Below are 288358 nucleotides of genomic sequence, written 5' to 3' on the forward strand. Positions count from 1 at the left end.
TGAGCTTTCAGTAGGGCTTTGAAGAGAGGAAGTGTACTAGTTTGGCGGAGGTGAGGAGGGAGGGCATTCCAGGCCAGGGGTAGGACACGGGCCAGGGTCGACGGCGGGACAGGTGAGAACGAGGCACAGTGAGGAGGTGAGGAGCGGAGTGTGCGGACTGGGTTGTAGAAGGAGAGAAGGGAGGTGAGGTAGGAGGGGGCAAGGCGATGGAAAGCTTTGAAGCCAAGAGTGAGGAGTTTTTGCTTGATACGAAGGTTGTCAGGCAACCACGGGAGATTTTTGAGGAGGGGGGTGACATGCCCAGAGCGTTTCTGTAGAAAGATAATCCGGGCAGCAGAGTGAAGTATAGACTGAAGTGGGGATAGACAGGAGGTTAAGCGATCAGAAAGGAGGCTGATGCAGTAATCCAGTCGCGATAGGATGAGTGATTGTACTAACAAGGTAGCGATTTGGATGGAGAGGAAAGGGCGGATCTTGTATATCCTACTCATTTCTAAAATAGAATGAAAGACTTAATCTCATACATGCACTCTCTCTGCCCACCTTTCCCCTGCCTTCTCAGTGTTCTATTCCTAAGCAACGAAGAATCTTGTAGCAACCAGTTCCGCCTCTCTCATTTCAGTCCCTGAACACAAGGAACTCCAATTTCATCCCACACCCTCTTTTTAACAATTTCCATTTAGCCTGGCCTCTCATTGGCTGCTAATTACTTTCTTCATCATCATCAATGGTATTTATTGAGCGTTTTTGGTGTGCAGAGCACTGTACTAAACACTTGAGCAAGTGTAATACAAGAGATTTGGTACAAATGTTTGCTGCCCACAATGAGCTTACTTTCCCTGATTATGTCTCTCATCTCAACCCTGAATAGAATATGCAGAGTCAAGACCACTCCTCAATTTAATAATAATAACAGTTAATAATAATTTAATAATAATAATAATAAGCCCTAACTATATGCCACACACTGTACAAAGCACTGGGGTTAGATGCAAGATAATCATGTCAGACATATTCCCTGTTCCACATGAGGCTCGCAGTTAAGTAGAAGAGAGAACAGGTACTGAGTTCCTATTTTACCTATGAGAAAACTGAGGCACAGAGAAGTTAACTGACTTGCTCAAGGCCACATAGGAAAGTGCTGGATCTGGGATCAGAATCCAGATCCTCTGACTCCCAAACCTATGTTCTTTCCACTAGGCCACCTTGCTGCCCCATTTTCTGCCTTCATTAAAAATAGAAGAATTAGGCAATGCCCAGACTTTCTTGGATACGCTCCCACCTCCAAATCCAGATAGACCCAAATGTTTATAGTTTTTGAGCAGGTTTTTCCGAACGTTAGATTCATGCATTAATATGTATTTGTTAACTGTATTCTGAACCCTTCGTCCCTTCCCTCTGCTCGCCCCTGGAAAGTTCATCCCCAGAAGCTCTGGCTTAAAAGTTCCTGAACTATTTTCTCTAAGAGAGATTGGGAACTTGATCCTTAGTTTTCAAGGACAATCCTACCAATAGTGAGGTCCTTCCCACGCATGCCTAGGCTGAAAATACTCCAAAGCAGCATTAAATGGCACTTATCCTCTAAACTGGAAACTCTGTGGGGGCAGGGAGCATGTAAAGTACTCTCTCAATCGATTAGTACTATGATCTGCACACAATAAGTATTAAGTAAATGCCATTTGATTGATTGATCAGGACATGGGGCAATATCAACTCAACGACTGTCATAAACATGCAGAGTTTCCATTCTGAATATTTATTCTCTCATCACAAGGCTTAAACCATTACATCCCTTTCCATTTCCATTTTCTGAGTTTTCTATGAGCACCTGAATAAGTTCTTTGATATAAATCCAAAGCATTGGAGTATTTTACACTGTATCTTCTCATTTCTTTATCTCATATTCTCTGTAAATCAAATGACAAAGCCTCTCTTTATGGCCAATGAGCACCTTTGAAAATCATCCACTATCAGTCACAGTTAAAATTTTGATTTTCGAGTGGCACTCTTACTTACATATACCGTCCATATTTCCATCTGGGTATTTCACCTATGACCGAGTCAAAGGCTTTAAGAGGAGAATGACAAAATGTCAAAAGATGACTTCCGGTCCCATTTTCATCCAGGATTTTCATAGTTGGTGAAACAGAAGAGTTTCTCTTTAAGGCATTTGAAAGTTGGCCTTTCTTCAGGAGTAATATTCCAACACTTGCACATAAGTTCATAGATCATGGGTGGGCATTTTGGTGGGGACAGCATCCGAAACCCAGTTAGAACTTTTTGGTGGACTTCACTGTTGGACATTCCTAGAAAATAAGGAGGGAAGAGAAAAGATGAGAATCAAGATGGTTGGAGCTTTCCAGGAACCCAAGGGGAAAAGAGTAGTAGTAGGAGGACAAAACTTTAGGAAGGAAGAGTTTCACCTATTGGTATTTCTATCTGGAAATGGATTTGGAGAAACTGGTCAGTGTGATCTAACGAGCTGCACAAAGTGATATGGCCACAACCAGACTTCACCGATATGGGAGTAAAGGGGTCAAATGGTTTTCACAGCTAGGAACAATTAGAGTCTTTTTCACATATCTGTGCTTCACAGCCAAGAGGGCACTAGTGATGCTCCTCCGAGCAGCAGAGGTTGAATGCCTTTCTTGGGTCTCCTTCTTTGTTCTTTGGTGAAGCTCTCCTTGTAGTCAGGGAACTTGCCTACCACCTCTGTTATATTGTACTCTCCCTAGAGCTTAGTACAGTGCTCTGCACACAGCAAATAGAGAAGCAGCGTGGCTCACTGGAAAGAGCACGGGCTTTGGAGTCAGAGGTCATGGGTTCGAACCCCGGCTCTGCCATTTGCCAGCTGTGTGACTTTGGGCAAGTCACTTAACTTCTCGGTGCCTCAGTTCCCTCATCTGTAAAATGGGGATTAAGACCGTGAGCCCCACGTGGGACAACCTGATTCCCCTGTGTCTACCCCAGCGCTTAGAACAGTGCTCGGCACATAGTAAGCGCTTAACAAATACCAACATTATTAGTAGTAAATACAATTGATTGATTAATTAGTTGGATCTTCACTTACACCCATCAACACTGAATAATGAAGACTGAGATTTCCCATCTCTCATCACTGCAACTCCTTTCTGGCCCATTTCAAATGTGAGTTTGCAGGGATTTCCCTTTTGGGATTGAAGATGATGCTACAGATGGTGGGATTTTATCAAAGTGGGGGGGGAGTTGAAATGACTGATAATAATAATCATCATCTTCATCATCATCAACCCCAGTAAGCACTTAACAAATACTGTAGTGACACTGTAGTAATATTTCTATGGTATGGTATTTATAAAGTGCTTACTATGTACCCAGAACTTGGTAGATCCAAGTTAACCAGGAAAGATACAGTCCTTGATTTACATGAGGCCCACAATCTAGAGGAGAGGGAGAACACTATTGAATCTCCATTTTACAGAAGAGGAAACTGAGTCACAGATAATTGAAATGACTTTCCCAAGCTCACAGACTTTCCCAAGGTCACAGCAGGCAAATGGCAGAGCAGGGATTAGAATCCAGGTCCTCAGACACTCAGGTTCATGGCTTTTTCACCAGGACTGTTGCTTCAACAATCTCTTTCCAATTGTATATCCAGAGTGGTTTCTTGGGGAGGTATCTTTGCATTTTTTACATGCAGGGCCTGGCACTATTTTAGAATTTGTTGCTTAAAAATCACATTCTGCCAGACCATTTCCCTCTCAAAAAGTCACCACATTCCCCATTTGTTTATATGATTTACTCGGTATGTCTTTAAAGCGTTTCTCCCGACCCCATTGCTTACAGCCCTCCAGCCTCATTAAGCAAGTGTTTGGATATTTTGCCAACATCCATTACCCTTTCTATGATCCCATTTGGTGAAGCTGAGGTGTGACAGGCCTTGTTTTGATGCAGTTGGAATTCGCGGTCCAGAATCTCCTCATCTAAGATCCGTTCCTTGCTTATTTAAGTGAGGCTGAAGGAACTATTCGAGAAATCATACAGACACCAGTGACGGTTTCCAAGTCCCAGGCATGTTTGCAGAACTTCAGTTTGTTTGCAATGTTATCCCCGGCCCTTTTAGACCTTTTGTCATAATCCTTCAAATATCAGTATTTTTTCTTCTCAGTTTAGAACCCAGTCACCTTCATAAAAGTTAGGTGGCTTAACTACTGTCATGGATGCTAGGATTTTTCCAGAGACCCCAAACTGGCATACATAATAGTAAGGAGACCACAAATGTGTGAAATTCACATATGCCTCATAGTCTATGCCAAATATCCAAAGGAAATTTACAAATTAAGAACTTATTATTGTTCTCTTCTAGACATGTCTGTAGGCATTTACTCTCCCACAGTCAGGGACCCGCATTCCTGAACTAGCATTTTGGGGTTTTTAAATGGTATTTGTTAAGCACTTACTATGTGCCAGGCACTGTACTAAGGACTGGGGTAGATACAAGCTAATCAGGTTGGATACAGTCCATGTTCCACATGGGGCTCACAGTCTAAATCCCCATTTAAAAATGAGGTAACTGAGTCCCAGAAAAGTTAGGTGACTTGTCCAAAGTCACACAGCAGACCAGTGGTGAACCCGGATTAGAACCCAGGTCTTTAGAACTCCCAGAACTGTGCTCAACCCAGTAAGCCACACTGCTTCTCATAGAACTATGAAATCAAGGTAGGGGAGACACCTAGGGACAGAGGGAATGGCAAAATTAAGCCCTCCTCCCCCTTCCACCCCCACCCCACCTCCCACATAATCCAGGATCCTAACCTGGAGAACTCTGTTTAAAAGTGCATTACCTGGATATGGCATCTGTCCCCTGCTGAAAATCTCATGAAGAAGAATTCCAAAAGACCAGACGTCAGATTTAATTGAATAACGTCCATAGGCGATGGCTTCTGGTGCGGTCCATTTGTAGGGGATGTTTTGGGCGTAAGATAAGTAGATGTTGTCCTACAAAACCCAGAGGATGGGGATTAAAAGAATATACATGTGGAAGATCCTAGAATTAATTAAAAACTACACAGGACATTCCTGGTGTTGGACATTCCCAGGGTCTGTTCCAGCCTCTAGGGATTGACAAAGTGTGAGACACTCCACAAACCACAATATGGTCACTTTTGGCTTAATCATCGAAGAGAAGAGATGGGAGTCACCTGAAAATCACAGCTTTGCTCATGCAACAGAAACTGCCTCTCTGTTCAATGTGTTAAAAGACTCTAGACTAAGTTCATTATGGGCAGGGAACATGTTATCAACTCTGTTATACTGTACTTTCCCAAGTGCTTAGTATAGTGTCCTGCACACATTAAGCACTCAATAAATATGATTGTTTGAAGATGAAGCAGTGTGCCCTAGTGGATAGAAGATGGGACTGGGAGTCAGAAGAACCTGGGTTTTAATCCTGGCTCCACCACTTTGCTGTGTGACCTTGGGCTTCTCTGGGCCTCAGTTACTTACCTCATCTGGAAAAGACTGTGAGCCTCATATGGAAGAGGGACTGTGTTCAACTCAATTTGCTTGTATCCACCCTAGCGCTTAGTGCAGCATCTGGCACATAGTAAATGCTTAACAAATACCACAGTTATTTTTATTATTACTATTGTATGAGAGAGATGGATTTTTTACACACCTTGATCAGCCTGGCCAGTCCAAAATCACCCACTTTGCAGATGTTATTTTCTCCAACAAGGATGTTCCTGGCAGCCAGGTCCCGATGAATATAATTCTGCGATTCCAGATAGCTCATCCCCTCAGCCACCTGAGATGCTATGTCTACTAGTTCACACATTGGAACACTGGCTCCATCAGAGTCTACGAGAGAGGCGAACAGAAGCCCGTTCATTACTCCTGAGCTCAGCTGGGCAACTGAGCCAGGGAAAGGGAGATTAATGGTGACTATGCCATATGGGGGAAAAAAGAAGGAAAAAACCATATACTATTTAGTTCCTATATGCATTCCTAGCAGAAACGATTGATTGGTTGATTGAAGATGAAGCAGCCTGGCCTAGAGGATAGAGGACAGGCCTGAGAGTCAGAAGGTTGTGCGTTCTAATCCCAGCCCCACCACTTGTCTGCTGGGTGACCTCGGACAAGTCACTTCACTTCTCTGTGCCACAGTTACCACATATGTAAAATGGGGATTGAGACTGTGAGAAGCATGTGGGACAGGGACTGCGTCCAACCTGATTTGCTTGTATCCACTCCAGTGCTTAGTGCAGTGCCTGGCATACAGTAAATGCTGAGCAAATGCCACAGTCATTATTATTATTTTTATTTAAAATATCCCACCTCTGCCCCAGGTAGCCCTGAGCCTTCCCTATGCTCTGTGTAATTGGTCTGTCTGCAGCTTTTCACTTCCCCAGTTGTCTTGATGTCTCTAGCATCACGGTCCCAGTTCCCTTCTCCCTTTCCCTGCTGCTCTTCCACCCCTCATTCTTCTGCTCCCAGTTAATCATCGGTTGGGCATCGGCTCTGGGGTAGTGACCCAGAAAAGGACAGATCCTTTTTCATGTGAATGTAGTTGATAGTCATGGTCATCCTCTTGGATGGTATCCTTTGCTGCATTTATTTAAATGTCTATCTCCCTCACTAGATTGTAAGCTCCTTAAGGGGAGGGATCCTGTCTGCCAACTCATCGCTTGTACTATTCCAAGCTTAACAAATACCACAATTATTATTATTACTATCGTATGAAAGAGATGGATTTTTTTACACACCTTGATGAGCCTGGCCAGTCCAAAATCACCCACTTTGCGGATGTTATTTTCTCCATTACTAGTGCTTTGTAATCTAGTAAGAACTCAGTGGTATTCATTGTACTGATTGGTAAGTAGTCTCTTGTGAACTCAAACACACGCCAAATTCAACACCTAGATGTTTTTCTCCAGCTAGAAGTTATTTATTTAGCATAAACCTTCTGAAAGAGTTCATTTTTGCCAATAATTAACCCTGGGAAGGGAGCCACCCCATCTGTTGCTTCCCCTTGCTCTGTAATTTATTTTTTTAATTCCCTGCTAGTCTATAAGCTCCTTAAGCGTAGGGGTCATATCTACTAACTCTACTGTACTACACTCTCCCAAGTGCTTAATACAATGGCTTGCCCAGAGTAAGCACCCAGTAAATATGATTGACTGATTGATTAGCAGTTAGCACTAAGAATGAAACACAGTTCTTGGAATATTTTAAAGTGTGAGAATGTGTCTACCAACCATATTGTATTGTTCTTTCCCAAGGGCTTAGAGTTCAGTGCTTTGCACACAGTAAAGGACCAGTAAATACCACTGATTGCTTGATTGATAAGCTTCAGAAGTTCAAGAGATGGGTTTATACACTGTTGCTGCCCTAATCCTTCTGGAAATGTACTCCTTTTCCTCCTGCCACCACTCAGTTGGCTCCCATATTTTTACCAGTTTTCAACATTCCACTGGGTAAATTTTCTCATAGTGAATAGGCACAGTGTTAGGTTTGGAATAGAATGGGGGGGGTAGTGAAATATTACTATTAATATTAATAATATAATAATTAGGAGGAGGGAGGGGGTAATAGTGAGGGGAAAAATCCTGAACAGGAGTCATTACCTGGAGTAGGGAAAATCACAAAGAGGGATGGTTTCTCAGGGACCACCCAGCAGATACACTATGATGTTAAAGGAACTTAAGAGAAGAGAACCTAATGCACTTGTCTGCTGTGTGACTTTGGGCAAGTCCCTTAACTTCTCTGTGCCACAGTGACCTCATCTGTAAAATGGGGATTAAGACTGTGAGCCTCACGTGGGACGATCTGATTACCCTGTATCTACCCCACCACTTAGAACAGTGCTCAGCACATAGTAAGCGCTTAACAAATACCAACATCATTATTATTATTATTATTATTATTAATGGCAGAAGCACAGACCAGGGAATCAGGGGACCTGGGCTTTAATCCCAGCTCTGCTGCTTGCCTACTGTTTGAGCTTGAGCAAGTTACTTCACTTCTCTGTGCCTCAGATTCCTCATCTGTAAAATGAGTATTCAATATCTGTTTTCACCCAACTTAGACTGTGAGCCCCATGTGGGACTGGATGGAAAGAGCATGGGCTTGGGAGTCAGAGGACGTGGGTTCTGATCCCGACTCCACCACTTGTCCCTTGTGTCACTTGACTTCTCTGGGCCTCAGTTACCTCATCTGTAAAATGGGGATTAGAAGTGCGAGCCCCATGTGGGACAACCTGATTACCCTGTATCTACCCCAGCCCTTAGAAGAATGCTTGGCACATAGTAAGCTCTTAACAAATACCATAATTATTATTATAAGATCTGTTTTTACTGTATGTAACCCAGCTCTGAACACAGTGCTTGGTGCATAGTAAGCACTTAAATACCACAATTATACATAATAATGACTATGCATGGTTCATTCATTCAATCGTATTTATTGAGCACTTACTGTGTGCAGAGCATTGTACTCAGCACTTGGGGAAGTACAATACAGCAATAAAGAGAGACAATCCCTGCCTTCAATGAGCTCACAGTCTAGAATCACGGTTTGGACAGGCTTGCCCTAGGTGGTTTTTACATCTGTGGAAGACTCCCTCAACCCATCTCCTTGGCAATGCTTTATAACCAACATTTTCACCACAAATGGTGTAGCTCACGAGGAACGGAAGTGACTCACATCCTCCCCCAATTCCAGGCCTTACCACGAAGAAACTCAAGCAGATTCCCTTTGGGCATGAGTTCAGTGATAATGTAGACGGGATCCCCAGCTGATGAGATGGCGTACAGAGCAAGAATGTGCCTATGCCGCAACTCCTTCATCACCTGGATCTCAGAGTAGAACATATTCTGGTGCATCAAGTCAGCTTGAGGAAGGCACAGGGAGGAACAGAAAGCCAAAAGTAAAGCAATGGGTACTTCTACAGCCCCCAGGCCCCACTTTGAACATGCTTCACTCTCCCTAACAGCCACATAGTCTACAATGGACTAATGAGAAAGAAGAGGAGGCATCCTACTTGGCTGGGAGATAGACATGTCTAACCAGAAAATGCATAGAAGAGATTTAGTGAACCTAGATGGAGAAGAGTGAGATGAACAGATATTTTCCCTCTTTATTTGAAAATGAGTCAGATGGTCCAAACAATCAACCTGCCAAGTGCTCATTACAGCGCTCTGCACACAGTATGCACTCAATAAATATCACCAATTGGTTGAAAGTGCAAGTAGGATTTATGGGCTGTAAGCTGCAAGCTAAACTGTAAGATAGACTATAAACTCCTTATGGCCAGGGAACATGACTATCAAATCAGTTAGAGAAGCAGCGCGGTTCAGTGGAAAGAGCCTGCGCTTGGGAGTCAGAGGTCATGAGTTTAAATCCCGGCTCTGCCACTTGTCAGCTGTGTGACTGTGGGCAAGTTACTTAACTTCTCTGTGCCTCAGTTACCTCATCTGTAAAATGGGGATTAACTGTGAGCCTCACGTGGGACAACTTGATCACCCTGTATCTACCCCAGCGCTTAGAACAGTGCTCTGCACATAGTAAGCGCTTAACAAATACCAACATTATTATCATTATTATTATTATAATGTATTGTTTCAAATGCTTAGTAGATTGCTCTTCACCCAGTGATGCTCAGTAAATGTAACTGATTGATCTTGGATAAATCGGATCCAAAGCCAGCATAGGATAGTGACTGGGGTTCTCTAACTCCTTCGGAAACGGAATGAGTAAAAATGGATTTATATTGTGGGACGAGGGATTTTTAGATAAGGTTTAGGAAAGAACTTACTAAAAGACTAAAAGTGAGGGATATTGTAGTAGAATAAGTATTTTGAGGGATAATGCAGAGAAGCAGTGTGCCACAGTGGAAACAGCACAGGCCTGGGAGTCAGAAGGATCTGGGTTCTAGTCTCAGCTCGGCAACTTGCCTGCCGTGTAACCTTGAGCAAGTCACTTCACTTCTCTGTGCCTGTTTCTTCAATTGCAAATGGGGATTCAATACCTGTTCTCCCTCCTACTTAAACTGGGAACCCCATGTGGGACCTGATTATTCTAGTTTCTACCCCAGTGCTTAATGCAGTGTTTGTCACATAGTCAGCACTTAAAAAATACCACAATTACAATCATCATCATCATTATTATTACTGGGAGCCCCATGTGAGACTAGGACTATATCTGATTTGATTATGTTGCATTTACTCCAGGACTTCCCAGCCTTACCAGCACAGTTGGAATTCCAGGAGTAAACTCAAAATGATTTCCACCCTGCAGGAGAAGTTATTAAGCTAAGTGGGTGGTGGAAAAGAGAGTGTGGGAAGAGACCAAGTTAGAGAGATTCCTTGTCTAGAAATGATCACTACCCATCACATGAAATTTTCCAACCCAAAGAAAATGTGCTTACCTTTAGCAATCACTTTAATTGCGACTCTAACTTGCTTTTTCCAGTATCCTTCAAAGACTTCCCCAAAGTATCCAGAGCCAAGTTTCCTAGTGAGTGTAAATTCTTCTTTGGGCCTTTCCCAATCATCCCAGTGAGGAAGAGGCTTAGGCTCGTGCTAGATGAAAAATAGCCATGCAAATAATGATTAGAATAGATATTCATGGAGACATCATGGAGATAGATAAGGACAATTCCCCCTCCTGGAGTTTGAGTATATTGTTAATATTTTGAGAAGTTCCAGCAGGAGAGATCTGGTCTAGCAGATATCCACCAGACACTTACAAAATAGTAAGTCCCCTTGATCTAGAAACCCACTTTAGAAGTGCCTAATTAAGCAAAGATACCTTTGGTCATCCAGTGACCCTAATTCATTTAAAAAACTTTATTTTTAAGCAGTTGATTTAAACAACATATTCATGGGAGCCAACATGTGCATTCAAATGTACTGACTGATTTTTTTTCCAGTTTGGAAGATGTTCCACATAGACCATATTTCCTCCTAGCTAAATGTTCATCGTGAGAAGAAAATCATTCATAAAAAGTGTCGTTCAGCGCCACGACCCAGACGTGCTCATTGGAAAGATCTCTGATCCTGCCAGCTGAGTTCATTGAGCAACTTGCCTTCCACCATAAATGGTGAGGCAGGAGGCTGAGGAGGGAGTTGGACGAAGGTAGGTGGGGTAAAAAGGACCTCCTTTCCTTTCTTCAGGTTCCTTTCTTTAAATAGTTTGAAATCAAATTGTGTTCCATGAGAGAAAAAAGGGAAGTTGATGTGGGAAATGGTTTCCCCTCTCACTCTTCAGAAGCCTCCGTTTAACTTCAGAAATGTCCATCTTTCACTTTTGGGCATCGGATGTGATGGCTGAACATGTCTTCCTAAATGCTGTGTTGTCTCAGGTAATGCTTGTGAGCAAAACTTAATACAGTTTTTGGCTAAGATCCTTTTCCAACTTTTAGGAATCTTGAGGAGTCCTCACTGAATAACCAAGGCTACCTGGAATGTTTGGTTTGGAGTGCAGGCCTCATGAGTCACATGGAGGAAGTGGGAACACTGAGGGGTTAGTTCTGGCTGGGCCATTTTGTCTGGCAGAAATTTTCCACATCGCCCTAGTAAATGGCTGCCGTTGCCATTATTATTATTGCTCCCAGAAAAGGACTTCCTGTGCTAAATTTCAGGGGTGGTGGTTCAACAATCAGGGTTCCTTTTTTTAATCTCATTATCTACCAGTCTAGCTAATTACCAGTTTTGTTTGAATTATCGAGGCTGGTTTTGAACTCAACTGGTAGATAAGAGACTTATTTGGGTTTCCTCAGTAGACGATGCCAGGAGGCTGAAGTTCAAATTGTAGATAATTAGCCTGTAGCTCTCTTCCCACTCCAACCTACTGATATTTCTGGCTTTCTCAATTGAAGGGGAGCTCTCTAAATTCCAATCAGAGTGAAAAATAAAGGTCAAGATGCTCATAGTGTTTCTGCCCCAGCCTAACCAACACTTCCCCAGAGGATTATCACTTTCATGAATGTCTGAACTTTTCTCCTCACAGTCTTGAGTCCGAGAAACCAACTTGCACCAGATTCGTTTCAGTGGACACGGTTATTGAAAGTGGAATAATTCCATTAAGGGTGATCAGGTTTCCAGTCTTATGAAACGAAGAGAAAGTGCTTCAGGATCTGTGACTTTTCCTCAGTTTTCTAGATGCCTGGACACCCAGATTCAGACAAGGCAGACCAGTTCCATGGAATAAAAAGGGCTGATATTTTTTCAGCAAAGTCATACTCAAGAGTAGAAATCAACCCTATTTCTTCTCCCACTGCCACTCCAGCATTTCTGCATCACATGAGGACTTGGGTACTACACTTTGCCCTCTTATTACTCATCTATTAATTCCACTAATTCCCTTTGCCTGTAATTTATTTTAGCGTCTACCTTCCCTGGTAATTTGATAAGCTCCGTGCAGGCAGGAATCATGTCTACTAACTCTTTGGTAGTTTTAATTAATTAGTAGTTTAATTAAGTGATTAATACAGTACTCTGCAAAGAGTAAGCACTCAATAAATATGAATGATTGATTGATCGATTGATTAGGTCCATTTTACTTAACATAGGACACTTTCTCTAATCACATTAGATAAATCATGGTTTAGCTATAAAGGCTCTTTGTGGACTTTGATCACCTTAGACAAAAACAAATGAAGTTTTACTGTGGTGAAGCTGGTGAATATTTCAACCTGCCATAAAGATGGCAAATAGAATATCTAAATATTAAATCTAAAACATAAGAAAATTTCAATTTACCTTCCAGCAGGGATTGGTGAGTTTCAGGCCATGGGAAAGGTTCCTTGCTCTGTGATATTCAATCAGGCTATTGAGATCTGGAAAGGAGACTATGGCATTCATATGGAACTTTCCTTCTGCGCTCCGCCATATCTTGTAATGTCTCACAATCTGATCATCCCGAACTTTGAAATCAGGAGGGGAGGAGACAAGAAAGGAGGGACACAGGGAAGAGGGAGTCATTGATTAATGGAGATGGAATATTTACTGTTTTCAGAAACCGGTAACAGCATGGAAGTATGTAGTTAAACTATTGCTCACAACACTGATTAAGGATGCGTTTCTTGCATTTGCAGTTTGAGGGAAAGCTTCATCCTCTGAAAATGCAAATACAATGACTCTAAGAAAGTTACCACCTCTTGGGAAGATCTCAAGCCAGAGTCGTGGGGCTTGAGTTTTCCATCTGGCTCTGTCCCTAGTTCCCAGAGTAACAAGTCACCCGGCATCTCTGGGCCTCTATTTCCTTATAAATACAATGGAGGTCACGGCACCCGTTCCATGTTCATTTCATAGACACATTATGAAACTGAATGAGGCCACAGTTCTGAGTATCTCTTTTCAAGAGAAAAGCCTCAAAGAAAATTAAGGTTGTTTCTGACTCAATTGACTTTGGTAGATTGTGCATTCCGTGTGGGGTGAGAACTGTTTCTGATCTGATTAATAATGTTGGTATTTGTATTTGTTAAGCGCTTACTATGTGCCGAGCACTGTTCTAAGTGCTGGGGTAGACATAGGGGAATCAGGTTGTCCCACGTGGGGCTCACAGTCTTAATCCCCATTTTACAGATGAGGGAACTGAGGCGCAGAGAAGTGAAGTGACTTGCCCACAGTCACGCAGCCGACAAGTGGCAGATCTGGGATTCGAACTCATGAGCCCTGACTCCAAAGCCCGTGCTCTTTCCACTGAGCCACGCTGCTTCTCCAGGCACTGTAATAAGTGCTAGGTTAGATACAAGCAAATAGGGTTGGACACAGTCCCTATCCCACTTGGGGCTCACGGTCTTAATCCCCATTTTATGGATGAGGTGACTGAGGCACAGAAAAGTGAAGTGACTTGCCCAGGTGCATCTAACAGACAAGGGGTGGATACGAGATTAGAACCCAAGTCTTTCTGAATCCCAGGCCTGTGGTCTATCCAGTAGTACAGCTCTAAAAAAGTGTATAGGCCTCTACATGCACCTCTCATTGTCTAGGAAGTGAAAGAGACCAAGTCAGAGAGCACATGACCTTCCCGTCAACGTAATCTCCTTGTGGGCAAGGATCATCTCTATCAATACAATTTTATTGTGTTTGCCCAAGCTCTTAGTAGAGTGTTCTACACACATTTAGCACTCAGTAAATACCATTGATCGATTGATCTCCACAAGAATCAATGTGGCTTATTCATTCATTCAACCATATTTATTGAGCGCTTATTGTGACTTAGTGGATAGAGCACGGGCTTGGGCGTTGGAAGGACCTGGGTTCACCACGTGTCTGCTGTGTGACCTTGGGCAAGTCGCTTGACTTCTCTGGGCCTCAGTTATCTCATCTACTGAAAAACGGGGATTCAGAATATTAGCCCCATTAGGGACGAGGGCTATGTCTAACCTGATTAATTAGTATCTACCCCAGAGCTTAGAATGGTGCTTGGCACATGGTAAGTACTTAAAAAATACCGTTATTATTATTATTATGCTTTTTAGAGTGCATATTATGTCTGCCTTTGCCCAGGAAAAGTCTTCATACAGACTTGCAATTTGTAGGAGAAGCTGTAAAGTAGCTATTCTGTGCAGTTCTCAAGTGTAGCCAGCATGGGCGTTGGTGGGGGAGGAGGGCAAATGGGGAATATGAGAAGGGGCTACCAGGAACTCTGCTTCCAGAAAGAATGGAATCTATTCTTTAGAATTCCAAGAGCACTTTCTATTGGCCACAGGTTTTACAACCAGGCTGAACAGTCGCCTCTCCAATCAGTTCTCTGAGGAAAGTTGGTGCCGTCATCCAAGTTTTACAGGTAAAGTTGCTTCGGCAAAGAGGTGGCTAATTTGCATAAAGCCACGCAATGAATCAGAGACCAATCCCAGTTTGCATGGGAAATACATAGTCAACTCATTGTTGTTGAGGATTATCTAATGTGTGGCTTACCTACACCCAGATCTAACGTTGCTACATCTTACATTTCCTAACTTTTAGGGGAGAGAGGGGTATATGGGTCAAGGTATATGCGCTCAAAATCTTCCATTTCAGGGGTTGACTCCTGAATCTCACATGTCACAGTGGGCACTTAGAGCCTTTAGAATTTTTTTTTTCTGCTCATTTTTCTCTCGAGTTTTTACTGTACAAAACTATAGGATTTGTTGTGGATCTGTATCATCTTGAAGTGATGTAATAATAACAACTGTGGTCTTCATTAAGTGCTTACTGTGTGTTGGGGTAGATACAATATAAGCAGATCAGACACATCTGTAACATATAAGGATCACAATCTAAAGGAGAGGGAGAGTAGGTATTTTATCCCCATTTTTACAGATTAGGAAACTGAGGCACAAAGAAGTTGAGTGGCTTGCCCAAGGCCAAGCAAGCAAGTGATGGAATCTGTATTAGAACCCTATTCTCCTGACTTCCGGTCCCGTGTTCTATAAAAACGAGTACAGCGTTCTGTTCATAGTGGGCCTTCACTCTATTGACTGCTGGTGTATCCATACACAGTGGAACATCAGAAATGAAACGCACTGGAGCTCAGTTTGAATATTCTGACAAAATTCTTAGAAGAGAGCTTGTCAGAGACAGATCCTGGGTTCAGATAATTCTTTGCTAAGGCTCTCTGCCTTCGCTTGTGATAACTGGAAATTAAATTTAAAAACAATATTTAAAAATGCTTTTATCGGGTGCTCAGTTGTATTGTACCCTTCCTGGCACTTAGTGCGGTGATCGGCTCACAGTAAGTGCTCAGTAAAGACCACTGATTGACTGATTACTCACTCAGTGCTAAACTGGGTCAGATAGTGATAATCAGATGGAAAGCAAATCTGGGGATGAAGAGGATGGGCACAGAGGGTGAGTCTCAGATTAACCTCTTCCGACCCAAATTGGATCTTCTGAATCAATCCTCCTGCTCAGCTCTGAGGGGATGTGCACATTTTAGCTCCATTAATGAATTATGCTCCCAAAGAGCCCATGGGGGCATCACCCAGGGGCCTATGAAGGATTTAAGAGAATGCCTGAGTGGAGTTCCACACTCTCTCACTAGCATTTACTACAGGTGAAAGAACAGGTTTGGGGAGTTCAACTACTGCACCTCCTCAATGACCCCAATTCCTGGTGACAGCAAGCACACTCCCTGACAGACATGCAGGAATTGCAGACTCAGGTTTAGTCTCTGTCTGTCAGTTGGTCTCGAGACACTGGAAACACCCTCTGTTCAGGAGATAAAGCTGATCTATCATGGCGTTTCAAAGAGATGATCTGTGGAGATCTAGAGTAGAAGAGATCTGTGGAGAAGCAGCATGGCCTAGTGGAAAGAGAACAGGCCTGGGAGCCAGAGGACCTGGGTTCTAATCGTGGCTCTGCCACTTAATAATAATAATAATGTTGGTATTTGTTAAGTGCTTACTATGTGCAGAGCACTGTTCTAAGTGCTGGGGTAGATTCAGGGTAATCAGGTGTCCCACGTGAGGCTCACAGTTAATCCCCATTTTACAAATGAGGTACCTGAAGCACAGAGAAGTTAAGTGACTTGCCCACAGTCACACAGTTAAGTGGCAGAGGCGGGATTCGAATCCATCACCTCGGACTCCCAAACTCGTGCTCTTTCCACTGAGCCATGCTGCTTCTCACTTGTCTGTTGTGTGACCTTGGGCAAATCATTTAACTTCTCTGTGCCTCAGTTACCTCATCTGTAAAATGGGAATTAAAACTGTAAACCCTCCTGTAGTGCAAGGGATTGTGTCCAACCTGATTACCTTGTTTTAACCCCAGTGCTTAGTAAGTGCCTGTCATTCTAGACTGAAAGCCCGGTGTGGGCAGGGATTGTCTCTCTTCATTGCTGAATTGTACTTTCCAAGTTCCAAGGGCTTAGTTCAGTGCTCTGCACACAGTAAGTGCTCAGTAAATATGACAGAATGAATGGAGAGTATAAAATAAGAATGAACGGACGGACGGGACAGCCGGACAGTCCCGGCTAGACTACTGTGTCAGCCTTCTCTCTGACCTCCCTTCCTCCTCTCTCGCCCCGCTCCGGTCTATTCTTCACTCTGCTGCCCGGCTCATCTTCCTGCAGAAACGATCTGGGCATGTCACTCCCCTTTTTAAACAACTCCAGTGGTTGCCTATCGACCTCCGCTCCAAACAAAAACTCCTCACTCTAGGCTTCGAGGCTCTCCATCACCTTGCCCCTTCCTACCTCTCCTCCCTTCTCTTTTTCTACCGCCCACCCCGCATGCTCCGCTCCTCTGCCGCCCACCTCCTCGCCGTCCCTCGGTCTCGCCTATCCCGCCGTCGACCCCTGGGTCACGTCCTCCCGCGGTCCTGGAACGCCCTCCCTCCTCACCTCCGCCAAACTGATTCTCTTTCCCTCTTCAAAACCTTACTTAAAAATCACCTCCTCCAAGAGGCGTTCCCAGACTGAGCTCCTCTTCCCCCTCTACTCCCTCTGCCATCCCCCCTTTACCTCTCCGCAGCTAAAGCCTCATTTTCCCCTTTTCCCTCTGCTCCTCCACCTCTCCCTTCCCATCCCCACAGCACTGTACTCGTCCGCTCAACTGTATATATTTTCGTTACCCTATTTATTTTGTTAATGAATTGTACATCGTCTTGATTCTATTTAGTTGCCATTGTTTTTACGAGATGTTCTTCCCCTTGACGCTGTTTAGTGCCATTGTTCTTGTCTGTCCGTCTCCCCCGATTAGACTGTAAGCCCGTCAAACGGCAGGGACTGTCTCTATCTGTTGCCGACTTGTTCATCCCAAGCGCTTAGTACAGTGCTCTGCACATAGTAAGCGCTCAATAAATACTATTGAATGAATGAATGAAGATTTGGTTTAATAAATACCATTAAAAAGCCAGTCCATTCTCTCACATATCTCTGAAACTCTTAAAGGAATGGTCTGTTGTCTGCCTGTGAGCATGGACAAATCACTTAACTTCTCTGTCTCTGTTATCTCCTCTGTAAAATGGGGATTAAGATGGTAAGCCCTGTGTGGAACAGGAACTGTGTCCATCCTGATTATCTTCTATCTACCCCAGTGCTCAGTACAGTGCCTGGGACACAGCAAGTGCTTAACAAATACCATAAAGAAACGAACAAAAACCTCTCCAAGGAGTTTATGTTGCCCCTAACCTGAGCACTCTTACAAGACCTCTGATACACGCTCTGATATTTTCCTGATAAGAGTAAGAGTATTTTTCTGATAAGATCAGCCTTACTCAGATAGATTCATTTGTCTTTCCCAATCTGGGGCCTATGCTGAAGACACTGTACGAGTATTGTGATCATCTCAATACCTTAAGCCGTTTACATTGAAATCCATGTCACCAAGGAAAATGAGCCAACTTCCCTATTGATTTGTAAATCAATTCACAAAACTATACTGCAGAGGTAGAGTCTATTGATAATTTATAATCAATCAATGGCGTTTACTGAGCACTTACTGCAAGCAGAACACTGTGCTAAGTACTTTTAGTACCTTTTAAAAATTGGTGTACAGCTTGACTAGGAAAATTGATTCACTGTTACATTGATGGAAACAGGGCAAGGGGAAGTGAAATTTTACATTTATGTTAACCGGGGAGCATATCAGAACTGGATCCTGTATTTGAGTCAGATAGCTAACAGTGGAGAAATACAGAACTAGGGGGTTCAAGTCACTGTCTTTGTATTGTACTATGTCAAAGGAAAAAGGAGTGAATTTTACCTGATAGGACATAGTCAGCTCCTTTCTTCTCACTTGTTCTGACCAGAAAGGCCCCCGTTCTGTTCTCTTCAGAGAGGAGCCTGTGTAAAGCTTCTGTTCGTGATATCTGCCCAAAATACCATCTACGGGAATCAAGAAAAAGAAACACAGAATTGTAGTAATAGTAATAATAGTAGTATTTAAGTGCTGACTGGGTGCAAATCATTGCACTAAGTACCTGGGAAAATATGCAGGTAAGAATTAGACACAGCCCCTCAGGGTGACTCCCAATCTATAAATAAAAGAAAAAGCGGGAGGGGGGAGAGGGCTGGTGACAGACTCATAAGGAGAGAGAAAAAAAACCTTAGGACAAAATGAAGACATAAACAAAGCTTATTGGAAGGCTGTGGCAGCGACTTAGAGTCCCCGGTCTCAACCGCAGCCACAATGAGAGGTCCAGCAGTAGCCGCTACTGTTTTCCCGAGGTTCTGTGGAGTTGGCACCAGATGGTGGCTGTTTCTGTCTGGGGTGGTGGAAGGTGGATTGGAATGGAGACTCCTCGATGACACAGAGGAGAGCCAGGGCTGGGTTCCAGGGAAGTCACGCGGTGGTCTGTTAGGAAAGGATGGCAAGGACACTGAGAGTCACGATGCAGGGCAGGTACTTGGAGGAGTCATGTGGCCTTCTGGTTGGAATAGTCTGGTATGTGATCAGAGACCGTTTAAGTCCTATCGGCACCCAGTTGACCATCTATCTATCAATCAATTGTATTCATTTAGTGCTTATGGTTTACTGAGCATTGTACTAAGCACTTGAAAGAGTGTCAAGAGTAGGTAGACATGTTCTCTGCCGGCAACGACCTTATAATGGGGGGTGGATGCAGACATTAATATAAATAAATAACTTCGGATAAGTACCCAAGTGCTGTGGGGATGAAGGAGGGGTGAATAAAGTCTGCAAATTCAAGAACAACGATGATGCAGAAGGGAGTGGGAGAAAAGGAAATTTGGGTATGGTCAGAAAAGGCCTCTTGGAAGAGATGTGCCTTCAATAAGGCTTTGAAGGTGGAAAGAGTGATCATCTATAGGATATGAAGAGGGCGAGGTCAGTGGCTAGAGAGACGAGATCAAGGTACAGTGAGTAGGTTGGCATTAGAGAAGTGAAGTGTGCGGACTGGATCTTATTAGGAAATCAGGGAGGTGAGGTAGGAGGAGGCAAGGTGATTGAATGCTTTAAAGTCGTTGTTAAGGAATTTCTGTTTGATGCAGTGGTAGATGGGAAACCCGTGGAAGTAGCTTGGACTGAATGATTTTGTAGAAAAATGATCCAGGCAACGGAGTGAAGTATGGACTGAGTGGGGAGAGACAGGGAGGCAGGGAGATCAGCAAGAAAGCTGATGCAGTAATCAGGAGGGATCAGATAAGTGCTGATTATCATAACCATTATAGATAACCATTCTTTCTTCAGATAGTCAGGAGGTGACAGAAGCATACAGGAAAAATTTGATTATCCAACATAATTGGGATTGAGAATAGTCTAAGTAACCAGAGGGGAGTTTAGAACAAAACTGGACTTAATAATAGTAAATATAATGGTATTTCTTAAACACTCTGTGCCAAGCACTGTTCTAAGTCCTGGGGTAGATACAGAGTAATCAGGCTCACAGTCTTAATCTCCATTTTACAGATGAGGTAACTGAGGCATAGGGAAGTTACATGGCTTCCCCAAGGTCAAAAAGTAGATAAATGGTGGAGCTGGGATTAGAACCCACTTCCTCTGACTCCCAAGCCCGTGCTCTTTCCACTAAGCCATGTTGCTTCACTTGACTCTTCTATATAGGGCAATGCACAGTTTTTCTCCGTTCACCTGACATTTTTTAATTATTTCAGTAATAACAATCACTGTGCTATTTGTTCAGCCTTTACTATGTGCCAATCACTGAACTAAGTGAGGGGGTAGATTTTTGCAGAGGAGGGAACTGAGGCATAGAAAAGTTAGGTAACTTGCCCAAAGTCACATAGGGGACAAATGGTGGGCAGGATTAGAACACAGGTCCTCTGACTCCCAGGATCGTGCTCTTTCCACTAGGCTACACCATGTGCTTCTGAAAACCTGTTGTCTCAGATGATCAGCTTTCCACTGTTCTACCAGAGTTACAGGCTGACAGGACACCAGCACAGATCATGGTGGTCCAGGGGGCAGTAATATTGGAGACATCCACTATCCTGACACCTCTAAGATGCTGCTGGGAGCCTGCACAAGCTAAAAATGCACACTTTCTGGGATGGAGGAATGACGGTGGGGTGTTGAAGGGAGGAGAGATGAGGAAGTTGGAATCCAGTATTGTGTGGGATTTGTCCAAGCACTTTATAAAACATTAACACAGTGGGGTTCATGAGGGGCAAGTGTGGGGTAATCCTGTTCACTTCTAGATTTTAAGTTACTTTTATAAGAAGCATGAACTGCTCTGCCAAACTGCCTTGCTTCTGGGCCACCCTATAACCAGTCAGGCACCGGTCCTAGAGGTTGCAAGAGAAAAGAACAAAGGTAGAAGATCCAGGAGAAGAGGCCAAAGTTCAGCTGACATAACTGGCAGACTCTCCTTTCATCTAGCCTGAGCTGACAAGCTAAATGTATTAGTGAACCTGAAGAGAACCCAGAAGTCTGAATCACAGCCATGTTTCTCCTGGTTCACCTAATCCCTGATTCTCTTCCTGTTATTTCCTGGAAGAGGGAGTGAAATTGATTTATTTTTGACATTCAGCCACCTTCCCAAATTGATATTGGTAGACCTAACTTTCTCAGGAGAATGCAGGGCTGGAGATGTTGAGGGACTGCATGGGATCATTGAGAAATTGGAGGAGAAAATCCCCACCCTCCAACTGAATCTCATTGCCCAAGAATAAAGGCGCTTAAAGTCTAAATTGCATCATGGATATCACATCTTTTGTGTTTGTTGTTCGTTCTGTTCCACATGTAATTCTTTCGTTCATTTTGGAATTGCCTGGAGGATTAAATCGATTGCCTCATTTTAAACAGTTGAAACACTCTAGGCTTTAAAAAAGTATTTAGCAAGCACAAGATTTGCCCAAAATAAAAGGTAGTCTTATAACAATAACAAAAATAATATTTAGCATTTTTTACTCTTCTTTTGAATGGCCCCACACATTTCCTTGGAGCATTTGCCCCAACTGGTCTCAGGGCTCCAACAGAAGGTAAGCAAAAAGTCTATCTGCATGTTCCAGACTAAACCACAAAATTGTTTGCCAAGACATTAGTACTCACTTTTCAATTCAGTAGCCATATAATTCCTATGACTCTTCTATTAAATCTTTTTAGAGCCTAAAGTAATTTTCCCCAAACCAATATTAATCCCTAAAATCCAGAGAAAAGCCCTAAACTTGCCAGGATCTTAGAACACAAAATCTTGGAATCTGCTGATTTTCTCCAAGAATATTTCACGTCTTCCCTGATTTAATCTGAACTTAGATCGATTCTTAAAGCCTCCATTTCTGAAATGGAGGCAGAACCCTTTACATAGAACAGATTGGGAATGAGTAATCAAGTCATGGCTGAAAGTCTAGTCTAGACAAAACCCCCATTCTGCTAACCTACCACATATGAATGAGTTTCAAATTCCCACACTATGCAGGATTTTACTTACGGTTCGGTTTCCAACGTCTCTTGCTCAGCTAAATAATTGTAGGGTACGTAACCTTCCCCTTGGATCCTTCCAGATGTATCTATTTTCTTTGCCCGCCACCAGTCTTCCACCTTCTCAGTGACCTGGAAGAGGTCTCCAGCCTTAAAACTTAATTCGTCATCAGTCCGTGCCTCGAAGTCCCAGAGGCTGACATACAGGTGTTTGGTCCCCAAAGGGAAAGTGGTTCTTGAGACCATGTTGGTGGGTCAAGGAGGAGCTGATCTCTGAGAGGAGCAGTTTTTCAGCCTTTCTCCCAGGACTGTGTCACCCAGATTTCTTTGTTCATCTTGCCTCTTCTTCAGGCATTTTGGTCTCCTGTGCGGAGCCTTCTCTGTCAGGAAAGTGACCTTCGTCCCTTGACGCTGAGGGGCACTCCTGTTTGCGTGTCTAGTCCTGACAGATAGAACCAGAACTGCCTACTGTGTCCTTTTCCCTCCTGGTAGCTCCACTTCCTTATTGTCTGATGCAGGACTGCCCTATGGGCCACTCCCATGCAGATAACCAGAAAGTTGGAGTCACTATTGCAGAATCATTAAAATCCTCAGCTTCTAAAATGAGCACTTCAGTTTTGAGGAGTGACTAGGGTATGAAATAAATTCAGAATTCCTTTCCCTCTCCTGGACTACCCAATCCAACCCGGCCTCTCCTCTGCCCAACCCATACACACACAAGCAAACTCACAGACACGCAAGCTTGCGCCTTCAAGATTCACTGAAATCCAGTAGTCGGGAAGGGAGGGAAGAAGAGCAGAAGGGAAAGCTGAAGATGCTAAAAGAAGAGGCACACCAGTAAAATTTCAAGGGAAGAAAATGGGAGCAAAAAGAGAATAGAATGCTGAGTTTGTAATTTCAGATGTTAGGTAACTCAAGTTGAAGGACTACTTGGGTTACTGGTAAATCGGTGTCTGGGAAATTTGGAGTAGGAAACTCCAAGAGTCATCATTTTGCTGTGACTCATGATAACTCACCTTGCCAACTGCACACACAGAAAGAGCTTCGGAAAATATGTTTTGCACAATTTAGCCCCTTGATCAGCCAAGATACCTGCTCTCATGCATGTGTGCACGCGCACACACACATACACACACACAAACACACCCCGCCCCGGCTTGGGTGAATCACACAGGAGAGGCACTACTAAAGACTGACAGCTTGATAAACCCATCCTCTTTCCTTTGTGTTGCCGGTTCAGATGCTAGAGCCTTCTTTTCCATAAGCCAAATCACCAGGAACAGTTTACCCGTATCCATCTGTCTCAGGAACTTGCCATTTCTGCTTTTCTAAGCCAAATCTCTTCTCTTTCATCTCTCAGCACCTCTTCCTTTAGTGGCGGATACCGTGAGGCCTTTATAGGATTCACTGCACAAAACCCAGTTTTCTAAACCGGCTGTGCTCGTTCCTTGTCCCATGCGGGGTGCGGCAACTTACTCTTTAATACTTATATAGCATCTTCTGTTGGAAAAAGACTGTGATGTTTTTATTATTTACCTTCTGGCAAAAACCACAGGGGATGTCACCGTCCACATTATTTAGGTGAGGTACTACGAGGTTGACTTGCTCGAGTCAATGAAAGATCAAAGATTTGGACCCCAAGTTGAATGAATTATATTATAAAGGACATACACCGGTCACCTTAAAGAAAGGATGTCATTACTTCGATGTTCTCAGTTAGCGACATTGCTTCATGAAGAACGCTGTAGGTGTCGGGTAACTATTTTGCGAGTTTGGATCCTGCAAGTGTTTCGGGTTTTTCAGTTTGTCGGAAAGAGCCTTAGGAAACAGCCACTCATAGAATGCAAATGGTAGACACTCTGGACGTTCTGTCCCATTTCTGCCTTTTTTTAAAGGTAGTTATTAAGAGCTTTCTATGTACCAGACATTGTACTAAACACTCAAGTTAATCAGGTTGGATACAGTCCATGTCCCACTTGGGACTCACAGTCTTAATCCCCATTTTACAGAAGAGATAACTGAAGCACAGAGAAGTTAATGGACTCGCCCAAGGTCACACAGCAGACAAGTGGCAGAGCCAGAATTAGGACCCAGGTCCTCTGCTCCCAGGCCAGTGCTGTAGCCACTAGGCTACACTGCTTCTGCACATCCTTTAGGGATTTTCTCCCCTCTTCTCTCATTCCACAAATGCATGCTCTCACGACTCTGCTTACTGTTTTCCTTGACTGAGCAGGTGCCGAGGAGGTGTCAGTAGGGATGTGAAAATCCAAGGATTTAAATTGAGTAAGAGCAGTTGGGGATCAGATAGGCTGACTAATGCAGTTGGGACCATCCCAGTTCCATGACATTTGGATATTTTTCTAAAACCGTTCAAAATGTTCTACAAAAATCTGGGATTATCGTGGCTAAACCAGGATGGATGGTCAGGTTGGCTTAGAGGACTGATGGGAATGAAATGGAAGAGGCAACCGAGTCCAAGAGACTTGGCCAACAAGGGAACGAACTTTACCAGTGCCTGGGAAAGACGGGAAAGGAGTCATCAAGTTGGTTAGCCAGTCAGTCAATTGTATTTATTGATCACTTACTGTGTGCAGAGCGCTGTACTAAGTGCTTGGGAGAGTAAAATATAACAATATAACAACCACATTCCCTGCCCACAGTGATCTTACAGTCTAGAGGGCTTTCAGTCTACACTTTCCCAAAAGCAACAACGATAATTCCATCCCCTCAGTAGACAGGAGAGCTGAAAATAGAAATGTGAAAACGTTGGGGTTTTTAAACCTCTTTTTTTTCCCATTTTGGGGCTTTACCAAAGAGATCCACTGTGACAAATTGATCAGAGGAAATCCTAACACGGAAGAAGGTTGATGAGCCAGACTAGACCCAGGAAGTGCTGGGTGTACCCAATCCTCAGGGCCTAATTCTATGACTGTTGCAGAGTTGCCTCCCAGTATTTTGAGAGCCCTAAGAAAACTGAGGATTGGGCATTTCTGGAAAAAATGGGGTCCTTTCTGACCCACCTTGTCAAACCATGGCCCCCCTCTTCTAAAAGCAAGTCCCTGATCCTGATTAAGTCGTTAATTAGGCCACCCTATGTAATTATATTGGGTTTTTTTGTCATGGATTTATTTAGACTAACATGTTTATTATTTTTAAATCTTTTTTCCAATTTCATACCATAATCCAGCATACTAACTTTGCTCCTCTAAAGCCAACCTACTCACTAACTTCACTCTCATCTATCTCACCACTGACCACTTGTCCCCATCCTGCCTCTGACCTGAAACTCCCTCCCGCTTCATATACAAGAGACCATCACTCTGCCCACTTTCAGAGTTTTATTAAAATCACACCTCCTCAAGAGATCACCCCGACTAAGCCCGCATTTTTCCTATTCCCTCTCCCTTCTGAATAGCCCTCGAACTTGGATTTGTAGCCTTTATTCAACCCATCCCCAACTCCACAGCACATATGTACATATCTGTGATTGATTTAAATGACTGTCTCCCCCTCTAAATTGTAAGCTCCATATTATACTGTACTCTACTAAACACATAGTGCTCTGCACACAGTAAGCACTCAATAAATATGATTATCAATTTCTATGAGCTATATATGGTATTCATCAATTGGCTTTTTCTTTGCCTTCCCTCTTGGACTCTAAGTTTCTCAAATGGGAGACAGTTTCAAATACATCTTAATATTGCAGCTACTACTGCTAATAACAGCAATATTGCTAGTGATATTTGTTAGGTACTTACTATGTAAGGAAGATACTAAACTCTGTGGTAGATGCAAGATTAGTTTGAGTCAGTAAAATTTATATTTTTATGTTCTTACGTGTTCTTGCTCAACTCTTCTGCAACTGACCTATTGCCCACTCCCTTTCTCCATCCTGGAACTCCCTCCTCCATCAAATCTACCAGACCATTGCTCTCTACAACATCCCACTTCCTCCAGGAAGCATCCGCAACTCACAGCACTTAGTAACTACAACCACCCTTAGCTGTAATCTGATTATTTATTCACTTACTTACTCGATCATTCATCTTCACATGCCCTGGCTCCTACAGGCTGAATCTCCATTTTTTTTCCTCTTTCCAATCAACTTCCAATCAACAACTCTTTCAATCAACAACAGCTCTTTCCGATTTATTTCCTTCCAATAGAGAAGCAGCGTGGCTCTGTGGAAAGAGTCCAGGCTTGGGAGTCAGAGATCATGGGTTCAAATCTCAGCTCTGCCATTTGTCAGCTGTGTGACTGTAAGCAAGTCACTTAACTTCTCTGGGCCTCATCTGTAAAATGGGGATTAAGACTGTGAGCCTCATGTGGGACAACCTGATTGCCTTGTATCTACCCCAGCACTTAGAACAGTGCTCTGCACATAGTAAGCACTTAACAAATGCCAACATTATTATTTCCCAACCTTTGAATGTCTTTCTCCCCCACTGAATTGTTAACTCTGAAGGGCAAGATCCATACATTTGACTCCTACTGTACTCTCACCTGTAGTCTCCCAAGCACCTAGTGCAGTATTTTGCACACAGTAGGTGCTATTGTTGATGATGACCAAGACCATGATGATGAAGCAGTTTTAACCATTCAAGGTGACATCTTGGGCCATTGTTTTTATGATTCAAGTTCCATATTCATGGGGCTTTCATGTGTGGAGAATCCCGTGAATAGTACAATCAGTAACCATGAAGGTCACAGTAAATGCCTAGATAGACGTTGATTTGCCTGCAGCTCTGAATTTCTGGGAATAGATGAGTATTTGCTGAATTTAGTTTTGCAAAGGAGCTTGATCCCATTGAAAATTGGGGTAGTCTCCAGGAAAAAGCAAGAATTTACCTTTATAACATCTAGTGGTTTTGTTGTTGGAGCATTATCCCAAAAAGCAATCTCCATTAATGACAAGGTATATGTATGAATAAATAATATTATGAGGAAGATATTTTCCCTTTGTTCTTCTTATTCACAGAGGAAACAACTTGAGAAGCAGCATGGCCTAATGGATAGAACATGGGCCTGGGAGCCAAAGGACCTGAGTTCTAATCCCAGCTCCACCTCTTGTCTGCTCTGCAACCTTGGGCAAATCACTTAATTTTTCTGTGCCTTATTTGCCTCATCTGTATCCAACCTGATTGGGTTGTATCTACATGCTTAGTAGAATGTCTAGCACATGGTAAGTGCTTAATAAATACCATAAAAAGAGGATTCAACAAGAACAAATAAAGTTGAATTATAATAGGAGACAGTTCAGCTGGGCATAAGGAAGCACTAATTGACTTGATGACAATATTGTGGAACTTGCTTTTGAGGGAGGTTGTAGATTTCAAAAGAAACAGTTTTGATGCTAAAGCCATGTTGTCCCCACATCTAGAATAATTTGTAAATTCTCATTACCACTTCTTGGAAAGGTTATCCTGGGGCTTGGAAAGGAACAAAGAAGGGTAATCAAGTTGATCAGGAGGATGGAGAAATTTTCCTATGAAAATAGTCCAAAAGGACTCATTGGTCTAGGTAGTGAAGGGAGAAGGGACCTCATTACAGTTTACAAAATCTGGAAGAGCTGAGATAGGGGGGAAATGGAATTGCTGTTCATCAAATCCCAGAGCAAAAAGATAAGAGGTCACCCACTGCAGCTTGAGGGTGGTAGGTTCAAAACAAATGAAAGGAGACTTGCCCGGAAGCTGGTGATCATATGGAATTTGTAACCACAGGAAATTGTGCAGGCAGAAAGTATCAGGAGGTTCCAAATGGGCTTGGTTAAATACAGCGGTGATTAGGTTCATAATGTATTACCAGAGGGTTAAATTAGAGTTTTAAATGGGTCATCCCTTTAAGAGAGATAACCGTTTAAGAGAGCAACCATTACTCAATTCCTCCAAGTATCATATCTATTACCAGAGACAAACTAATGGATTCAGCAAATCACTGATCTCATCCAGTAAAGGCATTTCTTATGGTCTTATTATTTTCCCATTCCTGGAGATTGCTTTAAAAAGAACCATCACCAAACCAGGATTCTGTAGGTTGGGTCAGTTGAATGCATACAAATCAATGATACCATGGATTAGAAGGCCATCTCCCTCAAGGAAATTTTCATCCTTAGAAACTTTCTGTATGGTAATTCCATTTGTTAAGGAGGCACTAGAGGGCAGCCAAAGATTGAAAAGTAAGACTCCTTATTTCCTTTTGAAATCTGGTACCATGAAGCTAATGCCTCTTTATGGGTCTTTTTTGTAAACTTGTCACCTACACTGAAATCTGAATTCAGAGATGGGTTTCCCTGGGTGGGTTTAGATAAACAGACAGGGGTAGCCTGATCTACCTTCCCCAGATTTTTTTGGAGTTTCTGGAGATCGAGTCTGCCAATTTTAAGAATTCAAAGCCATCTCAATACCTCTTCCCAATGTGCCTTAGTCATCAACTACAATAAGCTTTTAATTTTCAAAGCACACTCTCGCCCATCCTGCTCCTTTCAAGAGACACCACAAACTTGGAAGAGATACTGGCCTTTAAACAACAAAGAAACTTTTATTGTCTCTGGAGAGTTCAGAAGAATACTATGAAAAACAATTCCATGTCAATTCTGCTTCTTCAGTATTCTTCTCCTGGAAAAGATGTACCAGCCAGAACTGTTACCCGTTTATCATCCTGCCCCTCACTAAGCATTATATTGGTCAGGGAGATGTTTTGTCGAACTGCAGTACACTAGAAGAGTTTCCACATCAGAAGAAAATATCACTGACTTTGGCTCCTACTGGCCGATACTGAGATAAAGAACTTACCCAAGAGGGTGGCTGATTTGGCCTTGGAAAAATGAACCTGTCCTCTCCACCCCCGGGGTGATTATTTAAGTTCAGCTCGAATCATATCATAGGATGGGATACAAATAATAAACTTATTCTTTCTTGTGCTCATGCCTTAATGTGTCATGGTAAAATCCAACCACAGTTAGGATTGCAACATCATTCTTGTGTGTTAAAATTCAAACAAATCATATGAAACCAATATTCAGTCAAACTTTCCTCACCTAAGAGTTGCAGAAGTGGGCTTGGGCCAGGACCTAGGACGGAGCACTGGGGCTATGAAGACACCATTAAGGGAGATTGGATTCCAAAAAGCAGATTTAACCACATCCACTGTAAATGGCAGCACATGTAGCTGCAGAAGGCCGATCATGTAAACACGGCAGAGACGAGCTTTACATGCACAGAATGTGAAATAAGACACCCTCAGTTTCACATAGGTCTTTTCAGACACAAGCTCAGTAGTGTCATCTTTGAATATGAGGCAGATTGATACTTCAAAATATTCAGAACAGGTGCTGCTGTAAGGAGAGGGACAGTAAGGTTCATCTATACCACCCCTAGGTCATCAGTCCTAAGCAAACTTCCATCACTAAAGGGACTTCAATTTAAAAAATGCTGCATATGCATGAAGCTTGGTATTCCTAACACATATCATTCAGAAGCCCTCAGAGTGAACAGAAGTGTTAAGTCAATTGGGGGACTATAGCAGAGCCATATGATTCACTGACACAAAATACAATCTTTTTTTGTCTTCACTGCAATCCAAAAGGACTATATGTAGCTTGTTACACCACTGTGAAAGAAATAAGCCTAAAGTCAATATTCACTGAAAATGGAATGAACTCTGGGCCCCAAGGGTAGCATCAGCAGTGTGAATAGCATATATTTAGCTTTAAACCCGATCGTCACACTTGAAACTCAGGAAGACTTGAAGCGACATAGCAGAATGCTATCTCTGGCTCAAACAAATTGATTTTCTCCAGAGCTGGCCATCTGCTAAAACACATGCTAAGGAAATGCTCACATTTGAGTCCCTGGGTTGCTTTTCTTCTTGAAACCCAAACAAATTCCTCTCCCTGACCCTGCTTTGGAAGGAGACTGAAAAGTGGATTTTTATCTGAGCATGGTTTAAGGGAGTAACTTCAGAGTCAGTTCCACACATTTGGGGGTCCCAAGTAAATCTGTTATACTCAGAGAGCTCTGGTTGCTTTATTGGGCTCAAACTGGAGCCTCATCTAATTTGGGGAGAGTATTGGCAAGGGGAGAGGGCTAAGGAGAGGAACTCCTTGCCAGTGCAATTGTTTGACTCACTAAACTCTCCTCTCCCCACCCTGTCAAACTGGCTCTGATGGAACAGTAATCTGGTTGTTTTCTGTTTGCAGTTGTTTACACTTCAGGAGGCTGCAACTTCATGTTAATTTTAACAGCCCAGTTGTTTTCTGCCCCTATACAACAAGGATCAGGTCATCTTCCCACCCACACACCAAGTCATCCCCTCATCCCCGCATGGGATGCAAACACTCCCCAACTTGGGGTGGAAACAGGCAGATCCATATCTAATTGACTTGTGGGAGGCTTCTACACCACGGCAGAAAGCCAAATGGCTTGGGGGTGCAAAGCCTGAAAGGGCAGTGATTCTTCCTTTCTGTATTGCTGGCCTTTATCGCTTACCAGTTTTTATGGGTGGAGTTTCAGCTTAGTCCTAGGATACCATGCTGTCAAAGCAAGCAGTGCAGAAACAATCGCTGGGAGGAGCTGAGAAACAGAGATATAAGGGACCTTGTGAGTTCAATATCTTTATTACTGACTAGGATGGAAGCAAGAATACTGTGTTCTTCACAGGAGAAAACAGTGCCAGGCACTCCAAACACTAATCACAAAACCACAAGAAGGAGCAACCTTTCCGTGTGTCCAGTGTGGACGGGACTTTGGATTCCAAATTGGCTTTTTCAGTCACACATTCAGAGGTGAACTTCAGTCAGTGGCGTCTTCTTTGAAAACAAAGGAGATATATTTTTGTGTGTGTGTGTGTGTGTGTTTCACATGTACCAGTCATGTTAACAGGACAGGGTTGTTACTTGGACGGTAGAGATACAATTCATAGAGCCCTTAACCCACTAGAAAAATGGTCCTATGAAACTGGATGCAATTCAAAAGGCATAAATCCAAGGCAGTAGCTATTGGGAATTAAAAACTAATAGACAAAGAGAAAGCTGGCCAGCCACAAGCACGGTAGAAAAAGTCTTAGGGGACTCATAGCCAACCACAAACTGAATTGATGTCGAATATGTAATGCCACTATTAAAAAAAGCCACCAGAATACTGCATCTTTCTGATGAGGTCTGCACTCTCAAGTTCTCATTGAAGTATTAGGTCTAGTTTTGGTCACCACCCTTTTACAAGGGAAAAGCAGCTGAAGTGGTTATAGAGAAGAACAACAAAAATGATTAAAGGGATTGAAAATAGCTGCAAGGAGGAAAGGTTAAAAAGAATTGAGTTGCTTTGCTTAAAGAAGACCGACAAGTATCTTAAAAGCCATCAAACATATGAAAGATCTTTATGAGGAAGATGCTGACCAATTCTTCCCTTGTCCACAGAGAGCCAAATAAGCAGTAGTGTGGAAGGAACTTGGGCCTGAGGGTCAGAGGAGCTAGGTTCTAATCCTGGCTCCTCCACTTACCGGCTGTGCGACTTTGGGCCGGTCACAACTTCCCTGTGCCTCAGTTTCTTCATTTGTAACATAAGGATTCGTTACCTGCTTTCCCTACTACTTAGACTGTGTGGGACAGGGACTGTTTCCAACTTGATGAACATCTATCTGTTCCTTACAACAATACCTGGCACATAGTAAGCACTTAACTACCTCAACGAAAGATGGAAAGAGTTCAGGTGGGAATGAAGAAGAATTTCTTGGCCATTGGGTTAACAAACCACTGGACTAGGCTAACCAGAAATTGAGGAGACTGCGTCTCTTGAGATCTTTAAAAGAAGAATAGATGTTCAGTCCAGGGTGCTTTAGTCATTCCTCTGCCTGGAGCTAAAGGAGTAGATTAGGTGAGGTTCCAAGGTAACTATTATTTTATGATCGCATGATCTTGACTATCTCTTTAACTTCAGGTGGGAAGTTAGACCTACTAACCACACTTGACCATTCCAAACCGTATGAGGAATTCCCTGTGACCTGATCTAAAGTTGAAGAGTTCTGGCAGTCAGAAAACGTTTGTTTCCATTACCTAAACCTCTCGTGGGAGATGGAGATCTGAGAGAGACTACCATCCTTGAGAAGCAGTGTGGCCTAATGGCGAGAGCGCAGGGCTAGGAGTCAGAGAACCTGGATTCTAATCCTGGCTCCACCACTTGCCTGCTGTGTGACCTTGGGCAAGTTACTTAACTTTTCTGGGCCTTAATTTTCTTATCTGTAAAATGAGAATTAAGTACCTGTTCTGCCTGATACGTAAGTGCTTAACAAATACTACAGTTATTATTAAAACTAATATTAATCACCTTCAAGTCACTTTTATTTGATTTTTACTGTAGTTACTGAGGCTGCTCACTTCACCAATCTATTCTCACTCTAATCCTGACTCCGCCGCTTGTCTGCAGTGTGACCTTGGGCAAGTCATTTAACTTCTCTGTGCTTCAGTTACCTCATCTGTAAAATAGGGATTAAGACTATGAGCCCCACGTGGGACAACCTGATTACCTTGCAACTACCCCAGTGCTTAGAATAGTGTTTGGCACATAGTAAGCACTTAATAAATACCACCATTATCCCAGTACTTAGAACAGTGCTTGACACATAGTGAGCGCTTAACAAATACTATCATTATTATTTCATGTTAGTACAGTCTGCCTACACACCCATATATACATACACACATATATAAATACACATTCACCCACCCACCCACATATATATACCTATATATGCATGTATAGATATATATTTATGTTTTGTATTTGAAGACGATTCTACTGTCAGTGAAGCTCACCTATAAGGGTTGCTAAAAAGGCCAGTGAGGGATCTACAGTTTCAGCCACAGTGTGCACATAAAAAGGCTGTTCCTTGCTGTGTTTTTATGCTGAATGTTTGCAGTGCCTGAAGAAGTTTTCTCTTTTGTCTCCTTGTCTCTCTTCCCTTTAGAAACTTTTGCTCAGGACAGCCACACCTTTGTTTCCTTCCCAGAAAGACTTCCGTGGCCTAGACTTTAGTGAACTCTACCCTGTTGTTTTCTGACTACTTCCACAATAGATCGAGATCAATCAATCAAGGGTATTTGTCGAGAGCTTACTGTGTGCAGAGCGCTGTACAAGAGCCCATTGTATTCTGCCCTGATCTTCCAAGTTCCCATTTCCTGACTTCTCACTTTTAGTCCCTGTGAACTTCATGAGCCTGATGCAGGTTCCAGCCCCCAAGTCTAACAGAGGTTACTGTTAAACACACAAACATAGCAGATCCAGAAACATCTCCCTTCAGCTCCCTAGTAATGGCAACTGATAATCGTAATAATAATTGTGGTATTGGTTAAGTGCTTACTATGTGCCAGACACTGTACTAAGCTCTGGGGTGATATACGCAAATTGGGTTGGACACAGTCCCTGTCCCACATGGAGTTCACAGTCTTAATCCCCATTTTACAGATGAGGGAACCGAGCCACAGAAAAGTTAAGTGACTTGTCCAAGGTCACACAACAGACAAAAGGCAGACGGGATTAGAACCCAGGTCCTTCTGACTAAGATAGACCCTGCCTAACCACTGATAACCCTTCTCCAGTCTGCCTGTAGCCTAACTCCCATATAACTGGTGAGATCTGAACCATTTTTCCTAGTTCTGAAGGCCACAATTAAAATTCCTGTTAATGCCCATGTGGATTATAACTGTGGCTTCCCCTATATTTAGCAGAGTTATTACTCTATCATAAAATGAGTTGATTAGTAAGAATGAATTTGACAACGTAATACTGACTCTTAACCTATCACGATTTCTTCGAGTTACCTGCAGATTGCTATTATTGATAGTAATAATAATGATAATAATAGTTAAGTCCTGCGGTAGAACCAATACAATCAGTCCTTGTCCCATAGCCTAAAGGTGAGGGAGAACGATATTTTAACCCATTTTAGAGATGAGGAAACAGAGACAAAGAGAAGTTAAGTGATTTGCACAAGGTCATGCATCAGGCAAGAGGCAGAGGCAGAATTAGAATGCAGGTCCTCGAGACTCCTATCCTGTGCTCTTTCAACGAGGCCACGCTGCTTTTTCAGACAGGAAAGGGAAGCTTTCAGGTTGATAACATTTTAAAATAAATATGGGCACTAGCTTCACTGAGCATTTTCCTTCCTTCAGGCATCATCCTCTAAGAGTTCTCAAAAACAAAGGCAGGAGAACATTGCTCAGAGGGGACCATCCAAATCATAGGGGAGGGGAAAAGATGACAGAGTTTACATTAGACAAGGGAAGATTCAGCCTCCCCTACCAACCCCATTCTTCATTCCCACAGTGGTTTTAACCCTTAGAACACAAATGACCACAAATAGCAACCTTATTTGATTCATTAAATAATTTACAGTTATTTTATTTTAAAAAATCTGCCCCATTCAGTAGCCAACATGCTTTGTTCTTCTGTAGACTTTCCTGGTAAATTTTAAATAGTTTCTCGCCTCTTCAGTGAAACTGTAGTGGTTTTTGACAAAATGAAAGTCCAAATGACATTCCTCCCACAGTGAAATAGCATGCTTCAAATGATAAAACCCTGACAATTGTGTATGACTGAACTTTAGTAGTTTCATCAGAAGTAAAAAATATCTCTCTAAATATCATAATAGGTGGGTACACAGGCAGATAGATCAATAGCCCGGTAGCTGGAAAAGCAACAGACCTATCTCACTGAGTAATTAAGCTGTTGAATCACCTCCACCTGAAATGGTGCAAAATAGTAGCAGTGAACCTTGGGGAGACAATCGTTTTTGGTAAATGGCAGAGCACAGACCACCCTGGCACGCAACAATCAAGAGCGGGGATGGCTCTTTCTGAGCAGAGGCTTCCAGAAACCTAAATGTCTGCACTAGAAGGTAGAAACGAAAACAGCACCAGGTGCTGCGAAAGAGCAAAGGCAAAGAATGACCCATGAGGCCCACAAATGCTGTACGCTATGCCTGACTCTGGTTATGCTTCCATCTTTTCAGTCACATCCATTCATATGAAGAAAGTTCACCATCTGTAGCGACATCTTTGAATATGAAGGCCAGGTATATCTACACATCTGAATTTTGGGGAATTGTTTGGACTCAGAAAAACAGCAAGTTAGCTACCTGGACATGCACATGAGTGAACTTCTTGCCACGATCTGCGGGTTCTCTTATATCTACAGCAGCTTAGATCTTTTCTATACAGTATTTACATGATGTAATCTCCTGGAAGCAACGTGCCCCAGGTGATCGGAAGCAAGACCTCTCTCCACAACAAATGGGAGGGGAGACCAGCTCTATCCTCTCTAAGAGCTCTCTGGGCATGGACCACAGAAGTCAGGTGTAACCCATGAGATTCCATCAAACCACAGGGATGGGTCAGACCACGAGAATGAGAACAGTCCAAGGCCCACTGTAATTCTGCTCCGGGAGTGAACTAAGGTCCTCTGCCTCACAGGAAGTCCGGGAATGGGACGAGCACCTCTCGTCATGTGAACGAGTGATACACTCGTCTGTAGATGGAGTTGAGCTTCTCTCTCAGGGTGAAGAAGGTGGGCCGTTCTTCGGCATTGGCCTTCCAGCACTCCAGCATGATGACGTAGACTTCGGGAGAGCAGGTGTTGGGGCGGGGTAGGCGGTAGCCCCTTGTTATCTGATGGATAGTCTCTTGGTTTGTCATCCCTGGAAGAGAAACTCCACTGAAGCAACGGCACCTCTCTCAATCAATCAATCAGTGGCATTTATTGAGTGCTTACTCTGCACAGAGCACTATATTAAATGATTGGGAGAGTACAATATAAGAGCATTAGAAATAATAATGATATTTGTTAAGCACTTACTATGTGCCTAGCACTAAATGCTGGGGTAGATACAGGGTAATCAGATTGCCCCACGTAGGGCTCACATTTTTTAATCCCCATTAAGCAGATGAGGTAACTGAGGCACAGAGAAATGAAGTGACTTGTCCAAGGTCACACAACAAAGTGGGGGAGCTGGTATTAGAACCCACGTCCTCTGACTCTCAAGTCTGGGCTCTTTCCACTTTCCTGCTTCTCTAGACATGTTCCCTGCCCACTGGATGAGGCAGCATGGCTAGGTGAGTCAGAAGACTTGGGTTCTAATTCTGGCTCTGCCATTGGTCTGTTTTGTGACCTTGGGAAGTCATTTAACTCCTCTGTGCCTCAGTTGCCTCCTCTGTAAAATGGGGAGCAAAGCTGTGAGCCGAGTGTGGCTTAGTGGAAAGTGCCTGGGCTTGGGAGTCAGAGGTCATGGGTTCTAATCCCAGCTCCACCACTTTTCTGCTGTGTGAACTTGGGCAAGTCACTTAACTTCTCTGTGCCTCAGTTACCTCAGGTGCAAAAATGGGTATTAAAAAAATGTGAGCCCAATGTGGGACAATCTGATTATCCTGTATCTACCCCAGTGCTTAGAACAGTGCTCTGCACATAGTAAGCGCTTAACAAATACTATAATAATTATTATTATTATTACATGAACATTTTTCAACCTGATTAGCTTGTATCTACCCCAGTGCTTAGAACGGTGCCTGACTCATAATAAGCGCTTAACAAATGCCATTAAAAAAAAAATCTTACAGTCTAGAGTTAAAATCCATCTCCTCCATTGAAATCGCAAGAAGTTCCTCAAATGGATTTCCCCCCCATCACGTTCTCTATAAAGTCACATTCCCCAGAATGAAGTGAAATTCCCCAAATAATGCCAAATCCCATTCTGGATGGTTCATTCAGAGGATTTGAACCCCATGCAGGAGCCTGTCTGCAGAGAGCAGAGCCCATGTCCATATAGACTTGGTGGTAATGAAAAGGGAATCCTTTTTTAATGGAAATATTTTCTCAGAGAGTTGGCTGGGTTTCTGAGGAGGGATGTAGATACTGGCCTATTTATTGCTTGGGAATGTGGCTGAGGGGCAATCCAAGCTCAAACCAGAAGCAAAAGCAAAATAAATTAAAATGACCAAAAGTTATAAAGTCAATCAATCAATGGTATTTATTGAGCACTTACTCTGTGCAGAGCACTGTCCTATGTCCTTGGGAGAGTACAAAGAATTAACAGAACATTCCTTGCCTATAACAAGTTTAGAGTCTAGACTCCAATTGCCCATCCAGCCAAAGCCTATACTCCTATTTCTTCAATCTTATTAATAATAATTATGGTATTTGTTAAGCGCTTACTATGTGCCAAGCACTGTTCTAAGCACTGGAGTTGATCCAAGGTAGTCAGGTGGTCCCACGTGGACCTCACAGTCTTAATCCCCATTTGACAGATGAGGTAACTGAGGCATAGAGAAGTGAAGTGACTTGCCCAAAGTCAGCTGACAAGTGGAGAAGCCGAGCCTAGAATCCATGACCTCTTACTCTCAAGCCCTTGCTCTTTCCACTAAGCCACGCTGTGCAGAGCACTGTACTAAGCACATGGGACTGTAGAATACAACAATAAACAGTGACATTCCGGGCTCACAACAAGCGTACAGCATAGAGGAGGGGAGGCAGACATCATCAACAGTGGTCAGCAGTGGTTTCCCAAACTGTTCGACACTGCCTGGAACTGGGACTGTTACTCCACTGAACTTAGTAGAAACTTTGGACCAAGGAAATTCAACCTAGAGAGTCACTTTGTTAGAGCTATCCAGCCCACAGACTTCTAGGAGTCTTCCAGATCTTCAGCCCCGGTGGAGCCAAGCTGTCAGGGAAACACAGGAGGAGCGAAAAGAAGTTGAGGGGCTTGGGGGGCAGGGGGAGATGGTAGGATATCTTACCTTCATATGGGCACTGCCCAAAAGTGAAAACTTCATAGAGGAGAATCCCAAAGGACCAGACATCTGATTTCTGGGAGTAAATCCGGTAGTTTGCTGCCTCGGGGGCTGTCCATTTCACTGGGATTTTGGTGCTGCTGCTTGTAGAGTAAATATCATCCTAAAGAACAACTGGAAAATGAGTCATCCTAGGGACAGGTCAATCCACGTGACCTCCCTTTCTCATCATCATCCCCATCCCATTACAGAAACCCTGCAGGAAGGTAGGAGGAATGAGACCTGGACAAATCAATTCTATTTATTGAGCACTTGCTGTGTAAAGAGGACTGTACTAAGAGCTTGGAAAGTACAATATAACAGAGGTGGCAGACACGTTCCCTGCCACAGTGACTTATAGTCTAAAGAGGGAGACAGACATGAAAATAAATTGTGGATATGTACCTGATTGCTGTGGCCCTGAGGGTGGGGAGAATATCAAGTTTTTAAAAGATACAGATCCAAGTGCAAAAGCAACACAGAAAGGAGAGGGAATAGGGAAATGAAGGCTTAGTCAGGAAAGGCCTCTTGAAGGTGTTGCAATTTCCTCTACATGGATTTTCCACTAAAACCTCTAGTTCAATATGTCCAAAATGTAACTCCTCATCTTCCCCCCCAAGCCCCTTACTTCAGCTAACTTTACCATCAGTTGACAATACCAGCATCCTCCCGGACTCTCCAATTTGCTATCTTAGCATTTACTCTTTGCTCCATCCCCTCTTTCAATTTCCACATTCGGGACGTTCAATTTCCACATTCAGGACATCACGAAATCCTAATGGTTCTTCCTCCACAACATTTCCAGGATCTGCCTTCTCCTCCTCATCTGTACAGTCACCACCCGGGTTTAGAAGTTTGTCACAGCTCAACTTGACTAATATACCAGCTTCCTCACTGGCCTCTCTGGCTCCAGCCTCTCTCCTCTCCAGGCCATATTTTACTCTCCTGCCCAGTTCATTTTTCTAAAACTTTATGCTGCATGCTTCTCCCCATTCCTCATTAACCGTCAATGGATATCCACTGCCCTCCGCATCGAGCAGCAACTATCCACTGATTTTAAGAAACCCAATCAGCTTCCTCCTCACTAATTATCAATCTTCTCCTCCTATTACATCCCAATTTATATGCATCATTCTTCTCAGGCTGACCTGCTCACTATGCCTCATTTCATCTCTCCCCACGCTGGCTCTTTACTCATACCCTTCCTCTTGCTTCAAACTCCATCTCCTCTTATATCCATGAGACCATAGCTCCCTGCCATCTTTAAAACTCTCCTGAAATCATTTCCAAGAGTCCGTCTCCTGGTATTATACCCAAAACTACCTACTCGGGACTTTGGTATCAATTATGCACTTCTGTACTAACAGCCACCTTTAACACTTTTCTACATAACCTATCACTTTAGCACTCACCTGTCAATCCACTTTCCTTCATCATCTTTTCTATAATTTATTTTAGTGTCCGTCTTCTCTGCTAGATTCAAGTTCCTCAAGGGCAGAAACTGTCTACTACCTCTATTGTTCTCTTTCGTGTACTGCACACGAAAGGAGCTCAGTAAATATGACTGATTGCTGAATGACCCTTGGTTGGTATTATCTATTGCTTAATAGTCTCCCAGACACTCTTCCCTCAGTCTGGATAATCGAGGGTTGACCGTGATTGCAAAAGATATCCGTGTCAAATGTTGCACTGCACTCTCCCATGCAGTTAGTACAGTGCTCTGCACAAACGCTCAATAAATACCATTGCTCGATTGATTGTTTTAAAATGATATCCCCAGGCTGACCTTGAGAAGCCTCGCCAGGCCGAAGTCTGCAATCTTGCAAGTAAGATCGTCTCCCACCAGGATGTTTCTGGCTGCCAGATCGCGGTGCACGATGTGTTTCTCCTCCAGGTACGTCATACCCTCCACCACTTGGCAGGCAATACTCATCAAGTGAATCAGACTCAGGGTTTTCCCTTCTGGACCTGTAAAGTTGAGGGGGAAGATAGAATGTCACTTCCCTGAAGTGCTTTAAAGGCCATCTGGGTTTGGGAAGTAGGGTTGACATGCCAGTCTCTGCCTAGCCTATGTGATACACTTACTGCGTGTGACTTTTCTTATTTTGGCAGGAAAAGCAGGCTACCATCAGGGGACTGGGGTGGGGGGATGAAGGTCGCCACTCTGGCCCGCACATGGAGAAGGTGTCACTATGCTACACTGTAGTGTTGCTTGGTTAAAATAGTATTTATTAAGGGCTTACTCTTGAATACTAATACCACCAATAATAATGGTATTGGTTAAGTGCTTTCTATGTACCAAAACACTATACTAAGCGCTGGGTACAATAACATAATCAAGTACCACATAGGGCTCACAGTCTAAGTAGTAGGGAGAACTGATATTGAATCTTCATTTTGCAGATGAGGGAACTGAGGCAGAGAGAAGTTAAGTGACTTGCCCAAGGTCACACAGCAGGAATGTGGCAGAGCTGGCATTAGAACCCAGGTCCTCTGACTCCCAGGCCCGTGCACTTTCCACTAGGCCATGCTGTTTCTGCTGTTTGCAAGGAACTGTACTAAGCACTGGGGAAGGATGTGTGAGTGAGAATTAGACAGGGTCCCTGGTCCTCAAGGGGCTTGGCTTAATTATTGGGTCACTTGGGGATGGGGAATGGCAGGATGGATGAGAGCCCGGCTGCTCTCCATGTAGCTGAAGTAACTCCCCCGGAAGCCTGAATGGAGCCAGCAACTCCGGTAGAAGGAAGCAACACCGAGGAAGTAGATGGTTCTACTCTCAGGCCAGAATGCCAATCTTGTGAGTCCATTATAATCACCCAAGCAGCTTTATTCTCCTCCCTGCTTCCAGAAGGGAACTTAGCTCACACCCCACTCTGAGCATCGATTATTTAAGAGGGTCCTCTGCTGTAAGTCTGGAGTGGACAGGGATTGCCTCTCTTTATCGCTGAATTGTATTTTCCAAGTGCTCATTACAGTGCTCTGCACAAAGTAAGTTCTCAATAAATACGATTGAATGAATGAACAGTGAGTGACAGCAAGATGGCAGGGCCTACTGCACACTGATTATCTTAACTAATTTACACCCAGAGCAGCAGGGATAATTAAAAGTTTGGAAAGCTCAATAAAATTGGGTTTGTCTGCCTCAGACAAGCTGGTGCCAAATTTGGCTTGTTTACTGAAGTAGCCTTGGTTCAGATAAGAATCTCTTGGCTTACTGGAGTTCAGATCGTTGTGGGCAGGAAACGGATCTACCAACTCTGTTGTGTTTTACACTCCCAAGCACTCAGTACAGTGCTCTGCACACGATAAGTGCTCAATAAATAACCCTGATTGAATGAATAGGTTTTCCACTGGGCAGACAAGAAAGCAAGATGTCTTTCTAAAATGCAATTAAGAAAGCCTTATTGTGCCATTTCCATGTAGACAGATTCCACCTAGAGACTTAGATTCTGTTAAGGGAGAGGAGTTCCATTAAGGATCACCCCAATCACTGGGAGTTTTCTCTAAGGGGAGAAGTGCTATAAACCGTGACGGGCAGCTCTCTGAATAATGAATCCTGCTTGAGTCTTAGGGTTAGGCAGCAGTGGGGAATCTCCCGTGGAGAAGCTGAATCAGGATGAGATTTCCTTCCTCAACTCCCAGAAGCCTGTTCTCCCAGCTTCGGGTGGCAGCAGAACTGATTCAGCAAGGTTAGGAAAAGAAGTTCATTGTTTCCAGGTCAAGACATTTCCCCGCTGAATGAGAATCTCTTTGTCCATCAGTCAAAGTCACTGACTGTATACAGAAAGTCGTGAAAACTCAGGAGCGTGGAGGAAGCAGAAAGAAAACAGCAATATTGTGCTTCTGTCTAAATGGACTCCAGTGACTCACAGGTACTAACTCCACGGTGGGCGGTGACAACTCTTTTTGAGCTGGATACCCAGCCTCACTCATCGTGGGCCTCTGACACCCGAGTTTCCGATCAGGGTTGAAGAAATCCAAAAGGTGACATACTGGCACTTTGAAGTCTGTCCCCTTCCTCTCCCCGAACACCCCCCCCCCAAATTTCTTTTTAGCCCTCCGCACTAAGAATAAAAAGTTGACCTCTCTACCTCCTCTACTCTAGAAGGTGACAAGGTCCCTAAGTTTTCAGATCTGCAACTTCTCTGCCAGCCGGCAGCGACACTGGAGCTGGCTTCGCAGAAAGTTTCTGGCCCCATGGTGGCAGCCCCAAAGCAATCCGACCGGCAGGGTGTTTCATGTGCCTAAGCATGCGGGATCTCAGTTTAGAATTGACCTAGCCTTGGGTGGAAAAGAGGACTGCTCAAATTCAGATCATATTTCACTTAAAATACGTAATTACTTGTGCAACAGGGAAGCATCATCATGGAGTTTAGTACTTGTTTCCTAATTAAGTCCCATCACGCCCCTGCCCAGTAAATATGTGTCATTATGGCCATTACGAAGGTGGGGAAACCGAGGCTGAGAGATTATTACTATGATTATTATTTAATATTCACTGAACTTTGATAGGGTCTTGAAAAGTGTTCAGGAAGGCATCTGCAATCCTCAGGTGGCCCCTATTCTCCATCCTCCAAGAGGTCTTCCCTCTGCTCCCCCTCCACCCTCTGCTCCTCCCCTTTCCCCTCCCCCCAGCACTGTGCTCTTTTGTATATATTATTTATTACCCTATTTATTTTGTTAATGAGGTGTACATCCCCTTGATTCTATTTATCGTGATAATGTTTTCTTGTTTTTGTTTTGTTCTGTTTTGCTCTGCCATCTCTCTCCCCCAAATGGACTGTGAGCCCATCATTGAGCAGGGATTTTCTCTGTCTGTTGCCTAATTGTACATTCCAAGTGCTTAGTTCAGTGCTGTGCACATAGTAAGCGCTTAATAAATACTATTGAATGAATGAATGAATGAATCTCCAAAGACCTCAACTTCAGGATTAGGAGGGGAAGGCCTTATGTCCTCCTCCCTGCTGGAATGGATGGTCTAGATTCTTTGCAGTCTTAGTCTGGGACAGATGCAGCTGCTTTTCTTGGCTTTGCTTTGGGCCCTACTCCAAAGATGGTGTCTTCTAAAGTGGTCATGAAAATAATCACTGCCCCACAGGCTCAGAAGCAATCAGCGTGGCCCCAGTGAAAAAAAAAAATCAGGCAATAGCACAGAACTGGGAGTCAGGAGACCTGGGTTTTAATCCTGGGTCTTCCAATCTCCAAGTGTGGGACCTTGGACAAGTCACTTGACTTCTCTGTGTCTCAATTTCCTCATCTGTAAAATGGGAATTCAATGCCTGTTCTCCCTCACCCTTAGACCTTGAGCCCCACATAGGACAAAGACTATGTCCAATATGTCCACCTCAGTGTTTACCACGATTCCTGGCACATAGAAAGTACTTCAACACACCCTACAGTTATTCTGTGCTGACTTTCTAGAACTCCTTTGTAAAGTTTTTCATGGGAATTTAGGTGGGTGGGTCCAGTGTGGGAGGGGGCTCTTTAAATCTGATGAAATCAGAACAAGAAGAGGTGAGGATGACTGGGATGGTGAGAGGAGGGCCCACTAGACTATTTTAGACTGTGAGCCTGGTTTTGGGTAGGGATTGTCTCTATTTTGCTGAATGGTACTTTCCAAACACTTAGTACAGTGCTCTGCACACAGTAACCACTCCTTAAATGCAGCTGAATGAATGAACAAGACAATGGCTGGAGGTGAAGAGAAGCAATGCAAATCTCTGGGCTTGGAGTTTATAAGGCCATATCTCAGGCTGACTACAATCTCCAGGGGCTGAGAGGTACTGACTGTTGAGGTAGTTCTGGAGGTTTCCTTTCCTCATGAGTTCTGTGACGATGTACACAGGCTCCCCGATGGAGCAGACTGCATGCAGCCTGATGAGCTTCTCGTGTTTCAGGCTCTTTAGGTTCTGAATCTCTTTGGTGAAGTCATCGAGCCTCATGTCCGCTGCGGGAGAGAGGATCAATCAGTCCATCAATCAGTGGTTATTTAATAAGCGTTTATGGTGCTCAGAGCCTTGGAAGATTACAGTACAATAGAGTTAGTTGACAGTTCCCTTCCATCAGGGAGCGTATAGTCTAGAGGATGTGCTTGTGAGAGACTCTCATGGGTCTCCTTGAAGGGAAGTTTCCTCTCATTATATGCCCTCTCGTGAGATGGAATCCAATTTTGCCTGGTTTGACATTCCACTTTGTAGTGTCTTTCTGTTGCAGATCTTATACTCAGAATCAGGAGCAGGAAATGGCTCCAGTCTCTCTCTACCCACGGAGCTGCAAATGTACTGTCTGCTGGTTTCCTTCTCTCTGTCACACCAGGGCAGCTCACCCGATGCGAACCTCGTGTGCTAAGGGATGGTGTTTTTTAGTTTCAGAGCAAGAGATTAAAATTCTGCCAGTGTTCTTCCTCTTCTTTCCCTGGTGTCAGCAGAGTATGAGAGTAACCTCTCATTTGTGAGTCTGCACAACTGTACTTTGAAAGCCAAATTGTTGCAGTCCCTTCCTTAAACACAGAGGGAGGTGCTTTCTAGTTTCGACAAAAATGAGTCTGAGGGTATTCAGTAAGGCATACGGATTGAGAGAGAATGGGTGAAGCAACAGAACCTCTCCATTTTTAGGAATATTGATTGAGTGAAGGATATCTCCAAGCTTATGGGGATAACTTTTGAGAGGCAGTTTAGCCTACTGGAAAGAGCATCAATCTGGGAGTCAGGAGCCCTGGGTTCTAGTCCCAACTCTTGGGTAAATCATTAACCTCTCTGGACCTCATGAACCTTCATCTATAAAATGAGAGTAAAGTATATTGTGAATCCCTTGACGTTTAGAACAGAGACTGTGTCACCTTGTAATTTTGCATCTGCCCAAGCACTTATCACAGAGCAAGTGCTTAATCAATGTCATTATCACATCACCATTATTATTGTTGTTGATGATGACTGTTCTGAACACTAAGTTCTAGGATCAAATCATCACATCATTGATTCCACAGGAGGAAGAGAGGAAACCTTGTAACTCTGAATTCAGGCTGTCTTTTGATTTTTATAAGAATGCAAGTGGACAAGTAGGTGACTTGGGCAACTTTAGAGAAGGTGAAATAGCAAACACCTTAGTGTGCCTGAATTACTTCCTCAACTAGGTTGAGACTTACGTGATGGGGGACAATTCCACATATATCAGACTTTTAAAATAGGGGGGTGAAAAGAGAAGCCACAGAGTCGGTCTGCTCTCTCTTCCTTCATTAGTCACAATTACCTTGCTTTATGATCTTGATGGCTACCGGCACCATGTTCAGCCACAGTCCTTCCCACACCTCTCCAAAATATCCTTCTCCAAGTTTTCTCCGGAGGGCAAACTCGGATCGAGGTCGTTCCCATTCATCCCGTTCGGGAGGCCTCTGCAGGGATAGAAATACAGAGGCGCAAAGAAAGAGATACCGCCCAAACCCAACCGGAAACATAGGCCAAGAGAAGGTGGATGAGGAAAGGGAAAGAACACAATTGTTTCTCATTAATTTTAGCTTGATCACTAAGGCACAGTAGCGTGTTCAGAGAGAAGCAATCTGAGGAAATTAATCAAACGATCCATCAGTGGTATTTGAGCACTTATATGTGCAGAACACCCTACTAAGTGCTTGGAAAAGTACATAATAGAGTACATTTTAGAAAAGTTGTGAGAAGCAGCATGGCCTAGTGGATAGAGCACGGTCCTGAGAGTCAGAAGGAACTAGGTTCTAATTCCGGCTCTGCCACATGTCTGCTTTGTGACTTCTCTGTGCCTTCATTACTTCATCTGTAAAATGGGGATTAAGAACTGTGAGCCCTGTGCTGGACAGGGACTGTGTCCAACCCGATTATCTTGTATCCACCTCAGTTCTTAGTATAGTGCCTGGCGCGTAGTATGCACTTAACAGATACCATAAAAACAAACAAATAAACAAACAAAACCCTACAATTTCCCAAGTTTCAAGCTTCCAGGAAAGGCTGCTGAACACACGTGGATTAGGAAAGAGAAGGAGCCAGAAGTTCCCAGAAGGAATGGGATGTTTGACCTTGGAGCAGAGGAAACTCCACTAGCAATAACTGTTTGGACTTCAAAGGCCCCCAGCTGATTCTAATCACTAAACCACCTCTCAAGAGCAAGTGAGCCATGCACTATGGAAATGCTTTGGCAGAAACCAAAGTAGCAAGTCTTTCTAACTTCAAGTGAGAGACAAGGACTAACTGCTTCAGGAGGGATTTTTTACACCAGGAACACTCAGCCTTTCTTCTGGTGGGGCCATTTCCTGTTCTCCAGGAAGACTGAAGAAGGAAAAGTGTCCAAATGATTTAAAAAATAATCAACTTCCAGTGGGCTGAAACAGGATTTACTGGAAAAAGGGAAAATAATGTTTCAGACTTTAAATAACACCTTCCAGTGGTGGCTCTCATGATGTTTTATGAACAGTAATTACTGCACATCACCTCTTTGGGAGGAAGATAGGTATTGTTATTCCTGCTTAACTGGTGTTGATATTCATCCATTTAATAATTCATCTGTCACCTAGCAGGTCAGGGGCAGATCTTGGGTTAGTAATAGCATTTCCTTCCTCTTTGCTCATCCTGTGCTCAAATGACAAGGCGAACTATATTATTCTTCTCATTGATCTTCCAGTTTCCTAGCCAAGAATATCTAGAAATGATTTTAACACTTGTGTAAACTCAATATCTGTCGGTAGATAATGCTGCTCATCCGAACGGAAGTAATAATGTGAAAACAATATCCCAGCGTTTCCTATCTCTAACACTGATGGAAAGGAATCCAGGCTCACGGGAGGGCAGGCAGACAGTACTGATGCTGGGACTGCCCGTAAAACACAAGTGTACAACTGGACTGAGATGGTCCAAATCATAGTGATAGAATGACATTCGGTGAATGTCACAGGAAAAATAAATCAATGACCCACTGAAAGTTCAGGTTCCTGATGTCCAATTCCTCCAAAAGAAGACAGTCTCTTTGCTAGACTGTGAGCCTGTTGTTGGGTAGGGATTGTCTCTGTAGTTCAATTGTACTTTCCAAGCGCTTAGTACAGTACTCTGAACACAGTAAGTGCTCAATAAATACGATTGAATGAATAAATGTATGAATGCTAAGGCAGGTATCTTGCAATATGTTAGCTCGTCTCAACTCCACTTCCAGAAACTCTCTCACTGCTTTGGAAGAGACTTGATGAAAGGCCCCAGGATGAAATAAGTTGGGCAGGGCCGCTGAGAAGCGTTGATCTCAGGAGTAAAGGAGGGACCTGCAGCCATTTCACCCGAGGAGTTAGTATCATCAACGTCATCATCATCAATGGTGTTTATTGAGTGCTTTCTGAATGCAGACCACTGAACTAACCGCTTGGGAGAGTATGGTATAACAGAGTTGGTAGACACCTTCTCTGCCCACAATGAACTTACACAGTCTAGAGAACTTACATTTGCCTTTGTATCAGACCTTAAGCCTACCCAGCTGCCCATGGCAAGGACCTGCAGTCCCCCTGCCATTGAAACTGCTGGAAATCTGGAAAGTTAATGGGGAGGAGAGTGCTTGGAGGAGGAATGCCGAAATACCGCTGGCAGCTGTAGCAGAGAAGGGAGGAGAAATGTATTGAGAGAAAAATTCACATCCTCCACACTCCTGACTGGGGAGGGGAGGGGCCAATTGGAGCTCCCAGCCATTCCTTTACTCCCCCTCAAAGTAAAATTAAAATACAAACAGGAGGTTCTGTTGGATGCAGAACAGAGATGTGTTTCAACTCAAACCAGAAAAGCATGCAAGTACCCTTTCAGACAAACAGATGCCTTAGTTGGAAAGGCAGCAGTGAGAAGCAGTACTGCCTAATGGATAGAGCACAGCTCTGGGAGTCAGAAGGACTTGGGTTTTAATCCAGGCTCTGCCCCGTGTCTGCTGTGTGACCTTGGACAAGTCATTTCACTTCCTCTGTGTCTCTGTTACCTTATCTGTAAAATGGGGATTAAGAATATGAGCCCCATGGGACCTGTACTATGTCCAACCTAATTAGCTTTTGTCTTCCCCAGAGCTTGGCCTATAGTTAGCACTTAAATACCATATTTTTTTTGATAAAAACCAACAAAAAAACCCATGGGCTAGTAATCAGAGGACCTGGGTTCTAAACCCAGGTCTGACACTTGTTTGCCATGTGACCTGAGGTGAGTCTTTTAACGTCTTTGTGCCTCAGTTTCCTTTCTGTAAAATACGGATTAAATGCCTGTTCTTCCACCTATTTAGACTATGAGCTGCATGTGGGACAGGGACTGTGTCCATTCTGATTAATCTGTATCTAGCACATAGTACATTATATGGCCCCTCATAAGAGTTTAGCAAATACCACATTTACTAGATGCCCCGATAGGACCGGAGAAGGGGGATGGAGCTCAGAGAAACTCACCTCTGGGATGCAGGGTTTAAGCAAGGGATTCTGAATGATTTTCCAATTTGCTTTGTAGAAGGCAAGCAGCTCCTCCAGGCTGGGAAAGACCTGCCCTTTCTGGATGTAGAGACCCCCATCAGGAGCCTTGGAGATGCGGTAGTGACAGACTTTGGCTTTGGTGCGGACTGTGAGGGCAGAGTGAGAAGGAGAATTACAACATGCAAAACAACTAGCGTGGCCTGACGGAAAGACTATAGGCCTGGGATTCAGAGGATCTGGGTTCTAATCTTTTCTCTCTGCCGACTGTCTGCTGTGTGACCTTGGGTAACTTCTGGGGGCCTCTGTTACCTCACTTGTAAAATGAGGATTAAGACTGTGAGCCCCATGTGGGATATGGACTGTCTCCAACTTGATTATCTCATATCTGGACTGTAAGCCCATTATGGGCAGGGAATGTGTCTGCTAATTCTGTTGTACTGTACTCTCCCTGCGAGACACACGACACATTAAGACACAAAGGAGGTTGCTGCCATGCTCTGCCTCTTCTCCTCGTCTATCATGAAGCTGCCTGGACAGTAGTCAATCAGTCAGTTGGTCAGTTAATCTTATTTATTGAACACTTACTGTGCGCAGAGCACTGTACTAAGCATTTTGCAGAGTACAATATTACAGACACATTTCCTGCCCACAACAAGCTTACAGTCTAGAGGGACAGTAGGATTGTGGCAGGGCCTAGGGAGGATGTGAGAAGGGGAAAGGAGAAGGGGTGGAGGGGAGAGGGAGTAAAAGAGATAAATGGGGGAAGGGAAAGTGGGGGTTACAAGTGTCACTTCCTGCCAACTTCTGCCCCCCCTGGCATTTCTGTCTTGACCAGAACCAGACAGCTTTGTTCAACTTGCCCAGCAGTACCATAACCAGAGCCAAGACTCTGGAGGTGGGGGGTGGCCAAGGCAGGGAGTCACTTGGGGTAGCAAACAATATCAGTGAGCAGTTGCCCAGCTAGGCTAAAACTAGACCATGAAAGGAGTTTGCAGGGAGCAGTAGCTCGACTGCACCCAAACCAATAATCCCTACTAGATCACGTGTGGAAGTCTCCAAGGTAGCCCGATGAGATGTTTCCGATCATGGCAGAAACTTCCAATCATTAGAGAGGAGTCAGTGGGAATGGTAACCATGGTGTGGCGATGGGCCAGTGTGGTCTAATGGATAGAGCAAGGGTCTGGGAGTCAGAAGGACGTAGATACTGATTCTTGCTCTGCCACTTGTCTGCTGTGTGACTTTGGGCAAATCGCTTAACTTCTCTGTGATGGGCGGGTCAGTTCTCCCGGGCACAACTAACTTCCCAGCATTTCCTGGGATTGGGCCAGGCAGAGGGCTCTGCACGTGGCCTGGCTTGTGTTACCTGACAACGAGTAGTCCCCTCTGCTGCTCTCGCTGGGCCGCACCAGGAAGGCGCCATGCTGATTGGAGGGAGAAAGCAGGAGCTGCTGGGCCTCACTGCGGCTGATCCCGCCGAAGAACCAGCTGAAAAAATGAGCACAGGGCTTAGGGGGTGGGGGTGGGGACAGGGAAGGGGAGGGAAAAGAATGGCAGAGGACATGGTATGGAGGGCGATGGCTGAGAGGTAGCTGCCTAATTCTGGTCAAAGAACCCCTAATGACTCCCGGGATTTCTGGGACACTGGATCAGCTTGCTAAGGAAGACACTAGATGGTGAGTACCTCAAAGGCAAGGATCATGCCTATCAACTCTACTGAATTACACTTATGCAGGCGCTTAGCTCTGCATACACTTACTGTTCTAATTCCATTGATTGACTGATTGACTGCACCATCCCCAGCTCTGGAAATCCTTCCTCAAGTAATAGGCAACCATCTCACCTGGACATTTTAGACTTTCACCTGCCTGAAGTCAGGAGCCATATCGGTTGATTTCTCGAGGCCCATCTAGGATCATGGAATTCTAGGATCATTCCTCAGAGACTCCCTCAGGATGACAGATTCTGGCAACTAGGACTGGATTCATATTGGTGCAGGGAGCAACTGCCCCAGATTCCACTTTCTTCTAGGGCTGGGAAAATTTTGGTGGGTCAGCGGGAGCCTCATCAGTCCAATTTGTACCTACCTGTGTGGCTGAGCCAAGAAGCCGGGAAGAGGGCGCTACAGCAAAAATCTCCTTCTCTCTAGTTGACACTTCAACCTTGAGGTTTCCCCATTCTGGCTCACCTCTGGGCCCCTGGCTCCCTTCAAGTGGCCTTATTGACAGGACCCACAAATCTGCAGCCTAGGTTGTCCTGGAGCCTTGAGGCCAGTGCCTGAACGCTTCTGATTGTGATGATGCTAACCCACAGGGGCACTGTGTCCTGTTGGGAATTGAGTTCCCATCAGCCCATGGGATGATTGGGCATGTGCAAGGTACGTCACAAGAGCAATATCTCCCCAGCTGGTGTGGGAGCCCCTTGACCCCCGGCCCCAAATCCCTGTAAGGGGTGGAACAACGGAAGGTTTCTGAGTCCAGGCCCACCAGAGCAGGTTTGGCACTGTACCACCCAAACTTTGCCCAAGCCAGGCTTTACAGGCCAAGATATTTTGCCTCCTCCTGAATTTTTGAAATAGGTCGATTGTTGCTAGACACTCTCAGATCAGGGCCAAGAGGTCTACATAAAATGTAACAAGTCTGCTACCTTTCTACTTAGTTTGGGAGTGAGTTTCTGACCCTGTTTTCTTGCACACAACAGTTAGTCCTTCCTTCCCACAACAGTACATCAGTTACAGTTACACAAGGTAATCACAGCCCCAATGGACAACAAAGACAATATCGATCAGTATTTCCTCTTGCTCCCACTCCAACCCTCCCCAGATTCACTTAGCCAATGCTCAGATGTTGCCTCACTCGAAGAAATATCAAGGATCAGAGTGCATCAAACTAGTAAGAGTGAGAGTCCCCCAGAGGAACAGTGACATTTTCATCCAACCTGAGACCTACGTATCCTGTTCTGGAGTCAGAACACCCCTCCAAATGGAAATTCCCTTATAGGCCTGTGCTGTCCTATACTTGGTGGAATCAAATGCTCAAACTTTGCCCATGTTAAGAAAAAGAACCTTGTTTAACCCGAGGAAGGGCAGATTTCAGACACTGACTGAAACGGGCAGAGGAAACCAGGACAGTATCTAAAGTGGTCTACATATGTTTCAGTCTCAGTAATGGTTCAAAATATTGGAAGTCCACCTGCCATTCCCCCTCCCATCCCTGACGTTTAATTACAGTATTGCCCTGTGATGGATAGGACAGAATCCAGTGTCCTTTGCAAAGCAGCATCCGAGTTGGGTCCCTATAGCTCCCCAGGCCAGGAACCAGACTCTCCTCACAGACTGGCTTTCCCAACCCCAACAGCTAATTATACCAGCTGCAGCTTGTTCCCAATTAGCTGCCGTCATTCTCTGAATGGAGTAAAGCAGACTACAGTTGGCCAGATTCCCAAGAATGTGGGAATGTGTGCACTTTTCTGTACGGAAGATGGAAACATACCTGGGCCCAAATGCTTGGATTGTGAATAGGCAAAGGTGTGTCAGATTTTGTCTACTCCCCTTGGCAATTACCCCAGACAACACTGATTCAGTTTCCTGTCAAAATCCCAGTATCCCTACTCTCTTCTGCTTCTGACTTCACTGTTTATCATGGATGCCAAGGAGGGCAACTTGTCACTGGGTGGATCATCAGACTGATCCCTTATTGCTTTGCTATGTTCTGGTTTGGAGGCAATCTCATCATCAAGAAACTGGTTTCGAGCATCCACAGACAGTGGAGCAGTTCCGGGGTTCTCTTTCCTGCCCTAGTACTATCACTCTCCTCAGATGGCCCTCGTTCCTCAGTGAGTTTCTCAGTGTCAATCCTGATCTCCAACACCTGGGAATCAGCCTTCTCCCTTGGAAAGGTGGGAAGAGGAGATGCAATTGATTATATCATACATTCATCTGCCCCACTGGCAGGCCTCCATGGCCAGCTAGTAGTACTACTATTAGCATTTTGGGGAAACCTACGAGGTGTGATGCAGTGATCTAAGCATTAGGAAGTACAAAACCAGGAAGTGACACGATAGCTGCCCACAAGGAGCAGCCTGACTGAGCGGAACGAGCATGGGCTTGGGGGGTCAGAGGACCTGGTTCTAATCCTGGCTCCACCACTTGTCAATTGTGTGACCTTGGACAAGTCACTTAATTTCTCTGTGCCTCACATACCTCACCTGTAAACTGGGGATCAAGTCTGTGAGGCCTCTGCAGGACATGGACTGTGTCGAACCCGATGAACTTGTGTCTACCCAAGCCCTTAGTACAGTGCCTGGAACATAGTAAGCCTTTTAATAAATACCATAAAAATACAAAATTAAAAATGGATCTTGCACTCTATCAGTCGATCTCACTTGGCTGGCATGACTGAATCCACACTGGGACACTAAGCACTTAGTACAGAGCTCTGCACACAGTAAGTATGCAATAAATACCATTGATTGATTTCAAATATGGGCCATTTAGCCTGCAAAGCAGTGTAGCCTAGGGAGTCAGAGGACTTGGGTTTGAATCCCAACTCCACCAATTGCCTGCTGTGTGACCCTGACCAAGTGACTTAACAACTTGGTGCCTCGGTTGCCAAATCTGTAAAAGAAGGATTGAATACTTGTTCTCCCTCCTACTTGGCCTAGGAGCCCCATGTGGAAAAGAGACTATGTCTTGCCTGATTAACTTATATCTATCCCAGTTGTTTAGAACAGTGCCTGACACACAGTAAGCACGTAAACACAATTTAAAAAAAGCCAGGATAGGCAGAGGACACACAGGTGCAAAAAGCCCAGGGATATGGCAGTGTTCCAGCACCAGTGCACTTGACGATTCCGTTCCAAGTCCACTGAAATCCCCTCGGCCCTGGCAAAGATGCCAGTTGATCGTGTGTGCCCTAGCCCTCCTCTTTGACCTAGGTTCCGGCAGTTACCCAGCCTCCTGCGTCGTGCCGCTGCTGCTGCGTCACATCCATGAGCCTGTGACGGAGAGAGAGGCTAATAACACTCTGTCTTTTCCCAGCCTTTCATCTGTGGATCTCAAAGAGCTCCACAAACATTCATTAATCTCCCAGCCCGGCAGCATTTCCGTTCTGCAGGTGAGGCAGACGAATCACCGAGTGGCGAGAGGATTGCGAGAGGATTTGCCCCGGGCCACTGGGTGTCAGAACTGGGATTAGGATGTGTTGCACTTGATAATACCTCCCAACCTTGTTTCATTCCTGGGCTCTGCCCTCTCCACCAGGCATATTTGGTGTGACATTCTCCAGGGATGGATACAGAGTCTGGAAAATCCACCCTAGATGTCTACTTTCAGAGGAAGTCAAATCCTGAGCCTGAGCTGGGATTGCCTCAGGGTCAATAGACCCATTCTCCAATCAGGGAACTGGAAAGAGCTGAGTTAGAGGGGAAACCAATTTAGGAAGGAAAGAGATTGGCTCTTTTCAAAGATCTGCCCTAGTGACATGCAAATTGTCTGAAAGGTCCAAAGGTAGCAAGATGCCTCAAAACCCCAAAATGCACAATTTTCCCCTTGATTACTGCATCGACCTCCTTGCTGAGCTCCCTGCCTCCTTTCTCTTCCCACTGCAGTCCAAACTTCACTCTGCTGCCCAGATTCTTTTACTAAAAAAAAAAGCTCAGTCCACATTTCCCCACTCATCAAGAACCTCCATTGGCGGTCACCCGCATCCACATCAACCTCCTTTAAAACACTCAATTATCTCACCCCTTCCTATCTTACCTGTGGGTTTCCTACTACAACCCAGAATGCTCACTTGAGCTCCTCTAAAGCCAAGCTACTAACTGTACCTTGATCTCGTCTATCTCACTGCCAAACCCTAGCCAAGGGACTGCTTCTGGCTTGGAACTCCCTCCCCCTTCGGATCGGACAAACCACCACTCTCCCTACCTTCAAAGCCTTATTAAAGTCACATCTCCTTTAAGAGGCCTTCTCCAACTATGCCCTCATTTCCTGTACTTGTATACACAACCGTAATGCATTTATATTAAAGTCTTTTTCCTTATACTGTATCCCGTAGGCTCCTTATAGACAGGGAATGTTACAGTGTATTCTCCCAAGTGCTTAGTACGTTACTCAGCACATAGTAAACACTCAATAAATACAATTGATTCAGTCCCTGAGCTCTTAGCTTTCCCTCTCCTCCCTACTCTAGGGATGGGATCCTGAGAACCAGAGTTCTGCCTCTCTCTCAGGCAAGGGGATTTCTGGATGTGAGCATGGCTCCTAGTTATGTCTGCATACTTGCTATTCAGTCATATTTATTGAACATTTACTGTGTGCAGAGCACTGTACTAAGCTTTTGGTAGAGTACAATACAACAATAAACAGATACATTCCCTCCTCACGGTGATATCGATTCCCCTTCTGGCTCGACTGCCTTTCCAGTGGGTCCTCGGAATTAGTTCTGGCCAGACCTGTTTGCCGACCAGCCTCTGACCCAGTTACTCTGCAGACAGGAGTCAGTGGGCAGCGTCGCTTTTCTGTAGCAGCCGATGGGTAACCCTCCAATATGAGGTCACACACATCGTCTCTCAGCCCAGAGCGAACCTGCAGTCACCAGGCGGAGGGGAAAGTAGTATCACGGAATCAAAGAAAACCACCTAACCCATTTGTATCTGACCAGCATTTCAGTCATCTTCAGGAAATGGGCCACATCTTAGGTCACAAAATTAGGCAGCGGGAAACAGTGGGACCTAGTGGAAAGAGCGTGGGACTGAAAGTCCTTTGGCCTGGGTTCTAATCCCGACTGTCATTCGCCTACTGTGTGACCTTTGTCAAGTCACTTAACTTGACTGTGCCTCAGTGTCTTCATCTGTAAAGTGGGATAAAATACCAATCTCTCCCCGTCTCAGATTGGGAGCCCCTGTGTGGGGCAGGGATGGTGTCCCATCATATTCTTGGCAGATAGTAAGCGTTTAATAAACTCCATCATTATTAAAACTCAAAAGGCATAATTGAACACCACTCACTGCAGAGAAGACATTATAGGCACTGAGGCTGGAAAATAAAGCCTGGTGATCTGACTGCCATCCGCTTTCCACCTGGAATCAGCTGGATACAGAACATCCCCCATGTGCAGCTGGTAAGAGCTTTGTGTCCTGGTTAGGTATACAGATTGTCTCTGATTTTTCAGGGTGAAACTGCCTTGGCCCCGAAGGGATAGAAAATGGTTGATTCTAAGGGTAAATACTACTCCTGCCCAAATTATGTCCCAGAACCCAGGTCTAGATCAGGCCTGAGAGAGCCTAATCCAGCCAGACAGCTCTCCGTTCCAGTAGAGTAGACACACCTTCCAATGCCGGAGAGCTAAGCCAAAGAGCACATCCTCCTAAAAAGACACTTCCTCTAGGAGGCCTTCCCTGATTAATCTCCATTTTCTTGGTCATGCCATCCCACCAGGTACAACAGAACACTTGTGTCCATCCAATACCTGTTACAGTGCTCTGCATACATGAAGTGTTCACGAAGTCTGTTGATAGTGATATTGTGCAAAGCCCTTCTATCAATCATGTTTATTGAGGCTTTACTGTGCGAAAAGCACTGTACTAAACTCACCACTCCTTCAGGTGGTCTTCCCTTAATAACCTCTCTCTTTCCCACCCTATTTCTCACACTCCCGCCACTTCAGCATTTCTACATCATCTGTGCATTTGTCTTCTTACCCATTAAGCACCTAGGTACTCACCTCAGCTCCCCAAGCCCCCTCTGCCACGGTAGTTTTATGCATATCGCTAAACTCTGATGTAATTTATTTTAGTGTCTAGTTCTCCCATTAGATTGAAGGTCCTTGAGGGCAGTGATTGTACCTGCTAACTCTACAGGACTCTTGCAAGGGCTTAGCACAGTGTTCTTGGTGATCAGTACCCTCTTGGCTAACTTCAGAGGAAGGGCACCCACCTTCATTCATTCACAGAGCTTGAAGCCTTTATGATTTTCACTAAAATTCCAAATAGGCTTTACTGGTGATTGCAATTATGGGGCTTACGATTTGGTCTTTGTTCTGGGGATTTTTTCATAGTGTTCAATTCAACTGCTCTTTGGAGAAGCTGAGCCAAATGTATTGTCACCAGCAAATTTAAAAAGTCTTTTGAAAAGGCCCTCCTCTTCCCTTTTTCTTCACTGCCTAGATGGTTCAGGCTCTGTGGGAGGCATTTTGACCAGGATGTTTTAATAGGAGCTTGCGTAAGATACTCTAATATGTCTAATATAGTGATGACCTAGGGAATGACTCATGGGATACTACACGATTACACTGGAAACATCCTAGAGGCATAAGACCAAGCATTCAGAACTCAGAGGTGATGGTGACTCATCATTGTTAGAAAAGAAAAGACTGAAAATGTGTGTGGCTTCCAAAAGGAAAAATCTGGGTGAAGCAGTGTTGTCTAGTGGAAAGAGTATGGGTCTGGAATTCAGAGAACCTGCGTTGTTCTAATTCTTGCTCTGCCATTTGTCTGCTATGTGATCTTGGACATGTCAATAAACTTCTCTGTGCCTCAGTTTCCTCATCTGTAAAATGGGAATTCTTATGTGTTCTCCCTTATACTTAGATGATGAGCTCCATGTGGGGCAGAGACTGTGGCCAACTTGATCATCTTGTATCAGCCCAGGCTTAGCACAGTGCTAGGCACAGAGAAAGCACTTAATAAATTTGATAAGTACTATTATTCTTGTTATTAAAAGATCCATAGCATATTGCTACAAACATCAGAAGGGACTAACTTCCCTTATCACAGCAGTGAGTATAGAAGGGGGTTAAACAGAAGTCTGAGAAAGGGGGCATGCCCTGGGGTTGGAGACCTACTATTTATTATTGTCTCAAACCCACCCTAATTTTCTCATCTCCAATTCTGGACCTTAAAACATTGCTGCAAAGCTCCTTGCCTCAGTTTTCCCATTTCTAAAAGGTTCATCAATTGATTTTGAGAGAATGTGTGTGTGCGTGTGTTTACTCAGCCCAGAAGCTAATTTTCTACGACTAGGTAACTTTAAAGAAATCACATTTTACAAGAAAAATAATTGGTTTAAGAAATTATTTCAACAACAGTGAGTGGGAAGTAGGAGCTACTTTGATGAGAGAAAAAGCAGCCAAGGACCTGAAATAATGTTGATGAGCAAAGTTAGTAATTCCTCTTGAGCAGTTAAGTGGGTGCTGAGTTCTCCCTGCCTGCCTGGAGCAAGAGCTGGTTTGCTTGAGAAGTGAGTGATTTTATCCATCTACACTGGGAGATCATGGTTCCATTATTTGGAAATTTGAGTCCATCCTCTAGCATTTACATGGATGGCTTCTTTTGAGCCTGATTGACTGGTATTCTTGAATTTGCCTCTCCCACTGTACCTGGATGAGAGCTTCTCTAGTGACAAGAACTTGGAGTGCAGAAAAGTCACCGATACAGTAGGAGATATCGAAAGAAGGAGATATGTCTCCTGCTCTGGTGATCTTGATGCAGGCCTCTAGGCACTAGGCTCTTCAGTAGTTTCGAGGAGGCAGCCTCAGCAACATAACCTGTGGTTCAGATTCTGGGACACTTTTGAAAGAAAGCTCTAAACCTCCACATTCATGGGAAACCTGGTAGATTTGACTGAATAAAATAAAAATCATTTTTCTCACAGACTATCGTGTAGATCGTAAGATCCTTGAGGGTAGGGATCAGGTCTAATGACTCTATTGGTCTTTTCTAAGCATTCGATTCAGTGTTCCATGCGCTTAGTACAGTGCTCTGCACAAAGTAAGCGCTCAATAAATAGTTTTGAATGAATGAATGCTCTGCCCACAGTAAGTGCTCAATAGATACAACTGATTGAGTATACCATTGATTTGTCTGAGTACCACCTAGATGTCTTTACTCTTAAATTAGTTAAAGTATAATCCTACTCAGTACAGTATCCCCAAGGACTTCAAATCTAGTATTTCTTTTTCCAAATCATTACACAAAATCTGATTACCTCTCTGGAAGATCATAGATGAAAGAGAAGAGCTATTTGATAACCTAGAAGATAATTCCTAATCCCTTCCTCCTCTATTATTACTAGAATCCAACCATTACTGTACCATGCAATAGAAAATAAAGTGTCTGCGGCTCAAGAGAACTCTGAGAGAAGTTTCTGCCCGTGAGAAGTTTCTTCCAACACCCTGAGCTCAACTTTCTGTTTCCTGGGACCCTACTTCATGAATGATCAGAGAGAAGCCACTTTACTGTAACTCCTGATTCATCTTGCTCAGCTTTGAGACTCACCAAGATCCCATCTCTTAGAAACAATGGAACCGGAACAGTGGGAGGTGAAATACTTACGGTTGGGTGGAGAAGGACTCATGAGTTGCCTTGGCTACATAATTAATGGGGACCAGTCCAGTGCTGGGCCTCCCTGAGAGTCTCCTGGCGAAGATATAGTCCCCCTCTTCCTTAATGGCAAAGAGCTTGTCTCCCCGATTCACACTCAGCTCATCCGCACACCTGGCCGTGAAGTCATATAGAGCTGTAAAGAGAACAGTGGACGAGGGGCTGCCAGGCTGGGAGGAGACAGGATCGGGGTCCGGATCGAGGTCCATCGTGACTGGATCAGGCCCCGGATACCTGGGAATACAGTCATCAGGGATTTCTGTAGGCCAAAGCTTATTCCAAAAGAAGGAGAGGAAGGTCAGCCTCTTTCTTAAGAAAGGCTCCATCTCTTCCGGAGAGCAGACAAGCGGCACGATGCTGTTGTCTCATAAGGATCCGCTGGACCAGAACCGGTAGCCAAGAGGGTTTCGGTCCGGTCGGCTGGCCCCGCCAGGTGGGGAACTCTCCTAGGTCATCTTCTCCGGGCTCCACAGTGCCGGGGAAGTGATCTCTCGCACACTGGGAACCGACTGTGTGTTTTCTTTACTTGGGACTTCCTACTGGGGAAAGTGAAACTGGAAAAGCTGGTGTGACCTGTTTGCCGTTCGACTTGAACTCCTTAGCTGAAACACGCACACACATCTGGCTCATCAACCACAGCTGGAGTTGGCTTAAATTCTTTGGGATAATTGCCCTCAAAGATGTGGGAGGAGGAGGAGGAGGACGAGAGATGGAGTGGGGTGGGGAAGAAGGACATACATTTACCAATAATAGGAAAATCAAAATTTAGCTTCCTGGAAATCACAGTGTTTACCCTAGAAAATTCCATTATTCAAATAGCTAATGGAGCTTAAACTAGAAAAATGGTCCTTAAAAATACCTCCAATTATTGCTCTTCTTGTTCTTGTTGAAGGAATCAACCTATTACCTTGTTATTTAAAATGGCTACTGAGTGATGTGTCTTTTCTCCCTTAGGGGTAGCAGGAATAGCTGCTGCTGCAGGCTCTGGGACCCTAGAGAAAGCCAGAGACACCATTAATTTGCAGAACTGATAGGGGTCTAACTGGAGAATAGGGATGTGCTGGATTACCTTGGGATGATTTTTACGGTGGCACAGTCCCCGCCTTCAAGGGGCTCCCACTCCATCAAATATAATAATAACAATTGTGGTGTTTGTCAAGTGCTTACTCTGTGCCCGGCACTGTACTAAGCACTGGGGTGGATACAAGCAAATCACGATGAATGCAGTTCCTGTTCCACGTGTGGCTCACGATCTTAATCCCCATTTTATAGATGAGGTCAGTGAGACGCAGAGAAGTAAAGTGACTTGTGCAAGGTAACACAGCAGACAAGTGGCAGAGCCGGGATTAGAATCCATGACCTTCTGACTCCCAGTCCCGTGCTTTTTATGACACCAAGCAGCATGAAAAGATGTAAAATACCAGAAATCCTTGGCCATCTGCTGCTTGGATTAGTGGATGAGGAATCAGGAACAGTTTCAGACTTTGAAATGACATCAGTGAAATTTTGTATGCATATATCCGTAATTTATTTACATTAATGTCTGTCTCCCTCTCTAGTCTGTAAGCTTGTAATGGGCAGGGACTGTGTCTATCAGTTCCATTATATTGTATTCTCCCAAGAGCTTAGTACTTCCATCAGTGGTTTTTACTGAGCGCCTCCCGCTCTACACACAGTAAGGGCTCAATAAATACCATTGACTGATCAACTGATTGATGGATTGTTTTTACAGCTGCTCTTCTACCTAGAATTTCCCCAGCTGGGAATGGGTGGCAGTTCTTGGGACCAAGAAAGTGTCTTAGAGTCACCATCTTCCCTGTCTTTCAAGCCCGACATCTTGGAAGTACCACTGACGCCTCCCTCTTTCTGTCCATTCACAGTCAATTTGTTGTGAAATCCTGTTTGTTCTCCCTCCAGAACCCACTTTTCCTCTACACCCAGATAATCACCATGCTAGCCCGGGCACATATGGACTACTCAGCCTCTTTGCTGACCTCCCTGCCTCCTTCCCTCCCCTCCGCTCCATACTTCACTCTGCTGCCAGATCATTTTTCCAAAGTATCATTCTGCACATGGCTCTCCAGCCCTCAAAACCTCCGATGGTTGCCCCTTCCTCTCCTCATCAAGCAGAAACTCCTGGTAATTGCTTTTAAGCCGTTCAATCACCTCTACCTCCCACTTTACTCATTCTCTTTTCCCTCTACACCCTTTTTATCAAGCTAACCTACACAATCTGCCTCATCCTCGCCTCCCCTGTCAATGACCTCTTGCTCAAGCCCTTCCCTGGCCTGGAACTCCTTCCTCTTTCATATCTGACAGACCACAGTTCTCCAGTCCATCTCCTCTAGGAGTGTTTCTCTCCACGACCCCAACTAGATTACAAACTTCTCTAAGGTAGGGATCTTGTCTTCTACATTTATCGTACCCTCCCAAGTGCTTATTCTGTCCCCAGTAGGCAATCAATCCAATTGATTGATAGATTGAGAGGGAACGTCTCCCTTTGTGCTAGAGCCCAACTAAGTCAATATGAACAAGCTCTTTCTGGCCTCTCCACCCTACCGTGACTCAGAGGAGGTGAAGTCTGGGGTCAGAGCAATGTCTTTGTCATTGGGGTTGGCTCCCCGGGTTTCCTCCTGCAGCATTGACTATCTTCCTCACCCTCCTTCTCCCCTCTTTCCTGAGCCCTTATACTAAGTAAGCATCCTCCACGGCTGCCCAGAAAGCAGCAGGAAGGTACTGGAAGGAAGTGTGTCATTTTTCCTTCTGGGTGTTTTCTCAGGCTCTCCGGATCCCATCTTTCTGTGGCTTCCTGGGGGCTAAAACCCCACTCACTCCCCCATTCCAAAGCTGGGGTCTCTCCGGGACCTCAGTAGGAAAGATGAACAAACAGGTAAAACAGGAGAGAAGGGGAGAAAGGAAACAATGGGTAGCAAGAGAAGCATCATGGCCTAGTGGGTCGAGCATGGACCTGGGAATCAGAAGGTCATGGTTTCTAATCCCGGCTCTGCTCTGTCTGCTGTGTGAACTTGGGTATGTCGCTTCACTTCTCTGTGCCTCACTTGCCTCATCTGTAAAATGGGGATTAAGAGCCCCATTCGGGACAGGGACTAGGTCCAACCCAATGTGCTTGTATTCCCTCCCCCAACCCCAGAGCTCAGTACAGTGCCTGGCACATAGAAAGCACTTATATACCACAATCATTATTACTGATATATACAGGAAGAAAAGGGAGACAACTATAGAATGATATGAAAAGCAAGACAAAAGAGGAAGGCAAAAACCTAATGGAGGAAAATAAATTGACAGGAAATCAATGGGGAGAACTGGTTCAAAAGTGAAAGGGAAGCATCAGGGAGACCAGAAGGCATGTGAAACAACAATCAAGAGGGATCAGAAAGATATATGAAAGATGGCTTAGAAGGTCAACAGAGAGTGAAAGAGAAGGCACCCTGGAGAAAGTGCAGGATAGGTGAAAGGCTGCATGGGTCACTGTGTGGCAGAATAGAGATGGGCCTAGAGAAGCGGCATGATCTAGTGGTTAGAGCGTGGGTCTGAAAGTCAGCAGGACCTGGATTCCAATCCCAGCTCTACTATGTGTCTGTTATGTGACTTTGGGCAAGTCACTTCATTTCTCTGTGCCTGTTTTCTCATCTGTAAAATGGAGATCCATTCATTCAATCATATTTATTGAGCACTTACTGTGTGCAAAGCACTGAACTATGTGCCTCCCGGAGTACAGTACAACAATAAACACATTCCCTGCCCACAATGAACTTACAGTCTAGAGGAGTTTACAGTCTGCGAGTCCCATGTGGGAAATGGACTGTGTCCAACCTGATTAGCTTTGATCTAACCCACTGCTTAGAACAGTGGCTGACACGTAGAAAGAGCTTAACGAATACCATGAAAATAATAGATAGATGAATGGATAGATGGAGAGAGAAGAATGGAAAGGTGAATGAATACACTATGGACTGGGAAGCAGCATGGCCTAAGTGGAAAGAGAACAGGCCCAGGAGTCAGCCCAGGATTTTAATCAGCTCTGCCACTTGCCTGTTGTGGGACCTTGGGCAAATCACTTATTTTCTCTGTGCTTATGTTTCCTCAAATGTAAAATAATGATAAATACCTGTTCTCCCCTCAACTTGGGCTGTGAGCCCTGTTTGAGACAAGGAGATATGTCCAACCTGATCGTCTCATACCTATCCCAGTGCTTGGTCTAGAGTTAGCCCTTTACAAACACTACAGCTATTATTATTGTGAATCTCAGTGGGAGAGGAGGTTAAAAAGTAAAAATCATAGTGTGAGAATTAATTTGAAACAAAAGGGCCCCCAAAGCAGAAGGAAACCAGGAAGGGCCATTATTCTAGATTGATTGGTGCTCCCTTTGGAGAGGTTCCAGGGTGTTCTAGGGTCTCGAATGTTGGAAAAGTCAGGAAGACACACCACGGTGTTCCGGTGTTCCTGCTCTTAGAACCTAGTGTCCCTCGAAACAATTGCATAACCAAATGAGAGTGTTTGGCATTGGCAACTGGGGAAAGGGAAGGAAAAGGGAGGGGATGGGCTTGGGGTACAAAAATGTTCCAGGCAGATAGCATTCCCCCATTCATCCAGTTTGGAAGTGACAACCATCTGGATCACAGTCACCTGAGCTCCCCTCCCGCAAAAGGGGTGTAGCACCCTCTTGTTAGTCAATGAGGGCAAACTCCTGGCAGGCTGGGTGCATGTCATTAAGGTAGAGCACGCGGAAGCGTGGGATTAGCTCATAAAAATGTGTGTTGCAATCTGTGTCTCTCTCAACATTCACATCTTAAGAAAGTGATAGAAAACGAGAGAATGCGAGAAGTCAAGGGGAAAGGAAGGGGTGGGGGGGGAGTATGGGGTGGAGGAGCAAGGAGGTGAGAAAGGAAGTCTTCTTGGGTCCTTTGTTTATACCTCTGCCTCGTTCAATTGATCTATTTTTTCTTATCCCACTGGTTTGAGAGATCTGATTTCCAACCCTTAAAGAAACTCTTCTCTAGACGAGAAAGGATCAAAAATGGCATTTCTCTTTCACCCTCCCTCTCTAATTGACACAGTGAGGTTTCATTCTTTCAGGTATTCCTCCTTGAAATCAGAATCCTTCAGACAAGGTGGGGCCTTCTGCTTGCAGTTTATTACTAGATGAATCTCTTGCAGACACATCACTTTACTTTTCTTTCTCCACTGGCTTTATTTCTTCTAGGATCATTTGGAAGGATATTTGAACAACAGTTATGTAATAAGTGGACTTCAAATAGCTTTTGCACAAGACTATTCACTTATTTTACTGGTTTACCGCCCTCGGGTTAGCAAGGAGAATACAATTAAAATAATGAAAATGAACAAAGTTTCTAAAATGATGGACTTCTGAACTTTTCCAATTAAAAGGTGCCTCTCTCCTCTTGAAAACCTAGACTTACTTTCTTCTAATAATTTCATAAAAAATCAGAAAACAAACTAGGCTTGAATATGGAGGAACTTCTGTATTACAAAATTCCTGTCAAATTGATGTTTTACACAGCTGCACAAATACACAGCCATCATTACTAACAGAATGAGGGCGAGGTCACTGTTGTAGATTAGTGTGATGATTTCTAAAAATGGCAGAAGTGAATTTTGAGCTCCTTGAGGACAAACAAAAGGCCAATCTCAAAGTACCTTTGGGTTTCTTAGGATCAAAACACTGATGTCTGGAAAACACCATCATTGGTAGGGATCTGGATATAAATCTTAATAAGGATGTGGTTGGATCACAGGTCAGGAAACAATAACCAAATTTTAAAACCATTAATTAGTTTTCAAAAAAAAGAAAAAACAAGGTAGGAGAACTGGTCAGAAAGCTTAGCTTACCTTTAAGCTGTCCCATGACAGATGGGTCCCCAGTGCTGGAACTTGGGAGGTGGAGAGGATTATCACCATTCTTTCACAGCAGAACTGCACGAGCTTTCTTTTCCATACTGGATTTCTTGGTTGGCTCTATAGGATTCACTTGACCATCTTGGATGAGTTCAAAGTACAAAGCATAGACTTAATAATACTTTCCTTGTTATTATCTGAACTCAATTCCCTGCTGGGGTCAAGGAGCTGCTGAGTCTGGGGAGTATAGGTCTTCAGACACTGCTGCAAAGGGAGGAATTTAGAGAGTCAGGGGTATACATATGGGGGAGGCAGTGGCTGAGTTGGATAACCTGATTGGTTGGTAGCTAAACACATCTGCCCCCACCAGTGCAATATTAAACTTTAGTTTCAGATTCCGAGACGATGGATGGAATTTCTGCATCCAAGGCAAATGAACTGTTGCTTTTTGTTTTTTTAAATCTTATGCAGAACACGTTCCGCCGTTAGAGAAGCTGAACTGGATTTCTGTACCAGGACAATTAAACATAACTGGGAACCAGCAGAAAAATCATTCGTTAGAAAGAACTTTAGTAGTTTGTTGGAGAGAGTCACACATGAACTCTAGCCATGATTTTAAACATTTTTATTTTCTTAGAAGAGTTCCTGTCAAAATTACTCATATGAGACTATTCTTTTGGTAGAAGCTACAGCTACTTCTTAGTGAAAACTGTTTCAAGGCTGTTTTAAAGAGCTACTTTGTTGCTAAAACAAAACTAATTTTCTAGCTACCAAGGGCTAGGGGTTTCTACTATAACAGAATTCAGATAATGGAAACAAAAATACCATGTAAAGAAAATGCATAGAAAGAAACATGAAACCAAACCAATTCAAGCAAACAAAATGAGAATTAAACATTCCCATGCATAATTTTAAAGGGACAGTAGAATGAAAATAATTTGGATGAAAAAATTTGGTCCATAATTGGTTTCAGAAATACACTTTCCACAGTGCATATTTTGGTCAGTCAACAGTTTTGAAAAGTCCCAAGAAGAACGATATCTCTATGAAAACATCTTCCATAACCATCGTATTGGAGGCCTCAGAGGAATTTTACAAAATTCTTCCACTTGGTGGACTAAAGGATCTTAAGCATAAACCTGTGTGAGACGAGGAGAAGAGATTTAGGAAACAATTGTAAGCTCCTTGAGGGCTTAATATTCTCCCAAGTGCTTGTACAGAACTCTGCACACAGTACGCAGCATAATAAATACAATCGAGTGATTGGCTAACAGGCAGGCAGACAGGACTTTTTTAAGCACATTGGCCTGGTTTCTTCAGCCAAACATCTCTGTCTTTTGCCCCTAGACCCAGGGAGAGGGGTTCCTGGTTCCGGGTCTCCCCGCCACTGTTGCCCCATGGCATTAGGAGAGACACTCCTAGCCTGTGGCAAAGCCTTGAGGAGGGGAGGGAAAGGGAGGCTCCCTGTGAGTGAAAAGGATCAATTTAATTCCCTTGCCCTGGCAGGGTGCTGAAAGCAATGTGAAAAAGGACAAAGGATGAGTTGTTGAGAGTTTACCATCCATGAAGTTTGGGGACGCGGGGCCCGAAGTGGAACAATCGTGTGCTTAGGGTACCAATTACAGAACAATGCAGGGGCGGAAAAGGGCTGGAAAACTGCTACATCAGCCCTGAAATCAGCCTCCACATTTGCTTTCCTTGTGGCATCAAAGACTCCTGCCAAGGAGCAGATGCAGATGAGAGGGCTGCCATGAGGTACAGCGGAGAGAGAAATATTAGCACCAGAAAAGTCTCTCCACACCATAAACCCTAGATTGTCATCTGCTCCACGGGTCCCTGCCAGGGGAAGCTGTGTATTCACCAAAACACTGAATCCAGCGTACAGTACTCTCTGAGCACCTAATTGATTTAACCCAGCCACTTGGGTCCTTGGCTGGCATACTATTATGTTTAATTATGTGACATTTGGTTCCAGGTTGGGAATGAATGCCGGGGCAGTAAATCATCTAACTACAAGCCTGGCTGGATAAACAAACCTGCCACCATAAACCCAGCCAGGGGAACATCTCAAGTGGCTGGAATTTTCCAGGCGAGAGGAGCGAGACAGGTTATATCTCTGTCACCTGTGGGAGGTCTCTGATACCCCTACCTTTGGGCAGTGAGATGCATTTCACCCACACATTTCTTAGCTGCTTAAGGGGAGTTCTGAGAAGACAGAGTGCAGCTTATGACCACCCCCTCCCCGCCCACCCCGCAAGTGAAGTTTGGGAGAAATGTCTTTGCCGGGGTGAGAGAAGAACAGGCACAGACAGGAGGCTGAAGAGAAGGCAGGATGGGAAAATCAGTGGGAGGGCAATAAAGGGAGAAATGTAGCGGGAAGACTGATGGGTAGGGCAGGAGGGGAGAGGGAGTCGAGTGTTGGAGCTTAAACGAGTGGTCATTCCAACCGTCAGAATAAGCCAGAAGTGGTCATGGGGATTAATTTTTTTCTCAATCCACTTCCTGAGGGCTAGTCCTGATCAGAAAACATCCCAAATAGCCCAGAATCCTCCTGCTGAAGGGGTGGTAGCAGTTTTAGGGGGAAAAGAGACTATCGGGCGGCGATCAAGCCAACGCCAGCCACATCTCTGCTCTCCTGACTGAGAGCGTGGTTGGAGGGATACTGCCTCTGAGAGGTCCTGGATCAGACCCCGCCGAAACTGAGCAGAGGCTCAGGGTCAGAGAGCCAGGCGGCTGTCTGAGGCCATGGACCGAGTCCCCAGGTGGAGCGGCGGACCCAGAGGCAAGGGGCCAGGGAGGCACTGAGCTGGGGCGGAGGAACTTATCCGGAAACCAGGGTGAATCGTTGAAGTGTCTCGACAACCCTGCGGAGGAAGAACAGATAGCAGGTAGTGAACTCTCACGGCAGCACACCAACGGCTCCCGGCCAGTGCTTCGTGGAAACGAGTCCTTTCCCTGCCTTTTCCCTTCCTCTTTCTGCTCCGGAAACAGCAGGTGAAACATTTTTAGAACTTGGTGAATGACAAAGGGCTACTGCGAACTTCTGGACCCAACCCTACCTATGCCAAGTAAAGGGGTAATCGCATAATTGTGCTACTATTTGGATTCATGGAGACAAAATAATTGGATACACGAAAGAATTCTCCATGGAAGTGAATGGCCAGCTGACTAGCTAGATGAAATTTTCCAGGTCCTTGGCACCGGTCCAGCTTGAGAACGATCCTCGCCTTTCGGCATCAATGTATTTATCGCTCCTTGGTCTGACACAACGCCACTGTGGAGAGCTGCAATCTGGAGCCCAGAAATAGGCCACCGCCACTTCTCAGGAGAGGGCTCCCAGGGTAGACTCTTCTTTTCCTGCTCCTCACTACAAATGTGAAAATCTTGAAGGTTTGGCAAGCGACTAACCTGGCCCAGACCTGGGAATCCAAGTACAAATGATCTCGTCCTAGCTCTGCCACCATCTCTGTGTGACCCTGGGCGACTCACTTAACCTGTCTGGGCTTTAGTTTCCCCACCTATAAAATGGGAGTAGTAATCCCTGCCCCTACCTATGCTCAGGATGCAGCCTGGTCTGTGAAGTTTTCTGAGTTTTTGGGAGACAGGGATTAGGGAAACACACAGAGGTATTATTTTTAAATTTGAGATAATGCCAGAACCTGCTTCAGACAGTAAACCAGGTATGCTGTTGCCTCAGGAGGCTGCATGGGCGGGAAGGGATGGCAACCATACAACCTCTCACAGAGATGGCCACGTCATTGCCTTTTTCTCAAAGATGGTTTAGGATGGAAAGTGGTGCATTTCGCAGGGCTATAAATCAGGGTTTTAGGGCTGAGCTGCCGAGGCCAATTCAGTCAGGGTAGGGCAAAGGGCCAACCGAGCTGTGCGGAGTGGGTGCAGGTTGGGGCAGGTGGGAAAGCAGCAGGGACAGAGGAACTCTCTTCCTCAAAAAGACTGTATGTGGTGTCCAAAGTGTTACATGATGGTGCATTTGAAACTTTGGAGGAGGCCATTTTGACCCCTTCTCAGTGCGGTCCAAATGTCTAAAGTCAGCCTAGGATAATGTTTTCCCCTGGAACCTCTCCAAGCAGAACACCAAATTTAACGACCATTAGAAGAGAGGATGGAAGGGCCTTACCATAAATTGCAGAGCAGAATTCCATACACTTTTATAGGTTAAATATAGAATTACTGGGTGTGGAGCTTTGGGGTTCAGCCCAAGAAGCAGAAGGCCAAGAGGAGGTCATATCCTTGGAGGTAGAGGCCTAGGCTGAATATTACTCCAGCCTCTGCAATACTATGATATAGTATGATCCAGAGACTCAAATCTACATTGATTATGAGCTTAGAGGACCAACTCTGTTTGAGAAGCTATAATTTTTAGATGAACAATGGAAAAGTTTGGGGGACTAGGTGACTGAAGAGGTTGCTGGGGGATCCTTTTTCAAGGATATTATGGGTGATGCCCACATGCAAGAGGGCCAGTTGCCCAAAGGCTCCTTTAAAGAAGCTCAGAGTCAAGGAAGAGACTATGGGAGCCTCCACCCAAGCATAAGAACTGGGCAAGTTACTGGGTTTGTAGTTGACAGGAGGAAGGGGACCCTGCATGGCGGCATGGTGAGAAAGGAAGCGGTCAAAAACCGACTGTCAGTCCACTGACTCTTTTACGATCTAGAAAATTAACCCATTTAGACTGCACTTTTCTTGGTCACATTACTGCATTTACATCTACATAAACAAAGTCAACCTTAACTTGGACCATCGAGAAAAGTCCATGGGTTTGGCTGGGTTGAGCCCCTGGCAATCAGCTTAGGCTAAATAACCCTCCTCCCAGCCACATCTCACCTGCTGCACTCAGAGCATGTAGAGTTGAACTCCCTGCAGGGATCCGGCTCGTGGCCAAACACACACTTTTTATTCCTCCCAAGGCTCCCTCCTCCCTGTGCCTTGTTCTTGCTTCCCCCACCTCTGACCTCCTTGCTCATATCCTACTTCCTGCCCGGAGCTCCCTCCTGCTTCAAATCCTCCAGACCACAGCTCTCCCCGTCTTCAAAGATCTCCCAAGATTCCACCTCCTGCAGGCCTCATTTTTCTCACGGCAGGTCATTTCTTCCCAACTGTCCTCTCAATACTTACACACTTATAGCCAGCTGAAGCACTTTTCCACATATGGTATTAAGTACTCCATTCTAACACTTATTTGAAGAATAGCATCCAATTTCTCCATTCTCTTTTTTCATATCTGTAAATTTTGTTAGGGCCTTTCTGTCCTGTTCAACTGTACACAGCTTGAAGGAAGACCACCGTATCTTTTGACCTCTACATACTTCTCCCAAGGACTCAGCTCCGTGCTCTGCACATACGTAGGAGCTCAGTAAATACCACTGATTGATTAATTGAAATGCCAGGTCACATTTGGTGCGACCAGTCTGCACTATAGTTGCGCTTGCCAGATCTACTCCAGGAAACAACGACTCACCCACTCTTCAATGCAAGAGGGACAGTCATCTCCTCCTCCACTTCTGACCTGTTCTCTTCCGCATCTTTGTTCATTGGTGGCTCCTTGATGCCACCGAAGATGGTCTTCTAATGCATTTACTGGGGGAGTGGGAGTAGAGCAATGCTCAGAAATCAATGTGCTATAGTCTGCCGACGTAACACTCATTACACATGAGGATTAGTGAAGAAATGGCGCGAGACTTCACAGGAACAGGCTAGGGAGAAAGCTTTTCATTAAGGAGAATATTTGATTAGAGACTTATGCAGATGTTGCCTCACAGAATGAAATTATTTGTTAGATCTGTAAAGACACTGATGCACCCCTCTAAAGTCCCATTAGGTGTGGAAGACATGTGGGAGGCAGTTGTTGGCCTCATGAAAGAGCACGAAGCTGGGTTCTAATCCTGGTTTCCGCCACGGGCCTGCTGAATGACCATGGATAGGTCAGCTTGAACTTTTTGCGTTTTCAGTTTCCTCAGCTGTAAATAGGTGATAAATACCTAGTTTCCTTTCCCTTTATGACTACCTGTAGGACAGGGATGGGTCCATTCTGCTTCTCTTTATATCTACCCTAGTGCAAGTGCAAGGCATATAATGAAATGCCTTATAAATATTGGAATTTTTCTTATCCAGACTGCCCATATCAGAGCACTATTGAAACAGTAAAGTGCTGGAAGCACCTGATTCTTGTTCTTGAATTATTTCCAAATGGATGTTTTTCTGGACAGAATGCCTGAGCTGGGGACTCCACAGTGGTGTGGGAGCTGGGCTGCCCCTCGCTGGCATATCCCTGCCCCAGCACCACTCTCTGCCCCAGTCGGTGGTGCAGGGCCTGAGCAGTAGGCGTGCCAGGACAGCCATCCACCAGCACTTCCCGTCGACCCTCGCAATGAGCAGGCATGTGTCCAGGGTGGAGAAGCCGGCCTGAGGTCCAGCTGCTCCCGCTCTTTCGGCTGTCAGGACCCGAGTTCTGGACAGACCAGACGCCCAAAGGGTTCCCCTCATTCTCACCGGGCTGCGGGGTGGATGAGATCCGCTCTCGCCGCCACCACCACCACCGTCACAGTTTTAAAGGCCTGGCCACCCCTACCCCACAATCCCAACAGCCTGATGCTTGATCTTGACTGAAAGTGCCTGATCTGAGTTACTTTTTACTCTAATCCCAACAGCCTGATGCTTGATCTTGACTGAAAGTGCCTGATCTGAGTTACTTTTTACTCTGATCCTTGGCTCCCACATGACGAAGTATCCGGACTAGGGGTCAAGGCCAAGATTCCATAATAACCTTGCTGGACCTTCAAGGGGGGTTTCTGAAGTTGTTTTGCCCTCTCCTTCCTCCCCAACCTCCAACGTGGATAAGCTTCAAGGGCCACCAGCAGAAGAGGAGCCAAGTCATGGGTAATGATTAGTGACCCTATCAGAGTGATGTCCTCTTCTCTCTTAACCAGTTTAAGACTGGTCCTGCCCCAAATTTCCAGCTACCCTCCGTCAGCCAGGGTCCTGGGTGGACGTCTGTAGTCCACCCAACCAAAATTGAACCTTGGTTTTAATGGAAATCTCAAACTGGCCTCTCAGGGTCCTTTAGACTAGGGAAATTGGTCAGATCCCTCAGGGATTGTGGGGAGGGTGTGGAAGATGAAACTGCTGGCCTAGCCCCACCCCTATGTCTGAGGCCTCAGACAATGCATCTCTCTTCTGTGCCTTAGCTTGGGGAGGGAAGAACACCCAGATGCCCACAGAGAGCTCATGTTACCTGCTTCTGGAGGGAGGAGATGGTCTTTTCTAGTTCAGCCACAAAGGACCAAGGATCTTCTCCTGCAGATGGGCTCTTGGCAGGTTTTCTTGTCACACTAGAAAGCAGACAGATGGAGTTCACAGCTGGAGTCTGATATTCTCCTGAGACCTGGTGGCCTACTGGAGCTTCTGGCCAGCCTGGGTTCACCTACCTGGAATTGTTCCATTTGTGATCGGAAGGGTTTTCTTCAGGGTAACTGAAGCTGGGAGATCTCTTACCGCGGAATTGTTGGGAGAGAGCGTTGAACTGACCTCGGGACCTACAATCTGTGGAGAGGCACAGAGTGGGTCATTTGTTTCTGGTTTGTTTTGCTCCCTTAAAGAGCTCACCTCTATGTTTGCTCCCACAATGGACACCAATTTAATCATCCAAATGAACCCAGACCAAACCACCCATCATTAATTCATAGATTATGGCATTTGTTAAGGTCTGTTCTAAGCTCTGGGGAAGGTACAAGTTAACTGAGTCAGACGCAATCCTGTCCTGCAGGGGATCAGGAGAGAGAAGAGGTAGCTCCATTTTACAGTTGAGGAAACTGAGGTGCAGAGAAGTTGAAACGACTAGACCAAGGTCACACAGAAAGCAATTGGCAGAACCAGGATTAGAACCAGGTCCTTCTGACTCCCAGATCTGTGCTTTCTCAATTAGGCCATGCTGCTTCTCATGGGGTCTAGAATGAGGTTTCACCCTCCCATGGCCTCTATGCCCCTGGATTAGAGCCCACCATTTTCGGGCCAGTGGGAGAGGAGGCTCCAGAGCATCTCATCCAGTTTCCTTGGCCAAGAAAGGTACCACAGAGGCCAACCCAAAGCCAAGCCAGCCTGATCCTCCCCAAAACTGGGCCATGAGGATTTTCCTGGGGAGGCCTGAAAACACAAAGAAATCGGCTAGGAGGCTTTCTGGGTGGAGGCCGACAACGATGGGGAAAGAAGATTCATAAGAGGGAGCCAAGGGATTTCCACCTCATGCATCTTTACATTTGCCCCTTGCTCACCACATTTTAGAATAGATCCTGGAGGCCATTTGCTCATTTCCTCCATTTTCTCACAATTAGCATTTACTGAGTGCTTACTTTCTGCAGAGCACCATACTATGCAATTTGGGAGATTACAATACAGTTGGCAGACATAATCCTGCCCTCAAAGAGCTTTACAGTTCTACCTTTCTGACTCAGTCAAATCTTACTTTTTGAGCCCGTTATTATATGCAGAGCACTGTATATCGTGGTACTGTGCAGTGCTTGGCCGAGAGTTATAATAGAACAATAAAAAATGTCTTTCCCTGTCCAGAGCATGGCTTACAGTCCAGAAGGGGAGACAGGCAGTTAATATATAGATATTGACTCCACTGCCGATTGCCTCTTCTTCGCACACAAAAAGTTTTCCTGGACCCAGCCTTTCTTTCAGTATAATAGAAGGTCATTTACCTGCCTTGCGCAGAACCAAAACTAATTCTGACAACTCAGAGTTTCGTAATCAATTGGACAGGCACCTGCCCCAATTCGGTTCGGTTGTCTAAAGCCAGTTGTACAACCTAAATCTTTTGGAGGAGTTGGGTTGTAGGTATTTAGATCACCTGGGGTTCTACTGCTTCCCTTTTCAGGGGGACTTGGGAATTCTCAGCTCTCCTGTGAGGTTGGGGCGGCCGGTGTGGGAAGGAAGACTCAGCTGGAGGTGTCGGAGAAGGAAAGCTGATTGGAAGACGGGGCTGTTTGACTTGTCGCTGTGAGGGACCGAGGGCTCTTCCATGCCCGAGGTGTTGTCCCCCTTTGTAACAGGAGAGGGAAGAAGACTGGAAAAAGGAAGTCAGGGGGTGCCCTTTTACCTTCACAGCAGTCTTGCCATAGTCCGGAGATCCAACAGGGGGGATTTCTCACAGCTGACCATAGTCCCTGGGGGTAGGAGGCCACCTGGAAACATCTCTCTGGAGCTGCTGGATGTGGTCGCTGTTGTCACAGATGATACGAGCCAGGGAGCGCTTGGCGGATCTGGGGTGAGCTGGGCTGGGGTGAAGACACCGGGGTTTTCGTACCAGAACCTGTAGAGAATCGCACAGTAAGAGGGCTTGGGGCCTCAGGGGTGTCTGGTGGAGGGAGATAGACAGCTAATGGCCCAGAGACTGCATACTTACTAAGGTAGAGACCCCAAATGGCTAATAATGTTTCCCCCACCAGAAGATCTTGGCTCCTTAGTCTTAATAGGGCATGGCACGGTTGGACAGGCCCATTAAAACATGAAGAAAATTCCTCTGGTCAAATCTGGGACAGAAACAGAGGACTTTATGTTCCTCGACACCCTCCTCGAACTCCATGCTTCATGCTGAAAGAAGATCAGGTAGAGCAGCCTAAAGATTTCCCAGTACTTCATCTAAACCGATTTGGCCCCAGTTGTTATCACTGGAAAAAATGCTGGCATCCGGCATGCTCCTGCCAATGACTCTAGTTGAGAACGCGTAGAGCTCAGATTGCCAGTAGTGACCTTTGCATAGCTCCTGATTCTCTCCTTCCCCCTCTTCCCCATTCATTTTCTTTCAATAACCCTCTGCTCCCAGGAATGCGTGTGGAATCAGAAGAGCCCCCTACCTAGTTCCTCTCTCTCTGCTGGGTGATGGGGGGGGTGATGGGGGGGGAGAGAGTGTGTGTGTGTGTGTGTGTGTGTGTGTACATGTATCTTGAGGAGAAGAAGTAGCTGAAAGTATATGCAGAGATTGCCATTCCTATTGTGTTCTCTTCCAAAGTGAGCATTTCCCCTTTATTCAGGGGAGTGAGGGGTAATTTAATCACTTACCCCTGGATACCCAGGCACAACCAGCTGGACATCTGTCCTGAGTCCTCTGCACTCAAACCCCAGCTGAGAAGGTAGGGAGTTGGGCGCAGCCCCCACTGTGATTACCTGTCACATCCCGGAGCCTCCTGAACTGGGTGGCTAGAAGGCACATCAGGGTGGGTCCGACGCGGGTGCCGGGTAACCAGGTCTCTCACCATCAGAGCTGGAAACAGGTCAATGTTCTTGGGGGTCCCATACAGGCTGCAGGGCCAAGGCAGGAATCAGCGTCACAGGGTACGGCAAAGGGGAAATAGGAGATGGGTTCACCCATTCCTTCCTCTTCTAAAAGCTGTGGGGATCCAGCTTCCCCTCTTTCCAAGGTTCCAGCCAATGCTAGAAGGTGGAGGTTGGTTGGGGGGTGGGGAGGTTCTACCTTCGACAAATGCACATGGGGGGATAATCTTCGAGGTCTTGAGAATCCCCGACCCCCTGTGGAAGAGACTGACCAAGGCTCACGACATTTCAGTGGCTCTGTCGCTGCAAGGAGTGATGGGCGGCGGAGCCAACACGGGCTCTGGTCCAGCCCAAAAGGCTGGTGGGACACCAGGGCTTGGATCAGGCTTTCCTTCCCACTCTATTACCTTCCCCCTCACCTGTCCCTTTGGGACCCTCTGGAGACTACAGAGGCCCGGCACAATGGCCAGACATAAACTTGCACTTGTGGAATAAAGTCCCAGCAGCCCCTGGGAACAACCCAAAGAAAGGCCAGAATGTCTTCCTCCCTCCCTCCCCTGGTTCCTGTGGGCCGAAGTGGGGTTCAGTCCTCGTGGGCTCTAACTTCTCTCTAGCTCCTTGGTCTTTCAGCTGCTGCCTCCACTCTCCTGCTCCCAGATCCCCCTCCCCCAGCACCAGCCAACGCCCCTGCCAACCACGGGGAGTCGCAGGTGGCCCGGGACGAGCATGGGCAGCGGGGCAGCCAGGATGGCTGAGTTGGGGGCTAGAAGAAGTGACCAGAGCAGGGCCACACTGACCCAACTACTGTGGGTTTGCCAGGTCCGACTAGGGCTGGGTTGGTGGGGAGGGAGGGGTGGGCAAACCAACCAGCCCTAGCCACCAAGAATGAGCTCTTGGGCAGGGTCATCCGATTGACTCCGGAGCTCAAACCCCCGGCGGCCCGGTTGGAGGAAGCCAGCCTACCTCCTGAGCTTCTCTCTTATCTCCAGGGTCCTGATCTCATTTCTGAGGTCCTCGAATTCCTGGGCGGAGGTCAGATTGCAGAAGACCCGGAAGTCATTGTAGGGTGGGATCCCGTGGTCCCGCCCCCTCTGGATGTTGATGGCCGCCAAGTCCAGAGACACCGAGTGGGCCATGGAGAAGAGTTTTTCCGTCAGCTCCATGTTCAGAAGTTCCGTGGGACCCTCATCTTGCCGGGGATCCCGAAAAGACCCCTCAAGAGGGGTCGATGCCGCCTTCCTGGGTGATGCGAAAGGGCGAGAAGAAAGCCTTGTGCAGGGGGACGTGGCCTTCCGGCGATGTGGCTGGAAGGGTCTCGTTCAGCCGATAGAGAAGGGGTTGATGAGCGTGTGCCCGAAGCGGAAGGCGGCGGTGGCGAAGGCGTTGAGGATACCGGCATCGGTGTTGGGGTCGTACCCTCTGTAGTCCCCCAGCATCCTCATCCCGGCCTCCCCCAGGACCTTGGGCAGCCAGTGCGCGTTAAGTGATGTGCTGCATCTGGGCCCCGACGATCTTGCGGGCCTCGTGGTAGAGCGTGTCCCCGTCCCAGTGCGGGTTCAAGGCCAGCAGCTCCTTGGCCATGCGGTTGTGCTCCCGAAACCAGAGCGTGTGCATGGCGGTGAGGCCCAGCTGCTCATTGGCCCGGTGGTCGCCGGCCAGGAAGCAGGGTACGGGGCTCTCGTTCTCGTCCCGCATGCACTCCGTGGGCGGGCCCGTGGCGAACGGCAGCAGGGGCTTCCCCGAGCCGGGCGTCACCGGCCCCTGCTTCAGCATCCCCCAGGGGCTGCCCAGGTCCCGCAGCTCCCGGGACTCCTGTTCCGTGCTCCCGTACACGTTGGAGGCGTCCACGTAAGAGGTCAGGTGGTTGATCTGCTCACGGGCGTAGACTGAGTTCATCAGGAGGGAGGTCATGCCGCTGCCGCAGACGGGGCTGGAGCGGACGAAGAACATGCAGCGCCCGTTCCGCACCCGGGGGTCGTTCTCGGGGATCATCACGGAGAAGCAGGGGAGTCGTTGCTGCAGGCCCGGCTTACAGGGGGCTCCGTCGGAGAAGCGGGACATGCTGATGGCCGCCACCGTCTGGTCCAGGTCGTGGTCCAGGAACTGGCCCCACTGCAGAGCATCGTGGGTGAACCGGCCGTCGGCCGTGACGGTCTCCGTGCCCATCATGGCGGTGGAGACGAACGACCGGCAGCGGCAGGGGCAGCTCGGCCCGAGCCCTCGGCCGCCGCGGAGAAGCCCCGGGGCAGGTTGAAGCCGTTTCTGGTAGGCGGGCTTCAGTGAGCCGCCGGAAGGCGGTCAGGGAGGCCTCCCCCACGTCGGGTGCCGCAGGTTGTTGCAGGAGCCGTCGTGCGTGCGGTAGCGCTTGGTGGAAGCAGATGTCGGAGCAGTTTTGGGGTGCGGCGATGGGCGGAGCAGCCGGACAGGTTGGCGATCATGTTCAGGGTAGTGAGGGGAGACCAGGTCGTGTAACGGTAAGCCTGCGAGGGAACCCCAAAATGACAACCCGGGAGAACGGGCAGGGCTTCGCACCGGGCACGGTCAGCGCTATCCGCAAAAACCGACAACACCCGGTGCCCTCTTGGGGTGCGCCGCGGGGCTGGGCTGGCCCCCAGATAAACGCAAGGAAAGGACGCTGGGGTCCATCCTCCGGGAACCGGGGCTGCCAGCCATCAAACCGACCCAGGACGTTCAAACAACCGGGACCCGAGAGCTGAAAAAGCAAAGCCAGGGTTGGCACGGGCCCCGGAAGAAAAATCAGTGAGAATTTCAGTATCGGCAACGGGTACATATAGGCGGTTCCTCGGGGTTCTTTAGCTGAAGGACACCGACGAAGGAGGAATCGTTCTTATTCTTCCCCTTCGACCGACCTCCCTCTCAGGGTGAAAAGGAAGAGAGAATTAAGAGCTGCAGAGAGGTGCAGTCCCCTTACTGAAATCTGTTTAAAATTGTTCCCTGGAGCTGTGTATGCAGATGCAACCCCATTGGGACAAGAGACCAGCGGATACCCTCCTTGGCCGCTTGATCCTTTACCGCGTTTTAGCGGCCGTCTTCCGTGCCAGACTGTAAATACCTTGAAGGTAGCTATCAGGTCTATCAATTCTATAGTTCCCCGATTGCTTAGTACAGAGCTCTGCACCATAGGTGCTCAATAAATCCTACTGATCGATTAATTACAGAAGTCTTGATCGGAATTATCCCTAGATGGTCAACTCCTTGTGTCTTCTTCTCTTGTACTCTCCCTTCTGGGTCACCTACGCACCTGGATCTGTGAACTTTGGACCTTCGCTATTCACTCCATCCTCAACTCCATCGCACATGGGTATTATCTTTAAGTTATACATTATATATCATTTATATTATTGTCTGTCTCTCTCTCTCTAGTCTATAAGCTCATAGAGGGCAGGGAAAGTGTTTGCCAACTCTGTTACACTTTAGAGAAGCAGCGTGGCTCAGTGGAAAGAGCACGGGCTGGGGAGTCAGAGATCATGGGTTCAAATCCCGGCTCCGCCGCTTGTCAGCTGTGGGACTTGGGGCGAGTCACTTAACTTCTCTGTGCCTCAGTTACCTCATCTGTAAAATGGGCATTAAGACTGTGAGCCCCACGTGGGACAAACTGATCACCTTGTATCCTCCCCAGCGCTTAGAACGGTGCACATATTACGCACTTAACAAATGCCATCATTATCATTATTACTCTCCCAAACACTTAGTACAGACTGTAAGCCGGTCATTGGGCATGGATTGTCTCTATCTGTTGCCGAATTGTACATTCCAAGTGCTTAGTACAGTGCTCTGCACATAGTAAGCGCTCAGTAAATACTATTGAATGAATACACGTTCAATAAATACCACTGATTGATACTGTCCCAAACATTTAAATCGCCTGCACCCAGTAAGTGCAAATAAGCACCATTGCTATTATTGCTTCTACTTGGTAGTACAGTATAAAATATTCATTCTTTCGATCGTATTTATTGAGCGCTTACTGTGTGCATAGCACCATACTAAGGCTTGGAAAATACAATTCGGCCACAGATAGAGACAATCTCTACCCAACAAGAAGGTAGTCATATCGACTCTGAAAGTCAAGATGTTCTAGGTGCCCCCGAGACCTAATTGTTTCCTTAGCAAGGTCAACAGAGGCTGTAATTTAAGGCCTAATTAGCCTGCCTCTTCCTTTAGGATGACAACTCTCCAAGCATACTCCAGATCAGGAAAAGCTCAAGAGCAGCTGGAGAGTACAGCCCTGTCCTCTTCTGGACGGTGGATGATGCTGCAATTAGATTATCCTGTGCACTTCGTGCGTCAGCAATAGGTTAGAATGAGCTGGCTAAACCCAGAGAGTGACTCGTTTACCAGGAGATTGACTGGTCTTCATGAACCGGGCATTACTATGGGCTGTTAATAGGAAATTGTGGTTTCTTCTGCTAAATTGGCATTTGCGGAGAGCGACACTCTCAGCTGCGCTGTTTGAAAGAGAAAGACCAGGATATATATATCATCTTACAGCTCAGGGCCGCCGAGCCCTGCCCAGTTTGAAATTCTCCCCAGCTCAGCTTCCCCTTAACTACCTGCCTTCAGTTTCACTCACCACTCCTGCTAAGCAAACTTGCACACCATGTCAATCATCCTTTTCCCAGCACTGAACCATAGCGCATCCTGTTCTCTCCACTGAAACATTCCTCTCCCTCATCTCCAACCAGACAGGTTTCTCTCATCCCTCCGAACTCCTCCGGGAAGTCTTCCAGAATTAACTCAAACTGACTCGGATGACTCCAACCCATCCAACTCCCCTGTACGTTTCTGTTACTTGTGTTTATATGCATCTTTTATAATCCACGGCAGGGATTGTGGCTATTAACTCTCTTGGATTTGCCCAAGTGCTCACTACAGTAGACAGCCAATAAATACTCTTGAATGATTTCTAAAAGTGTTTCCCAAGCTTTTTCTGTTTGGACAGACTGCCTCTTTAAGTCCTTCATGACTTAAAAAAAATATCCGTGGCATTTTTTCAGAGGGAATTCCTGTATGAGTGTTCTGAATCCTTGGCTAAGCTGGGGTGGAGAGGATTAGGCCAGGTTCTTCTAAAGAGCATGCCTAATTCTTACTTATGAATTCTTTCCCAGTGCTGGTAGTCCACCTCTAGACCGTAAGCTTTTTGTGGGCGGGGAATGTATCTATCAACTCTGTTGTACTGTACTCTCCCAAGGATGCATATTTGTATCCTTCTGTATTGGGGTTTTCCTGTCTTCCCCAATGGACTGTAAACTCCTTGTGGGCAGACACTGTCTTGCTTTTCATTTATATGCACTACCTTCCCCACCCGGCCACCCACCCCCCAGCCCCAATGCCATGATCTGCAACAGGTAGCTGGCTCCTCATGGTATGGAATGAGTGGCCGTGAACGGATGCCCAGTCTCTGCTACGTGCGGGTCTGTCCGATCTGGGACAGTCTCCGCCCTACCTGTGGCATTGATGTCCACAATCAACCCTTGCTGCACATGCTCCTGAATCAGTTGCAGGGTCCGCTCGAAGATCTCGCCTGCTCGGGCCGTCTCGATGGTGTAAGGATCCCGAGGGTAGCGGAAGAGCGCCAGTAAGTCGTTGGGAGTTTTGGGTCGCCTATAAATGCAAACAGATAAAAGTGTGGCTACCTACGCACCCGCTCTCAGTCAGGGTTGCAAGCAGATCGAGAGGGTTTCAGAGAGAGAAAAAAAGGGTGAATTTATGCTCACAATTCTCACTCCACAGAACTATCACCCCAGTGGGAATCCTCATGATGTCTATATTATATTAATATTTATTTATATGTTCTCTCTGACTTCTTATGCTCTTCCACTCAAGACATCTGCTATTCCTGACAGTCAACTCTCAGGATTCTCCATTTCCAACTAAAAGAAGTACACTACCCAAGAGCAATGACTTCAGAACACAAAGGGGAGGAGGGTCAGTCTCTCCATCCCTCCCTCTTGAGATGGTGAGCCCCACATGGGACAGAGGCTAGGTCTGATCTGGTTATCTAATAATAATAAAATGTGGTATTTCTTGAGGAGTTACATATAAAGGCCAGGTAATAGGCTTAAGCACTGGGATAAATACAATAAAATCAGATCAGTCATAGTTCCTGTTCCACTTGGGGCTTATAATCTAAGGGAGAGGGAGTACAGCTATTTAACTCCCATTTTACAGATTTACATTCCCATTTTACAGAACTCTAATTTTCTTAATAAAGAACTGGCTTCTTTGGCATATCTCCTTTCTCATCTCTTTAGGTGCGACCCCAGTTTGACGATTGGAGCTTTCTATTTTGGTGGACCCAAGATGGAAGTTCATAAAAGGGAAACCTGGGAGCACCCCTGATTGCTTGCAATCCCAACCAGACAGAGATCAGGAGAAGTAGCCAAACTTGGGTGAAACCATGAGAAATGGAGCAACCTAGCGATTGGCAAGTATGCAATTAGGCAAAACGACGACAATTTCTACACCTTGCAATGTGAGCAAGATTGTGAAAGTACCAATCAAGCTAAATACGGTCACTGGCCACGATTATGCTCTACACCTTCCCATCCATTTCCTATTGCCCAGTTAATGTGTGAAGCCTCTTCATTTCACCATAAGGAGCCTTCTTAAGACAACTGGGACACTGGAGTGCTTCGTTCCACCAGCTTCTCACTCTGTTTTTTTCCTTTCCCAGACCCCAGTTCCCTGAGTTGCCTTACTTGCTAAACAGCTCTGTCCGCGTGGAGTTGATTGCGTGGTCCACGCTGCTGATAGCTTCCTGGATTGATGTGGCTACAAAGGTGTCGCCGCTCCTGCCGATATCCGTGGCTTTCGGGGACCAAGTGCAAATGAATAAATGGAGTGCCTTTCCTTCCTCCCACTATGAACACACGTTGACTTTTCCCTCTGCCCCAGCATCTCCATTCTGCCACCTGAACCCCCAAATCCCCCCGAGCCCCATCCTGAAAGCCAGCAAGGAAGAAGCTGCAGCAGTTTTGCCCTTTCTCCCCATTTCATTGAGCGAAACTAGTCGATAAGACATCTACTGTACCGGTGATGGTCAGCCTCATGGCACTGGACGTGAAGCCAAAGGCATTCCTAGCGATACACTCGTATCGGCCCTGGTCAGCCACTCCCAGGTCACGCACCGTGAGGGTCCCGTCGCCACTGATGTGGAATTTGCCGCTCTCTGTGATTTGGATGCCCTCCTGTTACAAGAACGAGGTCATCGTTACATTGTTGCTATGCTCCGTGCTGAGCGCGTCTAGCCGAAGTCCAGCCGGCCACAGTCCTAGTTTGGACCAACCCTCCGAGACCCAGCAACGTGAAAGGAAAAGGGGATGGCCAGGGAAGAGGTTAGAAGGGAAAGAGGAATGAAACTTCAAGGTGCCTTAACGTTATAGAAGGACCATTCAAAATGGCTGTAAGAGTCCCCACCCCTATCCTTTCTGGTTTTCCCCCACATTCTCAGTCAAGTTCAGGCACCTTCGGGAACGAGCCTTTACCTCTGGTTAAGCAGAGGTTACAAGAACAAACATCTCCAAAGCCTGGAGTTGGTAACTTGGAATGAGAGGGCCCTGTGAAGGAACCAGCGAGCCACCAGGTGTCACCAAAAGATAGCGAGCGACACAGAGAACTGGGAAGAAAAAAAACTAGTCTTCAATGGCATTCCACTTCTCACCTGCTTCTGAAAATGCCCCTGCTGATTTATTTGGGTGCCTGGGCTGGTGACTATTTTCACCGTGGTTGTGGGCAGGGAATGTATCCGTTATATTGTACTCTCCCAAGTGCTTAGTACAGTGCTCTGCTCACGGTACTATTATTACGCCCAATAAACGCCATTAACTGACAGATATAGGCTATTGATACCCTCACCCTGAACCAAAAATCAGAACTGTCCGGGTCTGCTCACCCATTATAACCAAACCCCAGAAGCCTGACTGCGGCTAGTGGGATGGGAGAGGTGACTAGTATTTTAGGGTGGGTAGGGAGAGTTCAAAGGTCTTACTTTGGCCCAGGTGATAATGGGAGGGGGGTCCCCCTGGGCTGCACAAGGAATCTCTATATCCCGTCCGGTCTCAGCCACGGTATCCCGGGGAGTGTGGAGGAAGACAGGGATCACTGGATGAGGGAAGAAAAGGAGACAGATGCAGCAGCGATAGCTTCCTCCTTACTAAGTTATGGGAAAATAATAACAACAAAAACAATAATAGAAATGATAATTATAGAACAGGTGTTAAATCACCATTTTGCAGATGAGGGAACTGAGGCCCAAAGAAGGGAATGGACTTGCCCAAGGCCACACATTTGACAAGTAGGGAAGCTGGTACTAGAACCTTTTTTTAAAAAAAGGGTTAGAAAAAGCCTTTAGGAAAGGCTCCTTTTTCCTCTCATAATATTCAGAAAAGAGAGTTATTCTCCACATTTTACAGATGAAAAAATGAGGCTCAGAGAGGTTATGTGATTTGTCCACCATCAGCCATCTGCCTAGTGACAGAGCTAGGACTGGAAACCAGTTCCCCTTACTCTAAGCCCCACACTCTTTCCACTAGACCAAAAATAGAGAACATTAGCAGGAAGTCAGATTTGCAGCTGGTGAGGGCTTGAACAAAATTTGCTGTGAATAATCCAAGTGGGTAATCCATTCCCGGGCAATAACAAATGGATCATATTTTCACAGGTGGCTGGAAATTTAAGTTGCTGCTTTGCATGCCCTATGCCAGACAGAACAAGAGGAAATATGCTCCAGTTCTAGTGGGAGACATTGAAACAACTCAGGAAAAATAATTTGCCATTTCTCTATTCAAAACTGAGCTGTCATGACATTCAATGACATTTCCTAAAGAGTCACACATTCCAGCATGAAAGCTAACTTTTCATCACTACGTACCTCGTGGAGAGACTGTCAGCTGCACCAGGACACTCTTGCCTCCGATGGCGCTGATAGCGTGGCATTCATACTGGCCCTGATCGTGTAGAGCTACCCTCATCACCCTGAGGGCCCCCGTGGAGAGGATGGTGTGACGACGATCACCGGGCAAGGGACCTCCTGAACACCAACCGCAATATTGTTAGCTTAAGATCCATTTTTAGTTTCTAGAAACTCACAGCAAACCTTTAAAGATTTATACTTTCAAAGACTTCCCATTTCCCAAGAACTCACCACCTCCAGCTTTGCCCTTACCTTAAATTGAGGTTACAATTTAGGTTATTTATTCCAAATCCCCTCTGTTCAGTCACCCATACAACCTTGCAAATAAAACATGAGTGCTTACCAGCCCAGTGCCCTGATAGCACCCTGACCTCCCCACGAAGGAGGAAAAGTAAAATCACTCAGGCTTCTTCATCATCTGCCCAGTCCAAGTCGCATTTTACCATGATTGAGTGAAAAGAGGTTACTCGCAAGACTGCTTAAACCAATTCTTAGGCAAGCTAGCGATTTTTAAGTGCCCTTCCAATTAGTTTCCAAGGGGATTGTGAAATTCACCTATTGCATGGATCAGAAACTCAGGGTCTCAGTTTATCTCTTGGAAAATGGAAAACCTCCTCTCTTCCTCAATGGAATTTGGATTTTGTACAAAAAGTACTGACTCGGGTGGGAGATGATTCAGCCCAAATGGGAAAACGCTAAGATGTCATTCACTCATTCAATCATATCTGAGCGCTTACTGTGTGCAGAACACTGTGCTAAGCGCTTGGAAAGTACAATTCAGCAATAAAGAGAGAAAATCCCTGCCCACGGTGGGCTTACAAGGGAGGCAGACATCAAAACAAGTAAACAGGCATCAATAGCATTGATATAAAGAGAATTATAGATATATATACACACTTCAAAACAAGTAAACAAGCATGAATATAAATAGAATTATAGATATGTACATATATACACAAGTGTTGTGGGGTGGGGAGGGGGGATAGCACAAAGGGAGTGAGTCAGGGCAATGGGAGGGGGAGCAGTGGAAAAGGGGGCTTAGTCTGGGAAGGCCTCTTGGGGGAGGTGAGCCTTCAATAGGACTTTGAAGGGCTCCTGATCCAACAGTGAGCAACCCTGTCTGGACCTGATATGACAGTCCATCTTCCCCCACTAGTTTGTAAGACCCTTGAGAGCAATTATGTCTACTGCTAATGTACTCTTCCAAGCATTCAGTAGTGGACTCTGCAGAGTAGATGATCAATAATAATGATAATAATGGTGTTTGTTAAGTGCTTACTATGTGCCGTATTAAGTTCTGGAGTAGCACCAGTGCAACTGGATCAGACACAGCCCCTGACTCATAGACTAAGGGGGAAGGAGAACAGGTACTTAGTTCCCATTTTACAGATTAAGAAACTGAGGCACAGAGCAGTTAAGTGACTTGCCCAAGGTCACACAGCAGGCAAGTGGTAGGTTGATATTAGAATCCAAGTCTTCTGACTCCCAGGTCTTTGCTCTTTCTACTAGGCTACACTGCTTCTCAATAAATACTATTGATTGCTTGTTGAATTAAACTCGGTGACTCCCAAATAACTCGCTCTTCCTCCTCCTCTCCCTTTCCTTCTTCCCTCTGCCTAAAAGCTATTAGGAAAGCCAGGGGACAAGAACCCAAAGCAGCGTACCCTGGGGTGCAGTGGAGGAGAGGCTAGAGAGTTACTCAGATGCCAGTTTGCAGTTGTTTTCTTCTAGGTCCTGTTCCTTCAAGCTGGGGTAGGAGAGGTTAAGTCCCAAGACCCTGGCAACCCAGTGACTCAAAGTTATGTTCTGCCCTAGTTTTCTCAGGTCAGCAAGACATTCCTGGGCCCCTCCCACGGGCCCCTGACTTTTTCACTTAAAATACAATCAACCCTGAGGGAGTGGAGTTAGCGTAAGGGCTACTTAATCCAGATTCTCTGAACTAAAAGAGAAAACACGCTGGAGTGATTTGAGATAATCATTTGCAAGTGGCAGAAGGAGAATTTACTCCTGTTTTTTATTTTAAGTTAAAGGCTTCTGTTTGGCCTATAAAGTTTGAAATTGTTTTTCCCTTTCTTCCCTGTCCCTCCTCTTCTCCCTCACTCCTTCCTCTCTCCACATAATTGTCCATTTTGCTTCAGATTATCTCTCTGAATCGCTCATCCCTTAGAAGATCTTTTCTCCCAGGATACAGTAGTCTAGGTTAAGACCATCATCATTCAAGTTTTGGGGGAGAGCATTGTTCAAGCTTCACTTAGTGTACTGCTCCTGTTTGCATGTATCAGGTTCTAAACCGGAAATTTATTATGGGCAGGGAATGTATTCATTCATTCGTGTTTATTGAGCACTTATTGTGTGCAGAGCACTGTACTAAGTGCTTGGAGAGTACAATTTGGCAACAAATAGAGAAAATCCCTACCGAACAATGGGCTCACAATCGAGATCTGCTTATTCTGTTGTACTGTACTCTCCCAAGTGCTAAATTTAGTGCCCTGCACATAGTAGGCACTCAGTAAATTCAAATGATTGATTCTAAGGAAACTTTGCTAAATTCTCTCCTCAGCACGTGCATACACTTTGGTCAACACAGCTCTATCCTGGGCAGTCCCCCAGCCAGAAATGACACAAATCAATTAAAGAGAACGAATTCAAGTGACATGTGAAGCAATTAGAGAATTAGAGAAGCAGCGTGGCTCAGTGGAAAGAGCACGGGCTTTGGAGTCAGAGGGCATGGGTTCAAATCCCGGCTCGGCCATTTGTCAGCTGTGTGACTGTGGGCAAGTCACTTCACTTCTCGGTGCCTCAGTTACCTCATCTGTAAAATGGGGATGAAGACTGTGAGCCCCACGTGGGACAACCTGATTCCCCTGTGTCTACCCCAGCGCTTAGAACAGTGCTCGGCACATAGTAAGCGCTTAACAAATACCAACATATGTGGCTGCGCTAGTTCCATCGTGTAACCAGCTGAGGTATCTGTGGTCAATGAGCACACGGGTTATCCGATTACCTGCACGGGTCCAAGTAATCACAGGAGTTGGGTGGCCTTCAGCAGAGCACTGGAAATCAACACTTTGCCCCTCGGTCACTGTCTGATCCGTGGGAGTGACCACAAATTTAGGGGTATCTGCAGAAGGGGAGAGAGAGGGAGATTACGAGCGCCCCTGAGAGCTAGGGATTGTGTCCTATTCCCACCTGTGTATCCTATTCCCACCTGTGTATTCTTTCCCAGCACTTAGTACAGTGCTCTGCACACAGTAACTGGTTAAGAATCTTACTATTTCTAGAGTGGATAGAAGGGGACGGGGATGGGGGGAATGAGGAAGAGAGAAGAGGGACAGATAAAGAAAAAGATAAAGAAATTTTAAAAGTGAAATTCTCAGTAGGGACATCCTAACCTAATGGAGTAGAGCCAGGGATGGAGAAGAGATATAAGCATCAGATCTGATTTATTAAGCAGCGTCAGACTGGAGCTTTGCTAGGTAAGGAACTACTTGTTCAGAGAACACAAGTGGCTGCCTGCATCAAACATTTAGCACTCCCTCCCCGCAACCTCAACTCCAGAGCCAAACACACACAAAAACCAAACTCCAAGGAAAAAACAAGTGATTCAGTTTCTTGTAGGTCTTCTGCCTGAATTCCATTAGGTTTAGGGCCTGTGGGCCAGGGTCTATTTGCAACCTTGGTTGGCTGCCTTATATAGGGTGGCAATGGTGAGGATGCTACCAGCCATGTAGAGAGACAGGTCAGCCAGGAGGCCACGAGGATGGAGCCAAAGAACCGAACAGCGATGGCTAGGGCACTTGAGAAATTCAACCAGAACTGTTATTCCCAAGTGCAGAAAGACAAATCACAATTCTTGTCAGTTCACCAAATGCCTTCCTAAAATCCAGATAGACAAGAAATAATCCTGGTATAGTTGGAGCAGTTGGAAAGATCTTGGGAGGACATATTTTACTCCAGAATCATTAATGCAAAGAGTGAGGCAAGAAATCAGCTTATTTCAGTCTTTATACTGAACATCCCTTCCAACGAGAGTCTCAAAATTAAAAAACACAAAATTAATGCAAGTCCATTTTGGACAGAGCCCAGGAGCCATTTTAAGTGAAGAAAGGATCCAGGGCAGAGATGAGAACATTTTTCTACACCCACAGGAGAGCCTGGGTGATGGTAGCCTCTCCATACTTCTGCACTCAAGATCTGAACACGAACCCTCACAAGTGGCAGAAGGAGAATTTACTCCCGTTTTTTAATTTTATGTTAAAGCCTCACAGTCATCGCCATCTCTTGAGGGCACTTCCACTCCTTTTGCCTGACTTCCCCAGTTAATTGTTGGAGGATATAATAATAATAATTAGGGTATTTGTTAAGCTCTATGTGTCAAACACTGGGGTAGATACAAGGTAATCAGGTTGTCCCACATGGGGCTTACAGTTTTAATCCCCATTTTACAGGTGAGGTAACTGAGGCACAGAGAAGTTAAGTGACTTGCTCAAGAGCAGCCTTCTGTGAAGGGAGATGGGTGAGAAGTGAAAAGTCAGGCTTAGGGACTAAAGTTGCCTGAATCTTGTCTCGCTCATCTTGTGAATTTCGCCTCCCACTCTTATGGGACACCCCTCTGCCCCCCATACACATTCACACACCCTCCCTTCACTCCCACCTCACCGAGAGCCCTTCACCTTGCACAATGATATGTGCTGTAGCCTGAACGGAGCCTTCTGAATTGCTCGCGTTGCAATTGTATTGGCCCTGGTCGGAAAAATTCACATTCTGGATGTACAGCCCTCCAGAGCTGGTGATGGTGAAGCGGGAATCATCAGGGAGAGGGGACCCAGTGGCCACGGTCCAAACGATGCGAGGATGGGGGTGTCCGGATACCCCACATTCTAAGGTGACACTTTCCCCAACTAGCACTTCGGTGTTCTGAGGTTGGATGACAAAGCTGGGCTTTGCTGAAAGGAAGATAATTCAGAACTAGTTTGATTCCTCAACTTAATTAATAAGGACAGGTTAGTCACTAAAATTGCACAGAAGAGAATTCATAAACTGGTCCTCTCCCACAAAGGGTACTGCTCAACTTGCAATTTTCAAGTCAATTGGGAATTGGCTATCCAGTTTGTAGATTATACAGGAGTAAGCGATACTTATTCCTATTACTTATTACTTATTAATACTTATTGCTTACCCTCCTCTTTTTCACTGCCCAGATTTTGAGCATCTCATGAGAACTCACTGCAGACAGAGAATGTGTTTGTTACAATGTTGTGCTGTGCTCTCCTAAGGGCTTAGTACAGTGCTCGGCACACCATAATCGCTCAATAAATATGATTAACTGACAACTCCTGAGGGTGAACAAAAGAAATAGGAACAGAAACCTCAGCCCAGTGAACTTTGATCCTCATCATAAGTTCTGCCATGTGGTTTTGATTGGCTAGGAAGTCTGAAACTAAAGGATAAATAGGTTTTTGGATTATCTGCTTATTTTTAGTATCCACTCTCTCCTAACCTTTTCATTCTACCAATAATTTAGAATTGCCTAGACCCAGCAGGGCAATCTTTTTCCGATGCCAACAAGAAAAGAATTCCTGGTATTGCTTGATTTATGCAATTTCCTACCCCAGCTACATTTTACCCAACCTGACTGGTAAAGTTTTATTACCACTGAAATACTTTGAGAAATGAATTCTGATCTTATCCCGCTTTGCTATTTCTCCCTCTCTCCCTGACTTCTCACCCACCACCTGGGCACAAGCAGAAAGTGACCCCATAACCCCCACGTCCCTGACTCTCAATACTACCAGTTGACAGAGCAGAGCTTCGAAAGTGTCTAAGGCTCAATTACAGGGAGTGCCAAAGTAGCGGAGAACCACTTCTTGGGTCTTGACCTCTCCGGCAATATTCTTGGCCATACACTGATAGACGCCTTTATCTGACTCTTGAGTGTCTTGGATCATCAGGGTTCCATCCTGAAGCAGGTTGAGGCGGCTGTTGTCTTTCATGTCGATTTCATTGCTACAAGGAAGAGAGGCGGATGTAGTGGGACTTCTACTAAAATTTCCTACCGATCAGTGCCAGAAAGGAGTTGAAGAGTCTCCCCGCAAATTGCACTCACCTACCATCACCCTCTATCCCCTAATGTGATGGTTAATGAGAACCAAGAGGGTTTTTTTTGTTTAAAAGACACTTATCGCTTGTGACTCAGTTCAAAATTCACCTCCTCTAGGAAGCTTTCTTCGATTACCGCATTGATCCAAGCACTTATCCTAATCCACCTTGATTATTCTATCACCCTCCTGCTGACCTCCCTTCTTCTTCTCTCTCCCCACTCCAGTCCATACTTCACTCTGCTTCATGTATCATTTTTCTACAAAAACATTCGGTCCAGGTTTCCCCACTCCTCAAGAACCTCCAGTGGTTGCCCATCCATTTCCACAAACAGAAACTCCTTACCATCAGCTTTAAAGCACTGTCAGCTTGCCTCTTCCTACCTCACTTTGCTGATTTCTTATTACAACCCAGACTGCACACTTCACTCCTCTAATGCAAACCTACTCACTGTACTTTGATCTTATCTATCTCACTACCTATCGCTTGCCCACATCCTGCCTCTGACCTGGAATGCCTTCCCTCTTCATATCAGACAATTACACTCCCCACGTTCAAAACCTCAATGAAGACACATCTCCTCCAAGAGGTCTTCCCTGACTAAGCCTTCATATCCTCTTCTTCCACTCCCTTCTGCTTCGCCCCGATTTCCTCCCTGTATTCCCCCCTCCCTCAGCCCCACATATCCCAAATTTATTTATACTGTCTGTATCCCCCCTAGATTGTAAGCTGTGGACAGGGAATGTGCCTAGGAACTCTGTTATAATTTTACTCTCCCAAATACTTAGTACACTGCTCTGCACATAAGCGCTCTATAAATATAATTGATTTTTTGATTAGTTGACAAGCACCTTCCTATACCAACCAACCTGCTCAGAATTCCTCATATTGGCTTCTTAGACTTATGTCTATGATGTGAATACCTGTGTGATCCAGGGGTTTATCTAGACTTTGTATTTAGTTTTCTTGTTTTACTGAGTGGATAACAGACATCCTGAGGGAAGAGAGCCCATCTAACTAATCTCGGCCCCACAGTCTCCTCAGAGCCCGGTTCAGTGCATGATCACATAATGAGCTATATGCGTCTCCATTAAACTGTACCAGGTGGTCTTCCAGCATCTCAAATGATAACAATAATGATAATAATAATAATAGTACTTGTTAAGCGCTTACTATGTGGCAAGCACTGTTCTAAGTGCTGGGGTAGGTACAAGTTAATCAGGTTGGACACAGTCCCTGTTCCACATGAGGTTCACACTTTTATCCCCATTTTACAGATGAGGTAACTGAGGCACAGAGAAGTTAAGTGAGTCGCCCAAGGTCACACAGCAGACACGTGTGACACAGCTGGTATTCTCACACTGAACTTCATGGGGGCAGAGCTCACTCGGGCCCAACTCCAGAATCCGTGGATGGAGCCTTGGCACCTCTCTGGTGCAGGAATACACAGCTGCACCCCCACAAAGATTTTCCAGGGAATACTCCAAGTTCTGAGCTAAGTGCAACCCTCTGTCCACAGTGTTCCATCTCCTCCTCCCCGACCCCTGCTTCAGAGTTCTGACTAGTAGATAATGGATTTGATGACTGCGCCCAGAGGCAGTGAGAGACATTTTAGTTGGCCACAGGCCACCACCTCGCCCAGTGAGAAGGAAACAGAGCTGACCAACCCCTTCAAAGGGCCTAGTGACTTACAGGCCTTTTCTTATTCAGAACAGTTATTACGTCTAATCACATACACATACCCCAACTCCCTGAAACTCATGAGGAAAATTTATTGTTTTCTGAAACGATTTTCCAGAAGTGGTTCACGAGCCAATATGACTCCTGTTCCCCGCCTCGACTTGTGGGGACCTGTTTATAGCTAGTTACGGATCGCAGTAAAATGTTTGCAATAGAGACCCCGGAACAATCTTAATTAGGTTGTTAAATGGTGTGGTGGATGGAATAAATACAAAATGCATTTTCAACTTTAATTTGATCCTGAAAGAAGCTAGCTAATTACTGGAGCGGGCGAGGAGCCAAACGAGCTAACTGGAAGCAGAAAGCTCCCAGAGGGTGTGGGGAAGAGACTTACTTGTTGTGTAACCAGATTATTTCAGGCTTGGGGTTGCCCTCTGCCTTGCAGGTGAAGTAAACCGTGTTGCCCAAGGTGACGTCGACATTCTGGGGTTCGGATGTGATACGGGGCCTCTCTGGAAGAAGCAGACCACACACCCCAGCCCTCCTCCCATGTTAGAGAAGCTCTTCATTGAGCACTGCTAATTAGTGACTTCCATTTCTGGCCAAGTATTGACACATCCTGAAGAATGCCGTGACCTTCTGAACAACTAAGAAATCTTTGGTTCTCCTTCCAAGGCTTGAAAATCAACTATTACAACTTTTACTATCCAGAGAAAAATCTATCCTATATCAAAAGCTCTTCAGGAAAAGAAATTCATATTCTTCCCCCAACACCTCATATAAGTGCCTGCTTCCTTGTTCAATTATATTTAGTGAGCACTTATCGTGTGCAGAGCACTGTACTAAGCACTTGGGGCAGTACAATATAACAATAGTCACATTCCCAGCCCACACTGAGCTTGCTTTAGATCTAACCCAATTGCCTCCTCCTGCAGTTAAAGCCTCATGTTTCTTGTTTTCTTTTGCTCTGTCCTCCATGGAGGAAGACAGTTGATCGATGTTGAAGAGCAGCGTGGCCTAATGGAAAGAGTACAGGCCTGGGAGTCAGAGGACCTGGGTTCTAATGTCACTTGTCTGCTTGGGCAAGTCATTTAACTTCTCTGTGCCTCAGTTTCCTCATCTGAAAATGAGGAGAAAATACCTGTTGTTTTGGCCACTTAAACCTTGAGCTAGTAGAGTATCTACCCCAGCATTCTTTACAGTGCTTGGGATAAATTAAGTGCTTAACAAACACAATTAGCATCAATTAATAATAATAATAATAATTGTTGTACTTGTTAAACACTTACTATGTGTCAGGCACTGTATTAAGCACGGGGGTGGATACAAACAAATTGTGATGGACACAGTCCCTGACCCACATGGAGCTCACAGTCTTAATCCCCCTTTTACAGATGAGGCAACTAAGACACTGAGAAGTTAAGTGACTTGCCCAAGGTCACACATCAGCCAGGTGATGGAGATGGGATTAGAACCCAGGTCCTTCTGACTCCCAGACGAGTGCAGCCCCCTCTGCAGAAAAACCATCTGAAGGCTTGAAGGCAAAATCTAATTTTACTGGACGGAGGAAGGGAGGCTAATAAAGGGCAATAAAGTTTCTTCCACACAAACCAGACAGCCCTTTGCCTTCACTTCCTCAATGCACTTATTCCCCTGAGGGGGTTAGTTTGTCTTAGGAGGCTCCTTGCCTTCATACTCTGCTCTTACCCCAGCTGCTCCCCCAGTGTGTCTGGGAGAGTCTATCATCAGTTTGCTTGGAACATGGCCCCTCATTATTGAGTTGACAGATGCTCTCCCCGGCCCCTGCACTGGGCCTGTAAGATGCTGCCTGTGAGCATTAATCACCTGGGCTGACTTAGTCTTTCCCCATTACTGTCTTGATCTGGCTTGCCCTTGGCCGTGAACTCCAGACCACCTGGTGAGAATGAAGAACAACGAAGAACAAAAGCTAATCTCTCCCCTAGGAAGGAAGTGGAACGGGAGACCTGAAAAGGGTTGCTCCCATACAGTTGCAATTGTATGGAAACAGCTGTTGGGAGAAGCTCCAGGAGAAATCCCTAACATCCTTGGGATGGGAGCACTATAAGGTCATAACTAAAGGGTAATAATAATAATTATGGTATTTGTTAAGCGCTTACTATATGTTGAGCACTGTTCTAAGCACTGGGGTAGATACAGGGTAATCATATTGTCCCACGTGGGGCTCACATTTTTTAATCCCCATTTTTTTACAGATGAGGTAACTGAGGCACAGAGAAGTTAAGTGACTTGCCCAAGGTCACACAGTAGACAAGTGGCGGAGCCGGAATAAGAACCCATGACCTCTGACTCCCAAGCCTGTGCTCTTTCCACTAATGCTCTTTCCACTAAGCCACCACAGAACTTAATGCACATATCCTTTAATCATTCATTCAATTGTATTTATTGAGCGCTCAGTGTGTGCAGAGCACTGTACTAAGCACTTGGAAAGTACAATCCAGCAATAGAGAGAGACAATCCCTGCCCACCTTATACTCTGCTGCTTCCCCTATCTGTAATTTATTTTAATGCCTGTCTCCCCTTCAGGATTGTAAGCTTCTTGTGGGCAGGGATCTTGTCTACCAACTCTACTGTATTGTACTCTCCCGAGCTTTTAGAACAGTGTTCTGCATATAGTAAGTGTTCAATAAATACCACCGATTGATTTAGCCCTCACCCTGACATCTATTCCCTCTATACTGTAAGCTTATTGTGGGCAAGGAACGTGTCTACCAACCTGTCATACCGTACTCTCCCAAGCACTTAATGCATTGCTCTGAATACAGGAGCCATGCAATGAATCCTGTTGATCGGTCGATCTATCAGGATCGGCCTTCCCAAAAGGGTTCTCGGCCTTAGGATTCACAATCTACTCAACGTGACATTCTGCTGGGCATTAAACTACCAGGACAGATTCCCCATTTGAATGAGAGGTCTCCAGACTGTTCTGTAACCCTAGATGGGGGCCTCTTGTCCCTAAAAGCCTCGACTCTACAGTGTTGTTCTCTCCCAAACACTTAGTTCAGTGCTCAGCCCACAGTAATGGGTGTTATGGAACTGGGGAGGAGCTGCATTTCCATAATTGGGGAGCATCTAGGATCCTGGATACCCCCCCAAGACTCTGGCTCCATAGAGTAGATCACTGTCCTTGAAATTCCCTTCCGGTAAGCCATCAACCACTGCAAACTGCCCTGGTTGCTGAACCTGGGGCTGAACCCATTTCTTAAGGACCCACAAATAGCTCTCCAATTCTTCTTCTATCATCAGGATCCTCTCTACATAGTTCATTTTCTGGGCTTCAACAGTAGCTGACCCCATTTGAGTATCCAGGTGTGCAAGTCGTTACCCTGCCCAGACACAGCTTTTCTTCCTGTTTAGACAGCACTAAGATTGGTTAATCAGCTAGGCAGATACACAGCTACTCAGTTTGGTCATCCCTGAAAACATCTTGCACCTCAATTACACCAGCAAATCAGACAATAAGAGAGGCTAAAACTTCAGGCCTAGGCCATTTGACTTTACAGATTATTTTGTGGCAGATTGTTTGCCCTGTTTCCCCAGATGTGGCTTTTCTAGCCTGAAGTGCTCATCCCAATTTAAGAGCTCTGAGCAGTGGGACCCCTTGAAGAACTGAGATGCTCCTGGAGTACCTTGGAGACAATCAAAGTTATCTGCTCAATCTTGCCTTAGTACCACCTCAAGGAATCCATTTGAGAAGTCATTGTGGCTTAGAGCCAAAAAATACACAAAAGAGGCTGAACTCCTATCCTCAAAGTTCAGGTTTGATCCTCTTTCAGCTACTGGAGCCCCCAGAGTCTTAGTCAGAAGTGGGAGAATGGAAGTAATATAATCTAGACAAATAAATTGGTCTTATGCCACTCACCCCTCCAATATGAACATTTCTAAGAAGGCACCCTCACAGGCTGCTTACCACAGTTAAACTCCTGGGTCGTCACCGTGGTCAGGGACCTGCCTTGGAGACCCCGGGGATTCTCGCAAGTGGCCGCTGTCTGGGCATTGCCTTGATCAGCATACTTCTTCAACAGCTCCGCCAACCAAATCAGCTCACAGTCACAGACCAAAGCATTCGAATCCAGCCGTCTGCCCAGAGAAAAAGAAATGAGCAACATTGGTCTCCCAGACTCTCTCTTCTTTTTTTAATGGTATTTGTAAGTGCTGACCATGTGCCAGGCACTTTATTAAGCACTGGAATAGGTACAAGATAATCAGCGTTGGACACAGTCCATGTCCCCTATGGGGCACAGTGTTAATCTCCATTTTACAGATGAGGTACCTGAGGCACAGCAAAGTGAAGTGATTTGCCAAAGATAGCACAGCAGACAAGTGGCGGAGCTGGGATTAAAATCCAGGTCCTTCTGATTCCCAGGCCCATGCTCTATCTGTTAGGCCACAATGCTTAACCAACACAACCACACAGCAATCTGAGACAGACTCATTCACACATCTATGCAAACACACTCACACACCCCATTTTACCAAAATGGGACCAAAGAGAGAGATGAGCTGCTGAAAGCAGGCAAGAAAATTCCCTTTCAACCCTTATATTTGCTTCTCTCCACAGTGAAGTGTCTCACTTAGCTCTGACAAATTCATTCACTGAGTTTTCTGACAGGTTCACTTTTTTCTATCAAGCAAAAACAAATACATTCTCCATCTGGGCAGCGGTTAACTAGGTAAAACCTTCAGAGGGAGTGCAAGCTAGTCAACTGCACATCATCAGCCTTAAAGTACTGAATGAAAGCACAGGGACTAAGATGCAAAAGGTGACAGTCCCTGGGAGCTCAGTTTCACAGCTCAGAGCTCCTAGGGGTCTTCAAATAGAAACGGAAGAAACCAATTCAATACCCAGCAGGTAGACAAAGGGCAAAAACTGCACTACTTGTGCAGTTCCTTCCATAAGATACACGTGTGGCAATGAGTTGAGAATCCCAAATCTAGTCAGGTTTCTTGTTGTGAAGTTGATATAAAGGGCCCCGCCAGTCTAGATAAGGGCAGCCTGGAGCCAGGGGACTGGTGGGGGTTGGGAGCAGCATTTCCTGGTTCACCCTTTTCACCACTTAAGCAGGCTTAAATCTCAACAATCATCATGTTCTGAGTGACTCTAGATAGCCAGCATTAGGCTTTGACAACTTTGAGGTGATTCTACGATGCCCCCAAAGCAAAAGCTGAAACCAAGAAGTTTCCTCAGAATCTTCCCCCATTCCTTTCTGATCCCCGTGATTCTTTTCCAGACATTCACGTTGACTTACAGGCGCTTGAGGGATTCTAACTGGGAAAAGGTTCCTGGCTGAATTCTGGAAATTTTGTTGTTGTGCAGGAATCTGGAGGAAGACAGATCCAAGAAGAAAAACGTTTCAGTCCAGTGTTTTAAAACCTACTTTCTGAATGTAGCACTCAGGTGTTTCCATCCCCTGTACCTGAAGGCCAAGTAAGCAAGCTCTTAGTACAGTAACTGGCACATTAACAAATGCCACTATTATTATTAAGTGGGAAGCAGAGCTGACGGAACCTGAACGGAGAACTAAAACAACACTTGTAGGGTTACAGTAAACTTTTTCTAGCTAAATCATTATGCAGATGGTAAGGTTTAACATGTGCTGTTCAATGCTTAAAAACAATTCTTTCCTTTACAGTATTTAGATCTATGACCTTTGGGCATTTGGTATTCTCTGCCCTACCCTCAACCTCACAGCACTTACGTGCATAGTTATAAATTATATACTACATTTATAGTAACATCTGTCTCCCTCTCTAGACTGTAAGCTCATTGTGGGCAGGGAACATATCTACCCACTCTGTTATACTCTCCCAAGAGTTTAGTACAGTGCTGTGCACACAGAAAACAATACCATTGATTGGTTGGAGAGTTCATTGATGATTAACCCTCTGAAGGCAGGGAGAGAAGGGAGGGTTAATTTCTTTTCTTTTTATTATGTATGCTTCTGGGTTTGTTTTTTTGGTTTGTGTTTTTTAATTTGAGAGTTGTTTTCCCCTCCTGACATTTTCTTCTTTTTTTCATGTAAACCGCCCAAAAGTGACTAATGCTGATTTATTAGTTGTGCCTGAAATGACGGGTGGGCACAGCATCCCGGAAAAATCCACCAACTGTAGAAAATCCACAAGTGCCTGAGCCGAGAGCCCTGTTCTCCTCTCCCCTTCCACCACTCCCACCCCCAAACACCCCACCTCCTACTTACAATCTTTCCAGTTTGGGCAGGTCACTGAAGGTCTCTGTCTCCAGATTTTCCAGGTTGTTAAAGTGGAGATAACTGATTTAAAAAACACAAACACAATCAATGGCCTTAGAGAAATGGTTTTTGAATTTTGAACTTCATCAAAAGAGCAGAATATCTCCCAGCGAATGCCAGAGGTAAAGATTGATTTAGCCCCTCGGCTCCAGATTCCATTTACATCGACCTCTCTTGGGTTTTCCTGGGATTATTTCTTGAAACAAGAAGTCACACACCCAACATTCCTAAAAAAAAAAAAAGGAGGACTTTTCTCCTTGGGCTTGGTTTGCCATACTGTAGGTAAGGAAGGATTATATTCTTCATTCTTGATTCTGGTCATGTGGTGAGAACAGGAAGATTGTTGGCAATAAAGTACAGTGGTTTGGGGACAGCTTCACTTAATTGATTTTTTTGCTGGGGGTAAACATGATGATCTCTGAAATTTTTATGATTCTAAGTTTCCAAGAAACATGACTAAAAGGAGGAAAAAAATCTCCAAATGGAATTAATATTTGGGACAGAAATCATCCAAGAGTTTATCAATCTGAAATCAATTGCTAACTTCCGGTGATAATTGACTCCCATAGTCAAGCTCTCAAAGTGGGCCAATAAATGATATTTATTATTATATGTCAGAATTTTATTAAACGTTAATCAGGTTGGACACAGTTCGAGTCCCATGTGTTTTACAGTCTTAATCCCCATTTTACAGATGAGTTAACGAAGGAACAGAGAAGTTAAAAGAAGTTAAATTACTTGCCCAAGAGAAGCAGCATGGCATAGTGGTAAGAGCACAGGCTTGGGAGTCAGGAGATGGGTTCTAATCCCTGCTACACCATTTGTCTCCTATGTGACCTTGGGCAAGTCACTTCACTTCTCTGTGCCTCAGTTATTTCATCTGTAAAATGGGGATAAAGGCTAAGAGCCCCACATGGGACAACCTGATTACCTTGTATCTACCCCAGTGCCTAAACAGTGCTTGGCATGCAGTAAGCGCTTAACAAATACCATAATTATTATTATTATTATTCATTCATTCAATTGTATTTATTGAGCACTTAATGTGTGCAGAGCACTGTCCTAAGCACTTGGAATGTACAATTCGGCAACAGATAGACACAATCCCTGCCGAATAACGGGCTCATAGTCCAAAAATATTCTTAAAGATGCAAAGCAGAGAAGTGGGGTAGCTGGGATTAGAACCCAGGCCCTTCCAAAAGGAATCTGGTAAAGTAAAGCTCCTTGAGGGTAGGGTCCATGTCTCTTAACCTTCTTGAATGTGCCCAAGCAACTAGTAAAGTGTTCCATTCACCCAGGAGACATGCAATAAATATTGATGGAGAGCTCTAAATAATGTGTTGAATTCCAATAACAAGGGAATAAATGTGTCATCACCACACTTGGCTGTTGGTTTGGTAAATGGAAGATGGGAAAGAAATATTCACAAATCACTGTAAAATGAAAACACCATTCTGTTTCTCAATTTTCCATCTGGGGGTACTTCGGGACTTTAATAAGTTGGGGTGTTTTTGTCAATGCTTTGGATTAAAAAAAATCATATGGTGCTGTCCATCAATCAGATTTGAGTTTTGCTTGAAATCTTTGCCTCGTTGGGGAATTTGAACAAGGTCTATTGTCTTGGAATGAAGCCTCTGTCAAAGATCAAAAACAGATGTTCTCTGTCCTTCTCCACTCTGTCACTGTCTTGAATTTATTCACTTTAGGGGGTGATTACGGTCGGAAGAGGAATATTCTCCAACACATCCTTATGAGGCTCACATCATCTCTTCCCAATATGTCCAATAAAGCTTCACTATTGGAAAAGGCTCTAATGGTTTCTCCCTCATGCAGTTACTCTAGGTTGCCATTGACGAAATGTAAGAGTTTGGATTTCACTTTCAGGAATGGGGTTGGGAGCACAAAAATAATTGGATACGTTCTGCTTTGACCCTCACTCCGCAAAACTGGCTATGGGAGTGCTTGGAAAAGCAAGAGCCTTTGCTTCTGGAAATGTCAGTTCGAGAACGACTGCAGGGCCGTGCTCAGTCTTCCCTTCTAGACGGAATCGACCTAAAAATACTTTACTTCACTCATTGCTTCATAACTCCAAACCATACTTGATCACTGGTTTAGAGAAGATAAAAATGGATTCATTCATTTAATTCTGAAGCTATTTTGAGGTGAGATGAGTACACTGAAATATTCTAAAAAGCCAACAGACATTTAATTGGCTCCACCCAGAACAAGGTTTGAAAAATTTGGAATTAATCCAAGGAATTAATCCAATCTCAAAACAATTTCCAGACCACTGTTATTGACTAGGTGTTCTAGTCCCAGCTCTGCCACCTACCTTCTGTGTAACTCTGGGCAAGTCATTTAACTTCTTCATGCCTCACTTTCATCACCTGTAAAATATTCTTTTTTTTAGATTGTGAGCCCTTTGGGGGACAGGAACCTTGTCTGATCTGATGATCTTGTATCTGCCCCAGTATTCAGCACCATACTTGGCACATAACCAGCACTTAATAATGTTTTTATTATTATTATTATTGGTATTATAATAGAGTTTACCACTGCCATTTCTTTTCCACAACCACACTTCACCATGGCAACCCTACAAATCAGTTTTTCAATCACTCTGGCTTCTCCATACTTACAGCTGTTCCAGAGAATGAAGTCCTTTGAAGGCATGTGGCTCAATTGTATGAATTTCATTTTTGTAGAGGTAGCTAGAGAGTAAGAAAGAGGAAAGGAAAAGATAAATCCCCTAAAATTCTCAAAATGAGTCACCTATCCCCGGGGGAAAAAAATGATAGAAAAAAAAGAAAGAAAAAAATGGATGTGATATTTGATCATCATCAGGACTGAACGAAGGGTAAATTTCAGCCTTAAGAATTTTTTGACTTAGGAGAGAAAGGAGAAGCAGGTGGATTTCAGAAGACAACTCACAGGAATTTCAAACTCTCCAACTCGCCAAAGGATCGCCTTGCAATATGTTTGATCAAATTGTTGTTCAGCAATCTGTTCACAAGCCAAAAAACAAAACAGAACATGTTAGTGCCTTATTAACTTAATTTTGCAGTACTTTGGAGGAATTTGAGAGATGGGAATATAATTTAATTCAATTTATTTAAAAGTCACCTGGAGGTCAAATTCAGAAACTGAATTTCAATTTCCAATTCAATATGTGTTACGGTGACCTCAATTGGCAATGGGGCTAAAAATGAGAGGAGGTGGGATTGGTAAGAGTGACTTTCCTGATAATCTTGAGTCATGATCTCCTTTACACTGGCCAAGAGCTAAGCAGTTTTTAAAAAATGAAAAAAAAACCTACAAGGATCTTGTATGCTCTTAAAGGTTACTGGCTGGGGTCATGCAGGGGTCTGGATCCATATTCAACTAAAAACAAGGGGGATTGATAACTGGCATTCTTTGCTGCAAAACCAGTCAATTCTTCTTGACAGTGACAAGTTGGGTTAGTGAGAGGAAGATAAGACCAGATCCGCGGTATGACTGGATGTTACTTCCTTCAGCACTGAGCAGACTGTCATTCAGTCACAGCTGAAATCCAGGCCAACCTGAGCCTTTGAGTTTCTAAGCATCATGGAGGGAGGGGAAGGAACCCTTTGCCCCAGTTTTCTCTCTTTCCCTCTCAATCCTTCTCCTTCTCAAATGCTCACCAGCTCCCAGCCCTTTCCTCAGCCCACACAACTTTGGGAAGAAGGAGAGCTTCTCCCTCATTCCTTGTCAATTTACCATGCATTTCATGATAGAGGTGGCTTAAATCTGAATCCTAGGTGTCTCTGGATTTCCTCGCTGGGTGGCAGGAGGGATAGAGGGCTAGAAAAGTCGAAAATTCTGTCAGTGGAATCAGCAGGTGGAGATGAAGAGATTCAGAGATAACTCTGTTGAAGTTGGCCACCCTTACGGAGTCTCAGCTACACGGCCCAAAGACCAACGGCATGAAGTTAGTACTTGGTTTCAGGGGGGTCACCTGGAGATTATCAGGGTTCTTTCTAGCGGGAAATCCAATTGGGAAGAATACTGCTTCTTGTGGGAAACAGATGAGCAGCTAAACTTTCATAATAGATATTTACAAATAAATTAGTTCAACACGGAAAATTAGGCCCTCCTACTCCTTCCGTGAGAAGGCATTTTGAAATACAGAGTGGGCATGGAGTCCTTGCACTCGTTAAATCCTTTCTCTTCCCCCACCCCCCAGTTTCACACTCCCCACCCCTTTTAAATTGGAAAGGCTTCATCCGGCTGCCAAGTCCCAGAGTTACGGTCCAAGACCCTGAACTCACACTGGCCCTGACCATAACTGATCTGGAAAGGAGGGAACCCAACAAACAATTCATCACTAAGATCCCGTGGTTTCTAGGGAGGAGAGGCAGAGCATAGGTGAAAGAATTCCCCCCGCCCCAAACCCAACTCACACCTAAGTCCCATTCAATCATTCAATCGTGTTTATTATTTGCAAAGCACTGTACTAAGCTCTTGGGAGAGTACAATGCAACAGTCCCTGCCCATAACAAACTTATAGTCTAGAGGGGGAGACAGACATTAACACGCATACATAAATGAATGTTACAGATAGATACGTATGTGCCTTGGGGCTTGGAGAGAGGATGAAGGATGGATGAAGGATGAATGATGGAGAAGAGGAGAGGAGGGTTTAGGCAGGGAAGACTTCTTGGAGGAGATGTGCCTTCAATAAGGCTTTGAGGTGTGGGAGAGCACTTATCTGTCTGATGAGGAGGGAGAATGTCTCAGCCCAGAGGTAGGATGTGAGCAAGAGGTCAGCGGCGAGGTAGACGAGTTCAAGGCACAGTGAGAAGGTTAGCATTAGAAGAATGAAGTGTGCTGGCCGGGTTGTAGCAGGAGAGTAGCTAGATGAGGTAGGACGCGGCAAGGCGATTGAGTGGTTTAAAGCCAACGGTGAGGAGTCTTTGTTTGATGTGGAGGTGAACGGGCAACGATTAGAGTTTCTTGAGCAGTAGGGAAACACAGTCTGAATGTTTTTGAAGGAAAGTGATCTAGGCAGCAGAGGGGAGTATGGACTGGAATGAGGAGAGACAGGAGGGAGGGTGTTTAGCAAGGATTCTGATGCCAAAAGCAAGGCGGTACAGGAGAAGAGTCTGTACTAATGTGGTAGCAGTTTGGATGGAGAAGAAGGGGCAGATTTTAGCGAGTGGTGAGAGTAGAATTGACAGGATTGAATATGTGGGCGTTAATTGACACATTCCTCCCCACCCCACAATCCCAGTTCGGGTCACGGAGTTGCTCGGGGCTCCCCCGTGGCTTTTGAATCCACACTTCCAACAGCTCATGGGCACCACATGCCTTTCCCCGCACTTGATATTGGATTCTTATTTTTCCTCCTCCTCTCAGGCCTTCCCGATTAGAGCGCTTTTGGCAGGGACAGCCTACTGACATAATGTTTTCCTTCCGACCCTATGACTTCTTACCGAGAAATATGTAAGCCCCACCAAGAACCATGACATTTCTCATAGAACAGAGCAGAGTGTGGGACACAGCAGTGACAAACCCAGGGCCGAGGGGCTGCCTCCTCCTGGGACCTCAGCTTGTTTTCTTCTGGAAGTTCAGGCACGGATTGGCCACGGTTGGTTGCGAATGCAAACGGGATGAAATCACCAAGTTTAATTTTAGCAGCTGAGTAAATAGGTGACACAGCCTTGCTCTCTGTTTTGGGGAGAAAGTCAGGGAGCTCAAGGGTGGGTGAAATCTGCTGACACAGCTTGATTCCATATAATGCTTATTAGTGATTGACAGTGTCATCAATCAGATGGGTGGGGAGCCAAGAGCGTCTCCGTTGCCTATGAAGATGACCGAAAGACATATAGATGTTGTTTTTCTTTCTCAAAAACAAGGATGGTTCCTAGAACAATACTAGCCTAAACCTATAGATAACCCTCCTAGAATTCTAAAATACATGTTTTTTGGCAAAAAGTATAATCTCAAGGTGAATAGTCTATCTGCATTTGGAATTAGTTCAGATCATGGAAAGTGTGGGCTACCCATCAAAACTTGGGTTTGATCAACTTGGTTCTGCATGTTTCGATCAATCAATCACATTTAGTAAGCGCTTGCTGTGTCAGAGTCCTTTACTAAGGCTTCGAAAAAGAGCAAAAGAGTTGGTAGTAGTTGAGATCGCTACCCTCAAGGAGCTTAAAATCTAGGGAACGCATTAAGATCATTTAAAAATAGGTGAAAGAGAAAAGTGGATAGTTAGGTGAGTGTTTAGAGACTAGGGCGTGTACAAAAGTGCTGTAGGTGGTTGTGAGAATTTAAATGCATGACTGATGCGAAGCGCTGGGCTGGGAATAAAGGGACTACAACTAGGGAAAGTGAGAAATAAACTGGGGAAAGTCTTCTGGAGGAGAAGGAATTTCAGATAAGTTTTGAAAAAGGGGATAGCTGTGGTCTGGTACACACAAAAGGGGAAGGGCTTCCAGGTGGAAGGAAAGGAATGAGCAAGAAGTCACAGGTTGGAAAGATAAGAGGAAGGCATAATGTATAAGTTAGGCTGAGAGGAAATGAAGAGTGAAAGCTGGGGTCCAGTGGGAGAAGAAAGTGGATGAACGTAGGGGCTAGGAAGGAAAGAGCATTGATTAATAACCTTGGAGCCAATGGTCAGAAGTGTCTGCTTGATGTGGAGAAGAAAGGGAAACCACAGACGGTTTTTGAGGATGGGGGAAAAAACAACAGAATGGTGTTTTGGAAAAAGGTCTGGGCAGCAGTGTTTGATCTAGAGATAGGAGTGACTGGAGGCAGGGAATTCTGTGAGGAGGCTGATGTAAAGGAAAAGCCATGATATGACAATTGCCTGTACCAGCTTGAGAGCCATTTTGAAGGAATGAAAGAGGAAGATCTTAGAATGCTGTGGAGGAAAAAAATGACAAATTTAGTGTCAGACTGTATATGGGAGTTTAAAGAAAGGGTGGGTTCAGGGACAATGCCAAGGTTGCAGGCTTCAGAGACAGGAAAAGATCATAATCGTAATCATGGTATTTGATTAGCGCTTACTATGTGCTCAGCGCTGGGGTAGATACAAGGTTATCAAGTTGTCTCAAGTGGGGCTCAAACTTTTAATCCCCATTTCACAGATAAGGTAACTGAGGCACAAAGAAGTTAAGTGATTTTCCCAAAGTCACACAGCAGACAAGTGGCGGAGCCGGAATTAGAACCCACGACCTCTGACTCCCGAGCCCGTGCTCCTTCCACTAAGCCATGCTTGTGATGGGAAAGTTAGATGGAGCAGAGGATTTAGAAGGGAGGACAAGGAGTTCAGTTGTATATAAATTGTGCTTGAGGAGTTGGTGGGAAATTCATGTAGAGATGTCCTGGAGGCAAGAAGAAATGAGAGATTATATAAAGGAGGAGAGAGGTCTGAGCTGGCAAGGTAGATCGGGGAGTTGTCCAGAAGCACATGGAAGTTAAAGCCCTGGGAAGGGAGGCAGTCCCCAAGGGAGTGACCACACAGAGAGAAGAGAAGGAGACTTAGAATGGACCCTTTAGGGACACCTCCAGCTAAGGGATGTGAGGTGGAAGAATAGCCAGTGAAAGAGATTGAAAAGGGCTGGTCAGAAAGGTAAAAGGAGAACTGAGAGAGATCAATTAGTTCAGTGAACAGATGTTTGGACAATTTGCTTCTTGCTGTAGCTCTGCTGACAGAGAAAACAACTTCAAAGAAGGATTAAGTGATTGGTCCATAAAGCCTCAGAAGCAGGAGGAGCATTCAAGCCTCTTCCAAAGACTGAGTTTGACTCTTCTATCTGAGGGTCCTGAAGGAAGTAGCACCCACAAGGCAGGGAAAGGATCAACCTCCCTCCGCCTACTGCCGTACTCTCTGGGTGATACAGAAGTGAACCTACTTCAGGCAGAAAATCACGAAGTAATGCTCAGCTGCCTGTCTTGAGGTCTCCTTTGTTCCCTCAGTCGATCAATCGCATTTATTGAGCACTTACTGTACGCAGAGCACTGTACTCAACGCTTGGAAGAGTACCATAACAGAGCTGGTAGACACGTTTCCTGCCCAAAATGAGTTTACAGTCTCACACTGGGACTCTCGAAGCCACATTGGAAAGATGCTCCAGATCTACGGTAATCGTGGCCACCCTGAAATCAGAGTCATTGAAAATATGCCCGTGCCTGCCATTGGCCCCTAGACAAATCCCCAAAAGTACTAGGTGTTAAAAGGTGGGCTTCCAAGGCAGCCCTCAGCATTGAATTGTAAATTCCAAGCGCTTAGTACAGTCCTCTGCACATAGTAAGTGCTCAATAAATACTATTGCATGAATGACCTCCTTGCATTGAGAGAAAGGGGAAGACACATTCCCTCCCCTCCTCACACCCTTGTTTAAGAATCTCTTGAAGGACTTGAGACAGGCTACCTCAGAGAGATCCTGTGAGAGCTACACTCAGATTACTTGGCATTTCTACTCCAGATTTACATTTGCCAAACAGTTTAAATCCGGTTTTCCCTTCTCCCTCACAATGCTCCCGGTGTTGGGAAGGATTTCAAGGTGTCACCCCCGTTTTCCAAACAGGTAAACTGAGGCCAGGGGCAGGTTAATGAATTTCCTAGGGCAGGATGGCAGATCTGAGCTTAGATTTCCCAGAGCCCGGATCATTTAGCAGAGGCTCGGTTTATGACGGCCCCTCCCTTCCTGCCCCAGCTGCGGCGCAGATACGGAAACCGCTCGTTCTGCATATATTGCAGTCGGCAGCTCCAAGCAATCTGGCCGAAAAATGTGGGGGACTTAATCGGGGGAAATAAAGAGTGGGGATTTATGCTACTTCATAAGGAATCCAAAGAGAGGGGTCAGAGCATGACTCATGCTCTGGCCAGCAGAATGAGGACTATCCTCCAGCAGACTATCATCCTTTGGCCGGGAGCTCCGTTTTTGCTCTGAGGAAGGAGAGACAAAATCAAATGAGTGAAGCTTCTTGTTTCTGGTTCACTGAATTTCCAAAACGCTCTCAGGGAGGATGGAGAGAGGGTGGAGAGACTTTGGGAAGGAGGAGGGGTGCCTGACATTTCAAGAGAGAATCTGCCATATGAATGGCTCTTGACTGGATTGCAGTCACCTAGATCAGAGTACGGGTGATCCTTCCTTTTTCTTGAAACCCAAGGGACAGTTTGGTGGGTGGGGGGAAATGCAAGGAACAGAAGTAAGCAAGGGCAAACACCTGGCTGATCTCTACTGGAAAAAAATGTCAGCAGAGAGGGGGAGAGCTGGCAAGGATTTTGTTGTTCATATTGTTTGTAAGCACCCGACTTTGCCAGCTGCAGCCGTGACTTCCAACATTGCCTCTAAGAACAAACGCCGGCCCTCAAAGGCAGTGCTGGATTTGCAGGCTGCACTCAAGACTCTCTTTGCCAGCTTCCTGTTGCCAGATCCTGCTTCCCTTCACGCTCTCTCCATCCCCCAAGTCCCCCGAGTTCGGCTTTCTCCCCACCGGCCGACTCGAGGTCAACCCGCTGGAGATCCTGGGTCACCATTCAAGGATTACTGCTTCAGGTCCCGATGGTGTGGACAAAATCCCTAAAAGATAACAAAGAGAACCACATCTAAGCAGGATTTAAATCCGGCTCTCCAGGGAAGTTTTGGGCAGCTATTCTTTGTTTAAGATGGTCCCCTGCTCTGACATCTGCCGGGACCAAGTTCAGCCGGCTGGTTGAAGGTAGGCGAGGACGGGGCGGGCCAGCCTCAAGCCCAACTCATTTGGGCTCCCGCAAGGTCAGGATGCTGGGGTTTAACCTATGCTGAAGTATAACCATGGAGGTATGGATAGTTTCTTGGGTTGCTAGCAATTTTACTGAGTACCATCAGTCAATCAGCCATTCAGTCAATTGTATTTATTGAGTGCTTTCTGTGTGAGAGCTTATTTACACTGTTGGGCTGGGAAATGTCTTAAGGTCTTCCTAACATAGAAACTGAAGCTGGTAAGAGGCTAACAAACAGGCTGGCTCAGATCTCCTGCAGGGCGAGAACTCCAGCTACATTTAACTGGCCTCCTGCAAGTATGCAGTTCTGTTTTCTCCGACTCCTTTTGATTAAGTGTACTATTATCTAGTCTAGTTGGGTTTGCGCCAAGTGAGGTTTGGTGTGTTTTGGGAGCAGGGGTGTGTTCTGAGGTTACCGGAAATGATCTCCTTCCAGCAACAAGCCGTCAGCCTGTAGTGCATTAGAAATTTTCCTCCAGTCAGGCCTGGAACAATGTGTTCCGGATCTCCGTTTCCGGATCTCCGTTCCAAAGATTTTCCTATGTTCTCTCTTCCCCACCAACACTAGTTGAGTCACAAACAACATTGGCCCTTCCACATTCCCTAGTCAGCCAAAGCATTGTGAATGGCTTGTGTCATTTGAATTGTCAGCTCTTTAAGGTCAGGGACTGTGTCTCCTGCCCGACTGTACTTACAGGGGCATGTGTTGACAAAGGAGATATGATGTTGGTGAATGATAACGGTAAGAATAAATTAACAATACTATTTGTCAAGCATTTACTATATGCCAAGCACTGAGGTGGATACAAGACAATCAGGTCCCACATGGGGTTCACAGTCTAAGTAGGAGGAAACAGCTACTGAATCCCTGTTTTGCAGATGAAGGAGAAACAGAGAAACAGCATGGCTTTGTGGATACAGCAAATATCGCCAAGATCTGTCCTTTCCTCTCCACCCAAACAGCTACCTTACTGCTATGGGCTCTCGTTATATCCCGGCTAGACTACTGTGTCAGCCTTCTCTCTGATCTCCCTTCCTCCTCTCTCGCCCCGCTCCAGTCTATTCTTCACTCCACTGCCCGGCTCATCTTCCTGCAGAAACGATCTGGGCATGTCACTCCCCTTCTTAAACACCTCCAGTGGTTGCCTATCGACCTCCGCTCAAAACAAAAACTCCTCACTCTAGGCTTCGAGGCTCTCCATCACCTTGCCCCCTCCTAACTCTCCTCCCTTCTCTCTTTCTACCGCCCACCCCGCACGCTCCGCTCCTCCGCCGCCCACCTCCTCACCGCCCCTCGGTCTCGCCTATCCCGCCGTCGACCCCTGGACCACGTCCTCCCGCGGTCCTGGAATGCCCTCCCTCCTCACCTCCGACAATCTAATTCTCTTCCCCTCTTCAAATCCTTACTTAAAGCTCACCTCTTTCAAGAGGCCTTCCCAGACTGAGCTCCCCACTTTTTCCCTCTGCTCCCTCTACCCCCCCTTCACCTCTCCACAGCTAAATCCTCTTCTCCCCCCTTTCCCTCTCCTCCTCCCCCTCTCCCATCCCACCCCCTCAGCACTGTACTCGTCCGCTCGACTGTATGTATCTACATCACCCTATTTATTTTGTTTAATGAGATGTACATCACCCTGATTCTATTTATTTGCCATTGTTTTTATGAGATGTTCTTCCCCTTGACTCTATTTATTGCCATTGTTCTTGTCTGCCTGTCTCCCCCGATTAGACTGTAAGCCCGTCAAAGGGCAGGGACTGTCTCTTTCTGTTGCCGACTTGTACTTTCCAAGCACTTAGTACAGTGGTCTGCACATAGGAAGCACTCAATAAATACTATTGAATGAATACAGCATGGGTCTGGGAGGCAGAAGGAACTGTGACCTAAATCCAGCTCTGCCACGTCTCTGCTGTGTGACCTTGGGCAAGCCACTTAACTTCTCTGTTCCTCAGTTTGCTCATCTGCCAAATGGGGATTGAGACTGTGAGCCCCATGTGGGACATGGATTGGGTCCAACCTGACTAGCATGTATCGACCCCAGAGCTCAGTACAGTGCCTGGCAAATAGTAAGTGCTTAACAAATACCATTTTTTAAAAAGGAGGGAACTGAGGCACAGATAGGTTAAGTGATTTGAGCCAGCTCTCATGGCAGGTATGTGATGGAATTGTGATTAGAATCTAGATCCTCTGACTTAGAGGCCGAAGCAGTGTGGCTTGGCTTGGAAGTCAAAGGTCATGGATTCTAATCCCGGCTCCGTCGATTGTCAGCTGTGTGACTTTGGGCAAGTTACTTACCTTCTCTGGGCCTCAGTTACCTCATCTGTAAAATGGGGATTAAGACTGTGAGCCCCACGTGGGACAAACTGATTATCTTGTATCTACCCCAGTGCTTAGAACAGTGCTTGGCACATAGTAAGCACTTAACCAACTACCATCATTATTATTATTATTTTCCCATTAGGCCACATTGCTTCATAGGTGTCACACAGCAGTTTATGCTTTAACTGAAGTTGAAAAAGGAAGGAAATAGCAAAAGATGTGAGGCTGAAAGTCAGATTTACTTCAGGTAGAAGACAGGTAAGGATGTAAGGGGAAAGGCCAGGTGGAAGACCGAGAGCTAGACTTGCAAAATATTGATCACCAAAAGAAGAAAAGTTGCCCCGGGGGAAAGGAAATCAGAACCAACGGCAAGCTTTAGCTGAAACTGGTTGAGACCAGGAAATGGGGAGTAGGGGGGAACACTCGCACATCTGACCAAGGAATCATGGAACAGAACAGACGGAGAAGAGGACCGATAGCAGGAGACACTGGTAAGGACCTGAGTAAAGGTGTACTAAAGGGGTTAGATAGTAATGGTCGGTGTGACTCTTCCGTTGACACCGTCCCCGATTACCCATTGGTTGGGGAATGATGTGGAGCCCCTCCTTGATATGTTGTCAGTAAAGCTGCAATTGCTGCTTCCAAGCGCTGCAAACCTAGTGGTGTCTCCCACCCCTGCCACTGGAGAACAAGACCCCACCCCTTCTTGGCGTGCCTTTTCCGTATCAGTCCTCTAGAGCTAATAGCTCCGAGACTAACAGAATTCTCCCAGGAACTCCATAACTGATGGATTGATTGTCGTGGCTCAGCAGTGACAGGGAGAGCAGAGGAGAAGCTGGATTCCAGAACCTTTAGGTGGTGGGATGTCTGCCCGCCACCTAAAACTCAACATGGCCAAAACTGAGCTCCTCATCTTCCCTCCCGAGCCCTGTCCTCTTCCTGACTTCCCTATCACTGTGGATGGCACGACCATCCTTCCCATCCCTCAGGCCCGCAACTTCGGTGTCATCTTTGACTCGGCTCTCTCGTTCACCCCACACACCCGATCCGTCACCAAAACCTGCCGGTCTCACCTTTATAATATCGCCAAGATCCGCCCTTTCCTCTCCACCCAAATGGCTATTTTACTGTTACGGGCTCTCGTAACATCCCGGCTGGATTACTGTGTCAGCCTACTCTCTGATCTCCCTTCCTCCTCTCTCTCCCCGCTCCAGGCTATTCTTCACTCCACTGCCCAGCTCATCTTCCTGCAGAAACGCTCTGGGCATATCACTCCCCTTCTTAAAAACCTCCAGTATCAACCTCCACATGAAACAAAAACTTCTCACTCTAGGCTTCGAGGCTCTCCATCACCTTACCCCCTCCTACCTCTCCTCCCTTCTCTCTTTCTACTGCCCACCCCGCACGCTCCGCTCCTCCGCCGCCCACCTCCTCACCGTCGACCCCTGGGCCATGTCCTCCCGCGGTCCTGGAACGCCCTCCCTCCTCACCTCCACCAAACCAATTCTCTTCCCCTCTTCAAAACCCTACTTAAAGCTCACGTCCTGCAAGAGGCCTTCCCAGACTGAGCTCCCCTTTTCCCTCTGCTCCCTCTGCTCTTCCTCTACCCCCTCTTCACCTCTCCTCAGCTAAGCCCTCTCTTCCCCCCTTTCCCTCTGCTCCTCCCTCCTCCCTTCCCCTCCCCTCAGCACTGTACTCGTCCGCTCAACTGTATATATTTTCATTACCCTATTTATTTTTCTAATGAGATGTACATCACCTTGATTCTATTTATTTGCTATTGTTTTAATGAGATGTTCATCCCCTTGATTCTATTTATTGCTATTGTTTTTGTCTGTCCGTCTCCCCTGATTAGACTGTAAGCCCATCAGTGGGCAGGGACTGTCTCTATCTGTTACCGATTTGTACATTCCAAGGGCTTAGTACCGTGCTCTGCACTTAGTAAGCGCTCAGTAAATACTATTGAATGAATGAACCTTCCAAGAGGTTTAGTGACTCAGGGCATGTACTCCCGAGCAGCAGAGCCTGCCGGTTCCTTTTTTTTTTTTTAATGGTGCTCGTTAAGTGCTTCATATGTGCCAGGAACTGTACTAAACACTGGGGTAGGTACAAGATAATCGAGTTGGACACAGTCCATGTCCCACATGGGGCTAACAGTCTTACTCCCCCATATTACAGACCAGAGAAGTGAGGCACAGAGAAATGAAGCGACTTGTCCATGGCCCCAAGCAGACACGTGGGGCAGCCAGGATTAATAATAATAATTGTGGTATTTGTTAAATGCCTATGTGCCAGGCACTGTACTAAGCACTGGGGTGGACATAAGCTAGTAGGGTTGAACACAGTCCCTGTCCCACTTGGGGCTCACAGTCTCAATCCCCATTTTACAGATTCAGAAACTGAGGCACAGAGAAGTAAAGTGACTCGCCCAAGGTCACACAGCAGATAAGAGGCGGAACTGGGATTAGAACCCATGTCCTTCTGACTCCCAGGCCCGTGCTCTATCCGCTACGTTATGCCGCTACTCTGAGAAGTTCCCCAGTTCTGCCCCAAACCTAAAAGGGAAAAAGAAACTGAGAATGATCAATTCTTCCAAGTGAAACTTGGAAGGAGTCCAGTCTGCCTGCCAGAATAGCCATGTGGGACACTCAGGTCCCATTGCTTTTGAAGCTTTGCTGCTTATCAAAGCTGCAGTTTAGAAAGGAAAGAAAGCAAAGGCTGATTGCCAGGGGGAAATCTGAGCCATTCCAGAGATTGTTAGAAAGCTCCAGAGGGGAATCAGTGTATTGGCTTGCTGGGCTCTCTTTTCATGTCAGCCACACACACACACCCTCCTCCCTCCCTTCGCCCTGGCTCTTTGCTGCAGTTCACAGTACAGAGACTCTCTGGGGTGCTACGAATGTCAGCCTGGATATTCCGCAGACAGCCTGCTGGAGAGGAAAACGGAGAAGGGAAACGTCGTGATGGAACTTGTTGCCTCTTCTTGGCCAGATCTCGGAAAATCGAACAAGAGCACTGAAGTCGGAAGACACGCGGCTGGCAAAGCCACCCGCTAGCAATGGCCGCCGACCACTTGGGGGCCACCGGAATCCTTGCGGGAAAGAAAGAGGAGGTCTCTCCCAGATCAACCAATCCCGAGTCTCTCCAAGCCGGTTAGAGCACCGACCCCCCTGAGTCCTCATAAACATTCCGCTCTGCAGAACCACCGGGAAAATTTGTCCAATTTAATATGAGTTATAGCTTCCTACCTTAAAATTCCCCAGTCAATTCCAAAAGAGATAGGGCTTCTCTCTGTGCAACACAGTTTCTGCCCCCCGTTTGGGATTCTAATTGAGTTATAATTCACAGAAGGATTCATCCAAACTTTTAAAGTGTCTTTGCACTGACTGAAATCTTTAATTTAGTTAACACATTTGTGCCTCCTTGAGGACGTAGGCTGCGTCTTTAGCAAATACCACTGTAACAATCCTCGGTATTGGTGAGCATGAATATGGTGGCTGTTGAGTGATTATTACAAGTCTGGGGTAGGTACAAGTTAATCAGGTGGGGCACAGGCCCTGTCTCACATGGGCCTCGCGGTATAAGTAGGAGAGGGAACAGGTATTTAATTTCTGTTTCACAGTTGAAGGAAATCGAAGCACAGAGAAGCTAAGTGACTTGCCCAAGGTCACACAGCAAGCAATTGGCAGAGTCAAGATTAGAACTCAGGTCCTCTGCCACCCAGACCCATGCTCTCTCTAGTGGGCCATGCTAGATCTCTGCATTTTTAACTGACTGATTGGAGGTTTTCTTCAGCTGTTATTTGGACTCGCCAAAGATTTTGGATATACATGTCCACATATGTACATATCCAAGAATCACCAATGCAGTATGTATTTGTATGCACGTATGTGGGCTGGCATTCGTACACACAGTACGCCTATAGAATTAGATGTGCCACAGATTCAAAGAAGGCCCACTGCCAGTTTTCCCGTAGGCGTACGTCCAAAAAGCCCAATGAGGGCCCGACAATCTAACGATTCGCATGAAGATGGTTCCTCGTTGTGTTGACGTGCACGTACAGAAAACAAGGCCAAACAAACACATGACTTCAGGCCTCAGAAATGAATTACTGACTCAGTAAAGATCTGGCCCAGGTTTTCTGAAGTCCAGAGAGGTTGGGCGGGTGGCCCCAAATCGCACGGTAAACCAGGGTTGGAACTGGGAATGAGCCTCAGGCCTTGTGATTGCTTCCTGGACCACCTGGCTTAATCCACATAGCAGCACCTGCCTGTGCACTGCAAGGCCCACCCCAATCTGACCACAGATTCTTGGCCGGAGCTACTTTGGGGCAGCTGCAGGGGAAGAAAAGGGAGAGATAGGTAGAAAGAGAGAGGGGGCCCCTCAGGAGAAAGGGAGGGGGGACCTCTGGAGAAAGAGGGGCCTAAGGCTATGAATGTTTTTGTTGGCTCTCTGAAGAGTTGATGGAGTTGCTGGAATGTTTAAAATCCTTGAACTTGGTGGTCATATACGGTGGGTGGGTGGGTGGGTGTGTCTGTGATAAAGAGAGTGAGGGAGAGAGAGAGAGAAGGGGGGGACTTTGTCCATCCTCCTATTTTTAGCTTTGTTCTGAGTTCTCTGATATCCTAGCGCTCAGTTTTAATGGTCAGATAGAGCATAAGAGGCCAGGCAAATAGAAAACTAGCTTTTAGAGGTGAACTGCAGCAGTAGACAATTACCCACCTCCTGCTCTTTCAACTCTGTGAAATTTACTTAGCCTTTCAGAGGACATGGGCCAAACCCAGCTTCTCCCCAGCCTGTGTGCCGTAGCAAGTAGTCTTCTGTCCAGTATACCAGTCAAAGTGAGAGTCACCACATAGGGGGGCCTTTTCTTCTTTAAAACATGGCCTCGAAGGAGGCCCAGACACATCAGCCAATACCTACGTCTTGGTCTCCATGGACGCAGAATTAGGAAGACACTAGAGATGTCAACTCCCGAATGTCTGTTTACAGATGCCTGTATCCTGCCAGCTCCATTCTGCAGCACACTTTGGGAGGCAGAAGGAGGGAGTCAGGTTTAAGAGTAGCAGGTAGATAAGGGCTTCTAGAGCCTAATCGGGGTTACATTTGGTCCTCCCAAGGGCAGTTTGCTCCAGGAGGCAGCAGACTTCAATAGCATCTCTAAGTTCCCTATTGTTGATGAAAACCCTTGGGTGTGTGTGTAGAGATTGCTGGGTGTGAGCTGGTGTATAACAAGGAACAAGTCTCAAACACCATGAAAGAGTAGTAGGTGGAGGAGCCAGGCATGCAGTAATCAGGAGCAGGACACCCCCCGGACATGCGACTTCCAGAAGACACCAAAAGCCAGATTCATACCTCTGTGACAAAGGATTCTTGGTGAGACAATAGTACAGAATGGACTGTTAGTTGTGCACAAGCCCTTTCAACCTCTCACTACACACGTGAGACACACGTAAGTAGAGAAGAAGCATGGCATTGTGGATAGAGCACAGGCCTGGGAGTCAGAAGGTCATGGGTTCTAATTCCATCTCCACTACGTGTCTGCTGTGTGGCCCTGGGCAAATCACTTCACTTCTCTGAGCCTCAGTTACCTCACCTGTAAAATGGGGATTGAGACTGTGAGCCCCACATGGGACAGGGTTTGTGTCCTAACCGATCTGCTTGTATCCACCCCAGCGCTTAGTACAGTGCCTGGCACATAGTTAAGTGCTTCATAAATACCATTATTATTATTATTCTCACCTTTCACAGTATTCTCATAAACTGTGAAGAATGGAGATGCTGTATGTATTTGTTTATTAATTTGCACACATATGCTTTAAAAAGAAATTCTGTTTATCTATAATGGATTCATTCTCTCTAAGATCACCCAAACCACTAAGTGGATTTTTTTTCCTCTATAAGTTATTTGATTTTCAAGGAACTAGTTCCTTTTAGCGAGTAGTTGAAATGTTTTTCTTTCTCTTAAAAACAGGAAAGCTGTTTCTCTGCCAGAAATAAATGAACTTCAACCTTCAAGGTTGGTAGCTCATAATTAGACTGCCTGGTTATGTTCACGATGCCAGGTTCTAAACTTGGCACTGTATAAGCTATTTCTTTTTCAACTTGGTATGTGTCTCACAGCACACCAAGTCTCCAGGTTAATAAATAGGGTTGTATGAAGTCTCTCTCTACTCTTAATCTTTCCGCAACACCTGCATGCATGCACGCGCGCACACACTCTCTCTTTCCCTTCCCCCCCGCACACAAACCCACATATAGAGTCCTCAACAAAAACCCAGTAGGCAATGGGTAACATAGCATAAAGGACAGGGAAAGGGATAATTTATAGCCAGCGTGGCTCAGTGGAAAGAGCACGGGCTTTGGAGTCCGAGGTCATGGGTTCGAATCCTGCCTCTGCCACTTGTCAGCTGTGTGACTGTGGGCAAGTCACTTAACTTCTCTGTGCCTCAGTTACCTCATCTGTAAAATGGGGATTAAGACTGGGAGCCCCACGTGGGACAACCTGATTCCCCTGTGTCTACCCCAGCGCTTAGAACAGTGCTCTGCACATAGTAAGCGCTTAACAAATACCAACATTATTATTACACTGAAGTCAATATTTCTACAACACATCCCCAAGTCAAATTCTCCAGTATTAAATAGCAGAAACTAGGCATGCAAAGGATTTCCATTTTCTTTTGAAAAAGTAGTGAGAGTCTTCTGAAATTACGTCAGTTCTCACTTTGCGATTCATGGCCTTTGGGGCAAAGTTTGAATCCATTTTCTGAAGGAGAGCACAAGGACCTGCAACTTCAATCCATGAGAAAAATAGCTCCGTCCCTCCCACCGTCCTCCTTGCCATGTGAAAATGATCCTTTTTCTGTTCCCTGGTTCCAAAGCTATTGACTCTTCAGTTGATCTAACTGCCAATTCAAATTTGAAATCAAAAGCAAGAATAAGATCTTTCACTAGTCCTGTGTCAGGGGCTTGGCCTTCCTGGATGATGGCACCAAGCCATCATGGTCTAGTGGAAAGATCACGGGACTGTGACTCCGAGGACCTGGGTTCCAATCCCTGCTCCACCGCTTGCCTCCTGTGTGACCCTGGGTAAACCACTTAATTTCTCAGTGCCCCAGTTTCTTCATCGGTAAAATGGGGATTCAATATGTTTTCCTTCACATTTAAAATGTGAGCCCTGGTTGGAACAGGGACTGTGTTGGACCTGAATACCTCGTACTTAACCCTAGAGTGTAGTACAGTGTTTGGCACATAGTAAACGTTCAACGAATGCCACAGTTATTATTAGTGAGAGACCCAGCTCTATTCTGCAGCAACACCCTCATGATTAGATCAGGCAAGAGCATTTCCATCCCTCCCCTTCCTTCACCGTTCACAGAGTTGCAAGGTATATGAATACCTGCCACTTCCTTTGCTGTGAAAACTTCTTTATTTTGGGAGGCAGGTCCCTAGAGAGGTCGGCAAACTGTGCTTGCGTATACTCTAGACCTCTGCCTTTCTCTCGCTCACACTGTCCCCCCTTACACCAGAGAGACCTCGGCTCTTCCCACATTTAAAGTCCTCCTAAAACCCCATCTCCTCAAAAAAGCTTTCCCTAATTTCCCAGAGCCATGAGCCATTTTTTCCCTTCAGCCAACTCTTGCACTTTATGAGCTTATTTATATCCTCTTCAACACACTACCTCTCCTCTCTCTCCATACATATACATGGTGGGGCAGCGAGCGGGGGGAGAGAGAGAGAGGAGATATGTATATATATCCTATATTTAGACAATTCTAGTTCTAAATTGTTTTATTTCAGACTCCCCCATTATAATGTAAGTTCCTTGTGAGTACTGAATAAATCATTATTCTGGACTTACCAAGCATCTAGTACAGTGTACCACACCATGCAGAAACTCAATGAATGCTACTTCTTATATTGTACCACTTCTTCTAGAACAAAGAATGTTAAAAATAAATGTGGCCACCAGGTAATTACAAAAAAGGCACTCCAAAGTTATCTCAGTTACTCACTAATGCAAGAAATTTCTTTAACTTGTCTACGAGCAAAGGAAAGGCGAAAGAGATTTTGGAAATTAAATTTCAATAAAGCTTACTGCCATATCAAATTCTGTGGGTAATGCTCACACCTGAAGAATAAGGAACCCCAAATCAGCTTAAAGCACAAACAATAAGCTGTTTCCAATAACCAAAGAATTTTCAATTGCCTGACCTGAATCTTCACACCATAAGGTCCCCAGCAAATCAATCAAGCTTCAAACCATCAACGAGTATCCTGGTGCCACGGGACAAAAGTCGGGGAATTTGGAAAGTAATTGGAACCCAAACTTCTGTGGAGAACACATAGCTAAATTAAGGCAACTGTACAGCCAACCAAGACAGTTCAAATATGTCACACGGACAGAGAGAATTATTAAGACTCTAGACTTTAAGCTCATAGTGGACAGGGAATGTGTCTATGTTATGCTATACTCTCCCAAGTGTGTAGTACAGTGACCTGCACAGTGTATGTGCTCAGTGAATACGATTGATTGACTCCAGAGACATACATACTATTTTAACTGGAGAAGAACAATTTTAAATGAAAGCGCTAGCTCAAGCATAGTTTCCCATAAGAAATAATGTAAAAAGCTTCACTACATTCCCACAATCCAATAAAACTGATGAAAACAATAAATGAAAAATGGATAAAAACATAAAAAGGCACATGATCCAATAGCACTGTAGCCATGTACTCATAATAAAATCTTGTGAATTTGAATTTTTATGGGTACATATGTAAAAACTTAATTTTCCAAGTGTTGTCTTTCATATCGTATCCTTCCAAAGGGCACCCTGTGGTAATACACTAATAAGCTGCCAGAGCTATATAGATCCTCAAATGTCAAACAACATACTTCAAAGGTGGAGGAACTGAAAGGGAGATGTTTTTGGCCAGCATAAACTCTGCAGGTTTACACTGAAGTGCGAGCACACTAGAAGAAAAGCCAGGTTTCAAATTTGATAGGGAGTGAAAGACATTAAAAGAAGAGCTTTCTAACAGGGGTTCCCTCGAGATGAGGCAGGACCAGGAATCCATTCGGAATTTTTGGGCTCCATATCCTCACCCCACACCTCTAGTAGCACCTTTTTGGATGCCAAAGCACCCCAGCCCCCTTGAGTACTCACAGAGTGTTGAGGTTCCTCACTCTCCTGAAGGCCCCTGGTTGAAGTTCTTTGATGCGGTTGAAGCGCAAATCTCTGTCATGGAGAAAAATCAAAATTGATTCCATGACGCTAATGCACAATTAAAATTCCAATGCGCAGTGGTTTCACTTGAGCTGCAGTTTTGTAGAACTTGAACAGAAAATGCAGGAAATCCAGTGGCCAACTAGGGAACCAGCACTTGGAAACAATTTGTTTGTCCTCTAGACGGTAAGCTCATTAAAGGCAAGGAACGTGTCTGCTAATTCTGTTGTACTTCCAAAGCAGTTGGTACTCAGTGTTCTGTACATAGTAAGTGCTCAATAAATACCATTGATTGAGTGAAGTGCTCATTTCAAGTTACTTTTCCACTTTGTCTCCCCTGACACCACCTTCGCCTCATCTCACTCCACTGAGAGAAATGGCATTGCAACAGTTGAGCCATTTTTCAAGAAAGCAGTCGCACTGTCAGGCTGAAATGGTGGAGGGGATAAGGAGATCTCAAACCAACCTTTTGTTTAGTTGGCATCTGAGAGACAAAACGCGACCAAAGGACTTTCAAAATCTAGGGAGTCACTCCCCTGCAAGCTGCCACGCTGTCATGCACCTAGAAAATTCAAATATCTGTCAGCAACAAAATATCCAGACCTACTCAGTTCTCTCCCAGATAGAGATACCCTTCAAGACCTAGGGGTAACATGAATATCATTCTTTGACTTTTTTAATTTTTCAGCTGTTTAAAGTTTTTCAGTGAAGCCTATTCAAACATAAGCATTCTTATCCCAAAACAATGTCCAATGCCACTTCAACTGAATGCAAATACAAAAAATCAATCAAAGGTATTTATTGAGCACTTACTGTAATCACAGCACTGAGCACTTGAGAGAATACAACAGAGATGGTAGACACCTTCCCTGTCTACAGTAGCTTACAGTCTTAGAGGGAAAACAACCAGAAAACTTGTCCTGTGGTTGACTTTTCTTTCTTTTTAATGGTATTTGTAAAGTGTTTACTATGTGCCAAGCACTGTACTAAGTGCTGGGGTAGATACAAATTAATCAGGTTAGACACAGTCCCTGTCCCACATAGGGCTCAAGTCTTAATCCCCATTTTACAGATGAGGTAACTGAGGTCCAGAGAAGTTTAGCGATTTGCCCAAGGTCACACAGAAGAGTGGTGGAGCCGGATTTAGAAACTAGGTCCTTCTGAATCCCAAGTCCATGCACTATCCACTAGACTACACTGCTTCTCATCCTTCTCCAACCTAAACGATGTTAGGAAATCATGCAACATGGAATGGAAAGGAAACTGAGAAACCCACATGTGATATACAAACTGTAACACAAATTATTCGAATCCTGATGTTAGGTAGGTCAGGCATGGGTGTATATGAGTGGGTGAGGTCTGTAGAGGAATAATCATGCATAGTTGAGAAACGCTATCATTACCATCTGCAGGGGCAGCTGGTGGGGTATCGGAACTGTCATCAGAGCCGATTGAAGAAAATATACTCAGTGAGGGGTGATTATGGCCCATAGACTAGTTCAGGAAGAGTCGTTCAGAGACCAGTTCAGATAATTGAGCTTCAAATAACACAATGTCACACAGTCAAATTAAAGCCTAATCCATCCTATTGGATAGGACAAAGAAACAGAGTTCCAGCTTCATTTCCAATTCTCCTTTCCATCTACCCCTTGCCCTCCGGAAAAAAAGGCAGGGATCAGCATAGCCTATTGGTTAGAGCACGGGCCTGGGCGTCAGAAGGTCATGGATTCTAATTCCACCTCCTCCACTTGTCTGCTGTGTGACCTTGGCCCAGTCACTTCGCTTCTCTTTGCCTCAGTTATCTCATCTGCAAAATGGGGATTGAGACTGTGAGCCCACGTGGGACAGTGCCCAGCACATAGTAAATGCTCAACAAATATCACAATTATTATTATTAATAATGAAAAGCAACAATTAGAAACCAAGTGTCTCAAAAAACAAAGACAGAAACTTCCTTTTGTCCACGTCCTAAGAGCGTGGTTGTGAACAAGATACATGATTAGACAAACACAATTCAAGCAGTTCTCGGATTGTCCTCAGAGAGGGTCATTTGATAACTCTCCAAATCTTCTAGCCAATTAAACTCTGTAATGTGCTATCTGCTGACTGCTGATCTTAAATCATGTTCGAGGGCTCAGCGGGCTCTGAAAAGATTTTATAGATGTGAAAGGCTGAACGTTCTGTCATTTTCCATAATTAAAAAAAAAATTTGTAAAGAAATGTGTGCCAATGGTGATTGGAAGGGGGAGAAGGCCGGGCCAGCCAGATGTTAGCAGCTGCACAGCTTACGGATTTAGCCACGTTGCTATTGGTGGTTTCGATGTACCATCAGCAAATTTGGCTGATGATTTCCTTGAAGCTTATCAGATTTGAGTCTAAGAAAGAATCTCGTTAACTTGCCCTTAATTATTCACATCCTTTTTTCACCCTTTCTATGCCCCATTTTCTGAATTGTTCATTCCAAATGCGTCTCAGAGTTGTCATTTAATCAATCACATTCATTTAGTGATCACTGTGTGCTAAGCTCTTGGGACAGTGCAATATAACAGAGTGGGTGGACACGCTCCCTGCCCACAACAAGCTTAAAGTCTAGAGGGGGAGACAGGCATTTATATCGATACATTACGGATATGGATGTGTCGTGGGGCTAAGGGAGGGGTGAATAAAGAGAGCAAATACCAGTGTGACCCAGAAGGGAACGGGAGAAGAGGAAATGAAGGTTTAGTAGGGGTAGGTCTCTTGGAGGAGGTTTTGAAGGCGGGGAGATGGTTGTCTCCTGGATATGAAGAGGAAGGGCATTCCAGGTCAGAAGCAGGAAGAGAACAAGAGGTCAGCGGTGAGATAGATGAGATTGAGGTTGAAGCACCTCCGGGGTGAGAAGCATGTGGACTAATGGATAGAGCACAGGCCTCAGAGTCAGAAGGACCTGGGTTCTAATTCGGGCTCCACTAGTTGTCTGCTCTGTGACCCCGGACAAGTCACTTAACTTCCCTGGGCCTCAGTTTTCTCATCTGTAAAATTAAGACTGATTAAGGATTAAGACTGTGAGCCCCACGTGGGACATGAACTGGGTCCAACCTGATCAGCTTGGCTCTAACAGTGGTCCACATATAGTAAAAGTTTAACAAATATCACCAATATTATTATTGTTTACCCCAGGGCTTAGTATAGTGCTTGGCACATAGTAACTGCATAAATACCATACCTTGGAAAGGTGGTGAAACCAAGAGGGAAAATAGGAAACCTCATCAGGCACTGCGAGTAGCAAAATCACCACTCAGCAAAGGACCATCTATCTATAAATGCACAAAGTGGAAGGGATTATTTGTCATTCATTGGTCTTCTCAGGCACATCTCCTCACACATACCCAGGAACGGTTGTCAAAGTGGCTTAGTGAATAGAGCACAGGCCTGGGAGTCAGAAGGACCTGGGTTCTAATTCTGGCTCTGCCACACGCCTACTATGTGACCTTGGGCAAGTCACTTAACTGCTCTGGGCCTCGGTTTCCTCATCTGAAAATAGGGATTAAGACCGAGAGCCCCATGTGGGACAGGGACGGTATCCGAGCTGATTAACTTGTTTCCACCCCAGGGCTTAGAACAGTGCTTAACACACAGGAAGCACTTAAGCACCATTATCATTATTATCTCTGAACTAAATCTAAAATTAGAGCTTGGCACATCAGTGTCACACCAGTGCGGTATGACACGAATCCCAGAGTGGGATGGGTCTTGTCTTCAGCACTACACTACTCTGGAAGACCCTTGGGTTGGGGTTCCTCGTGGAAAGAAGGGCTACTTGGAGCCAGAGAGGTGGACCACCATGGGGAAAATACAGCATCTGGTATACCGACCTCCTCACTTATCTCCCCATCTCCAGTCTAAACTTCACTCTGCTGCTTGGATCATTTTTTTAAACAATGTCACTCCGCGTAGGTCACCCACCTCCACAAAAACCTTCGAAAATTGCCAAGTCCTCTCGACATCAAGTAAAAACTCCTAACCATTGGCTTCAAGGCACTCGATCAGCTCTCACTCTAGCCTCGCTCCTCTCCCGATATACTCCAGCTTGCCAACCTCATTCCTCTCAAGTTAACCTACTCAAAGTATCTCATTCTCAACTCACCTTTCTCTGGCCCCTTGTCCGTACTCCCTCCCTCTTCAAATCCAACAGGCTACAGTTCTCCTCATTTTCAAAAGTCTTCTGAAATGTGCAAGACAATCCTTCCCGATCATGGAATTGACATTCTAATGGGAGCAAGTCATGCTACCAATAATAATAATAATGTTGGTATTTGTTAAGTGCTTACTACGTGCAGAGCACTGTTCTAAGCGCTGGGATAGATACGGGGTAATCAGGTTGTTCCACGTGAGGCTCACAGTTAATCCCCATTTGATAGATGAGGGAACTGAGGCACAGAGAAGTTAAGTGACTTGCCCACAGACACACAGCTGCCAAGTGGCAGAGCCGGGATTCGAATCCATGACCTCTGACTCCCAAGCCCGGGCTCTTTCCACTAAGCCACGCTGCTTCTCTAATCATTGGGATAGTTCAACAGAAGCCCAAGAAAGCTTCCCTGACCACAGGATGCTTCCACCCTAACAGGGAAGACAGAGTTCAAACTCCAGTCCAAATATCCAGATCATCAACTGATTGTTAGCCACTCTGGGCTTCACATAAAGGTACAGCGCCAAAGGCTTGCAGCTTTCACTGTCGCATTGCATATAAACAATCCTAGCTCAGAGTCGAATAATAAATTACTCAACATTCAACATGAAATCATTTGAGAAGCCCAAAATATCCACTGGGCTTTTAATATAAATAAGTCTCTTTGCATGAACAAAAATGACCAATTGATTACCGTCCTCCGAGGTGCTCTAATTTGAAATTAAGAATAGACAGGGCCAAGTTTTCAGACAGGAAGGTCAATTTATAAGTGGCTTGGGAGGGGAATTAGACTTGCGCCTGTGGATAAATGATTCAATTTCCTTGTTTCTCTAATTCCAAGAACTGACCATGAGGAAAGGTTAAAGGAAAAATGTGTATCGGTGAATCACAGAGCTGGGAAGAGTCCCTAAAGGTCGTCTAGACCGGTCCCTAGTTTTTAAGCTGCTGAACATCCCGGCCATCCAGGAGTCTTTCTTAAAGTGTCACCGAGGGTGGAAGTGGGACTGTAAAAAATCCTTGCAGGTCAACCCACTCGGGGCAAGCTGTTGTCCCTGGACAGCAGCGGGGCTGAGGTGGGAGAGGAAGGGGGAGAAAGCAGGGTGGAGGAGGGAGCCTTTTCCTGTGTTCAAACATTCTGCTAGGCAAGAAATTATTCCAAAACCGAGGCAAAGTCTCTCACTGCATTTGAGTCTGGAAGAAAAGAGTCTGGGGGACTTGATGCCAACTGAAGGGCATTCTGAAGCATGTTCAAATCCAGGGTGGTGAGGTAAAGGCTCAGGAATTTTCCCCTCCGGAATTCCTGGCCTGTGGAAGCCCCAGTCTTTAGACACCAAAGAAAGGTGGATAGAAGTTTCTATGAACCTTCATGTCCCTTTAACCATCAGCTCTGGTTGGAAAACAGAATGTCGAAGGTTTAAATTCCCAAATTAAGGGACCTCTCAAAATGCCCTTTAAGCAATGATCCAGAGCAATTGGACCTTACGGAAATTTTTATGAAGCGCATTGTACAATGAAAGTTCACTGTAGGTCATCTCTGAGGGATAAATATTCCAACAGTGCATTTTAATACCCGTCTCCCTTGATAGTCTGTAAGCTTAGTGAGGGCAGGACTTGTGTGGACTTACTCTGCACAAGGAAACCACTGATTAACCTATTTTCCATCGCTTTTCCACATACCTTTCAAGCTGTTTTGTCTTGGTGTCACCGGCAAATCAATGCCTACTCTCTATCAAGGCCCATTCTTCGGATAGGGCCTCTGTATAGATTAAAGGACACAGTGGGACAGAGAAACAGGCAATACTTGGATTTTGCAGAGTCCATTATCCAGTTCGTGCTTATTTAGATCGTGTATTACCCAAGCAGTTCGTTCCTCCTCTGGCTATCGGCCGTGGACCATCTGACCATGGGGAATTGAAAGGAGACAAATCTCATATCCATCCACATCACTGATCAGCAGCAGCTCTGGCAAATGGTTGGGCTAGGGTGGGGAGGGGAGGTTGAGGCTATACACTAAATTCAATATCAATAAAAATGAAGAATTTTTGATTCTACTCGATTTGATTCTCAATTTTCTATGATTTTTCCTACCCTCCCATCCACCACCCCATTTTGAAGGATAAGCAAAAATTTCACCTTCTTTTGCTGATTAGAATTTAGACACTTCAGTGTCTGATGTAACGGTCAACTCTTGGAAACAATTCTTTATAGGCAGAGAGTTCAGTGTAACAAAAAGGTTCTAAAATTTACATGAAAAGGCAGGATGTGGAGGGGAGGAAAGATATAAATGTATATTCAGAGGCTGTTTTGAATGGTTGCTGCTAGAGTCTTTTTTTCTATAACCTTTGGCTAATTCTATGGTGAATGATGTTCATTCCATTGTTAAAGGTTATTTGACCATGTTAAAAACCTGCCCGATAAGAACAAATGAATTTACCTCCTTCCTCCAAGCTGGGTAAATCTCCAAACCTCTAAAGAATCAGACTTAATACACACAAACTTTTCAAACAACTCTTAAATGCTTTTAGTGTTTGTTAATGGATGTCATGTGGCAAAATGAATGGGCTGGCAGGTTAGGAGACCTTTGCAACATTTTAAATATACGTTTCCCAGCTGTTTCCCAGTACAGACTGATGAGGGCTGAAAAAATACATCACTCCCAAGGGCAACTCATGATCCCATCTGGATAACCGTATTTTAACTAAATGAACAGCAGCCAAAATGCATTCTTGATTAGGTATTGTGCATTTTTAAGCTTTCCTTATCTATATATATTCTGATTCCCACTACAGTTTGGGGTTTTTTTTTTCCCCAGAAACACAATGGACATACTTCACCACGAAGACACAAATATTTTGTTTCTAAACATTGCTTAGAAAAAACTTCTCCTTGGATCAACATATCTTTGAGCCACATCTTCCAAGCAGCATTACATTAGTCACCTTAGTGGTACGTCAGACCATGTCAGGTGTTACTTTTTTTTTTTTTACATTATTCGTTATGCATTTATTATGTGTCAAACACTGTTCTAAGTGCTGGTATAGATAAAGTGAATTAGGTTGGACATAGTCCTTGTCCCACACGGGGCTGACAGTTTAAGGGGAAGCAGCATGGCTTAGTGGAAAAAGCACGGGCTTGGGAGTCAGAGGTCGTGGTTCTAATCCCGCCTCCGCCACTTGTCAGCTGTGTGACCTTGGGCAAGTCACTTGAGTTCTCTGTGCCTCAGTTACCTCATCTGTAAAATGGGGATTAAGACTGTGAGCCCCATGTGGGACAACCTAATGACCCTGTATCTACCCCAGCGCTTAGAACAGTGTTTGGCACATAGTAAGCGCTTAATAAATACCATCATCATCATTATTCTTATTTAAGTAGGTGGGAAAACAGGAGAACTGAGGTACAGGGAAGTTAAGTAACTTGCCCAAGGTCACACAGCATGCATTTGGCGAAGTCAGGATTAGAACCCAGGTCCTCTGACTCCCAGGCCTGTGCTCTTTTCACTAGACCATACTGCTTGGCCTAAGATTACTAAGGAAACCACCGTGGGGCTTGTTTTGCTTAAGGGAAATTTAAGGATAATATTCTTGAGGATGATCTACTGACTTGTCAGTTACTTTAGGCAACTGTTGGATTGCTTTAAAGAAAAGCATCATAATAATGTTGGTATTTGTTAAGCGCTTACTATATGCAGAGCACTGTTCTAAGCGCTGGGGTAGTTACATGGTAATCAGGTTGTCCCACGTGAGGCTCACAGTCTTAATCCCCATTTCACAGATGAGGTAACTGAGGCACAGAGAAGTTGAGTGACTTGCCCACAGTCACACAGCTGATGAGTGGCAGAGCCAGGATTTGAACCCATGACCTCCGACTCCCAACCCGGGCTCTTTCCACTGAGCCACGCTGCTTCTCATCATCTTCTGTTCAAGTGTGCTATGTCCTTGAAGGGCTCTAGATTTGTAAGCTCCCCCTCTAGATCGTAAGCTCACAGTGGGCAGGGAACGTGCCCACCAACCCCGTTGTATTGTACTCTCCCTACCTCTTAGTACAGTGCTCTGCCCACTATTCAAAGCTTAATTCAATAAATACCATTGATTCATAGTTTGGGTTTTCCATTCTGGTTCTATCAACTGTCCTCCCCTCCCACGAGAAGTCAACTGGGATACAGGATTGAAGCCAGGTCTCACTAGAGTGGTTCTCAGAAAAATTAAAGGTTCAAACGCATATGGAATTCTGAAAGACAACACCTCTTCCCCCATAAGTCACCCATTCATTTGATCTACTTGGAGCAGGTAGAGTTTCTGAAATCCATTTTCCTGTAGAAAATGAGTCCTTCCTGACTCTGCATCGTTTAGATAAGTTTCACATTAGCAACCATTTCAGTGATACTGGGGATTGAACTGTGGAGTCAGATATCATTATTCCAGACTCTGAATTTGCACCAGAAACCCCACTATCAATGTGTTTGAAGATTTTTCTATCCTATATCATCCCCACATTTGGCACCTCAACTTCAGCATACCCCTGGGAGAGAAGACATCTCCTCAGGACAATTACCAGAGGTCAAGTAGGTGATTACGTGTAAGACGGTCTATGGACGGCTTTCCTGAGCCAATCAGAAAGCAGCCTAAGAACATAATACCTTCTCTTTCAGCCAAATTCATTGCTTTTTTATTTTACTGTACCGAAATAAACTAGTAACAAATCCTGCAGTCATAAGCTGGCTAGGGAGACATTATCAGTCACAGCCACGGTGAAGTGTTTTCAAGCTATTCCATGAAGCTGTTCCATGCTATTGCCTCCTTTCCCATTAGCACAGGGATTTGAGAAATTGACCCCCTAGCTCTGTGAGCCCTGCTTCAAACCCAGGTGGCTACCATATGTTCTGTTCTGTACTGAGCCAGTTTCATGTCAGACTGCCCTAAAAGAATGAGGTCTCCAGAAAACAGGAGTTATTTATCACATTGCTAGAATGCTGATTTTTGAATGCAAATGTGAATCATGTCACAGAGTATTTCGGGAAACTTCACACCAATTTATTTGGAATGACAAGTGCACTTAAAAGTTGAGATATTGTGTTGGTGACTTTTCACCATTCCCTTTTGTTTGAATGTGGAATTATGTCTGCACTCATTTCACCACAGAGATTCAGGTGTAACCTTCCTGATTTAGAGAAGCCTGGTTAAGGAAGAAATGAGAAGAGATGAAGAGTTTCAGAAGGCAGGATTTGGATAATGCTCTTCAGAATTGGGACTATATATTACATGATTCTAGTTTAGGATGTTTGCTCGTTCGGTAAATCTCATGTTTATAGTTGGGCATGCCTGCGGTCTCGAAACACAACAGAGTCAAATGATCTAGGGTGCACAAGTCTTCCTTGCAACAGCAAATGGCTCCTTCAGTTACTTGGGTGATAACTATCCTAACCACCCCACAATCTCTAAGAGCAATTCAACCACACAAACATAGACAGCAATGGAAACTGACTCAGAGGAGGAGACTAGAGAGAGAGCAAGTGTGCCTGGCTACACATAGCCTCCTGTCCTAAGAGCAAGCCCCTTTGTTTCCCTTCATAATAATCAGATTCTCCAAATAGGACAGATATGATGAGGATTCACTTGAATGTTCTCATGGCTGTAAGGCCTAAAAAATGGAGGGGTAAGACATCAGAGAAAGGGGAAAGGGGTCTCGGATTCCAAGATCTGGAGCCTTTTGCGGCCCCTGGTAGCTCTCCCTCCACATCCCCGACCATTAAAACTCTGGATGGCCCTATTCAAAATACTTAGGATTCATACTAAATGGTATGATTACATACGCCTTGAATTACATTTGTCCTAAAGTAAATCTTACATTCTCTGGACCTTCAATAACTTTTTTGTTACTTGCACGAATCCTGCCAAATATGACGGTTCTTCCCTTAAAGATACTGGGTGTGCCATGTATCTGCATGAAAATGGAGAGGGCGGTGTCACCACAAGGATCACTAGATCTCAAAAAAACTGCCTGGGTTTCCCTGCAGTGTCATTCCCTGGAGTTTGTTCAGTAACTTTCTGCTTTTCATTTCTTGTCCCTTATCAGAAACGCTTAGCTAGTCCCAGCACATTCTACTCTGGCCTCTTCTGCCTAGGCCCTTCTTCCGTGATTTATTGAACTGGGGAAATTAGAAAAAAAAAATCCATTTTAGAAGGGAAAAACTGAAGGAATAAAGGAAGCAAGAGTTAGGTTGTCTCAAGGCTAGATTCTTCCATTTTCAGGAGGGAGGGGAACTCAGCAAGGAGGATGAACCAGCAACAACAGAAAGACATTTCACCCATCAAAGTGAGTTGAAGGAGCTTGGCTTCTTGGGTGCCCAGCATGCCTAGCTTTAATTCTGTTCTACTGCACCCTTCCCCCCCCCCCCCCACTCTATTTAACACTTGGTTCACCAACCATGCAATGGTTAAGTCCCTTCAGCACTTGGGTCTTCTAACTTCCTTCCCTTTACTCCCCCGACACTGGTAACCCCCTCATCAGTGGCCGTGGAATCAGCCCCCCACCCACCCCCTACAAAAAGCTTTTAGCTTTGATCATGACCTCCCAAAGCATTTCAGTGTTTTCATAAAGTGCACAACTTGTACACTGACCTCTCTGTCCTCTCTATTCCTCATCACCCCCACTGCAAAGTCTGAGTAAGGAAGAGAACAGTGTGAGAGGGCATGGACTCACAGTACGTTTGTCGGAAGAGGGATCTCAGGAACGCTTTCCAGCATCAGATGCATGCACCGCACTGTCGTACGGAAGCACAGGCAGCGGCTCGGACAGGACCAGGTGAGGGCAGGTAACAGAAGAACAAAGAAACCTCGCAGGGCTCTCCATTTTGCCAGCATAATGGTTGCTGGAATAAACTTTCTTTGAATCTGAACGGCAGGCAGCTGACAAAAGGTTCCCAGCCTTCAGCTGCAGGAGGAGGGGACTCATCAACATATGGTTCCAATTAAATTAAAGCAGTTTGACAGTGTACCCTCCCCCCCAACCTCCTGCCTTCCCACTCTACATCATTTTCGATTAAACCATCCCCCTCACCCCCAACACCACAGTTCATGCATGATCACCACTTAATATTTTCTTATTCCTGACTTGGCTCACAACTGACATCTTAAATTAACTCTACTTTTTCACCTTCTATGGAGATTTCTACTTCAACAGAATTGGCAGTGTGTGTGTGGTGTGTGTATGTGTGTGAGGAGAGGGGGTAAAGTTGCCCCTCAGCAAACTGTGAGGCTGCAATGGGGGTTGGGGACTGATAAGAATGACTTATGAAGACATTTAGAGGCATAACTAACTAGAGGGGGAGACTGCTGGGCTTCCTGACTAGAAGGAGACAGTAATCATTACCACATAAAAACATAAATTACTTTCAAGGCCCTGTGAAAGATTCCACGCTAACCTATGCTTTTTTTGCAGTAGCCATGTAAGAAGAACTCATTAAACCTAAGAGAGACACAGAAAAAGACATAGAGACTGACAGAGCAAGGGTTAGGTGTGTGTTTATGAGGGGGGAGAAATAGAGATAGCCAAGAGAGGCAGAGATGCAGAGAGAGTTGGAAACAAAAGGCAAAGAGAAGAAATACAGATAGAAGAGGATGGAGACAGAGATGGGATCCTGACAGTAAAGAGAACACATGATCTGCCTTCGTTATCTAACTTCCTGACAGTGAAACCCTATACGTGATGGCAGAGCAACCCCGTCCGTCTATTTAATGTTGTATTGTACTCTCCCGAGTGCTTAGTACAGTGTTCTACATACAGTAAGTGCTCAATAAATATGATTGACTGACCGACTTTAACAACACTGGCTTAATTTAGGCTTAACTCTTTGGCTATTTGGAACCGAATCAGCCTCGTGCAACATCGATTAACGTAGGAAAAGCTGGCAAAGAGGGGATTAAATGTTTCCAAAAGTGTAAAAATTCATTTTAATACCTAATGGCTTCGGCAACTTTCCACTTAAGGGTTCCCTAAGTACCTTCTGCAGAGCAGTGGTACTAACTTCACTATTTTCCTCTTGTGATTCCATTTCAATGCCACCTATGCATCCGATTTAATTAAGATTTTTCAAAATAAAAATCTTAAGCCAAACTAGAGCAGAAAGGTCCATTTTGTTACACAGTGCAACTCTGCAGAAACACATTTCTTTATTGCCTCATTAAGTGTTGTTTCAAGAACTGATTTTTTGATGGCATGCTAAGGGTATTTCCCACCGAGGAGGGATGGAATCTCCTGTCAGAAATGATGGACAAGCCTCTGTCCAGTCACGAGGACTTTGGGACAAAAGCCCGGTACAGTGAAGTTCATTATAGTACTTATGGTTTAGGAAATTTTACTCGCACTGTCATCTCTGCCAGACATCAAACAATGGTATTTAATGAGTGCTTACTGGGTGCCAACACTGTATATACAGAATAATAGAGTCGGTAGACACGATCCCTGCTCTCAAGGAGCTTATAATAGTGAGGAAGATAGATACTAAAATAAATTACAGATAAGGATGGAGTGGAGTATAAAGATATACATGCACATGTTGTTAGGGTGGGGTGAATAACAAAATATTTAGAAGTCATAGCCCCAAGTCCCAGCTCAGGGTCGCAACTGGAGAGCTTCCAGTACTCTACCAGTCTCAACTAGAGGAGGGAGAGCCTGCCAGACGCATACCCATTCCATTCCCAGCTTGGGCAGTGACTAGCGAGTGGAAGGCAATCTGCTACAAGTCAAAACTCACCTGTGCTGGGCAGCGGCGGCATGGGAGAGATTCAAGGCCGGAGACTCAAGTTTACCGCGCAGAACGAGGCAATGGTAAACCACTTACATATTTTTACCCAGAAAACTCTGTGGATATACTACCAGAACTATGGCAAAAGGAGGTGGGCGTTCTGGAAGAGATGGGACCGTGGGTCGGAGACGACTCGACAGCATAAGACAATAGTCCCAAGGGCACAGACAATACAGAAGAGAGGAAGAGTAGGGTGGGAAAATGAAAAGTTAGTTAAGGAAGGTTTCTTGAAGATATGATTTTAGTAGAGTTTTAAAGATGGGGAGAGCGGTGATCTGTGGGATATGAAAACTCAAAGAGTCGTCCATCTACATCCACATCAACCAGAAATTCCTTACCATTAGCTTTAAGGCACTCAACCAACTTTCTTCCTCCTATCTAAGCTTGCTGATCTACTTCTACAACCCAACCTGCACACTCCTCTCCTCTAAACACCCACATACTCTCTGAACTTCAATCTCACCTATCCCACCACTAACCCCTCGCCCACGTTCTCCCTCAGGCCTGGAACTCCCTCCCACTTCATATCGGACAGTTCACCAAGCTCCCCACCTTCAAACCCTCCTAAAGTCACATCTCCTCCAAGAGGCCTTTATATCTCCTGCCTTCTCTGCATCAACTGTGCACTGGGCTGCGTATTCCTTAAGCACTTCTACTCAACCTAAGGCCACAGTACTTAGGTAAATATTTTTATACTCTATTTTCCTTATCTATAGTCTATTTTTAGATCTGTCTTACCCTGTAGAATGGAAGCTCCTTCTGGGCAGTGATCATGTCTACCAACTCATGTCTAAAACTCTAGCACAGTGTTTTGCACACAAGCGTTCAGTAAGTGCTACCGATCGACTGATGGAGGGGGACGGGAGTGCCAGACCAGAGGGAGGATATTCAATAGTATTTACTGAGCGCTTTCTATGTGCAGAGCACTGTACTAAGTGCTTGGAATGTACAATTCGGCAACAGATAGAGACAATCCCTACTCATTGACGGGCTTACAGTCTAATCGGGGCTCGATGAGCAAGGGATCAGCCACGAGAAAGAAGAGATTCAGATCATAATCATGGTACTTGTTAAGCACTTAGGATGTTCCAAGCACCGTTCTAAGTGCTGGGGTAGATATAAGGTAATCAGGTAGGACACAGTCCCTGTCCCGCATGGGACTGACACTCTTAATCCCCACTTTATAGATGAGGTGATTGAGAAACAGAGAAGTTGAGTGACTTGCCCAAGGTCACACAGCAGACATGTGGCTGAGCCAGGATTAGAAACCTAGTCCTTCTGACTCCCAGGCCCATGCTCTATCCACTAAGCCACGCTGCTTCTCAGTACAATAAGATACAATAAGTAGGTTGGTATTAGAGGAGCAAAGTGTGCGGGCCAGGATGTAGTGGAAAAGGAGTGAGATTACGTAGGAGGGGGAGAGCTGAGTGAGTTCCTTAAAGCCAAAGGATATGGAAGTCATGTTCTTGCTGGGGCAGGAAGTGCTTCAAACGAGAAGGCAGGCAAGAGTGTAGCACATTGAAAAGTGCACGCAATAATTTTATAACACAAAACATTCCAAGGAGGAAGGCCAACACAACACATGCTTATGTTACAGAACACTTTGAATGACAAAGGTTATTTACAAATGAGCCCAATGGGAGGTCAGCAGTCAAATAAAGCAGAAAGAACTCTGGAAATTTGAATTATATTAAAGAGGGAGGTCAGATGGCTAATCCCCCCTAAAATTCTTCTCCCTCCCAAATCTAACACTTCTGAAACATAAAATAAAAATTAGTGGAATTTTTCAGACACGTTTCCTACTAATTGACACCAGTCCCGGGCCAAGAACTTAGACCTATAGGTGCGAGGCCTGGGTTAAATCAGGAGGTGAGGCAGTGGGACTTTTTCAATAAAAGTAGAGAAACCCAGACCCACCGTCTCTGGATCGTTTTTCACAAGTTGGCTCTCTAACGTCCCTCAGCTCATAGTCGCAGGCTGAAGCGCGGTGAGATTGGGGGAAAGCGGGTAGTCAAAAAGGATCTCTGTACCCATAGGAGGATTGTACGTGAGAAACGGCCCAACTGCGACCAGCAAGTCAGGTGATGCTCTTCTTCACTTTCAGTTTATCATTCACTCTTTCCCCTAGGCGGGCGCAGACCGCAACGTGTCCGACCCCAGCCCTTTTTGGAGATTAGGGCCCTCGCCCACAGGGAGCCACGGAGGAGTGAGGCACACTAGCCTTATTCCCCAGTCCCTGCCTCAGCCATCTCTTGGCCATCGTCGCCACCACCCAACTCTGCTGTCCGCCACTGGCCCCTCACCACTTCCCCTGCCCTGCTCACTGTCAGGCTTTTTAAACCAGAGCTCCTTGGCCATTTTGTATTTTTCCATCTGTGACTCTTCAGTTCATGAGGCTTGACCACTCCCCTCACTAGACTTTTCCTTTCACTAGGGAGACGATCATCACTAGGGTTGGAGTGTATTGCACCTGGGCTGCCCCCTGAATGGGAGATAATCAGTAGTCTTTCCGGGTTGAGAAAACGTAGCATATCTGCGCCTTCGCTTCTGCTACCCAACAATTTAAGTAGCTAAGTGACAGCTATTGCCTGATTTTCTAGGGAACCTTTCTGCCCAGAGAATGGCTGTTTGGTTTCTGGCGGATACCTGGGTCACCGAGTGGAAATGAGCGATTTGGTTGGGGTCTAGAAGGGTCGAGACGAACACTGAAACGAAAGCGTCGTTTTCCATCCGACGGAATTTTGAAAAACATTTTTGAACTGCACCACGTCTACAGTGACATCTAGTGGACAACATCCTTGTCATTCCATACCTGGTTAGAAGTTTAAAGTCATTTTGCTTTTGCTTTTTTTTGGTCGAAGGTGATTAACTGCAGAACTGACTACGCAGATTGGGACGCCTCACTGTTCCCCACAGCTGGTTAGTGGACTGGTCATTAAAGAATATTGTTAAACTTGAATTACCGCAACCCAGCCCACACGGTTTGTTCCTTTTAACGTCAACCTGTTCGGTTTACTTCCATCTTGGCTATGGACTCCTTGCTCATGTCCCCCCTCTGGCCTGGAACTCCCTGCCCCTACATATCCAAGGAACTCCCATTCTCACCTTTAAAGTCTTCCTAAAAACCGCATCTCCTCCAAGTGCCCTCCTCGCCTACTCCATCCTTCCCCCTGTTCCCCCCGATATTGCCGATGCACTCGAAGTTGCGCCTTTTAAGAACTTACTTGATATTCCCCCTTCCCTCAGCCCCACAGTACTTGAGCATAAAATGTGTAATTTATTTTAATGTCCGCCTCCCTCTCTAGACTATAAACTCCTTGTGGGCAGGGAATGCGTGTACCAACTCTGTTGTACACTCCCAAGCAGTCAGTACAGTGCTCTACACACAGTAAGTGCTCAAATACCATTGAGATGTTACTTCAGATTGTAACGGGATACCTTTTGCGTCATAAGAGCCCTATTAAATAACACCTAAGAGGCAATCTATCAATTGTTCTACACTGTGAGCCCGTTGTTGGGTAGGGATTGTCTCTGTTGCCAAACTGTATTTTCCAAGTGCTTAGTACAGTGCTCCACACACAGTAAGCGCTCCATAAATACGATCGAACGAATGAATTGTATTTGAGTACTGTGTTCAGAGCACTGTACTAAGGAGAGTACATATAATGTAGCAGAGTGGGTAAAAGTGTTCCTCGCCCACAATCAATGGTATTTATTGAGCACTTGCGTGCAAAGCACTGTACTAAGCTCTTAGGAAAGTACACTATAACAGAGTTGGCAGATGCGATACCCACAGAGAGTTTAAAGTCAATGGGGATTAGCTTAGGGGCATTCCTCACATTGAAAATTAGGTGATTTCACCACCTAAGCTTGCATTTTGTACATATCATCTTAATTAATCCTACTTGGTTCAACATTACATACTTTCATTCATTCAACTGTATTTATTGAGCACTTACTAGAAGCAGAGCACTATACTAAGCACTTGGGAGAGTACAGTATAATAAAGAGACACATTCTCTGTGTTGTTACCAGGTATATGTTTTCCCTCTCGTTTCCATTACACAATCCAGCGGTTTACAGTCCAATGGAAATTTACCTTCTAGGGCAGTTGAGGCACAATGCATATACAGCACATATTATTTGCCTGCTTGTCTCCCCTTTCAGACTATAAGCACCTTGAGAAGTAGCTTGGAACAGTGGATAAGAGCACGGGCCTGGGCATCGGAAGGACCAGGGTTTATTACCGCTAAACGGTATCATGGGACACCGCCTGGTTTACCACCAATCCTTAATTATGAGGAGCAGTAGGGCAATCAATCAATTGTACTTACTGAGCAGAACATTGTATTACGAGCTTGGGAGAGAACAACATAACAGAGTTGGTAGACACGGTCCCTGCCCACAGTGAGCTTACTGTCCAGAGGGGCATACAGACATTAATATAAATACGTTATGGATATGCACGTAAGTGCCGTGGGGCTGAGGGAGGGGTGAATAAAGGGAGCAAATCCAAGTAAAGGTGATGCAGAAGGAAGTGGGAAAAGAGAAAATGAGGACTTACTTGGGGAAGGCCTCTTGGAGATGTGCTTTTAATAACATTTTGAAGGTGGGGAGAGTGATCATCTGTTGGATATGAAGAGGGAGGGCGTTCCAGGCCAGAGGCGGGACGTGGGCGAGAGGTCGGCAGTGGCATAGCTGAGCTTGAGGTACAGTGAGTAGATTGACATTAGATGAGTGAAGTGGACAGGTTGGGTTGAAGAAGGAAACCAGGGCGTTAAGGTAGGAGGGAGCAAGGAGATTGAGCGCTTTAAAGCCGACGGGAAGAAATTTCTGTTTGATGCAGGTGTGGACGGGCAAGCACTGGAGGTTCTTAAGGAGGGCAGGAACACGGACTGTATGGCTTTGTCGAAAAATGTTCTGGGCATCAAAGTGAAGTATGGATTGGAGGTGGGAGAGAGAGGAGGCAGGAAAGTCAAGGAGGAAGTCGATGCAGCGATCAACGTAGGACAGGATAAGAGTTTGGGTTCACGTGACAGCAGTTTGGATGGAGTGGAAAGGGGGATAGGGAGAAAGTGGATAATTGAAGCCCACGGATAATCCAAACCTTGATTTTAATCCAAAATTTCAGTGTTCGCTCTGTTACCAAAGTAGGAAAGGTGATTTGTGTCATCTCCCTTCCATCGCTCTTTGATGACAGATGTTAGCACGCCTTAACATGGCTAAAAAGGGGTATCAAGGACAGAGGATGAAAATGAGAGTAGAACTCACAAACTGGATAAGCAACACTTCAGATCTGACTCTAAAGGACTAATATAAACAATCCCAAAAGACAATTTCCTGCCCCTTTTTTGATATCCCCTCATCCCTAGTTATACTGCTCAGCGTAAAAATTATTCAATTTCCCACTTGCAGTACTTATGTAATAGCTATTTCAACACTACTATTGGAAGACCAATGCAAATTAAGAAATGTAACCTTTAGAATATATTTTAAAATAAAAAATCAAAATTACTCAGACATGTAAACTATGTTTATTGAAATAACTAACTTGTTATCCATCTTTGATCAATTCAATAAACAAATATCTTTAAACAGTTCAATCCAAAGCAACTATACCCTTCTTTTAAATTATCTATAGAAAACAACAGTGAAAGAAAAATATGTGTTAAAAAAACATAAGCATTCATTTTTTAAAAACACTAAAGTCTACAAAGAACATTAAGCAGAAGACGGGACAAGCAAATGCAAATTTTGGCAACTAGTAGTTCGGGTTAAATTCATTCTGCAGTAGATTTATTTCCAAATGAACACATTTGTTTTCCATTTCTACAAATGTTAATAAATAAGATTGAAAGTTCTCTTTTAGGGAAAGAAAATTCGAGACCCTAACTGCACCTTCAATCTATTCTATAAAATGACTGATCACTAAGTACTTTATAGGCATGTGTTTCATATATGCGATTTTATTTTCCATCAAGACTAAGACCTGTGTATTTTGCATTTAACAGCTAAATCATCAATATCAAATCTCACAGTTTGACCAGTTAAAAAAATAAGCTTGGATATATTGATAGGGATTCTTAATATGTACACCCACATCATCAGCAGCATCATTTGATATTGCCAAAAAAAAATAAATCTTTAATATATGGAGGCCCTGATCACAAAATAAAATTAGCTTTTATTTCTTCATGAGCTAGAAAAATAAGAGACACTACACCATAGCTATTCAATGGATTTGCTGGTGCCACTTTAAAAGGACAGTAGTAAAATGACAACAACTGAAGAGTCTCCCTTAGGAAGTGGGTTTTTTCCTCATTTTTCATCTGTTGTTTCTACAACAAAGTATGTTTCAGAAATTTTAGTTTCAAATAATCTCTCACCTTCATAACTGGAAAATCGTTTTCCCCACCTCATTTCCGTATCTGGAAAAAAAGCATGCTCGTTCAGTTTTCCAGACACCCCGGATCTGTGAGCACTATTCGGAAAAACTTGGAAGTTACATGCAAACTAAGGACACGAACTAAGAACGATGCATTGAAAATACGAATTTCAACCCTTAGCTGTGTTGCTCCTAGCTTGAATCAGTTGGCAATTCCCAATGCAAATACAGCATTTCTGATTTCACCTTAAATGCATAACAGTTTACTCCTACTGTACCAGCAAATATCCCTTCAAAAGTCAGCACAGGTAAAGAGCAAAACCAACCCCACCCTTTGACAGCTGGGCCTTCCCCAGCACATTGCTTACTTTTGCTACGAATGCAGTAGGTGAAGAGAGACCTCAGATCAACTCTAGGGTACATTACCAATACAGAGCACACTGTCCATTAGCGAAATGAATGACGGATGACACTGGATCTCAATAAAGAGAAACCCAAAATTGCTGACCCGATGTTGCACTAAAATTGGCAGAGTTAACATTAAAGCAAGACTGTTTAAACTGAGGAACAGCAGAGATTCAAATCAATGATTTCTCCTTGGACAGTCTGTCTTGCCAATTTAGGGAGAGGAAAATAATAATCGTGGTACTTATTAAGCACATACTATGTGTCAAGCATTGTACTGAACACTGGGGTAGGTAGAAGATGATCAGGTTTGACACTGTCCCTGTTCCACCTAGGGCTCGGAAGAGTGGCTTCAAATGGTTAGAATGGATATTACCGAGTTGCTCTGCAGCACCGTTTGAACTTCCTGAAACGGGTTAACCTTTAGATGAAATACGCATTTTAAAGTGGCACAAAAAAAACTCAATGTTAAACATTAACCACTTATTTCCTCTTACTCCTATTATTTCTCAAATGTTTCTGTAAATTACGGTGAAGCTCCTGTCAATTAAACCGTACATTTAGATAACAGAAAGAAAAGCTTTCCCTCCTTTAAAACAAACTGATTAAGGTACACTGGAGAAAACGCTTTCCGTAATAGACACACCTGGGTACTGACCGATATAGGGTACAGATTAAAATTAATCTTCCCTCAAATGAAAATTATACAGTTACAAAGGGGACAAAGATGTCATAGTGAGTTAAAAACAGTTCAACTTCTCTTGTTTTTTCTTATGGTATTTGCCAAGTTCTTATGTGCCAGGCACTGTACTAATCGCTGGGGTGGGTTGCAAGATAATCGGGCTGGACACAGTCCCTGTCCCACAGAGGGCTCACAGTCTTAATCCCCATTTTACAGACGAGGTAACTGAGGCACAGAGAAGCTTGGCTTGCCCAAAGGCACAAGGCAGGCAAGTGACGGAGCCAGGACTGAAACCCAGATCCTCTGGTGCACTTTTCACTAAGTCACGCTGCTTCTATTTGACTACATTTCCTGGAATCTCATCGCTTTAAATACAACTAAACGGAGGCCGACCCAGCTAGATTTCCCATCTAAGTTTACTGCGCTTTGATGCATGGAAGTGTGAGCTAACCACACCAGACTCCTCACCACATGCACCTTGCCCCTTCCCCTCAACCATCTACCCTGATCCATCCACTCTGCCTTGCTTTTGGTTGATCTCTCATGAATTTCCAGATCAAGTCCAAGGAGACTCTCAGGGGCATTCTTAGGTAACGATGAAATTCTGAAAACTGGCTTTACTGAGTTCTACCGAGTATCGAGCCAACCTGTGTCAGGTTAGATGTAAACGCACTATTAAACCGACACACACGTCTCACAATGGTAAGGACAATTGTCATTATTCTCATTCTCATATTCGGTGGTCAAGAAGTTAGTTAAAAACACGAATATCAACTGGCTGAGTGGAAAAATGGCTTACAGAAGACAGGATGCCGATACAATTGTGCTTAACACTACGGACTTGGATCGTTAAAGAGCCAAACTATTTTCCTGTAGTTTTGAAAAGAAAAAGTTTGTAAAAGTTTTCAAATACAGTATACAGTGCAAAGGAATTGCTAAGCTAAAATCTTTACTACATTTACTGATGTGCAGTCTGTGCACCCATGAATATGAGCTCAAAAAAAACTCACATTTCAAACGGCTTGCTTTTAACAGTTTTCGCAAACTCCAGATCAGCAAAGTTGATTTGTTACTATATACACATTTAAATTTTAACTTACAGACTTCAGATTTACACATGTGAAGTTTTGCACAGCCTATGTTCTTACTATCCTGTCAAAAACTACAGTCACATAATTTCGTAACGTAGACTAGTCAGAACACAAAAGTAAACAATGTCAGAAAAGCAGGCTGCAATATATTCAATATAGGACCTGTAGACTACACGAAAACAGTAACATATAAGTAACCGCTTAGAAGCAGGAATAAAAAAAGAACCCAAAGAACACTGTACTACAGAAGAGTGTAAGTGCTTATGCACAGGGAAATTTTTCTTTACACTCCCCCTCTATATTTATACACTAAAACTTCACTATTTCACAGTCCTATATCACATTTGCAATTTTACTACCTTTTTTTGAATTCACACAGCACAACTAGACTACGTGAAAATACAAAGCACATGGATAGTTCAGTTTTAATCATACTGTATTAAGGGAAAATGATAATCGAAATATTTTGAAGACTCTTAAAAATCTAGCAGTGTGATAAAAAAGGTAAATATGAAAAACAGATAAGCACCTTGATAGAATTATAAAAAAAGACTCGAACAGAGCCAATGGGAAAATGTTCAACTCTGTTTTCTATAATGCAAATGTAACAGATGCCTCAAATATAGTTTTGATCACATCTCTTCAAGATGTTCATGACCGCTACAATATGATATATAATAATGATATATCTGTCTACATTTGAAGACAGATATATCACTCAATGAGCCTGTGACATGATAGCCCAAATTACAGGCATTTTTCTAGGGTTGAAATCTGAAAATTAGGTATTTCAACATTAGATCGAAAGGCTCAAGGGTACACCTCGGGACCAAGTTTTCTTACGTCAATTTGAATAGGGTGATTGGGCCCAGAGTATCAAACACACCACTTCTTCAGCAACTCAAACTTCGATTAGTGAGGAAAAATGATTTAGCAGTCACCAGTAAGCAAATAGGAAAAAAATTCTGGAAATTTGAAGTCAGTCAACCACTATAATTAAACTGGATGTGTTCGACTTCAATTGGGATTTCTAAAAGAGCTCTCGGAGCCTGGCTCGGAACTCAAAGGTCCACGAGAACTCTGGGCCTGATTTTGTAAAACAGTTTTAGGATTCAGATTTATGTACATCTTTTCTAATATTTACTTTTTAAAAGTAGTAAAATACACATAAACCCTTTGGAGCAAGTCAAGGAGATGGTCTCGGGTAATTAGGCTAAATGTTATAATTTTTAAGCTACTTCCTGGACAAGCAGGGAAAACCATTTTCTTCTGGTCCCCGCCAATTTATATAAGGAAATATTTACCCTCCTTGGGCACTCTTCCCTCTTTGAAATATCAAAGCATTACTGTTACAATCTTCTCTTTAATATATTGAGAAAAAATATGACAGTTTACATTTCAAGACTAGCTAAATCCATCTGACATTAACAAACTTTTGCAGATGTCTTTTTCTAACCAAAATGGAATCCTGTTCCTCCTGAATTACAAAGAGGATTTATTCATCAACCGCCTACATCCTTAGCTACAGAAAAGTTTCAAATGGGGGCAAAACCAATCTGTAGCATTAGTGTCAGTTTTCTAAATTCTTCATTTTCCACCCACTCTGAGAAACTGACTAATTATAGTTGTTCAGAAATGTTTGTTTCTTCTAATTCAAGCCAACGTAATACCTCTGTCTGCATCCCAACCTATTCAGTTTGGCTGAAATCCTAGCTCACACTTAAAGAATATGCTGCTTTCATTCTATCATTTCTTCCTCTTTGCTTGACTCTTCACACCATGTTTTCAGAACTTCTAAGTTGCACACCATGCTCGGGGGGGCCGGGGGCAGGAGGAATCTACATTACACCTTCACACTGCTCTGGACTAAATAGAAATTCCGCTGAATGGTTTGACACCTTTAAGATTAATTTACCTAAGCAATATACCAGTTTCCCATCTCCATACACTTTACACCTGGCAACTTACATCAGAGTTCTTTAATCATCAGGTAAATACAAACAAAACTTTATTTCCATTCATTAAGGTAAAGTTTGCAGTTAGCACTTATGAGATAGATACTATTTTTCTTCAGCATTAAGAACTGGGCATTTTTAGAGTACTCTTTCCAAATCGGTGATTTTATATCACCTGCTTTCATTCAGATATCAGTGTAAACACTATTCATGGGAGAGTTGGACACGGTGAATGGAAAAGGGCCATCTTCGGGGGTCTGCTTAGGAACACTTTAAAATTGCAGTTTTGTTAAAGCACAGCTGAAAAATACATAACTTCTCCAGACTGACTTTGTTTTGGAAAATTAAATTGTCGTTTCCAGGTAATCTCACATTTTACCAGCTGACTTTCTACGTAAATCCTGCTGAAAGACAAAAAATACAGCAGACAGTCAAGCAGGAGAAGAAAAGAAAAAACAACACAACAAGAAAAACTATGATGTTCGCGAAATACAGCAGTCACATTCTTCAGACAGCCAGCCTACTGCCAGGTGTTGTAACGTTAACAGGCAAGCAAGTGGTATACATCTGTCAAGCCCTAACAACTATTCTTTTTCTCCTCATTTACCCCTTACTATATAAATAGGAGACTTATTTTTCTCTGTAATAAAGCAGATAATATTTCAGAGGGTCAGGCAAGGGTAGACTCAAGACCTTCTCTCTTAGAAAGTTTACAGGTGGATCTGGCTTCAGTTCAGGAATACTCCTCTCTTCCTCTTCCCGCCTCTCCTCTTCGATATCCTCGCAGTTGTTGTTATCATCGGATGGGTTGGAAATATGGCTGGCAAAGACCTCTTTGTCCAAGAAGACGATGGTCTCCATGCGACGGCGGCGGACCCGTCTTCGTTTAAATCTAGGAGGGTTCTTCAGCCCGTTGCCGCTTCTGCTCATTGCTTCCTGATGGATGATCTTTTTTATCGTGCCTCGGATTGCAATGCGAGCTAAGTCTTGGAGGCTGCGAACGGCTAAAGGGGCTAGGAACGAGAAGAAATGATTTCATCAAATATTCAAATTCAATTCCCGAGTGGTTCCCAAGTGAAAGATCCAGCAGCATATCCTCGGGGAAAAAGCGTGGGCCTGGGAGTCAGAGGACATGGGTTCGAATCCCAGCTCTGCCACATGTCTGCTGTGTGAACTTGGGCAAGTTACTTGTCCGTGCCTCAGTTACCTCATGCGAAAAATAGGGATCAAGACTGAGAGCTCCATGTGGGACAGGGACTCTGTTCAACCTATATCTACTGCAGCGTTTAGAACTGTACTTGGCAAGCGCTTAACAGATGCCACAATTAGTATTTTATTTTATTCAGACTTGTAAATTAATTCTAAATTCAATGACCTAGTTACAAAAATCACTCCTGAATATGAGCATTTCACCAAACCTAAAAAAAACCCCAATTTTTATTTAACCATATAGTATCATTTATCCTTCATATGGTATTTTTTTTAAATAATAGGCTCGTGAGGGTTGTGCAAGCCAATATTTTCATTATTTTGCAGAGAGCCATAGAGAGGTATATGTGACAACAGGTTAAGTGATAAATCAACAATGGAAATGAATAAAGAACTAATTTGGCCTCCTCGACTCCTCTAATGAGTTGACAAATTACCTTTCAGGAGTCTTTGAAGGAGTGCCAAGCAGAATCAACAAAATGTGTAAACCTACACTGCTGAACAATTTTCTTATGAGAGTGTGGCCTTTTACTACTTCTGTCTTCAAAGAAAAAATACCTTCCAGCTCTAAGCTCCAGGACTGTGTGTGCCAGAACGTTCCTGCAGCTTTAGGCTACTACATATGTACTTTCTTTTTTCTGGTATTTGTTGAGCACTTACTACGCTCCAGGCACTGTACTAAGCACTAGGGTACATACAAGCTAATCAGTTTGGACTCAGTCCCGGTCCCACTTGGGGCTCACAGCATTTTATACATGAAGAAACTGAGGCACAGAGAAGTTAAGTGACCTGCCCAAGATCACCCAGCAGACAAGGTGGGGGAGCCAGATAGAACCCAGGTCCTTCTGACTCCCAGGCCCGTCTTCTATCTACCCATGCTGCTTCTCCTCGGCACTTCTATAAAAATGTTTATTTAACTGTATATCCGATTACTGATTTTGATTACTCTGTGAATACTTTCATGTCTGTCTTCTCTTATAAAGGGAGAAAACATGGCCTAGTGGAAAGAGCATGGGTTTCCGTCGAAGGACCTGGACTCTAATCCTAGCTCTGCCACCTGCCTGCTGGCCTGCTGTGCAAGTCACTCAGCTTCTTCATGACTCAGTTTCCTCATCTGTAAAATGAGGATTCAATACCTCTTCTCTTTCCCCCTGAGACGGAGCGCACCGTGTGGGATAGGGATTGGGACTGACCTGATTATCCTGTATTTACATCAGTGCTTAGCGCGTAGTAAGTGCTTAACAAATACCACAATTATTATTATTATTATTATTGTTATATTAGAGTGAGAGCTCCTTGTGGACAGGGAATATACCACTTTATGGACTTGTACTCCTTAAGTACTAGAGAAACAGCGTGGCTCAGTGGAAAGAGCCCGGGCTTGGGTGTCAGAAGTCATGGGTTTGAATCCCAGTTCTGCCACTTGTCAGCTGTGTGACTGTGGGCAAGTCACTTCACTTCTCTGGGCCTCAGCTCCCTCATCTGCAAAATGGGGATGAAGACTGTGAGTCCCCCGTGGGACAACCTGATTACCCTGTATCTCCCCCAGGACTTAGAACAGTGCTTTGCACATAGTAAGCGCTTAACAAATAACAACATTATTATTAGTAGTAGTACAGTACACTGCACCCCGGGGGTGCTCAATAAATGCTACCTCCACTAGACCCCTTTGGCATTCACATTTTTTAGGATAATATACTGGGAAGCCCAAGGATATGTGTGATCCAACATAATCCTGCTTCAAGGTCCACAGCTGCATTCTTTTGCCCCTGAAGTAGGGAGTGACAAACCCACAGTTGAAAAAATACACAAATAAAACTACAAAGGTCATCGGGCAGTGTGAATGCTGACTCTGGGAGGACTGTATTCTATTTTTAACTTCAGTTCTTTATTCTTCTTGGCTAGGGGGTGTGGGGATTGTTTGGTTTAAGTTGCTACTACATAAAAAGGGAAAGGATTGCTCAGAATTTTAAAAGCCATCTTCAAACAACCGGAATGCACATTAAGCACTACCGAAATAATAATGTTACTTGTTAAGCGCTCACTACGTGTAAAGCACTGAGAGTGACACAATATAAGCAGATCGGACAGTCCCCGTCCCTCCTGGGGCTCGCAGTCTATGGGAGAAGGCGAACCTTGTTTCATCTCCATTTTATAGAGGTAACTGAAGCCCAGAGAAGTTAAGTAACTTCCCCGGGGTCACCCAGGAGGCAAGTGGCAGAGCCGGGATTAGAACCCAGGTCCTCTGACTTTCAGACCTGTACTCTATCTACTACGAGGCAGCACTGCTTCTCAGATGAGCTACGTCTCTGGGGGAGGTGTGACGATGAGACTGGACCGAGAGGTGGGGTCGGGAAGTCTAGCATTTGACTACATCGGAGAGTTCCCATTCTTTCCCTCTAGAAATGAAACGGCTGAGCATAGCTCTAATCTGCCGAATGCCTATCTACAACGGGCCTTCCCAGGGGACCAATCTACAGTTCTTCATCGTGGCTCAATGGAAAGAGCCCGGGCTTGGGAGTCAGAGGTCATGGATTCGAATCCCGGCTCTGCCACTTGTCAGTTGTGTGACTGTGGGCAAGTCACTTCACTTCGCTGGCCCTCAGTTACCTCATCTGTAAAATGGGGATTAACTGCGAGCCTCACGTGGGACAATCTGATGACCCTGTATCTACCCCAGCGCTTAGAACAGTGCTCTGCATATAGTAAGCGCTTAACAAATACCAACATTATTATTATCACTTGCTGTGGGCATGGGCATTTAACTCCTTATTATCCCGCTGCTGCAGCAAGCCACTGCTTCAGCTCTTTGGCGGCGGTCCCACTCCCATCGGCTCTGCCCGGGAAGATATGTGGTACCCAAATGCCCCCCCGATCCCAGTCCTGGCAGCCCTTGGGTGGCCGCTGCCGCTCAACTCGCCATTCCGGTTGCCGCGGCTCTTTGCTTCATGGGACTTGGCCACCCTCGGATCGGACTATTAAACAGCTGTTTGCATAAGAAAAATGTGGGGTGGCAAAGTGTTCTCTGTCAGATACACTCATCTATATGAAAGCATCAGATGTGGGTTTTTTCCTCCACCTTGCAACATAAAATGATCACAAAATTAAAGCAAATATATACTTACGCAGCTGAACTAGCCTTGACTTTCCCGAATCTGAATGATTGGGCTGGATGAGAGGGGCAAAAGAAACGGCCAGAATTTTTTTTGTTTCCCAGGCTGAAGGTCCAATGCGGGTTATCTTGGTCAACTGTTCCAAAATTAAGATGAAAATTTTGAAAAGATCACATGAACAACACAGTCTCTACAAGTCCTAAAGGATGAAAAACTTATCATTTGACTTAAGACAATAATGAACTAACTGAAAATTTATATGAATTAGAGGACACCAAAGTGTTTATTTCTAAAAACTATTTATTAAGACCTTCTCTCAAGATCCCAGGGTTGTTAATACTAATAGGAAGTAACTATTTTTTCACTTCCAAGTGTTTTCGGACCAAACGGGTCACTCCTAATTTTGATCACCAGGACTTACGAGCCACTCTGAGCTAATAAATTCTAAGTTTGCAAATCCATTCAAGTAACATAACTCTCAGATGGTGAAAGACTTTTCCTCTTTAATGCCCAGGCTTTCAATTTCATTGCTTTGACTAACTTTCCTGGCTGTAGAAGCAAGATTAGGATTATTTGATCGTTTAGGGTACAGCAAATGAATGGGTTGGTTAGATGAAAGCATAAGATTGAGTCATTTTTGTGTTTTTCTCAGAGTTCGTCACTACCACTGTGCATGGATCTACAGTGTAGTACACTGCTTAGACCGATTTAAATATACGATATGCAGTCTAAACCACAGTGTTTTCACTGCCTTTTCGGAATAAGCTAAGTATTTACTACCTTTAAATTCCACTTTTATTACTGAAGTTGATTAAGTCGTCTTTTCTTAGACAATGTTTCCAAAGGTTAGATTTTCCCTGGATAATACAACTTAACCCCCCTACTTCATATTACTTTGGAGATTTCATATTCTTTGGAGACTCGCTTTTCATTCAGAAATCAAGAATCAATTAGTTTCATTTCTTCTAAAACCCTTTTGGGAAAACATGCAGATAACACAAAACCAAATGACTCCTTACTTCAATGTCCATATTCTTTTTCCACATGCTGGAAAACATTAATTTTTTCCACTTTCTTAGTGACCAGCTTGTTTCCTGCAAGAACAACTCAATTTTTCTATAGCAAAAGAACATTTCCTGTTTCAGGTCCATGTTCCAAATTAAAAAAAAAAAAACAAAAACAGATACCGAAAACTCTGTCTCCCCCAAATTAGGAAAGCAGTAAAGAACTTGGGAATTGTCACAGGACAAGATAAGCCCCGAAATGAACTAACCTTTTCTTCTAGAGGCATAACAAGAATTCCCCCAACTTTAAGCAAACTCTTCATGTAGTCTTCATGCTCCTTTTGGACTCCAGCACCACAATATACACGATCATACTGAGTACAGTCTGGAGAGATCTCCAAGCAATTGCCAGTAACGAATGAGGGCTCACAGAATTCAAACCTGAGAATAAAGAATATTTCCCAGAATATAGCTTACATTAAAACAAGTTTAAACAATACTAAATCTATTTTGATATAAGCTCAAGTGTGTTCATCTTATCTGTAAAGTCAAAACTTGATAAAATTACAGGACAGCCCAGATAGTCCTGATCGTACCGTAATCCAGATGGCAACTTCAATAAGAGATCATGTAGCTATTTTACACCAATATTAAGAGATGTCAAAGTGAAGAGAAGATGCTCACTCCAATATTAACTTAGCATGAAGGCATCGACTCCACAATAAAGCATATATTTAGAAGTCTAATGAGTAATCCACGGTACATCAGAAGTATCGATAAGCAAATTCAAAACAAACTTCAAATAGATCTGAAGTTTTCTCTATTTCTCCAATCTTATTTTGAACACAACTGCTTTTTTTTTTTTTTTTTAAGTGGGTCGGGAAGAGAATACCTTTGATCCTAAAAAAGCAGGAAAGTAGAATCTTAGGGATGGCTTTGTCACCCAGAAAGGACTGTCTGAATTGCATTCTCCAAGAAACAACAGCAAAGACTTTGGAATAGGAAGTACAAATTTGTACCCAGCAACATATTCTCTTTAATGTACTACCCTCGGGGAATATCAGTGCTGCACTAAACTGTCTGGGAATGCAAGCAGCTCGAGGCCCGAATCACTAGAGAATAGTGGATATTGAACATTAATCATGTAACCCTCTGGCTAACCCCACCCGTTTCACAATGGAGAATATTCTCAGCTCAGGACTGATTCTGCAGTTGTGTGCAATGAGATCAATGAAGCAACTCCTCCCTTATGGCAATCAGTTCATTAAATTCCAAATAATTGACTTGAACCCCGTGAATGCTCTTTACTCTTACTTGTCAAAGCTGTCACTTGTTCTGATGAAAAAGTCCAGTTTCTGCTTTGCATACTCTATGACATCTGAATGAAGCTCCACCCCATGGTTTACACCAAAAGGCCCTAAAAGAAATTTTTTTTTTTTAAAAAAAAGATACAAGTTCTTACTTTCTTTATAACTGTACTATCTTCTTAGGTCATTTTAATTTTAAAACATTTCAGTCATTACCAGACATATGAATATAGCACTGTCGTGCTACAGCATGTAGTAATCAGTCGATTGTATTTATTGAGCTGGTCATCCACGATGTTGTTCAGACTGTGGCTCTAAATTCTTCAAACTCAGAGAGGAGTGTGCTTGCTCAGCTCAGCAAATCAGTCACATGATTTACTCCACTGTATTAATAATAATAATAATTGCAGTATTTGTTAAGCACTTACTATGTGCCAGGCACAGTACTAATTGCTAGGGTGGATACAAGCAAATCGGGTTGGACACAGTCCCTGTCCCAGGTGGGGCTCACTGTCTCAATCCCCATTTTACAGATGGGGTAACTGAGGTACAGAAGTGATGCCACTTGCCCAAGGACATACAACAGACACGTGTGGATCCAGGATTAGAACCTAAGACCTTCTGACTCCCACACCCATGCTCTATCCACTACTCTAGGCTGCTTCTTTCCCATTACTCACCTAACCCCTGACCTTTCGACAGGTGTGGGTATTTCCCCTCTAGATTGTAAACTCTTTGTGGGCAGGGAATGTGTCTACCAATGGGACTAATATACTGTACTCTCCCAAGAGCTTAGCACAGTGTCCTGCACACAGTAAGTGCTCACTAGATGTGACTTATTGACTCTGCCGTTGTCGCAATCCTGAACCTTGAGTCACTCAAAAGAAAACGTCCAGTTTCTGCAGTAGTTTGCTTGCATGTGTGTTTGAGGTGTACAGAACCAAGTGAACTTCTAAAATACCAAGCACCCTGAATTCCAGTTTAAACAATTCACATATTTGCATTCACTAGGATCATGTGCTCAGTGAGTTTTGTAATATTCTCATGACCTCAGGAGAGATCAGCAGATTGCTACATCTGCTTTATATTCAATCATTTAGACACGGGGAAAACCTTGCCCTAGTGACTCTTCCCGTCATTTTTAACACTTTACCAATTGGTTTTACGAGCCAATAATTCGGAGATGCTGGAAAACGAGGAGTACTGAATTTTGACAACAAATATATGTGACTATAACTGCAAAATGGAAGGGATTCAACCTCAGGACATTTGCTTCAGGCTAAGAAATAAAAACCCATGCTAATAAGTGATGGTAAAAAATCCTTTATCCATTCAAAATTCAAGAAAAGCGTTCTACAGATACTGAAGGCTCCAACTAACAAATCAAATATATTTATTGAGCTCTTACTGAGCACAGAACACTATACTAAGTGCTTGAGAGAGTAAAATATAACTAAAACAGAACTGGCAGATGCGTTCCTGCCCACAAAGAGGATACAGTCTAGAGGGGGAGATGGAATTTAGTATAAATAAATTATGGAAATGTGCATCCGTATTGTAGGGCTGAGGGAGACCTGAATAAAGGATACAGACCTAAATGCGAGGGTAATGCAGAAGGGAGTGGGAGAAGAGGAAATGAAGGTTTAGGCAGGGAAGACCTCTTGGAGATGTGCTTTTCATAAGGCTTTGAAGGTGGGGAGAATGATCGTATGTCGGATGCTTCTGAAGAGGGAGGGAACATCGGGCCAGAGGCTCGATGTGGATGGGAGGTCAGTGGTGAGATGGACGAGCCTGAGCTACAGTGAGTAGACTGGCATTATAGGGGAGTGCAGGCTGGATGGTAGTAAGAAATCAGAGAGGAGGCAAGGTGACTGAGTGCTTTGCAGCCAATGGTAAGGAATTTCTGCTTGCAGGTGGATGGGCAACGACTGGACATTCTTGCGGAGTGGGGAAACGTGAACTGAATGGTTTTGTAGAAAACTGACCTGGGGAACGGAGCGAAGTACGGACTGAAGGGGGAAGAGTCTGGAGTCAGGGAGGTCAGCAATTAAATACTGAGGCTTTTATAATTCCTAAACCTTTAGAAGTTATTTCAAACTGCTGTCACCAAATAGAGAGCACACTCTTCCTCTAAGCATTACTCCACTGCTCAATTGAGAATACTGGGTGAGAATCATCACTGGTCTGACCCAGTCATGACCTTGTTTATGTGCTTATGTTCCTCTTTGTAGGTTCCACTGATGAGATTAGAACAAAACCTTTGGTGTTTAGAGGAGCCACCGTTTAATATGAATAATGAGTACACTTTCTTGATATTAGCCCAAAACTAGAAGAAGAATTTACTCACACTTACAGAGTTAAAGTTTTTTTGAACTATTATACCCTTTAAGGGTCTAAAGCTGTATATAATCTTTGGTACTCCAGAGTGCCGGATGAAAAGCCGATTTGATACACAGGTGTTAAAGGGCTTAACATAGTTACTCGTATGGCAAGCAGTTAAATGATTTGTTTTACAAAGTATCCTTTCCCAATCATTTTCTGTGCAAAACACTGTATACAGATTGTATAGAACTCCCTTTTACCGCTTGAACGAATAAAATAAGCACGACCACTAAAATTACTTCAATTTTAAAAAAGCACGTATAGAAAGGTGTGCTATCATGGCTTAATAGGGCAATACCTCCGAGGATCTGAAATTCTTTCCAGACCATAATCCCCAGTCTCTACTCAGGGAGACGCAAATGCAAGGGTGAGTGATTTGACCCGAGTGGATGGAACAAATTCATTAAGCCAGCCAAGTCAGAAATAACCTTCTACCCCAGTGATGCAAACTACTGGAAGCAGAACCACGAGTGCGGATTTCTGACACAAAGGCTCCTGGACAAAGTATGGCTACAGCCTTCAGTGATAACTCCACTGCACTGACAGCATTCTCTTACAAAAAAAAAACACAAAAAAAATGACTACTTTCTCAACGAAGAATGCAGAGAGAGTATTTACCTAAAATAAGTCCAACCATAGAACTGAGGTAACCAGTGCCACTGCCCAGGTTCAGAAACGATAGTCCGGGTTGTAGATCTAAGGCTTCCATCACTTCTGAGTAAATGCACGGTGCAGAAAGGTGAATATTACCATGCTTCCAAGCGAGGTCTTTGTAGGCGTTATCTTTGAACTCTTCAAGATAGTAGTCTGCCCGATCGATAGCTCGGAACGCCTGTTCTACCAGCTCTGTCCGGATGTACTGAGCTTCTTTCAAGTTATCGATCAGTTCATCATTGTCTTCCCCGGCACTCACGGCACCTCCCATCTTTCAATGATAATGCTGAGCAATATCTACAGTTTCAAGTGGAGGAAAAGGAATACAGGCAAAGGTCAGAAGACGTTCAATAACACCGGCCACTCCGAACACGAGCATACTCACTGTCAAGGGGGCAGATTAAAGGCCTATCAAACCTTGGAACAGAAACTGTTTAGCAAGAGATTGCTAAAATGGCAAGATTGGCCAAACACTGAAAGACATCTCTGCAGATGATTGGACAACTGGACTGGGAGGATTTCTCACCTTCTGAAAACTGCAGAGTGGAATCCTATTAGGATTAATATCTGCCAGTCCAAAACTTCCCACTCGGGAATAGATTCCGCAAAACTGCTTCGAATAGAAGAGCGTACAAAACAACTTAAACCCCCATCACAGTGTGAAACGTGAAAAACACTGAGGAAAAAATGTGTTGTCCCTCCAGCTTACTAAAAGGCATAAAGAGGCTCTCAAATTCCTTCCATCTACCAATGGGAATTCAGCTGAGACCAACCTTTAGCGCAATATATTCCCAACACTTCTCCGTAATTTATCCATCTCACCAGGACCCTTCTAAAATATTCCTGAAAATAAGTTAGCTTTAGAAAGTTTGTTCACACTATGGAGGCTTTTCAAAACAAAAACTCTCCCAACAGCACTACTCTCTACAAAAGACCCTACCACGTGATTCGTAATATCAACAGAGTATGAGAGAGTAACAAAACCACGCTTATAATTTTAGTTTATACAAATCTCAGCTTGAAAAATGTACTTGTTACTGAAGTTTTTTTCTGTATTTTTGTACTTCCTCCATCTCCAAAAGTACAAAAGTAAAACAGAAAGAGACTTACAGTGGAAAAAAAAAAAAAAAGAAAAAGCTAGCAGTTTAAAGCGATTTCCGTTCCTGTAAATAATGAGGTGGCCACAATTTAACTATTTCGCAACTTCTGTAGAAACACTTCAATTAAAATGATTGAAGTGACGTCTTGATAAGCACAAATTACCTTGGGCCATTTAGAGTAAACTTCAATCAATTTCCATCTAATTCACAATTGAGGCTCTTTAAATTATCCATGTTTCGAAAACCAGCCTCGAAAGGCTGGAACAATTTTCAAAAACCCTCACTACATTTTCCTTTTTCAAAATATTTCCTTTCCTCCATTAGATCAAGACAACTGCCTCCTACCCTATTACTCTACCCTGAAATGTGTAAAATGGAAATGTAGACGGTGTTTGAACTTTAAGCTTTATTTTCCTTCCAAGGGCTTATCAATTGTTTGGGGAAGCAGTGTGGTCTAGTGGATAAAGCAGAGTCCTGGGAGCCAGAGGCCCTGGGTTCTAATCCCAGCTCTGCCACTTGCCTGCTCTGCGACCTTGGGCCAGTCACTTGACTTCTCTGTGCCTCAGTTTCCTCAACTTTAATTGGAGATTCAAGACTTCTTTCCCCTCCTGACTGTGAGCACCACACTGGACAGGGACCGTGTCCCACCTGATTGACCCATATCTACCCCACCGTTTAGAAAAGTGCTTGACATATAATAAGCGCTTAACAAAGGTCATTAAAAAAACTCTCTTGCATTTTGCCCCCCCAAAGCAGTTTCTTGTTGAACCTTCAGCAATTTATTTTGGTGTTTTGATCAGAGAAGAACTACAGATCAGGGCTTCCAAGATCAGAAGTAATCTTCATCTGAGCAAAATACCACAATGAAAGTCAATTTGAGCAGGGCCTGAGAGAGATTAAGTCACAATGAGATCATCTATCTTGTCCAGGACTCAACAAATGATGGTGTTGTTCAAACAAAATTACCACTGTCATATGAGCTCTGCCTTAGTCTTCCTTATCTGTTTCACATGGTCTTCATTACTTCAATCCCCCTGGAGGTGTCAATCCGGATTTTTTTTTTCCCTACTCATCACAGACAGGGCATTTTTCAAATCCCACCTTGGTCTCATCTCCTCCTCCTCACTCCTCCCTACGCATATTTGATGCACTTCTTGCCTATACTTAGCCACAGCTCGAGAGACTGGCTCCTTCTCACACTGGTAAGATTCATTCCACGGAGCATTTTCTGCTGAGTTTTACCCGATGCTTAATGATTCCAAAATCACCAAGGACTATATCGGAAAGTGAGAAGCAGCAGGGCTGAACTGGAAATCACACAAGACACGATCAAGAGACATGGGTTCTAATTCCAACTCTGCTATTTGCCTTCTCTGTAACCTTGGGCAAATCATTCAACTTTCTTGTTTTTCAGTTTCCCCATCTGAAAATGGGGATTAAATATCTGTTCTCCCTCTTGCTTAGACTGTGATCCCCATGTACGACACGGACTGACTGATCTGATATCTATGTCAGTGCTTTGCACATGGTAAGAACTTAAAAATCATTATTGTCATTATTACTACTGTTGTTAATTTCTCATCAAAAGACCCCTTCCAATCCCAATTCAAATCCAAAACCTGCTTTTTGTAGTCATAATTACTCAGGACGATCGGAAAGTTTTACTTCCCAAAACTGGAGATTAAAGTTTTCCAAAACTATATTATCCTCATGTCAACCTTCACCAAGCCCCTCGGAAAGGAATGAAACACTGAAAGATTCGGTGCCATTTAATATTACGACTTGCTAAATCTCTAGAGGATTATTGCAATATAGCTTAGCATGCCATACATATCTTCACTTAGGGCTCACCTCCCTAACCTCTCTACATGATTAAAGCCAAAGACATTAAATAATTTTACTGTGATCTTCGGCCGCTTCCTATTCATTCTTCCGTACTCAACCGGTAAGATACTTCGGGAAAAGAAGGGGAGAAAACAAGAGGCAGAGAACAAAATACCGTAGTCACCACTACTGGCTCTGTTTGAGGTTTATTTCTGAGATCATTCCAACTTGGGAGAGTACAAACTCCAAATAGTATATTCATCCCCTGTTCATAAAGACTACAAAACACCTGAGGCGTTAACACCAATTAGTCATTACATTTTTCCCTCCCGAAAGTGTTCAGATTTTATCTTTAGATATCACTGTACTCAATAAATATCATGGATTGATCGATAGAGGGAGGTGGGTGTCTTCACCCCAATTATCGGTAGCCCAGGTGATTTTTCAGAGCTCTACAATCACTTAAAATGACAGGACTAGCCACTTTAAATAATACTACTGAACAGAGGTCTTTTAGTCCTGAAAAGAAGACACTGAAGAGAAATGCACCATCTTTGTTATTTAAAACACATTCAAAGAAGAGTACTTTGCCTTCCCCTTAGGATTAAATCTACCGCAAACGTTTTCAATCTGATCGGGAGGCATTTTAGGGATAGGAGAAGTAAAGATGTGAATGTGGGAAAGGGGGTGTGATAAAGCAATGTCAGAAATTACTTCTGCAGGCACCGTGTGCCCCTTTCAGACATAGAATAAACAGCATTCCACTTTTTGAAACGTCTCATTGTAGTTAAGAAGGCCCCGATGGAATATCTGTCATTTTTCACACCATCCACCAAACCCAAGTCCTAAACTGCCGGGACCGAAAGAGTCGCATTGCATGTTTTTTCCGAGAGCTGCCCTGGTTGAAGGGGACTTGTAATTTCGGACAACACTCCTGCGGAAACTCCGCTTGTGTCCACTGGCCACCACCCCATTCTAGATTGCTACCTCTTCCTAGACGGCTTTGTGGAGCCAGCAATCGAAAGGTAAATAGCTCACGCATCAACCGATGATGCATTTGGGGATTTCACCGAACGAAAGAGTGCGGGCAAAGAGATGCTACCAGCAATAAGCGTAGCTTCTTAAAACGAATAGATTACAAGCTCTTGAAAACAGGAACACGGAGCGGGGGTGTAAGGCCCTTCTCAGGAAAACTATACTACACTCACTTCTCGACTTAGCTACAACCGGGCGGCCAACTTGGCAATCGGGACATGGGACTAGAGGGCAGAGGGTGATCTTGGGTTGAAACCAGGTGGGCAGAGATCAGGCTACCCCAAGCCAAGCCGCAGGCAACGCGGTGCAGATCAAGTAACGGCCCACGGGGCTGGGGAACTGAGTTGCACCGGACAGGTGTGCTGGAGGAACACGAGCATCCGGCGTGACGTAAAGAAGGGATGAGCTTGCACAGGAGCACGGCCTGAAGCCACGTCGGGGGAAAATACACTAGCACGGCTCGCCCCGAGTATCCCAAGGATACGCAAAGGCCACCTCGCACGCAGCACCTTCGTGGAGGTCTGACAATGTGCAGTACAACAAGAAGACCGTGAGCCCGTCAAAGGGCAGGGACCGTCTCTATCTGTTGCCGACTTGTTCACTCCAAGCGCTTAGTACAGTGCTCTGCACATAGTAAGCGCTCAATAAATACTATTGAATGAAAGTAACTTCATAAAGGGAAACGCTACGAGAATGGCACTAAGGCAACCTCAAGGGACCACCGTTTTTGGGCTACTTAAAGTCAGAGAAAAGCTCCGATGGAAAGAGCAGGAGGCGGGAGGCGGGGGACCGGGGTTCTAACCCCAGGTCCACCAGGTGCCTGCTCCGTAAACTTGACTTCCCTGTTTCCTCAGTTTCCCCATCCATAAAATGGGGATTACATACCTGTTCTCCCTCCCCCTTAGGCTGCGAGGCCCCGGGGACAGGGACTGGGTCTGACCTGACTGTTCTGGATCCACCCCAGAGTATAGTACAGCGTGGCGTAGCGGACAGAGCACGGGCCTGAAAGTCACCAGGTCACGGATCCTAATCCCGGCTCCGGCACTCGCTACGTGACCGTGGGCGAGTCACTTCACTTCTCTGGGCCTCGGTTACCACGTCTGCAAAATGGGGATCGAGACTGTGAGCCCTAAGTGGGTCAGAGACCGCGTCCACCCGAATTTGTCTGTATCCACCCCAGGGCTTAGTACAGTGCCTGGCACACAGTAAGCGCTTAACAAATGCCATAATTACCCAGCGCTTAGAACAGTGCGTGACACACAGTGAGCGCTTAACAGACACCATAATTACCCAGAACTTAGAACAGTGCCTGGCACATAGTGAGCGCTTACCAAATACCATAATTACCCAGCACTTAGAACAGTGCCCAGCACAGAGTAAGCGCTTAACAAATACCATAATTACCCAGCGCTTAGACCAGTGCCTGGCCCACAGGAAGTGCGTAACAAATACCATAATTATGCAGAGCCTAGAAGAGTTCTTGGCACATAGTAAGCTTTAAACAAATACCCTAATTGTCCAGCACTTAGAACAGTCCTTGGCACCTAGAAAATACCATAATTACCCAGCGCTTAGAACAGTGTCAGACACACAGTAAGCGCTTGACAACTATCATAATTACCCAGCGCTTAAAACAGTGCCAGGCACAGAGTAAGTGCTAGACGAATACCATGACTGCATAGCGCTTAGGACAGTGTCAGGCACACAGTAAGCGCTTGACAACTACCATAATTACCCAGCGCTTAGAACAGCGCCAGGCACACAGTAAGCGCTGAAGAAATACCATAATTACTATCGCTTAGAACGGTGCCAGGCACACAATAAGCGCTTGACGAATACCATAACTGCACAGCGCTTAGGACAGTGCCAGGCGCAGAGTAAGCGCTTGACAACTGCCATAATTACCCAGCGCTTAGAACAGCACCAGGCACGGAGTAAGCGCTTGACAAATACCATAAGTGCACAGCGCTTAGGACAGTGCCAGGCACAGAGTAAGCGCTTGACGAATACCGTGACTGCCCGGCGCTTAGGACAGTGTCAGGAACACGGTAAGCGCTTGATAACTGCCATAATTACCCAGCGCTTAGGACAGAGCCAGGCACAGAGTAAGCGTTTGACGAATACCATGATTGCACAGCGCTTAGGACAGGGCCAGGCACAGAGTAAGCGTTTGACGAATACCATGATTGCACAGCGCTTAGGACAGGGCCAGGCACAGAGTAAGCGTTTGACCGATACCATAAGTGCACAGCGCTTAGGACAGCGCCAGGCACAGAGTAAGTGTTTGACGAATACCATGATTGCCCGGTGCTTAGGACAGCGTCAGGAACACAGTAAGCGCTTGACAACTGCCATAATTACCCAGCGCTTAGGACAGAGCCAGGCACAGAGTAAGCGCTTGATGAATACCATGATTGCACAGCGCTTAGGACAGCGCCAGGCACAGAGAAAGCGCTTGACGAATACCATAAGTGCACAGCGTTTAGGACAGTGCCAGGCACAGAGTAAGCGCTTGACGAATACCATGATTGCACAGCGCTCAGGACAGCGCCAGGCACAGAGTAAGTGCTTGACGAATACCGTGACTGCACAGCGCTTAGAACAGCGCCAGGCATAGAGTAAGCGCTTGATGCATACCATAAGCGCACAGCGCTTAGGACAGCACCAGGCACAGAGTAAGCGCTTGACGAATACCGTGATTGCCCGGCGCTTAGGACAGTGTCAAGAATACGGTAAGCGCTTGACAACTGCCATAATTACCCAGCGCTTAGGACAGCGCCAGGCACAGAGTAAGCGCTTGACGAATACCATGATTGCACAGCGCTTAGGACAGCGCCAGGCACAGAGTAAGCGCTTGACGAATACCATGATTGCACAGCGCTCAGGACAGCGCCAGGCACAGAGTAAGCGCTTGACGAATACCATAAGTGCACAGCGCTCAGGACAGTGCCAGGCACAGAGTAAGCACTTGACGAATACCATGAGTGCACAGCGCTTAGGACAGTGCCAGGCACAGAGTAAGCGCTTGACGAATACCATGATTGCACAGCGCTTAGGACAGCGCCAGGCACAGAGTAAGCGCTTGATGAATACCATAAGTGCACAGCGCTCAGGGCAGTGCCAGGCACAGAGTAAGCGCTTGACGAATGCCATAACTGCACAGCGCTCAGGACAGTGCCAGGCACAGAGTAAGCGCTTGATAACTGCCATAATTACCCAGCGCTTAGAACAGCATCAGGCACAGGGTAAGTGCTTGACCAATACCATAATTGCACAGCGCTTGGGACAGCGCCAGGCACACAAGAAGCGCTTGACAAACACCATAATTACGCAGCGCTTAGCGCAGCGCCGGGCACAGAGGAAGCGCTTGATCGATACCATAGTTACCCAGCGCTTAGCGCAGCGCGGAGTAAGCGCTTGATCGATACCGTAATTACCGAGCGCTTAGCGCAGCAGGGAGTAAGCGCTTGATCAATACCGTAATTACCCAGCGCTTAGCGCAGCGCGGAGTAAGCGCTTGACCGATACCGTAATTACCAGGGCTTAGCGCAGCGCGGGCACAGGGTAAGCGCTTGATCGATACCGTAATTACCAGCGCTTAGCGCAGCACGGGCACAGGGTAAGCGCTTGATCGATACCGTAATTACCCAGCGCTTAGCGCAGCTGGAGTTAGCGTTTGACAAATACCGTAATTACCAGCGCTTAGCGCAGCACGGGCACAGGGTAAGCGCTTGATCAATACCGTAATTACCCAGCGCTTAGCGCAGCTGGAGTAAGCGCTTGACAAATACCGTAATTACCGGCGCTGAGAGCAGCGCCGGGCACAAGGGAAAGCGCTTGACAAACACCATAATTACGCAGCGCTTAGCGCAGCGCGGGCACAGAGTAAACGCTTGATCGATACCGTGATTACCCAGCGCTTAGCGCAGCTTGGAGTAAGCGCTTGATCAATACCGTAATTACCAGCGCTTAGAGCAGCGCGGGACAGGGTAAGCGCTTGATCAAAACCGTAATTACCCAGCGCTTAGCGCTGCGCGGAGTATGCGCTTGACCAATACCGTAATTACCGGCGCTTAGCGCAGCGCCGGGCACAGAGGAAGCGCTTGACAAACACCATAATTACGCAGCGCTTAGCGCAGCACCGGGGACAGAGGCAGCGCTTGACCAATACCGTAATTACCCAGAGCTTAGCGCAGCACGGGCACAGAGGAAGCGCTTGACCAATACCGTAATTACCCAGCGCCCAGGACGGCGCCCGGCAGCGAGTAAAGGGCTTGGCGATTACCGTAATTACCAGCGCCGGGCACCGAGCAAGGGCTTGACGAGTATCACAATTCCGCCGCCATCAGAACAGCGTTTGGCACAGAGTGGGCGCTTAGGAAATCCCGTTATGGGCCTTGGGCCGCTGGAGGAGCTTAAGGGGGCGGAGGGCTGGCAAATGGGGGGGAGGGGCGGACGAGTTGTATGGGGCCTCAGTTTCCCCCCCCTTCTGCCCCCCCCACCGGGTCCGGCTCTACCTCCGGGGCGGGAGGTCCGTGCCGGGCGGCGGTGACGGTGTCGGTGTCCTGCGGGTGGTCGGGGCTCGGCGGGGCCCTGCGCGGCCAGTCCTTCCCGCCGCCGCCCCCCGCCCGGCCCCTCAACCGCCGCTCCCGCCCCCGCCCCGCCCGCCCTCAGCGCGCATGCGCCGCACCGACGGGGCCCCCTCCCACCGCCCAGCGAAGAAGGGAAGGCGCGCGCATGCGGAGTAGGGGGATGCACGAAGGGGGAGACAGCGCCGCGCTCTCCCGCGGCGGGAGGCGGAGGAACAGCCGGAGCCGTTACCGGAGCACGCTACTCCTCCCCCCGCCCTTAAAGGGACAGATCCCCCCCCCTTCCTTAAAGGAGCAGCCTTCCTCCTCCCAAAGAAGCAGATTTTGCCCCCTTCCTTAAAGGAGCAGACCCCCCCCCCCTTAAAGGGGCAGATCCCCCCCTTAAAAAAGATTTCCCCCCTCCCTTCCTTAAAGGAGCAGCCTTCCCCCTCCCAAAGGAGCAGATTTTGCCCCCTTCCTTAAAGGAGCAGACCCCCCCTCCTTAAAGGAGCAGATTCCCCCCCCCAAACGAGCAGACTCCCCCCCTTCTTAAAGGAGCAGATTTCCCCCCCTTAAAGGAGCAGATTCCCCCCTCCCTTCTTAAAGGAGCAGATTCCCCCCTTAAAGGAGCAGATTTTCCCCCTTCCTTAAAGGAGCAGATCCCCCCTTAAAAAAAGATTTCCCCCTCTTCCTTAAAGGAGCAGACCCCCCCCAGGAGCAGATTCCCTTCCCTTCCTTAAAGGAGCAGACCCCCCCCCAAAGGATCAGATTTCCCCCCCCTTCCTTAAAGGAGCAGACTCCCCCCCTTAAAGGAGCAGATTTCCCCCCCCCCAGTAGACTCCCCCCTTCTTAAAGCAGACCCCCCCTTAAAAAAAGATTTCCCCCCCTTCCTTAAAGGAGCAGATTCCCTTCCCTTCCTTAAAGGAGCAGACCCCCCCCTAAAGGAGCAGATTTCCCCCCCTCTTCCTAAAAGGAGCAGATTCCCCCCCCCTTCCTTAAAGGAGCAGACTCCCCCTCTTCTTAAAGGGGCAGATTTTCCCCCCCTTCCTTAAAGGGGAGGCAGTCGGCGGACAAGTATTCTCAGATGACAAGCCTGCAGCCAGCCCGCCGGCGCCCTCACCTTTTTGTCTTTCCGTTTAATTCTTTCCCATAATACTAATAATGAAATAATAGTAATAATGACGGCATTCGTGCGTTCAGTCATTCAGCCGTACTTCTTGAGCGCTTACAGTGTGCAGAGCGCTGTTAGTAGTGGTGGCCTTTCTTAATCCCTTACTATGTGCCAAGCACTGTTCAAAGCGCTGGGGGTGGGGGGGTGCAAGGGGATGAGGTTGTCCCACGTGGGGCTCACCGTCTTCACCCCCATTTTCCAGAGGAGGTCACTGAGGCCCAGAGAAGTGAAGTGACTCGCCCACAGTCACACAGCTGGCAAGTGGCGGAGCCGGGATTCGAACCCAGGACCTCGGACTCCCGAGCCCGGGCTCTTTTCCCCTGAGCCACCCTGTTCATTCCTTCAGCCGTATTTCTTGAGCGCTTCCTGTGGGCAGAGCGCTGTTCGAAGCGCTTGGAAGTGATGCATTCGTTCATTCGTATTTAGAGAAGCAGCGTGGCTCAGGGGAAAGAGCCCGGGCTTGGGAGTCAGAGGTCATGAGTTCAAATCCCGGCTCTGCCACTTGCCAGCGGTGTGACTGTGGGCAAGTCACTTCTCTGTGCCTCAGTGACCTCATCTGTAAAATGGGGATGAAGACTGTGAGCCCTACCTGGGACAGGATCCGTGTCCAACCCGCTTTGCTTTTATCTACCCCAGTGCTTAGTGCAGTGTCTGGCACACAATAAGAGCTTAACAAATACCACAATTATTATTATTATTATTAACATTATAGGGGTTTGGTTCTTTCCAGCAGGGCGTAGTGGATAGAGCACAGGCCTGGGAATCAGAAGGTCTTGGGTTCTAATTCAGCCCCATCACGCGTCAGTTGTGTCACTTCTCTGTCATGGGTTCGAATCCCACCTCTGCCACTTGTCAGCTGTGTGACTGTGGGCAAGTCACTTAACTTCTCTGGGCCTCAGTTCCCTTATCTGTAAAATGGGGATTAAGACTGTGAGCCTCACGTGGGACAACCTGATTTACCCTGGATCTCCCCCAGCGCTTAGAACAGTGCTCTGCACAGAGTAAGCGCTTAACAAATACCGACATTATTATTATTCTCTGTGCCTCAGTCACCTCATCTGTAAACTGGGGATGGAGACTGGGAGCCCCAGCTGGGACGGGGACCGTGTTCAACCCAGTTTGCTAATCTTCACCCCAGCACTTAGTACAGCGCCTGGCACGGAGGAAGAGCTTAACGGATACCGCAAGTATTCTTACTATTATTATTTGGTTTCTCCTCCCCTCATGCATGCGGTCACTTTGAATGTAAAACCTGGTACCTGAGGGATGGTTATTCTCTGTGCGGGGTGGGGAGGTGGTGAAGCGCAGTAACACTACGGCCTCTCTCTCTCTCTCTCTCTCTCTCTCTCTCTCTCCTGTCGACTTGGCAACACTTTGGTTCAAAGACGGCTGCCTTGATGGCCAAGAAGGATGCCCAGAAATAGCTGAGAATCTAAAAGAAAAACCCAGCAGTATTTCTCAAGCACTACCCAGCAGTGATTGGATCACCTCTCCCTGCACGGAGACCAGGGAAGAACAGTCAGGAGCTAGTAAGCGCTCAATAAATACTATCGAATGAACGAATCGATAAAACCACAATCAACACCTTATCGATAATAATTATGATATAATAACATTGCCTGTTGCCATTATGTGCCAAGCACAGAGGTTTGCTCAAGATAATAAGAAGCAGCGTGGCTCAGTGGAAAGAGCCAGGGCTTGGGAGTCAGAGATCATGGGTTCGAATCCCGGCTCTGCCACTTGTCAGGTGTGGGACTGTGGGCAAGTCTGTAAAATGGGGATTAACTGCGAACCTCACGTGGGACAACCCGATTACCCTGTATCTACCCCAGCGCTTAGAACAGTGCTCTGCACGTAGTAAGCGCTTAACCAATACCAACATTGTTATTATTATAATAACATACGACACCGGCCTTGTCCCAAATGGGGCCCCTAGTCTAAAGAGGAGGAAGAACAGGAATTGAATCCTCACTCTGCCACTTGTCTGCCGTGTGACCTTGGGTAAATCATTTAGCTTCTCTGTGCCTCAGTTATCTCGTCGGTAAAATGGGGGTGAAGACTGTGACCGACCCTATTATCTTATATCCACCCCAGCGTTTGGCACAGAGTAAGTGCCTAATAAATACCACAATCATCGTTGTTATCATTAGATCAGACTGTAAGCCCGTGATTAGACTGTAAGCCCGTCAAAGGGCAGGGACTGTCTCTATCTGTTACCGATTTGTCCATTCCAAGCGCTTAGTACAGTGCTCTGCACGTAGTAAGCGCTCAATAAATACTATTGAATGAATCATCAATATCATTATTACTATTTTACAGATGAAGAAACTAAGGAACAGAGTAGTTAAGTGGCTTGCCCAAGGTTGATTGGCTGATTGATTACGTGCCCGGGACTGTTGTGATGGAAAAGTTAATGGAGAGGAGGATTTGGGAGGGGAATGAAGTTTTGACATAGTTTTGAGTTTTAGGTATCGATGAGATAGACACGTAAAGATGTCATGGAGACGGGGGGAAATATGAAATTGCCGAGGACACGGAGGCCACACGGTCCAAGAGTGGCAAAAGCAGACATCTTATCCCAGTTTTACCGATACAGACAATGAGGCCCAGAGAAGTTGTGACTCACTGAAGGTTACCCAGCAGACCATTAGCTGAGCAGAGATCAGAATCGCAATCTCCCAGCTCCCCATTCCCATACTCTTTATAGGGCACGACCCCTCCGGTTTGCAAATATTGAAAAAGTTTTTTCAAAGGATACTCTTGAACTGTTATTCTCCAGAGCAAGAGAAGTCTTAAGAGGGAATGCTCACTTAAGAGAGTGCTCACTTGGGCATAGGAAAGAGTTTTTGAAACATCAGAATGACAAAACACTTGATTGGGCTCTTGAGACAAATGGTGGAGACTCTTTTTTAGAATCTTAGCAAATAAAATAGAAAGCCATCCTTTAATAGTAGTAATACTAGTGTCCTCTTCCTAACTTTTCCATCACAGTGGATGACACAACCATCCTGCCCATCTCACAAGCCCGCAAACTTGGTGTCATCCTTGACTCCGCTCTCTCATTCACCCCACACATCCAATCCGTCACCAAAGCCTAACCGTGTCACCTTCACGACATCGCCAAAATCCGCCCTTTCCTCTCCATCCAAAACGCTACCACCTTATCACTCATCCTATCCCGACTGGATGACTGCATCAGCCTCCTTTCTGATCTCCCAACCTCCTTTCTCTCCCCACTTCACTCCATACTTCACGCTGCTTTCTGGATTATCCTTCTACAGAAACTTTCTGGGCGTGTCACCCCCCTTCTCAAAAATCTCCAGTGGTTGCCTATAAAACCTTCATATCAAACCAAAACTCTTCATTATTGGCTTCAGAGCTCTCCATCACCTTGCCCCTTCTTACCTCACCTCCCTTCTCTCCTTCTACATCCAAGACTGCATCCTCTGGTGCTCATCTTCTCACTGCGCTTCGTTCTCGCCAGTCCTACCGTCGACCCCTGACCCACATCCTACCTCTGGCCCGGAATGCCCTCCCTCCTCACATCCTCCTAACAATCATCACACTTCCCCCCTTCAAAGCCCTACTGAAGGCTCATCTCTCCCAGAAGGCCTTCCCAGACTAAGCTCCCCCTTTCCTCAAACTCCCCTCCCCACCGAGTCGCCTCGACTCGTTCCCTTTGCTCTACCCACCCCTCCCCGCCCCACGGCACTTGTGTATATACGTACACATCTATAATTGTTGCCGAACTGTACATTTTGATCGCTTAGTACAGTGCTCTGCACATAGTAAGTGCTCAATAAATACTTTTGAATGAATGAATTCTATTTATTTAGATCAATGCCCATTTACTTGTTTTGATGTCTTTCTCCTCCCTTCTAGACTGTAAGCCCAGTGTGGGTGGGGATTTTCCCTTTTTTATTGCTGAATTCTACTTTCCAACTACTTAGCACAGTGGCCTGCACACAGTAAACATTCAATAAATGCAATTCAATGAATGACTGAATGAATGAAGAAGAAGAAGAATGGCATTTGTTAAGCACTTACTATTGTACCGGACACTAAACTAAGCACCGGGGTGGATACAAGCAAATCAGGAGCTCACAGTCTCTATCCCCATTTTACAGATGAGGTAACTGAGGCATAGAGGAAGGGAAATGACTTGCCCAAGCTCACACAGCAGACGAGTGGTGGAGCCAGATTAGAACCCAGGACTTTCTGACTCCCAGGCCTGTGCTCTATCTACTACGCCATGCTGCTTTTAATAGCAGTAGTAGTCGTAAGAGGAGGGATAGGAAGAGCGTTTACTGAGCGCCCATTTGGTGTGGTGCTCTCTACTAGGGAACTTGGAAAATGCAGAATGCAGCCTCTCTGTCTGTCCCGGATGCTTTAGGTCATTCCTCTGTTCAGAGGCAGGGGTCTGATCCCCATCACCCCTCGAAGTCCATTCCAGTTACAACTCGAGGCCTAGAGGCTCTTAACTCTTCTTTAGAAACTTCCCTCCACTTCTCTGAGGCCAGTGCACTGATTTCCGTTTGCAAATACGGAACTGGGAGTTAATAATAGTGTTGGTATTTTTGTTAAGCTCTTACTAGGTGCCGAGCACTGTTCTAAGCGCTGGGGTAGATACAGGGTAATCAGGTTGTCCCCATTTTACAGATGAGGTAACTGAGGCACAGAGAAGTGAAGTGACTTGTCCACAGTCACACAACTGACAAGTGGCAGAGCCGGGATTCCAACTCATGACCTCTGACTCCCAAGCCCGTGCTCTTTCCACTGAGCCACGCTGCTTCTCTAATAATGTTGGTGTTCGTTAAGCGATTACTATGTGCCGAACACCATTCTAAGCGCTGGGGGAGATACAGGGTCATCACGCTGTCCCACGTGGGGCTCACAGTCTTCATCCCCATTGTTACAGATGAGGGAACTGAGGCACAGAGAAGTGAAGTGACTTGCCCAAGGTGACACAGCCGACAAGCGGCGGAGCCGGAATTAGAACCCATGACCTCTGACTCCTAAGCCCGGGCTCTTTCCATTGAGCCACGCAGCTCCCTTTGTAAAAATTTTAACCTGGACATTTGATCAGACCAGTTTATTTTGTGATAGGTTACTCACCTCTTTGGGATATCAGCATGATATTAATACTTTTAGCAGGAGAGTATACTTCAACGCAACTTTTGGCAAATATTCAGTATCTCCTTCAATTGGCCGTAAAGTAGCGTTTGACCTTCCCATTGGCAAACTGTATATCCTGGTATTAAATTAATGGAGCTGGAAGGAAAGAGAGTCGGAAGAAACAGCGAGAAGCCAAAACATAGCAAAAAGGCACTGAGATGTGGAAAGTCATCTCTCCGGTTCAGATGAACAGATTTAGAAGTTCTTTTCCTCTGCTCTCTTTTATTTACCCTCTTCCTCCCTCCTGCCTCATTCTCCTCCTACACGGACATTTCATATTTCACCCGGTTCTCTCTGCCTAGGAAAACTTTCTGTCCTGCCTTCTAGCTGAGCATTATTCAATTAATCAGTGGTATTTATTGAGTGCTACTGTGTTCAGGGTACTGTACGAAGCACTTGGAAGAGTACACTGCAGCTGAGTTAGAGGCCACCTCCTGAAAGACTCGGTCTCGACCTCTCACTCTTTTAAGCTATGTTTATCCAATGAGAAAAATCGAAAGTGAAACTGGAAACAACCCGCTATGAAAATTAACCAGAAAGTCTGTAGGTAGAATGTGCATCATGATGCCTTCTGAGATCAAAAGGCAGGAACCGGGTCATGATCGTGTTTCATATAGTACCTTAAATATTGTAAGTGCCCTATAGAATATACCCAGCAACTGTTTGGGAATTCTTTATGGAATATTTCACATCTTATGTGTAAATGAATTGAAAGGCCAACGTGGGGAAAAAAAGAGCACGTGGAACAATGTGAAATGTTTTGCAAAACCTAAGAGGCTGAAAAAAATATTTGATATTTAAAGTTCCATAGATTCCGGCCACGATATCCACCCCCTTACTCCTCCAGCCGGGTCATTCCTCCGCTGGCCCCCTACTGCCTTGGTGTCCCCCACCCCCACCCCCCGTGGACTCCTTGGGTGGTTAATTAGCTCTTTGAAGCTTTGGAAGAGGCGAAGTGGTGCTATGTGGGTTTTAGATATAAAATCAATAAATGTTAAAGCAGCAGCTACTGAACTGCAATTGAGAACGAAACAGCAGTTATTGAGAAAGTAATATTACAGTCTTATTTTAAGAAAAGGGAATAAACTTGTGTGCCAAAGGGAAAGTTCATTACTAGGACACCCGAACTGCTGATGTGAAAACCGTACTTTCAAAAACGAGCCACCGGTGGGGCGGTTTGTGAAATCCTGAGGGACTTTTCCCTTCTAGATCTCAAAGTCAGAGAGTGCTCCTAAATTGTCCTCCGGTATTGCACGATGTGTCCGCAGTTATATTTTAAAGAAAATAACTGTTAGGGGATGGGGTCATTATTTAGTTTCTGTGTTTAAATTCCTGTCTGTTCTATCAACTACAACAGAAAGTACTTATTGTGAAATAGAAAGTTTCTTTTTGTTTACTAACAGTTGCTCTCAAGTATAATTTAACGCCATTCTGTTTCCAGTTGGAAATGCTAAACGTAATGTTTTATCTCAATGCTATGAAGTATTTTTTTGTTGCTGTTAAGGAGTGCTGGATAAATGTTTGTTTGGAACAAAATGAGGGGCTGGTTATCCTTCGCACAGGTTTGTCATTATTGAACTTTCTCCCCAGCTTAGTAAACGCATCTTTTCCTGAGCTACAAAAGCGCATTACAGGACAGCAGAATAAATCTTCGTATAGAACAAAATGAGGGACTGAAGCAGCATGGCTTAGTGGAGAGAGCACGAGCTTGGGAGTTGGAGGTCCTGTGTTCTAATCCCGCCTCCACCACTGGTCAGCTGTGTGACTTTGGGCAAGTCACTTAACTTCTCTGTGCCTCAGTTACCTCATCTGTAAAATGAGGATTAAGGCTGGGAGCCCCATGAGGGACGATCTGAGAACCTTCTATCTATCCCTTATATCTATCAGAGAAGCAGTGTGGCTCAGTGGAAAGAGCATGGGCTTAGGAGTCAGAGGTCATGGGTTCTAATCGCGGCTCCGCCGCTTGTCAGCTGTGTGACTTTGGGCAAGTCACTTAACTTCTCTGTGCCTCAGTTACCTCATCTGGAAAATGGGGATTAAGACTGTGAGCCCCACGTGGGACCTGATGACCCTGTATCTACCCCAGCGCTTAGAACAGTGCTCAGCACACAGTAAGCGCTTCACAAATACTGATATTATTATTATTATTATCTGCTTGGCACATAGTAAGCACTTAAAAAATACCATCATCATCCTTATTATTATTATTATTATTGTACAAGATCTCTTTCCCCAGCTCAGGGAATGCACCTTGTCCACAATATCTATTTATTTATTTACTTTTTCGGAGAAAAGACAAGACCCTTTCTGGACTAGGCATGAAGGAAAACCACCACACTCTTATAACTAGGGGATCAAGGTGGGTCTAGAATCCTTAGCTAAAGGCAAATAGACTCAATTAGTTACTCCTCTTGATATTACACTTGAAAACTTCACAGATCAAATAGATATGAGTGTGTGCAAGTGTGATTGAAAAGAGCAGTTCATGCCTGAAAGTTCTTTCTCCATAAGGCTCAAATAAGCACTCAAATAACAGGCATTCCGGGTGATCGGCCCTGAAACCTTTGAGTCGGGAAGATGAAATGTTAGCTGTGAGATAGAAAAGCAGCTTAGCCTAGTGGCTAAGTCACAGGTCAGAAGGACCTGAGTTCTAATTTCAGCTCCAGCACTTGTCTGCTGTGTGATTTTGTGCAAGTCACTTCTCTGTGCCTCAGTTACCTCATCTGTAAAATGGGGATTAAGACTGTGGGCCCCATGTGGGAGATGGATTGTGTCCAACCTGATTAGCTTCTATCTACCACAGCACTTAGTACGCTGCCTGGTACAAAGTAAGTGTTTAACAAATAACATAAAACAGGGCACTAAGTGCAGTTGTTGACCTCAGGCCCTGTTAACTGTACTCCAACTCCTCCAGTGCCCTCCCAGGTTTCCTATTCCAAATGAGATCTAATCATCCATTGCAAGCAACCTTGGATCTATTTCCCCCTTCAGGAAAGCAGAGGGCATTCATCCTATCCAACTCCTTCCCCCTTCAATCAATCGATAAATTTCATGTATACTTCATATCCCCCAGGGTTTGTCTACCGAATGCATCGCACCCGGTAATCACTCAATAAATACAATTTATTGATTGATTGAGACAACTATTCTCATCTTCAAAGCCCTATAAAGTCACATCTCCTCCAGATGTGACTAATCTTACATCTCCCAATGCTATTATTATCCTCCCCACTGAATCACCAGAGCATTTGGGTCCTCACTCCCCTAAGCATTTAAGTGCTCACTTCCACGAACACCCCACCCAGCACTTGGGCAAGTCACTTAACTTCTCTGTGCCTCAGTTCCCTCATCTGTAAAATGGGGATTAAGACTGGGAGCCCCACGTGGGACAACCTGATTCCCCTGTGTCTACCCCAGCGCTTAGAACAGTGCTCGGCACATAGTAAGCCCTTAACAAATACCAACATTATTATTATTATTATCACTTAGGTTCGTAACTTTATTTTCCGTTACTTCCCCTGACTCGAATTTATCTTCACAGCTGTTTGCTAGTTTGGCTAGTTTGAATGCTGGCTAGTTTGCATGCTCACTGGGGTCAGGGATTTTGTCTTCCAACTCTACTCTATGGTACTCAACCAAATGCTTAGAGCAGTGCTCTTCCCAAGTGTCAGAACTCAATAAACATATTTGGCCAACTGAGTGGGTCTGCTGTCCTTGGATAAGTGATAGCACATAGAAGCTGAGATGACAGCAAGAGGAATGGGTGCAAATTGAAGGGATTAGTTAGTCAGTCAGTCAATTGTATTTATTGAACGCTTTCTCTGTGCTGAGCATTGTACTAAGCACTTTGAAAGTACAATGTAACAATAAAGAGACACATTCAAAGCTTTGGAAGACTGGCAGCCCCTATTAATTCTGGGAATTACTCAACTAGGAGGGTCAAGCACTCAGATGTGTTCTAGAATCTCTGAGGAATCCACCTGGACCCCTGGGCATCATTTGAGAAGAGCCTTGATATAGGGGGGCCACTGAGAGTCCTCATAGTTACCAACAGCGAGAAGCCCACGCTGCTATATGCGTTGCCGCTTAATGCGTTGACGTCGTATGCAACGGTTTGCCAAAGTCCGTCTGAGTCTGCGCCTGAACCTACAGCATTACTCTGGGACAGGGGTTCTGAACTCCTTTCTCGTTCCAGAGCCTTTGTGCTCCCCTCCCAGGCCTTCACAAACACGGATGCCCCTTCCGAGCCATGGGACTCAGCAGTGGAAGCTGAAACGGAGGGACGTCGGGTGCTGAAAATAAAAACACAGGCCACTGAGACGACTGGTGCTATATCTGTACTGGAGAGAGGACAGACCTGCTGAAAGCTGGACAAACGGCCACCCTAGCCAGAAATGATCTGAGACGGTACCAGACAACCAACCGTACTGTATCCTCTCAAGCAAGCAAGGGAGCAATCAATCAGTGACATTTATTGAGAGCTTACTGTGTCCGGAGCACTGATTTGGGAGAGTACAGTACAGCAGAATTAGTACACAGGATTTCTGCCCATAGGACCTTCCAGTTTAGAGAGAGAGACAGATATTAATGTAAATTACTGTGCTCGGCACTAAGCACTCAATGAATATCAGTGAATGATGGACTGACTGACTACCCCAGCCTCACCTGTGAGGAATCAGGCCTTCAGAGGGCCAGGGTTCCTTCACCTCCCTGAACCAAATTCCATTTCGGCTCCTGGGCCCAGAGGGGACAGAGAGAAGATTTGTATCTTGATGTATGTTACTTGTAATTGCCCTATAATTTATATTTATTGCTGCCTCCCATTAATAGATGGGAGAGTTGATCGTTTCGAGGCACCCTATCTAATTACAATAAGACCGATAACTTTTCCTCGTCTAGTTATCCGATTTTATCATTGTTATTTTTGGCAAGACTCGCTCTACGTCCGTGATCAATTCCATAAACCCAGTAGAAAATACAATTTTAAAATCTCTTTGGACCCTAGGACGTTTAAATGGGCTCATGATTCTTAGTATATGTATTACAGGTCTATGAAGAGGTTAACCCCTCACAAAGCTACAATTTTACCTTTTGTTTCAATTATGTGAGGCTTGAAAAATAGTTCTTCAAGTCAACCTAAAAGGCTATGAATTTTTTAAAAACTGATCAGTTTCAGAGATAAATTTTCCCCCTCTTACCATTCATTCTCCCAAAGTGAATTTTAAATGTAATTAAAACATGGTTCATTCCCTTCTCCCTCCTGGATTGGACTCCCTGCCTTCCTGCTTCTCCGAACCACATTCTTCCTAGTCTTGTAAAACCTCCGAAAACTCATATATGCCACGTTTAACTATCCTTACTACTAATGTTTATTAAGAACTCATTATGTGCAAAGAGATGTACAGAGCACCAGGGAAAGGAACAAAGATAATAATTCAGAAAGCGTCGGTGGCTCCCAGAGGGATCGCAGTTTAAAAGGTGGGGAATAAAAGGATAAATACAACATCTGCTGTTACGACTACTAATATTACCATTATTACTGCTGCTGCTGCTATTATTACTACTATTATTACTGCTAATAATAACTGCAGTGTTTGTTAAAGCACTCTGTTAAGCACTGGGTCCATATGAATAGAGTCCGTTCACACACAGAGCCTGTCCCACTTGGAATTCACAGCGCGTGAGTGAAATCCAGGAAAAACAATAAATTGACGATAAAAACAAAAGCTGTAGGACAGTCCTGCTGAAAGGAACCATTTTCGGCAGTCATCTCTAAATGACAGCCTTCCCAACCCTCTGGCTTTTTTTGGAGGGATTCTGCATGCCTCACTCCTGTAGAATGAAGGTTTATCCAAGCAGCAGTGGTGGGCAGATAAAGGAGATTCCTTCCCCCTCCCAGCCTCTAGGACTCCCCTTCATCCTGGTTATTTGCCTTCCTAATGAGATGATACATCATCTGAAGGTCAGAACTCTGTGTTTTTATTCTTCTGTAAATTTACTAGGAACCAAGTATGCGGCATTTAGCAATTAACCAAGGCCTGCATAGAGTCAGTTTAACCGTTTCCAAGGAACCAGACCCCACACTTCCAATATCAACCGATCGATACTATTTACTGAGCACTTGTATTGGGTAGAACACTATACTGAGCAGTTGGAAGAGTACAATAGAGTTAGCAGACCCAATTCCTGCCCTCAAGGAGCCAGAAATCTAGTGCTGGAGACAGAAATGAAAATAGATTACAGGTAGGGGAAGCAATCATCTATAAAACCGGGTACATAAATGCTGTGGGGCTGGGGAGACTGAATAGCTAAGAGGTTAGGGCAAAGACTCAAATATTAGGTGCTATGGTAAGTGGGGGAGTCTTATTCATTATTATTAATTATTATTATAATTGATTATTATTAAGGAGGCGGTATTCCCTCCTCAAAGTGCCCCCTCTCTCATTCGCATGCATCTCTTGGGCCCGTCCCCACCCCCTCTCCCCCACTCACTCAGCTATGTACAGGTTTGGGTTGGCCTTCTGGTTACCAGGAGGGAAAGCCAGATACAAAATACGTTCATCACCGATAGAATTTTGCCTAAGGCCAGTCCAAAAGAACTATGCCTTTTCAGGTTGAGTTTTGCACAGTGCACAACATAGTCACAGTGCTTCTGGACAAGTGGAAGAAAAGCATCGTGACCAAGCGAACACGATATTAGCAGCACGGCAGATAAAGAAGTGTCGGGAGCAACACCAAGGCTTCCATACTATAGAAACTACTATATGTATAAACTGTTTATATTTATAAACCTTTGGACCATGAGCCCCATATGGGACAGGAACTGTGTCCAACCCGATCAGCTTGTATCTACTGTAATATATAAACTACTATACTATTTAAACTACTATATTAAACTATGTATTATACAATTCTATACTACATAAACTACTATATACTATATAAACTATTATATAAACTATATTTATAAAGTATTTAGACCTTGAGCCCCATGTGGGGCAGGAACTGTGTCCAATCTGATCAGCTTGTATCTACCCCGGCGCTTAGGACTGAATTACTGCATCAGCCTCCTCTCTGATCTCCCATCCTCCTGTCTCTCCCCGCTCCAGTCTCTACTTCATTCCACTTCCCGGATATTCTTTCTACAGAAACGCTCTGGGCATGTCACTCCCTTCCTTAAAACCCGCCAGGGGTTGCCAATCAACCTTCGCATGAAACAAAAACTTCTCCCTCTTGGCTTCAAAACTCTCCATCACCTTGCCCCCTCCTTCCTCACCTCCCTTCTCTCCTTCTACAGCCCACCCCGAGCACTCCGTTCCTCTGTTGCTAACCTCCTCACGGTGCCTCGTTCTCACCTATCCCACCATCGATCACTGGTCTACGTCCTGCTACTAACCTGGAGTGCCCTCCCTCCTCACATCTGCCAAATTAACTCTCTTCCCCTCTTCAAAGCCCTACTGAGAGTTCATCTCCTCCAGGAGGCCTTCCCAGACTGAGCCCCCCTTTCCTTCCTCCCCTCCACCCCTCCCCATTCCCCCTACTCCCTCCCTCTACTTTACCCCCTTGCCCTCCCCACAGTACTTGTGTATATTTGTATATATTATTTATTACTCTATTTTATTAAGGATGTGCCTATATCTATGATTCTATTTATCTTGATGGTACTGACGCCTGACTACTTGTTTTGTTGTCTATCTCCCCCTTTTAGACTGTGAGTCCGTTGTTGAGCAGAGATTGTCTCTATCTGTTGCCGAATTGTCCATTCCAAGCTCTGCACATAGTAAGCGCTCAATAAATACAATTCAATGAATGAACGAACTGTTCTGGACATGTAGTAAGCGCTTACGGATGTAGTAAATACAAAAATTAACAAATAAATTAATTTGACACCATCAGTGGAATTTGGCCTTGATGAGGACTGAGTAAATTAGGCAGTAGAGAAAGCTATCAAGATTAATCAATAGGTAATATTTACCTACCATTTACTTTGTAGCACTTTACCAAGGGCTTGGGAGAGTGCAACGGAGTTAAAAGACTTGATTCATGCTCTCAAGGAACTCATGAACCAGGAAAAGGAACAAACATTAAATTACTGGTAGGGGAAGCAACTGCGAATAAATACAGAAGTACATAAGAAGCAACAGGGCTTAGTGGAAAGACCACGGGTCTGGGAATCGGAGGACCTTGGTTCTAATGCCGGCCCTGCCCTCTGTCAGCTATGTGACCTTGGACAAGTCAATTAATTTTTTGCACATAGCAAGCGCTTAGCAAATGCCATTACTGTTATTATTATTCTCTGTGTCTCAGTTACCTCATCTGTAAAATGGGATTAAAGTTGTGAGCCCCCTGCCGGACGTGGACGGTGTCCAACCTGATTATCTTGTATCTACTCCAGTGCTTCCTTCAGTGTCTGGCAATCAATCAATCGCATTTATTCAGAGCACTGTACTAAGTGCTTGGGAGAGTACACCATAACAGAGTTGGTAGACGCATGTTCATCATGCTCACAATGGGTTTACTGTCTAGGGGGAGCATATACCTAGTAAGTGCTTAATAAATAGCATTAAAAAAGTACTTCTGGGGTGGGGTTAGTACCTAATTGCTGAGAGGGCACGGCTTAGGTAATGTCAGTAGGGCAAGATTCTAATGTATTTTCATAGTGGTGTGGCCAGTCGAATCAAAATTGAAGGGGTCCTGTCCTACCCCCTCCCCTTAGCCTTTTTTTTAAATGGTATTAGTTAAGTGTTTACCATGTGCTAGGAGCTGCACTAAGAGCTGGGGTAGATACAAGCTAATCAGGTTGGACACAGTCCATGTCCCACTTGGAAGTCACATTGTTAATCCCCATTTTACAGAGGAAACTGAGGCTCAGAGCAGACAGAGGCAGAACTAGGATTAGAACCCAGGCCCTTCTGACTCCCAGGCCCGTGTTCTATCTGCCTGGCCAGTCTGCTTCTTTAGAATGAATGACAAGGAGCAGTTCTGGGCGTTTGGCCCTGGCTTTTTTAGTGTGAACTAGGAAAGGACTTCTGTAATTATTTCAAAATTCAATCAGAATGGTCAGTGAGAGGGTTTATAGTGGGTCTCAGGCCAGGCTTAAGTGGTCCCGCAAGAGATGCCAGGACACTGAATCCCTGCATCTCTCCCAGGCCCCTCTGAACTGTTAGTCAATCAATTAACCAGTGGTATCGATCTAAAGATTTTGAGAAGTAGCAAGGCATAATAATGTTGGTATTTGTTTAGTGTTTACTATGGGCCGAGCACTGTTCTAAGCGCCGGGGTAGATACAGAGTAATCACGTTGTCCCACGTGAGGCTCACAGTCTTAATCCCCATTTTACTGACGAGGGAACTGATGCACAGAGAAGTTATGTGACTTGTCCACAGTCACACAGCTGACAAGTGGCAGAGACGGGATGGTCTAGTGGATAGAGCACAGGCCTGGGAGTCAGAAAGCCCTGGGTTCTAATCCTGTCCCTGTCACCTATCTGCTGAGTGTGCTTGGGAAAGTCACCTAACTTCTCAGTTCCCTCATCTGTAAAACAGAGATTAAGCCTGCAAGTCCCATGTGAGGCATGGGTTGCGTCCAACCTGATTATATTGTAGCTACTCCAGTGCTTAGTACGGTGCCTGGCACATAGTAAGCGCTTAACAGATATCACAGAAAAGTGCTTACTTTGTACAGAGCACGGTACTGAGTGCTTGGGACTGTCCCTCTGAAAATCTGGGCCTGGGTGGAGAGGAGAGAGGTGTCAAAACTCTGACTTCCAGGATCAAACGCTGGATTCCCAGGTGTGGCGTTGGTCCCTCTAAACTGTAATGAAGCCAGGTCGTGCAAAGTAAGATAAATTTCTAATAGTAAGATAAATTTCTAATAGTTTCTGTAGAGGGTAAATTGAAATAGTTTTGTCACCTTTTAATAATTATTAAGGTATTCGTTAAGTGTTCAGCGTTCTAATCCCAGCTCAGCCGCTTGCCAGCTGTGTGACTTTGGGCAAGTCACTTTACTTCTCTGTGCCTCAGTTATACCCCCAGTGCTTAGAACAGTGCTTTGCACATAGTAAGTGCTCAACAAATACCAACATTATTATTATTATTATTATGTACCAACCACTGGGATAGATATCATGTAAACATATTAGGCACAGTCCCTGTCCCAAATGGGACTCCCTCTCTAAGGGGGATTGATAACAGGTATTGTACCAAACAGGAAACTGAGGTATAGACAAGTTAAGGGGCTGCCCAAGGGCACACAAAAAGCTAATGGAGAAGCCAGGATTAGAAACCTAGGTCTTCTGACTCCCACTCCCATATCTTTACACTAGGCCACACTGCTTCATATCATTCGTGACTTGGAGGTTCCAGGGCTCTGCTCACCGTGTCCTGGGTTCAACCCAGGAAGTCCCAGCACAGGTTAAACTAGGGACTCGGGAACTCTGGACTTTTAAGACAACATTGCCATTAGGTCAAAAAACGATCTCTAATTGCTGGTCAATAAAATACAAAGTAGAAATGAAGGGTTGGGGAAGGAACTGGGAAATTCTAACCAGAAATCTGCTTTCTTAACCCTTTATAGGCAGGTAGATCGTGGCTCGGTCTAGCATTCTTAATAAATGCTCAAAAGGCTTGGAATTCTGGCACTCCCTGGGTCTGTACGGTAACCATTACACCTGGTTCTCCCAAAACATGTGGGCTGTGTCCTGATCAGATTTTGTACTGTAGTTACTCCATCCCCTCCACACTGCATACACACGTCTGAGGATTTGTGTCACGCCAAACCCAAACAGGGAGCAGAGTTGGAAAACCACCATCTACTTCCTCAATTTACGATCTAGCCCCAAAGTGAATTTAAATCGTGTCTTTATTGCAAAACCGAGGGTACCGTCTTTGCAGATTTTGCCAAATACTTCGTTTTGCCGGTGTCATTCAGGTTCTTTGCAAATCTGCCTTTTTTCTGTCTCTAAATTATCACAGCTAAAAGTGTGACTGAATTCAATAAAAGGTTCCACTGAAGCCCAGGCTGGTGGTTTGGAGTAGAGGTAGTTTAGTATGCCGAACCAGAATATTTACTGTGAATGAGGTTTACCACAAGATGTCACCATCAGTTCAGGCATAAGTATTTTTGGTATGTGTGAGGTTGAGAGAACACGCCACACAACAACTACAAATATAAGCGAAATAATCATTTCTTCTAGAGATTAGAATGAGGCAAATACACATTTTCTTTTAGAGAATAGAATTAACCTCATTACTTTTTCTGACGCGTCAAGCAGCTCTGTCAACCTTGCCATGCGTGGGTATGTGAGAGCTCCTAACTGATAAAAATAGGAAAGTGTCACAGAAAAATAACTTCGTGAGGTCCAACAATTTTTTAATCAACCCCCAGGAACATCCTGTTATAAATGAGAGGATTTAAAAAGTGACAGTATTGGACTAACTTTTTCGTGGCTTGTAGAGAAGCTATTTAGCAGCTGAACGTTTTGTCATTTACTCAGTTTGGGTTAGGGCATAAAGTCGATAATAAAAATGGTCAGTTCAGCCTGAGCCTAGTATTCTGTCTCTCACCAGGGCGACTAAGGATGCTTGCGATATAAGTAGAATAGCTCTTGATTTTTTGGGGGAAGTGAAACATAAAAGCATGCTGGAATGATGTAAGCACAATTTTATCCCTTTACTGGAGTTCCCCATGACATCTTCAAATTCGGCAAAAAGAATAACAGTAATAGTACGCATAGCGTCTATCAATTGCTTGGTGACTGTAGTTTAATCCTTTATTCTGGATTCCATTTTAATTTTCAGTTTTGAATGTTGAGGTATTCTGGCTCAGTGAATTGAGACGGAGTGGTGGAGGCGAGGGTAGAAGCTGGGGGGAAGATGCCATTGGTAATCAGGGCAGTGATACAGGTTGTTTTTTTTTTTTAAAAAAAGAAAACAACAATGACTGCTCTCAGTGGGTGCCATGGAGATTTTTGATGGATATTGTTCAGCTACACCCTGGACAGAACTGGCGGGCAGAGACCAGCTACATTCCTCTCACTTGAGCTGGGAAATGAGCATTTCTGTAGGCAAATCGTAAGCACGGCGATTTCCCCTCGACATTTAGACTGCATGGTAGGAGAAAAAGACTAGTTTCGAAAGCGGGGCCCATGCTACAGGAGGCTGGATCTATTGTGAGAATCCAAAAGCCTTTTTGGCATTATTTAAAACTCAGCCTGCTACATGAATTACATTTTTCACTTAAATTTTAATTACTTTTTCTTTTGGAGTTTTGTTCAGGGACATCAGCCGCTCTTCATTAACGGTCTTTTAGGAGGTTCCGACGGTAATGAAGCAACCGCCGTTCAGCCTAGTACCCTGGTGAGCAGTTTGTATCGGAGGACTAATTCTATTAACGCTTATCATTGTCAGGTTTTGACTTGGAATTAAAAGGTAGGTTGGGAAGGGGAGAAGGTACTTGCCATCCACGGTGTAGCGTCTGACTTTTCTATAGGCAGAGACAGCTTGGATGTCATTCAAGCTGATAGTATCAGAATCTGGTCACTTCTTTGACAACAAGATTCCCCAGTATTTTCTTTAAGGGAAGCTGTTTGCTCATCCAGGTGATAATAAACACAAATAACTACCTGTCTTCAGGCTCAATCAAACCCGCATCTGATTGGATTAACTAACAGTGTGGACTAGTGGTTAGAGAATGGGGCTGGAAGTCAGGGGAATTGGGTTCTTTCCTGCCTCCACCAAGTGATTGCTGTGCAACCTTGGGAAAGTTAATCAGTGGTATTTATTGAGTGCTTACGATGTTCACAGAACTCTACTAAGCCCTTGGCTGAGTACAATACAACAGAGTTGGCAGGCATAGTCTCTACCCATAATGAATTTACAGTCTAGAGGCTGAGGGGAATCCCTTAACTACTCTGTGCCTCAACTTTTCTCATCTGTAAAATGGGAATTCAATACCTATTTTTTCCCCCCGCCTCAGACCGTGAGCTCCGTGTGGCACAGAGACTGGGTCTGACCTGATTATCTTGTATCCACCCCAGTGCTTAGCACAGTGCTCGACACATTGCAAACAATAAAGATTGCAATTATTAATATCTCAGATTTCTTTCAGCAACATAATAAGAGATTAATAAATATCCCAGATATTATAGATTCTGTAAATCTAGAGACATCAAGACACAAACCCAACAAAAGTGATGGAGAGGAAGGAGGTTGGACCTGTGCTATAGAGCTGAGGAAAGAGTAGGACAAATGAACCAATTCCAGGGGCTGTGCTCAGGGCTCTAAAACCGTGGTAGGAAAGCTGGTTGATTTTAGCAAAGAGGGTTCAAAGTTGCCTTAGCTTCGAGCCCTTCTGTGAGAGTGCCCTGCAGGTTGAAAAACCGACGTACCCTCACTTCCAGATTATAGCTACAGTAAGGCAGTGGGACCTCTGTGTAAACTTGATGTGTGTGGAGAACATGTCTACTGACTCTGATATATAGTACTCTTCCAAGAGCTAAGTAGAGTGCTCTGCACATAGTAAGCACTCAGGAAATACCATTAATTGATTGTGACCTCAGAATCCTTTATTCTTCTCTGAATTCTCAGAATTCTTTTTTCTTCCTTTGTCAGTCAAATGTATTTATTGAGCGCTTACTTACAGTCTAGACGGAAAGACAGACATTAATCTTTTCACTCTCTCTTCTGGAAACAGTACACCCTTCAGGCTATTGCCATGAAATACAGTTTCAGGCCATACCCCCCCACGCCCCTTTGCAGATCGTGAGGCCGTTGGAACGTCACCTTTGTGTACTGGATTTGTAGTTAGGCCTTGTAATTGAATATAATTTATCGAACGCCTACCATGTACAGAGCACTAAGTTCAGGAGAAGCAGTATGTCTTAATGGAGGAGACCTGGGTTCCAATCTCAACTCTACCACTTGCCTGCTGGGTGACCTTGAGTAAGTCACTGAGTCTCTCTGTGACTCAGTTTTCTCCTATGTAAAATGGGGATTAAATCCATCCTGATCCATCCTGATTACCTTGTATCTATGCTGGCCCATGGTCAGCACTGAACAAATATTACTATCATCATCATCATCATCATCTTCAGCATCTGCTTACTCAGGGACTGAATTATAGAGAGACTGGGTTTTCTGAATTCTGCCTCTTGCCGGTAGAGCTTACAAGAGATACCGAGAGAAAATCCTTACAGGGTAACAGATCCACAGAGGCCAAGTTAAGTCAATCAAAGTTACCACACAGTTAAAGAGACATTAAAGGCCAGGAATCTGGAAGCTGGGATAAGAGACCCACACTTCTGGGTTCTGTTCAGCAAGAAAATGGAGTGAAGAAGCCACTGGCTAAGAATATTTATCACTGACTCTGGGGATGAGGTCATCCGCTTCATGACGAGAGTCGTTCTTGCGTTCATAGTTGCAGCTTTGGAAAGGTTATAGAAATGTCCTACCTCCCCCACAGCCCCCCGCGGTGCTGAACCTTTCTCATAAAAGCAGTTGCTCAGTTCCCATCTGTCACCCCCTTTACTCTCTCCTTAACAGATGAATATATTAACACATCGCATATCCAACCAAAACAAAAATTACTGCTGCCCACATGGTGGAAGTCTGAGACAGACAATGAGGACACAGTCCTTTCTATGTAGAACATTTTCCAACAGCTGTATGTGAATGTACAATCTTTGTTAATGCAATCTGCCTTCCCCTACTCTGGAAATAAAAGCGGAGTCAATAATTATCTCCAGATCAAGTAGAACATAAACACTTTCTCTTTGTGACTGTTTTGCAAGCTGCACTTTCACTACAAATTATTCATCGAGTGCAAACCGGAGCTTTTTCAGAGTGGCTTCTCTCTGGGAATATCTCAAGGGACCCAAGCAGGTTGAGAAAGAAATGGAGGGAGGATGGGGGCCGTGGGGGCTTTGTTCTGCCCCTTTGGGCTTTGCTTGGGCAACTCTAGGCCACTGGCATGGGGAAAACCCATCCTCCCCGTAACACTTAGGTCTCAAAGCGAGGGGCTGCATCTTCTGTCAAGTGGCAAAATTCTATTCAGTGAAAGTCACTTCCTGTCCCCCCATCTCTCTCAGGGTAGCACACAACCAGCAGGTATGTTGGTGTCGACCCAACTCACCCAGCATTGGGTCCCTTTGAGGTGTTGGGAAGATCTGAATTTTTCAAAGCTGGCTGTCTCCTGCCCCCAAATGAGGTCTACACTGGGTAACTGGAGATGCAAATTCTCTATTGGCATATGCCAATTGATATTTGCATGAAAATTAGGCCCATTTGTTCACGGGCTCTCTAATTTGCATGTGCAAATGATGTTTTACATGTGCAAATGGGTGTGACCAATGATTTTTATGGGCTCAACTCCTCCGTCTGCAGCAGCCCAGGGAGTTGGGGCCTCTTATGGAGGGTGCGTGGCTCTTAAGGCGACAAAGTTTCTCTTAGCTATTGTGACAATTTCATCGGGGAGAGCTGTGACAAAATTAAAGATATAGAAAACACTTTTGACAGTGTGTGAAAGAAACAGCCAGAAGTGCATCTAATTCAGTGAAAATTGCTCCCTACTATGAGAGACTGAGTAAATGTTGACAAGCCGCACATACCACTGGCAGAAGGATTGGGGGAGGGAAGGGAAGTTTTGCTGTCTCGAACCATTTGCGTTTATCCACCCCTCCCCACCAACCCATTTAATATGTGAACGTTTACAGATGCACTTTGGAGTTCGGAATATTTAGTTCGTCTTTCCTGTCACAGAGCTCGAGTCAGAAAGACGTGCATCAGGCTGCTATGAGGTCTTTCCCTAAGAATGTTTGAGGATCTATTAGAGCACTCCTAAGCACACCTATAAACTTCCAGTATACCCTCTTAAACCAATTCCAATTCCCTTGCCTGTGATAATACCAGACAGTTCTGAGTAGATAACATCACACAGTGATGACTCCCAAAGCTACAATTTAACACAAATCTAGCCATTCTATTATACAACAGACTCAATTCGTTAAGAGAAGACAAGCTAGGACGCCTATTAACTCTATCGCCATAATCAGATACTGGTAAAATAAGCCACTTGGCAGTGTGGAGTCTCTAGAACAATTATACTTCCATCTAAAAACAGCCAATTTACAGGACCCATTACATCCTCAATTTTTTTACGGGCAAATCATATGCAAGCGAAGCATCGAAATGAGAAACCAAAGTATTCATATTCTCGTATGTGTCTAAAAGCATAGGTACAATTTTAGTTAAGGGTCTTCAGGTTTGTGAGGTAAAACGAGCTCCGTCGTCTCGAATTTTCCCTTTCAAAAACCAGCATCTTTCTTGCAGCATCAAGCGCTCTGGACCTAACACATCCCTGGAGATTGAGCGGGCAGGCCTAGAGGAGCAGAGCAGCTTGGGAAACCAACTTCCTTGCTTACTAGGATTTCCCGGAAGACTTGACCTAGAGCAGATAATTGGTCTCATTCCTTGCCACGCTTTGCTAATGGGGACTTTAGCTGGTGTACTATAGCCCCATACCAGTTCACAGCTCTGTCCTTTAAGAAGAACGGCACATCAGTAACTAGAAACAGAATCAGGATTTCCCCAGAACTGAATGTGTCCACTTCCAGTCCTTCCCAGCACTCTGCCCACTCCCTCTCTCCGTAGCACTGCTGGTGCCATTTTTAAGAAGGACAAGTGGGGAGGCCAAGAATGGAGGAGGAGAGGGGAGAGGGAAAATATCGTTGAGGTTCCACTAGATTTCAAACTCTTTGAGGGCAAGGATCATGTCTATCAAATCTATTATACTGTAGGAGCCACAGAAGGGCTGTCTAACTGGGGCCTGATGGTCATGGGGTTTTGCTGATTGTCCTGGTACTCCTACCATGGGTATTGGGCACTGAACGATTGACTAGTTTGGCCTTTGATAAAGAGACCCTGGGATTAGGGCAGTATTAGGAAAGACTTGAGAAAGGAAAGCCCAAGGGGGTCCAAGAAAATTGTTTTCAAACCGGCTGTTCTCCAGGCATGGGAATGAACCACACTAATACATGGAAGAAAGTGCACGTAAGAAAGACAGGAAGGGCAAATAGATGCCAAGTTGGCTAGAATGGTACAGAGTCTTGAAGGGTAAACAGAAAGCTACAGAAAGTGAATAGCAGACCAGATCGATACAGGCATCTAAAGAAACTGTTCAATTGTAAAGAAACAAGATTAGCAAAGCTGGGAAGGAGTTCCAGCTAGCCTGAGACAGAAAAGATAACACAACAATTCCTCAATTACATTAGGCAAAAGAGGGTGACCTACGAAAACGAAAAAGGTTGACCTCCTGGTAGATGCGAATGGAATGTTCATGACAGATACTACGATAAGGTAGAGGCTTTCAACATGTTTCATTTCTTTCTTTACAAAAAAAATCAAATAAGAACAGTTAACCAAGACAACCACTTATGTTGGAAGGTTGGAGACTAACTTGAACAGGAGAAGAGTTTGCTTTTGTAAAAAATGTGTCTGTATTTAAATGAGGAAGGTTGATATCCTAGTCAGCCTAGTGGCAACTCTATCAGGCTACCAGGAAGGAGATGCTGTGAATAATAAAGAAAATGTGCATTAAGTACTGGATCTTGGTGACAGCAAAGACTTGATAGCACAGAAGTGGGTGAAAGGAGGGACACAGAGGTACTGGCAATTGGAATTTTGTCTGTGCAACAGGAAAGAAGAATTTTGCAGGTAGGCCCAACTCCTAATAACCGTGGTGTTTGTTAAGCACTGACTATAGGCCAAGCACTGTACTAAGCACTGAAGTAGATACAAGACAATCAGGTTGGACATAGTCTGAGGCTCCCAGAACTTTTTCTGGACTTGTAGCTGTTTTCTAGAGCGCTCAAGGGACAAGTGGAGGGCAAATAATGTAGAGCTATTTCATAGTCTTTTGGAGAACTCATCTAGGACAAGAAAAATTCCGATGCTTCACAGGATAAATATTATACCAACTTTAAAAAAAGAAAAGCAAATCTGGAAATTAGAGACCAGGCAGCTTAATTAATTAGTATGGCATCCCAAAAACCAGATTTCAGCCACCTAGATGAGGAAAAAGGGACTGGGAAGTAACTAACATATTGTGGGAAGAACAAAATTATTCTAGACCAGGGGCAAGTGACTGGTGTTGAATATGAGGGTGAAGCATTGGATGCGTTTCATCTAGGCTTCAGTAAGCTTTTGGATTCTTCAGCCAAGTAGGAAACTCTAAAACTCAACCATACTGTTAGGAGGATGCAGAGCTGTCTCAAGAGTGTCTCAACACACTGACAGGATAGCCATCAGTGGCTTAGTCAAATTTGGAGACTGATCAAGTCACATCTCAACCAACATGGCATAGTGAGCTGGTTCTATTCAATATTAAGAAGCAAACAGAAGTAATCTCATCAAATTTGCAGGGTATCTTGAAAAGGGTGGGGTTGCTCACCCTGTGGAGATCAGAAATAAAATACAGTAAAAATAAAATCAAAGCAAAATAAAACCCAAAACAGCATTGCCTAGTAGAAAGAGTATGGGCTTAGGAGTCAGAGGATCTGGGTTCTAATCCCAGCCCAGTGACTTATCTGCTCTGTGACTTTGGGCAACTCACTTAAGTTTTCTTGTGCCTCAGTTTCCTCATCTGTAAAATGGAGATTAAGACTGTCAGTCCTATGCAGGACAGGGATTGGGTCTAATCTGATTAGTTTGTAACCACTCCAGTATTTAGTATAGTGCCTGGCACATAATAAGCACTTAACAAATTCCATTAAAAACAAAATGACAGAGCTGCTTTGATACACTGGAGGAATGAAGCCACCAAAACAGCATGAATTTCAAAACAGAAAAATTTCCCTTAGCCATCCATAATGAATAATGCCAATATAAAATGGAAGAAGTCTGGTGAGACACAAGAGCAGTTGAGATGGATCAAAGGTCATAGCTGCCTGGGATCTCTTAGTAGTAGTCCAACATACAAGTGATGGGAAAAAAAAAATATTTGGCATTGGGGTGGCACTTTTTAGAGTACCGAGTCCGGTTTAGGTTGACGCATTTTACAAATTATGTGGGGAGACTGGGGAGGGTCCAGAGAACAACAGTGAAAGAGATAATGAAGGTGGGAAAGAAGTCCCAGGAGGAAAGGTTAAAGGAATTGCCATCGTTAAGCCTGGAGAAAAGAAGACCAGGAGGTGACTGAACAACTGTCTCCAAGTCTATGAAGAGTTTTCACAAGGCAGATGCCTACTGGTTGCTCTGCGTGTCCACAGAGGATTGGATAAAAGAAATAGTATTAAATAAAAGTAAAGGAGAGTACAGTTGGACATAAGAAAGTATTTCTTGAGTGCCAGGGTTATGAAACATTGGATTAGGCTACCAAATTAGTTTATGGAATCTTCATCCTTGGAGATTCCTGTTAAGAAGAGACTAGACAACCATATGTCCTAAAAATGCACCTGCCTGGAGCCAGGGAGCTGGACTAGATAATCTTTGGCAGTCCATTCAAGCTTTATAGTTCAATGGTAAAGTTGCCACTGAGAGACTGGGGTGGGGCTGCAGGGTGATTGTTTAGACATTGATACAGAAATCACCCAGCGTGTTTAGAATGACCAAAAGCCCTTGGAGCAGACTTGTATAGGGACACACATTTAAAGGTGGCTCAGTTTCGTCAGATTCCCCGAACAGATCTGAAGCAGCTAATGAGTATCTTTAGGATTTGTTTAAAGTGCCTAGTTTGACAATAATGAAGGACAGTTAATACGGTTTAGTAGCATTGGCAAGAACTATAATATTGATGCTTTGCTCATTTCTAATTTCGGCCCATAACGGCTGTTAGGATATCTGGTAAAACTTTGCTTTGGAAAGCAAATCAAGATGACGATTTATAACTTGCCTAAGACATAATAGACAACACTCTGCCTCACGGACATGGTACAGAGTCGGGTAGGAGGGGGAGGTGATCAGAAGATCTCAGGGTAAGGAGCTGAGGGGTGGAAGCCTCAGCCAAGTCCTCGAGGAAGGAAACAGAGGTAGTTGGAGGTCATCTGTAGACTGTAAGCCCGTCAATGGGCAGAGACTGTCTCTATCTGTTGCCGATTTGTACATTTCAAGTGCTTAGTACAGTGTTCTGCACATAGTAAGCGCTCAATAAATACTATTGGATGGATGGATGAGTCCCGCCTTACATGAACATACTCAAAAATACCATCACACACAAACACATGAACAGACATTCACACAATATTTCCAAAAATTTTCAGAGACACAGAAACTCTCCCCCCCCCCCCCCACACACTCTGGGGATGACCCAGAGACGGTCCTATGGATCAACTGAAACTGAGTCAGGCAGGTCCCCTGCTCACAGATCTGTACTCTCTCAAGCGTACAGTAAATGTTCAATAAATACCATTGACGTATTGAGTGGTTGGAAACTGAAGACCAGAATGACGGGTGTCGCAGCAAGATTGCAAGCAAGAGTTTGTAAATATTGATTGTGAATTGTTTTATGGCTGTCTCCCTCCTTTAGAATGTAAGCAGCTTGAGGGTAGGGGATGTTTCATTTGCTTGCTTTGAGCTTCCCAAGCATTTTGTTCAGTACATTGCATCCCGTGGTTTCTCAGTAAATATTACTACCACTACTCTGACAATGACGACGACGATAACGATGCCAGTGACTAGTATTCGTACTACTACTAGAATGCACATCTTGGCTTTATCCAGCTGGTTGACACTACTCCACGTCTTCAGAAGCCCCATGCAATGGGTACAGTAGGCGACTCTGCATTTATCTGTATGTGAGAAGCAGCGTGGCTTTGAGGAAAGACGCCGGGCTTGGGAGTCAGAGGTCGTGGGCTCCAATCCCGGCTCCACCACTCGTCAGCTGTGTGACTTTGGGCAAGTCACTGCGCTTCTCTGTACCTCAGTTACCTCATCTGGAAAATGGGGATGAAGATTGTGAGCCCCACATGGGATAACCTGATGACCTGATATCTACCCCAGCACTTAGAAAAGTGCTTGGCTGATAATAAACACTTGACAGATGCCGTCTTTATTATTATTATGCGTGGGGGGGCGGAGAGAGGAGTGTATAGATTGTGAGGGTAGAAGAGTGAGAATTTATTATTATTAAATGCCGTCGAGCCGTTTCCGATTCATAGAGACTCTATGGATATACTTTCTCCAGAACATCCTGTCCTCTACCATAATCCGCAACCTCTCTAACGGTTCTTCCCTTATGGTTGTTACGGTCTCTAGCGATCTAGCTGCCGGTGCCTCTGCCACCTTTTCCCTGGACTTTTCCTAGCATTAGTGTCTTCTCCACAGAATTAGTCCTCCTGATTATGTGTCCAAAATATGCTAACCTAAGTCGAGTCAATTGGCCTTCCAAAGACCACTCAGAGAGTGAGAATAGGATGGTAAACAAAAGTGAAAATGGAATAATGGTGAGAGCAAGAAGGAATGGGAGAACGGCAGTTTCTGATGTTGTGTGTGTCTGTGTGTGTGGGGAGGGGTAGATATGTGTGTTTGTTTATGATTGTAGATGACTATAAACGATAAGATGACCAGAGGCCCTCTGGACCTTTTGCTCTCCCTGTCCTCCAAGGGAGGTGGTGTTGCTGACGAAGAGGGAGCCTCCCTTGCCTGATTCAGCCAGCAGATGGCTCATCTACTCCTCCCGAAAGGGATGCAGCAGGAATTAATAGGAAAAGGAAGGGGACCCTTGGAAAGTTACCAGGGCCAGAAGAGGGCACAATGTAACACTTCCTGGAGTTCCTATCTTCCCTACAGAGTGGAACCCCCATTAACCCAAGGGCTCTCACGTATGGAATGTGGAGTCAAGCCTACCAGGAGGTGGGGGAAGGGGAGCTATCCTTTATGTGAATAAATGTCAGGTTAACATAAAGCTAACCTGGCATTCTCGAAGCAAAAAAGCTTCTAATCTGAAGATTCTGGACGAATGACATAAGGATATTGTTTACCCACTGTTGAACTGTAAATGAAGAGCTGCATGTGTACATGCTCATGTGTACAGTAAGCCCTTATCAAATACCGCAATTATTAGGATTATGGTGAAGGGAATAGCTCCTGGTTTTTCTCAGCTGGTTTTAGTCAGGGAATGTGTCTACCGACTCTGTAATATTGTTCTCTCCCAATGCTTAGTCCAGTATTTGCATACGATAAGAATTCAATTAATACCATTGATTAATTGATCGCCAGTCATCCTCAATCATCCGTGGCCTATAGAGCAGAAGGCCTTCACCCCTTATGAGACTGTCAGGGTATTCTCTCTAGTGGAGTCTCCTGACTTCTCCCCTGTGGACTCTCTCTGGCCTTGAATCCATTCCCCCTTTATATCCGACAATTACTCTCCCCACCTTCCAAACCTCCCAAAGGCCTTCCCTGACAAAGCCCTCCTTTCCTCTTCTCCCACTCCCTTTTGCATCGCCTTGACTTGCTCCCTTTATTCATCCCCCCTACCAGCCCCACAGAACTCATGTACATATCTGTAATTTTATCTGTTTATACTAATGTCTGTCTCACCCTCTAGACTGTAAGTTCACTGTGAGCAGGGAATGGGTCTGTTATATTCTTATGTTGAACTCTCCCAAGAGGTTAGTACAGTGCTCTGCACAGAGTAAGCGCTCAGTAAATATGATGAACTGACTGACCCCACCCGAGATTGCATCCACAGCCACTGGTAGATCCAGGGACCGGACCACCGATCTCTCCCTTCCCTCCTTCTCTCACACACGATCGCACTGAGTGGCTCTGAATAGCCATAAGGCCCACAAGAGGTCCAGTCCAGGCTGAGGCTTTCTCCACTTGGAACCTTTCCTGACCCATCCTCTCTCAGTCAGAGAGCACACAAGCTTCCTCGCGTAGCTTCTGAGCTACCGGCAGAAGGGGGTTGGATGGAGGCTGGCAGACAGGCTGTTTCCTGTATGTCTGACAGTTGCTGCTGTCTCCTGTGATGGCTCTAGGTAATGCTCCGGTCTGTGCTGTCATTCTCAGTGGCTGGAAGGCTTGGGGTCCACATTCCAGTCTTCTTATCAACCCCGGGCCTTTCACTTTTAAATACATCTGACATCTCCAGAGCATATCGCCTCTGAGAGGAGGAGTGAGGGGGTGATGGGCAAGGGGGCAAGCAAACCCTCAGCCCAGAGACAGACCTAGGCGCCTAATTCCAAGAACACCAAGTCCGACAAGGCTGGATCAAGGCTGCCAGAGTCCCCGGGCAATAACCAAAGCTAAGGAGTGAGATCTGAGGTAAACCAGGAGGTTAATAATTCCACAAAGAACAAGGCTCGAATGGTGCGTGACAGTCCCGCTGTCCTTTCCTGAAAGATTTGCTGTCTTTGAGGCTGGGCTAAGCTACCGCCAGCTGCAGCTAATCCCACACAATGAACAGAGTTTAATGTAACCCTGGTGGAGAAAATGTCAGACGGATGACCGATGGAGACGGGGGCCGGGTGGAATGGATAGAGCTTTACCTTCCACTCATGGTGAGGGGGCTCATAAATGGTCCCCTGTCACCCATTTTTTCAATGTGCAGTGTGGTGTGAGTTTTTCCAGGTGGGAAAAGAGGAGGAGGAGGGACTGTATTCTAAGCCCCTTTTAGCACCCATTACTGTAAATCTCATTATTCTCCACGTTCCATTGTATTATTTAGTCATTACTCAGCAATTGACTGCAAAGGGCGTTAGAAATTATGCTGAGACCTTTACTAGCATTTAAAGAATGTATCTTTCCCCTGTCTACGAATTTTCTTATAATAATAATGATATTTATTAAATGCTTACTAAGTGCCAAGCACCTAAAAGATAATCAGATTGGACCCATTCCCTGTCCCTCATGAGATTTACAGGCTAAGGATGAGGGTGGCGGGGGCTGAGAATAGGTATTTAATCCCCATTCTACAACTAAGGAAACTAGGGCACAGAACAGCAAAGTGACTTGGCCAAGGTTACACAGCAGGTAAGTGGCAGATCTGGAATTAGAAACCAGGTCCCCTGACTTCCAGTCCTGTGCTCTTTCCAATAGACCGTACTGCTTCCCTTTCCTTAATTGCAAAGGGTTCTTGTTGTCACTATGTCACACTTGTACACCTCCCCGCTGGATGTCCCAGGACTTTGGCCTCTGGACAAGAAGGAGGAGACCTGTTGAGTGGATTTAGAGCCCCAAATTGGAAACGGCAACAGTTCACCCACAAAAACCGACACAAACACACACTTATATACATGCGTGTGCACACACACACACCCAGGCACGCGCACAACGACTGCCCGCAATCCGATCAACAGCAATAACCCCCAGCAGTAAGTGTCTCCGCTTTTCCCCGGTCATTTGTAGGGATTTGCCTTTCGGTAGCAACTCCGAGAATACGGTTCAACTGTTCTCTGAGTATTCACTGGGTCAACGTGAGAGGTTTTTATTCTGAGGGTGGTGCTTCAAACTCGCTGCCATAAGACAAGCTGAGGTAAGGCAGTGTTTCTCAAACTTTTTCGAACTGTACTCTAAGAGCCCTACATCTCCTCCTTAGAAAAACAAAACAAAACAAAGAGGTCAGCTGCCTGTCACCCTCTCGGAAACTCAGTCGACGTTAAAGGCTGGAGGAGAATGAGAGGGAAGGCCCAGAAGGCGGAGGAGGCCAGCTCAGTCCCTTAATACAGTTTACACTTTGATGCTGCCAGCCAGAAAAGAGTTCAAAGCTCTGCATCTCCAGTCTCTATGACCCTCTTGGAACTCTCCCACCATCCCCTGGGAGTTCTGACCCCCTGAATGAGAAACCAAGATGAAGAGTAACAGTCTATTGTGCCCCGTGGAACCTTTTGAAGCAGTTCCTGGTGAATGCGATATGTCTTTCAACTGGGCTCAGTCTACCTTATTTTATGGGGAACGTTACGGGGGAATTCTGCCGACCCGAGGTAAGTTGTTTCCTTTAAGCGTCAATACTGACCTAAACAGTGATCTTGTGACCTCCCCAGCTTCCCCAGTGCCTGGGTGGGCAGGTGGGGTTTGGCTGCTTCTCTCTGCTTTGCTCTCAGTATGGCTCTTTCTAGGGCAAGTCCACCATATCAAACATGCATTTATTATGCAGTGTCAGCATGAATGCACGTGCAGTGAAGCTTTCAACATTCCCCTTAATGAGATGCATTTTCAAATGTCTTTGTCCCTTTCAACCTCCAAGCCCCTTTTTTTTATTAGTGAGTTGTTTGTGTGGTTAGAAACAGACAATTAGAAAGAGGATGGCATGAAATGCTTTTCCCCCTTCACGTATTGAGCTGGATATTTTTCAGAATTACTAGTTAAGAAACCGTTCAAGTTTCCTCACGGAAGAATCGCTATTTTATGTACTGTTGGAAAAGAGCTCTGATACAAGAATTGGCCATGATTGTCTAGGCAGGATGAAGTCCCTTTGTAGTTGAATTCTGGGTGTCAAATACCTGGTGAAGACTGTTTTCTGTAATGGAAGAAAAATAAGCCCTGTGGGCCGTGATCTGTGGCAGGAAAACATATGTGTTGCTCTTGGAATGCCAATGGGGAATGCTTCAAAATCGAGTCTGTTCAATAGTATTTGAGGGCTCTTTTCATATAAAGAAAAATAAATTCACGTTATCGTTCAAATTATTTTAAAAAGTTTCTTATCATCAATCATCACTATCTTCAAGATCTATTCATTGAGTGAGGACAGGGCAATGTGCTGGTTGTTAGATTAGCATAAGAATGGCAAGGTCTCTCTGATCAATGGCCTTTTTACTCTTAGTCCAAAGGAAATCTCAGAGCACAGTCGGGCTCCCTCCTGAAATAGTAGAGCATACATTTTTCAATGGCCAGATATTTTGGAGGGGGCTGGAGTTCTAGACACCGGTCTCAATCTGTTTGGCTTTTTGTTTTTAAGTCAATCTGCAGCAGCATTTGGGAAATAGCAGCGCTGGCAAAAATGTCTTCAAATCAACCAGCCGCAGAAATCTTATTCGATCTGCAAAATTAGATTTTTTTCCCCACCTCCCCCATTTACCAATGTCACCTCCTTCTCTTTCTAACACTTGCACTTCTGTTACTATTCCCAGCTCATATGTCTAAGAGCCAGAAACATCTGACTGCAGCAAATGCCCTCAGGGTCCCTCTCCCCTCCAAACACAGAAACCCATAAGGACTTAATACAGAGGTGAGAGAAAGTAGAAGCAGAGTATATTAAAGTTGGGACCCCTGACTGATTTCGTTTAAGCTCTGGGCATGTGAATGCATGCTTATTTTCGTAACTGGTTTAAACTAGGCAAATATCAACAGTGAATAGGACCTCCTTGCAGAGGTGCCAGAAATCCAGGGTGTATTGCTCCCAAATATTTGTCTTTAGGTTGTTGTTTCCCCAAAGAGGACTTGAAGATAGGATGGGGGAGGGTGGGCAGTGGTTGCCCCCTGCAGATTTGGTCTTCAGTGGCCTCACTGGGATTTCAATGAGAAGGAGCAGAGAGCTTTTGAAATAACATTTTTTTTTATCCCATCAATTCCATCCAGTCAGTTGTCATCATTGAATTTCTACAAGCTTCTAGCAGGCCACAGTAACAGCCAGGGTGCTCTGCTAATCCGTCCCCTGTACCAGCAGACAGCACAATCCCGATCCAGTCCCTCAGATGCAGCGTGGCTTAGTGGAAAGAGCATAATAATGTTGGTATTTGTTAAGCGCTTACTACGTGCAGAGCACTGTTCTAAGCGCTGGGGTAGACACAAGGGAATCGGGTTGTCCCACGTGGGGCTCACAGTCTTCATCCCCATTTTACAGATGAGGTAACTGAGGCAGAGAGAAGTTAAGTGACTTGCCCAGAGTCACACAACTGACAAGTGGCAGAGCTGGGATTCGAACCTATGACCTCTGACTCCAAAGCCCATGCTCTTTCCACTGAGCCAAGAGCATGGGCTTGGGATTCAGAGGATGTGGGTACTAAATCCCTATTCTGCCACTTGCCTGCTGTGTGATCTTGCGCAAGGCACTTTATTTCTCTGCGTCTCAGTTACCTCATCTATAAAAAGGGGATTAAGACCCCGAGTCCCACGGGAGACAACCTCATTACCTTGTATCTAGCCCAGCACTTCGAACAGTGCTTGGCATACAGTAAGTGCTCAACAAATACCATAATCATTATTATAATCAATGAGTAATTTACATAAATAATTTAAAGATATGTACATAAGTGCTTTGGGGCAAATATCAAATGTCCAAAAGTCACAGATCCAAGTGCACAGATGATGCACAAGGGACCCTCAGATGGGTTAAAGTGGATGTCGACATTGCTCGAGGTGTCCCCGACTATACAGCTTCATCGCTCTGAGAAGAACGTCTACATCGAGGCTCAACCAATCTCTTATCCATCTCAACACGTCTCTGCTAGGCCCTTTATGATCCCAACCAATGCTCACTGACTTGTAGCCCAGGACTGGAAGAGACTTTGCTGGATCATTCAGTCCAGCTCCAGACTCCCAGGTATGGTACAGTCTGCTCCTGCCTGGACTGCAATAATAATAATAATGATCAGAATAATAGTATTTCTTAAGCACTTACTAAAGTATTGTTCTAAACACTGGAGTAGATAATAATAATAATGATGATGCTATCTGTTAAGCACTTACTATGTGCCAAGCACTGTTCTAAGCACTAAGATAGATACAAGATAATCAGGTTGTCCCACATGGGGCTCACAGGCTTCACCCCCATTTTACAGATGAGGTAACTGAGGCAGAGAGAAGTTAAGTGACTTGCCCAGAGTCACACAACTGACAAGTGGCGGAGCCGGTTTTAGAACCCATGACTCTGACTCCCAAACCCATGCTCTTTCCATTAAGCCACGCTGCTTCTGATTAGGTTGCGCACAGTCCCTGCACAGTCTCAATCCCCATTTTACAAATGAGGGAACTGAGGCCCAGAGGAGTAAAGTGAGTTGCCCACGGTCACACAGCAGACAAGTGGCACTCTTTGTGGGTGGGGAATGTATTGGGTGGGGAATGTATCTGTTACATTATTTCATACTCTCCCAAGGGCTTAATAGAGTGCTCTGCACACAGTGAGTGCTCAATAAATACGATTGGCTGACTGACCACTGTGAGGGGGCAAGGGACAGGAGACAGAGGATGGAGAAGGAAAGGCTAGCAGTCTGAGGGAAGCTGAAAAAGGAATGCGTGAAGCAGTTTGAAGAGAAAGGAATAGGGAAGACACAGAGGAAGTTGCATAGGGTCAAAAGACCTAGAAGCTGCCGGACGAAGCTTGTCCTGGACACACAGATATGTGGCTAGGTCTAACAGAACATAAATCACCCCAAGCAGCAAATTCTATCATATTTTTCAAATCCTCCATGAGAGCAAGGCACAGTTCCCTCAGAAACTTTCACTGACAGGAAGTTCTTCTACATAATATACCCTAAATCCTTCCTGCTGAAGGTTTGTTCTATTTCATTTTGTTCCATTCTCACTGAAAATGGAGCGTTATTTAGTCCCCATTTTCTGGTTTCTCTCATAGGCTCCAAGACCTCTGTTCATTCATTTATTCAATCATATTTATTGAGCGCTGTGTGCAGAGCACTCTACTAAGGGCTCAGAGAGTACAGTACAGAGAGACAACATCCACCCTCACCAGGCTTACAGTCTAGAAGAGGGGAGACAGACATCAAAACAAGTAAACAGGCAACAATATAAATAGAATTATAAATATATACTCATCAATACAAGTAAACAGGCATCAGTATGAAGAGAATTAGAGATATGTACATATATGCATAAGTGCTGTGGGGCAGAGGACTGGAGTAGAGAAAAGGGAGCAAGTTGAGGCGATGAGGGGAGCTGAGGAAAAGGGGGGCTTAGTCTGGGAAGACCTCTTGGAAGAGATGAGCCTTCAGCAGGGCCTTGAAAGGGAGAAGAGTGATTGTTTGGTGGATTTTAGCGGGGAGGGCGTTCCAAGCCAGAAGCAGGACATGGGCCAGGGGTCAACGGCGGTACAGGCAAGAACGAGGCACAGTGAGAAGGTTAGCACCAGAGGACGCAGACTGGGATGTAGAAGGAGAGAAGGGAGGTGAGGTAAGAAGGGGCAAAGTGATGGAGACCTTTGAAGCCAATAAATGAAGAGTTTTTGTTTGATACGGAGGTTAACAGACCACCACTGGAGATTTTTGAGGAGGGAGGCGACATGCCCAGAACGTTTCTGTAGAAAGATGATCCGGGCAGCACAGTGAAGTATTGAATGAAGTGGGGAGAGATAGGAGGTTGGGAGGTCAGAAAGGAGGCTGATGCAGTCATCCAGTCGGGATAGGATGAGTGATTCTACTAAGATGGCAGCGGTTTGGATGGAGAGGAAAGGGCCGATCTTGGTGATGTTGTGAAGGTGAGACCGGCAGGTTTTGGGGACGGATTGGATATGTGGGGTGAGTGAGAGAGCGGAGTCAAGGATGAGATCAAGGTTGCGGACTTGTGAGACAGAAAGAATATGTCGTCCACAGTGACGGGAAAGTCAGGGAGAGGACAGGGTTTGGGAGGGAAGATAAGGAGCTCTGTCTTGGACATGTTGAGTTTTAGGTGGCAGGAGGACATCCAAGTAGAGATGTCTTGAAGACAGGAGGAGATGCGAGTCTGGAGGGAGGGAGAGAACAGGGGAGGAGATAGAGATTTGGGTGTCATCTGCAGAGAGATGATAGTTGAAGCCGTGGGAGCGAATGAGTTCACCGAGGGAGGGAGTGTAGATGGAGAATAGAAGGGGACCAAGAACTGACCCTTGAGGGATCTCCACAGTTAGGGGATGGGAGAAGGAGAAGGACCCACAAAGGAGACTGAGAATGAATGGCTAGAGAGATAAGGAGAATCAGGAGAGAGTGGAGTCAGTGAAGCGAAGATTGGATAACATGTTGATGGGAAAGGGACGGTCCACAGTGTCAAAGGCAGCTGAGAGGTCGAGGAAGATTAGGATGGAGTAGGAGCCGTTGGATATGGCGAGAAGGAGGTCATTGGTGACCTTTGAGAGGGTGGTTTCAGTGGAGTGGAGGAGGCAGAAGCCAGATCGAAGGAGGTCCAGGAGAGACTTGGAGGAGAGTAATTTGAGGCAGCGAGTGTAGACGACTCGCTCCAGCAGCTTGCCTTTTGTTAGTCTTTTGTTAAAATTGTAAATTTTCCAGCCCTGCGATCCTTTGGGGAAAGAGATGCAGGGGTTTCAGTTGGAGAGAGGGTATAAAGGTGAGTCAATAAAAGTTTGGGGCTCTTTAGCTTTTTCCACTCATCCTCAATCAGAATTCCAGAGAAGAAGATTCCTGTTCACATCTCCCCACTCCTCAAGAACCTCCAATGGCCCCCCATTCACCTCCACATCAAACAGAAACTTAACATCAGCTTTAAAGCAGTCAAGCAGCTCTCCCCATCCTACTTCACCTCACTAATCTACTACAGCCCACCCACTTACTCTGCTCCTGCGGCACCAGCTTCCTTACTGTGAGCCGATCTCCTCTATCTTGGCATCGATCCCTTTGCGACGTCCTGCTCCTGGCCTGGAACTCCCTCCCACTCCATAAAGGCCAGACCACCATTCTCTCCACCTTCAAACACAATTAAGGTCATGTGTTCTCCATGATGCCTTCCCTGATTAAGCCCTCCTTTCCTCAGCTTGCTCTCGCTTCGTGCACTTGGTTCTGCGACTTTGGGACATTTGATATTTGCCCCAACCCCACAGCACTTATATACATATCTTTAAATAAATTTCTTCCTCCACCTCCAGACTGCAAGCTCATTCTGGGCAGGGAACGTATCTGCTAATTCTGTTGTGTTGTAGTCTCCCAAGTGGTTAGAACAGTGCTCTGCACACACTAAGTGCTCAATAAGTACCACTAATTGATAGATTGAAGAAGCCAGGAGGGGTTCCTGCTGCCCCAGAGAAATGATTTAGCGAACCAGGGTGCCCACCTGCAAGAGTAAGGGCTAAGTTTTTCTGACTTTAGCAGATTTGAAATTGGACTTTGGAGTCTGTGCTTGAGGTCTTTGGAGGACAGGAAGGCTAGCATTAGTCTAATAGAAAAAATTACCTAACACATTCTGAGGCAAACTGGGAATGATAGGAGAGAGTAAGATGAGAGAGGGTCATGTTTTAGGAGTGAAAAGCAAAGGAAAAATCAGCTGCTTCTCCCAAACATCAAAGTAGGTCCTGCTAGTGTTGATCATAGGCACCGATGCTCTAGACTCGGAACAGCTCTTCAAAGGTGTGTTTGCTTCTCAGCAAAAGATCTTTATTGCGGCTAAAGAAAAAAAACAAGGTGGTAAGCATCAGGGATGTTAATGTTACCTTTAAAAAAGACCATGGGGACTAAAATCACAAACAGAACTGGGCTTTTATTAGGAAATAACCCTGCAAATACATCATGAAGTCCTGTCTGCTTAATACATTTCCTGAGGAAAGAGGATCACAGTATTAATTTTCACAGAATAACAGGTAGCCTGCCATAACTTTCAATGTGACTGTTTATTATTTAAATATTAACAGTATTCCTTCACATAAACAATTACTCAGTCATCACATAACCGACACACAAACATGACAAAATAAATATACAACCAGAGCACAGTTCATCTGACTTAAATATTAAATAAATAATAAATACAGAATTCTCATTTACTGTTGTCAGTGCCTGAAACAATATGAACAAAAAGGGAAAGGAAAACTAAAAAAAGTCTCTCTCTCTCCCTCCCCCCCACCCCCTCAAAAAAACAAACAAAAAATTATCAAAACTCCTCAGGTACAAAATATCTTTAAAAAAATCCCCATCGTTAAAAGAATAAATAACAAAATATATAAAAAATAACTTGGTTTCATCAAAATTACAAGTAGGAGTCATATCTAGATTTCTTTTTTTTTTTTGTGAACTTTCGTGGTCAAAAGGTTTTCTTTTTGCTTTGTTTCCATTTATTCCCTATTCATGGTACCCTTGTGTGGTGTCCAGTTTAAAACAAGTATAAAATTAATAAATAAAAAGGTGAAATAAATAGCAACGGTAAACATAAGGGGTTGTGAATATAAATTACATACATCTTGCCAAAATTAAATAATTTACAGGATAATTAAACTAACTACTTTTTTTTCTTCCAGGAAGTGCAATTTCTCTACTTTTAAATACTAACTCTGAATTGCAGTCACAATCAATTTGGACTCTATTTACAGGGTAAAAAGGTTGTGTTTTTAACACACTGAATTAAAATGCTTTCTTTTTTCTTTTTTGCACTTTGAATGGGTTCTGAAAGAGGTGAAGTCTTAATGATGCCATACTCTGAAATGAATTATTCAAGTCTCATCTCTCCCCCGTCCACCGCCATCACTACCAGTGGCGCGATGGCGATAATCCTGGACAATTCCGGTCTCATCTCCTGCTTTTGCTGGTAACTGCGGTTGGTAGACTCCACTTGAAAGGCGGGGCACGGGCCTCGCCAAGTTGGACTGGGGTACTCTAGGGCTCTACGTTGTTCCCTACCCGGAGGGTCTGAGCAGATGGACATTGGTTTCTTACAATAGAGGTAAGGCTTGTGAAAATAGAATTGATCATGTAAGCCTTCGGGTTCTGTAGCGTGGTGAGCTCTGGACCAGTATCCATTGGATTTTTTTTTTACAGACTCAAAGTTCCACAACTCCTGCCATCCATCCACACTTCCAGGGACAGGGTTATACTACATATAGTATACATATACATAGTATAGTGTGTGTGTATACACATGTATATGTATATACATATACACACACATATACACATATATAATGGAACTAGAGATGAATGCATTAGGGGCATTTTTGTGGGGTTTTAATTCTTTAAGTGCACAGCGGGCTATTAGACACTCAGTAGTCAACAAAAACGATTCTTTGGAAAATCCACACCCAAACCTTTCTCTCTGGAACGGTGCTTTGTTCAGTCCTGATAATCTTGCTTAAAATAATCAAAACGAAGGAGGAAACTCCCCCAAACCCCTGTACACAAACTGTTACCAATAGACCCAGGTCCACCAGAGTTCTCTGTTGGACTTCATGCCTTCGTTGATTTGGTTGTACCTTTAACTGTGTTTTAAATGTTTCTCTGGCACAGAAACTCGATTTTCCCACCAGCGTTATGCCCCATGGAAGTACTAATGGCTGTGATAACTGAAAAGAATCAGAACTCTCAGGAAGTAGACTCCCAAAGAGCATAGACACCAGACCCTGACACATTTAGGGTTCTGTATGAAATATCTGGGATCGGTCTATTCATAATAGCTATTCTCATATTTAAGACAGACAAAGGAATACTGTAGTTGCAAACTCCAATAGCTTCCCTGAGAACCTTTTTCCTTTGAGCTTTCCACTGGAGAGTCAGAACTGCTCTTCAGATTTCATTCAGAAAATAAAAATAAACTACTTCTTAATACTTAAAAGTTCCCCACCCAGTGACTATCTGAACACCTTAGGGTGAGAGACCTAGTATATAGGTTCAGATTTAAAGGTAGCCTGCAGCCCCAGCTTCTTGCTTACAGTAATCCACAGCAGACCATGTGTGAGTAGGTGATCTGGATAGACAGTCAGAGACAACGTGAGTCTGTCAGCCATATCCTTTAGGAAGGTTCAACCCTGTTCTTCTAGGCCTCCATCCCTTTGAGGAACCTGGCCACATTCCCTTGTCTCCTTCGCCCTTCCCTTACCAAGGTGCCTCCTCTCATTTCCTCCCTACCAGGCCCTGAAAACCTGGCCACCGCAAGGATCCTCAACTTCTACAGCCACCCTTGATTGCTAGCTAACGGTGGCTAACGTGACACCGTGAACGAGAAACCACCGTCACCACCACCACCACCATTTGCAAGAAGATCAAGGTAGGTGAACGCTAAAATTGAGTGTGATTCAGTTCCGCTTCTTGTAAATGGCCTCTCGGTTACAATTTGGTCCTTTTTCATTCATTAAACAAGTTGGGCAACTTGTCCCCCTGAATACTCGGAGTGAAGGTTTCCATCTTCTAACAGTTTGTAAAATTTTGCTTTGTATCTAGTCTTCCTGCCGCACTAAACCTGGATTCCCTTGACAGCTTGCTTGATACTCTCCAGCAGGTCTTTGTTCTCAGGATTCTGGTAGCACTCCTGGTTGGTGTACATGTCAGTAAGGGTATTAACGTAAGCGTCGAAATTCTGTTCGCTGATTGGCTCCTGAGCCCAAGACAAAAGAAAACCACAGTTATTAGGAGGTTTTTGTTGGGTTTTTTTTTCATCTCCACAATACCCTAGAACGCAGTGGCGTTTTGAATACTATTTAAATACAGATGAATAGAATAAGAATGATGGAAGGGAAATCAAAGACTCAATCACACAGAATGTGTTGGAAGCAAACGGGATCTGGCTAAAGACAATACCCTGTTCTCTCTTTTGCCCACCTCCATGGATCTGAGACAATAATAATTAATTTCCTGGAAATGAAGAGAAGGAAGTTAACAGCCTCTTCAGTTTACCTATTCTAATGCCGCCTTTTCATTTTGTTGAAACACTATGGCAACATGCTCGCGGCTGTTGGGCTTGTTAAATTAAGCAAAGTACACTCTATTTATAAAGATGGCTATTCTTTGGCTGCAACCTTTTTAGGATTGAATTGTCACTCCCTGCACTATATTACTACGTTTAGATCTTCCTGATGTTGAAATCTGAATCCCTCCTGATCGTTACTTGGCTTGTCTCAGCCTAAAAGGCATCGTGTGCCCTTGACCAAGTTGTGTTTTTCAGATTTCAACCACTTGCTATATTGAGAGACAACCCTGACTACCAAGGAAAATATCAGCAAAGATGACAGAAGACGGAAGAGACGCTCCGGAGAAACATGGGTTGACACGAAGGAAAAATATGAGTCTCAGGAGGAGACACGGCAGTCAGTGACTACTTTTACTGTGTTTAAATTATATGGAAAACACTTTGTGAAGATTGTTTGCATCTATCATGAAACCTCTCCATGATTCTGTTGCATCTCCTACCATATGTGGAAGGCGAATATTGGCAAGACTTTGGATTAACGCCTGGCTCAAACCCGAGAGTTCCAAGAACAGGGCTTCATTCTGCTCCTCTATGATTTTGTTTTCTTCTTCAATGTTCTTCAGATTTTTTTCCATGGTGGATATCTGGATCAGCAAGAGAGAAAAGGGAAAGATTCATCTCCCCGTTTCATTCATTTTCTCGGCACTTTCTAAAATGTCTCTCAAAAGTTCGCCTTCACAGTCATCCATACCCATTAATCCTGTCCCGTTAGAGTTCATATCCCTGAATCTCTTACAGGGGTGATAAAGCTCCCTGTAAGCCTTAGGAGAAGGTAGAAAGAAATCTTAATCAAATTTCTATCGGACCAAGCCTTATGCAACCTGAGCACCTAGGAAGCCACAAGGGTAAGTAGAGATGAAAAGAAGGAATGACAGCACTTGGAACCTAACTAGTGCTGGGAAAGAGAGTTACTTATTTTCGAACTTTCCAGATATAGCATTTTTTAGTAGATATAGCTACTCTGTCTATATCCACCCTCCCTAGGAATCCACCCCCCACCCCCAAATCTGGCAGAGCACTTGTTCTCCCCATCTTCAAAGCACTTGCAAAATCACAGCTTCTCCAAGAAACTCTCCCTGATTAATCTTCCATCTCCTCACCCTTTTCCACCCCACTACTGCCATTTCAGGGTTTCCACGTCGCCTGAGCATATGGCTACTCGCTCATCACCCCCTGAGCCTATAGCATTTATGTATATATCTTTATATTCTATTGTTTCCCCTATCTGTAAGTTATCTTAGTGTCTATCTACCCTGCTACACTGTAAGCTTCTTGAGGGGCAGGAATCATCTCTGTTAACGTTACTGTGCTCTCTAAACATTTAGTACAGTGCTCTGAACAGAGTAAGTGCTCAGTAGATGCCACTGATTAATGGACTGATTTCCAATCAAACATTTTTGGTTCAGGGTTCTGGAGGAGTTAAAATAAAGTTTGGGAGCTGGAATTCCAACAGAATATTATCTACCCTCCACTCATCCAGCTACTGGGCTTGAGGATTAGAAAATGGCAGTTTACCTTTAGAAAAGGAGTTAAGGTTAATCATGAGAATTATAGATTGGGCCAGCCTCATGTTAGTCATGGAAAACTAAATCATTAAGGACAGAGCAATCTACCACTATGATGGGTATAATATGATAGGGGAAAGCCCAGAAGAACATGGATAAGGAAGTCTTTAACTTGTTATTCTTCTTTGAAAGAATAATGGAAATAGGTGAAGAAATACTGGTGGTATAATTTATTTAGATGGTCAAAAAACTTTGGATAAAAGGCCTTTCAAAAATCTATTAATAAAAATTGGTCACCACAGGGTAAGAGGTAGAGAGCCTGTCTTGAATTAGAAATAAACTAGGAGATAAGCATCAAAATAAATGGCCAATCTCTGGGATGAAAAGAAGTTAATGACGGTGCTCCTAGAATGAGGATTGCCTTCTGAAATTGTTCAATATGACATGGAGGATGAGATGAATAGGGAGGTGGCAAAAGGTGCTGATTATATGTTCTTATTAAAGTTTGAGTCAGAGAAGATCACATGGGTCTCTGCAGGAATTTAAGTGAGGCACAGATAAGCTGCAAATTCCCACCAAATGTTCTCTCTTTTAGTTGTATTATTTCCAGTAAGTTGGTGGGAAATCTGCCCAATAAGAGAGAACGATCATCTCAAGTCTTCATCGTGAAGTTCATTAGTTTACATTCTCTGAGAAAATAGTATGTGCATTACATTTTTAATGTCCAACCCTAAGTAGTAAAATACTGAAAGTACATAGAAGAATATGTGCTGCTTGGTAATGTGCTGTTGTACAATGGTCTTGCAAACCAGTTCGAAAGTCTTTTCGCCAGCACGCCAGAGCGGTATTGAGCCCTTCCACTTTGACGAAGTCATGTCTTTCCCGTCTAGTCACAACTGTGGGTCCCTACCATTCCTATTTCACTAAGTTTAGAGAACAAAGACATTTGCTCAAAACAAGCACACCCTTTTCCCCCAGAAACAGTTTAATAAAAACCTGAGGCAAGGGCTAGACAGTCAAGATCAAGTTTATTATATTCCGTTCAGCTCATTTCTCATTTTCTATTAGCTAACTCTAATTTATGTGACTGTATTACAGGGTGCCTCAACTTGTGAAGAGGGTTGTGCACCCAGTAACGTACACAAGCCAGCTTCACACATCCACATATTCTGTACTTAATACCTGAAAACCTTATACAACTTTTGATCACTTTCCATGGGACTAAATGATTCAGGCCTATCCAACACCTGTGTGCGTGTGCACGCATGTGCACAAATATATTACATACACAGATAAATACATCCGTATCTGTATAGGATAGAATTGATGTTAATAATATTTGTTAAGTGCTTACTAGGTGCAAAGCACTCTACTAAGCACTGAGGTACATACAAGATAATCATATAGAACACAGTTCCTAGCCTACATGAGGATTACAATTTAAGAGAGGAGGGACAAACAGGTATTTTAACCCCATTTTATAGTTGCGAATACTGAGGTGTAGAGAAATTAAGCGACCTGTCCAAGGTCACACGGTAGGAAAGTAGCCGAGCCAGGACTATAACTCAGGTCTCCTGACTTCCAGTCCTCTGTGCTTTCCAGTCTGTGAGTGCATCTTTCTACAAACATACTAAAAGTTCACTTTGTAAAGGGATAGTTGGAGGATACCCAGTTTGGGATTTGAGTGAAGAGTCATGTCTGTGCTTGGACTCAGAGAGTTAGACAGATTGACAGGGAGATTCAGAAAGCCTTGGTGCTGTTTTCAGGGAACTCAGCAAATCTGGGTTCCTTCTAGTCACACCGAGAAATAGGCAGTGGCTGCCAGACCACCTGAGGCTTGAGAGACTTGAGTTTGTCTGGCTCTAACTGCTGGCTGAGGACGACAGAACATGTGATCATGAGGCCTGGACTGAGCCTTGTCCCCTAGCACTTTTCCCAATCACAATGTGCAGGGGTCTGACTGCTCTGTCTCTTGACTCTATATTCGGTTTTTAGGAGGATTCACAGAGCTGTGTTTTCCATTGCAGTCCTGAGGATTTTGGGGAGCTCCTCTGAACCAAGTCTTCTTGGCTCACCCGGAGCTGTGATCAATCAGAAAGTATAGCTGCAGCTCTACGGAGCCCAAGGTGGAAGGGGCAAGCTCTGTTTGGCTCAGGCTTTCAGTTGTTCATCTCTAGCTTCGGGGTCTAAAGTGAGGTTGGGCAGTTTCACAGGTCTGGGGCCTGATCTTTTCTTGTTAGGAATTTCTTTTCCCCCCACTGACTGTGGCTTTCCAAAGCCACAAACTCAGACTCAGTTTTGGAGGATGAAGCAGTGTGGCTTAGTGGAAAGAGCATGGGCTTGGGAGTCAGAGGTAGTGAGTTCTAATCCCACCTCCACCACTTGTCAGCTGTGTGACTTTGGGCAAGTCACTTCGCTTCTCTGTGCCTCAGTTACCTCATTTGTAAAATGGGGATTAAGACTGTGAGCCCCACGTGGGACAACCTGATTACCTTGTGTCTACCCCAGCGCTTCGTACAATGCTTGGCACATAGTAAGTGCTTAACAGATACCATCATTATTATTATAATTATTAGAACAAGGGCAATGCCAAGTAGCAAAATCCTACCTGGGACTGCAGCTTCACCATGGCAGCCTCCATCTCAGAGTTGGACTCATTCAGCTCACTAATCTCCTTATTTAGCTGTTTAATCTCTTCATCATTCTCCAGCACTGCAAGAGAGAAAAACCACAAGCCGTTGGCTTCTTGCTTGGATCCCGAGAAGAGGAAACAGCCCTGGCAAACCCAAAATTGTTTGGCATTCATGGAAGTTAACTTAGAGACTGTTGGACCGGGCTTGACTTCAAATGCATTTTAAACTGGATCATTAAAGCTTCTGAACTTTGATCCATTCATGTCTAACACTATGACCAAAACAGTGGGATACATTCAGCAGGAATACATGGAAAATCCTATTTTGGAAACCATGACCTACTTTAAATTGCTGCTAAACGGATTCCATTCTATATCTTTGTCAGAGGAGAGCAACCAGAGGAACATATAGAAGCAGAGGTTTTACGTAGGGCCAATTTTTGTGTGGACAATTCACAGTCCCAGAAAGTTTAGGTATTCTTGAAAAAACAGTTTCACACAGGCAAATTTTGGTTATGCAGTTTACTTATCCTTAATGATGAATGTATTGCATAATGGAACCTCACCTCCTTGCAAAATCAGATCAGGCAGCTGGATTTAAGAGCTCAAAGATTTTCATCATTAATTCCCTACACAAAAATCGGAGGCCTTGCAGAGGTTCAGGTGAAATCCTTATGAAACTGTGGCTTATCTGGCTATAATTGCATAAGATCAAGCCATCGCTTCCACCAGTGCTCTGAATTTAAGCGGACGTTCCACCTCCTCCCTAGTCAGCTAACACCCCGAAAGAGATTTTGAGCCTAAAACAATCTGCTTTTACTTATTAAATACCACCAAATTTTCCCCTAGCTATGACACTCCTCTGATGATACCAATTTCTTCCTTCAATGCTGTAAGACTGACAGGTAATGAAACAATTCAATCTTGTAAGGTCTGCAAAATAAATAGTTCAAGCTCATGTCTTTACCATCACTGGTCTTGAATTTAGTGCTGAGAATTTCATCCCCTGAGAGTTTTCCCTTCTTTCCAGCAAAAGTTGCTCTTGGACAGCCAGATAAACTGAAAATAAACAAAAAAAAGCCCCTTTTTACTATGTTTTTGAGCAATCTGGGTCTCAGTTATTACTTAGTTTCACAACTCAAATAAGACTGCATGGTCATTTGGCTGAGTTTGGCATGGGTGAGCAGAGGTCTAGGACTCAGGGCTAGGTTCTTGGTGAGTTACTTCTCTTTCAGAACTAAACCCAGGAGAACAATTCCTTGGGAGAGATGGGAAGCCCTTTTAAACTGACTGAAGCCAAAATGCAAGGAATGAAGTGAGAAAGGGCTGTTTGGCACAGCGCTAAGTAGAGAAAGCTGGTTCTTTGGGCAGACTTTCAACAGGCAACTAATAGTGGGCATGAGGGCAATCCTAGCAGTGTGACTGGACCCCCTAAAACAGAGGAGGTATGGAAGAAGGAGTGGAGGTAGAAACGGAGGGAGGATAGAAGGAAAATTAAGCATTTAATAGAGTGCTTTGCTCAATAAATATGATGGAATGAAAGAGCAAAGGGGGTGAGGAGAGAGGGAGAAAAGGGAGGGAGTTGGAGAGAGAAGGAGGAGGGGGAAAGGAAAAGGGGAGCAAGAGGAAAAAAGGAAAGAAGGAGGGAAAGGGAGGCAGGGGTTACAGTCTTGAAATTTTTATGCCCTATATCCTGTCCATGCTCCTGGAGATGAGTCACTTGTGGGTAGGTCTGACCTCTAAGGCTCACAACTGAGCTGTATTAGAGTAGGTGTTAGAGAAGAACCAAATAACTCTACTAAAAGCCTAAAACAGATCTTTGGACAATGAGTAATGATTAGCAAATAATGTTGATAAAGAACAGTTTTGTTTATTGATTTTACGGTTATTATGGTATTTGTTAATCACTTACTATATGCCAGGCACTTTACTAAGCACTAGGGTGGAAAAAGGTGATCAGTTTAGACACAGTTCATGTCCCCACCCCACCCTCTGCTCCTCCCCCTCCCCCCTTCCTCTCCCCTCAGCACTGTGCTCATTTGTATATATTATTTATTACCCTATTTATTTTGTTAATGAGGTGTACATCCCCTTGATTCTATTTATAGTGATAATGTTGTCTTGCTTTTGTTTTGTTCTGTTTTGCTCTGCTGTCTGTCTCCCCCAATTAGGCCGTGAGCCCGTCACTGGGCAGGAATTGTCTCTATCTGTTGCCAAATTGTACATTCCAAGCGCTTAGTACAGTGCTGTGCATATAGTAAGCTCTCAACAAATAGTATAGAATGAATGAATGTCCCACTTGGGGCTCACAGTCTTTATCCCCATTTTACAGATGAGGTAACTGGGGCAGAGAAAAGTGAAATTTGTCAAAAGTCTCACAGCAGACAAGCAGCGGAGCCAGGATTAGAACCCAGGTACTTCTGACTCCCAGACCCACGCTTTATCCACTAGGCTATACTGCTCCTCAAGTCCATATAAAAGACAGGGATGGAAGCCGTCACTGCTGGTTGTTTCATAGGATTAGAGAAATTATCAGTGACATAGTCCATACCCTCCTACAAAATATTACCAATGTATTACTTTGTTAGTCAAGGGATTTAATATTTCAAACACTGGAATCAAATTTGCATTTCATTTAAATAAAATCCATGAGGAGAACCCAAATATATTCTTCTGAAGTAACATAAATTGGTCTATATTCCTGGGTTTCAATCTTTTAGAAATAAAGAAAATTAACTAGCAAAGGGGGAAGAAAAAGAACTCAGAGAGTGAATCCTCCCTCCCTGCAATAAATGTCAGCACTTGAAATAATTACTTTAAGTACATAAGAATGCATAAGAAAATATAAGAATCTGAGCAGGTATTGTGCTTTACTTAATGGCTATTATAATTCCAGTCTCATTTTCAACTCAGTGAAAGGAGGATTGGAGCTAGTATTTTTTGTTGCAATTCAGAGGTCATTTTGAGGAGATAAAGCAGCAGATCATCACTACATCTTTCCTGGGTGGTGGGGGGCAACTGATTGGCCCAGGATTCTGCACAATGGACATCTGATGCCCAGGTATGCTAGGATCCTGCTCACCTCCTGGACACTTGCCATCAGCCTTGCTGGACACTGAACACTTCCCTGAGGCCATCCAGTCTGGAGGTTGGATGGAGGAATTAAGAAAAACTCTGAAACAGTATCTGTCAATATGGGCAAAGTTGCGGCATGCGGATTGTGGGGTGGATTGAAGGCATGATTATTAGTGCACTCTCCTCTAGAGCAGAGTAACAGCTGAATAATCCAAGGACCTCCAAAGTTCGGTTGGCACTGGGCATCAGGTTTACCTTTCATGGAATTGTGGCCAAGATGAAAATCTCTCAAGGAAAATTCATATTAGAATAATATCACTTAGTATAGGTAAGATAAACAAGTAAACTGAGAGCTATCTAGGTATAAATGTCATCCTGCTTTTCCAAAGGACCTGATTCGTAAGCACCAAATTACTTCAGAATGCAAAGTCATGCAATGCATATTCAGTATTTTATACAGCACAGTAGGTTCCTTCTAAAGACTTAAAAATCTTTGACTGTACTAACTCACTAGGTTTATGGTTAATGGTCATTTTACCGGTGAATAAATAGAGGAAAAGAAAGGTTGCCCAGAAAGGCAAGTGACATCTCCAAAACTAAACCAGGTCCCTTTATTGCACAAGCCACAGAACCACACATTTTGCAAAAGAACCAGAGACAGTTACTGTAATGATGGAGAAAAATGTTACAGAGAATTCACTGGGCATTGCAATGTTACAAGGTAAAAATAACCTTAGAGAATCCCTTCTCTGGAATATACATCTCAGGAGCCAAAGCATTAGATATTCTCTCTACTGGAGAATCCAAGGATGTGAGCCTTCATTCTAAAGAGTAATGGATGAAGACAGGCTTTCTGATGCAGGTATCTTTTGGAGGAAGTAGCTCTGGCATCCTTCAAGTTATAAAATCTTCTTTGCCAAATAACTAACTGATCTCTATCTCCTGTCCTTACAACAAAATTGCTGTTCCCTTGTACTTGAGGAGGTTCTGAGCTCAAAGAAGAGTCTAAATAGTGAGAGGTTGTCTTGCCTAGCAACTGCTCAAGAGAGTGACCTATAAACTGTTTCTAAGCTTATGACTTTCTCCTGTTGAAAACCAAACTTTTCACAAGAATAGGAAAATCCAGTAAAGGGCCAAATTTCTCATTACTGATGATTTATCCCAGTGAACGTGATGTTTGGTGAAAATGATCAAACTCCTGTCCAATACCAATCAGACTTTTCAATGATTTCCTCCAGGTCAATTCTGAATATTGGCATTAGAAGAGTTATCATTTGTGCAGCACAGTAGCTCTCTTCCACTGAGAAGCTGTTGATCATGTCTGCAGAGAGGACGAAAGGAGTTGAGAGCCCAAATGAGTAGTTTTTGTTTTTTTCTAACTAGGTCTTGGGTGGTGTGAATCGGTAGTGACCCACCTCTAGGGCTGCATAGTTCACAAAAGATGATGACTCTCTGCCCTTGCCACTGGATGACTTGTTTTCCCCACTTCTATCCTTTTCCCTGACGGTGCCCTGTCCGTTAGATGGCGAACAAAAACCAGGATGGCGGTGTGTTGTACGCATTAGATGGTTAGAGGAGACAGGATGATGGTGGTTCTCATGTTTACCTTCTGTGGGTGAGGAAGCTTCCATTGGCGTGACCTGAGCCATCGCAACCTGGGGTTGGGCAGGTGGGCCCCTCATTCTTCAGAGACTTCCAGGAAAATGACGAGCCGTTGAGTGACCCTTCTTTCTGCCTACGGGCTGCCAGAGGGCACCCTGAAGCACTGCGGTGGGAGGCATACTTGCCACTGATATGCCCAAGCCCAACACAGCCAGGAACTGGACACCTAGGCAAAAAAAACGGTTATAAAATATTAGAGGAAAAAAAATGGGGGGAGGGTGGGAGATTAAAATGGTCATTTAGGTTGTTTAGATCTAAAAATAATAACCCGGAAACCGTCCCTGGCAACGAAGAGAGTGATGGGTCAACATGAAGAGTTACAGGGGTTCAGCTCACAGAAGGAGTCCAAGTTCATTCAGGCCACTCAGCTGATTGGTCCCTTGTCTGGACGGGTGTTGGGAAAGGGCTCTTCCCTTGGGAGTGAAATGACCCCAGTTGGAGAATTAATTCAATCTCTTTGCCCTGCTGTTTCATCCAGAGCTTGGGGGATTCACGGGAACTAGAAAACTGCCAAATAAAAGTCTGCATGAAGCCTGGATGACTGAGGGTGAACTTCTCCTTCACCCCACCCTCAATCCAGCCTTCTCTCTTACTCCCCTATCTCATTCATTTGGTCACCCTTATGCTACCGTATTTCCAGGTGTTCAGAAAATGCCAAGAAAATTTGGAGAGCTAGCCGGGATCTTCACGGGGGAGCCGGCTGGTCCTCTCTCCCCATCCTCGATGTCAGTCACTTGCCAAGTCTTGTCCTTGCCAAGGAGGCATCCAACATCTTCTCTAGGGCTGAGAGATGTACCCAGCTCTATCCCCTTGATGCGGTAACTGGCCTAAGAGTTGTTTCCTCGATTCTGCTGCAGCTTCTCAAGAAGGATGCCCCCATTCACAAAGCCCACCAGACACATTGGATCAGCAGTTCAGACACAAGGGGTTAGATGTTTTTGCCATCTCCAGCCTAGTATGGTCAGTTTCTGGCCAGTTGCAGCCCTGCGGATTCCCACAGTGCTAGCAGTTTGATGCGGGAGCGTTTCCAAACCCCGAAACCAGGAGTGCCATCTCTGGTGTCTGATAGTACCAGGTGAAGTAGGTTCAAGAGAGGAATGGGGAAATAAGTGAGCACCATGTGCCCCATGGGTTGTGTTCCATAAGAAATACAGTGGCTGAGAAGGTTGAATGGTAGAGCCTCAAGCAGCGCAGAGGGGAGATATGAGCAGATGGCAGCTACTTTTGACCCAGAGCCTCGATTTTCCACAGCTAGGAAACCATTATGCCAGGATGTCAAGCCCGGTTCAGCAAAAGTAGAGATCTCAGGATGAAACTCCTCCTTTTAGAGACTAGGATCAAGACAGTAAGTGCTCAATAAATTCCACTGATTGATTGACTGAAAATTAAAAGTGGAACTCAAATTGATGCTAAAACTCTTGGTTCCATTCAAGAACTAAATCATCTTGAAAAAATGCAAAACAATCAAATGGATTTAAGAGACTATTTTCATCATCATGATGACCACATTCTAAGGCTATTACACTGTGTTTTTCTTGGGTTTGGACTATTTTTAGAGAAACAGCAAAATATTGATTTAAAAAACAGTCCATTTGGGATAACATTATAAGGTTGTTTTTCGAAATACTCGTTATGTGCCTCACCAATAGTCCTTGTCTTCAACAGAAGCAATAAGGAGTTCTTTGAACTAACACCACAACTAACCAGAAATTATCATCTGCGGTCAATGTTTCCATTTAAAACAGACAACAACGTGGGCAGAATGCGCAAAGCCAGTGAAACCTACAAAGTGACACAAACGGACCTCCGAAGCTCTACTGCACGACTCAAAATAAGCAAATCCCGGGACGAAAATCATCTGAAATGCACATATTTGATGGGAAGGAGGAGCAAGAGGCAGCACTCCTCAGAGATGAGCAGCAATCAGCAGTGAATTCAGGATGAGTTCTAATATTGGTTGTATCCCTGTAGAGGATAGTGTAGATTACTGGAAAGAGACTGGACTTGGGAATCAGGAGACCTGGATTCTAGTTCCTATATTCTAAGCCCTGCTCTGCCACAACCTTGCCGTAAGAACTTGGACCTTAGTTTCTTCATCTGTAAAATGAACCCAAGGATACTTGCTTCTTTCTCCCTCCTAGGGATATTGTGAGGATAAAATAGAGTAATTGATGTGAAAGCGCTTTGAAAAAAATGATAAAAAAGCTGCTCTAAAATCCAAGGGGTCATTAATTGAACTCTCTCTGTCTCAGAGGAAAAAAAAATGATGACCATTACACTTGATCCACTTAATAGATCTATTGGCTACTGTAAAATAATTGGCAAGTAAGAGTGCTTCGGAAATTCTTAAACTATTCCAGAAGGCATTCATGAACAAGGAGATGAGAAGGAGGAGAAGGAATAAGAAAAGAAAAAGGAAGTGAATAAAAAGCATAAGCTAGCTGAGCAAACGAGAAGCACGTTGTTATTCTGAGTGATAAAAACATATCATCAGGGTATCTCTTCAGATCAATGTGTGACCACGTCTAGAGTTCCTGGTTATAATTCATTCATCTGATGCAGGACCCATGATCTTCACTGCATTGATGAAGATGAGTCAAGGATAGTGCTATTTTAGGCATGCTAGGGGAAAAGGATTTTTATCGAGAACCTAGGATAGACATTTGTTTTTACTAAAATATATTTTGCAGACAATGCTTTCAAAAATAAAGTGTAGTCTAGCAGAAAATGCAAGGGACTGGGAATCAGAGGTCACACTTGCCTGCTCTGTGATATTGGTCAAGTCCCTGAACTTCTCTGTGTCTCAGTTTCCTTGCCTGTAAAATGGGGAGTCAATATCTATTCTCCCTCCCCCTCAGACTGTGACTCCCATGTTGGACAGGGACTGTGTCCAACCTGATTATCTTGAATCTACCCCAGGACTAAACACTGTGCTTGGCACATAGTAAGTACTTTGCAAAGGAAAAGAAGAATTCCACTCTCACTGGTTTTCATTTATGGAGCCCAGCTCACTTTTTCCACTCCTTTCAACAAATCTCCAAATTGTCCCTCTCTTTTGGCTTTCCCACCATTGACCTGCTGCTCCTGCCTACTTACCTGATATGTCCTCCCTCCTCAGCTTTGCCAAACTATGAGGCCTTGTGGCCTTCAATAAATCAATGAATCTTATTTATTGCTTAGTACTTAGTATTATTTTTATAATTGCCACTGGGCCAGTGTTTTTTATTCTTACGACATTATATCATATGTCATAATCACGATAAACACTGGCCCCCAGGGACTATTATTATTATTTTAATAATTACAAAATGATACCATATATTATACAGTTATGATAATTTTATTATATAATAATTATTATATTATATATAATAATCATAATAATGAACACTGGCCCACTGGGGATTTTCTCATATCCTGGGAGACTAGTCTAGCCTGGCTACTCATTTCCATCCAGTTCTTGCTCCTAGCTCCTGATGGTCAGATGGTTCTGACAGTGGGGCCAGGCTTAGAGTGGAAACTATCAGCGTGTTATCAGATAACGCGTCTACACTTCTACATGTTACGAAATGCCAGTGTCCCTAGGGCCGGGATTGGCCACGTTAGCGATCCAACACAATTTTCTCCAACCTTTAATGGAAGACCAAGGTTTTCTAGGAAATGGATTTGCTTTTAGAGATCCCTTGGGTGGTGACTTATAACACCTCTCAGCGTTCCAGTGGAGGCTCATTCATTCTCACTTTGCAAATCTGCAAAGTCAGTCATTCTCACCTGAAGTCCTGGCAGTCACTGACTGCAGGGAGACTGCGTTCACCGTGCCTCTCTCCCTGCCAGGGTCGGTCTGACCTAACCTGAAGAAGCGAATGCATAAATGGGCCCAGAACATGGTTCTCAATTTCGGACTCAAGTTGAGAAAATGCCCTCTTGTTGCCTAGAATGACAACAGAATGTGACTGACTTGTCGCATTTCAGAGCCCAGGCCTGGGAGTCACCACCTGTCTGCTGTGTGATCTTGGGCAAGTCACTTAACTTCTCTGGGCCTCATTTACCTCATCTGTAAAATGGGGATTAAGAGTGTAAGTCCCATGTGGGACAAGGACTGTGTCCCACTGATTAACCTATATCTTTCTCAGCACTTAGAACAGTGCTTGGTACATAGTAAGTGTTTAACAAGTGCCATTATTATTATTATCACTATTAATAATAAAAATAATAAAGGGTCATGGATGAATAAAATGAAATAGCAAAATTAATGAACAGAGCACTCTGGGTGATGCAGTTTCAGAAATGCTTTTACTCATTTGCTTGCCAAACTCTGTGATTTTTCCCTCTATCATAAAGAAGAATTACTAAAATTTAACTGAAACTGCATTTACAATTAGTTTTTCCAATGTTTATTACACTCTTTTCCCTGAAGACCAGAATATCAGAATCTTTAGAGCTATCAGGTAAATAGTTCAATTAAAACATACACACCACATTCTTCTGAGTCCATTAAGCCTTTATGGTTCATTATGTAAATCTATATTTACATACTGCAGTGATCTATAGTTGGGAGCTCCTGATATTAGTGTAGGTTATGCAGCACGTACATCATCATGAGACAGTAATGTTGTGTGCACGCGACAATTTGTCAAACACAACAACACAGCTATCGAAACAACAGCCATCTTAATAGGAGAGAGGATGACATTTTTCTAAAGGCCAGAGAGTGCCTCTAGTTTGAAGAACTGAGTTCCGGGTGCGTCACCGGCAGAGGGGAGAAAGGACTAGTGTCGGGATAACGGCTGCCAGTTGTCACTTAACGTGGCTTGGCAGAAACTGGCAATTGCTGGAACAGCTTAGGAATTGTGGGAGAAAGGATTTTTCCGTTCAGCTACTGCCTGGGCCAACATTCAAATTTAATAATTAATAATAATTGAGGCATTTGTTAAGCACTTAGTATGGGCCAAGTGGTGGGGTAGATTAAAGATAATCAGATTGGACACAATCCCTGTCCCACATGGGCCCAGAACCTAGTCCTCACTGTAACCCGAAAGCCTTTCTGATTCTCTTACTAATCAAGCTACAGTGACCCTGGACTGAGGTAAAGCTGAGTGACCTCTAAACCCAGATATTTTGGGGGAGGGCGGAGGGTTCTTATTTTCTTCCGCTGATGATCCTAAGGCCCCAAGTGGATTTTTAAAACTGTAATGCGAGCAATAATAATAATGGTGATGATGAGCCTCAGCTTATGACCTTGTAAACGAAGTTTCTGCAGATTTTTATAGCCAGTTATAGGCTTGTGGAAGAAAGGATTTATACTGAAGTGCTGACGCATCTTACTCTAATAGCAGTGTGGACAAGTGACACTATAAAAAGGAAACGGTTTCCCCTTTATCCCTTCATCCCAAATCACTAGCTAATGGCATGCTAACTAAATTCAGTCATTCTAGAAAACCTGGTGTATCTATTAAAGTTTCTGCTGTGCTTTGCATTTGTTTAAAGATGCTAGTCAATTATAAATACAGTTAAAAGTTTATGGCTCTGGGGAGGAGGCCCTATAAAATGGAGGTATTAAATGGGAGTGCCATTCCCGATCCTTGCCATGAAAGTCATTAGGAACTCCATCCATCCCTAGAAAACGTCCACAGAATTGTTCCGGGAAGTCACCATCTCCTCTTCGCCACAGAAATCTTATTTTTCTAAAAGCAAAGTTGACAGCAGAGCGGGGCTGGGCACCCATTTTTCCAAGTTAATTTGAAAAATGCTGATCTTGATTTTAATCATCTGCAAATGCAGCACAATTCACTTATAATATCCCTGCCAGCAGGATCCTAGCTAAATTCATAACAGCATTGCTTTTATATGATCACAAGCAAATTACTGAAACCTCAGGAGGAAAAAAAAGACCCAGAAAAACCCCCTGGCATTTACTATGTAGCCTTTATGATACAACCGTTACATATTTTACACTGTTAATTTAACTTTCATTACTGTTTTATTGTAAAAAAATAAACTAGAGCCTTATTGTGCAAAACAGCTGGCTTGGACTGCTTTTCTCCTCCCCCCATTTTTTTTTTTTTGAAGCATTAGTAATGGCTGATCAATTAAGCCTCTGTCCTTTTGTGGTTTCCTTTTATGCCCAGGCGAAACGGAAGGTTGAGGTGATCTGTTCAGTCACAGCTGTAGTAAATTACTTGAAGGATGAGCAACAAAACAACAGGGACTAAATTGCTTTCTCCTCAGTGGCAGTGTGCAAAACTCGGACCTGTTCCAAGTAGTTCTTCATACCCAGATGGAGTAACGGAATTACCGTTAAGCTGCTTTAATACAGACCTGCTGGGACCTGCACTGGAGCATACCTTGTTACAGAAGACAAAATACAGAGTTTCCAAGGACCTGGGTGACCTGGCAGCAGTGGGATCTTTTTTTTCTCTCTAATCGCAAATTTGCCACCATCCTGTCCAAGTGGACAACAACCTGAGTCCATTTCTCCACTGAGACCTGACACCTCAGCTCCAAGCAGAGCTTTGTCTCTTCCCCAGGGACTTCTCTGGGAATGTACTTATTCGCCCTGTTTTAAACTCATCTCTGGACCAATTCAATCTGTGTGTGATTTACTTTTCTGCCTTATGACTGTCATATGTCTCATTTTCTGTAAGCCCCCTGCAATTTTCTTATCGGTCAATCATTGGTATTTACTTGGCACTTACTCTGTGTAGAGCACTGTACCTAGCACTTGGGAGAGTACAATAGAGTTGGGTGGAGAGGGACTCTCCGGTTAGGCCTGGTCTACAGCGCGTGGTCCCCTCTCAGGGTCTCACCTGGAGAGTTTCCAGTATTCTACCAGTCCCGACTACAGGAGGGAGAGTGAAGCAGAGGTATATCCACTCCATTCTTAGCTTGGGCAGTGGCTAGCGAGTGGAAGACAATCTGCTACAAGACAAAACTCACCTGTGTCAGGCAGCAGCGGCACGGGAGAGAGTCGAGGGCAACTACTCAAGTTTACCGCGCAGAAGGAGGCAGTGGTAAACCACTTCCGTATTTTTACCAAGAAAACTCTACGGATACACTGCTGGAACGTTTGCAGATGGATTTGGGGTACCCTGGGGGAGATGTGTCCATAACGTCGCTATGGGTCGGACACGACGGCATAAGACAACAACGATAGTGTATGGTGGATTCAAATTCACCCTTGTCTCATGGGTTGCATCACTACTTTCAGACAAACTCACTGTTTCCTTTTTGGGTAAGTCAAAGCATGAAAAGAAGGCAGATGTGAGACTGATGATAGCCAACTATTCAGCCCAAATTGAGAAACCTGATAGATGAGCAGCCCCCTTTCCTCATAATTTCAATCATTGTGCTGCTACTGAGCATTGAAAAGACATCAAAAATAACTCTTTTTTCCTTCTAGAAACTTAGAACAGTTGAAGCAAAAACATGTTCCATCTCTGCCTCTGCTCTATTCATCATTCCAAAGATTAATTTCACTCCAACTTGAGAGTAAAAAAGACTCAGGGTAGATGGCTCAAGGCTGATCATCCATCCAAGGGCCAGACATTTCAAAGCTAACCTTCTTCCCTGCCTGAGTCATTTCCACTGTCCCAATTTTGAGGACAAGTTATTTTTGAGTCAGCCTTTTTAACGCTCACACTGCCCCCTGCAAATACTGCAAATGAACTGGCCTGCTTATTGCTCTTGGGGTATGAGGAGGGCATTCTCTCACACAACACAAGTATGGATTTTGAGATACATTCACTTGTGGAGGAGAGAAGTCCGGTTTAAATGCCAGATGGAAAATCTCTCTCTTCCTGTTCCTCTCGTCACTATGGTTTACATGGGGCACCACATCTCCACTCCCAGGATGATCGGGTCCAAATTTTCCCTGAGGATGTGGTTCTATAGATTCCAAATTTTCAAGCATCTCTGCCAAGCAAGCAGCAACGGCATACTTATTGCACATGAAACTTACTTGGCTATTCTTAAATGGCAAAGCCTGGAGACTACCGCCTCAAACGTAACATGTCCAAAATAAAACTTCTCATCTTCCCACCCAAACCCTGTCCTCCCCATGATTTTGTTATCACTGAAGAGAGCACCTTCATCCTCCCTGTCTCACAAGCCTGTTACTTTGGCATTATCCTCCACTCATCTCCTTCAACCCACACATTCAATCTGTCACAAAATCCTGTCGGTTCTGCATTCACGACATATCTAGACGCTGCCCTTTCCTCCAAACTGCTACCATGATGATCCAAGCATTCCTCATTTTCTGCCTTGACCACTGCATCGGCCTCTTCGCTCTGGGCTGCCTCTCTCCTCTCCAGTCCAAACTTGCTCGGATCTCATCTGTCTCACCGCCAACTCTTTCCCCATATCCTCCCTCTGGCCTGGAACTCCCTCATCCTTCATATACGATAGTCCTCCACGCTTCCCATCTTCAAAACCCTCTCAAAATCACATGTCCTCCAAGAGGCTTTCCCAGACTAAACCCTTTATTTCTCCTATCCGACCTCTGTGTCAACTATGCATTTGGCTGTGTACCGTTTAAAGCACTGATATTCATCCCAGCTCCACTGTGATTATGTCAATATTCTGATTTTTTGCTATTTCCCATATCCTTAATCTATTTTAATGTCTGTTTCGCCCTGAAGAATATAAGCTCCTTGTGAGCAGGGATTGCAATTACCAACTCTGTTGAACTGCACTTTCCCAAGCACTTAGGACGGTGCTGTGCACACAGTAACTGTTTATCAAACACCATTGATTGATTGATTATAGACTCTGCTCTCTGTCCATTCCTAGAAGTCCTCTGAAATATATAGGCAGAACGGGAAGGTATATTTCTTGGAAGAACCACCTCTCCAGGTGGAGAGCACCAGCCTAGAGCTCAGCAGAATTAATACTTGGTTTCAGCTTCATCCTTTCTGGAGACCCAAATGGCTCAAGACCGAATCCCAACCTTTGAATGTTCTTATGAGGCTTGAGGTCCCTCACTTCAGAGGCAAGATAATGAATGTCAGGGCCCAAGTCTGAATTCTTGGACAGGGTTTAAGAAACTACATAAATAGTACATAATAAGAATAATAATAATTGTTAAGCGTTTACTATGTGCCAGGCATTGTACTAAGTGCTGCGGTGAGTATAAGCAAATTGGGTTGGACACAGTCCTGTCCCACTTGGAGCTCACTGTCTCAATCCCCATTTTACAGAAGAAGTAACTGAGGCCCAGCGAAGCGAAGTGACTTTCCCAAGGTCACACAGCAGACAAGTGACAGAGCAGGGATTAGAACCCATGACCTTCTGACTACCAGGCCCGTACTCTACTCACTCCGCCATGTGGTTTCTCTACATGTCTCTACAATTACGTGACTTACTTCATCAGTTCTGGGTCCTCTTTGTCATCTTTTGTGGGAGTTATCTTGATTCCGCTTTTCTTGGCACGTGGGCAGCCTGACAAACTATGTTGAAAAAGAGGAAAAAAAAATGCCAGTCTTATTTCCAGAATTACAGACAGCTTCTATATGCATCTGGCTCATGCCATCTTTCCCTTGAGCTTTGCATCATGTTTGATCTTATTTGGAGACTTCTCATCTTGAGAAGTGAAAAAGCATATTTTGGGGTGAGGGGAGAGTAGAGAGATGGATTGTAATTAATGGTGCCTAGATAAGAAGATGTCTGTAAAAGAACTGCAGTGTTTAATGGAATTGTTGAAAAAGAGATGCTTAGATCTTCTCTATTAATGTTCTAAAGTGATAATAGAAGTCACAAATAGGCAGCATTATTACCAAGGATATTGCATCAACTAAAATCTGACCCTTTGTCTTTTTATTCTGTTGAAAAGAGCTCCTAATCAGATGCTGAAAACATCAAAAAAAAGGCAGATTAAAGAGATGAAAATGGGCTTCGGTTGTCAGAAACATTAATGTTTTATTCAGAACTTCGTAACTTTGCCCATTAGATGAGAAAAAACAATCCCACAAGCTACAGACCAAAGTGTTTCCATGAAGACCTCACCTTCTATGCGATGCATAATTTCCTGTTATGTGACCAGAGCCATCACATCCAGGGGTCGGGCACCTGAGGAAGAATGGCAAATTGGCATTATAAAGATTTTCAATGGTGGTCAGAATTTTTTAATTGAAAAGAACAAATCTGACCTAATAATACTACTAATAATGGTACTTGTTAGGCACTTACTGTGTGCCAAGTACTGATCTAAGAGCTGGAGTAGATACAAGTTAATCAGGTTAGGTACAGTCCCTGTCCCCCTTGGGGCTCACAGTCTTAATCTTCATTTTACAGATGAGGTAACTGAGGAACTGAGAAGTTGACTTGCCCAAGGTCACACAGCAGACATAGAGAAGCAGTGTGGATAAGTGGAAAGAGCACAGGCTTGGGAGTCAGAGGACGAGGGTTCTAATCCCGGCTGCTGCCATTTGTCTTCTGTGTGACCTTGGACAAACCATTTCACTTCTCTGTGCCTCAGTTACCTCATCTGTAAAATAGGGATTGAGACTGTGAGCCCCACATGGGACAACCTGATTACCTTATATCTATCCCAGCAGTTAGAGATGGGATTAGAACCCAGGTCCTTCTGACTCCCAGGCCCATGTTGTCTGTATCCACTAAACCATGCTGCTGCTCTGGGATCATGGCCAGCCAACAGAAGGTGGGATTATAACCTATTAGGCACATTTAAAATGGATCCCATTCAACTTCCCACTAGAGATTGGAATTGGGCTGGTGGTTTTTCCATAACGAGCAGACACGCATCCCTATGAAGGGCCTGTTGTATCAAATCTTCAGTTACACATGAAGCTGAGGAAGTGTGAAAGAGGAAACCTGGCAGTGATACACCTCTTGGGCCTTCATACTGAAGGTCACTGAATTATCTTGTAGATTCCAGTAATTCTTTCAGCACGATGGAATTTCGCTGCGACTACCATTGCTGTGTCGGTTTGACTGTAAACTAGTTGGGGGCAAGGATCACGCCTACTAGCTCTATTGCACTCCACTGTACTCTCCCACGCTCTGCACATAGTAAGTGCTCAATAAATATCATTCATTCAGTGATCGAAAGACATCAAGGCAAGGGATACCCTGATCATATGCTCCTAACCGAAATAATAATGATAGCAATTGTTGAGTGCCAAGTACTGAACTTAGTGCTTGGGTAGATACAATATCATACTCCTGTTGTTTTCCCATCCTCAAAGGGAGGTGGTAGAGTTCTCTGGATAGATTTAATTTAGTCTTATTTCTCCAGTCTATCTACCACACACGGATCTCAAGTTCATTGTGCCATTGTGGGAGGAAAATGTTAGATCCTAGAGGGCCAGAGGCCATGTCTTTTACTTCCACTGTATGCTTCCAAGCATCTCAAACAGTGCTCTGCAGATTGCAGGTGCTCGGTAAATATAAATGAATGAATGAACGAGTCCTCAAAGCACCACTAAATGATAAACGTTTATCCGGCTTGACTTTTTTTAGAATGAACTTAATCTTATAGGTAGATTTAATTTGATTACCTGGTAGGCAAGTCCTTTTTATCTGAAGTATCAGTGCCTCCCTCTCCCAGTGATCTCAAAGAGGATCTCATCCGTTATTTCATTTATGCTATATTATTCCTTAGAAACAATGTGGTAACAGAAAGGGCACAGGACTGAAAGCCAGGAGAGTCGGATGCTTCACTTGCCTGCCTTGGGCAAGTCACTTAACTGCTCTGTGCCTCATTGACGTGAAAAATGGAGATTAAATATTATTCTCCCATCCTGTGGACCTAATTTGGGTCTGGGACTGCATCCTATGTGATTTTACTGGGTTTGGCACAGTCTGGGCACAGAGTAAGCACTCAACAATTACCACAGTTATTATTATTGTCCCTAAACTAAGTTGGGAACAGGTTACTATTACTACCATAATTAGGAGGGGAAGGCACAGAGGCTTAGTTCACACAGTCGGTTATGGGTAGGACAGGGGATACTTTGCTTCTGGATTCATGGCGTTTGTTTCCTCAGATGCATTCAATTGATAGCTGCACAGGGTCTGGAGGAGTCTGGGCCTGTCCGAACTGTGTCTCATCAAGCTATATTTTCACAGTCTCCCTCCGTTCTTTGCATCTGTACGTGCAGTTACCTATTCCAGGTGTGAGAGTGGATGAGTGAATAGGAAAGCTATGCTCTATCCAGGGTTTATTAGCCTGAGCACATGACAACAGAAGTAAACATTGTACCCATTAAAAAAAAATTGGGCCCAGGAAAAACACATCTTTTTATGCCCTATGGAAATGAATTTCTGTTGTCAAATACAAATTGATGGATGTGGCTGTGGTGGACTTGTTTCTCTAAATTTTCAATAAACACATTAGAAAATGAGTATCCAAATAACAGTTGTGTGTACGTGTGCTCTTTGGGCTGAATGCATAATGGACATAAACACTGTCACACCCCTTCCAATTGCATTTTATGCTTGCACCTGCTACTGTGCCATACACCTGTGGCTTATTTGCAACGCTTGCTCGTCATCGGGAAGAAGAGGAAATCCCATGTTGAAAGCAAAACTTGAACCTCTGAATGCAAGCTTGGCAAGCAGATTCCTGTTTTCATCAAGTGCACTAGATCCTCTTAGGGCTTTTGAGCACATACAGCCCCAGAACTGGAGAGAGGACTCAGTTCAGGTCACCCTCCGACCCGCACCCCACCATATCACCACCAGTATGTTTAATCCACGGGTTATAGTGCACCTGCAGTTACTTATGCCCTCAGTTAGCAAACTGAACTCTGCCGTTTCCAGGTGCTTCCAAATACGTGTCATTAATTGCAGGTGCAATTAATCATCCATTCCAAAATCTAATTGCATAAACGGATGCCCTGAGGATACTAGGTTTTTCAAAGAGAGTGCAGTGAAGAGGCAGCCTCTCTGCCACGCTACGTACATGAAAATCCATTGCCCATGTGCATGAATGTGGCTGAGTTTGAAGCCACTTAAACCTTGTCAGTCTGGAGTCCCGAGCCCAAACTCCAGTCTTTTAATGTTGGAGTTAATTTAATCTCAGCAAAAGGAAGATTCCTACTTCTGAAGAGGAAAAAGAGACTTAAAAGACTTCTTGGACATCACATAATCCACAAGGAATCACAGTTTGATAAGCTATGAGTGAATGATTCTGAAGTATGCGGATTAAAGTCCTTTCAGAGCTGATTCTTCCTTGTGATTCAGCCTCCAAAATAGTAATAAGCATTTCAATTTTCATAGCTACATGGAACAGGAAACTCAAACTTTCTAAGACTTTAACCTGTGCTCTTGGGTTTTGATATGGTGGTCCTTTTAATATGAAAATGGAACAAGAAGCAGCTTAACCTAGTAGATTGAGCACAGGCCCGGGAGTCAAAAAGACTTGGGTCCTAATCCCAGCTCGGCCACTTGTCTGTTGTATGACCCTGGGCGAGACCCTTAATTTCTCTGTGCTTATATTACTACATCTCTAAAATGGGGATTTACGACTGTCAGCCCCATGGGGGAAAAGGAATGCGTCCGACCTGATTATATCTACCCCAGTGCTTAGTACGATGCCTGGCACATAGTAAGTGCTTAACAAATACCATAAAAAGAGGACCAGATAGAATACACAAATCTCATGAAAAGACATCATTTTCTCAATCTCAAATCAAAAGCTTTTTGGACTGTAAAGGGCCTGGAGAGACTATCCAGCCCATCTGATGTTGGTAGAAAAGTGAAGTGGCTTTTAGGCCACAGTTCTCTCAACACTTTCCCTCCCAACCATGTCCTCATCTATAATGTGGGGAGTCAGAATGATTCTCCCCTCCCTGAAGATCTTTCATTGTTTTCAGGAGGACCAGGAACATTTCCCTCCCTGAGAATGAGAGAGGAAAATCTAAGGCAAAAAATAACTGGGAGGACTTTGCGGGAGTTGTGGAGATAATGCATTAAATGGCTGGCTGATCTCCCTCTGCTTGCCCTGCTCCATTTGGTCTATTGCATTAAGAAGTACTGGGATACACAAACTTTACATTTTGGTTGTTGGAGACTATAAAAATTGGGTGAGAGAGAGACAACTTTCTACAGTATGTAACACTGGACCATTCTCTTGCTCCTGAATTGGAGCAAGTGGTCCTGGGTGAAAGATGTTTATGGAGTTTTAAAAATAAAATATTAACCCCAACCCAGAAAACTATAGATGCAGGAACAATAGTTGGTCTGTGTGGACAGCTGTTTTTTTGTTGTTAATTCTTTTTTGGCAAAGCAACAAAGCATTAGTCTTTCGTATTTACTAGTGTGGATAGAACATCACCCAAACATATTTTCATTTCAGTGAAGACCTAGTGTCTGTGGCCATAGAAAATCCCCCTAACATCCTTCTAAAAATAAACTTTTTTTTCCCACAGTTTCAAAATATTCAAAACCATATTTCACTATTTTCCCTCATTATAAAAATTGGATTTTTTTTCTTCTGATCATCAAGTCTGTGTTCAGTTAAGTGGGTGAAGTGAAAGGGGTGGATGGGGTAGAGAGAGCTTGATGGAGGCACGGTGGGGGGGAGGAGGGAGACAGAGAGAGAGAAAGAGAGAGAGAGAGAGAGAGCCAGTGGTGGGAAGTTTTAGCCTCCGGCAAGTGTTTATGGTTGAGTTATTAACCCCTGAAAATAGAATTTATAATGAAAATGCTGATGAAGCCTTATCTATGGTGGCACAAAGGGTTCACTATAATGTTGGTAATACCATTAAATGACATTTTCTTCTTTAACATGTTGAATATAAATGAAAACCAGAAGGACACTTGCTGCATGAAGAAATAAGTAGGCCTAAGGCCTTATTTGCTCCCAGCCTCCTTCCTGTCTTTCCCCGGCCAGGATGTCAACACATCTCATGGCATTCATCATCGGACGACAGCCAGTCGGATTGGGGAGCAGCAATTTCCAGGAAATTCTCATTTACAGAGGCTCCGTTCAGAACCTCCTTGTTGAGTCACGGGGAGGAGAGTCAGTGTTAAGAGCTTTTTACATCGAAATGATGCAAACAGGGTATAAGGAGGCCATTTAGAGCTATGAAAGATCTTTTTAACATTAACTGGGAGGCACATCTGTTTCTCTCCACTTGTACACTCTGGCTTTTACATTCATACTTCTCTCAGATGAAGGGGTGTTGCCATAGCTGTCAGTGCCTAAATGGATTTTCTTTCTCCTCTGCTAGAATAATTCACCTCATATCTCACTTTCCTCAGGACAAGACCACAGTCCTCTCCTGAGCAAAAATCCAGTCAGCTTGAACCGCTCATCCAGTTACCTTTCTGGAGGAGTCAGAAGTGTGAGATGAGAAACTTGCAAAGTGGTTTAGCTAGGGGTAAAAGGGCTTTCGATTAAAAGGAGAGTTTTTCCAATCATCTGCTTCACGAGCGGGGATCTCTATGAGGTCTTGGGGAGGCAACATGGCCTGGTGGAAAGAGCTTGAGACTGAGTATGAGGAGACTGAGAGGGTAATCCCAGCTCTGCCATTTGTCTGCTGGGTGATCTTGGGCAAGGCCTCTGTGGAATTTGATTTTCTAATGAGAATAAGATACCTGCTCTTCTCCTCTCCTAGACCGTGAGCCACAGGTGGGACAGAGACTATATCTGATCAGGTTAGCTTGTATCTTCTGTCTGCATTTAGCACAATGCTTGACACTTAATAAAAGCCTGAGAAATTCCATTCAGAAATACCATAACTAGCTCTCTGAAGGACGGGCAGGTGCTTTTCAGTGTCCGTTTGCTCTCCCCAAGGGCATTTCATAGGGCTGGGGTAATTTAAGATATTGACCGATTTTTTTTAAATGACAATTTTTTAATGGTATTTGTTAACCTTTACTACGTGCCAGGCACTGTACTAAGTTCTGGGGTACATATGAGCTAATCAGGTTGGATTATGGTCCCATAGGGGCTCACAGTCTTAATCACCATTTTACAGATGAGGTAACTGAGGCACAGAGAAGTCAAGTGCCTTGCCCAAGGTCACACTGCAGACACGTGGCAGAGCCAGGATTAGAACCCAGGTCCTCGGACTCTCAGACCCATGTTCTTTCCACTAGGCCACACTTACCTCTTTTCTTCTAAAATAAGATTTGTGGTCTAGTTGGTCTAGTTTTCTATTTTAAGCCAAAGGCATCATTAGTCACCCACATTTACCTGCTTTGAAAGGAATGAAAATATCCTAAGCAATAAAAGCCATTTTACTTTCCATCTTCTCCCACATTGTTACACAGCAAGTGATCCACCGAGTGGAATGTACCCGGATGGCGGCCATAGAGATGAACTGTGAAATAGCTGCTGCTATTAAGTAGTGGAATGGCAGACTGAATCATTTCTGCGAAATAACTCTCTGTGAAATAACCCATGCTATGGGCTTAATGGAGCTGATTTCTTTTCCCTTCTATCTCTCTAGAGAAGGGTGTTCAAGTGTTTTGACCTCACCCACTACAGAAGAGGGGAAGACATATCCTCAGCTCACGATGGGCAAGTTGAGTGGTGGCTATTACTAATAAATTCCAAAAGAAATGGATTCGGTCATCTGTTTTAACTCAGTAGAACTTTCTTAAGTCTCATTGCTATGATTTGATAGCAATCCTTATTGCCCAAAAGAGGAAATCATTAATGAAGTCTGACTGGTTTCAAAGTTGGAAGGTCCCTACGCTATAATCAAGTCTCCAGTCACAGCACTAGCCAATATAAGATGATGAAAATAATGTAATTTTGAAGAGTGCAATAACAATTCTGAGAGTCTAATGAACTCACCTAAATATACACTGGGCACCTGGTGAACCTCTGGGTATGCTTTGACTAGTTTGCTTAGCTATATTTGAACAGGTGAACATGTGCTGCCCACGCATATGCCATATGTTAAAAGAACTCTGTTAGGAAATGGGGAAGGGGAGGGAAGAGCAGGAAAGGAAGGCATAACCTGTACAGAAAAGATGAGGGTTCGGGAGCGTGAAAAACCAGCGCTTCTCTGGAATTGGAAATTTTGCTTTCATTTAGAAGAGGCTCAGGGCAGTGTAAGGAAAATGGAAAAGAGTAAAGCTTTTTTCTTTCTTGTCATAGGCTTTCAATTCAAATTTAGCAAAAGCTGAAAAATTGCTGTCCACCAACCAGTTCTGATAAATAGTAGGAATGCTTTTCCTAAATTTCAAGTGTCAGCAATGAGCAAGAAAGCAGAATGCAGAGGCTGTCCTGTCCACGGGTTTAAAAAAATCAAAATGTCCCTTTTATGCATTTTGATTCAAGGAGAAGTTCTCTGGAGAGTTGGGGTCAGCAGGGTCCATAGGGCCCAGATAAGAACCAACACTCATGGATTGGAACTCTCCTCAACTGGAGCTGGTCTTCCCAGGTGAGGATGGCATATCTCTGCTTCAATCTCCTCTTTGAGTCAAATCCCCCTTTGAATGAAATAAGATCTCTTAGTTCTTGTGCATTAGGTTTGCAGATTTTTTTGTCTCATATTGGGGTTCCGATGCCAGTAAGAGGAGTCTTTCACTGGCAGCTTTTTTCCAATCAGTCCACCTCCCGGACTAATTAGGGACATGTCATGGATGTCAGCAGCTCAGAGACAGGAGGGAACAGAAAAAGAAGCACCACCAAAACCAGCAAAAATCTGCCCCTTTGGTAAAATCCAAAACCTTCTCCAGCTCAGCCACTTCTTTTCAGCTGACAATTTCTCAAAACAGAAGGTTTTCGCCAGGTGCCCCACCATGGATAGAGCAGGCCAATGTGACGTTTAGTTTAGAGTCTGCAGGCCAAAGGGGCAGATTTTGATTGATCCAACCAGGGAGGAAAGAGGAAAAGCAAAGGTGCAACACAGGAAAAGGGAGATTCAAGTTGAGCGCAAACATACTTGAGGTCAGCAGAGTGTGCAGCCATGAGGTTTCTGAGGCTCTTGTCAGCAAGAGGACAACCAGAAAGGCTGAAAGAGAAGAGATGGAATATCTGGGTAAGCAAAAAAAAGGGGGGATGGGGGAGGGAAGGGAGAGGGAGGGAAAAGAGGCACCAAACCATCCACGTGGAAAAACAGGCTTAGGGTCAGAACCTGAAATAACAAGGCCACAAACCTGCGATGGGAGGCATAGTTTCCAGTGATGTGTCCGCTGCCATCACAGCCAGGGGTCGGACAGCTGCGCAAAGGAAACATAAAGGGTCAAGACCAGTGAGAAATGGACATTACCCCCAGGCTCCTCTGTGGGTGCGATGCAGAAAAATCCCATTGAATCAGTGAACAGCAAGTTTAGGATCCTCAGAGCAGGCCACCCATCTGAAGCCACATTTCGGAGGCCACTTCCTTGGGGCGTTGTATTTATTTTGCACTCGTTTAGTCTCCTGTTCTCTTGCAACTTCTAAAAGGCCATTACTTTATTTACTTGAAGAAGTATCATGCCCCCATGTGGAATTAGCATAGGAAGCTTGCAGAGAGCAACAAGGCAGTGGATTTGGCGTCCATGAATGAGGTTGGTTGAGTGCTTTTGAGTTTGTGTGCAGGCAGGTGGAATGAGAAACAGTTTCTTCCTGTACCACCTATAGGCTAAGCACTGCTCCTTTTCTTGGTCCAGCAAGAACAAAAGCTGACCTACAATGGACCTGATCCTTCATGGACAAGTTGGAAAAGAATGAGAAAGGAAAGCAATTGGAGAGATGGTTATTAAAAGCACATCTCCTCCAAGAGGCCTTCCCTAAGCCTTCATTTCTTCTTGCTTACTCCATTTAACATCACCCTTCCACTGGGATTCACACCCTTTATTCCCCCAACTCTTGGCCTATAGCACTTATTCAAATATCCTTAATTTATTTATATTAATGTCTGTCTCCCCCTGTAGACTGTAAGCTCCTTATGTGTCTTCCAGCTCTGTTATATTGTACTCTTCCAAGAGTTCTCTGCATACGGTAAGTGCTCAATAAATATGATTAATTGATTGGTGGGTGGCACTTTGTTGCTGGATACTGTTGAGAAACAGGACGGTCTAGCGTAGAGAACAGGACTAAAATCAGGAGACTCAGCTTCACCACTTGCCTACTGAGTGTACCATGGGCAAGTCATTTAATTTTTCTGAGTTAATTTCCTCACCTGTAAATGGAACACTGTTCCCCATTTTACCTCTACCTTAGAATTGGAAACTCTTTTGGGACAGGGACTATATCAGATCTGATCATAGCATATCTACCTAGTGCTTACCACAGAGCTTGGCATGTAGGAAGCACTTAACAAATATCACAAAATCAGATCCTAACTCTGGTCCCCCTACTGAAAGCCACATCCTGGAATTTAAGTTTCAAACCCAGCCCTTGTGCCCCAGGCTGGTACACTCCTATGTCTCCTATGACATGGAGGTTAAATTCTTGAAGAACTCGGCATTAAGGAAAACTTGTGTTATAGAATGTCCTTGTCCAATGCCCCAGAATGTGCACCATCTTAATGACATCACATATTCTATCAAGACACGTGTGTTGCTGGAAGAATGTTCCCTAGTTGGCCAACAGCATTCTATCTAAAAACCATAGTGAAAATACAAGTAATGGAAGAACTGACTGTACTCGTTCAACCCTGAGTGAAGGAAAAAATGCATCATTTTTTCTCTTCCAGTTGGTTCACTCAGGGGGCTCAAGGCACCCAATCCCCTCAGGAGTCAGTCTACAAAGCAAAACTTTCTATGTATTCTGGTTCTTAAAAAAAATGTAATCCACCTTTCCCTTCTCCTGGAATCCTGATTTATCCTGGGCCCAAACTGCTGCTCTGCGCTCTGGACCTTGAAAAGTAACATGGCTTAATGGAAAGAACAAGGGCCTGGAAATCAGAAGGTGTGGGTTCTGATCCTGACTTCACCAACTTCCTGCTGTGTGACCTTGGACAAGTCACTTAAGTGTTTTGTGCTTCAGATTCTGGGACAAGTCATTTAACTTATCTGTGCCTCACTTACCTCGAATGTAAAATTGGGATTAAATACCTGTTCTCCATTTTACTTACTCAGACTGTGAGCCCCAAGTGGGACAGGGATCTCTGTCCATCCTGATTACCTTTTATCTACTCCAGCACTTAGAACCGTGCCTGACACAAAGTGCTTAACAAGTATGATTTTTTTAAATCTGCAGTGGCGGGTCTGCAATGGTTCAAATGAGTTCTCCGACCTTGTTCTAGAAACCACACAGTCTTACTTGTATTACTTACTCGTATTGAGAAATCCCATTCCATTCCTTTTCTTCATGGTATTTGCTAAGATCTCACTATGTGTCAAGCACTGTTCTAAATACTGGGGGAGATACAAGTTAATCAAGCCAGATACAGTCCCTGTCCCACATGGGACTCACAGTCTAAGTAGGAAGGAGAACAGGTACTGAATTCCCATTTTGCAGCTGAGAAAACTTAGGCACAGAGTTAAGTGACTGGCCCAACATCACACAGTAGACAAATGGTGGAGCCGGAATTTGAACGCAAGTCCTCTGACTCCCAGGACTGAGTTTTATCCACTAGGCCATGCCGCACCCTAAAATAGGTCCGGCATTTAGATAGAAAAAGCACCAGCTCTCTAGTTTTCTCTCCCTAGCTGCTCGACCAAGAAATACTAGAAATTATGACCTCTAATTATGTCAATGGTAAAGATATTTTCCTCTACCACAGCAAAGGCTTCTGGAATAATATGAACAGAATAAGTAAGGAAAGTAGTTTCAGAAGGGATTCTTGGAGGGTGGTACTTTGGCTTTGGAAATTGTCAGAGTGCCAGATCTCTCACTCCGTATCAGGGGTTGAATACTATCATCGCAGGCAGGAGCAAAACCACATCTTTGGTTCTCTTGTAATGATGGGATTTTTGTTTCCCAAGCTTGAGTAATTTCTTCCTTTGGCACCCATCAGCGAGGGTAGGGGACTTACGTCAGTAGCTCCTTCTTGATATCCTTTGAGAGAAACTTTAGTTTGAAGTTGGTTAAGGTAACTTCTCCCGGATACTTCCGCTCTTCAAAGTTCTCCTCTGAAGCTTCCTGGTCGTCTGCTTCAGAGGAAGCAAAAGAATGTGCTGCTGGCTCTGACTGAAAAAAAAAATAGCAGGGAGAGTTTTACTGAAACAGCTGGGGTCTGACACTGCCACCTGTCCAGGGTCCAGCTCTGGAAGCAGAAACCCTAAATAAGCCAAAAATTCAGATCCACGGAAATGGTTTAGACTGATCAGGGCAGACTTTCTGGTGGATTTCAATTTCTTTAATGGATAGAGGTAGTGAGGAATTAGATAAAAACAAGAGGGCATATTTTCAAGATCAAAAAAAGTATCTGACCTGAGAACCTGTTTCCTCACCCCACTTTGGACCTTGATGTTTATTAGATGCTCTCTGGACAAATAATGTTCTCCTTCTCCTGCTATCCCTGGGGTTGGCACTCCCAACCTCCCCTGCCAAAATCTTTCAAAACCCAGCTTGCCTCACCTTCCAAGTTTTCCTAAAACCCGCCTCCTCCAGTAAGCCTTTTCTGATTAATTCCCATCCCCTTCAGTTCTAACGAACAGCCACCTTTAACAATACAAATTTATTCTTACCCATCCTGAGCCTGTGTATGTATACGTTTTCAATTGTACTTTCACGTATTTATTCAGACTGCGAAATGGGGGAACCTTTTTAGACCTGTCTCTTCCATTAGAGTGTAAACTCCATGTGGGCAGGGAATATGTCTTCTGTGCATCAACTGGGCCTCATAAAATAGCACTGCTACGTCTATTACTGGAATTTTGAGAAATACCCAGTGGTAAGGTAATTACTTTTAAGAAGAGATTTTCTCTTCCCATCAAGACTCCTATTCCTGGACAAAGACCCTCACTGCCCTGCAACAGAAACAGAAAATCTGTCCCTTTTGGTCAGCAGTGGGATGCTCTGGATCTTTTGATATTGTTATCAGAGGTCCATCTGTGTCTCACGGGGCCTTCCAAGCATGTAGATGAATTTTCTGGATTGGACTGGGAGTTCTCCTTTATTGTCTTCCTTATTGTTATTAGCAGCCTGATCGGAAGATATGCAGTCTATAGAGGTGGAGGGTTGGATTGTGGCAGCCTCTGTCAATCAAAAGCTCTGAGGATCCCCTCAACTTGGGTCACCGCCCGGTAAATTGGGAATATGACACCCACCCCCCACCCACCTGATATTTTAAAGAGCAAAAAGTGTTTGCAAATCACATGGTCAGAAGATGATGTGCCAGTTACCAAAGCATGATTATTAGTGTTTCAAAAGCTCTTGATATTTTTCACACTATTGTCTGCCTTCTGGCCACACTTAGAAAATGTTCCACCTTGGAGGCGGGTCAATTAGAGTCAATCACAACCTGACTCACCTCACTTGGCATTAAAGGAGAGGGAAATCTAATCTTTCTGTGTTAGGTGGAGATTTTCCTGAAAAGCACAGACTGAAATGAGGAAGCTTGCAGTTAGGAATCTGCATGGCTTAGTGGAGAAAGCATGGGTTTGGGAATCAGAGGTCATGGGTTCTAAACCCGGCTCTGCCACTTCTCAGCTGGGTGACTTTGGGCAAGTCATTTAACTTCTCTGGACCTCAGTTACCTCATCTGGAAAGTGGGGATTAAGACTGTGAGCCCCACGTGGGACAACCTGATTACCTCGTATCTACCCCACCGCTTAGAACAGTGCTTGGCACATAGTAAGCACTTAGCAAATAACATCATTATTATTATTTCAAGGATGGCTCCTTCTATCTGCAAGTAGGTGGAAGGATTGGAAAGAAAACTGGCCAGATAAATTCTAGAAAAGGATTCCACTGACTTTCCCCTACTGTTGTTATTGCACTCACATTAAGAGAGTTCTCACTTGTTCTCTTTCAATATTTGTCTGAATACTTCTGAAAAGGAAGAGGTAAAAACAGCTTTCTAACTATTTTTGCATTTGAATAGTATCACTACTGACTTCATTTCCTGTATTATCTTCTGTATGACTGAGACTGTAAAACAGTTCTGCAGACTGGTAAATTTCTTGTACTTTGCAAGTCAGGGTTAGAGCCATGAAGCCAGAGCAAACCTGGAGTGTAGCCAAAGGTAGCACAGATTGCTGGCCACAAATTATTACAGCCTAATCCAATCTTTTCTTTCTTAAGATCCAGCCTTGGTGTATCTTTTACTGTTATTTCTGCCATAATTTTAGTAGCTGTGCTTTGAAGATCCCAAGGCTGTGAGGAAAACTGCACTATAGTAAGCATAGGCCCAATGGGAATCAATGGGTTAGAAAAGATACTTGGAAGATCATGCCATGGAAGTCATTTTGGGAATCAAATTCCTGAATTATTGTTATGATCACCACAGCTGAATGTATTACACCCTCTTTCTCTTACCTTTATTTTACTATATTAAGTGCTGTAAAGTTAAGTAGCACAAAGAAACGTAAATATGATGGAGTAGGGGAAGGCTGAGGTAGAAACTGGGAAGGCACCATTAACATCATATGCATGCTCACTACCCATTTCTTCCTACACTGAACCTACCTTTGCCAATTTGTGGATCATTTTATATCCAGAACAGACTTGTGATGTAGAAAGAACATCCCCTAAAACTTTCCACTATGTTTTCATCTAAATTGGACAATGACTACATATGCTACAGCAAAAGTTAATAAACTGGAAATTAGCCATCGAAACAAAGGAAGATTATCCTAACTTTTCTGACCAGGGACCACAATGTGATTGAGTCCATGCTCAGTAGAGATGTTCCATAGAGTTAGAATTACTTATGGAGCAAAGTCAAAGCCTGGGGCCCCTTTATGAAGGGGAACCTTAGAGACTACCCAGAGACCAACGGGCCATAACCTAAATCCAGGCTGGATGTTCACCCTGTTTTTATTATTATCAAGTGCCGTCAAGTCGTTTCTGATTCATAGCGACTCTATGGATCTATTTTCTCCAGAACGTCCTGTCTTCTGCCATAATCCGTAATCTTTCTAATGATTCTTCCTTTATCATTATTATGGTCTCTATCCACCTAGCTACCGCTCAGCCTCTTCTACATTTTTCCCTGGACTTTTCCTAGCATTAGTGTCTTCTGCTGGTAATTAATCTTCCTGATTATGTGTCCAAAATGTTATAATCTAAGTGGAGTCATCTGGCCTTCCCAAGGCCACTTTGGCTTAATTTGCTCCAAAATCCATTTGTTTGCTTTTCGGACAGTCTACGGTATTCACAGAGGCTTTCTCCAGCACTGCATTTCAAAAGAACAGATGCTCTTTCTATCCTGTTTCTTCACCGTCCAGCTTTCGGATCCATACATTGTCACTGGAAACACCACAGAACTGACAATTTGTATTGTTGTGGCAATCGTTACCTCAGTACATTTCATGACTTTTTCCAGGCTCTTCATAGCAAGCCTGAGAGAGACATATTTTCTGGCACTGAAACAGACCTCAAATCTTCCCAGAGCATCCTGGGAAATATATCTACCTGCCAACATTCTTTTCAGAAAGTCAGAAAAAACCAAATCTGAATCTGAGCAATATCAGATTCTTTGATCTCTTGGGAAGGCAGAAACAATTTCTATCTCAGCTCCTCCTTCCCCATCCCCAGGTTCCAGTGAAACATGACTTTCGCCAGACATCTCACAGCTACCCACCTCTTCTGGCTCCTCCTCTCGCTGACGGTTTGGTTTGGTATAGTCAATAGGGCCGTCCCATTCATCCTGACGTGAGGTCTGGCTGGACTGCGGTGAGGTCATGGTGCTGCTAGTGGCACTGGTGCTGTTTTGGCGTTGGGACACATCGGGGGACTTTACACTGGGACTGCTGCTGCAGCTGCTGCTGCTGGGAAAGGTATTTTCCCGTTTGCGGTGCTTGTTCATGCTCAAGTCCAGAGTCCCATTCTCATCCACCTCAATGTCCATGGACTAAAATTTCAGAGATGAAATGTTTCATTAGCATTCCACTCCATTTCCCAAAGGGGTCTTGCAAGGAATACGTAAGAAGCTACCTAATGTAGATGAAGCCACCACAGAATAGTGTCCTCTGGGGACAAGCGCCGTTGACAATATCACCAAAGATCTAAAGATGGAGAAACTTTCTAGAGTCATGGGTGGACTTCTGAGCACTCCAATTAGAATGTTCAACTGCACCAAATGCATCATTTTCAGTCAGGTGCTGTATCCCATGGAGGGCTGGTTTGCATGGGCCCAGCCTAGCCAAACAGCTTCCAAAAGACAATGGAAGTCGACAGAGAATAAATCCTCATAATGGGAAAATCTTTAGTGAAATACATTGTTAAGGATGACCCTCTCCGTGAAGGATGAAAAGCTCACTTTGGGGACCCGAACCAAGTCATTCAGCACACTTTGGTGGTCATTTAGTAAATGACCCTTTAGTGACACCAAATGGCACATTTCTAGGCCCAGTTATCACAACCGTCTCCTATCCCATGAATACAAAACCTGGGTTACAGTTTTCCACGGACGGTATTGGAAACCTGAGGCTTCTCTGTGCTGGAAGTCAATTTCTAGAATTCGTCGGCGTCGACAGGTATGTCCGGTCATATCTTCTTGGACAACCTGAGCTAAGAATGGCAGTTCATTCCATTGTCTAGATACAAGCAACTCTTAAGTAGCCATAGAGGCCACAGGGTAGAAGGATCACTCAGTCAAATGACATCTGCAGATAATGCAAAAGTTTCATTTTACTCTGTTCTCTAACCCTATGCAGAGCTGCAATGCATGTGCTGAACTGCCTGACTTCCGCTCTTTCTCTTTTTATTCTCTTCTCCTTCCTTCGGGTGAAGTTGCTTTGATGGGCAGGGAAATGCCTAGGAGATAGATGACAGGAGGGAGGAAGACCAAAGCAATCAACCTCTGAAGAATTGCAGGTGGACCGTTTTAAAATCAGTATATCATATTTGCATGTTTGCAAGTCTTAGTTTCTTAATTCAAGAGTTCAGAGCAGAGTGCATGAGCCCAGAAAGAACAACTCACGAGGAAGAAACTCTTGGTTCACAAATGCATGTTCCTCAACTTTTTCTGTCTTTTAAGCCCCGGACTTACCTTACTTGGTAGATCCTGCTGCTTAGTACTGAGATTTTCAGGCATTTCCCAGCAGCGGGTGGAGAGATTTAAGATGGCGGTGGCAGCCATGTGAGCAGCCTCGGCATCATGTGAGTAGTCGAAGCCTGCAGAAGAAGATGAAGTGCTCTTCACATAACTACTGGAGGGGCTGTGCCTGGGGGAAGAGGCCTTTGGAAAAGGTTTGGCTGCAAAAAGGGAACAACACCGGACTGATATACAACTTAATAATCAGAAACAGTGGCATATAAATCAGAAGCACCTGACTCTGGGTTGGGATAGTTGGCTTATTTAGTGAGAAGGTCAAACATACTGGACTAGAAGTTGTTCTGGTGGAGGAAGTTTAAGGGCTGACTTAGCTCTCTTGAAAGCAAAGTTTCTCTAAGCATTCTGCTAAGCAAACTGTTCTCATTGATTGTCTGCATTGCCCCGATCCCAGAACGTTCATGAGTCGGGCACCTTTAAATCCTTCATGGAGAATGATGAAGACTACGGTATGTTGGACGCTACAGAAAAACCCCTGTGAGGTTATCTTCAAGAGGCCACCTACTAAGAAGTATTTGAATAGGGGACCCCTCCTAGCCATCTGTAGGAAAATTTGGAACAAAGAGACAGAACCTGGAAATTAGATTGTATCATACGGATACATTTAAAGCAAGAGTTTCTCAAGAGGGTTTTATTCTATGTGATTTTTTTTGTTGTTATATCAAGTGATAGTCAGTGGCACAATGCATTTGCATCATTATTGCTTTAAAAGTGTGCTGTATGAAAAATGTAAAAATTAAATTGTTATATTTTTGTGGTAATGACACTGTAGGCATGAAATTGCTTTCAGATGGAAGAGATGGACTATTTCTTTGTAATTATAATATATGTTGAACTTAAGAAGTAAGTCTGGGGGTCTAAAAACTCCCCCCATCTAAAATTCCACCTCGATTAGGGTCGTCGTTATTTCAGTGGAAATTAAGCGTGTGTTTGCCTAGAAGCTAACAACCCAGAGAACACGCTTCCTTGAAAATAAGTTCTCTCAATGAATGGGAGGGATTTCCTTCCAGCCAGTCACCATCATATTTACCAGGTATTTGTAATTAACATGTTGGAGCCCCCCATCTACCCAACCCGCTTATTCCTATACATTACTGTCCAGCCTAATCCATGTTTGTGAGGATCAGAGGGTCCATGAGCAAAACCTGACAATATGCAGGGGAGTGCAATGCCAATTTCAATTTCACACTGTACCCTCAATGATGCTTTTCCATTTCATAAGTATTTCCAGTGCTAATGGACTTGCAATCAGCAAATTAGTAAAATAAGTGACGAGAAAAGATAGAAGGGATTATCCTACTGGGTTCGCGGGAATTATTTTTGTCAGTACAATTACCCTGAAAATTCTTTGCTAATATTGCAAATAACACAATCTATTCAGCAAGAGAATCGCTTGTGCAGGGAAACAAATTACTTTTCCATCAGCGCTAACCCAGGATGACAGTGGCAGTTGTGTTCTCTGGCCTCCATCCAATTTCATTGTCTGATCTTTTACAGATTTAGTGCTGTAATAAAAGGGAGCTTCCATTGTAGTGCACCAACCGGGATGCTTTCAAGCATGAGCACTTTTTTAGAGAGCAGCTGCGTCAGGATTAAACAGGACTCTGAAAGTGGGATTAGCCAGGAAGAGAAAACTCTCTTGGGGCCACCGTCTTCAGCAAACCATTTTCCTAAATCTTTATATATGTATAATTTTGATGATGCTTTGAAAAATGGATGCAGCATGAGCTTCCCCCCTGCAAATGAACTGGAAGGTTGAAACTACATTGGAAACTCACCTCCCCCCACTCCCCACCCCCCACTCCAGCCCACCATGCTGGTCCACAGTTGGGTTCAACGAGAATTTCTGAAATTTAATCTGCCAGCACACCATAATCCTTCTACCTGTGTGTCCATAATCCGAAGGTGTACGGGGTGATTTCATTTTAACCCTGCATCTGACCCCAGTGCTCTTGTCAGTTCAACCCGATGGCTGGGCCGATCTGGAGATTAGCAATTTGAACTACGGGCCCTTTGGGACCTAATGGGTTCTTCAGTAGACATCAGTCTAGCAAGGAAACGGAACAGATTCATTTATCCCAGAGATAGAAAGAATTCTTGTGGCTGGAGCCAAATTGGCAATGTGGAGATAGTGGCTTTAGCTCCTCCCCATCTCACTCACCCAGCCCCAACCAAGCCAACACTCTCAAGAGACCCATCATCCCACGACAACTTGAAGAGAAATGAGAAGGAATTATTGAGAATGATCCCACTGTCTCCCCAACTTACATTTAAAGGCTTTAGGTGAGGTTTCGCTAGTCTGAATCTTTGGGGCAAGCATGCGTTTGCCAAAAACCTGAGCATCAAAACTTGCATAATCGAAGGTGACCTTGGAGTACTTCTCCAGTTCCTTGGCCAGGTTGGCCCTGGGTGTGGCTGGGACCATGTTGGGCCTGTAGCTCCCATACTGAGGAATCTCCAGCTGCTTCACGAAGCACATAGGCCTGTAGGATGGACAATAACACCGAGATCAATGGCTTGGTCCATGAAGTTCCCTCTGGGCGGCGATAAGCCTCTTGAAAGCAAGGGGCAGAATCTTTGACTAACAAAATTTTGCAAGCCCATCATGCTAGGAAAAGTGATTTGCACTCTGCTTTAATGACCAAACCTGCTTTTATTGGTGGGAAAAATAGATAGGTGCCCAGGACCCACCGTAGGAAGAGCAGCAGTGACCTAGTGGAAAGACAGCAGGCCTGGGAATTAGGGGACCGAGGTTCTAATCCCAGCTCTGCCAGTTGCTGGCAGTGTGACCTCAGGCAAGTCCTTTAACTCCTCTGGGCCTCATTTTCCTATTCTGTAAAATGGGATTGCAAAACCTATTCTCCCTCCTATTTAGACTGAGTTCCGTGGGACAGGTACTGTGTCTGATCTTGAATCCAATCAATGGAATTTATTGAGTGCTCACAGTGTGTAGAGCACAGTACTGAGCACTTGGGGAAGTAAAACACAACAGAGTTAGCAGATGGGATACCTGTCCACAAGGAGTTTACAGTCTACTCCAGCACTTAGTACAGTGCTTGGTACATAATACGCACTTAGCAAATGTTATTATTATTATTGTCATTATTATTTTATTATCCCAACTAGGCAGTAGGAAGCCTCCCAGTTTGGACTCACAAACTCTCCTTCCCTGAAGGCCAGTTGAAAAAAAGTACTCAAAGTTCTGGGAGGGGAGAGGGCAACTCCAGAGCTAGAAGCATGCACATATGCTCTGGGTGAGGGTGAACTTTGGACTGGGGGATCCTTGTTCAGACTGATCAAGACCCACCTAGGCCCCAAATAATTTCTAATGATGAGGGAGGTTTTACAGGTGTCAGATACTTCTAAAGCAGCGAAGACCCAATTTCTGATGGAAGTTTCCTTAATCCTGATTTTAGAGGTCTTTCACTTCCTCAAATATTTGAAGAGTTATGGGGTCCAGAGCCCAAACTAGCATTCTGATGGAACTTTTCTTGCCCTTTACGACAGAAATAGAATGTTAGGGTCATTTCTTCAAACTAGGTGAATTCTTAAATAAGAAACCTTTTTAAATTCCTATTTTCCCCTCAAAATGAACTCAGAAGTAGAGTCCCTGCAATGCTTTGCTGGACAGAAAATTCTACCACGTTAACAGTTTACACCATCTGGAGACAGCTGCCACGATGATCCCATTGTAAAACCAAGTGTCCACATTAAAAATAACTTGCTGCACAAAGAAATTCAGAACCTTCTTGTAGGGGCTCACCCAAATTGATCTTTGAGTTGATTCTACCCCAAGCAAGACATCATCGTAGCTGCCAATATTAGGTTGGGGCGTGAAGTGGGGTTGGTCAAAGAACAAGCGAGATTTATTAGAATGATTCACTCCTCCATTAAAAGATCTTGCTTAGGAATTTACTTTCCATAATGATATCTATACCCTGAAGCCATTTTGTAATAACATTGTGAATTTTGCTCCCTAAAAACAAAAGCTGGACCTCACCAGGGTTAGAAAATTGGGTAGAGGCAGCAATGGGCAAGTATCCACAAGCCACTAATAAATGTTTTTTCTCTGGGCTGGATTTACTGGAAGTTCTCGATTAGAGCTGACTGGGGGATGAGATAGATTAAAATGGACCAAAGTTCTGAGGACCACCTACCATTTCTCCCTTGAAATGACTGACATTCTGGCTTCTCTTTTATGGGACCAAGGATCCCCTGTGCTATTTGGCTCTGGTTGTTAGTAGCAGCCCTGCCCCTCTGCAGAAAGATCCCGGTCCCCAAAGGAATGAGAAAAGCAAATCCCCAACCACCTAATGAACTTCTAAAATCATTTCCAGCTGGCCAGACCTCAACATATCAGATGCAAATTCAGGGTGGAAGAAGGGAAATGGCAGTCAAATGATTTCTTGGCTGTCTTTAACGAAAGGGAAGGAAAAGAGATTCCTCTTACCACGCGAACGTACTAGCAATAATTCTCAGGCAGTTTGCATTGTGGTGTAATCAGCATGAATGCCTTTTGCCTGCACTGATGAAACCTTTTGGCCCATGGCCTCAACGTTAATTGATGCTACAGAAACAATTCATTGTCCTCCCTACTCTCCCTGGGATCATCAATTAAGTCTCTACCCACCTCAGAGAGACCTATGGTTGTACTAACAGGCATCAGCATAGACTGGCATTGTTTGCCAGCAACTTACAGATAGATCGATCACAAGGTAAGTATAGGCAAGTCTAAAGTCAAAATATTTGAAGATGATGCTTTTCCCTGAGCCGTTTCTGCCCCCCTCTCAGAGGAAAGAGCATGGGCTTGGGAGTCAAAGGTCGTGGGTTCTAATCCCAGCTCTGCCACTTATCAGCTATGTGACTTTGGGCAAGTCACTTAACTTCTCGTGTCTCAGTTACCTCATCGGTAAAATGGGGATTAAGACCGCGAGCTCCACGGGACCACCTGATTATCTTGTATCTATCCCACTGCTTAGAACAGTGCTTGGTACATAGTAAGCGCTTAACAAATACCACCACTATTATTATTCTCAGCAAACTTACCTGAGTATCCGGTCAGAATTTGAGCTGCTCTTGGATGGATCGCTGGGCTGCGGCTGTTGTTTCTCATGAGATTTGGCTAGTTTTTCAGCAGCGGCAATGGGACAACCAGACAAACTGTGGAGAAGGGAGAAGGAAAAAGTTGGAGCAGGAACCAAAGGGGGAGCAACCCCAACAGCTGAGATACAATTGGAGGCAATCCAAAATCTGATTTTTGGCCAGCTGTGAAGCATTCAGGCATCATGAGTGATTCTACTCTGAAACAACAGTTCGTAAACTTGTGGAAAGCTCAACAGTGTCAGGAATACTGATAAACTGGGCCAGAACTACTGGAAAGAATAAGCGGCAGAGATTTTGCTTGCAGAAATGTGGAACAATTAAGAACATCCTAGTTGCGGATCAGAGTAGGCTACAGGAAAGATAACTGGCCTGGGAAGCAAGAGGCCTGGATTCTAACCCAGCTCCACCACTTGCCTGGCCTGCCGTGTGACCTTAGGCCAGGCAGTTAACATTTCTGTGCCTCACGTTTCCTCATCTGTAAAATGGAGAGGAAACAACTCTTCCCTTTCCTGTTTAGACTTTGAGCCCCATGTAGGACAGGAACTGGGTCCAATCTGATTATCCAGTATCTAAACCAACCAACTTAAGCTGTAAATGCTTAAAAAATGCCACAGTTAATCATTTCTTCCACCTTTCTAATTTTAACAAACATTTCTACTTGCCATTTCTTCTTACTTTTCCCTTTATTCGTTCATTCATTCAATCGTATTTATTGAGCGCTTGCTGTGTGCAGAGCACTGTACTAAGCACTTGGAATGTACAATTCGGCAACAGATAGAGACAATCCCTGTCCAACAACAGGCTCACAGTCTAAAAGAGTTTAGTTTTAGTTTTGAAGAGGATGGGTGTCTCCAGTCAAAGGGCTGGATGCTTTCCCAACAACCACAGAAATTTGTAACAGCACTGGAATTCTATTACATTTGGAAGATTTGCCACTGTGAAAGCTATTGGATGTGAATCTGAGATAGGGTGGTCAAGTGGCAAGAACAGGGTTCTGGGAGTCAGAAGGCTAGGGTTCTAATCCCAGCTCTGCCACTTGATGTGTGATCTTGAGCAAGTCATTTAACTTCCCTATGCTTCACTTACTTCATCGGTAAAATGGGGATTAAAATACTTGTTTTCTCAAATCCTTAGACTGTGAGTCCCATGTAGGGCAAGAATTGTGTTTGATCTGCTTCTGTTCTATCAACCCCAGCACTAGTAAAGTGCTTGGCCCATAGTAAGTACTTAACATATGCTACAATTATCATCATTATTATTATTTTCTGGCTAAGATTCCCCTGATTCCCATTACATCGCAAGCTGCACACATGCATGTTCTCTTGCTGATGGTTTGCAGGAGGAACTGAGTTTACAAGACTCACTCTAGAAGAATCTAGATAACTGAACAATCAGAACGATCACCTATTATCACTCTACCAGTGAAACATAACTTTCTATTGAATGCCAACTCACCTTCTTCTCTCATGATGCATGTTTTTACTATATATTTTGGCTAGAATGCTGTTAGGGAATGAGGGAATGTTTTTCTGACAAAATACATAATTCAAGATAAATATTGATTGTGATATCAAAAAAAAAATCCATTGTGGATGGTGCCAGTCACGGTTTATCTTATAAGTGAGTTTTTCTTAATAGGGAATTTCAGGAACATATTCCCTGTGTTATGGGAAAACTGAGGGTGGCTAACTAATTGAGAAGTAGTATAGCTCACATAGCCAAAAGTTTGGAAAAGCAAATCTGAGACTGATGTGCCCTTAATTTGGTTCAACTGTCCAAACCTATGAGCCAGAATTCTGGATATTTGGCTTTCCAGTCAACCTCTACCAAATAGGTCTCAGTTGGTCTGGGTTTGGTTTAGTGTCCAGAAGTCTGGGTGTAGGGCTAGGGGTCAGGGTGGAAATTTTGAATTATAATGGGCCCTAGGTCCTGCCCGAGAAGTTAGTCCTGATTCTGAGTTCAAAGGAAACTGACAATACAAGAACCATCCTACAGATTCAGATTAATGTAAAGTGGAGGTTAAAATGAGTCCAAACTGTGTTGTTCATCCTGCTATACACTCCCCTCCCCCACACCCCAAACCTGACATCTAGCTACAGATTTCTCCAAAAATCCCAACAGAAACATGATACAGATTAGATGAAGGGTCTCATTCATTCTTGGAAACCACCCACCTTGACATAGAGTCCCTCTCCCTTCTGGGTCACCTATGTACTTGGATCTGTATTATTATGATTAGATCTGTATCCTTCAGGCACTTGATATTTATCCTACCCTCAGTCCCTCAGCACTTATGCATATATTTGTCAATTATTTGAAGGTCTGTCTTCCCCTCTAGAATATAAGCTCCTCATGGGCACCAACTCTGTTGTATTGTACTTTCCCAAGTGCTTAGTACAATACTGTGCATATAGTAATTGATTGATTGTTTATGATTTACATTGCATTTCCAAAAATCATAAGGTGGAAACAATTTCATCTGGGGGTGAAGTCTGCATTGTCCCTGCCCCATCCCTCCACCACATCCTACAACGCTACTCAATCAATCATTTATTGGACACTATCTGTGTCTAATACAACTCCACTAAGTGATTGGGAGAATACAATATAACAATATAAAGCAAAAACTATATAGCAGAGTTGGTGTACATTTTCCCTGTCCACAACGTGGGCAGGGGAGACAGACTTTAATATAAATGAATATGTTATGGATATGTACTTAATTGCTGTGGGACTGAGGGAAGGGTGAAGAAAGGGAGCAAATCCCAGCCCCACCACACCACAGTGTTGCTCTCTTTCTGCTCCTCCTCATCTCATTAGGCAAAGGGAACAGAAGCATCTGTCTGCAGCCAACCCACCCCAGACCCAGAATCCTGCGAGAAGGAGAACAACTCAGTAGTCCAGCTGCCTGGTTTCTTTTAGGTCCTGAGCAAAGGGAGTAGCCCTTATTTCCACCATACTTTCTGTTTTCTTCATTCTATTTCAGACCTGGGGCCTTTGACTTGCAGCAGCAAAAATACCTTCTGTGAGTGTTGCGGTTGCTGTTGACGTGGCCTTGACCTGTGCAGCCTGGGGTGGGACATTTCAACACGTTCTCATGCATCGCCAGGACTGGAAGTGTAATAGCAAAGGAGACAAAGAGGAGAGACTGTGAACCTGATTTTACCAGAAGGAGAGTTCAAGAAGAGGCAGGCAATCAAGTCTGTTTCCTGATCAGTTTACAGGAAGGGAACCGAATAAGAAACGGTGTCGTTCTGATTTGTCCGCAGAAGGGTACGAGTTACAAGCCAGAGCTGCTTGGGTCAGCGGTAAATTAGCATCTCTGGGAGGAACAGTCACCTGCCTTTCCTGCCAGCTGATTGCAATCCGGTTTCCCCAGCCATTTGGAATCATGCCTTCTCATGCCAGGTTATCTATTAGTGACTGGAATCATAGCTGCCTCGCTCTTGTCCTCATGACTCATCTTTGTTTCATTTCCCCCCCTCTAATGTCAATCTTCAGGATTAATGTTTCCCGCTACGGTGACCTTAAATGTGAAAAAAAATTTTCTTTGCCAGGCTTTCTTTGAAAAGCACCCAGCTTGCTTTGGGTTGGGGGCCGGGGAGAAGGAGAGAGCAGGGGAATCAAGCTTGAGGAAAGATAACTGTCCTTTCCTTCCCTATGCGGTCCTTTGGCCCCCCGCTCCTCCATTTTCCCTATCTCGGAGCTTATTACAGGCCTGCAACCTTGGAAATTACAGATAAGGCCGTTTTTGCCATTATTATCCCATTATCATAAATGTACAATATTGGATTGTATTTATATTCATGGTGTATTCTATTTGGGACTTGGGCCCAAATAGAAATCTGATCTATATGAAAAAGCAGTGTCCAAGCAAATTCACTGGATATTTGAAGACTCACAAGGCAGGTTATAAATTGTGGGGATGATGGCTAAAGTACATTAGGTGGGACAAGTCTCTTGCCAGTTTGGGGGTTGTTTGATCTGGATCTCAAGGTTAGTTCTAGGGTCTAGGAAATCATGCTTTCTTCTCCTTCCTTCCCCTATCACTAGGACCCGTTCAGGTCTACGCATTATCTACTCAGCTCCAGGGAATTCTGATTCGGGCTGAACTGAGCACCTTAATGGGAGAAGTTGGGAGCCATGGGTCATGGCAACTCCTAGCTGAAACCCGCTGAAGGGTTACTCACTCTCTGGGGGGATTCTGTCCTTGTGGGGACAGCCAGATAGACTCCGGTGGTGAGGATACAATCCCGTTACATGGCCGGTACCATCGCAACCCGGGGTTGGGCATTTGATCTCCCGTTTTTCAGGCCTTGAAGGATCTAGAAAACACAGAGTAAGAAACGATGAGACTCAGAAGAGAGGATCCCTCTGGGTAAAAGCAGGGAGCAGCCGGCAAAACATTCCCAGTTTGGAAAGCGGGGCAAAGGAGGAAAGGCAGGACAGAATCAGAAACCGCTAGTAACACAGAGTTACCAGGAAGAACAGATACGGCACCATTCAAATGGGAGCCCATTTGATTTGAGAAAGGAACGAGCTCAGGGCATTGTTTTCCGGAGGCCACTTCAATCAAACTTCTTTTCCAACCTCGGTGGAAATCAGCTGGAAAGGAACTTCTGTGAATCAATCAGCTCACGTGGCAAGGCAGGGAATGCAGAGGCTGAGCCAACACACAATCCGAGCCAGAGGGGTGGAATTCTACAGCCTGCGGGGAAGAACTGCAGAGAGTACTCTCTCCGGTCATTGAGACCCGGGGAAATTGTGCCAGACTAGAATACCTGGCAGACACTTTCTGTGACTCATCCTGCCTTCTGAGGCAAGCCAAAACCAATCAGTTGAAGTAAGGCCCGAGTGATCCTCTTCTAAACCAACCCATTAACATTCTGCAAAGCTCAGTCTAGTGGCTAGATGGAACCACTTTTGCCTGCAATCTCAGACTCTTCGGGCTGAGAAGTTTTTGAGTGGAAAAGTTTGGGGTCCCACATTGTGTGGGAAACTAAGAGGACCAAGGGTGCACTGACTCAGCAGAAAGGAGCGTGATGCTGTTCTTCCCTCTTGTAGGATTCCTCTCCTGCTGTGAGGGGAAGAGGGAAGAAAGGCACTGGCATATCCCTTAACCCTCCCTTAACCCAGGTGCGGCTCCTCCCAGATTTCACTCTCAGGATTAAAACGTCAGTTCCCAAAGGTCTGTAAAAAGTGTCAGGGAGGGACAAATGAGTTACTCTGACTTATTACAGCTCAACCAAGGACTGTGTAATGTAAATTATCTACTGAACTAGTGCACTTCTCGTCTACTTTTCAATAAGCAATACCGTAGATAGGGTGGCAGAATAACAGGATTCCTTCCCCTTATGCCCTCCCTCCCATATTAGACATACATACACTAACACACACCCTTCCCCTTTTAACTTCTCAGTGCCTCAGTTACCTCATCTGTAAAATGGGGATTAACTGTGAGCCTCGCGTGGGACAACCTGATGACCCTGTAACTAGCCCGGCGCTTAGAACGGTGCTCTGCACATAGTAAGCGCTTAACAAATACCAACGTTATTATTATGATTATTATTATTTTGCCCTCCCTCCTGGATTAGACAGACACGAAACACACAACCCACAAACACAATGCACTGGCCTCTTTCATGAATAAACCCCCAGTGATCGACAGCAGTGATAACTATCACAATCTGGGAACATGCCGGCTTGCACCCGGACAGATTACGGCCTAAACGCTGCCCACTCAGGGCAGTAACATTGACTTGCTACCAGCTGGGGTTGTAGCCAAATGGATGAATTAGCTCAGTCTCCCATTACTAATCCTCTGACCACCCACCCCCCCAAACTTCTTTCAATCCTCCGGATGGCTTCTTTTGGAAGCCTAAGAAAGAAGTGGCCTTGGTCTTTCAGTGTTATGATGCATGTGTTTGGAGCTTGGTTTATGCTGGAGCTCTAGCTAGATGCTTTGGTTTATCAACCTAGATAAGGTTTCTTCTTAATCTCCCGCACCAGATTGCTCCGGTGGAAAAGAATCTCCTCCTATCGCCAAGGCAGGTTCATCTATTTTTCATGGGACAATTAGCAGTAAAATTGAGATACTTTTACGATGGAAAATCTACACAAGGAAAGGAAGGGGGTGAAGAGGCAGGGGGACAGGATCTCTGTGCTACCTTTGCTGTAGTAGTTTTTCCGGATGGTCTCCAAAGGTTTGCTTTGCTTCTCGTCCGCCTGAAACTGCTTAACGTGCTCCCCGGGGAGGCGGCCGGGCTCCCGGACAATCTTAACCTGTTCAGCTTTCAGCGCGATGGCCTGTTCCAGCAGGCCCAGGTTCCCCCTGGTCATCATGTCATACATCTCGGACTCGTCCGTCACCGCGGATTTCTGGGAGTGCGCATCGTCGTCCTTGTCATCGTCGGACCGGACCTCCACAATGACCGAATACTCGGGCTTGGGACTGAACCGTCCCGTGCAGTGACTCTTCTTAGAGTCCTGGGCAGCAGAGGGTGCTTCTTCACAGATCACCTCGGGAGCTGGCTCTTCCTCTTCTTCCTCCTCTTCCTCCTCTTCCTCTTCCTCCTCCTCCTCATCTTCCTCCTCCTCCTCCTCCTCTTCTTCATCCTCCTCCTCTTCCTCTTCCTCCTCTTCCTCTTCCTCCTCTTCCTCCTCCTCCTCCTCCTCCTCTTCCTCCTCCTCCTCCTCTTCGGCCTGCAAAGCTTTCTGCAGCTTGCAGGACTCCCCACAGTTCAAGCCTTCCCTGTGTTCCGGGCACAGCTCTCCACTCCTCTCACTGGTGACCTCGATGACCTCCTCCGCATCTTCTGTCTGGATGAAGATCTCTTTGTCACACTCCTCATCCACGCTGGCTTCCCCTGCCTCCTCATGGACCAGGTGCACAATGTTCGAATTGGATTTAGGAGCCGGTCCTTTGCTCTCTGGCAACTGGCTCTCGACGGCAAGGGTTTCTTCCGCTATTTGGCCCAAGTTTAAGAGAGAGTTGGCAATGATTTCTTGATAGCTGCTATAGCTGGCCTTGGAGGAACCAGTGGTACTGGTGGATGCGTTCTGTCCATAGTGGGATTTTTCTGGGCTTCTTCCTGTGGAGAAGGAAGAGATTTGAAATGAGGAACACTATCTCCTCAGCATAGCAGGACTTTGAACACGGCCCTCTAGACTGTAAACTCCCTCTAGGCTGTAAGTTCCTTGTAGGCAGGGAATGTCTCTGTTTATTGTTGTATTTTACTTTCCCGAGTGCTTAGTAAAGTGCTTTGCACACAATAAGCGCTCAATAAATACTACTGAATGAATTCAACAGGCTGGATTTCTGGGCCTGGATAATCGAATGCAAATAAGTCAGCCTTGAGAAGAATTTTCAAAAACTACCGAGTTCACAGACATTCTACCTGATCCACATCTAGTTTGCATCAACCCCATTCATGTTGCCCGGTGTTCCCCCCTTTCACTTTCCAGGTTTCCCGTGAAACCGAACTGATGACCGTGGAGTTTCCGGTCACAAACAATGGATGGGCCTCAGTCTAGTCAGGAAGATTTAGGACCCAAAGCCTGGGCGGAGGAATACAGTACTATACGGCTTGCACAGTGCCCCTTGTACCCTCTCATCTCTATGAACTGTGTTCCCACCGAGGCAGTGGGTGCAACATATAGACAGCTGGGGCACTGCGACGTTCGCGTAATAATGTTATATTTGGTTAAAGAAAACCAATCTCAAAAGGCAAAAAGAGTTAGAAATAATAACTTTTTTAGGCTCCTTGCCTGATTTTCATTAGGCTGGCTGCCAAACGCCATCTAGGATTTGGGGAAGTGGGTCAGGGGCTGGTTCTATCCCTGTTTCATATCATTCCTTTGGACTGATCTGCTCTCAAGAAAGCATTTTCCTCTTGTGAACATGCTTCACATAAGATGTGTAAATGCACCTTTTCCCCCTCTGGGTGGGTGGTGGGGGTGGGAAGGGTATTTCAGTACTTTATTTCAGAGCCATCTCCCTTCTGCATCAACTGTGCACTTGGATCTGTACCCTTTAATATTCACCCTACTCTCAGCCCTGCCACATTAAATCAATGATTTATCTTAATGTCCGTCTCCCCCTCTAGATTGTAAGTTCATTATGGGCAGGGACGGCATCTACGAACACCCTTATATTCTCTCGAGTGCCTGAAACAGCACTCTGCACACACATAAGCATTTAATAAATTCCACCGATTGTTTATGGTTTGCATTGAGTTTGGAGTTATTGATTGATCACAGACTGAGGCCAGGGTGACAGCAAAAATGGAGCCTAAAAGTACAAAGGAGGTCAAGTCAACTGCGATTCTACCAGCAGAGAATCAAGGCAGCCCATCGTCAGCTAAAGCAGCAGACCTACAGAGAGAGTCTTTGACACTGCAGTCTGTCTGTCTGTCTCTCTCTCTCCCACTCCCTCTCCCTTTCTCTTCCCTAGGGTGCCTCACTGAATTTTCAGTGAAAGACAGCTCTTGTCTTTCAAGATGGGATGTTTGTTCCCTGGCGTTGGAGAGCTAGCAAATCATCCCAGCCTCTCTCCTTTCCAAAAGGACTTTTCTGTTGCCCTTTCATTGAGTTACACATTATTCACAGTGGCTCTGATTCTTCCTTACTAACACTAAGTGCCCTTTATTCAAAATGTTTAACCAAAGTTTTCAGGAAAGAACAACAAAGCACCTTCAGCTGGCTCAGGGCTATGAATCTCCTCCTGTTCTATCGTTTCAGCCTCTTCCTCTTCCAAAGTTCCTTCCGACTCCTCCGAGACAGAATCCTCCTTCACCTCGGTCTCCTCACTGCCATCACTGTCCACATTGTAGCCCTCATCGAGGGCCAGCTTCAGGGGGTGGGATTTCCTCTTGGACACCAGGTGTTCAGCCTCAGCATCCTGAAGTTTCCGCTTCTTAGCTAGCGGGCAGCTTTGTAAACTGGAAGGGAAGAAAGACTGAGTTCATCATGGTCAAATCAACTAGAATCCTAGGATGGAATTAACCCTCAGAGGTTTAGTAGTCCATCCCTCCTGGGGCCAGGAGGGAATACACCTATGCCATGAATACACCTATACCATCCTAGACAGAAGATAATTTCTCCTACTTGTTTGGCACTCCCAAGGAATAGGGTTGTACAACCTCTTGCAGTCCCCCATTCCTCTTTATTGTCAGAAAGTAATAATAATAATAATGACTGGGGTAGTTGTTAAGAGCTTACTTACCCAAGTGCTGGGGTAAATATAGTATATGCAGAGTAGACACAGTCCCTGCCTCACATGGGGCTTGCAGTCTAGGTCGGAGGGGAACGGATATTTTCTCATTTTACAAATGAGGAAACTGAGCCACGGGGAAGTTAAGAGATTTGCCCAAGGTCACCCAGCAGGCAAGTGACAGAACCAAGATTGGAACCCAGATCCCCTGATTCTGAGCCTCATATTCTTTCTGCTTAGGCCATGCCACTTCCTATTCTATTCATTTGAATCCCCTGTGCTACCAACTCAGCCTAGTTCCCCTAATTTTGCCCTTAATAGAACTCGTGCTATAACACTGAGTCAGCCAAACTCTCTAATTTCTTTCTGTGCTTCTCTTCATTGTCCCGCTCCCACACCCAGCCCTTCCTTATGTCTATGTCTCTCTCTGGGGCTTCCTGGGGAGCATTATTTTCCTTCACCACTGGTTTCTGGGCTACTGTCCTGGGGAAAAGAGACCCACTGGGAGCTCCCCTGCACCACAAGTATACCTCCTCATAAGACTCTTCTTTCAAGAGCTAGATGCTTCCCCTTGCCCCAATTCCTGTTTCAATGTGATACACCCTGTGAGTTCAATAAGTTGCTGTTCCTGCAGTGGAAAGAGCATGGGCCTAGGAGTCAGAGGACCAGGGATCTAATCCCAGCTCTGCCACTTACCTGCTGTGTGACCTTGGGCAAGTCATTTAACTTCTCTATGCCTCGGTAACTCATCTGCCAAAAGGGGATCTAATATCTATTCTCCCTCTGTTTAGACTGTGAGCCCTATATGGGACTTGATTCGATTGTGTCTACCCCAGCAGTTAGTACAGTGCTCGGCACATAGTAAGCACTTAACAAATATTATTATCATTAATAACAATAATAAATCATTCATACAAAAGAAGCCTGGGAGACCCCTTGGATCTAAGCCTGAGACCCGAGGAAGAAATAAAAGCTTTATCTGCTAATCGGAAGTAGACCGACTGCAGGCAAGATTTTAAGACCCTGTTCCAAAATCGCAGAGTCCTTAAAGTGATTCTGACACAAGGAGGTAAGCCCATCCCAGAGCTGTTCTCCATGGTTAATCCTATCTGAACTTGCCAGTCCTCCCATAAATCAAAAAAGGAGTGAGCTTTTATTTTTTAAACATAAAAAAATGCCTTTCAAAGTAGAGCAATTTCCCAGCCTAGAAGGATTAGAGAAGAATTAGTTATCCAATTACAGACCATCAAAACTTTCTTCTTCCTGTACTGGCAGTGAGGAGGGGGTTGGGGAAAGGGAAAAGGAAGAGGAAGAAGAAGAAAAAGAAGAGAGGGAGGAAGAGGAGGAGAAGGAGGATAAATGGGGAGGAGAAAGATGATGAGAAGTTTGGGGGGCAGGGGAAGGAGGAGGAGAAAGAAGAAGAAGAAGGGGAAGGAGGAGGAGGAGAAAAAGGAGAAGGAAGAGATGGTAGTGTTCTGCCCTGGATCCTCCTGGCTTGTTTCACAAGGAGACCGGTCCATCACTAGCCTTCTCAGTCCCTCCATTGGAAACCTTTGGGCCCCAAAGTAAAGTCCTACCTTCTGTGCCGTGCATACTTTCCACGGATATGCCCTGAGCCGTTGCATCCTGGTGTTGGGCAGCTTGTGGAAGAAACAAATAACAACCATCAGGGAATTTGTGATGACTTAAAGTCTCCATTTTAATTGGAGAACCAAACTGTCAGCGAGTGTAGAAGAGTCGGCATTTAAGGAACAACCACCAAAGGAAAAAAAAAAAGGAACAGATGATTTTCTTTAAATAGTTCATCTTGTTCCTTTGAATTCCAACCAAGAAGGGCAGAACGACTGCTTGCAGTTTGCTAAAAATTAATGAAATGACTCACCCCATTTAATTAAATGAACGGTTCATTATAGTTTTATGAGTATGTTTAATTAAAGATCTGTATGTGTAAAAGCAAGTCTTTTGAAACTAGGCTCGGTGATTTCCTTAGCTTGAGCTTTGGTGATACCACAGCAAAAATGAATGTTGCCATTCTTCCTTTGTCATTCGCGTAGGGCTTGGCAGAGGGTGGGAAAGGCGGTCTGTTGAGGCAGCAATCACTAGTATCCTCCTCTAAGTCAACTCTTGGGTTCACTCAGTGTTCTTCGTCACATTTCGCAGAGGAGAACCTAAGACCTCGAGACAATGTTTCCATCACTGCCTGAGACTTCTCCGTTTTCAATGTCAGGATTGAATATGGTTTTTGGACTTCCAGGTCCCAAACCTCTCCCTGCTGCCTCTGAAAAATACTGAATGACCCACCGGGCAATCCCGTTCCTTATGATGCTCAACCGAGGGCCCACCCAGATGTAAAAAAAAAAAACGGACTTTTTCAGCCCACTCCAGATGTGGTAAAGCAGCCACAGCTGGATGATGTAAAAGAGTACAGTTAGCAGTCACCATCTGCTTCATTTCCAGTCTGAGAAAAAGACAGAGGAATGGGTGAAAACAGTAGAAATTAGGTATAGAGATTGCACAGAAGGGTAATAATTAGGAAATAAGAAGGGGAAGAAAGCTAATAAAAGCCTCTTGTTTCCAGATCCTTGTCTCACTTCCTCATTTATAGACTAGCTGGAACGAGTCAGTGGCGATGTGTATGGGAGGGTGGTCGGTGAGTATTTGATTTCCTCCTCCCTTCATCTCTCTTCAGTCATTGGCCAATGCTGAAATTGGCATCGTGGACTGACTTGCCCTTTAAAAACATAAGTAGCCGTTCATGGCAGCTGAATTGATTAATCAAGTGCCGGGGAGAGGAAACTTGAACTATCTTGAATTCTGTGTTACCTGTGACAGTCTGTCCCTCCAAGTCTGAACACGAAACTGCAATTGAATCATCATAAAAGCTTCCCATTTCCCTAATCAGGTTCTTTTAAAAGGTTTTGACGCTGGAGAGGACCAGGTCACCCTGCACTCTATTTCCCTGAAATGGGATGACAATTCTAAAGCTCTCACAACTGGCAGCATTAACTCCCAAACATTCCAAGAATAGCTCCAGCAAAGGAAGGGGCAGTAAAATACACTGTGTCCAGTACAGAATCTAATGGTATTTCATTTGATTTCAAATCCACCTGGCCCCAAGGTTAGTCCTGGCCTGAAGCTCTTCCTCATGTGAGTAAATCCCCATTCCCTGAAGAAGGGTTTCAAATGTCCAGGTGCCTTCCTCAACTTCCAGGGGCACAGAACAAGATATATGCTAAGAAGCTAAACCAAGCTGGAACAGAAATTCGTGATTTCAATTTCTCGGGAAATGGAAATAGGTTTGAAATGTAGAAGGAAGTGGCTGGTGGGAAGTTCTTGAAAGATTGCCTTCTGGATTTCTTTGCACAAAGAACTGTACCTTCTGCCAGAGGGTCTCTAGGTTAATCCATCTTTGATTGAAATGCCGCCACATCTATAATGAAGACACATTGAAAACAAGACCCAAGAAGGGCTCTCTGGAAGTCGATCTCCTCTTATTCTCATTAATGTAATGCAGAAAGATGTCAGATCAGCTTTTCCAATTCAAAGGCATCTCCCTCAAAAGCTCTTGGGAGAAAGACCAGGTCATATCAAAAACCTATTGCCCATTCCCAAATACACCTCGGCAAAAGAGCCCAGGGTGCTACGAGGCAGCACTCTCCATCCCAATGGAGAGCTTCATTCTTCTCGCTTTGTGCAGCTGATCCTAAAGTCTATTTCATTTAAATTGCCCACAATCACAACCAAAAGAGATTGCTATACTCAAGTGGTCTAGACATCCTTGAAATGACTACAGAACAGAGCAAGGGAGCAGTGTTTGGGGTAGCAGAGGCTCATTGGGAAAAAAAAAAGGTTATTCAGTGTGAGGAACAAGGAGGCCTCTGATGAAGATATTACTGGCATTTATATGTTTTCTCGCCTCATTTCAGGGTGATGCCACAGGAGATACTTTTATAGCTCAGCAACTGAGACGGATTTCAGTTGCTGGTTGTCTTTTTTCTGTCAGTCTTGGAATATTTCATTTCTCATTTATTCCATCCAGAATTCCATCCAGAGCAGAGGGGAGATTTTTACTCAAGTCCTCTCTGTCCCTCTCTCTATTCTTTGCTCTAACGATTACACCACAGACTGTTTTCTTTCTTTTGCTCTCTCAAGAACCAGCTTTGAGACTATTTTTTTTTTAACAGAAAGCTTCTTATTCTCATGCAGACGATGCCGAGGTTCCAATTAGTCGATTAATCGTCCAGTTAATCAGGCAATTAGGTGACAGCTGCAATGATGGCTTTGTGGTACACTGCACGCTGCCCCTTAAATATGTCACCTGCTTCAATTACCACCTCCACTCATGTGTTCAGCAATAAAACTTAGGGACCTGGACTGCCCAGGGTTTTTCCACTCAATCGCAAAAGCATAAGAGGGTTGGGAGCCTTTCTGCAAGGTGGACAAGAAGATTTCACTTTGGCTACTAGAGGGTTCCCATGTGATATCAAGTGTGTTCTTACTAGTACCCTCAGGAAGACCCTAGTTTACTTGGCAGCCAGGCGATTCCCGACTTTGTGAAACTTCAGGGGCCAGCCCGACCAATAGGTGCATCTCCTCTGACTTGGCCTCGGTCCCTGGAGTACTCCGCGTGCGCCGTGTGGGGTTTTGCATATGTTGCTACTTCTACCTGAAACTTTCAGAACAAGAGTCAGGACCAACCCCGCCGGCCTCCCTCCCAGGCCCCGTCACCCTCAGCCCAACCACAGGAACCGGGAAAACCTCACCACTGAGAAGCCGGAGTCAATGAGGGGCAGCATGAGGGTTGAAAATGTCCCATTGCCTGCCCACCTCCTCCATGGCAGTAGAAGGGAGATGGAAGGATACCTTCCCTTCAGTGACCACTGGGGAGACGGTAGCAGTTTCTGACCTAGGTTGGTTCTGTCTGAAATGGGGAGGTGACCAGATATTGCCCCTTCCAATTAGTGGTGACTCTAACCCATTTTACTACTGATGTATTTTTCTTCTTCACTAGATCATATTCTCATTGTTCTAGGAGTCTCTTCCTCCCTCATTTAAATGATGAGCCCCTTGCGGGCTACGAGCCGTGTTTTAATTGTTTTCTTGAAACTAACCCCAGCATTTAGTGCAGGGCTTTGCATACCATAGGCTACTGATAAATGTACCATAGGCTACTGATAAATGCTAGTAGCAATAGCTATAATAGTAAGTTGTGGCACAGATTCAATAGTAAGCTGTGGCCAGTGCTAGATGGCCACAAAAACCAGTCTCTAAAGCTCAGCTACCTTTTTCCTTCTAAACAGACCCTACGACCCCTTGTAATTTAAGCAGGGAGGGATGGGCAGGGTGTTCTGGGAAGCTGTTTCCATGTTAGTGTCAGTTCTATCCACCAGAACTGGGAAATGAGATTGGGTCAAGTCTAGAAGAGGAAGGGATGGGCACTTTCCAAATCTAGCTCAGTAGGAAAATGTCCAGGCCACACAACAGAGTGGAGCAAGGGAGCAGCTATCCAGATAATTCAGAACCAAAACCCCCCTCCCTCACTTTAATTATCCCATTTTGTCTAAGAAGACCTGCCCCTGAGCTCAGAAGGATTAGGAACCCAAAGGTAACAGGGCGCAGATTGAAAGAGCAAGAAGAGGGTGGCAGAGGAATCAAACAAGTGTGAATTGTAGTAACAAATAACAGGCCACACAATAAGGCGAGGTCGCTTAATCATGACCAGAATTAAATAAAGGAGAAACCTCTCCCTGATATACATAAATTAAGGCTCTAATTCTATTTTAGGATGATTTGCATGTTGCTGTCAACATGCATTAGGTCACTGGAGTCACTTTATGAAATTATAGCCACTTTGTACACTTTGGGGTAAATAATTATGTATGTTATAAAGCTCAGGGAGAAAAATATTTTGCAAAGCCAAGTCATTTAAGAGGTCTTTCAGGTGTCAGGGTTGGGAGAAAATTATTGGGTTCCTGGTGTCTTCATATCAAGTCATATCATCATCTCAATCATGCTAAACCATGTCTTCATATCAAACCCTCTAGATTATAAATTCATTGTGGGCAGGGAATACATCTGTTTATTGTTATACTGTACTCTCCCAAGCGCTTAATACAGTGCTCTGCACACTGTAAATACTCAATAAATATGATCGAATGAATGAATGAAACCAGCTACCTAGTATTCATGGAGTGTTCTACACCAAGTGTAATTTTACGTTCTCGGACTATAAGCTCCTCGCTAAAGTGAGAGCTCCTTTTGGGCAGGGGAAATGTCACTTCATTATTATGTACTCCCAAGCACCTAGTACAGTGCAGTACTCTAAGAAAAACACTCCTAAATTGGTCTTCACAATAGAAAAAAATGTAAGAGAATAGTTCTGAGACATAACAAGACTTAGTACTGAGAGGCAGGACGGTCAAGGTGTTAGAGCTTGGATTTGAGACAACAGGCCCGGAATCTAGTCCTGATTCTACCACTGGACTTATGTCCGGCCTTGGGTAAATGACAACCTTTCTATGCTTCAGCTTCCTTATCTGTAAAATGCAGATATTGGAAGGGGAAGACAAATCATTAAAGTAAGTGAGCACTAAGTGTGCAGAGAACTGTATTAAGTGATGAGGATAGTTCAAGAGAGAAAAAGAAACAATCCCAGGAGTTTATTATTGTGGTCTTTTTATGCGCAGAGTGATGCAACAAACCCAAAGAAGATAACAGTAATAATGAAATAGAAGGAACATTTAAGATTTGATATTAAAAAAATGATTTTCAGAAAGAATTAGTTTATATTTGACCTGTCTCGCAATTATCTTCCCCTATACTTATCCTTGCCCTCTAGACTGAAGTTCCCTATATGCAGACAGCTTGCCTACCAACTCTGTTGAACTGTACTCTCCCAAGCGCTTAGTACAGTGTTCTGTTCACAGTAAATGATTAGTAAATACCACTGATTAACAGTCAGTCATTTGTATTAAGCACTTCCTGTGTGCTGAGCACTGTACTAAGCATCTGGTAGAGTAAACTATAACAGAATTGGTTGACATGTTCCCAGCCCACAACGAGCTTACAGCCTTGATGATGAAACGCAATGCAGGCGTCTACAAGGTAGATTTTCCCAGCCTGTACTCTCTTCCTAGGTGATACTTCACTACTTAGCCTGGCATTCACTTAGGCACCCTCAGAGAATAGCTACTCCAAGTTTTCTGGAGTCTAGAATTTCTTAGTTACTAAATGATTTCCAAATCATAACTATCACATGTAAAGGTAAAATTTGAAAGCACATGGGAGCTAGGATCTCTTTAGGACATCAATTTTAGAGGTCTATATGGACTTGGCTTGGCTCACCAGCTGGGATAGGCTGGGCCCGCCAAAAAAAGCTTAGCCGGGATTGGGCCAGATTCCTATCTCCCTTCTCTGTGTAGAAATGAGTTTGGACCAGAGAAGTCACAGAACAGTAACTGGAGTGCTGTTGAGCATGGGGTGAACAGTCTCACTTGGTCAGGGGACTTCACAGGCCACTGGGACTTCAATTCCCAGCATCCCTCAGGGACAACCAGCCAGGCGTGAAAACACCACACATGTGTGTGGTGATCACTTAGGATTCAAAGCCCCAGCTGCAACCTTGGCCCGGACTGGACCTGGAACCATAACCCGTCATTTGGGCCAGAAAAATTCAGCCCATTTTTTTTAATGGTATTCGTTAAGCTCTTACTATGTGTCAGACACTGTTCTAATACTGGGGTAGATACAAGATAATCAGGTTGGACACAATCCCTGTCCCACATGGGGCTCACAGTCTTGATCCCCATTTCAGAGATGAGATAACTGAGGACCAGAGAAATTAAGTAACTTGCTCAAGGTCACGCAGAAAACTGGCAGAGCTGGGACTAGAATTCAGGTCCCTCTGACTTCCAGGCCTGTGCTGTAGCCCATGGAGGGCTCCACCCAAATATGCCTTCCTTTCCTTTTTTCTGCCTTCAGAATATTCCACATGGGTGTCCTACAGTATTTAGTAATCATCAAAATCATCATCAATTGTATTTATTGAGTGCTTACTGAGTACAGAGCACTGTACTAAGCACTTGGGAGAGTATAATAGAGTTGGTAGACACATTCCCTGCACAACAAGCTTACCGTTTAGAGAGGGAGAGAGACAATATAATTAGATCATTTAAAATATACAATTTATAGGTATGTATATAAGTGTTGTGGGGTTGAGGATGGGGTGAATATCAAATGCCTGCTCCAGTACCACACAAGTAACTCCATGTATGCAGATGTGAACTTACTTTGTCCAGTGTGATATTTGTTGAGGTGAGAAATAAATAAAGACCACCTAGGGATTTGAGCTACTTGCAGCCCATCTTGCCACATTTAGTGACTTGAGGAGTAATTCCTTGTCAAAATTAACAAGTCCCATGTCAGAGCTGCTTTTCTCTCCCACATAGAAAAATGGCTGTGAGGAAAGGAACACCACCATCCCACTCCCTCCAAGAAAAATCCCCACCCTAATCATAATATTATGGTACTTGTTAAGCGCTTACTATATGCCAAGCAGTATTCTAAGCACTGGGGTAGATACAAGTTAGTCAGGTTGGACACAGTCCCCATCCCACATAAGGTTCACACTCTTAATCCCCATTTTACAGATGAGACAACTGAAGCCCAGAGAAGTGAAGGGACTTACCCAAGGTCACAGAACAGACAAGCAGCAGATCCTAGATTAGAACCCAAGACCATCTGACTCCCAGGCCCATGCTCCATCCTCTAAGCCATGCTGTACCCTATAGCTCAGGAAAATTATACGTGATCTATCATGCCAAAGATTATACTTGGGGTTTGCATAAATAATTACAAAACCACAGTAGCTGCGCTTAACTAGAGCTTAACTCTCCAGTGGATAAAATTATAGCTTTTATTTTAAATGAACAGAGGACACTCCACTTAGAAAAAAACCTGATTTTCCTTTCCTTTGCCCTCAGACCTCATCATATAAATCCATTTATATGATTAAGATTAATAAACCATCTTGTTATTGAGAATGATGATTGATGACAACACTGTTAATAATCATAATACTTATCGAATCCTCTAGAGTTGAAAGAAAAAATTTGTCCTTTTGGTTATTGGAATTGTGCATTATTGGAGGGGAGGCTTTGCCTTAGCGTGGGTTCTTTAAATTTTAGTGTCGTGGGATTGGATTTTTATCTCAGCATTCCCATCTGGGAAAAATGACCCTCAAATTTAGGAAGGAGCAGAGAAGGGGTAAACCTAGGTGAGATCATGTAGGAAATCTTGAAAGGAAGAAGCAGTATGCATTCAAGGTATTCTACGCTCTGTTTCTATACTTCATGAGAGAAAAGAAAGTTAGTTCACATTTTTTTTTTACATAACCATTTTCTACAATGATAGATCATGGGAACAATCGTAGGTGACTTAGGACTTGTCAGACTCAAAATACCTGGTGATGACAAGAAATTTCTCTTACCTCACCTCCTGTCCTATGAGCTCCGTGGGTACTGAGTAACACAAAAGGGAAAAAATGGAGAGAAACACAAGGGTGTTAATAAACAAACAGACAATACCCTGTAATATCCATAAGGCATAAGACACAAGAGGTGATACTTTAAAAGTTTGCTAAATCCCTGCATAGAGTATAGCCTCATTCCTAATCTTCATCATCAAGGCCTATCACCCCCAAAGAATAACAAATGGTGTAACTATTCCCAGACTAAATATATCAGGACCTTCCACCCCCAGAATGGAGTCTCTAAATTACAGATATACATTTATTGAAATTTCTGGTGATTTGGGGATGTTTGTTTTTCCCCCCAGGGCTGCTTGTTTGACCTATGTGGGATTTTGTTATACTCAGTAAACCAGTTATATTCAGTAAGCTCAGAGTAAGTAAGTACTGCTAGAGTCTGGAATGGCAGACCCATCTGAGACTCAGTTTGTGGGGGGCATCCCAGTAGAATGGATTAAAAGTCTGATGGTTATTCAAATAAAGTACCAGGAAAAGGCAAGGAAATAAAGTCTGGGAGCTCAGCTAACTATCTGAGATAACTGTACTCCTGGGTGTGAGAATTTCGAAGGAAAGATGAATTGGAGGCTATTTTCTAGGGAGCATGGAATGAATTTCACCCATTTAAAAGATGGGTTTAAATTTGGCCACCATGGATTGAACATAAAGAAAAATTGCCAAGGAACCTGACTATGGACAGCATATTAGTTGGTGCCCTCAGAGATAATTCAGCTGTCAGCTGTGTGACTGTGGGCAAGTCACTTAACTTCTCTGTGCCTCAGTTACCTCATCTGTAAAATGGGGATTAACTGTGAGCCTCACGTGGGACGACCTGATTACCCTGTATCTCCCCCAGTGCTTAGAACAGTGCTCGGCACATAGTAAGCGCTTAACAAATACCAACATTATTATTATTATTATTAATTCAGGTAACCAGTCCTGAGGAACAAATTTGTCTCATAAACAAAACCATCGACACCACTAAACAACTTCCAAACTGAGCCAATGAGAATGTGTTGGAGAATGTTAGGAGCTTCTAGAACCAGCTGGTGCAGTCAGGACTGGGCTAGAACCAGAAGACAGCAATAGGGAGTAGAGCTAGAACATTCTTCTCATTTTCGTGAGCTCTGAAATTTAACTCAAAAAGGGAAAATAGCTGAAAAATAAAATACATGTCTTGTGTGGCACTTCCAAACCAGGAAATAAAGTGCAATTAAGGTCTAAATGAACAAATCCTTGAGCCTAGAATCTCCACCCAGAGATAGTCTCTTTTTCTTCTTCAACATGCCCCCTCTGAGCCGGCCTCTCTCAGATGTGTTCTTTCAAAGTCCCTTGCAGCAGGTCTAAGATGAAAGCCCCCGAAACCAATCTGAAGTTATCCAGATTCCTGAGCGACTGAGTGCTCAAGTTTAAAGGAGAAAATAAATAGCATGCAAGGAACCTAAGTGTTAGTTATGGGTTTCTTGTACTTGTGAGGAGAGCTCTTGGAGAAAGTGGCATTTCAAGCTTTAGAGAAAGCAGGCCTGAGCTCTTGGCCTGACAGATCTGGTGATTGCCGACTTCCCTCGTGCCCAGCGCCGTTGACCCAAACTACTCACCTCTGATTGCCTTTGATCTTGTGCGTGCTCTCTTGTCGTCATTTTCTAAGCTCATCTGGAATCAAATAGCATTGACCACATTAAGAAAAAAATTCAGCCAAATTTAAGCAAATACAGTGAATGAATAGGGACAGTTAGCAATTCCCTCTGTCAGGGATGGCAGCATTTTTCACGTTGAGGGGATAATTGAATCTGATAATAATAATAATAATAATAATATTTATTAATTACTTACTATGAGCCAAGCACTGTGCTAAGTGGATTCACGATAATCAGGTTGAATACAGCCCTTGTCCCACATGGGCTCACCGTTCTAAGCTGTGATTTGAAGTCATTCTTGCAGTATGAGGAGTTCAGGTGCAGAATGGTTACAGCTGCTATGACAGATTCCATATCTAAGATTCCTTTTAGTGCCTGTCATTTGTTCCCACCTTTTTATAACAAGGGGCCAAGCATCTAATTACACCTACAAGTGCCTGAATGTATGTGCAATTGACTACTTGTTCGACAGAATTACTACAGGTGCATTTCTGCTCGCGCGAAAATTGCCATCACCAAATAGAATCCTTAAAAAAAAATTGCCCCCTAACTAGAAACATTACTTGGAATTCAATCTTTTATAGCCATCATTCTGTAAGGCCATGTTCCAAAAATTAGGCTGCTGGCTCATTTCAAGGGCAATTGCTGTGCCTGCAATTTCCGGCATCTGCCCTTTTTTTCCATGGGCGAAGTATGTGCGCGCACACACTCCGCACACACACAGATAGACAAATGTGCATATGACAGACAAGCCAAGAAGTGGGATAGAAGGTGAGCACAAAGATGCATGCAGAGAAAATGGCCTGTTAGAAGAGGCTCTGAAATGAGGCACACATTTTGTCCCTTGACTTCCTGAGTTTAATTCTCCAGGTATCAAAAATTGCTCCCTAATAATAAATTAGACCCTGTATGGGAAGCATTAACTCTTTAAGTCCTTGGTACAGTGTTCTGCACAGAGTAAGCATTCAACAGGTATCATTGATTGACTGGTTTCAGACCAGTTAAGGAATGTTTAGTGCCTTACTATTAGGTTGTACATAATGTTGGTAATAGTAATCTGGTAATCTGAAAGAGTTAATGTGTCTCCCAGTTCCGATTTATGAGGAGTAACTTTAGAAGCTGGGACAATTGAGCTCATTATATTTGTGAATCAGCTTCCTTTTCAAATCAGAGTGAGAACTTTTCACTCATTGCTGGTGCAATTTAAGCCTTTTTCCAGTCTGAAAAGCACCTACCTTATTTTGACAAAAACGTGGAGAGATCCAACCCCAGTCTTTGGGTACTATAGTAATTTCACAGGCACATCTCTTTCTAATAATAAAACAAAACTTAAAAGACCGTCAGAATGGACAAAACAGAGAGGCTATCTGGGCAAATTACAAACGTATCCCTAACCTATAGATCTGCTAGGGTGACTATTAAATCAGATGCTTTGTAATCCATGATCCACTTGCAAAATTAAACAAAACTTTATTTTCTGAGTTTTGAAGCTGTTCACTGAGCTGAATCTGCCAACCTTAGCAGTAGCACCTGGACTACAAATGACTAAAAGAGTTGTTAGAGCCTCTTTTTTAAAGCATCTGAAGCAGAGGTCTGCTTCTCCTGTGGACAATAAGCATGAAATCACTTCCGTGAGCTGTCGGCTCTTACTGTCATGAATCCTGGGTTACTTCCTATCTCTTTATCTGCATTGATTGATTTATTCAAAATCCTTTCATTTCAACAAAATGATTAACCAGAGGAAAAAGAATGGAAATCTGTCTGGTTACTCACTGGAAACGCAACTACCCAGTGAAGTTTTGTATTGGTTCTCCTCTGGATGTCTTGGGCTTAAGGAGCTTATCCTTGATATGCAATGATGGGGTGGGAGAGTTTACTATATGGGAGAGATTTGTGTGTGTCTGCTCTTATCACAAACTACATTTTGAACCTTCAGGAGGAGGAATGAGAGTCCACTGAGAATGTTTGCTAGTTAATGTGTCCCATCTAAGCATAGTTGGAGATTGCCTCAGCGAGAGATACCGGATATGGAGCCAACTAACAATATTAATAACAATAATAACAAATAATAATTAAGTGTTTACTAAGCGCTGGGATGGATACAAAGTAATCAGATGAAACACAGTTTCTGTCTCCTATGGGACTCACAGAGAACATAAATTGAATAACCATTTAATAGATGAGGAAACCAAACCACCAAAAAAATAAGCTATTTGCCCAAGGTCTCATAGCATCCAAATGGCGGAGCCAGTATTAGAACACAGGTCACCCTTTACAACCCAAAGGGTTCTACTACACCTATCCTATCCTACTACACCCATTAGGAAGTTAATGGGATTTTTCTCCCTCATTTCTCTCCATCCCTCCCTCGTGAGCTCAGAAGGTTTGGGGACAATTCTCAAGCAAGAATCCCAGGTTTAATTCTTTCTCTAAAGTAGGAGCAAGAGTTGATTCTGCAGAATTCACTTTCACTCCACATGGGGCTCGCAGTATTGGAGCAATGGTGGTGATGGTGGTCGGGGAGAGGCAGGGGGAGCACTTTTCCAGTTTCCCATCCTCAAGTGCTCTGCCACAAATGAGAATTGGTAAATATGGCAAAACCACCTCCCTGGATCACTTCAGCAAGAGGTAGCTTTGCCAGCCCTTTTCTTCATCTGGGTCTGAGGACTCTGACCATGATACCCCACTCAGTGAACTCTGTTTTTCCTCAGATCTAGCCTTTTCCTTAGGTAAAATTAAGAATCTGGGACTGGAGTTTTGTTAACGCTGCTAGGTAATCTACCTCTTCAGTGGACTGAGTAGCAAGTTCCCTTGCCCAAAAGTGGAAAGAGCATGGGCCTGGGAGTCAGAGGACCTGAATTCTAATCCCAGCCCCAAGACTTGCTTGCTGTGTGACCTTGGGGCAAGTTACTTCATTTTTCTGTGCCGGTTTCCTCATCTGTAAAGTGGTGATTCAATACCTATTCCCCCTCCTGTTGAGACTGTGCCCCATATGGGATAGAGATTGTGTCTGACATGATGATCTTGAATCTACTCCAATCAGTCAATTAATCAATCATTTTTGAGGGCTTACTATGTGTAGAGCATGGTACTCAGCACTTAGCAGAGTAAAGTATAACAGTCTGTAGACATGTTCTCTTCCCACAGTGAGTCAAGAGACAAGTATAGAGACTGAGACTACAGTGTCAATTCATTCATTATTTGCTTCCTTTCAAGAGTTAATTGATCCCACCTTTGCCTTTACCACATCTGATCAGAAACTTGCAATAAAAAACTTGGTCTCTTCCCTGGAAGAACACTCCAGTGCTTGGGTCCAAGTATAATATTTGGATGAGAGTAAACTCTTAAAAAATACTATGATTATTATTATCATTATTACTATTATCACTGGTTTTCAGGATGTCCATTCAGTCAATCGTATTTATTGAGTGCTTTATTGCAGAGCACACAATAAGGAGGTAGGATGTCTACCTCCTAGCCAGGTAGTAATTGAAGCAGTAGGGCCAGGTGGAAAGAGTATGGGCCTGGGAATCAGGGGACTTGCCTGCTATGTGACCTTGGACAAGTCACTTAACTTCTCTTTGTCTCATTTTCATCATATATTGTAAATTAGACAGCAAATTAGATTCCTGTTCTTCCACCTTAGACTGCGAGCCCCACATAGGACAAGGACCGTCTGACCTGCTCTATCTTGTATCTACCACAACGCTTGTCTACTGTTGACCTCTGGTGAGTCACTTAACTTTTCTGTGCCTCGGTTCCCTCGTCTGTATAATGGGGATTAAGACTGAGAGTCCCATGTGGGACATGAACTGTATCCATCCTGATTAACTTGTATCTACCCCAGGGCTCAGTGCAGTGGCTGGCACATAGTAAGCGCTGAACAAGATAAAGCTTAATACAGTGTTCTGCACATAGTAAAGTCCCAACAAACACCACAGTTATTATTATTAATTGTATCTGGGGAAGGAGCAGCCTCAGCAAGAGCCGAATGTGCTCAGCAGAGATGAGACTTGATCAAAAAATACTCCAACCTCTAGTTTCTTGGATGCGGGGTCAAGGAAATGCAGTGTAATTTTGCCTCTCAACAACGGGAGACAGAGAAGTGGGGAAGAAGCCCAACAGTTTGAATGTTAGAGGGGTGGCCCGTACAGGAAAATGGAAGCCTAGAGGAAGCAAAACGAGATCCAGCGTGGGCATAGTTCCCCCGCATCACATGGACGCTCACGGCTCTGCTTCCCCTATTTGCTTCGTCAGTGTGGGGAGGACAACCAAAACAAAGGCGCCGATTGCTCACTGGAATAAAGCCCCCTATAAGGGCCTGCCCAGGACCACATGGCTAGTTTTTCAATGGGAAAAGGAGTGGCTGTATTTAAATAATGAAGATCACTCCATCCATCATCCTTCTGCCCGTATGCCAGATCACGCCCTTTCTAATCACCTTTATCCGCTGACGCTGCAAGGCATGTGGCCTTGATTTGGGCTTTTCTAAAAAAATGAAAGAAACAGCATGACTATTGCTTACAAGGCTGTTGTTCCAAATGTTTTGGGGTTTTTTTTTTAGTTAATCTTTCAAAGGCAGCAATTGACAAGTTCTCTAAGGCACCACCTAGGAAGAGGGAAAAAGGAATTCCTTAAATGAGTAAGAAAAAATGGGCAAAGTGAACTTCTCCCCCCCTTGGCAGCACTAACGTCCAATGATTTATGTGATTTGTTAAGGGAAAAAAATCAAAACCCGGAGTAATTTATGCACCCTGTCAACTCTAGTCTGTGGTGCCCCAGTGTTATGAGCTATACGTTTATTACAACCTTCCCAATAACACAGAAGACAATTACTATAATTTCTATTTTTAAAGCCATGGTTCCCTATGGGCCAATGGCTCATATTTAAAGTGTAGAGAGGAGCAGGTGTCAAAGGGACTTCATTACATTTATGAGTCTTTCAAAAGTGCCGTGCTCTGCACTAGATCGCTAATGCCTTCCGATGCATGCTGCACAAGAGAGCTAATATGTTTGATTGCCAGGCGCCTGTGTTCAGCTGAAATGCAATCTATAGCTCTTTTTTTTGTCAGTTTTCCCAGGGAAATTGGCAAGAATTCTGCTGGTTTAAAGCGGGCCTTGGCAATTTGGATTTCCTGCAGATAAATTATTCAAAAAGCAGAGAATAGAGAGGGTTGCAGAGAAGCGTAATAGGCGCTGCTTGCAAACTGCTAGCTTCTATTGATGAAGCTAACAGCTGTGGCATTCATTTGCCAGAGCACCTTTCCATTTGCAATTTATCTGCATCAAATGGTCAATAAGCAAGCGCTTCTTCTCTTCGGGGCCTGCAGCTTTGATTTAAAGAAGAAACTGCAGGATGAAAACTCAGTCTTTTGACTATCTGGGGGGATTTTTGAAGAACTAGATGACTTGGGACATCAACAAAAGAGCATGGAAACTTTTGATTTCTAAGTTGTTTGAAACTGCGCTCTGCTACAAAAGTAGCTAGCATCCACTGACTGTGGGTGGTGCAGAAGAGAGAAAATTAATAGCCGCCTTCCTCAAAGAGGCCCAAATAACTTCACATATATTCTCTCTTGTCCTCTCCGTCACTCTGCGAAGTTGGCAGGGGCAAGTATTAATCTTTGCATTGTTACATATGGAGAGACTAAGGCCCAGACAGGTTAAGTGACTGGCCTAGGCTCACTCAGCAAGTCTGTGCCAAGTTGGAACTGGAACCGGATTCCCCAAGGTGCAAGTGGAGGGACTGATTTCCTGAATCTAACGGGTTACGTTCCCCCCTCCATGACACATTTTACCAACACAATTTTCAGAAAGTTATCTAGTGGGTAGACCATATGGACTCGGCCAAGACCTTGCATCCCATGCTCTCCATGGTCAGGCGGGGTTTTACGGCACGGGAGTGTAATATCAGTGGTCTAGCTTCCAACCCTGACTTAAATAGCCCGAAGAACAGGTAGTCGGACTATCCAACATCATCCTCCGGCCTTAAGTGGAAATGGAATTTGGCAGTGTCTTTCAAGAGCGGTGATTGCATTTTCTCTATTCAAAGGCCCAGGATATGCCCGTCAATGGAATTCTGCCATCTAGGTCATGTATTACACATTTTCTATCTTCTTTAAATCATGTCTTTACTCTAATTAATATTTCAAGAGTTCTGTCTTCAACAGAAGCCACTTAAAAGTCTGGTGGGGGAGGTGGGTAGAGGAGGCAGTCGGTGATAATTTACTAATGCAAATACATCATGTTTTGCAACACAGTTTAACAGTAGATAATTGTTTCTTTATCCAGCCATTTAACATGTTTCATTAGTCCCATTCAAAAGTGGTCGGTCTCTCTCTCTCTCTTTCTCTCTCATTTTTTTTTAAGACAAGCCAGAGTTAATCATATGAGACTTTTAAGATATGTCCGCCTTTCTCCGGCTCCCTGCCGGTCTACAAAGACTAACCTATTTTTTAAAACCCATCTGTGTATCGCATTTGCCAGTACTGATTTCACTGACGCTGACTAATTTACGAACTCAGGGACCAACAAAGCAAATGAAATAAGCTGCCATCCTTCTGCTCCCAGAAGGACCCCATATTAGTCTGTTAGTGGGGAAGTATTACCATGATGTGAGCTCTGAATCAGAAGCCAGAACACAAAAAGAAATGAACAAAGAGAAACAGCTAAACTTGTTTTAGCATGCTCTCTTTAAAGGAGAAAGGTGGCATCCTTCTATCTGTGTCTCTCGGGGCTGGAGGTGTCTGTAAGTTGGTCTCTGTTGCAAGAGGTCTTACCAGCTCTCAAGCAAAGGATCTCCATTTGTCTTAAAATCGTGCACTTTTCCTCTGAAATCTGCACTGACTGCATTTTCCCCATTCCTGAGAGCTACACAATGGGAGGGTTTATCTGGGACTTTGTTCAGCCTCCCACTTAACCTTGTCCCTGACATCTTTCTGAAAGGAAAGCTTTCCTTTACCTCTGCGGTTGACAAACATGGGTATGTTATGGAAGAGGAAACTAATTACTACTGAGACCCAACGTGTTTTGTGGCTATTTAATAGAGCCTGGAGTTGTTCCTGGAGAGGCTAATATAGGAAGTGTAACATAAGGGGATGCAATATTCCCTGTCCTTGAATTCTGCCAGAAGCTATCCTAGAACAGCTACAACAGCTAGAATCAATCAATCAGTGGTATTTACTGAGCACTAACTGTGTGCAGAACACTGGACAGTGCTCTCAGTAGACACATTCCCTGCCCATAATGAGCTTATGGTCTATAGATAACCGGTTCAACAAAGTCCATGGTGTTATACCTTCTCTCTTTTCCACAAGGAGTCAATGACAGGCCTTGCCTTTAGCTAAAAAGACAGCCGATACAGGTGAATCCATCAGTTCAAGCATATTGCTTACAGTTGCTTCCCTCCCAGACTTCTAGACGGGATTCTCCTCAACCTCACCCGTTTTATTCGCCTGGCCTTGTCATCGTCTTGCTTGCTGCTGACATCTTGCTCATGCCTTCCCTTCCACCTGAAATTTTCTCCCCTTCACATCCAGCAGACCATTGCTCCAGTTCCGCATGGGCAGGGAACATGTCATTCCGTTATTCAGTATTTTCCAAGCACACCAAGTGGATGCTCGGGAAATGCTACCTCTACTAGTGCCCTTCTGAAATTACAGGATGATTTCTCATATAAATCTCATTTCCCCCCATAACGACCGCCCAACTCCCCACAACTGCCGCTTATGCATTTCTGTGTCACCTAAGCGTTTAGATTCTCGACCCTCTTCCCTTGTTACTTGTACACCCATATATTTAAATACTCTTATTACGTCCCCTACTTGTAATTTATTTTGGTGTCTGACTTTCCCATCAGACTGAAAGTTCCTTGAGGGCAGGAAGCAGATCTACTAACTCTTCCGGATTCTCTGAAGTGCTTAGTACAGTGGTCTGCAGAGAAGAAGTTCTAGGTAAATACTATCGATAGGTTAATTAAACCTCAGAATGGAGAGAAGGACTCTGCTAGGATGACTCTCTCCCTTCTCCCAAAGTACCACCAGGCTCTCTCACCCTCCCCCACCTGAACACTTGTCAAGTTAAAGCCAGGATCATTGTTCTGAGCTACAGTCAACTCTCACCTATTCAGGGATTGATGATAAATCAGTGATATTTATTGGGTGCTTACTACGTGCAGAGCACTGTACTGAGCACTTGGGAGAGTACACTACAGCAGAGTTGTTAGACATGTTCCCTGACCACAATGAACATACAGTCTAGAGGGGAAGACACAAATTAAGATAAACAATTTATGATATATAATTCATAGATAAGTACACAAATGCTACAGAGCAAAGGGTGGGGCAAATATCAAATGCCCAGTTTCTGTAAGAATTAAGCTCTCAGCTTCTCCTGAGTGACTCCTGCTTCCCACATTTTGTCCACTTTACTGTTCATTAGCCCCTCCGCCAGAGGGTAGGCAGGGAAAGAAAGAATGCGTAATTCAACTTGGACAATTTTGATCCTTTTTAGTGCCCCTGGGAAAAAGGTTTAATGGGGAAGGAGATTAAACTATCTTGCTGAAATGAAGGTTCAGTATTTTCTGTGGATTTCAATTATCCATGCTATCCCCGACTCCCATTTCAATGGATAATTGAGAATTGGTTGTAATTATAAACTAATACTAAATAGTTCTAATGGCATCAGCTTCCTAGTTCTACCCAGCCATAACTCCTTACGGTCCCTTTTTGGGAAGAACCATGTGCGACTGATTTCCAGAACAGTACAGGGAGCATAGAACAAAGACAACTGAAGGCACTTGCCTTCCAACCAATTCTAGTTGTTGTCAAAATGAATCACACAGAGTTTTCAAAACTACTGTCCAACACATTCCCTAAGCATTCTGTAAACATCTGAATGTTACTTGTTCTCTCTGGCTCTTTTGCTTGTGCAGTCTCTCTCTCTCTCTCTCTCTCTCTCTCTCTCTCTCTCTCTCTCCTGTCTCTCTTTCTTTCTCTTCATAGAACAATTTTCCTTCAAATTCGAAGAAGACAGCACTGATGGTGAAGTTCATGTATGATGGAAAGACCAATGTGACACCCACAATCCCGACACAATGGGGACACAAAAAGGTTGTCCCGTGTTGTATTGCTGTACTTAATATTTGTAGCATTGAGAGTTATTCCCTTTCTAAACACACACACACTCACATACACACAAAATAAAACTTGCAAGGGATTAGAATGTCTTCTACACTGCCCATATATAAGATTCTGAATCCCGAGTAAAATTTTCCTGCTGCCGGCATGTTCAAAGGGGTAATGGGATGAAGTGTTTTTCATAATCTGAGAAAAGCTGAAATTATATTTCTGGCTTTTTAGAGAAGTATATTATAATAATAGTAATAATAAAACAAGAGTATTTGTTAAGTGCTTACCATGTGCCAAGCACTATACTAACTGCACTGGGGTAGATAAAAGATGACTGGTTTGGACACAGTCCCATCCCACAAGGGGCTTGCAGTCTTAATCCCCATTAAACATATGAGGAAACTGAGGCATAGAAAAGTGGAGTGACTTGCCCAAAGTCACACAGCAACCAAGTGACAGAGTTGGGATTAGAACTCAGGTCCTCTGACTTCCAGGCTTGACCTGTGCTCTTTCCACTAGGTCAAACTGCTTGTTAATTCCCTTCAATTCTTTCCTGGAAGGGTTAGACCTGGATGAGTGCTTCATACAGTGCTCTGCACACAGCAAGTGCTCGATAAATACGACTGACTGATGAAAGTGGATGAACCCATCAAAGAAGCTACCTGAATTCAAACTACAAGGCAGTGTGACCCTGGCTAACATGATATGATAAAAGAAAACTCTTTAAAATTATATTAAAGAAAGCTCACCAACAACAAACTGCTGAAAAAAGGTTTATGAAGTACTTGAGCTTGCTTCTGTTGAGATAATATAGTATTTGTTAAGATGCTTAAGCTTGCTTTTTGGCTTGGAGTTTCAACTGCTTATCTGTAAGTCCCTTTCCTCCCATCCCTCCAACCTATCGGTACAAAAAAGGCTTCAAAATACAAAATGCATATTAAACAGGAAGGTTTGAACCTGTTTAAAATTATGCCTACCCTGCCTTATTTACAAACATTAAAATCTGAGGTTCTGTATATACCAGTCATCCACTCAAGCAGGGGGAATCCAAGATGTGATTTTGACAGCTCTATGCAAATATATCATCAAGGCCACGCTGAAATTCCCCAAGGTCAGCGTTAATACTCTATGTATATTCAATAGCCCCAGCGCTCTGAGGAAACAAACATATTTAGAGACAGTTGTCTGGTCTAGAATCCATGTGGGGCACTGGAAGAATAGGGAACATAGTTTCCATTCCGGAGCTTTTTCTCAAGGCTTGGGAGGAAGGGGACGTCAAGGATAGAATATTGGGGAGGAGGATGAATTAAGTGAGCTCCTAGAATTCATATCTGACACAGTATTTATGAAAAAGAGTCACGAGCAAAACATACAATAAAATAAATGGTGTGATTTCTCTCCTGGGTTGTAAAAAAAGCCCACTTGGGCCAGCAGAAACCAAAGCAGAGGAGGAAGGAGCAGATTGTTCAACTGTCTGTTGCTCCACTACAAGCATCTCAGCACCACTTTGGGTGGCTTTTTGTTTAGTTTTTGGTATTTCTCCCTTGATGGCCATTTTGCAGTAGAGAAGAGGGCCCTCCGAAGAGCCGGGATCCACTCACTTTACTGAGTGGGAAATAGAGAAGAGCCAGTTCTCACCCATTAGAAGAGCCTTGGTCAAACATTGGACACCAGGACCGAGAATGTCTTCGTTGGGTTTGCAGGATGCTGCAAAGTCCTCAGGAGAGTCAGTTCAGCTTGGGGGTCAAAGGCCATGACCGGGAGAGTTCACATCTTTTCACTGAGGCCAATGTCAGACAGCTAATAATCCTTCTTGGAAAAAATATCTTAGACTTTCAGAATTTAACGTGTAAGGATCGATAATAATAACCATAATAATAATGATGGTATTTGTTAAGTGCTTACTATGTGCCAAGCACTGTTCTAAGCGCTGGGGTAGAGAGAAGGTAATCAAGTTGTCCCACGTGGGGCTCACAGTCTTAATCCCCATTTCACAGATGAGGGAACTGAGGCATGGAGAAATAAAGTGACTTGCCCAAGGTCACACAGCTGACAAGTGGTGGAGCTGGGATTAGAACCCATGACCTCTGACTCCCAAGCCCAGGCTCTCTCCACTAAACCACGCTGCTTCTCCATCTGCATGTGTGTGACACACACATGTCCCCTCATGCACACAAATCCTATCATTGTAGCTCCATTGGTAGGAATGCCTGACAATTAAATTATTGTAAAACCCAGAACAGAAGAATAAAGTAATGTAGGAGGTCCCATTCAGGCTCTTTTCATCTCTACAGACCCGGGATCGAAAGATGTTTTACGTCAATCAATTTCGGAAAGGACGTGCGGTGCTCGCACCTGAATCTCAAGGGGTCATTTGTCCGTATTACTGAGTCACGGCGCAATTTGTAGGGATTGACAGGCCCTGCGCGGGAGGGGTCTGGGACAGGTACTGCAGGGGGACTTGGAGGTCGAGATTGAGATGCATTAGCCAAACCCACCTAGAGGAATTGTGCCTGATCCCTGCTTCTAATCGCAGCTATTAAGCCTGTGTTTTCATGAGTAGTGCGTTCGACCGGCACCTTGTCCCAAGGAAAGAAAGGAAAGGGGGGGAAGAATCCCAACCATGGTCTCTTAGTTTACTGTTGCTATTAATTACATATTAATTTTTACAGAAGTGATCTCCATGGTCTGAACTGTAGTGGGAAACATTGTCTTAAGCACACTAAGCAATAATAATAGTAATAATAATAGCAATAATAATTGTGATAATAGTGAAGCTTTTCATATGTGTCAAGCACCTTAGTAAGAACTGGGGTAGACACCATGCGGCCAGATATGACACAGTCCCTGTCCCACATGGGGCTTGTAGTCTAAGGGGGAAGGACAGCAGGTATCTTATCCCCACTTTGCAGATATGAATACTAAGGCACAGAGAAGTAAAATGCCTTGCCCAAGGTCACATGACAGGAAACTGGATGAGCCAGCGTTAGAACCCGATCTGGTTCTCAGGCCTATGCTCTTTCCACATGGCTATGCTTCTCCCCAAATAAAAGGCTTTTCCACTCTATTTTTTCCTAAAATTCTCCTTCAACAGAGGCTCCCACAGACTCTGGACAGCCCCTAAACTGCCCAGTTTACAGGTCTCCAGATCTGTGTCCTGGTTTATCACCTTTCTCCCTTCTTTGCTGGCTTCACTGTGGTTCCATATCTGGGTGAAAAATATCTGAGTTTATCACAAAATCGAATATATTTTTCAATCCAACATTAAATCCAGGCAGCCTGTAGGCTTCTAGATCCCCTGAAAAGATTTTTTCTACCACCTCGAACCCCATCTGCTATCAAAAAGGCAAGTCCATCTTGAAAACTTTGAAGTGGTCCTGCAGCTCCTAGCTGTTACAGCAGTCCCACCCTGTGGCTTCACCCTCTCCCCGAAGGGTCCTTCCCACTGTTTGATGTAAATCCTCCTGGCATTCCATCCATTAATCGGGCTGTTGGCAGCTGAATAAACTAGCAGTTGCTGTTGGCTTCCTCGCTGCTTTATGGAAAGGATGCCCCGTGCGGTGAGTTTTAGCTCACGCCTTGGGAGGCTTTCCCTTGACATCTTTAAATGTGAGATCACAGCTCACCCAAACCCCAAATTAAAAATTACAGCTGTATAATAAGCATCCTAATGAAGCTGCACTGTCAGTTTTCATTTGATAAAACTTACAGTGCAAATATAATATTTACCCACCCCTAATGTTACGGAGCAACAGTACAGCAATCTTCGGTATGAGGGAAGCGGACCAGCAAGGCTGCTCTCTGGGATCCCGTCTCGCCACAGCACCTTTACACAGCAGAAGGGACGGGCCATTCGCCAGGCAGGCCTTACCAGTGGTCCAGGGGGCCACTGGGCACATGGAGTGCCAAATGCAGAATAAGGGCAGCAAGATACCCTCACTGAGGCTGCATCCGTCCAGGGAAGACAATCTGATCATCACTGGAACTGCTTGAGAAGGTTTACACACACTAGCATCGAAACGTGCTGGGAAGCAGCATGAACAAATGGATAGAACGTAGCCCTGGGAGTCAGAAGGACTGGGTTCTAATCCCAGCTCCACCACTTGTTTGATACATGATCTAGGGCAAGTCACTTCACTTCTCTGTACCTCAATTCCTCATCTGTAAAATGCGAATGAAGACTGTGGAGCCCCATGTGGGCCAGGGACTCTGTCCAACCTGATTTGCTCGTATCCATCCCAGCACTTAGAACAGTGACCGGCACATAATAAGTGCTTACCGAATGCCACAGTAATCACTACTAAAACAAGGGTCTCTCAAGGACAGGGTTCCCACATACGATAAAAAAATGGCCTAAGAATTAGAACTGTTTACAGCATCAGAAGAGGAATTTCCTTGAGAAGAGGATCCCGCACAGAATCATCAAAAGAAAGAAGGACCTAGCTCATCCTAAAGTCCTGTTTGATGGGCTGGTAACTAAGGGGAGGAGTTCGGGAAGCATTTGGGAGTTTGGATTTCCTTGGCTCTAAAAGGCACGAGCTTTGGCCGCAAAGGTGTCCGTCTACTGGGTTATTCTGGGATGGTGCATCTTGGCATCTCTGGCCCGTGGGGGAGTTTTAATAAAGATAATAAATGATAAGCCCTGATCCTGGAGTGTGGTCCCTTCAGTAATGATTACCTAGCAGGACGGTTCTGTTACCCTAACGTGATAGTGGTAACAACAGGAATTTGACTTTCCTGGGCCAGATGCGTTCTTCTCTGGACACGTCATAAAAATGTAGGTAGTTAAACATTTTGGACAGTTTGGCAGGAATCCTGCCTGGAAATAGGGAGATCTCCTTATTGAAGTCCCTTCTTTCGCTCTGACTTCATGATTCTACTTTGGTCTACTGAAAAATCCAGGCACTCTCAGCCCAGGAATTTCATTCAAACAAAGATTTATGGCAAATGCTTCCTCTCCTCCATTTTTCTCAAGAAGCACTTCAGCCCCATTTCTTTTTTACTGGTAAAAAAAAAAAAACAAAAACAACTTGCACCCACTCTTCTTAACTTTCTGACTAGCAACTTCAACTCTCTAATGGTTCCTTCTACTCTCCCTTCAAATATGTCCCGTTCTCCTCTAGTCTAAGGAAATCATCTCTGGATCCCACTATACCCTCCAGCTATCGTCCCACCTCACTCCTCCCTTTCTTGTCTAAACTCTTTAGGGGATCCTCTATACCTATTGCCTGAATTTCCTTTCCTAAGTTTTCATCTGGACCCTCTAGCAATCCAGTTTATGCTTCCACTCCACTGACCCAACTTCTGCCTTCCCTCCACTGAGACTGCTGTCTCCAAGGTCACCTGTAGCTTCCTCCTTGAGCTCTGTCTTAATCCTCCTCAATCTCTCATCTGCCTTTGTAACTATGGATCGCTCCCTTCTCCTGGTAACATTATCTAACATTTGTTTAGTAGCACATTTCTCTCCTGGGTCTATTCTTACCACTCTGGCTGCTCTTTCTGTGCTTATCATTTTTTAACTGTGTGTGCTCCTGAGGTTTTTATCTGTGTCTCGTTCTCTCCTCATTCTACACTCTTTCAGTACTGCCAAATCCAGGTTCACTCCTTTTCTATCCAAAAGGCCATCAGACTGGTCCGAGCACTTATTTTCTGGCTTGATTACTGCATCGGCCTCCTCACTGGTGTTCCTGCCTCTAGTCCCTTCCCTCTTCTGGCCATACTTCATTTTGTTGTCTGAATTACTTTTCTAAAATGTCATTATGGACAAGTCTTCAAACTCCTCAAAAACCTCCAAGAGTCCCCACTCCTTTCTTCATCATATAGAAACTCATAAACATTGGCTTTAAGGAATTCAATCAACTGTCTCCTTCTGACATCCACTCTCTTGTCTTACTGTACCCCAGCTTGCTCTTCACTCTTCCCAAGCTAACTTGTTCACTAAGTCAAGTTCTCTTCTCTCCTACCGCTGACCACTTGCCCACATCTCTATCTAGAACTCCCTCCCCATTCAAATCCAACAGACCACCAATCTCTCCATCCTTAAAGCTCTCCAGAAATCCCATATCCTCCAAGGAGTCTTTCCAGATTAGTTTCTACTCTCCTCAGATCTTATAGCCCTTGTCATCGAAGTATGTTTATGTCCCTGAGCGCTTATGAACTCACAACCTCCCATAGCCCTTATGTATATATTTTATAAACCCTGTTACTGTACGTATTAACTCACGTACATATCACACTTTTTCTCTTTCTTCTGATCAGAAAATTATTTTGTGTCTATCTTTCTCATTAGAATGTAAGCTCCTTGAGGAGAGGGACCGTGTCTACTCACTCCATTGTACTCTCCCATCCCTTAGCACAGTACTCTGCCCATAGTAAACCTTTAATAAACACAGTGAATTGACAAACTGAATGCCACAAGGAGCTGGCATCCTCCTTGTGCCTTACAAAATGGATAAGCTCTCTACAGCTTTGCCTCAGGGCTACCCTGTGAGCAAGTCCCATAAAACACTCCCAAGCTTTTCATGGACACTCTATTCGCTATGTCATTAAAATGTCATTCAATAACCTGTTCAGCAATTTAACAGCCCCCAGTGGCTTACACTGAAAGGGACCGGGGCTTCAAACTCAGCCTGAATACAAAAGCTTTGTCAGTAGAGGCCTCCAGAGTCTAGGACTGCCATTTCACTTGTATTTATGAAAAGAGCAACCTTACCCATCACCCTTTTGATCCCATTTGAGACCTGTAAGGTGAAATTCTACCTGGAGTTCTAATTTCTTTAGTTTCAACTGCACACCTTCGTCTTCTCTACTCATCATTCATGATCAGAGCATTCCCGAGATGCACCGAGAATGATGGTGTTCCTCTGTCGATGTACCTTGGTTCTTTCCCTTTCTTCAGTCTGCTTCAGCATATTCTATTTAAGCCTTCCCTCCTCAGCCCATTCTTCCTTTCTCATCACTCTTTGTTTCTACTGACAAATCCCTTCCTGTATCCCCAGATGAATCTGGGTAACGGTACCCAAATGCCCAAAATACAGCTGTTGGGAGGGGCTGATGGTCAAATAAACAGAATCGTTATGTGGATTTGAAAACCTGGAGTATCTCAAACATTTTAAATATGCCAAGGTTGGATTTGGTGAACATGCTCTCTGAGAAAGATCTCATATGGCCTCAGTTTCGGTCTGACTGGCACCTCACAAGTCACCACTGCGATCTCAATTCTACCAAATATTTCAGTTCTCAAATACAAATTTGAACAATGTGTAGTAAAAAAAATTCCCTTAGCCAAAGGATCTTTAGAGGCTTCTCATTCTGCTTGTAGCTTGGACCTAGATTTCTAACATCTTACTCAAAAGAAGTGCCTTCTAAAGAGAACCCTGAAGCCTACCCTGCCTTCAAAACCCACGTACCTAGGTGAACCCAGAAAGTTCATTCATTCCATCATATTTATTGAACACCTATTGTGTGCAGAGAACTGTACTAAGCGGTTGGGGGAGTACAATTCAAAAATCAACAGACACATTCCCTGCCCACAATGAGCTTACTGTCTAGAGGAGGGGAGACAGACAGCAGTACAAATAAACTACAGGACTAAACCTTCTTTTTTCCCGATGCACTTTCCCTTCTGCGTCATCTATACATCTCAATCTGTGACCTCTGGACACTTGATATTGTCCCCACCCAGATCCCCACAGTAGTTATGTACATATCTTTAAATTATATATTACGAATTACTTATTTATTCATATTAATGTCTGTTACCCCTTTATAAGCTTCTTATGAGCAGGGAACATGTCTGCTAATTCGGTTGTATTGTACTCTACCAAGTGCTTCGTAGGGTGTTCTGCACATAGTCATTGCTCAACAAATATGATCGATTGATTGGTGGGGGATACCCCATTGCCAAAATCCCTCATGCAGCTCTCATGAATCTGCAAGCTCCATAAAGCTAAAATAAAGAAAGAAATGCTAGTGACATAAAAAGAAGCCCAGTTTCATGTTTTCTGAAACGTTCTAATCCAGAAGTCGGTTGGGTATGAGTTGTCAAGTTACTGGGCTTGATCTTTCATTGATGATAAGGGCAAAACAAGCAGAAATGGCTCTGACTGTACCCTGAGGGACTTAGGCTGGAAAACGTCCTGACAGCAATAGTTGGGAAACACTGGAATGAGTAGCCAAGGGAGGTTATACAGTCTCCTGTAAAAGAGGTTGTTAAAAATCAGATCCTCATTTCACCATGATGAATTAGTATAGTCATGATGTCTGGAGGCAGAGGGTTGGACTTGGTGACCTTTCAAAGTCATTTTCATTTTAAACATTCTGGGATTGGATGGCAGCTGCTTTTTATGACTGCCAGGTTTCTCCACTCTGACTGGTTAAATACATTCTGCATTTTTCCTCTGCTATTCTGAGGCACTTCCCTCTCTGCCTGAAGATTTTTCTCAAGCATTTCTTAAAGAAAGGGGTCTTCTTGGAAGCAGTGGGGCTTTGTGGCAAGGTCATGGGAGTGGGAGTCAGGATATTGGCTTCAAGTACCCACTGGGCCACTTGCTTACAGTGTGACTTTGGACAAGTCACTTAACCTCTCTATGCCTCCGCTTCCTCATCTGTACAATGGGGTAAGGTTACCTGATGTTCCTCCCTCTTAGGTTGTGTGCCCTGAGAGGGACAGTGACTGTGTCAGATCCGATTATCTTGCACCTACCCCAGCACAACGCTCGGCACGTAATCAGCTCCTAGTAAACACTATCATTAGCAGTAGTGTAGTAGAAGAATCAATTAATGATATTCACTGAGTGTTTACTGTGTGCAGAGCACGGTAATAAGCGTTTGGCAGAGTACGATACTGCCCACAAGAAACTTACAGTCTAGAGGTGCTTGAGGTCTTAATAGTAATAGTCACAGTAGTTGTAGTAATTATCACAGGCGATCTGTGACTGTAGGAAATAATAAAGGTATCTGTTAAGGGCTTACTCTCTGCCGAGGGCTGGGGTAGATACAAGATAATCAGGTTGAACACAGTACATGACGCAAATGGGGCTCACAGTCTAAGTGGGCGGGAGAACAGGTATTGAAATCCCCTTCTACAGATGACAAAACTGAGGCACGGAGAAGTGAACTGACTCGGCCAATGTCACGCAGCAGGCAAGTGGCAAAGTCAGGCTTTAGAACCCAGGTCAGAACCCAGGTCTTCTGACCCACCAGGCTGGTGTTCTTTCTGCTAGGCAATGTCGCAGTTTAGTGTCAGGAGGGTAAATGAATATGACTCAGTGATCGGACAGTCCTTCCCTGGCCTCCACCAAATCCGCCCTGGCCTCTCACCTTGATGTGTCTGCTGTGGAGGCTGTTTGTAGTCTCACAGCTGCTGATCTTTTCTCCACGTGTCCACCTCTGACTCAACAGCTCACCCCGGAACTCATTTTCTGAGGGTTAAGAAAAATACAGTGTCAAGAAAGGAAAAGAAACCACGGAGCCCTCTGGCTCATTACTCAACAGGTTTGGTGGTAGAAATCTGTTCTTTGTTCCTTTTCCCTCCCAATTTGGGCTGGAATTCCTGAAACGAGACAGACACAGAGAAGAATTGGACCCAAACAGGAATCCCCATAATTGGCCCATAACATTTCTCTCTCTGAGCAGAGTGATGTGCACCACAGAGACTGCAGTGAGAAGATCAGTCAGATCATCCTTCTGGCCAACGAGGCCTTCTGAATGCAGTTCTGAACTTTTAGCCACTCTGGGCTGGCTCTTAGCAACTAGCCTTCTGTAGGTGGGGGCAGGCATCTAAGAAGGAGAAACGAGACGAGCCGGCCAAGCGTGTGAGCCTGTGGCCACCTATCTGGGCAGCTGCCTGGCCATTTTGGAATCAGGAAGGGCCAGTTCTCTTCCACGTGGTAAGAGAACTGAAACACAGTGCGGAAAAAGGGACTTGTTCCAAGTTCTACTGTTCTGGGTTTGACCGTATGTTCCCTGCCTTACACAGGAGTTTCTGAATACCTTTATTTATACTCTCTCATCTCCTTCTCCCTTCCCATCTTTGCTATCTATGCTTCTGCCTCTCTCCAGGGCAAAGCATCCAGTTAATATTTAATTCTTCACATAAATTCACACATCTAAGCAGAGGATGAGCCCGTCAGCTGGACATGACAAAGAAATGCATTGTATACCTATTCCCTGCACGTCACTCCACGTTTCCATGACAACTGTCTTTTTACAACAGCAGCATTTCAAAAGAAGGTCATTAAGTAACCCACAATAAAAATAGGAAACGAATACTCCTGAATTTTATTCTTTATTCTTCAAATATCTTACTCTCTGTTTGGAACTGGATTCGGTCTCCAGAGAGTACAGAGATAGGTGTATCGTAGCTCTTTCCAGTTTATCCGCTGCACGTTATTTTTGTATCATATTTGAGATGTAATGTTTCCTTCCCCACCACCTCCCTCACTTGTCCCCTATTCAGCTCGGGGCAAGGTCCTTCACCACCTTCAGTCACGACATTCTGTAACGAATCCCATACGTAAGAAAAATTCTCGAGCTTTATTGAAAACATGCAAATCGAATGCTAAGACACTGCAAATTTAGTGGGCAAGAAAATTTATTAGGAATGCAGGTGATCATTAAATCTTGAGGATAAGAGAAGGCATGTAGTCTTTTTGAAGCCAAATAAGCAACGGTATGTTCCTGATCTGGTAGGCATTGCCAGAAGTTGTCCAACCTGATTCTTTAATACAATAAGTTGAAAATCAGGAACCACATCTTAATTCTATACTAAAGTGTGATTGTTGAAATATCCAAATCGAGAACCCAGGCAACATTAGAAAACTCTCCTAATTTCCCACAGCATTTATATATCTTTACATATTATAAATTACTTATTTATTTATATTAATATCTATCTCTCCCTCTAGACTGTATACTCATTATGGTCAGGGAAGGTGTCTATTTCTGTTGTATTGTACTCTTCCAAGCATTTAGTACAGTGCTCTACACATAGCAAGTGCTCAATAAATACGACTGATTGACTGACTGATTCCCAGTGCTTTTACTTTCAGCATCTGAAAGATGGAATAATAAATAAGGAGATAGAATTACCTTGAGGATGGGGGCTTGGGGTGGGGGAATTCTGCACCCTCATTGGTATGAAGTCCGAGAAGAGCGACCACTGGTTTGAAGCCAGTGAGAAATGATTCTCTAGGTGGACGGAGGAAGTTTTGGAAAGAGGGGAAAGAGAAAGCGAGAGAGAGACTGTGACAGAATCTGAAAGAGAGTGGGAAATATTCTTATTCCCTTCTCTGGAGAGAATGAGAGTCAATACAATATGTGAACTGGCCAGTGAATTTTATTGAGCGCTTACATTATGCAGAGTACGGTATTAAGGGCTTGGGAGGGTGCAATATCACTGATAGGCACAATCCCCACCCCACAAGGAACTTTTTCAATCCCCAATAAAATCACCCTACAAATGCCCACCCACATTTAAATAGTTTTAAATGATTATAACAATAATAACCATAATAATGGTATTTGTTAAGCAGGTACTATGTGGCAAGCACTATTCTAAGCCCTGGGGTAGGTACGAGTCAATCAGGTTGGACATAGTCCCTGTCCCACATGGGGCTCGTGGTTTTAATCCCCATTTTACAGATGAGGGAACTGAGAAGAGAAGTTAAGAGGCGTGCCCAAAGTCACACAGCAGACAAGTGGTGGAGTCACCATTACAACCCAGGTCCTTCTGACTCCCAGTCCCATGTTCTATCCACTAGGCCATGGCAAATATGTGTGTATTTTTTGGGAAAAAAAAAAAACTTGATTGACTGCAGCTCAGACTACAGCAAGAGAAGAAGGAGATCCTGGTTCACTTTTCCGATTCGGCCTTCCGAATTCCACAACCAATCAGCCCCTCCAGCCGGGGATTTGGATCGTTATCCCTCTTCTACCTTGGCTCCCACATCACTTCCCATCCCTACGGACGGCCTTCCCAAGGCAACCGCAATTCTTTGAAATTCACTGCTCCTTCTCACGCCATCCCCCACCCCCAGCCCTGTTTGTTCCGGCTCTCCCTGCCGCTCCTTTCCCAGCTGGGTTCACTCGGTTCCGTCGGCCCTGGCGAGCGCTTCAATTCCCATCCTGGGACCTTGTACATCTGCTCAAGCAACGCCTTCCAGCTCTGACCAAACACTCTAAGCGGCAACCCCTCGCACCATGTGGCACTGTCGCGGCCTAAGCAGATCTGAGCAGGGATAACAGGGGGCAGGCCGTCAGACGCATGCTATCACAAGCACCGAATCACCTGGGAAATAGGACTGTGCAATTAATCAAAGCAAACAATACCCAAGATCTGAATAGCATCAAATCACGTATAGAGAGGGCACTATACCGTAACGTAACGGGAGGATAATTTCCCTATAAATTTCTTGGCAGCAATATTCAGAAATGCCATTAGAAGCTTATTGAGCCAATTGTCAGTCTCCTTCTTTCATTATGGAAAAGCCAAAGTATCTTAGTTTGGTTTTATTGCATGGTTCTTGTCACTGCCTCCATATTCTAAGCCTAGGGGCCCAGAAATACATTTCCTAGGACTTCACCGGGCTACAGTTACAGTTAGAAGCAAGTTGCTACATTTCTCCTTTCTCCGTGCCGGAGGTCGTGGGATCTAAACCCGGCTCTGCCACGTGTCCGCTGTCTGACCTTGCGCAAGTCACTTAATTTCTCTGGGCCTCAGCTACCTCATCTGTAAAATGAGGATTAAGAGTGTGAGCCTCATGTGGGACAGAGATTGTGTTCAACTTGCTTACCTAGTATCTACCCCAGAGCTTAGAAAAGTGCTTGGAACATAGTAAGCGCTTAACAAGTACCGTAATTATTACGACTCCCAAGCCCCCAGTGCTGATTTTTTTCACTCAGAAGCCTAATCACCCTGCTATAGAGTGATCATAGTAGCAGCAATAACTGTGGTATTTTATTAAGTGCTTACTATGTCCCAAGCATCGTACTAAGAGCTGGGGCAGATACAAAGTATTCAGGTCCGACACAGTCCCTGCCTCAATCAGGGTTCACATTCTAACTACGAGGGAGAACCGATTTTGAATCCCCAGTTTACAGATGAGGAAACCGGGACACAGAGAAGTGAAGTGACTCGCCCAAAGTCACACAGCTGACAAGTGGCAGCGCCAGGATTAGAACCCACGACCCCTGACTCCCAAGCCCGGGCTCTTTCCTCTAAGCCATGCTGCTTCTCAAGTACTAGTGCTAGCAGTGATGGTATTTATTTATTTAGTGCCTGCTGAGTGCAAAGCATTGTATTAAGTGCTTGGAAAAGCTGGGCAGAGGAACAAGACACTCTTCAGATAATATAAATTATTTATTGAAATTACCGTCTCCCCCTCTAGACTGTAAATTCGTTGTGGGCAGGGAATGTGTCTGCTGACTCCGTTGTACTGTACTGTCCCAAGTGCTTAGTACAGTGCTCTGCACACAGTAAGTGCTCAATAAATACCGTTGATGGATTGACTGACTCGAAGTGGAGGAAGAGGAAGACTTGAGGGTTCGCCCCACGTTGGATCTGTCTGGGCTAACTCTGCCTCCTTATGCCTGGATCTTCTTGAAGTCTTTGCTCTCAGAGAGCAGCCATCTCCTGATTTCTGTCCCACAGGTTGTTCCATCTGCTTCAGTGCTCTTCACATGGGCGATGTTTGAGGCCAAGCGTCGCCCTCTATTTAAAATGCTTAATCTGTCTTCGACCTCCAATGCTCCCTTGTTCAGTTCCTCATTCATCAGCCGCTCAGATAGCTTACGGTCTTCCATTCTCATCCCTTGTCCGACTCAGAGGAACCGTGTCGTTCCGAGCATCGTTTCAGTGCCAGGGAGCTGATAGTCTTCCAAGATCCTCATTGTGGGTAACCTTGTCCTTACGTTTGGTGTTGTATATGGTTTGAAGATGTTAATTCAGGGTGTCTTCATTAGTAGATCCAGGGTTTCGCAGCAATCTGGAAGGTTGGACGTGATAAACTGTCTTGGAGACTTTCAGTTTAGTATGGAGCGTCATACCTTACTGTTGCAACACTCCGATTTTCAGTCTTACAAAGAGCATGCTGTTCGTCTTATAACTCTTAATCTGTACATCACCGAAGGGCAGCTTGCCTAAGTAGCAGAGTCTGATGTTACATTCTGCGTTGCAGATGAAAATCTTTGGTCGTATGTAGGGTTTCCATGTTGCAAACGAGTACATGACTTCTGTTTTCTTCAGACTCGCTGGACCATAGTGTTATGTTCCGTTTGTAAAGTGACTCAATCGCCTGTCTGTCTTCCTGTGTATCTCAGAGCACAGACATCTGCATAGGGCAGTTTTTAAACCAGTGCCTAAAGAATGTTTGTAAATGCTGGGCCGGAAAAATTTCCCACTGGATCGGAATGAATACTGGTTCCAGTTTCCATATCGTTCTTGGCATCCTCAAGAACGGCAGCATAGAATAGGTTGAAGATGACTTGACCTACCACAGCCCTGTTCCACTCTGACAGCAACAGGGAAAGGGTTAGATAGGGTTCCTTCAACTCTGACTTGATCAACCATCCCCTATTGGAGTAACCTCAAAACTTGGATAATTTCTCAGATCAGGCATATCTATTTGGAAATTTCCAGAACCCTGATCTGCAGATGGTGTGAAAATATACATACACACACACACACACACACACACACACACAAATATACAGGACACTCTCCATGCCCTCCTATCCAAGTAAGCATTTGAGGGACTGATGGGAGGACATTAGTGTAGAAATGATTGGTTTAGGCTAAGCCCTGAGGGATTCTGTCATTCTGGCACGATTCCCATTAAAGACGAGACATTGGTGAGACCATGGATTAAAAAATTGATTTTCTAGCTCTTGGAGGTTCAGTGTAAGGAAGCTGGAAACCCTGGATCTCATTCCCAAATCTGGATCTCACGACATCTGGACCCAGGGCCTTCATCTCCACCTGTGATTTTATAAGGGCAGGAAATGTCCAGGGATCACCCTTGGCAATCTCTTTCATTCTGATATTTTCCATTTCTATCAGCAGGGTATCCCAGCCATCAGGGGATCAGTCCTCACTTTCTTATTCTTTCAGTTTCAACCAGAGAGTAAAAGATGTTGAGAGTGTCAAATAGCAGTGATACATCTTTTTTCCCAAAGGGACTTGGCTCCTAGGTCTTTCACATACCTCTTTCTCCTTCTTCCCAGTGTTTTGACATGGGAGGTCAGTATAGCACGGTAATTACAGGTTATTCACCTGTATTACAGATTCCCTGAAGGTACCATCCACGCCAGATTATATCACACATGATCTGACAAGAAACTGTGTTCCCTTCCACACTTTCCTTATTGTTACCATTTCTATTCATCCCAAAGACTATTAAAACTTTGTCTTGGCTGCATCATTTCTGCTCGGAGGATTCCCTCCCCCACACGTCAAAAGAAAGGCAAATACCATCCATAATACAACAGAAACAAGGCATGAAGGGACAAAGGAAACCTCTTCTTCTACGGGTCGGCCCTCCCTCCTTCCCCACCTCATAGGGAAATCCAGCCCAATAAAGCAGAAGCAGTAGGAGCAGCCTTCATCCCCTTAAGTGCACCGGGAGGTCAGCCAGAACCCCAAAGAGGCTGAGGCAGTGTACACTCTGCTCCTCTGCCTCTCACCTCCTCACCGTCTCCCGTTCACGCCTATCCCGCCGTCGGCCCCTGGCCCACATCCTCCCGCTGCCCTGGAACGCCCTCCCTCCTCACCTCCGCCAAACTAACTCTCTTCCCCTCTTCAAAGCCCGACTGAGAGCTCACCTCCCCCGAGAGGCCTTCCCAGCCTGAGCCCCCCTTTCTCTCTGCTCCCCCTTCTCTCTCCTCCCCCCCACCCTCTGCTCCTCTCCCCTCCCCTCAGCACTGTGTTCATTTGTATATATTATGTATTACCCTATTTATTTTCTTAATGAGGTGTACATCCCCTTGATTTTATTTATCTTGGTGAAGTTGTCTTGTTTTTGTCTTGTTCTATTTTGCTTTGCCGTCTGTCTCCCCCGTTTAGACTATGAGCCCGTCACTGGGCAGGGATTGTTTCTATCTGTTGCCGAATTGTACATTCCAAGCGCTTAGTTAGTACAGTGCTCTGCACATAGTAAGTGCTCAATAAATACTATTGAATGAATGAATGGATGAGGCTAAAGAACCAAGAAGGTCTGGGTTCTCATCTTGGCTTCACCGCTTGCCTGCTGTGTGGCCTTGGGCAAGCCACTCACTTACTTCTCCGTGCCCTCAGTTTCCTTTTATGCAAGATGGGGATTCAGTACTTGCCCTCTCTCGTATGTAGGCTGTACGTCCCATGTGTAACAGGGATTACATCCAACCTGATTATCTTGTATCTAACCTGGCACTTCATTCGGTGATAGGCACATAGTTAAGTGCTTAACAAATACTATTATTATTATTAATAATAAGATGTACAGGTGACACAGCAGCACTTTGGATTCAGATTTGCTATTCCCAAATTCAGAAAGGTTATACTGTTTTTGAAATCATATCTCTTCTGGTAAGCCTTTGCTGATCCGTGTCTAATCTTTCCATCCCATTTCCCCCTCCATTACCACTTCAACTTTTTATTAAAAATCGTATTTGTTAAGTACCTACTATGTGCCAGGCACTGTGCTAAGCTCTGGGGTAAATACAAGCTAATCAGGTTGGAAACAGTGCATGTTCCTAGTGACGCTCACAGTGTTAATCCCCATTTTACAGATGCAGTAACTGAGGCACAGAGAAATGAAGTGACTTGCCCAAAGTCACACAGCAGACAAGTGGCAGGGCCGGGATTAGAACCCAC

The 288358-nt window shown here is 44.5% G+C and overlaps 5 protein-coding genes and 1 non-coding gene across 10 annotated transcripts in view; 1 reads left to right on the plus strand and 5 right to left on the minus strand.

Annotated features, from left to right (window-relative positions):
- Positions 1-1727: 1727 nt before the first annotated feature.
- On the minus strand, positions 1728-22758 carry PTK6 (protein tyrosine kinase 6). The gene is made up of 8 exons (XM_001506717.4): positions 22314-22758; positions 18671-18792; positions 12741-12904; positions 10406-10559; positions 8708-8869; positions 5657-5838; positions 4824-4977; positions 1728-2306 (listed from the first exon to the last, which is right to left on the minus strand). Exons 1-8 carry the CDS (start codon positions 22547-22549, stop codon positions 2119-2121), a joined length of 1362 nt encoding a protein of 453 aa, XP_001506767.1. The 5' UTR covers positions 22550-22758; the 3' UTR covers positions 1728-2118.
- An 11869-nt stretch (positions 22759-34627) lies between these two features.
- On the minus strand, positions 34628-70411 carry SRMS (src-related kinase lacking C-terminal regulatory tyrosine and N-terminal myristylation sites). Of its 2 annotated transcripts, XM_029070810.2 has the most exons (10): positions 70298-70411; positions 64813-67682; positions 58894-59933; positions 49928-50049; positions 48544-48710; positions 45369-45510; positions 43909-44067; positions 39907-40088; positions 38088-38244; positions 34628-35992 (listed from the first exon to the last, which is right to left on the minus strand). In XM_029070810.2, exons 3-10 carry the CDS (start codon positions 59265-59267, stop codon positions 35799-35801), a joined length of 1497 nt encoding a protein of 498 aa, XP_028926643.1. In that variant the 5' UTR covers positions 59268-59933; positions 64813-67682; positions 70298-70411; the 3' UTR covers positions 34628-35798. The 2 variants fall into 2 exon arrangements, with proteins under 2 accessions (XP_028926643.1, XP_028926647.1); XM_029070814.1 differs by lacking the exon at positions 34628-35992 and having other exon boundaries at positions 38107-38255.
- LOC100075357 (peroxidasin-like) lies at positions 67409-135409 on the minus strand. Its single transcript, XM_029070674.1, is given in 35 exon segments — positions 67409-67496; positions 70298-70404; positions 72071-72167; positions 72264-72378; positions 75004-75076; positions 75078-75138; positions 76075-76291; positions 76294-76332; positions 76335-76445; positions 76448-76592; positions 76594-77337; positions 77340-77381; positions 77384-77419; positions 77422-77475; positions 77477-77506; positions 77508-77555; positions 77557-77591; positions 80579-80736; positions 81834-81942; positions 82166-82322; positions 83123-83235; positions 84005-84163; positions 87051-87167; positions 88720-88992; positions 89883-90052; positions 92220-92337; positions 95775-95944; positions 97114-97185; positions 98062-98133; positions 100752-100823; positions 101044-101115; positions 119333-119404; positions 130260-130450; positions 135010-135068; positions 135367-135409. Coding segments are annotated over 35 exon segments (4239 nt in total).
- Positions 135410-142887: 7478 nt separating this feature from the next.
- Positions 142888-161145, minus strand: PCMTD2 (protein-L-isoaspartate (D-aspartate) O-methyltransferase domain containing 2). Of its 3 annotated transcripts, none has more exons than XM_029070679.2 (7): positions 161027-161145; positions 152515-152847; positions 149522-149624; positions 148477-148648; positions 147216-147339; positions 143575-143894; positions 142888-143282 (listed from the first exon to the last, which is right to left on the minus strand). In XM_029070679.2, exons 2-7 carry the CDS (start codon positions 152819-152821, stop codon positions 143250-143252), a joined length of 1059 nt encoding a protein of 352 aa, XP_028926512.1. In that variant the 5' UTR covers positions 152822-152847; positions 161027-161145; the 3' UTR covers positions 142888-143249. The 3 variants fall into 3 exon arrangements, with proteins under 3 accessions (XP_028926512.1, XP_028926511.1, XP_028926510.1); XM_029070678.2 differs by having other exon boundaries at positions 142888-143285; XM_029070677.2 differs by having other exon boundaries at positions 142889-143894.
- Positions 161146-199532: 38387 nt separating this feature from the next.
- MYT1 (myelin transcription factor 1) overlaps positions 199533-288358 on the minus strand; it is a 125896-nt gene continuing 37070 nt past the window's right edge. The window contains exons 2-23 of one of the 2 annotated variants that reach the window (XM_039912926.1): positions 280831-280931; positions 262343-262397; positions 260709-260739; positions 252799-252861; positions 250702-250949; positions 248178-249101; positions 246201-246335; positions 245031-245121; positions 241954-242067; positions 239176-239390; positions 236845-236969; positions 235435-235704; positions 231721-231875; positions 228914-228976; positions 228700-228768; positions 220838-220900; positions 220198-220281; positions 210780-211001; positions 207066-207157; positions 206075-206178; positions 202402-202545; positions 199533-201589 (exon numbers count right to left, since the gene is read on the minus strand). In XM_039912926.1, the coding sequence (XP_039768860.1) occupies positions 201449-201589; positions 202402-202545; positions 206075-206178; positions 207066-207157; positions 210780-211001; positions 220198-220281; positions 220838-220900; positions 228700-228768; positions 228914-228976; positions 231721-231875; positions 235435-235704; positions 236845-236969; positions 239176-239390; positions 241954-242067; positions 245031-245121; positions 246201-246335; positions 248178-249101; positions 250702-250949; positions 252799-252861; positions 260709-260739; positions 262343-262397 (3408 nt within the window). In that variant the 5' untranslated portion in view covers positions 280831-280931 and the 3' untranslated portion in view covers positions 199533-201448. Of the gene's footprint in view, positions 201590-202401; positions 202546-206074; positions 206179-207065; positions 207158-210779; positions 211002-220197; positions 220282-220837; positions 220901-228699; positions 228769-228913; positions 228977-231720; positions 231876-235434; positions 235705-236844; positions 237051-239175; positions 239391-241953; positions 242068-245030; positions 245122-246200; positions 246336-248177; positions 249102-250701; positions 250950-252798; positions 252862-260708; positions 260740-262342; positions 262398-280830; positions 280932-288358 lie in introns of both variants that reach the window. The other variant, XM_029071098.2, reaches the window with a different exon arrangement.
- On the plus strand, positions 217624-217761 carry LOC114813935. Its single transcript, XR_003761679.1, has one exon. It is a non-coding gene; the product is annotated as a small nucleolar RNA SNORA7 (small nucleolar RNA).

This window comes from Ornithorhynchus anatinus, chromosome 8, assembly GCF_004115215.2.
Source record: "Ornithorhynchus anatinus isolate Pmale09 chromosome 8, mOrnAna1.pri.v4, whole genome shotgun sequence".
NCBI classification, from domain to species: domain Eukaryota; kingdom Metazoa; phylum Chordata; class Mammalia; order Monotremata; family Ornithorhynchidae; genus Ornithorhynchus; species Ornithorhynchus anatinus.

What these genes read in the sequence shown, in the direction of transcription:
- PCMTD2 (XM_029070677.2), bottom strand. Translation starts at nt 152,821, where the DNA reads ATGGGAGGTGCCGTGAGTGCCGGGGAAGACAATGATGAACTGATCGAT. An exon ending in TATGGTTGGACTTATTTTAG is followed by an intron (nt 149,625 to 152,514) that starts GTAAATACTCTC and finishes AATTTCTTTTAG; the next exon opens with GGCCTTTTGGTGTAAACCAT. An exon ending in GTCAAGGCTAGTTCAGCTGC is followed by an intron (nt 143,895 to 147,215) that starts GTAAGTATATAT and finishes TCTCGTTCCTAG; the next exon opens with CCCCTTTAGCCGTTCGCAGC.
- SRMS (XM_029070810.2), bottom strand. Translation starts at nt 59,267, where the DNA reads ATGGAGCCTTTCTTAAGAAAGAGGCTGACCTTCCTCTCCTTCTTTTGG. An exon ending in GAGTCCTTCTCCACCCAACC is followed by an intron (nt 50,050 to 58,893) that starts GTAAGTATTTCA and finishes TCATTTTTTCAG; the next exon opens with CTGGTTCTTCGGCGGGATCA. An exon ending in TGGGCAGTGCCCATATGAAG is followed by an intron (nt 35,993 to 38,087) that starts GTAAGATATCCT and finishes TTTCTCTTCCAG; the next exon opens with GGATGACAAACCAAGAGACT.
- PTK6 (XM_001506717.4), bottom strand. Translation starts at nt 22,549, where the DNA reads ATGGTCTCAAGAACCACTTTCCCTTTGGGGACCAAACACCTGTATGTC. An exon ending in GAGACGTTGGAAACCGAACC is followed by an intron (nt 18,793 to 22,313) that starts GTAAGTAAAATC and finishes TGATTCCCGTAG; the next exon opens with ATGGTATTTTGGGCAGATAT. An exon ending in GACTGGCCAGGCTGATCAAG is followed by an intron (nt 4,978 to 5,656) that starts GTGTGTAAAAAA and finishes TGGGTTTTGTAG; the next exon opens with GACAACATCTACTTATCTTA.